The sequence below is a fragment of the Neolamprologus brichardi genome, chromosome 3 (genome assembly GCF_056152115.1).
Source record: "Neolamprologus brichardi isolate AB-2024 chromosome 3, ASM5615211v1, whole genome shotgun sequence".
In the NCBI taxonomy this organism is placed as follows: Eukaryota; Metazoa; Chordata; class Actinopteri; order Cichliformes; family Cichlidae; genus Neolamprologus; species Neolamprologus brichardi.
The window spans coordinates 32,024,468-32,277,433 of NC_142106.1; the positions used below are offsets into that span (position 1 = coordinate 32,024,468).

Consider the following 252,966-nt stretch of genomic DNA (forward strand, 5'->3'; position numbering starts at 1 on the left):
TTTTCAAACCTAAGTTCCATTCCACCACTCATTTCAACCCTCATCACCCTCCTGTGACTTACATACTTCCTACAACTAATAATGTTCAACCGTCTCCATAGCATTACACCAATCACACAACCCTGTCGGATGTTTCCCTATCCTAAAAAGAGTACCATTTAGAAAGCAATGACCTGTTCATATTCTACTTATAATAACCTCCTCCTGTCTATTTAATCCACTACTCCTCTTAACTTCTATTTTGTTTTGTACCCTATATAAATGTCTCCCTTTTGTTTCATTATCCCATGCCATTTGCCAGTTCTTACTTTCTGTCCAAACTATACTTTTCCCTTCAGATTTTGACAGTGATATCTGTACATCTATATCGACTTTTTTAACATCTGCTTAGCCAACCTATCTGCTCTTTCAGTGGCAGTCCTAGCCTGTTTGGTGCCCTGAGCGAACACCCCCCCCCCCCCCCCCCTCTATATGTATATGTATATGTATATATATATATGTTGTTGGGTTCAAATATTGAGGAGGGGTAGAGGAGGTAATCAACTTTCATAATAACAACACTGATCCGGCCGGGTGGAGTCAAACGATGATTTTAATGACACGCGTGGGAAGACCGCCGCTGTACGCAGACAGCGCCGATCCCCAACTTACATAGCATAAGCAGGTGTTTTATACCTTTCAGGGCTTAAATTTACTACGCCCCTTAAACGTCACTCAGATACAGTTCATACATAGGTTTCAAAACCACAATGACTTAACACAGTTTAAAATAACATTGTCTCCATCTCCACAGCAGATGCTTCCTGTCAGCCTACTTTCACTTCTTGTCTGGAAAACCAGACCCACACCCTGCAAGAAACTGTTCCTCTTTTTGCAAAGACAGCTAGAAACTGTTCCTCTTTTACAGAGACAATTTTAGAGTTACAAGCAAACATGATTAACCTCTCTCCTATAAATGAGATAAAGTCTACTGTGTGTGTGTGTATGTGGCTCGACCTCACCAGCTGAAACTTGTAACCTTTTCTACCAGACAGAAGGCCAGCATGTACACATTTCAGATTATAACAAGCATTCAAAAGCATTTAAGATTATTGATTTAACTCAACAGTTTAGAGTGGTTATAACTGCACTTGTAATAAAGGCTAATTGGGTACCAATATGTTTAAACATCTGAATGCAATATCAATAGTGCATATTGTATTATTAATGCAATGGTAATGATGATGATTATTAACAATAGCAGCAAGATATATCTCTAATTCCTCACAACATATATATATATATATACATATATATATATATATATATATATATATATATATATATATATATATATATATATACATATATATATATATATATATACATATATATATATGTGAAACAGGCTCTTTGATTATAATGATGTGATGTGTAAACCTCTAAACTGAATAAATAAATTGTTTTCATGGTTATTTATCCCAAACATTGTCTCAGTATGTCTGATACAAAAGAGAAAGTGGAAACTATCAGGACAGAGTTTTGGTATGATTGTGTAACTGTGTAATCATGCTTATGTACATCTGGATAATGACACAAACTAGTGTGTGGCGCTTCACTTTTTAAAAAAACCTAAAAGACAGAAATCAGATTATAGGATCTGTAGTGTTGTTTATTTATATTATGGTACTTATCATTCGTGATATTTATTACTGTATGCATACTTTATTAGAAGAGATGAGATTTAAAAAAAATTCTCTTCCTTGCTGGTTCCATCGAAGAAGAAATGCTCAAGAAACTATGTAGCACGTACATAATCCAATTCCACAACAGTGTGATGGGGAATCAGCTGTGTTTTGCTGCCCATTTTATTTCGAATCTGGCGCGAACCGGCGAGCCAGTTCCTGAATCAGTCACGTGGTACGGACTGCCCGCGAGGCCTCGAATGTCACTGCATACGTAATCAAAGCAAGCCTCGAGACGCACTTCACAAAAACTTCCCCGAGATTACCCGACACACAGGTATCGAAGCTTCGACACACAGGACACACCACTACACACTTCATCGGTAAGGCAAGGCTCCAGTTTATATCGTTATTTGTGGAATAATAGGATTTACTCAGCTGTACTGTTTTAGTAGAAGAGGCGAACTTAGGAAGTGTAGCAGGCTACAGGAGGGAATTGCAACTCACTTTTAAGTTTGCTTTTAGTTGATTACTTACTGCCCATAGTCATGTGTTGTAGTCTGCGTCAGTATTATTTGCCAAAGAACATGGACGCTGTAGTGGGTTTTACGAAGTACATGTATGAGACAAAATAGTTCATTTATAAGTCTATGAAGACTGAAAACCGCAGGATACGCTTCCTGCTTTGTTTTGTGTGTGAGTATGACTGTACATGTGTGTTTTTGAGCATGCTAAGAAATTGTGCATTCCAAATGAATTACTTCTCCCATATCAATATCTGAGAAATTATAATCCGATAGTGACCGTATCAGATAGTTTATAGTCAGATACTTTATGGTCAGAAGAAGAAACAGGTGTTATGAGATAATAAAAGACGCTTTGTCCCATACTTGAGAAATTCTTTTGTTAGAATTTTTGTAAATAATTTAGCTATAACAGTCATAATAATAGTAATAATGATCATTTATACCAAGTGAAATAAAATATTTAAAAATCATCAGAGCCACATGCTTTGTGTTTTTTTACTGAAAACCTGTCTGTGGATTATTATTATTATTTTTTTTTTTAAAGCTGTTTTTTTTTGGGGGGGGGGGGGGGGGTTTCTTGTGACAAACTATGTCTGAAGTATGGTAATATACAATTTTCACTGAAGAAGGATTGGCTGTCAGCGAGTCGTTTGGCGCCAAAAAGATAAACAAGTCGTGCTTTTTCGCGGCAAAACATCCATGCAGAGCGCGCGTTGACTAGCGTCAGAGGCGGCGCAAAACTTTAAGCCAATCAGATTTGGAGATACAAGCTCTTCGTCCTCGCCACCCTCCCCCCTTTCCCAGCTTGTTGAAATATGATTTTGCAGTATGTGTACAGTTCATCTCTGCACAGGCAAGCAGAAAACTTGGATGGTGAACGAATTACAACCATTGAAGCTTTTGCTGCAAAGAAACAGTAACATAAGGAGGCGTGTCAGGGAGCCGCTCACTAAAGTATAGTTGTTTGAACATTTCTTTCCGTTTGTAAGATAAGATAACCCTTATTTGTCCCACACGAGGGAAATTTGTTTTGTTACAGCAGAAAGTGGACAGTGCAAAGTTATATAGCAAAAATTAGAGAACACTGGAATAGAATAAGATACTATATACAATAAGATAAAAATAGAATACAAATGCTATATACAACTGAGTAAAAATACAACTTTGTCATAAAAAGAGTATTGCACTTAGTCTTAAAGTATTAAAGTAATCAATAAATTACAACTCAAATTTTAATCACAAACCCATCTTCTGAGCTGGGCAAGGCTCTGCAGCAGGCTGGGAGTCAGGACCATCAACAAAGTACAGCGAAATATTTAATTTACACAGTGTCCCTAAAATCTCTCACATCTCAATGGATTTTGGCTGATTATCTTAGGAACTTAGGAAAAATATTTAATAACTGCTGTTTAAAAGCTTGATTTTTTTTCTAAGATCTGTCAGAGAAAGTACCCTCCAGCCTTTCCTGTGAGTGGTGAAAAGGCTGGTGATGATTTTCTCATGTCTTCTTATGTTTACAGAAGCAGTTAAAAGCTATATCTGCTGCCATACAAGAGAAGAATCATGGTTCAAGCCAAGTTCTGGGTAATGACTAAACACTTTGACGGCTTCCCAAAAAACAGTGACTTTGAGCTGAAGGTGGAGGAGCTCCCTGAGCCCAAAGATGGAGGTAGGACTTTGTTGTTGTTTTTTTCTCTCTGATAGGACAGAAAAGCCCCCCGCCCACCCATACACACAGACACACACAAACAACACACATATTTATTTTGTCAAATAAATGTGTGTACCTATGTTTTCAGAGGTGCTTCTGGAAGCTGTGTTTCTCAGTGTCGACCCGTACATGAGGTGAGTAGAGAGCAGAACCACATACACTGAATCATTTTCATAGCAATGCTACGTTTAGCTCATTTTTATACAGATGAAAATATATTTCAAAATGTATTCGACTGTATTGTAACACACTGCTTGTCTCATCAGGCCGTTCAGCAGAGTTAGCATGAAGGAAGGAGATGTGATGATTGGAACTCAGGTGGCCAAGTAAGAAACACAAACAGTCCAGCACACGGGGAAAGCTTTTATCCTCAGTGATGTGCATGCCTGATGTTTACTGAAAAAGAACGCGGCCTTCATCTGCTGCTAATGACCAAAGACTTTGTGTCATTCCTCACGGACTCGAGAGTAAAAACAGATGTTGAGACTGTTCAGATGTCCGATCTGTTCCAGTGGAAATGTTTTTTGTTGACAAACATGCACAATAAATTACTTTCTATTCAACCTCGAAGAGAATCTGTTTCAAACCCACATGTCAGACATTTCCTTTAATTTGTAGGAACAGTTTGTAGCACTGAGAACACATCTGCTTCGGCAGTCAAAGTTTTCCACACAAAGCAATGTCACACAGAGGAAAGGCTAACATGTGATGACATGAACTAATATTGCAGAAATACACATACCAATTGTACAGGTGCTTATCAGTGCTCAGTCTGGTATTTGAGTACCTAATACCTGATAAACCTCTAGACTTATAATCTTTAACTGTATTCTACAGTTTAATTTTGCGTTTTCAGCTACTAGCATTATCAAATTATCATCTCAATGAGAAGCTTTTTAATGTGATTATTATGTTGTTGTTTTCCTTTAGAGTGATCCAGAGTAAAAATCCAGCATTTCCTGTGGGAAGCCACATTGTGAGTAACAGTGGGTGGAGAACCCACACAATCAGTGATGGGACCGGCCTCACTCCCATCCTGCCTGAGTGGCCTAAAGATGTGTCCCTGTCTCTGGCTCTGGGTGCCATCGGGATGCCTGGGTAAGACAGATTTAAGTAACCTGCATGGATCAAAGTCACTTTCTATTGGATGTTAAATCATGGCAGGATGTTCAGACTCTTCCAGCAGTTATTAGGTTGAAAATTGCAACCAAATAAAAGCATTAAAAATCAAAAAACAAGTAACAGTAAGATGTGAGTGATTTTATAGAGAAATATTTACATAAAATAGTCTTCTTTTAAGACAGTAGGTGGACAAACCCCAGATGTTTTCTCCTGTTGATGAGCTAAAGCAGAGTTTCTAAGCAGTGATTTTTGTGGATATAATTAATATGGCAATCAAAGAGGCAACAGCTGGATTTACTGTTTCTGTCTCTCTGCAGACTGACGGCTGTTTATGGGATAGAAGACGTGTTGGGTCTAAAGGAGGGTGAGACCCTGCTGGTGAACGCTGCAGCTGGAGCGGTGGGCTCCGTGGTGGGACAGATCGCCAAGATCAAGGGCTGTAAGGTGGTGGGCTCGACAGGCTCTGATGCCAAAGTGGTTTTTCTCAAAGAGCTGGGATTTGATGAGGCCTTCAACTACAAAACTGTGGGTTCCCTGGAGGAGGCTCTGAGGAAGGCTTCACCTGAAGGATACGACTGCTTGTTTGAAAATGTGAGCATTTGTGATGTTAAATTGCAAAGCTTTCTGTTTTTGAGTGACAGCAGATTACCACTTTTTGGCAAGTGATTGAAACTCCACGTGCCGCCATGACCACCCCGTTTCCCTAAACGTAAAATGTCCAGTCTCTCCCAAACTTTGCGGGCATGAGTCGAAAGTCAAGTTCGGAAATGTTTGATATGCGATTTGTCAGTAATGGTTAGAGCGCCACCTAATGGGACGACGATAATCATCATTGAACGGGAGGAAATTTTAGCTGGTGGTTCTCCGCATGACTTCGATCAATGTCACATCAGATTGAAAATGCTGGGTGTAGGTGTTGGGCGTGGCTCGACGCAACGGGGTGCGAGGGCCCTCATAACGCTGCTTGCAGCTTTAATTTGTTTTTGTTTGTTTGTTTGTTTATTTTTGTTGTTGTTTTTAGGTGGGAGGTTCTTTTGCAACTGTTGCCCTGGAGCAGATGAAGAACTGTGGAAGAATAGCTGTGTGTGGAAGTATCTCCACCTACAATGACAGCACACCGCAGACAGGTGAGGATAGCAGGCATCATTTTTTAGAGAGTTGTAGAAACTCTGTCATTGTGGTATTCATTTTTTTTTATGAGACAGTTAACAATGTCATGTTTTCTAAAAACAAATAGATTCTAATGCTTTCATCAATTAACTTAATTCCTTCTTATAATGAGAAATGCAGTTAATACACCCATTAAAATTTCTCATGTATTATTGTTGTTTTCCACTAGAGGGAGACATTGCACTACTGAAGTGTGCTTTAAAAGCTGTGGAGACAGACAGAGTTATTTTAGATATGGATTGTAGTTTCCTTGCTGTGAAATATGTTTTATATTTTTCTCTCTTTAATGATCTGTGTTTTAGGTCCGTATCCCTACTTCACTATGATCATAAAGGAGCTGAAGATGGAGGGATTTATGCAAAGCAGCAGGCAGCACAAGCACCCTGAAACCCTCAAGAGACTGTTAGCATGGGTGAAAGAGGTTAGTGTGAGCCTTTCCTTTAAGTAAAGATGTAAACATCAGTTCCCCGTGTTTCTGTTTTGATGTATTGTATTTGTGATGTGTGTATTGTGCGTCCACAGGGCAAACTGCAGTGTCGGGAACACGTCACAAAAGGCTTTGAAAACATGCCAGCTGCTTTTATGGGGATGATGCGGGGAGAAAACATCGGCAAGGCCGTCGTCGCAGTCTGAAGAGTTCAATGCAAGAGAGCCAGCATTACTAATAACTGCCAATATTACACAATCTGTGAATTAATGAAGAATCGAGCAATCACCATAACCGAATCATTTCACATTAACATTTCACTTGTTTTTCTTGTTTTGTTTTGTTTTTTTAGTGTATTGGTACTCATCGAAACAGCAGTTAAGCAACTCTGGTACACTTAAGTCATTCAAAGAAATGTGATTTCTAGTCAGAAATCAGTCGTTCATAACAAATTGTTAGTTAAATCTGAAATATTACATTGAAATTGTGATTGTATTTAACATTTAGACGGTGTGTGTAGCTTCACCATTCATAGACTGAAACCTGAATGAAATTTTACTCAAGAAAAAGGAAATTGGTCAAAGGACATCATTCTGTTACGATCACTGAAGATCTGTGGCTGGTACGTGTACACATTATTTACTGCAGAATGATTAACTGCATGCTTTGTGTTTACTGGAAACCTTTCTGTGTATAAAGTTGTTGTTTTGTTTTTTCTTTGTTTGGTTTTTTTCCTTGTGAAACAACAATTCTGTGGCTTCATGCTGTAGTTTGCTATACAGTATGAATCTGATGTTTGTAGGTTCTGCTTCTTGGGACTGGGGGAGGCTGAGTCAGGACCATCAACAAAGTACAGCAAAATATTTAATTTACAGTGTCCCCCAAAAATCACTTGCATCTCAATACATTTTGGCTGATTATCTTAGGAACTTATTCCCCATAAAATTCCAAACTATGTAATAACTTTAAAGCTTGATTTTGGTGATTTGCAGCAGAAAATATGTTGAGGTTCAAATTTCAAGCTTTAAAACATCTATTGCACATTTCAACATAAAAGTGCCAGATCCCATCCTACTTTTATTCAGTGGTATTTATATCAGACTCTTCACAACAACAGTTACCCCAAGATGCTTTATATTTTAAGGTAAATATAACCGAAATCAACTACGCACTGTAACATGACCCACGTCAGCTGATTTGAGGTCCCTCTCCTGATTTGCTCCTCCCACGTCGCGGCAAGGATGAAAACCGGCTGTGGAGGGATACTTCCGGGTTCGACTCCTGCTGTGGTTGTAAGCTAACGGCGTTGTAAAAAAGAAAATAAGCGGTTTCTTCCCTCAGTTCGTCTATAAAAGCTTATCACCTCAGCAGTGAGTGTCCTTAATATCTACCAAAAACAACGTTTTAGTTGTCAGTAACGAGTCGATCGTTTCCGCGATTAAAACTACTTCATTTGGTGCGTTCCCACCGCGAGCAGAACTCCGGTTCGAAAACTGCTGTTTTTGAACACTTTCATTTATTTAAGCACTTAAATGGGCTTCCTTTGAAACACAGTTCAATTGACTGATTATTGTTATGTGTTGCCTTAAATTCGGCTATGCTGTCTGTTAGACAGTTGTTTTTCTTTATTGTCGTTTTTGTAATTGTAGTGAACGCTACTGGAATGTATAGATTATGCTACGTAGCCAAAATGATTAATAATTTAACCATTGTACCTTTGTGAAATATGATGATGATTCACATTGTTGCACAGAATTACAGAAAAAATGATTTGTTGAACTTGATGTGCTAATTGACATTTTTCTGGCCTACAGGTCAGGGTTTTTTTTTTCTCCACACTGAATTGATCATCTTCATATTGAAGTGGCGAGCCGGTAGGACCATTCTTTTCCCCTCTTTACACCCATTTTGCCGTCTTTGGATTACGGACCTATTTTGCCCATTACATGAAGCTGGACCCTAAGGAGGAATTCCTTAAAATTGAACTTTAAAAGAAACTTCAAAAAAAAGGACCAAAAGGACTCTTGCACAGAGAATCACAACATTAATTTCTTAATTAATTGTGGTACATTTATTTTGTGTTTTGTATTTATTATTTTGTTCCTTTTCCCCATTTATTCAATATATTTTGGGGTTTTCCTGAACAAGAATTTGCAGTCTCTGGTCTCGTCATTCACACCATCTAGGCTCCATACAGAACTATTTCTTCTGCGCGTCAGTCAGTAAACTCACCAATTGCAATAAAACTAGCCCTTATCTAACTTTGCGTTACATAAAGACTACAATAATACAGAGAAACCCTTAATCAGATGAGCGAGCACTTGGGTGACAGTGGGAAGGAAAACTCCCTCTTAACAGGAAGGAACCACTGGCCAAACCAGGTACAGAAAGGAGCGACCATCTGTCCCTGCCAGTTAGGGGTGATGAGAGGAAGACTGGACAAAAGACACCCTGTGAAGAGAGCCAGTGATTAATAATAAATAATGATGAAATGCAAAGGTGTATTTAAAAAAAAAAAAAAAAAGGAAACACTCAGTCCATCATGGGAATCTGTTGCTGACTGCGTGTAGAGTGAAGAAAAGGACCCAAGCGCTGACACAGAGGGAGATGAAAAAAGGGTTTAAACAAAAGCGAGCTGTTTATTATAGGCTGGTTTTGGTTTAAATATTTATTCGACAAGAATACAAAAAAAAAAAAAAAAGCGAAAGCAAGTAGTACAAAAACTAAACTCAAAAACTATGACCAACTATGAAAACCAAGATATGAACATGAAACTGAGCAGGATCATGGACCCATAAACAAGGAGGAAAAAAAAAGTCGGAGCCGCAGCGAAAACGCTGTGACTCAACATGAACACTCGTAAACTAAATACACACAGGACGTGATCAGGGGAAGTGGAAACACATGAGGAAACAGCTGACACAAATGAACATAATGACACTTTAGGGGAAGTAAAACAAAACACACTGAACATGCGGCCTTTCTTAATATGCGTACTTGCGTTCTCGTGTACTCGTGATACGTATTCAGTCGGAGACCAAGTACTGTTCCAAAGCGAAGTATGCATCAAGCCGAGAACGCGAAAAAGTCCCGCATGTGTTCTCGTTCCACCCGTATCGAGCATGCATCAGTGGTGACTTGTGTGGACTTGGTACAGCTAAATATCCCAGAATGCATTTCGTCCAAAACTCAAACGCGGCAATGGCGGACGAGCGGGGCTAAAAACTTTTAAATATTCCTCTTTCTGGGTCACAAAATAAACTTTTAAGTTATTTTCAAGCGAGAATGTAGCTGTGTAAACTTCAAATATCTGCTCGATTTATCAAGATATCATATATTTCCAAACGTGCTCCGACGTTTTCGGAGACGTCTGTGACCCGCCAGCTCCATAGCAGACAGCGAGGTCGAGGATTATTAGAGCCGGCGAGAACAGCGGACTCCCGGCACATATTAATGTTTAGTTTATTTAAGTGTTTTATTTGTTCCTGAATAAACCGGTTTGGCTGTGATTAAAGTTAAGCTTCATAACATATTACTCACAGTTAAATTAAGAGGGGACGGCAGTAAAAACTCCAGACCTGTGACATCATCAAGTACGCTGGTGTTCCAATTATACAAATCTCGAGTCTGTACTCGCGTACTTGAGAATTGAGAAAGGGCCAGAGAGACACCTGACTCTTCAAAATAAAACAGGAAACACTGAGAGATGTAGACGACAAGCTAGACAACATGTAACATGCAGACAAGAAATACATGACATACTACATAGAGGACAAGAAAAGGCTTATAACTAAGGAGACATAGAAGAACCTAAACTAGACTTAAAACTCAAGGCTCAAACATGGCGGCTCGACCGAAGCTTGCAGCAGCTTCTCCTTTCAACGAAACAATGCAATTGTGTAATATTGGCAGTATTAGTACTAGTAGTGTGAATGTAAACTGTGTGAAAGAGAAGTGTGTGTATGAGCGGCAGTGTCTTTTAGAATTACGATTCTCTCGGAATACTCATAACCATATCTCTCGCTACGAGAAACATCTACTGAGATGCGGCGGGCTAGTTGTTTACACAAATGACTCGTGGCGCCAGGATGCCGTGGTGGTGTCTACTCACTGCTCGCTGCATCTAGAGGCCTTAACTGTGAAATGCCGGTCATTCTACACTGACTGCTGACGGAAGTTATTATTATAGCTGTCTACGTACCACCGAATGCTAATGTGAAGGCGGCCGTGACAGAGCTCTACAACAACATCAGTGAGCAGCAGAAGGATCATCTTGATGCCTTCTTCGTAACAGCAGGAGATTTCAACCAGGCGAGTCTTACATCTGTTCTGCACAAATTCTACCAACATGTGAACATTGCAACCAGGGGAGAGAATAAACTAGACAAAGTGTATACAAACATCAAGCATTCTTACAGAGCTACTGTCCTCCCCCATGTTGGTAACTCTGACCACTTGGCCGTTATACTCACACCAGCTTACAAACCCAGAGTGCAGTAGGACAAGCCAAAGACAAGAGAAGTTAGAATTCGGCCACCAGAAGCAAATTCTGCACAGACTGTTTTGCGACCACCCAGTGGGAAATCTTTAGAAAGGCTGCAACATATAACAACATCACTGACCTCAAGGAATACTGTCTGTCATCGACTACATCAATAAGTGTATAGATGATGTGACAGTGGTCAAAACCATCAAGAAACAAGCCAACTAAAAACCATGGCTAACCGGGGAGGTTCGTTCTTTGCTGAGGACTCAGAACAAAGCCTTGAAATCTGGGAATACTGCAGCTTATAGTCTAGCAAGGAAGAACCTGTCAAAGGGGATTAAAGAAGCGAAGAGGCTGTATGCACAAAAACTGGACGGCCACTTCAGGCGACAAAGACGCACAACGGCTGTGGCAGGGCTTCCAACACATTATGGACTACAAGCCCCCTCCCCTGACATTAAGGCGGAACGATCGTTCTCCACCAGACGAGCTGAACAATTTTTATGCACGTTTGAGGCTAACACTACCACCCAGGCACAAGCACTCCCACTGCCATCAGGTGACCAGATTTTTCAGCTGTCTACAGCTGAGGTGAGGAAGGCCTTTGCCAGTGTCAACCCACGTAAAGCAGCGGGACCAGATAACATCCCTGGATGTGTTTTAAAGGCCTGTGCAGAGCAGTTGAAAGACGTCTTTGCAGACCTCCTCAACATTTTGCTCAGACAGTGAGTTGTGCCAGCTTGCCTTAAGAGTGCCACCATAATAACAGTCCCAAAGAAAGTCAACCTGGCATGCTTAAATGACTTCCGGCCTGTGGCCCTCACACCAATTGTGAGTAAATGCTTCAAGTGGCTGGTCTTGAAGCACATCAAGAATAGTCTCCCAACAGACCTGGATCCCCTTCGGTTTGCATACCGAACCATCCGATCTACAGAGGATGCTATCTGCACCACACTCCATGTTATGCTGTCACACCTTTTCATCGACTTTAGCTCAGATTTTAACATGATCATTCCACAGCAGTTGGTGAAAAAGCTGATGCTATTAAGCGTGGACCTGGCAACCTGCAACTCGGTTTTCAGCTTCCTGACAAAGTGGCAACAGACAGTCGAGGTGGGCAGCCAAACATGTAAGACCATCTTAGTGAGCACAGGCTCTCCTCAGGGGTGTGTCCTGAGCCCGCTGCTGTTCAGCCTGCTCACTCATGACTGTACGGCCAGATTCAGCATTAACCACATTGTGAAGTTCGCAGACGACACAACTGTGGTTGGTCTCATTACTGACAACGACGAGTCTGCCTATAGGATGGAAGTGGAGCAGCTTGAAGTGTGGTGTAGATCCCACAATCTCACCATCAATGTGGACAAAACAAAAGAGATAGTGATCGATTTCAGAAAGGCTGGCAGAGATCACCACACTGACCTCACCATAGATGGTGCCGCTGTGGAGAGGGTCAGCAGTGTTAAGTTCCTGGGTGTACACCTTGCTGATGACCTGTCGTTGTCCATTAACACCACAGCAATTATCAAAAAAGCACAAAAGCGTCTCCACTCCCTCAGGAGACTCAGAAAAGCAGGACTCTCCACACTTCACCACACAACTTTTTACAGAGGCACCACTGAAAACACCCTGACACAAAGTTTTACAGCTTGGTTTGGCAGCTGCAAGTCCTACAAGAAGCGTCAACTTAATAGGATTGTTAAGACTGCCATGAGGATTGTTGGTGCCCCTCTCTCATCTCTGGAGGAGATCTACAAACAGTGCTGCATACGCATAGCTATCTCCATCATCAGAGACCCCCACCACCCCTCGCATGGCCTGTTCTCCCTCCTGCTGTCTGGCAAGAGGTACAGGAGCATCAGCTGCAGAACCACCAGGATGCTGGAAGGGTTCTTTGCACAAGCCGTGAGAATGATAAACGGACTCTGCCCCCATCCCACCCACACGGCCATTCACACAGCTACACTGTGATGTCCACAAACGGACTGTAATGCCCCCTACCTACACACGCACACACACGTACACACATACAATACACTCCCCAGATATACACACGGCCTAATTGAATCATCCCCTTCCGTGAAACTGGGTTAGGGTTAGGGTGCTATCCGCCTGAATGAATGTGACTTGAGTTTGTTTTAGAATTGAGATTTTATGTTATTTATCCATAACTATTGTTGCAATTCATTACTGCCTTTTTACTGCTCTTTTTAAACATATTCTTTTTAAACTGCATTTTTTATTGGACTGTAGAGGCTGGTGAGAAACAGTATTTTGTTTCAGGCTGGGTAACACCATACGAAATGACAATAAACTTCTTCTTGAGTCTTATTGAGTATTATATGAGTCAAACTAATAATAATACTAGAACTTAACATCCTTTCAATATAATATAAGAAATCACAAATACAAAAATAAACACAAAACGCTGGGTCACAGACTCAGCTCCTGACAAAATCCCCCAGCGGCCTTGACGAATTGCAGCGTAACTAACAGAGGATTCAGGGTCAGCTGATCCAGGACTAACTGTATGTTTTATCAAAAAAGAAAGTTTTAAGTCTAATCTTGATGGTAGAGATAGTGTCTGTCTCCTGAATCCAAACTGGGAGCTGCTTCCACAGAAGAGGGGCCTGAAAGCTGAAGGCTCTGCCTCCTATTCTACTTTTAAATCTATTGAGAGCATGTAACCAACACTTCTCTTTAAAGTTAGTCTTCAACCAGTGCAGTGAAACTGGCTACCAAACTGACGGCTTGCTTGCCATCCAGAAAGCTGGAGAAACTTTGTTCGTTTTTATGTTTCCATCTGGGATTTCAGCAAAAGCTTTTGCATATTAATGCGCTCTGATATGTGCTCTGACATTAGCGGCATAAACTGAAATTGACTGAAGGTGGAGGGGAGAGTTTGTTGAAGAAAACCTGCCAGAGAGCAGGTTAAGATCACAGATTGTGTTACCTTGGTAACTGGCACAGGGTTTAAGCGAGATATCTTTGTCAGGAAAAAAAACGGACCCTGAGCATTAAAAGTCAAACCTCGGATATATATTTCATTTTTTTGTTGTTATTGAAAACAATAAAATGTGGTTTAGAACTAGAAGATTTAGATTTACAGACTTCAAAACTTGGCAAGAACAGAGTTTTGTTTTGTTTTTAAGTAAAGGATTTAAAGCTGCTTTTATCGGCTTCCTTATTAACAAGGAGTCGCCACAGTGGGTAGCTCCATGTGTTTGACCTGAATAGATACATAAATAGCTACAGGTCAAATTTGATTCTAGAACACACTGAATGTCTATGAAAAAATGTGTTTTTGTGTCTTTTGGTACTTTAGGAAAGGTCATAAAATTTCAGAATAAAAAAATTAAACTATTTTTTACTGCTGTCAAATTTCAAAAATGGCTCAAATTTAACCCGAACAGTATGTAAAAGGTAAAGTAAATATCTTGAACCTTATTGGCAGGGTACCCTCTCTCACAGCTCAGAAGGTGTGCACAATACTTTTAGCCAATCAGATTTAGGAATAAAAGGACGTCTCCTGCCATGTCTTCTTTTAAGCTTTCACAAACCCGTCTCTGCCCACTTCCACCTACACGGACCCCACACCTTCTACTATTTCTGTGGGAAGAGAGGCGACTGGTGAGTTACAGCTATAGAAGGTAGAGAGCTGTTAGTGAAATGGATTAAATACTATTTTCCTGGATCAGGTGACGCTGGAGAGAAGTAGCAAACAGACGCAGAGATTAGTTATCACTTTTAAGCCTTTGCCTAAGCCATTATCTCGCTACCGACAATAAAATATTTGATACGACAGTTTAATGGCCCATTGTATTGTGTTTCGCCGTTGTTTAATTAAAACACAAAGAAAGTATACATTCACTGTGGTTGTAAAGTCTGAAACTCAAACGCATTAAACTTTATACTTCCCCTTTTTTCTTCGTTTCTTGGGAAAGAAAGATCCTTCCTGTTTTTAAGTGTGCATACTTGTATGTGAATGGACACGACCCTCTTTCTACTCCCAGCACTCAAAGAACTTGTGTGTGAATGTTTGTGTGATAAAGATGTCTGCATTTCATTTGAATTGTTCTTATAACCACAGCTAGGTCACTCATCAACTCTAAACTAGAAAATGATTTGTGTTGTTTGATGCTCACCACAGCTAAACGTCACAGAGTGAACGTCACACTTCAGGTTTTATTCAGCTCTACTTTGCACAGCGCTGAATGACTCAGCACTTTCATGTCTGTTGATAACAGTGACGGGCAATATTTCTTTACAGCTGCCATAAAAAAGAAGAATCATGGTCAAAGCTAAGTCATGGGTAATGACTAAGCACTTTGACGGCTTCCCAAAGAAAAGCGACTTTGGGCTGAAGGTGGAGGAGCTCCCTGAGCCCAAAGATGGAGGTACATCTTTCTTCTTTCTCTCTACAGGAGAGCACTTTCTTCAGTTTTTGTCAAACATTAAGCATCGAGCACTTTAAATGAGTTTAGTTTTGTCTGCAGAGGTGCTGTTGGAAGCTGTGTTTCTCAGTGTCGACCCGTACATGAGGTGATCAGAGAGCAGCATCACTCATTACTGAACTATTTTAATGCTCCTGAAATAAATACATATTGTAACACACCACTGGTCCCAACAGGCCCTACAGCAAAACCCACATGAAGGAGGGAGATGTGATGATTGGAGGTCAGGTGGCCAAGTAAGAAACAGAAACACACCTGCACACAGAAAACTTAAATGATGTGCTGTGATGTGCACGTTTACTGACACAGTCTGTATCTGCTGTTAATAACCAAAGTCAAAGTCAAATCTAAACACCAGAGATTGTGTAAAAGATACACACAGTGACATAAACCCTCTGATAAGTAAAGTTCCTGTGAAGTCTCAAGCTGAACATGAAAAGAAACGCTGAAACTTTCTAGCCTGATTAACAGCTGAAATCACAGAAGAATCTGAGAAGACAACTGTACCTTTACTTTGTTGCTTAGTGTATATTATTTTTCTATGCCAGGGATTCAGAAATGCAGATAATAAAATAAACACAGATTCCTACTGCTATGCTTGCTTGGGGAGCAGATTAAATTGATTGAAATGTCGGGATTAATGTGAAAAAGCACAAAATCACACTGATGACCAGGTAACTTCAAGACTTAGTTACCAAAACAAACTTGAAACAAAGACGCCCACCACCAAAATTAATATTTGCACAGATTAATTTTGTGTTCTGACTGTTCGCAAACTGAATTATCCCAGTGACAGGACAGACTGAAGTGAAAACAGGTGAAAGCTTTTTTGTTTTTGTTTTAATATTATGTTGTTGTTTTCCTTTAGAGTGATCCAGAGTAAAAATCCAGCGTTTCCTGTGGGAAGCCACGTTGTGAGTAATAGCGGGTGGAGAACCCACACAATCAGTGATGGGACCGGCCTCACTCCCATCCTGCCTGAGTGGCCTAAAGATGTGTCCCTGTCTCTGGCTCTGGGTGCCATCGGGATGCCCGGGTAAGACAGATTTAAATAACTTGCATGGATCAAAGTCATTTTCTATTGGATGTTAAATCATGGCAGGATGTTCTGACTTTTCCATCAGATAGATCGATGTGAAGTTTTATCAGCTGAATCTTAAAAGTAAACTAAAAGCATTTGAGAAATTCATCTTAGTGATGTAAGACTTTCCTTTTAAGTGTTTGTAAGGTGTTTAAGAGGTCAGCTAAACATGGTAATAGACACCAGAGTAAGTAATGAGCAGAAAATAGTTTTATTTTAAGAATATACGTAAGTGGCTAACTCCAGATGTTTTGGTAATGAGCTGAAGCAGAGTTTGTAAGCAGTGATTTTTGTGAATATATTTAATATGGCAATCAAAGAGGCAACAGCTGGATGTACTGTTTCTGTCTCTCTGCAGACTGACGGCTGTTTATGGGATAGAAGACGTGTTGGGACTCCAGAAGGGTGAGACCCTGCTGGTGAACGCTGCAGCTGGAGCGGTGGGCTCCGTGGTGGGACAGATCGCCAAGATCAAGGGCTGTAAGGTGGTGGGCTCGGCCGGCTCTGATGCCAAGGTGGTTTTTCTCAAAGAGCTGGGATTTGATGAGGTCTTCAACTATAAAACTGTGGGTTCCCTGGAGGAGGCTCTGAGGAAGGCTTCACCTGAAGGATACGATTGCTTCTTTGAAAACGTGAGCAGTGGTGGTGCAGTTTCAAGCTTGCATGTAATATTTAATCATTGCTCTACACTTCTCTTGCATTCACACTGTATTCCTCACAACATGTTATGATGTATGTAAGTGACACTGCTGCTTGGTTTTAGGTGGGTGGCCCTTCGTCAGATGTCGTCCTGCAGCAGATGAAGAAATTTGGAAGAATAGCTGTGTGTGGAAGTATCTCCACCTACAATGACAGCCAACCCCAGACAGGTTTCTTACTGCCCTAACTTAAGTTTTTTTTTTAAAAACTCCTGAGAGTTTTGTTCCTGCTAGGGAACAACCAGGGTTAGTGCACAGACATGACCACCAGGCAGACCGCCACATCTGTCTAGCACCCTCAAAACCCTGTTATTGGTTTTTGGTGACCGAAAAGCTCACCCTGATTGGTCAAGGGCGGAGTCCTTCCAGGACATGAACTCTCGCACATGAGGATGATGGGTGTAAGGCATGGGTAGGCAACTCCAGGCCTCGAGTGCCGGTGTCCTGCAGGTTTTAGATGTGTCCTTGATCCAACACATTTGATTTAAATGGCTAAATGACCTCCTCAACATGTCTTGAAGTTCTCCACAGGCTGGTAATGAACTAATCATTTGATTCAGGTGGGTTGACACAGGATGATATCTAAAACCTGCAGGACACCGGCCCTCGAGGCCTGGAGTTGCCTACCCATGGCGTAAGGTGACTCCCGGAAACAGATTAAAAACAGGTTTCACAATAAAAGCATGCAATAAGCTATAAGAACTAAAAATCACACTTAAGAATATAATTAAAAGATTAAAAATGACAAAACCCTACATCTCATGCGAAAAAAAGGCAAACCTAAAACAAACCACCCCGCCCCGGGATGACACATACATAACCAGCTACTCCCTGAGGTCATGTGATCAGGGCGTGCTGTCTGTACATTGTTCAAGGCTGAAAACTGAAGAAGCCAGAGCTTTTGCAACAGTGTCTCCCAGACTCTGTTTTTTATGTTTAGCATTTTTGTTGTGAAGCACCTTTGAATAAAAATATCACAACATGCTGTATAGATCAAGTTTTACTTATAATTTGTGAGTCGGCTCTGTGCATGCTGATGAATGATCTCATTCTTGTTGCCAACTGGGGTGTTCAGAGCTTTCATGACCAAACTTTATGAATTCATTTGAATTACAGGTGTAAAGGTATGTAGATGGTATTAAAATGAAGGGGAACAGTGACCTTTCTGGAGGGAGCCTGGACCCCAAAAGCCCACAAATATCACTGTGAAGAACACAAAATGCATTTAATACACCTGCAACAACTTCTTCTGAGTTAATGTGTTTTTTTCCACTAGAGGGAGAAGCTGCACTGCTAAAGATCCACAAGTGCTGTGGAGGCACACAGATGGTTATTGTAGACATGAACTGTAGTTTCTGTGAGTGAAAGATGGGTTAAATTTTTCTCTCTTTAATGATCTGTGTTTTAGGTCCGTATCCCTACTTCACCATGATCTTTAAGGAGCTGAAGATGGAGGGATTCTTGCAAAATAGGTGGGAGCACAAGCACCCTGAGACCCTCAAGAGACTGTTAGCATGGGTGAAAGAGGTTAGTGTGAGCCTTTCTTTTAAATAAAGATGTAAACATAAGTTCCCCATGTTTCTGTTTTGATGTATTGTATTTGTGATTTGTGTATTGGCATCCACAGGGCAAACTGCAGTGTCGGGAGCACGTCACAAAAGGCTTTGATAACATGCCGGCTGCTTTTATGGGGATGCTGCAGGGAGAAAACATTGGCAAGGCCGTCGTCGCAGTCTGAAGAGTTCAATGCAAGAGAGCCAGCATTACTAATAACTGCCATTATTACACAATCTATCAATTAATGAAGCAATAAACATAGAACAAAATAATTTCACATTAACATTTCAAATTCCTGATTACTTTTATAATCACAATGATATCAAAGATTAAAGCAACTCTGGGATTTAGAAATGTGATTTCTAATCTAAACAGCACTAGTTTATAATAAATCATTAAAGCTACATCTGAAACAAACCATCCACAATTGGAAGAGTGAAACTTTTAATCTCTAGAATTGAAAATTTCCTTAAGAAGGAGAAAATGGTGATAACTGTAAGACTTTCACTTTGCTAGAATCTATTCTCATATTAAAATATCAATATTTTAGTACTTTGGGGTAAATTTGTAGTTTTTCATTAACAGGAACACAGTGAAAAGAAACTATATCATTCGGATCGTCTAAATGGGAAGGAACTACTTCCTCTTACGCCTTTCATAGTCATATGTGAAATACAGCTGTGTAAATGTGTCGCAGCCCCTGGCGTGCGCACTCACAACAGTGACTGAGCCTAAACGGAGTCATGTGTGGACGTATTTTACCTCCACAAACAGTCAAGACATGGTTTGCGATGCATGGGGCATCACAGTGAGGTGTTGTGGTAACACCACTTACCTCGTCAAACACATCAGAGTAAATCATATCACAGAATATGATGAGCTTATGTTGAAGCAAACTGAAGAGGAGGAGAGGGACAGGTGCTGCTAGGGCAAAACAGACGTCTCTTGCGGAGTCCTTAAGTGCTGCAGGCAACAGGTTCAAATAGCGCAAAACTTCAGGTTTTTTATTTCTATAGGATTATTCTGCATCATTAAGCAAGAAGAACAAGTAGTCTGATGTCCTGTAATCATTATGAAGCTCTATTATTACAATTACATAACAGAATTATATATTGTATTATGAAATACAATGAAACATTATGTTTTTGGTCAGAGTATCGGTATAGGACTTTGTAGGTGATGTCACGCCGCAATGCATTGTGGGAGCGCAGCACCATTTCAGCATTTTTTTTTACACTTTTCACTGTTATAAAAAAAGACACACAGCTTATCATCTTATAGTTCTAAAATCACTCTGTTGTTAATTCGTTAGTTAGATTAGCCGCTAGCATACACACTGTGTTGAAGGCTTGTTGCTAGCTAGTTAGCGATGCTACACACCTGCTACTCTTAATAGTCTTCAACACTTATGTTTTTTTATCCATTTTTAGACAGCGATGAGATCATCTGCACACTCTACATAGGCCCAGAGTTACTGTTAATATCAAAAATATAATGCTGTCCTTTGAGATTTTAACATAAGACTGAGTGTAATGGATCTAAAACTGTTTAAATCTTCAGAGCCCTCTACAGCCTGGTAACATGGAGACTTTAAAAACATCAGCAGAACGTTTCAGTAGTGTAGTCTAATTTGTTCTTTTCATTTAATAATAGAGTCCATATTATATCAACAGCTACATTCACCCTGGAGAGAAACTAGTGAGGGAGACCATCAGGACCAAACTGGGTTTCCTGGGTCCAGAGGTTTGGAGAAACTTCTTCCCTTTCTTTCATCACAGCTGTCCTGTGCCATAAGTTCTGTTGACCCGCTGTAAGAGGCATCATTTAAGAAACACCAGGAAGACTGAAGCTCATTGCATTGATCAAGCAGGACTCATGATCTTCACCAGCATCTCCCTCACAGGGAAATCTTCAGCACTCCTCCGTAGGCCCGCCCCAGGAGATGGATAAACCCAGCATTTCATGAACACTGTGATGGAGACCTTTGGTTTGTGTAATGTTATAAATACTCAGATACTCCCCAAAGGCTCCAGGCTTTTACATAAAGATATTATATTCAGTCCTGTAGAAAGTTATATATTTAAAAACATATGATCCTCTCTGGTTACTCTGGTATGAATAACTCTGCATCACTTTATGGTAAATAACACACTATCTGCAAAAATGTGCTCCAGACATTTTCATTCAGGTAAGTTCTAAATACCTGAATGAAAATGTATCTCCGAAAACGTTAGAGCACTTATGCAAATATGTGATGTCTTGATAAATCGAGCAGATATTAGAAGTTTACACAGCACCATTCTCGCATGAAAATATCTTTAAAGTTTATTTTGTGACCCAGAAAGAGTAATATTTCAAACTCTGTCACTCTGTGTTCCTCCGCCACTGCCTCCTTTGAGTTTTGGACGAAATGGATTCTGGGATATTGCGTTTACAATCAGATTTTTTTGCATCCAAGTCTGTGATTGGCTGGTTTTGTGGCACAAATATAATGGTGTAGAGAAAGAATTGAGCCACACGGGCAGAACACATTGCGAGCAAGCGCAAATGCAAAAACTGAGCGACAGGGGCTCCTATTGTGTGTGTGTGTGTGGATAATAGCAAACACTGAAATACATTTTTTGCACGCAGGAATGAATTTTGTTCACTCAAATTCAGCTTTTCTTCACTCAAAATAAATTTCTCCTCAAAATACAACACTTGCACCTGCAAACTTTTTTTACATGCGCTCAATTTTTTTTTACGTGCGCTCAGAATAGTGGCACAGCAAATGCTTTTGCTCCTTTAGCCGTTTGTTTGGCCTGCTAAAATGGCACCTCGGCGCTCACGCCCACTCCCGTGACATCACGCTCCAAAGCCCTATCCGTGTGCGCGTGCGTTCTTTGTTACGTCACTGGAAGATCAAAGGAATTCGCTTCTGCTTTGATCCGTCAGCACGTCACAGGCAGGGAAAGCCTTAAGTAGGGGCTCTCACACAGAAACATTACTCATTGCTCATCTGTTCGCAAATGTTCAACAGTCGGCGCTCTCCAAAACAAGGAAATTATCCAGCTGTTCTCTCAAACCCAGAATATCTAATGTGCGATACAACCATGTCAACACGCAGCAAAAAAGAAAATTCAGTCGTGGTCACACCAGACCAGATTATGCCACCTATCAACAAGTGCTTTGAAAGGCTCTCTGGAGTTCAGTGGAGCATGATCGAAAATGGCACATGCGACTCGGGCGTCCGAGCGGTGCTCGCTGATATGATTTGTGAAATCATTCAGATCGCCTCTAGCAGAATCCTCAAAAATGCCCTTCCTGTTATTCAGGATCGCATGACGATGGAAGATCCGGAGCCTTTCGATGCGGGGAAAATAAGCCCATCCCTCGGAGACTCGATCTTAGTCGCCATCGCCAGCTCTCTTAACGTCCCGGAACAGCGACATGAGAGCGCTGACGAGCTGACCCGGATGGTTGAGGAGGAGATCTCCGAAAAGGTCAGCTCAACAGTCAAACTCATTAGAGAAAGCCCCGATCTCCCGCAAGACCCCGCTGTTTATGTTAGCGGGAAATTAAGCAATATTAAAAAGCTGCACCGCATGGTTTCTCACGCTGCCTCGTGCCTTAAAAGGCATGTAGCACGTAAGCTGCGCTGCAAGTGCGTGCCAAGCGGGTCTGATTCCGGTACAGAAAGTACTGATTCAAAGACGTCAGTGCAATCAGCAATCACAGAGATTTCTGTGATTCTGTCATCGAGGAGCTCACGTGGAGAGATGACAGATAAAGATAAGGACGAGGAAGAAATTGAGCTCCCGGGCGAATCAGCTCTAAGAAAACAAGAAGAAATAAAACCAGCTGCAGAAAGCCAAAGTATCCGAGCTCCAACCCCAGCAGAAGTGGTTGCAGCTGACATCGTAAATAATATACTTGGGAACACGGATTCAAGCAGCGAAGATCTCTGTAAGAGGTGTAGCTTACCCAGGCCAGCCTTTCATGCAGGATTAATTATCAACAAGCTGAGAGACTTCTTCTCCAGATGTTTGCCATCCACCTCTCACTCCGGGCTCAAAGCACGCAAACACCGCTTTTCCATGTTTGCGAAAAAACAATTTGAAAAAATGAAAAAAGAGCTGAGAAAAGTAATAAAGGCAAACAGGAAATTTGTTGTTTGTCTAAAAAACATTTGCAGGTTCCATAAGTATGAAACAGTGCCCTCGGATAAAAGTGTGGCTTTCAGCCTCCCAGGGTCCCAGAGTACAGAGGCTCATCGAGCCCCTTCACAGAACACACTGCTTCGTTACATACGTTCTTCTCCAGTCGACTTTGACGACATTAGATCAGACGTTAATGAGTTATTTGAGAAATTAACAAAGAAAGAAAAACTCTTCCTCGTCCACAAAACAGTGGGAAACATTAGACACAGTGGGGCAACCAGAGATTTTACTGTGGAGTTAACGGCAAAAGTGTTTGATCTACTTATGACGGATCGACTATATCAAATCCCCGAACCTCTAATGGGTAGATCCCTCTCAGACACCGTCATCTCAAGGACTCCACAGCCAGCACATGGCTCTAAGCGTCCCTTTTCTGCCGAAGTCCTCTATGTCCTCGTAGAAGACGCAGTAGAAAAGTTTTTGCAAAACCTTTTACTCTGGGTGGAGAACGAAGACCAAGATCAAATGATTGAGGACAAGGTCTCTGTCACTGTGGAAGACATCCAGAACGTTATTAAAAGAACAAGGACCCCAACAAAGGAAAGCACAGATTCAGATGGCAGTGGAAGAGAATCTGTTCCATTGCCTGTAACACCAAAATCTGGGAGCATGACCCCAGAAAAATGCTCTGTGGTACCTGATCAGACACCTCAGACACCAAAATCTGGGAGCATGACCCCAGAAAAATGCTCTGTAGTACCTGATCAGACACCTCAGACACCAAAATCTGGGAGCATGACCCCAGAAAAATGTTCTGTGGTACTTGATCAGACACCCCAGACACCAAAATCTGGGAGCATGACCCCAGAAAAATGCTCTGTGGTACCTGATCAGACACCTCAGACACCAAAATCTGGGAGCATGACCCCAGAAAAATGCTCTGTGGTACCTGATCAGGCACCCCAGACACCAAAATCTGGGAGCATGACCCCAGAAAAATGCTCTGTAGTACCTGATCAGACACCTCAGACACCAAAATCTGGGAGCATGACCCCAGAAAAATGCTCTGTGGTACCTGATCAGGCACCCCAGACACCAAAATCTGGGAGCATGACCCCAGAAAAATGCTCTGTGGTATCTGATCAGACACCTCAGACACCAAAATCTGGGAGCATGACCGCAGAAAAATGCTCTGCCAGCGTTTCAGGCGTTCTCAAGGATTCCTCTGACCTGTCAGAGATGCGTTCTGTATCAGTGTCGTCTTCTGATGCTGAGAAATTTTGCAACGACCTCACTATTATCCTCATGATGAGACTCATCAAAAAGTCAAAACGTGAAACTCAAAACTTTTTTGCCAGGACCGCATCTACTACAAAAGAACTAGACGCGGTCATCAACCGTCTGAGTGACCTGATGCAGCCTGAACTCAGCAGCGCAGAGTCCGCCACAAGTCTGACAAATAACAGGAAAAAGTTCATCAAGCAAATAGCCAAATGCCTCATCAAGGAGTTTGGCTCCCCAGACAATGTGTTAAAGGCTGCGATGGCAAATGATGCGTCTTTTGATGAGGCTCTGATAAAGCATCTAAAAATCCTCCTCGGAGTCCTCTCCAGTCCTCCCAAAAAGTCCAAAATTTCCAGGTTTTTTTCAGCGGTGGGAAAAGCTCTGCGAAAACCCTTTAGGTGGTTCACTAAAGCCAGAGATGATTAAAATGACATCCTGGCTTCCCCCGCTGCCCTGCTTCTTTTAACATCTTGAAGCAGAATTTTAGCTGTAGTTCACGCCATCTCGTCTCCTTTTTGATTTCCATCCCCCCAACCGGTCGCAGCGGATGGCCGCCCCTTCTGAGCCCGGTTCCGTTGGAAGATTCTTCCTGTTAAAGGGAGTTTTTCTTCCCCACAGTCGCCTAGTGCTTGCTCAGAGGGGGATCATTTGATTGTTGGGGTTCTCTGTAGTACTGTAGGGTTTTGACCTTACAGTACAAACAGGGAGGAGACTTTGTGATTTGGCGCTTGATATTTAAAATATCTAATTTGGCATGAAATAGAAATAAAATCGAAATTAAAAATACATTCCAACTTTGTTTGTGTTTTTCTTCTGTTGTCAAATATGTAGAAAGTGTTGCACGTGTGATTTTAGTCATTTTGCATCAATATGTAGCCAACGTGTGTGTTTGTGATCATGCTGCATCTATTTTTGTCTGATTTGTGTCTTATTTTAGTCAAGTTACATCTATTTTGTGGCCCAAATGTGTGGATCCTTTTTGACATTGCTATGTTTCGTCTTAATGCTTCACGTTGTTTGTTGGTGTTTGTGCTCATTTTGATTCTAGATGTAGACCTGCCATCTGAAAATGAGCACATCGCCCACTTGGAGCATTTTTTCTTTAGTCCAGGGGTTTAACACATTTTCTATTTCAAAAAGGGCAAATACCTCGGTTACTTTACTACTGACCAAATAAATGATGATGATGACATATACAGACAACGATGTGAGCTCTATGTGCAGCCAAATACAGTTTAACACTAATTCTGCTTTTGTTCACTTCCAGTTTAAGTGATTTTGTTTATGTTTGTTTGTTGCTCTGAGGGTTTGGTTTCATCCGTGTTTGTGGCCTGAAGATTTTCATTTACTGGCCCCTTGTGGTCAGGATACCTAGAGGGGGTAGTGCCAGTCAGATGTTTGTAGCTGTGGGTGTTTGGACTTTTAAAGCACTTTTAAGAAAGTTAATGTTCACTTTTAGAGAACGACTGGACGACAGTGAGTGGTTCCAGTTACTCATGCAGTCTGAGGAAGGTGAAGTGTTTGTGTATTTATTGATTTCTTTGAAGTCACTGTGTATTTTATGTACATTATAAGTTTATAAGTCCTGTCAGCCCTGTGCTGTGACAAGAAGTCACGCACTCAGCTGCTCTTAATCTGGGTTAATCTGAGTTTGTTGAAATGTGCTGTTTTTTGAGTCATACAGTCATACATCAGGAGTGACCTGTTGCTCAGAGCTGAGAAACATTTCCAGACATACTACAAATAAGTTGGGATATGTTTTAAGTAATGTAATCCATGTTGCACAAGTGCTTCACAAGGGCAACAGAGTGAAACACACAGGTATTTTAAACCTCAGGGCAAAAGCAGACAATGAAATTTGATGTATAAAAACCAACACAATGCAGGAGAAGAAAGAACTCACTATAGTGAAAGACAGTCCACAGAAAACAGCTGATATTGAAGCAGGTTAGGTTACTAAGATTTTGGGAGATTTGCTACCTCTGTGGTTCAGGTAGTCAACGTAAATGGAAGGTCCACCAACTCTTATTTTTCTCTGTATCATGAACTGTGTGGATACTTTCTGTAGACTGGATCCAGGAAAAATCTCACCCTTAAACAAGAAAAACAACTTCTGATGACACAGCAGTTTGACATACCTGAGTAACAGCCTGAGGTGCACTTATCTCATTGTTTTTGTTAACTAGGCAAAAATACTCAAGTGGCATTGTTTTAAGACATTTTGTTAAAAATATTTGTTATATGATAAAACATTTGGTATTTAAAAAATCAGCCATGCAAGACTTTAGTAGGTTTATTCAGGGTTTAAGAACCTGGTTCTTGACTCTTTATTCTGACTCCCACCAGTTTTATGTGAGTCATTCTAAAAAATAGTTTACTGCTATACATAAAATAAAGAAAAGGGTTAAAAATCAATAGAAAGGTCACATTTGAAAGAAAAACATGAAGACAATTATATCAGCCTGAAATCAGGTTCCTGTTGATCACATTTATTTTATAATAAGATGAAATGTTGCATTTATCAGACTAACACAGAGGACTTCAGAGCTGCTCTTTAAATTATTACCAAATGGACAAATACATTTTTATCTGTCTGTCTGGTGCATGTTGGACTCGTTCTTATCTGTACACAAGTACAGAAAGTCAAAACACGGATTGGGCTCCACACTGAGTCCCTGTGTGCAGTCTCAAACTCAAATGACCGTTCAGATGTTTTACATATGAGATATTAAAAACTTAGGCTGGATCCAGGCTAAATTTCCCTGAACAGCGGTTGTGTTTGTGCTCTTTCCTGCCTCCCTGCGCACACTGTTGCTGTCCTGATGTGTTTGTGCTGACTTTGTTTGTGTGCGTGAGGTTAAATGGTCCAAAGCTGCTGCAAACCTCGTTCTCAAGACTCATGTTTTCCTATTTCACTGCATTTCTGTTGAGTATCTTATTCACGGTATAGCTGCACATCTGGCTGTGTGAGATACACTCAGAGTAGAGACTATGTGTGTGTTACACAAAGCATTTCTCGAATCTTAATTTGATATTCGTTGTGTGTGTGTCTGTGTGTGTGTGTGTGTATCCTCTTCCTCACTTGTGCTCAAACAAAGGCTCACTCACACAGTAGAACAGCAGCCTGATAAGCCGGTTTTAACCACTGGTTTGGCATTATACCAGTGCCTAATTAAGAACCAGTTCATGCATTTTAAGAAAGACACAAATGCTGGTGCTCAAAAAGCACAGTAACAACAACCTGTTGGTGTAAAGTGGGAACAAGTGAGTTCAGTGGCTGTAGGAGGGTCTAACACAAGAACTTCTCGCATGCAGTCCACAGACGTGAGCCAGTTTCCTGCAAATTGCCCAAACCTTTGCTACATCATGCAGTTGTTGGCTGGTTTTTTAAAATGCGCTAATGAACCAACACATCACATTCACCAGAGATATAGTGTCTGCTGTTAACTGCCAGCTCCAACATATGCTGCTACATACTTGTACTATTCTGACATTTTTATCAAAGTACAAAATACCAATCCATTCATAATTCATTTATTAAACTTTTTGAACACAAACCATACAAAGTAATTCAGGATCACAGCCAAACTGTCATTAAAAACAGAATTAAAAGTATTGAGCGGTTTCATATTGCAGCCTGTTGTTAAGACGGGGACATTAACCTGTTACAAGATATGTGGATATATTATTGACTGTGCGGGATAGACTTCATTGTCATGAGTAACACAGTAATACCGAAGATAATGTGAGGCAGATTTTGTTTTTGGTGGGACATCTCATCTGAGCTCTCTCACTTTTTGATGTAGTTGAGCTTCATCAGCACCGGTGAACTCATACACCTGAAAGAGGAGGACATTGAGTTAAAAATGGCATTTAAAAAATTACATAATTTTCCATTTATCCTCAATGAATTGTAAAATAGGACACAATAGGCTTATCACTAACAACCCAAACCTTGACTTAAATGAGATTTAACTCAGTTTCTTTAATCCTGAGACCATATATCCTTTATATCTTTATAAATGCACCATGGGGAGCTTAGGGTGAAACAGCACTTCAGTACACTGTATACTGTGTATACTACTGTATTGACAATAAAGCTCTTGAATCTTGAGTCTTGAATCTGAATGGAGGTATGGCTTCAAGCTTGCCTCCATTGGTTGGAAAGGATATTTGCTTTGCCGTTTAAGCCATTAGAACATTTTAAATGATTCATGTGTGATCTGCCTTTAGAGGTTTTCTGTGCAAGATTAAGAGGGAATTCTTAGGGCAACATGGATCTTATATGTGCCAGTTGAAAATAATACTGAGATTATAATAGTCATTGCACAAGGCTCATTGTTTCCAGGCTCAAATTCACTACATGCTAAACATCTCCATCCAGCTACATGAGCTTTGACTTACCTTCTGGTTATTCTTGTAAAAGTGAAATGCAGGCATGCGGGTGACATTATAGAATGACTTCACATCCTGAAAGACAAAGCAAAGATATCAGATGAGCTGACTGGGTCATCAACACTGATCGCCACTGACTACGGCCGCTTCAGACCAACTTGGGCAGCTGTAGATGTGGCGAGAGGCCAAAACATGTACAAATAAATACATTAAAAATATTGTGAATAACACAGGCTTCTGCAGCTTTTATGCATATTAATTATAAGTTACCCAAGAGCCTGTCTACATCAGACAAAGCCTCTCCTTCAGACTTCAGTGTTGCCAGTTGTGCAGAGTGAAAGCTTGTTGCATTACAGTCTGTGTTGTTTAATCCGGACCAAAGCAGTTGCTGACAGATGGTCACATGAGTCAGCTAGGAGTTTTTCCAAGAGAAAAATAAATGTTTAACTAAGCTAGAAACCTATGCTGGCTAATGACTTTTATTTTCATGCAATGACATGAAAACAGAAATAAAATAAATCCACACAAGGGAAACTAAAGTGGGTTCAGCAGCAGATGAAGCAATCCTACTGCTTCTCCAGGCTTCCAAGTCAAACATGGGCTTACCCTGCCATCAGTCGCGTCCACCTTCAGGAAAATCACGTTTGCGTTGACAGACTCCTGTGACATCTCCTGCAGGAGAGAAGATCACTGAGTCGACACGAGAGCACGCACACTACATCTGCTGCGACATCACAAGAGTTTTCATCCTTGTGAATAGGTTCTCTTATTTAATTGTCACATTGCTGCAGTTGCGTGGGGATCACAATGAAGCTCTGCATAATGTCAAATGGGGGGACTAGAGCATCAGTACTATAGCGGTTACTCTTACTAAAGTTATTGTAATGTGTGAGGGACAGAAAGAAACTTGAGATTCTCGTGAATTTTGGACATGCAAAAGCTCATGAGGCAATAAGCTAAAAAAAAATAAATAAATAACGTGATTTTAGATTTAACATCACATACAACAAAAATTGGGGCCATCATTTGGCAGGGGCCACACCACTCGGCTGTGAAGTCCACCACCACCAGCTTGTCTCCAGCTTCATTCAGAATTTTCTGGAACTCATCCTACAGAGAGAAATAGAATGATTTTTTGGATGGGTAAGTGGAAGAGACTGAGGCTAAGTCCACACGTACACGGGTATTTTTGAAAACGGAGATTTTCCGTTTTCGTTTTAAAAAATAATCCCGTCCACACGTAAAGGCAGAAATGAAGGAAAACGCTGCTAGGAACATGCCAAAGCAGCAGGTGGCGCTATATTCCTAACCATGCAGAAATGTTGGCCAATCAGAAGTCTAGAAGCCTCGGTAGGAAATAGTAAAGAAAGCTGGGGCATAGAAGCAGAACCGAGTCGTATGTGTGGAAGGACAGTAACTGTGTGTGTATATGTAAGCATTTAAACACTGCAGAGAGTACAATTAACAGTAACAGTATTGTAGAAATTCATTTCACCGAAACAATAACGTGGCGCACAGTGTGACGTCAAAAAAGGCGTACACCTTTGATGCTGCGTTTTCTCCATTTTTCTGTCCACACATAAATGCAAAAACAGAGTTTTAGAAAATATCCACCCTGGCCGGAGTTTTTAGAAATCTCCGTTTTCAGTGACCGAAAACGCCGTTTACGTGTGGACGAAAACGCATAGAAAAATCTGCTTTTTCAAAAATACCCGGTACGTGTGGACATAGCCTGAAACATGCTCAAATGAACTGCAACAGAGCTAATAGCAGCAGCCTCTTCTGACTCTCAGGGCTTGTTCATACTTGTTGCTGGTGCTAATGTTGACGGTGCAGCTGCAGCCATGACAGTCGGTTCATTTGACACGTTTTGCTGCATCTATTTCTAATTTCTTTCTCTCTCTCAGCTTTTCAGCTCCATCCTATAAGTTTTGCTTGTCCACTTGTATCAACCACTTCTTCCACGCTAAATTGTGTTCTGCAAGCTGCGTGAGCACGCGGGGAAGGCAGGGAAAGCCCCGATTGCATTAGGAGTTTTGATTGTGCAATCCAGTGTTAGTGATGAAAATTAATGAATGGGCAGTTGCCGGTGCTTTGTAGGGCGGGATGCCAGGTTACTAGTCCAGCCCTGCTAACCGAGGGATTCCCGGCTCAGGATGGCCTTTTAATGGCTGCGAGTCACTGATCTGGTGATGCTGTGATCCGCTGACCTTTGTAAAGTTTATTTCCGTACAAATACAATACAATCAGTTACAACGAGGTTACAACTGCCTCGGGGCACTTTCCTGGAAATTTACCTAAACAACGCGTACAATTATGGCCGCGTGTGGAGCACAGGTGCTGTGTGAAGGACTGATTGTCTCCCAAAAGGTGATTTCTAATGTTTTGATGGGGCGAGGGTTTATGTGTAATGTATTGACTTATATTGATGAATAGACTTTAGTGAACAGGTTATTAAAGTGCTACATGTAAAACCAGTATTTCATGTATATTTCCTTTTGGCCAATTAAAAACTTCTTTATATAACTATTGTTATATTTGCTGCGATTTCTGCTGCCCTCTTGTCCAGATCTCTCTTTAAAAAGACATAATATCAGTGAGAACTTTTAACTGGATAAATAAAGGATGCCACTTCACCAGAGACGGATTGCGGCTTCCAACGCGTGACTGGAAGGTTGTTTGTAGCTCAAGATGAATTTATATCATTCATGGATATCTTTGACATATATTTCACATTTTGCAGGCCAACAAGTCATTTACAGCAGTTTAAATATGGATAATCCCTTTTTGGTAGACGATCACGTTTTGGCACACCTGCGCGCGGCTGCTCCGATACAAAACAGTGGAGCGTAAAAACGTCAATTCACTTATTAGGAATGCGCCTCTCACCATATAAAGGAGAGAGGCACAGAAAACAGCAAAAAAAGACAAACTTACCAGATCTTTCACTTCGTAAACCATGATACCAGCTGATGAACGTGCCTCGGACAGAACTAAGTGCCAGCAGACGCCCCACGCGTTTAAACACTAAAGTTACCCGTCAGTAGTCCCGGTCAAAGCGGAAGTCTCTGTGTTTATTTTACACAATAAGAGTGTTTAATGAGCTAAAGCGTAAATGTATTGGTACTTACAGTATATAGAGCTTTCTACTTAGCTGAGCACTCCAAGCGCTTTCTACAGGCTTCGTTCAGCCGGTCACACACATTTGCACACACTTATTAGTAGGGATGGGTATCGAAACCCGGTTCTTGTTGAGAACCGGTTCCCACTTTCAGTTCCCTGGAATTGTTTGCCATTTTTGCTAACGATTCCCTTATCGATTCCAGTCACCCCGAATGACGTCACCACGTTGCGGAGCGTCATATACCTGGCAGAAAACACGGCGCCTAAGCGGCTCAAACGCTCAGAAGTTTGGTTATACTTTACGAGAACGGATGGCAACAGGGCAACTTGCAATACTTGCAAAGTAGATATTTAATTTAAGGGAGGAAACACTACGAATATGCAAAAGCATTTGCTCACAAAACACGCGATAACCTTAAATGAATGTCATGTTTTTAATTCCGCTCCGGACTCGTGAATCTCAACCCAGCAGCAGCGGTAACGTTTGCACGTCCTCTCCCGTTAATGCGGCAGGTAAATAATCAACTAACAGTGCATATTATGTTAGCGCGATCTGCCTTATTACAAAACCTGCCATTACTGTGCATTTAGGTGATGAGAGAGACAGACAGACAGAGTCTGGCTGGCTCAGATGCTGGCAGTTGTCGCTGCAGTCTACCGGTAGCGTCTCCTTTCAGGCCAGGATAGACGAACGTCACCGAGCAGTGACTAAATTTGTGGTCAAAGGCTTGCACCCATTTGCCACAGCAGATGATTTTCGGTAAGTGAATGTGTTTAATTGTAGGCAGGGACATTACCGGATATTCTTGTGTAATTGCTACAGAATAATTTATGTTATACTTTGTTATTGCTACAGAAGAATATTTATTTTATTATTTTACATTTACAATTTTTTTTTCCTGGGGACCCTGTGACACCCCATTGAAGAGCTGTAGGCTGTGGATCTCTTAAGATCTCACTGTTGGGTTTGTAAGGCCATGTTACTCCTAAATTTCCTAAATCTTGTTCAAAGAGAAGATATAAAACAAAGTTCTAAGCTAATCGACCTTAGTGTTCTCCTTTTTTTAAGAGAATTGATAAAGAATCGAATCGTTAAACAGAATCGAAAATGGAATCGGAATCGTGAAAATCTTATCAATACCCATCCCTACTCATTAGGGAGTTTCATAGAAGCAGAGTGTAGGAACATAGACTCTTCTGGAGATTAAATGGATGAAAGAGATTGTGTAACCATGGAGCTAAACTTCACCGAAGCCTTGACAAAAGGCTAAAATTGGTAGCAGATGTTAAGTGTTAGTGCTATTATGTCTGACGCACAACTTGAATCCCATCGACCAGGCAGGCCCTTAAAAGCAGCACATATATAATTATTCCATTCACCTCCGATTTACAGCTAACTGCAGTCTCAAAGATAAAGCGCGCCACACACCATGTTGATTCAATCGAAATTAAAATGTTTTATTATTCGCTCCCTGTGCATACAAAGAACTTTGATCATGTCACTGTGAACAGGGCATTAATACAGCAGAACAGATCTGCACTGCACACAGATACTTGCTGTAATGACGGGATAAGAACCCTGAGTCTGGAATTATCATCTCTTCTTTTATTCATTGGTGGTCGTGTTGTTAAGTAAGTCACCAAAACGTACAACTTAAGCAAACTGATGCTGATGTTGCCAGATGTCAAGTACATGACAAAAGACACAACTATCAATCACAGGCAAAACTCTGTGATTACAAAACTACTCAAAGAGCTGAAATGTTAATGTAAAATTATTTTGTTCTATGTTTATTGCTTCATTAATTCATAGATTGTGTAATAATGGCAGTTATTAGTAATGCTGGCTCTCTTGCATTGAACTCTTCAGACTGCGACGACGGCCTTGCCGGTGTTTTCTCCCTGCAGCATCCCCATAAAAGCAGCCGGCATGTTTTCAAAGCCTTTTGTGACGTGCTCCCGACACTGCAGTTTGCCCTGTGGACGCACAATACACAGATCACAAATACAATACATCAAAACAGAAACACAGGTAACCGATGTTTACATCTTTACTTAAAGGAAAGGCTCACACTAACCTCTTTCACCCATGCTAACAGTCTCTTGAGGGTCTCAGGGTGCTTGTGCTCCCACCTACTTTGCAAGAATCCCTCCATCTTCAGCTCCTTAAAGATCATGGTGAAGTAGGGATACGGACCTAAAACACAGATCATTAAAGAGAGAAAAATTTAACCCATCTTTCGCTCACAGAAACTACAGTTCATGTCTACAATAACCATCTGTGTGCCTCCACAGCACTTATGGATCTTTAGCAGTGCAGCTTCTCCCTCTAGTGGAAAAATACATGAATACAGAAGAAGTTGTTGTTGGTGTATTATATGCATTTTGTGTTCTTCACAGTGATATTTGTGGGCCTCTGGGTTCCAGGCCCCTCCAGAAAGGTCACTGTTCCCCTTCAGTCTAATGCCATCTACATACCTTTATACCTGTAATTCAAATTAATTCATACAGTTTGGTAATGAAAGCTTTGAACACCCCAGTTGTCACTCCAGTACGAATCAAGCTAAATGTTGACTGGGACCTGTAAGTGTGCCAGAGACATTTTAAAAAAGGGGTTTATTTTATATGTTTCTGTCATAGATTTGTGTGTATTTAATTTATTTGCTGAAATTGATTAAAAATTATTTTTAATGAGATTTTTTTTTAAATTGTCTAAAATATGTGATTATAAAATATTGTTATATAATATTATAATATAATATAATATAATAATCGTTATAATTAATAAATACAATTATAAAATTTTAAAGGCTGTGTAAATGTGCTATACACCTTGCTGTAAAGTTTGTTTGAGGTACAGTGTAACGGTCACATGACCAGAATTTAGCTGAAGGCAGAACCGTTGCATTGTGGGTCAGAACTAGCATGGACACAGAGGAAGGACAGCCAAAAATGTCATCTAATTCTGCATGTGGTCCAAGAGATCCACATGTGATTTTTGTCTATATTGTATATAAAGTTGTATAGATGCTTTTACATTGGCAGTAAGAGGACATTTTCAGTAATATCTTTGATTTTTTTGCAATTTGCTAAATTGTTTACGGACATTACCATGAGCGACTTAAGGCAAAATCTCCAGTGTTAAATTAACACTAGAGCAGTGGTTCTTAACCTTTTTGGAGGTACTGAACCCCACCATTTTCATATGCACATTCACTGAACCCCTCTTTAGTGAAAAATAAAATAAGATTTTTTTCAAATTCAAGACATATATATGTTTTTTACTGGTGCACAAAATGAGCCGTGCATGTCACGGCGGAGGCTCTGCCGAACCCCTGAGATCGACTCACCGAACCCCTAGGGTTCGATCGAACCCAGGTTAAGAACCACTGCACTAGAGAGTGTCTATATGTGTCCACTCCTCTGAGTGTTAAATATAACACTGTTGAGTGTTAAATGAACACTTTTGACGGTGTCATATTTTTAAAAGTAACCTAGTCAGTTTTGAAGCTTAACAACGACCAAGGCAGAGCAGTGCTGATTTTCTAACACTGGAAAATAACTCAAAATGTTAGAAATATTCCAGTGTTAGAAAATCAGCACTGCTCAGTGTTAGTCTTTAAAACACCTTTAAGAAAATTATAACAATATGCTTCATCATAAAAATGCCATTTAAACCACAGTCTGGGAGAAACTGTTGCAAAAGCTTCAGCTTTTTTAGTTTGAACCCTAAACGATGCACAGACAGCACGCCCTCATCCATTATTTATTAATTCAAGAGTTAAATTTAACACGAGCATCCAAAGTAAAGGCTGAGTGACAAATTGTAACAAGGTTCCTGAAGGGGACCAAGACCTTCCATTACCTCAGGTATAAATCTATCGAGGGCACAAACAAGGACTTCTGTTTTCTCTTCATTAGGTTGGAGGAAATTGTCTACCATCCAACAACTTTTGCTATATCTGTAACTCAGAAATATCTTGGAGCTTAGAGAAGATATACAGCTGACTGTCATCTGCATAGCACAACACCCTAAAAGTGTTGAAAACGTGTTAAAGAGGGAGCAGAGATGATATAAACAATAAAGGCCGTATGTCACACCATAGATCAGAGAGGTGGAAGAGGACATGAACTTCAAAGAAGACACAAAAATACATCTTTTAGAAAGACATGACAAGAACCACTCTGAAGCAGATCCAGATACATCCACCCAATATATTAGCCTGTCAAGCATGATGACGATGGTATGGTACAGTATGAAAGACAGAGGTGTCAGGTGCAGCATCAAAAAACAGAATAATAATAACCTCCAACGCTATGCATCAAAACTTCATTGCAGATTTTAAAAATTGCTGTTTTAGTGGAAAAAGCTCTACGGAAGCCAGAGCCATCAAGAATGGTGCATTTGTGGAAAAGAGCTGTAAGCTGTAATCTTAGGATTCGTCTGTAAATCCTTAGAAGACTGTGTTTATACAACACTGGTACCTCATGGGGTTTAAAGTAAGTTTCTTTACCTTGAATCAGTTGTGTCTCCTGTGAATCCGTCTGTAAGTTTATTAATTAAATCTGATTGGTATTTGCAATAATGCAAATTATTTATTTTTCTGTCTGTGCACCAACCCTGGTTGTTCCATAGCAGGCACAAAACTTTCAGGAGTTATAGCAGTAACAAACCTGTCTGGGGTTCACTGTCATTGTAGGTGGAGATACTTCCACATACAGCTATTCTTCCAAATTTCTTCATTTGCTGCAGGACGACATCTGACGAAGGGCCACCCACCTAAAACCAAGCAGCATGGTCACTTACACGCATTGTAACCTGCTGTGAGGAATGCAGTGTGAATGCAAGAGAAGAGTAAAGCAGTGATTAAATATTACATGCAAGCTTGAAACTGCACCACCACTGCTCACGTTTTCAAAGAAGCAATCGTATCCTTCAGGTGAAGCCTTCCTCAGAGCCTCCTCCAGGGAACCCACAGTTTTGTAGTTGAAGACCTCATCAAATCCCAGCTCTTTGAGGTAAGCCACTTTGGCATCAGAGCCTGCCGAGCCCACCACCTTACAGCCCTTGATCTTTGCGATCTGTCCCACCACGGAGCCCACCGCTCCAGCTGCAGCGTTCACCAGCAGGGTCTCGCCCTTCTGGAGTCCCAACACGTCTTCTATCCCATAAACGGCCGTCAGTCTGCAGAAACAGTACATCCAGCTGTTGCGTCTTTGATTTCCATATTAATTATATCCACAAAAATCACTGCTTACAAACTCTGCCTCATCAGCAAAACATCTGAAGTTAGTTTTATTGTAAGAATATAAGTGACTATTTTCTGCTCATTACTTACTCTGTTGTCTATTAGCACTTTTAGCTGACCTCTTAAACACCTTACAAACACCTATAAATAAAATCACTTACATCACTGATATGAATGTCTCAGATGGTTTAGTTTACTTTTAAGATTCAGCTGATAAAACTTCACATCGATCTATCTGTTGGAAAAGTCAGAACATCCTGACATGATTTAACATTCATGAGAAAGTGACTATGATCCATACAAGTTACTTAAATCTGTCTTACCCAGGCATCCCGATGGCACCCAGAGCCAGAGACAGGGACACATCTTTAGGCCACTCAGGCAGGATGGGAGTAAGGCCGGTCCCATCACTGAGTGTGTGGGTTCTCCACCCGCTATTACTCACAACGTGGCTTCCCACAGGAAATGCTGGATTTTTACTCTGGATCACTCTAAAGGAAAACAGCAACATAATATTAAAACAAAATAGTCTGTGCTGACACTGGGATAACTCATTTTACTAACACAGCTGGCTGAAATTAAACTGTTCAACTGGACTGTCTTTGTTTCAAGTTTCTTTTTTAACAAAGTCTTGAAGATACATGAGCGTCAGTGTGATGAATAATGTATGTAGAAGTAAAAACAGAGTTTACTTAAAGGTGTGTCTTTTTGAGACAGTTTGTAAAAATGAATCCTGGTCTAATAACAATCTTACTGACAGTGAACAACTTACTGCTATTCACCCAGAATATTCGCTGGTGCTTTGATTTATTTAGGTTCAGCTTCAACAGCCTTCTCCTTGTGATTAAAGGGGGGCTGGAGCTTGGGTGGTAGAGCAGGTCACCTACTAACTGAAAGGTTGGTGGTTTGATCCCAGTCTGCTCCAGTCTGCATGTCAAATATCCTTGGGCGAGATACTAACCCCATGTTTCCCTCCGATGCAATCATCAGAGTGTGAAAGTTAGATAGGAAGCACTTAGAAACAGCGTAGAAAGAAAGTTCTTGTGTGAATGGGTCTGAATGTGTAAGTTGTGTAAAGCGCATAGAGTGCTCAGATAGAGTAGAAAAGCGCTATATAAAGACCAGTCCATTTATCATTCTTCCTTTTACATAAATCACTGTGGTTAAACCCTCTTGATCTTGTTTGGTGAGTGTGATCTTTGTGCTTTTTTATATTAATCCCCACCTTTCAATTGAATCTGCTCCCCGAGCATAGCAGTGGGAATCTGTGTTTCTTTTACTATCTGCATTTTTGAATCCCTGCATATAAATACTGTATACAGCAAAGATATACTTCTGCCTTCTGTGTCAGTAAACGTACACATCACAGCACATCATATAAGATGTAGCTCAGGTGGCAGAGCGGATTAGCCACTAACCAGAAGGTCGGTGGTTCGATCCCAGGCTGCTCCACTCTGCATGCCAAATATCCTTGGGCAAGATACTAACCCCATGTTGCTCTCTGATGCATCCATCGGAGTGTGAATGTGTATGAATGGTAGATGTTAGAAGTGCTTGGTGCTTGGGTGAATGAATTAGCTGTATAAAGCGCTTTGAGTGCCCAGACAGAGTAGAAAAGCACTATATAAGAACCAGTCCATTTACCATAAGAGTTTTCTGTGTGCAGGTGTGTTTGCGTTTCTTACTTGGCCACCTGACCTCCAATCATCACATCTCCCTCCTTCATGTGGGTTTTGCTGAACGACCTGTTGAGACCAGCGGTGTGTTACAATATGTATTTATATCAGGAGCATTGAAATAGTTCAGTAATGAGTGATGCTGCTCTCTGATCACCTCATGTACGGGTCGACACTGAGAAACACAGCTTCCAACAGCACCTCTGCAAACAAAACTAAACTCATTTAAAGTGCTCGATGCTTAATGTTTGACAAAAACTGTTGAAGGTGCTCTCCTGTAGAGAGAAAGAAGAAAGACGTACCTCCCTTTTTGGGCTCGGGGAGCTCCTCCACCTTCAGGCCAAAGTCGCTTTTCTTTGGGAAGCCGTCAAAGTGCTTAGTCATGACCCATGACTTAGCTTTCACCATGATTCTTCTTTTTTATGGCAGCTGTAAAGAAATATTGCCCGTCACTGCTATCAACAGACATGAAAGTGCTGAGTCATCCAGCGCTGTGCAAAGTAGAGCTGAATAAAAGTGTGACGTTCACTCTGTGACGTTTAGCTGTGGTGAACATCAAACAACACAAATCATCTTAATTTTTCATGACATCATCAGTTAACTATAAAGTGTAACAGTGACAGCTTAGGCTGCCCTTAGGCTCAGTTTCCAAGCTGTGATTAAAAGAACAATTCAAACGAAAGGCAGAAATCCCCATCGTGCTCAAACACACACACATACATATTTACACACAAGTGATTTGAGTGATCATTTACATACAAGTATTCACATAGAAAAACTGGAAGAATCAAGTTCTGTAGAACACCCATCCAGACGCTGGACCTCCTGACAGTCTCGCCCCATGCACCTGCCTGCCTCCCTGCCTCAACGCCAGGGATTTCAGATTTTGGACCACTCACCCAGACCACTCACCCCTCCACGCCACTACTGACCACCCACGGCAAGTAAGCAGTGCAAAGGAAAATTCAGAACAAACAGCTTGCCCATATTCCTCCCCAACCATACCTGAATGTCTGTACTCTAATTTCAGTGACTCTGACCCTTTCCCCGGACCCAGACAACCAGTTTGACTCTCCCTTCAGCCCAATCCTCGGAACAGCAGTTACCACTGACGAACGATCAGATTGTTTACTTAGGTCAGGCTGCATAAACCCCTTAGGTTTAGGTGTTGCTTCTAGTACTTGTTAAACTCACGCTTCAGTTTTCTGACTGTGTGCACTTGCTGAGAAAATAAACGTTGTCACTGAAACTTTCTATGTGCTGTTCTGCACCCAGCATTTGAGTCCTTTCTCTTTCGAGGCGACCTCGCCCATGACAAATACAATCTAACTGTTCATACACAAGTACCACTGTAGTGGAGTATCTCATATTTTATGGTCAGTAGCAAGATAACACTTTATGCAAAGGCTTTAAAGGGATAACACCGACCCTCTGCAGATGTTTGCTGCTCAGCCTCAGAGTTACCTCCTCCAGTAAAATCACACTTGATGCAGTTCAGAAACAAACATCTCTCTCGCCTCTGTGTGACTTACCGCTCGCCTTTCTTCACAGAGAAATGCTGGAAGCTGTGGAGTGGGAGTGGGTGGAAGTGAGGAGAGGCACGAATGTGAACAGTTATGAGGAGAAAGGGTGGGACACAAGCTTTTATTGCTGGATATGATTGGCTGAAAATATTGCACACTATCTAAAAGCACCTGGCCAACAAAGATAAAAACATGTGCTTTAATATGCTGTACGGTTTGTTACCCAGCCAAGTAACAAAGGCGAAACATTTGTTGATTTACTTTGGATAATAACACTTTGAACTTTGAAAAATGTATATCTTTGATTTTTGAGATTAAATACTTCAGTTAGAAAAAGACAAGCTTGTAATCAAACCTCAAGATATTTCATGTAAAGTTTTAATATCTGTAGATAAAAGTTTTCTAAATGTAAATTTGTTTTGTTACCCATGTTGAAAATGTGAAACCCACGTTAGCGTGGCCTTATTTTGCATCTCTTAATGCCTGCAAAGAGATGATGGTGTCCTAATGAAGCTTTGCATGACTTCCAGGAGTAGTAAATCCATTTTTTATACTGTCATCATAAAAAGAAAATACACCCTCGTTCAGGTTTTATGCATTAGCACATAATAAAAACTCATTAGATTGTTATAAGGTCATTGCTTACATACAGACTTGAATAAGCAACAAAACACATCAAACCATTTCATTATTTAATTAACAACAACTATAATAAAAGACTAAGTACATCCTTTCTGCTTCCGTAGGAATAATAAGAGTAAGCAGCAGCCATGTGCTGCTAATCAAATGTACTGTTTGATATAACACATGAATTCACACATAGCCCAGATAAGTGTATTACTAAGGAAGTGCAGCACAGCCAGGCTTTCTTTGCCTTATCTGGCTCAAAGGGAGCGCTGAATGTGCCATATGACATTTCTACCACACAAAATGATCCCCGTGAGTGACACCAACTGTGGCATTATTACATAATAATGACAAAATGGTGATTAAAAATGCATAAAGAACATAAAAATTTACGAATAAAATGTAAAACTATACCAAGTAAAACAAGACGCCAGTGCTTTAGAAAATAATTAGAGTGAATTTAAATGTAAATCTTAATTAAGCTTTATCAAACACACATCTGTGGCAATTTTGATATGAATCTCTTGATTTGTGAACATTTTAGTTATATCAGCTTTACTTTTGAATTACTGTTCTTATATTGAACCTGCAACCTAAAGGGAACCTGTAGAATCAGAGTAAAAGTATATAGCTATAATTTAACAGGTGACATCAGGATCATTTATTCATGAACACCACAAATAAACATTTAATAAATGTTTAGCTTCAGTTTTTTTAAACCCGTTTTTGCACAGCATTGGATGACTCATCACTTTCATATCTGTTACTATGAGGTTGATAACAGTGAACGGCAACATTTATTTATAGCTGCCATAAAAAAGAATCACCGTGACTCAAGGAAAGTCGTGGGTCATGACTCAGCACTTTGACGGCTTCCCAAAGAAAAGCAACTTTGGGCTGAAGGTTGAGGAGCTCCCTGAGCCCAAAGATGGAGGTAAGATGAGTTTGTATTTTCTCTTTAAGGCTTTAACACATGAATGAACTCTCTTCAGTTTTTGTTGAAAAACGAAACCCAGAGCACTTCAAATGTTTTTATTTTTGCAGACGTGCTGCTGGAAGCAGTATTCAGTGTCGACCCATACATGAGTTGAGAATAGAAAACTTATACTGAATTATTTTCATAATAATTAACACTCTTGATAAAACTACATTGAAACATATTAAAAATCATCTATAACATACAGGCCGTTCAGTCAAATCTACATGAAGGAAATAGATTTGATGATTGGAAGTCAAGTCAACAACACACAAACGCCTTTTATTTGTTTTCATGTGAGTCTGTTGTGTACTGAAACATGGCATGGTATTCATCTGCTGTTAATTAGAAAGCATTTGCTTCATTTTACAGTAAAAAACAAAACGGCATAGAGGTATGAAAGAGGAACTCTGTCATGCTGATTTAAATTATGATGACTTTGCTATTACTGTTATAAAGCCTCGAGCTGATCATTAGCCAAATCAGGCCCTGCCAAATACTCAAGTGAAGTGAGATCACCTTTCATGTGCTGAAACCTGAAGTGCCTTCACGCTGATAAAACAGAGAGTCTTTGAGTTGTCCCTGTGCACATTTTTCACTACCAGTTTCCTTCTCATCCTCATTGCGCGTTTATTCTACAGATGTCAATAAAGCCGCAGTGAGCAAGAATAAACAGAGTAAGACTTTCCTTGGCTCAACATCTCAAACGGTTCAGCAAATATCAGGAAAAACAAAGTTTCTATGCAGTTTGGATCTGGATGGGGTTTTCCTGTATTTTTCAGGGAGCCTAAAAAAAACAATAAGAATTTAAAAAAGAAAAAGACCTATCAAGTCAAAATGAAATCAACAATATTTCAATTCACTTGTGGGGGAGAATCCAGAAGTGAAGAGTAGAGCAGCTGAAGGCGTTAGACCTCATGGCAGTCAAAATGGGGAAGGGTCGGTGAGACTGTGAGAAGAAGAAGACCTGGGAGTATGAATGACATACAGCAGTACAGAGAGGTACTATGGAGCTTGAATTAACTGGAAAACAACGAAGCTGCTAAAAGACAAGTGTCATTAACAAATTGAAGAAGTTCTGGTGATGATGGGAGCAGCAGAGCTCTGGACCAACTGAAGTTCCTGTATGGACTTGTGAAGAAGGATGTAACCAAGCTGTGAGCAAGGATGGCAGTACTGTTAGGTGAGAGAGATGGATGTGGACGGCAGCGGCCACTCGCATAGGCTACATGTTAAGACTCTACATAGATTCACCAGAGAAGCATAAATCAGATGTAAGAGTTCAGAAAAACTAGCTGGAAAATGCTGGAAAACCTTTGGGTGAACGCTCTGATTTTGAGCAGTTCTCCTCTGCTTTATGTAATCAGCCAAAAACCCAGTGGACTAACAAAAACAAAGGAAGAGGCTGCCATCCATCGTGCATCTTCATATTCTGGTCTCACAGTTGTTGATGATTGAACGTAAAGTTAATTCAGATAAGAGCTCAGATTCTTTTCAGTATGGCTGTTCAGTAACAGGACATGCTTCTTGGAGTTATGAATTTCACTTTAATCTGATGACCTTCTTTAGTAACACTTGCCAAACTTTGTCTTTACGCTAGATTTATACTTGCCGTCGGTGAGCAAGCAGCCATGATGGCTGGTTTAACATCTGTAGAATGTGGCTGTTTAAACCCACAAAAGGGATGAAATCTCAAAATCAGCAACTGATCACAAATAAAATAAAGCTAATGCTGGTGGCAGTTGCAAATGATTATGCAAGCCCCCCGTCTGTCAAATCCCAGGTAGGGATGTTGAACCCTTGAGTGGAACCTGAAACTAGTGATTGAGCCCCTAAAGTCATCAGCTCGATGGAGCTGTTTTTCCATGAACTTCTACACAACCTGTAGGCTATTTCTACAGCAAAAGAGAGGAAATTTCATTGCTGAACATGTTGCACAGGTGACATCCTATCACCGAGCTCCTGAGAGCGACTTATTCCTTCACAAATGTTTGTAGAAGCAGTCTGCAAGCCTATGTGCTCGATTTTATACCCCTGTGGCCATGAAAGTGATTGGAACCCCGAAATTCAATGATTTACATGTGTGAGTGTCTCACCAGTACCGTAAACAACAGCTTCTTGTGTATTAACATATTTTCCACTAGAGGGAGATGTTGCACTGCTGGAGATCTCTACGCGCTGTGGCGGTGCACAGTTATTTTAGACACGAATCTGATGTGAATAAAATAATTATATGTGCTGCTTTTAAGGACCTGCCTGGTCGAGGGGATTGAAGTGCTCCAGATATAAGAACGCAAACACTGTTAACATTTTCTACGAGTTTCAGCCTTTTATCAGAAAGCTGTGGTGAGGGTCAGCTCCATGGTTACACAGGCTGCTGACGGCCTCTCTCAGTGGATGACTCCAGGAGAGTCTGTGTTTCTACACCTCGTTTCTCTGAGTCCTGGTCTCATAAGAGTGTATGAATGTGTGTGTGTGAGACTGGCTGAATGACCTGCAGAAAGCGCTTGGAGTTCTCGGCTGAGTAGAAATGCGGTATAAAAAAAAAAATCAATCTATTTATGGTTCAGCTCATTAAAAAGTTTTATTGTGTAAACCAATTGCAGAGACTTCCGCTTCGACTGCTGATGGCTAACTTTACGCAGAGTGTTTAAAAGCTTGGGGCGTGTGCTGACCGCAGGTTATTTCCAAACTTGGAGGTTTGTAGTTGTGTCTCGGAAACATTCGTCAGCATTAATCATGGTTCGCCAAGTGAAGAATCTGGTAAGTTGGTCTTGTTTTCTCTTCTTTTCGTGCTTCTGTCCATTTGTTTGTTAATGGATGTTTTTCGCACTATGGGTTTATAGCAGAGCAGCTGTGCCACAAGCGTAAAAACAGTTTTGGGTATGTACGTAGATTTTTAGAGAAACGCACCTTAAACAAGCTTTCCCAAGCTAATTGTAGTTATGGGTTGATTGTGTTGCATTTGTGTGGAAATAAACGTAATTTCAAATGAGTTTATAGCCTCAAACGACCACCACATCTGACATTTTCATTTTGTGAAAGGGGAAATTGAGCATGGAAACATTTAGACTTGAGGAAGAGTGGAGAAACCTCAAGAAAATCAGCATCGACATCAATTTCTGTGACGAAGAGAAAAAAATGCACCATGAAGACGCAAAAAACTACTTTTGGGGGAAAATGAGCTCGTGTTGATCTGCGTAAATTTTAAGCAAACACTTACATGCAATCTCTAAAGGCTTTTTTGAGCATGGGGAACCTCTGGTATATACCGTTAGGTTTGGTGTAAATCTTAACGAGCAGTGTAGACGTGCCATACAAAAGCTCACATTAGGCAAACTGAAAGTGAAATCTTTCTGGAGGAAGTGTTGGGCTGAAATCCTCTGTGTGTAAATACAGCTGCAGGCAGCGATCACGAGGAAATTGGACAACAACGCTGTAACAATCTATATTTTAATGTGAAACACTGACCTCTATTTTTTTGTTGTCAGGTTAATTATAAGATTCAAATGTATTTCAAACTATGTTGTTGGTTTTTGATTTCTCTCTAGGAAGAGTTCAATAACATCCTGAAGGAAGCTGGAAACAAGCTGGTGGTGGTGGACTTCACAGCCACTTGGTGTGGCCCCTGCCGAATGATTGCCCCAGTGTATGAGGTACATGCTGTCAAAACTAAAACGACTCCGAACTCTTGCATCTGCATGATGATCTGTGCTTCCACAATTGATGAGAATCTCTTTCTTTCTGTCCCTCACACATTACAATAACCTGTATATTGGGATGGCTCATGAGCCAGAGGAGTCACTATGGTACTAATGCTCTAGTCCCAGAGTCGACTGTCCCCACTCTTAGCATCATTTTGAGCCCTTTGCTCCAATAACCGCAGCAATGCTAAAGATGGCATTTCTTCAATAAGTTACGTTGTGAATTTTTTTTCAGCTATAAGTTAGATTTGACACATTAAGAAATTACTATTAAGATGAAAAACAACCCACATTTTTTTATGGCACAAGAAAACAAATTCAGACTTTTATTTTAGATGTTTCCCCTTTTGATCCTTCATAAGTGTGACGTGGCAGCAGATGAACTGTACAAGTTTGCATGTTGACTCACTGATCTTCTCTCCTGCAGCAAATGGCTGCGGCGCCTGAAAATGCCAACGTGATTTTCCTGAAGGTGGACGTGGATGCTGCCCGTGTGAGTCTGAGTTCGACTTACTTCCTGATGAGCCTGCAGAAGCAGTTGGATTACTTCAGCTGCTGCCAGGCCTGTGCTAGCGCAGAGATCCTCGACACGTCTCTGTACAGTTGTAAAAATTGCTGTCAAACATGTTTGTGGTTTTTGCAGCATTTTATGGAATTTTCTCCACTCTCACACCAGAATCAGAGGCACATGTGAGCACATCACAGGGCTGTGCACAAATTGTAAAGTAACCTCTTTTATTTATTGGGAGAATTATGAAAGGACTTGTTTGTGTTGCTTTGTCAGTTTGAGCTGTGGTGTGGGCTGCTCATTGCGAGCCATGTGTAAGAATCCACAGCCGGCTGGTGTGACAAATGAGAGTGCAGAAAGAATCAAATAAATTGCATAAAGATTAATTTCTGTGCTGTGGGAAAGGGGCAACACTGAAGTCTGAAGGAGAGACTGATCTTGGGTAGCTGAAGAAGCCCGTCTTAGTCACGCTATGCTTAATGGCTTCTTCTTAATTGGCCTCTCGCCACAGCTACAGCTACAGTCAGTCATAACGAGAGATCAGTCTTGATGACCCAGTGAGCTCATCTGATGTATTTGCTTCTCTTTCAGGATGTGTCCTCATCCTGTGGAATCAGATCCATGCCCACGTTCCACTTTTACAAGAATGGCCAAAAGGTAAGTCAAAATGCTACGTGTACCTGTCAGCTTGGTGCAGATGTTTGGCGTGTAATAGATTTTTGGACACATTGAGCCTTGTGCAATAATGATCATTCTAAAAATCTCAAAATTGTTTTCAAGTGACACACAGAAGTGATCTTTAATATAGTGTTTGGCATTCAGCTGCCGGAGAAAGGCCTCAAATTTTATGTTGCTTGAAGGATTCCTTCCTAATCTTGCACAATAATGCTCCAAAGGCACGTCATACATGAGTCACTTAGTATTTTCTAATGACAACAAAGGAATGAACCTTTCTGACAAATAGAGGCGAGCTCGCGACATTAAACACCAGCTTGAGGAGGCGCCTGTGATCGAAGCCAGACCTTCACTCGGTGGTCTCAGGATTAAACAAATTGAGTTAAATATCTCTCATAAATAAGGGTTTAGGTTGTGTGAAGCTTATTGTCTCCTATTTTACATTTTATCTAAGATAAATGGAAAATTATGTTTTGTTTTGGGGCTTTTTATGACATTTTTAACCCTCTATCCTTGTCTTTCAGCTCCACGAGTTCTCCGGAGCTGATAAAGCTACACTAGAAGAAAACGTGATCAAACTGAGATAAGAAGTCCAGTCAACACACGGCCATGTTGAAAAAAATAAAAATGCCTCACATTATCATCTGTACATGATTCATGAGCATGAAGTCTATCTTTCACAGGCAATAATATCTCTACATATCCTTTCCTGTCTTAACAAAATATGATGCTGATAACTTTTAACTTTGTTTTTCTGAAAGTTTGACTTTGATCCCAAACTGCTTTGTATGTTTTGTGTTCAACAAAGTGCATACAATAAATGGATTACATCAAATCAAGAGACTTGATGGTATTTTATGCTTCAATAAAAATGGGAGAATAGTTTACACACCCATCACAGCAGCAGCTTTGACGCATTGTACAAGTACAGCTTCATTTCACAAAAAGATTCAGAGTTGAAAAACACATTTAAGTTCTGTTTAAAAACTGCAACCAAAACGATTGTACGCAAACTTCAAGCGTCACAATCTCTTTTCATCTCATGTCAAATGCTTTGACTGAATTTTTACAATAATTTCATTAAAAATAACACCTCATTTTGCATGTGCATTTGTATACATGCATGTTAGCATGCTAATTAACCCTAAATGGACTGGAGCTGTAAAATGACAAAATTGAATTGTCTCGATGATCATACTACATACATGATTTCCACAGCCCTGTCATAGACTGGTGACCTGTCCAGGGAGCACAGCAGCTGGGATTGGCTGAATAACAGCCACCGCCCATGAAAACATTTCCAGAGCAGTTACTGTTGAAAACATCTGCACAGAACTTCATGACAATCCAGCTGATCAGCCTTACTCTTACTCATTAAATTTATCTTTCAGTCTTTTTCACCAGCGCACCATGGAGCAGTGTGAAAACCAGCAAACAACCAGATGCCACGTAGCATTATGCAGCAAAGGTTTGGGCAATTTGCATAGGAAGTTGGGCGACATCTGAGAACTGCAAGTGAGAATTTCTTGTGTTAGACCCTCCTACAGCCACCGAACTCACTTGTTCCCACTTTACACCAACAGGTTGTTGTTACTGTGCTTTCAAACACCAGCATTTGTGTCTTTTTTCAAATGTATGAACCGGTTTTTGATTAGGTACTGGTACAATGCCAATGAAACCAGTGGTTAAAACCGGCTTATCAGGCTGACTCTTTTGTTTTGTGTCAGTGAGCCTTTGTTTGAGCACAAGTGAGGAAGAGGACACACACACACACACCTGCACACACCTACACACAAACAAACACACACACCTACACACACACAACGAATATCAAATTAAGATTTGAGAAATGCTTTGTGTAACACACAGATAGTTTCTACTCTGAGTGTATCTCACACAGCCAGATGTGCAGCTATACAGTGAAGAAGATACTCAACAGAAATGCATTGAAATAGAAAAATATGAGTCTTGAGAACGAGGTTTGCAGCAGCTTTGGGCCATTTAACCTCACGCACACAAACAAAGTCAGTGCAAACACATCAGGACAGCAACAGTGTGCGCAGGGAGGCAGGAAAGAGCACAAACACAACCGCTGTTCAGGGAAATTTAGCCTGGATCCAGCCTAAGTTTTTAATATCTCATATGTAAAACATCTGAACGGTCATTTGAGTTTGAGACTGCACACAGGGACTCAGTGTGGAGCCCAATCTGTGTTTTGACTTTCTGTACTTGTGTACAGATAAGAACGAGTCCAACATGCACCAGACAGACAGATAAAAATGTATTTGTCCATTTGGTAATAATTTAAAGAGCAGCTCTGAAGTCCTCTGTGTTAGTCTGATAAATGCAACATTTCATCTTATTATAAAATAAATGTGATCAACAGGAACCTGATTTCAGGCTGATATAATTGTCTTCATGTTTTTCTTTCAAATGTGACCTTTCTACTGATTTTTAACCCTTTTCTTTATTTTATGTATAGCAGTAAACTATTTTTTAGAATGACTCACATAAAACTGGTGGGAGTCAGAATAAAGAGTCAAGAATCAGGTTCTTAAACCCTGAATAAAACTACTAAAGTCTTGCATGGCTGATTTTTTAAATACCAAATGTTTTAACATACACACTATAGCGAGATCTTTCTTCCACTGCACTGTGCTGGTTTTCATACACCAAATTTTGTCGTCTGCTTTTACCCCGAGGTTTAAAAGGCCCGTGTGTTACATTTTTCTTGTCCTTGTGTAAGTTGGATTCTGAACAACAAGTTAATATATATTATTGTTACTTGAAGCCAGAATCAGAAGATGGAGAACAATTAATCCTTTAGACATCGTTTAACTATTCAATGACTTACAAGTTACTTACAGCTCTAGTTTGCATCATTGATATGTTTCAGAGATATAGCATTAAAACATATCCCAGCTTATCTTTACCGTATGTGGAAATGCTTCTCGGCTCTAAGTCACAGGTCACTCCTGATACGACTCAAAAACCAGTACATTTCACCAAACTCAGACTGCAGATTAAGAGTAGCTGAGTGGGTGACTTCTTGTCACGGCAAGTGTTGTGAAACTGATTAAGGAACTCAATAATGATGCAAAGAGTTTTGAGGGTGTGTTTGTCTTCCTGTTGTAAAAGGGATTTTTGAGAATGTAGACAAGCTGCTGCAAGTTTATTTTTCTCATGTTGGCAGGTGGGGAAAGTGGAGCTCCCACCAGGGTGTAGCTGTCGTCACACTGAAACATCAGAGGATTCCCGGTGTTCACGTTGAGTTCAAGCACCTTACTGATGCAGCCACTGACAACTGACAAAGCAGAAAAATCACAGGGATGTGACATAAGATGTGTTTGATGCACACGTCTCCTTTGAGCGACTATGGGCCAAGCAGCTCCACAATGGCACAGACGTGACATGCAAACGTGCAGGTTAGGCTCACCCGTTGCTTGCTCAGTTTGCACTTAGGGAGGAGCCCCGCAGAACAATGAAGTGACCGTGTTATTAAAAATATTTCCGACACACCCCGGCCTGGTGGGTGTGAGAAAGGGGTGTGGTCCTAAACCTTGCAAATGAATATTAAAGTAAAAGGAACCTGAGTTTGTTTACAGCTGAACTGTAGAGGGGTTTACATTCCTCCTGAGTGCTATACGCCACCTAGTGGCATTTGTGAGTACATGCACAGATCAGTCCGCATGTTCATGGCAGCAGCGCTATTTTTTTATGGGCTATGCTGTAGTGATGGGTCGTTCGCGAACGAAATGGCTCTTAGAGCCGCCTCTTTGAAGTGAACGACGCGAGCTTTTTCTTTCTTTCTCTCACCCTCTCTCTCGCCCTTTTTTCCGCTAAACTCCGCACGCGTGGCCTGTACTTTGCGCTGGGCAGAGGGGGGAGGGGCGTTAGTTACACTCGCAGTAGCACAGGAACAGAGCCAGAGAGAAAGAGAGCGAGGGACGAAAGGTATAGTAATCAGTGGTCCCAGCCTGTTTGGCGCCCTGGGCGCCCCCCCCCCCCCGCCCCCCCACACACACACAGACAAAACATATTAAGGATTGTACATTAACATAAAATTGTTGTACACACACATATGAAGAGAGAGAGAGTATGCATAGTATGCAAACGGCTACCAAACAGCCATCATAATTCGTCATACAATGAGAACAGGACAAATCAACAACTGACAATGACTAATTAATATTAAAATCTGTAACATAATGTATTGTTTGGAGTTTAGTCTGTTACTGTTGCTATTTTTACCATTTCTTCTTGGAGCAACTGTAACCCACATAATTTCCTTAGAGATTAATAAAGTATTCTGATGGTTTCAGGATGACCTGCCATTATCCAATCACACATCTGCTTACCTGTATCTTTTGTTTCTCCTCCTCTTCTTTTCTCTTTTTTCTAAACTGAGGACCTGATGGCTTTGAACTTTTCTTGTCCATCTTCTATTGGTTTTAATTTTCCACTCCAGTATGAACACCCATCCCTCAACCCAAGGATCGCCACAACATAACCTAACAGACCTACACCTTAGTTCACAGATTCACTTTGTCTAGGGTGCATTTCTGAGATTTCACACAACCCAGGATTCAGATCATGAATACATAATGAGCTTGGATTTACAATATTATAAATGAAATGTGCTCTATTTGGAAGCAGCCGGCCACTCCCCTTTCGACGGCTTGTGTGTGAGACTTTAAATCATCAAACTGTAAATTTTAAATTGTTATTGATCCCTTTACCTCTAGTCCTAAAGTGTGTATTTATTTTCTTACTCTTCTTATATTTATTGTTTGTTTATTTGCACTGCTGTAACTGGAGCCTCGTCGTCTCGTCTCTCTATATACTGGACTGTAGCGGAGATGACAGTAAAGTTTACTTTGACTTCAGCAGCGAGCAGACGCACTGAGGGCTCTCGCGCTCACTTTTCGTGTAAAGAATTTCGAAAAAACACTGGTGCAAATTATAAGTCTGTATCATGATGTCTGGTGTTTTCGTGTTTGTTGGTTTGTTTTTATTTTGTTTTATTTTGCAAGTTGGTTATTAGATGCTGCTCCAGCCGGTCAGAAAATCCCCCGCCGCCCCGCCCTCTCCTCCCTGTGCCGCAAGCAGCAGGGCGCCCTTACTCCCAGCAAATGGGCGATAGAAAACCGATCGGTGCTTATGCCATTCCCAATATGCGCTAGCTGACGTCTGGGCAGCATGAGTACGAGCATTTTTTTTTTTTTTTGCCGATGCCGGTGATGCCGTCCCCACCACGATGCCGCCCCGGGCAACGGCCCGTGTCGCCCGTATCTAAAACCGCTACTGATAGTAATCATCCACTATTTTTAGTTGCAGATGATAAAGGATTCAGAAATCATACAGGCCCATATGACAGAGAATGTGCATCTTCTTTTTGTTTTAATATTTTAATTTATATTTAATTGTGTTGTGGTTTGCAGTGTTTTGTGTTGTTTCACGTTAAATTTGTTTAAAAGGAAAAAGAGACCAAAAAGGCCCAGATGGCCAAGTTCAGGGGGCCGACAGCGCAGGAGGCCAAAACAGTTCAGTTCCGGAGGCTGACCATGCGAATGGCAGTGGCAGTGGGGCAGGTCCGGAGGCCGGCCACGCAGTAGGCAGTGGCGTGGAAACAGTTCTGGGGCCAACCGTGCGAACGGCGACGGCGAGGAAGCAGTTCTGGAGGCCGACCGTGCGGACGGCGACGGCGGTGAGGAAGCAGTTCTGGGGGCCGACCGTGCGGACGGCGGCGGCGGCGAGGAAGCAGTTCTGGGGGCCGACCGTGCGGACGGCGGCGGCGGCGAGGAAGCAGTTCTGGGGGCCGACCGTGCGGACGGCGGCGGCGGCGAGGAAGCAGTTCTGGGGGCCGACCGTGCGGACGGCGGCGAGGAAGCAGTTCTGGGGGCCGACCGTGCGGACGGCGGCGAGGAAGCAGTTCTGGAGGCCGACCGTGCGGACGGCGACGGCGGCGGGAATGCAAGTCCGGGGGCCGGCCACGGTGACGAAGATGCCCAACAGTTGAGGCGGCAGTTGGGGACCTGAAGGCTGCGTGGCCTTCGCAGCACCAGACGAGACGGAAGCTGAGGCTGGACCAGACGAGACGGAAGCTGAAGCTGGACCAGGCGACGGCGTGGGTGGAGACACTGACGCTGGACCAGGCGACGGCGTGGGTGGAGACACTGACGCTGGACCAGGCGACGGCGTGGGTGGAGACACTGACGCTGGACCAGGCGACGGCGTGGGTGGAGACCCTGAAGCTGGACCAGGCGACGGCGTGGGTGGAGCTGAGACCGGACCAGGCGACGGCGAAGGCGGAGCTGAGGCAGGACCAGACGAAGGCGAAGGCGGAGCTGAGGCAGGACCAGACGAAGGCGGAGCTGAGGCAGGACCAGACGAAGGCGGAGCTGGACCAGGACCTGGACCAAACGAAGGCGGAGCTGGACCAGGACCAAACGAAGGCGGAGCTGGACCAGGACCAGGACCAGACGAAGACAGAGCTGGACCAGACGAAGGCGGACCAGGACCAGGACCAGACGAAGACGAAGACGAAGACGGAGCTGGACCAGGACCAGACGAAGCAGATGAGGCAGAGGCCGGACCAGGCGACGGCGAAGTTGATGGTGGTGAAGCCGGACCAGGCGACGGCGAAGTTGATGGTGGTGAAGCCGGACCAGGAGACGGCAAAGTTGATGGTGGTGAAGCCGGACCAGGCGACGGCAAAGTTGATGGTGGTGGAGACTCCGAGGCTGCAGCTGGCGTGGGTGGAGACTCCGAGGCTGCAGCTGGCGGCAGCGTGGAAGCCGGAGACGGAGGCGCTGCAGCAGGCGGCGGCGTGGACGAAACAGTGGATGCGGCCGCTGGTGGAGCAGCTGGTGGCTGGACGGGCTCCTCGGGCCCTCCAGCTGGCGAAGCAGGAAGCTGGCTAGGTTCTCCTGAACCTCCAGCTGACGAAGCAGGAAGCTGGCTAGGTTCTCCTGAACCTCCAGCTGACGAGTCTTGGGACTGGACGGGCTCCTCGGGCCCTCCAGCTGACGAGTCTTGGGACTGGACGGGCTCCTCGGGCCCCCCAGCAAAAACAGTCTCAGAACCAGTGGGCACTGGAGCCCCTGGCACACACAGGACAGAACCAGCAGGTGCGGGGACCCCTGGCAGGGACAGAACAGAACCAGCAGGTGCGGGGACCTCTGGCAGAGACGGAACAGAACCAGCAGGTGCGGAGACCTCTGGCAGAGACGGAACAGAACCAGCAGGTGCGGAGACCTCTGGCAGAGACGGAACAGAACCAGCAGGTGCGGGGACCCCTGGCAGAGACAGAACAGAACCAGCAGGTGCGGGGACCCCTGGCAGAGACAGAACAGAACCAGCAGGTGCGGAGACCCCTGGCAGAGACGGAACAGAACCAGCAGGTGCGGGGACCCCTGGCAGAGACGGAACAGAACCAGCAGGTGCGGAGACCTCTGGCAGAGACGGAACAGAACCAGCAGGTGCAGGGACCTCTGGCGGGCGCAGAACAGAACCAGCAGGTGCGGAGACCTCTGGCAGAGACGGAACAGAACCAGCAGGTGCAGGGACCTCTGGCGGGCGCAGAACAGAACCAGCAGGTGCGGAGACCTCTGGCAGAGACGGAACAGAACCAGCAGGTGCAGGGACCTCTGGCGGGCGCAGAACAGAACCAGCAGGTGCGGGGACCTCTGGTGGGCGCAGAACAGACGGCAGCTGCGCGGAGCACCGACCCTGCTCAGGCAGCGACAGCCGGGTGCAGTCCTCAGCTGGGTTCTTAGCCTCCAGGGGTCCAGAGTCTGCTGGGGGCCGAAACCCAGCCTCTGGGGAGGCCCTGGAGCAAGTAACAGTCTCTAAACTAGCCAGCTGTTGAGGAACGGTTGCCTTCTTAACGTGTTTGGCTCTCTGCAAAACGTACGTACTAGAAACAGAGTCCTGTGCAGCTGGACGAGCTTGCGGCTGTGCAGCTAAACGAGCTAAAGACAGCTGAGCAGGAGAATGAACAGGCAACAAACAGTTCTTCTTGTCATCTGCTGCACAAAACAAAGCCCCTGAATAAACTGTCCCACAGTCCAAAACAGAAAAAGTGTCCTTCTCACTCACCACAGCCTGCAGTGCTATAGTCCTAATATCAGGCTGTGGGGTGACGCGTCGACGGCGCGATCGTCGCCTCCTCCCTGCGGACGGCTCCGGCGGGCCGGGCAAAACCTCCGGCGGGCCGGGCAAAACCTCCGGCGGGCCGGGCAAAACCTCCGGCGGGCCGGGCAAAACCTCCGGCGGGAGAAGCTGACGTGGCTGTTCCGGGGCGGCCGTAGTCCGCTGCTGCTGGACAAAGTCTGTGGATTCCCGAGCTTGCACCACCTCCCGGGCTTTATGCAGGTCGTGAATTAAGTCCGAAAATCCCCTGACCTGGTGGAGATAGGGATTTCCATCCAGAATAGCCTCAATGGCATTTATCCCCACAACCTTCGCTCGTGCGTTGGAGGTGTGGGTTACCCAGTCCACCAGGCGCAGGGCGCGTGTGAGGTCGCTCTCCCCGGACAAAGCTGCTGGATCCATCTTGTGGTCGCGTCGTACTGTCACGGCTGGGGAGGCAGTCGTGTGGAGGGTGAGAAAGGAGGATCCAATGGCAGACAATGGTGGAGGTGCAAGTGGGTTTTATTTACAGTGCAAATAACAGAAGTGAGGGCAGGACAGAACATAAACCTAAACTGAGTGAAACTAACAAACAAACCTGGAACATAAGGTCAGTGGGAGAAACTCGGAGATGGCAGAACAGAGAGACGTAGAGAAACCTAGGGAATGAACACAGACGACGCGACAAGAAGCACAGGCAGACACCAACTATAAATACACACACCAGGTAATCAGGAAATGGCACACAGGAGGGCAACACAGCTGGGAGGAATCAGGGCTGACGGGACAGGGGAAATGTAAACTGAACATACTCACATCAGACAGAGACCTTCACAATAAAACAGGAAACTCAGACACGAGGAACCAAACAAGACACAGAACTAAACAGACAGCTTCACAAACAGGTGGGGTGACACGATAGACAGACAGAGACACAGACGCAGACTCAAAGGCAGACCGAATATAACACATAGAACTCAAACAATAATAATCATCATCATAATAAACTAGAAAATGATAATAAACTAAAAGCGCTGGGTCACCGACCCAGGACCATGACAACACGTAAAAACTAAGAAGCACGTACAAACTCAGAATCACGTTAGGGTTAGGGTAAATGAATTTTTTTTTAATTATTTGAATAAATATGAGTGCTTGTCTATAAATACACAAACAATACGCACATGCTTTCAATTGTGTAATTTAAGTGATCTGGGTAGCTCTGTTTTGGAAGTTCAGTTAACACTAGAAATGTGTTTTGGAGTTTGTATATGCTTTAGAGTTTGTACGTGCTTTGTCTCTAGGGGCCATATATAAACATATATAAATAAAACCACTTTTTTTTTTACATTAGTAATTCCTTTTCTGCATAATTTTATATTATTGTTAATGATTAAATACTTAAAGCAACAAAACAACCTGAAGAGCCGGTTCGGAGCCGAAAGAGCCGGCTCTTTTTAGTGAGTCGAGCCGAAAGAGCCGGATCTCTAAAAAGAGCCGGAAATCCCATCACTACTATGCTGAGCAAACCTGGATGCAGCAGGAGAAGCTTCAGCTCAAGAGATTATTGTTTGATTCTACACTGATTTGGTGAGTAAATATTTACTCTTATTCAAACTGTTTTTGTGCCTTTACTCAGTTTATAAACTTGCTAGCTGGCCAGTGTTAGCCTAGCTTTCATATCACTAATACACTGATTGCATGCTGCTGCCTCTCAGCTCATGTTACTTAAAAATTAACCCTACAGCTTTAAAAACCTTTAAAAATCTAGTTTGGCTTCATATTTGAAGATAAAGTTATTAGCTTGTCCTTCTAAAGAAAAAACAAGGTAGCTTGTGTTAAATAGAAACACTGCCACATGCTTTATCTGGTCATTGGCCTTATTAGAAACTTGTCAAGTAATCTTAACTTAGTTTTTTTGAGGCAAGTTAGGCAAGTTCTGGGTAGGGCTGGGCCACATCCTACCATTCATGGTAATACCAGTATAATGTTAGGCAATGATTAGATAATAAAATGTCGTGATAGAATATGGGTAAAACGCGAATGCGCAGTGCCTTTGTTTTCATACGCACATGGCGGAAAAAGCATGGCGGCGACGGAGAATGAGAAGGGCGAAAGCGGATCGTTGAATGAAACGGATGAACCAGAATTGGTTTGTAAAAATGCTGCAACTTCAGTGGTGTGGAACTGGTTTGGCTTTTGTCCGTCAGATACACAACAAAGAACAATTTTTGGTAGAGCATGCAAGTGGGCCGTCGTTATTACCGTACCGATCTGTCAAAAATGTTTTAGTACGACTTTAGTACGACGAGCTACAAACCCGCACCGCTTGATGGATTGTCGGAGCATTACTGCTACCGTAGTCGGGAACCTCGTGGAGTGATACATACTGTGCTTCAACATAATAGTACCACATTGTGTGTGTATAACCTCTTTATAAGTTTTGCAGATATTATACATGGTTATGCTGAGGATATGTTGGCCAATTTCCATTGGAAATGCCTTTCGGTTAAACTGTCAGCAAGGAATTTGCATTTACACTGTTAAATGTTTATATAACTTTAATGCACGTAAAAAAGCTGCTTGTTTAAGTGAAAATACATTGATGTTTTTTTTGCACTAATAAAAGTTGTGGAGTTGTAAAGTATCACTTTAAAGCCTTTGCCTAAAGTGTTTGGAAAAAATTAGTAGAAGACATCAACTCTTCTTCTGTGTTTTTTTCCTCGTTATTGTTGTTAATGCAACTTAAAGAAAGGGAGACAAAGGTGAGGTTTTCAGGGCACCAGAGAAAGTTTTTGGCGGACTGTAAACCATCAATGGTGGATAATATGCTGACGTGAAGTCTGGAAAAATAAAGGTAGTACGGTACTACTACTAGTACCACATGCACAGTATTACACCGAGTAAATGTGTAATAAAAAATAGTTATTCTTTAACTTTTTCATTGAACTTGTATTTGCACAGTTCTGGATGACACAGCACTTTTGCATTTCTGTCCTTTGAGTTTGATAACACTAAAGGAAAATCTTTTTTGCAGCTGCCATAAAGAGAAAAATCATGGTCAAAGCTAAGTCATGGGTAATGACTAAGTATTTTGATGGCTTCCCAAAGAAAAGCGACTTTGGGTTGAAGGTGGAGGAACTCCCTGAGCCCAAAGATGGAGGTAAGGCGAGTTTGTTTCTTCTCTTTACTCATGGCTTGAGCAGGAATGCATGCTCTTTAGTGTTTGTTAAAAATTAAACACGTAGCGCTTTAAATGTGTGCGCTTCTGTTCGCAGAGGTGCTACTGGAAGCGGTGTTTCTCAGTGTTGACCCATACATGAGGTGGGAAGAGAATAGAACAACTTATTTCAGTTATTTTCATTATAATTAAGACTTCTGATGAAAATACTTTGTTGTTCTGAAAAGCTAAAACATATCCTCTTTAACACATTGCTGGTCTCAACAGGTTGTTCAGCAAAATCAGCATGAATGAGGGAGATGTGATGATTGGAAGTCAAGTAGCCAAGTACGAAACATAAATGGTAAAATGGGCTGTATTTGTATAGCGCTTAGTCCCTAAGGACCCCAAAGCGCTTTACACTACATTCAGTCATCCACACATTCACACACTGGTGACAGCAAGCTACACTGTAGCCACAGCCGCCCTGGAGCGCACTGACAGAGGCGAGGCTGCCAGACACTGGTGCCACCGGGCCCTCTGACCACCACCAGTAGGCAACGGGTGAAGTGTCTTGCCCAAGGACACAACGACAGAGACTGTCCAAGCCGGGGCTCGAACCAGCAATTTCCGATTACAAGAAGAATTGCCAACTCTTGCCACGATCACGCACACACTAACGGTCGGAAACACCTTTTATCTGTTGTGATGTGATTCTGATTTGTACTGAAAAATGAAACAGTGATCATCTGCTGTTTATTACCAAAGCTATGTAGAGGCTCTACATAGATTCAGTGCAGAAGCATAGATCGGGTAAAGAGTTCAGAAAAACTCTGTTTGAGCAAAACGCTGGTGAACTGATTTGCAGTTCTACACTGATTAAAGCAGTCAGTTAAAAACAGTGGACTAACAAAAACAAAGGAACTACTACAGAGCACATTACCGCAGCTGTCATCCATTTTCAATAATATTTGCTTACAGTTTTTGATGATTGAACCTAAAGTGAATGTAGATAAGTGCTCAGATTCATTTTAGTGTGGCTGTTGAGTAAATTGCACTTTAACCTGATGACCTTCTTTAGCAACACTTGCCAAATTCTTTCTTTGTACTCAATGTACCTGCCACTGGGACGACCTTCAAGACAAACACAATAAGTCCGACTGCAGTACCTTCACAGTCCACCAGGGGTGCTTGGTCCACACTTTGGGAATCACTGCTGTGGGCTATTTCCAAAAACAAGGCTGCCCTCTATTGGCCAGGAAAAAGAATACAACATTAAGGCACTGGCTTTATTTTCAGACCTGGAATTTACATCTGTCTTTTTAGAGGCTATGATAGACAGACTTGACAGATATCTTATAATAAAAGATCTATAGATATTAAAAAATGTTCCTGTTACTGTCTTTTGGGTATAAACTGTTTCTTACACCCAGACAGTATAAACACTATGTGTATAGAGTCATACTGTCTATACTCTAGTGTCAGTGAATCCCAGAGCTTTAGCTCAGACTGAGGTGACCACAGCTGACCAATCACTTGGTTGACAGATGCTTTTATTTTCTTTCCTTTAGAGTGATCCAGAGTAAAAATCCAGCGTTTCCTGTGGGAAGCCACGTTGTGAGTAACAGCGGGTGGAGAACCCACACACTCAGTGATGGGAACGGCCTCACTCCCATCCTGCCTGAGTGGCCTAAAGATGTGTCCCTGTCTCTGGCTCTGGGTGCCATCGGGATGCCCGGGTAAGACAGATTTAAGTAACCTGCATGGATCATATGAATTTAGCATTTTAAAGTTCATTTGCTCTTAGTTCACAGCTAAAAGTGCTAATAGACAACAGAGTTAGTAATAAGCAGAAGTAGCCTTTTAAGAAAAAGTAGGAATTTCCAGTTGTTTTCTCTTGCTTGTGAGCTAAAGTCATTGTACATGCACTAATTAATTACCATTTTTTTAAAAACGTAATTAGAGTTTATATGAAGCCCAAAGAGTTTTAAGTCCAAAATGAATCAAAACAGCTGGATTTACTGTTTCTGTCTCTCTGCAGAGTGACGGCTGTTTATGGGATAGAAGATGTGTTGGGACTCCAGAAGGGTGAGACCCTGCTGGTGAACGCTGCAGCTGGAGCGGTGGGCTCCGTGGTGGGACAGATCGCCAAGATCAAGGGCTGTAAGGTGGTGGGCTCGGCAGGCTCTGATGCCAAAGTGGCTTACCTCAAAGAGCTGGGATTTGATGAGGTCTTCAACTACAAAACTGTGGGTTCCCTGGAGGAGGCTCTGAGGAAGGCTTCACCTGAAGGATACGATTGCTTCTTTGAAAACGTGAGCAGTGGTGGTGCAGTTTCAAGCTTGCATGTAATATTTAATCACTGCTGAGCTCTTCTCTCGATCTTTGATTTTAGGTGGGAGGCCCTTCTTCATTCATTGTCCTGCAGCAGATGAAGAACTTTGGAAGAATAGCTGTGTGTGGAAGTATCTCCACCTACAATGATAGTGAACCCCAGACAGGTGTGTCACTGCCCTAATTTACTTTTTATTTTCAAAACTCTTGAAGGTTTTCTGACTTTACCTTCAGACAGGATCTGCACCACAGCACGAGGAATATACATTTAAAGTGGTACTGCAAGAGGAAATCCTTCAAGTTTTAACAACCTTTCCATATTAGTGAAATTCAGTCAACACACCCACAGGAATGTCTCAAGTATTAATGCCTTTTTCCACTAGAGGGAGCTGCTGCACTGCTGAAGATCCCTAATAGCTGTGGCGCCGCTAACACAGTCAAAGACATAAATTGTTGTTTCCTTGGAGTTTAAGTTAAAGTCATATTTTTATTTTGAACTATCTTTGTTTTAGGGCCGTACCCCTATTCCATTATGATCATCAAGGAACTGAAGATGGAGGGCTTCTTGATAACCAGGTGGCAGCACAAGCACCCTGAAACCCTTAGGAGACTCTTGGCATGGGTGAAAGAGGTTAGTTATTTAGTTTTTATGATGTTGGATGATTTCCTTTAAGTAAACAAATACACTTATTTGTGATCCGTTTATTGTGTGTGCACAGGGCAAACTGCAGTGTCGGGAGCACGTCACAAAAGGCTTTGAAAACATGCCGGCTGCTTTTATGGGGATGATGCGGGGAGAAAACATCGGCAAGGCCGTCATCGCAGTCTGAAGAGAAACAAGAGTTCAATGCAAGAGAGTCAGCATTATTAATAACTAGGGATGGGTACTGGTATCCGGTGCCATCATGGCACCGGTTCTGTCATAAACGGTAGTAACCAGACCGAAAAGCAGCGCACATTTCGGTGCTTTATTTCGGTGCTTTTTTTCCCTGAGATGTGATACACTTTAGATTCTAGTCAATCATTTTACCTTTGCGAGTGTAGTAGGCGGGCCCAGGTACGTACGTTCTTTTAGAGCAGAGCTACAGATTAAAAATGCCCAAGGCGAAGCGGTCAAAAGTCTGGCTGTACTTCACAGCAAAATATGCAAACTCAGCAGCCTGCAACAAGTGCTTTAAGCTGATACTGTGATACTGTCAAAGGAGGTCACACTTTAAATCCGATGAAACACCTGGCGACGCATAGCGTTTTTTTTAAAAGCCGAAAAATGCTCTGTATTTGATAGCTTGCTGCGAGACCTCACACCGAGCGCATCTACTGCGGGTGTGGTGCCTGTTATCGGACCCGGAGTTAGCAACATCCCCCAAAAACCCAAAGAGGAGAGTCCTGGCCCCTAGCCCTGCCAGTGTAGCAGAAATGATGAGGATGATGGCAGCAGCAGCCGTTCTTCTCTGCGTGCGTAGCTTAATGTTGTTCGTGTATAATTTACGTTGAGTACGCTAACCACGTTATTACATTAATGCAGTAAGGTGAACTAGCAAACACTGTCGTAGTTACATGCGGCTGTCTTCTTGTTTGATGGCAGATACTCCCTTCACCCTGGCCAAAAAGGCTAAAATGACCAAATAAAAAGTGGAAAACAGCTAAACATGAGAGGTTTTTGGATAAAGTTTTTGTTTTTTCCATTGTTTAAGCACTGCTTCCAGCCAAGAGTGATACCATATATGCCCTATAGCTGCAGAAAAGGCTAACATTGTTATCTTTTTACAAAAAAAAACAGCTGAACATGAGAGGTTTTTGGACCAATTTTGTGTTCTCCATTCTTTAAGCACCGGTTTGAGCACCGTTTAAGCACCGGCACCATTTCAAAAGTACCGGTTTGGCACCGGTATCGGATAAAACCTAAACGATACCCATCCCTACTAATAACTGATATAATTTTAAACAAAATTACATATGAATGACAGATTTAGTAATAAATTGTTATATTCACAATAAGCCACTGTGGTTTAGTCTGTTTTATAGCGATTGACTGTGAGACTTATAACAACAAATGATAAATGCACCCTGAAACACCAGCAGTGGTTGTTTAACTTGTTAGGTTTTGGTGATTTGCACAGTGCTGCCATCCTCATCGTCGAGGAGAAAGTGCGTCGCAGAAGGCAGTTTTGCTGATGAAGAGAGAAAGAGTTGATGGCTCTGTGCACAGGATTCTTATTCTGTTACGTAAGCAAATCCCAGGGTAAGACGTGGAGCTCTGTAGCTGCTGCATTCATTCATCATTCCATGTGCTCATGTTTTAGACTGCAATTACTCCTGTTTGATCAGGAAACAGGCTGTATTTTTAGATGGCCATTAGAATTTCATAAGGTTGTGTTGAGGGTGAGCTCCATGGTTACACATGCTGCTGTAAATCTGTTATAGTCATTTATAGTACCAGGACTCTGTACACCTACAGGGCTAAGAGTTTTCTATACATCTGGGGGTCCTAGTCCTATATAGGCAACTGCCAAAACACTAATGAGTAACGGCACTCCGAAGAGAAGCAGTACTTTACAGTACTATACACAGTAGCGGTTTTAGATACGGGCGACACGGGCAGTTGCCCGGGGCGGCATCGTGGTGGGGGGCGGCATCACGGGCATCGGTAAAAAAAAATTTTGCTTGTACTCATGCTGCCCCGACATCATGCGAGCCCATATTGGGAATGGCATAGGCACCGATCGCCCATGGGAGTAAGGGCGCCCTCCGTTTGCGAGGTGCGCCTGCTGCTTGCGGCACAGGGATGAGAGGGCGGGGCGACGGGGGATTCTCTGGCTGGCTGGAGCAGCAAAAATTACCAACTCTCAAAATAAAACAAAAATAAAAACAAACAACAAACACGAAAACACCAGACATCATGATACAGACTTATAATTTGCACCAATGTTTTTTCAAAATATATACACGAAAAGTGAGCGTAAGAGCCCTCGGTGCGCCTGCTCGCTGCTGAAGTCAAAGTAAACTTTATTGTCATCTCCACTACATACAGTCCAGTATATAGAGAGACGAGACGACGAGGCTCCAGTTACAGCAGTCCAAATAAACAAACAATAAATATTTAAGAGTAAAAAAATAAATATACACTTTAGGACTCGGGGTAAAGGGATCAATAACAATTTAAAATGTATATTTTATATTTTGTTTATTTAAAGTCTCACACACAACCCGTTTTTAAACTCTAAAAAAAGAGAAAAGAAGAGGAGTGTAGCGACTTCCACAGTCGCTAGAGGCCGGGGATTGAGCCTGTCTATTTGCCTGTCAACTTTATGCAGTAATGCCAGAGGTGGAATTGCTTGCTTGTTTATTAAAGTGCTTGAAAAGTTTACAGAGCAATGTGATCGGCTCGCGATTCAAACTCTTAAAACATCACAGGCTCTAATGCAACAAGGGGAAACTCGTTGTGCTGCGGTCAACAAAAACTACGGCTACCCAGCCCTCCTCTCTGTCAAAATCAAACCAGTGAAAGACAGACTGACAACGCCCTCTTAATGTCAACGCTAGCACCCACGTGACTCCCGTTACACATCACCATAGCAACCAAACAAATAAAAACCCAGTGATCCTTAAAATTCAATACATTTAATTATGGCTCCTACAAGGAGGAACGAGCAAAAGACACAGGTAAGCAGATGTGTCATTGGATAATGGCAGGTCATGTATCCTAAAACATTAAGAATCAGAATACTTTCTTAATCCCTAAGGAAATTATTTGGGTTACAGTTCCTCCAAGAAGAAAATGTAAAAATAGTAACAGTAACAGACTAAACTCCAAACAATAATATAATATTAATTAGTCAGTGTCAATTGTTGATTTGTCCTGTTCTTATTGTATGACGAAGTATGATGTCTGTTTAGTAGCCGTTTGCATACTATGCATACTCTCTCCCTCTTCATATGTATGTGTGTGTGTGTGTGTGTGTGGGGGGGGGGGGGGGGGGGGGCGCGCCAGAGGGGGTGTTCGCCCAGGGCGCCTAACAGGCTAGGACCGCCACTGACTATACACCAGTCACAAAAATTATACAGATGTGGTAAAACACATTAAATTGATACACAAAAAAACTGTTAGCACCACCAAATATTTTCTGAATACAGAGAAATTTTGATGCGAAATAAAACATGTTATTTGCCTCACATCCTGATATTATCATCATTACAGGTTAATGTATTTATTCAGACGGTTAGTGTGTGCGTGTCTCAAATAAATGGTCAGTTATGAGAAGTCTCGTAAGAAGTTACTTTGTGGCGCTGAAAGCTCCTCACCTGTGAGGCCATCTGGAACGAGTTTAATGGGAAATCGCTGAGGAATGCAAATGTTTATATTTCCATACCAAAGTGCACAAGACTCACTGTTGCTACTTAACATTTAGTGCCTGGATTGGGGAAAAAATCGAAATGTAAATGTAGTTGTAAAGCCAACGTGTTTTTGCTCTGTCTTTCTGCACACGCACGCACATATAGAAATAATACTCAGAGGTTACATCGATACATCCAGGGAAAAAAACAACCCAACTCTATTGTTGTGACGTGGTGACGTAATGACGAAAGATCATGTACGGGGCGTTACCTCCCGGTATTACGACAGTGAATTTGAGCTACGCAGACTCAGTCACTTACGGTAAAGCTGGAATTTGTCAAGTCATCCTGACTTTCTTTGGTCAACCTTCGTTATTACAGTGAAACAGCAAAATTCAAGTACTACAAATATTTAAACATATAACAGTTACCAAGCTCTATAAATAAATCCAATAATGCTTGTATAAATCACATATAATAAAAAAAATTCTATATTAAATGTAAAACTTTTTTAGAAGTAGCCTACCAATAATTGTCTAAATACAAACATACAAAACTGTAAACACGACTTTTTTGTTGTATATTCGGTCTGATTCATCTTTTAGAAAAAAGGAAGAAACAACATTTGTGACATATGTAAAGAAAATGAATGTCGAATAGCGGCTCTCTCACACCCTTTTAGGTAAAACCGTTCCTTTCAAAATAAACGTATTCATTGGGGGGAAAGCGGTTTGAATACTCGATACTACACAAAAACAAACTATATATTAAGATAAATTCTGTGACGAACTAAAGTATATTTTAAGGCGTTTTACAGACACGGCAAAGCCAACGCTTTAGTCGCTCAAACCTTGACCGAAACCTTGATTGGCTCTTATTTTGTAAATCACTGTACAGCGACTTCCGTTTGACCGGCCTTTTGACGGCTAACTGCACGCGCCTGTCATTAAAAGCGCGGCGTGTCGGCTTAAAATAGGGTATTCGGAAACTTGGTAGCTAGTTGTGTTCTCTGAGGCTTGTTCATCGGACGTTAGTATGGTTCGCGAAGTGAAAAACCTGGTAAGTTTGTTTACGCTGCTTTCTGCACTTTCGTTTCCTTTTTCAAATGCCGTTTTTACTGTCTTTTCACGCTCCGTGCTGTTTTTGCCGGAGCCGCGCGCATGTTTCCCTCTCGTGATTCATTCTCCATGTTAGCTGAGGCCATCTTGTGGAATTTTGTGGCGTTAGCTTACGAAGTTCAGCATCGTTTTGGATTAAACCACTCTGTGTGTGACACATCTATAGTAAGCGTGTATCGTTGCTTCTCTGATCGCTAGAATAACTGTAAATGGATACAGCTAACCTTCACTGTGAGTCTGCCGCACCCTTCCATCTTGTAGCGAGACGCGCACTCAGCGCTAGCAAAACTAGGGGAAAGTAAACAAAACTGTCGGTCACCTGAGTCGATTCTGACTTAAACCACGCTGCTTTAGCGTGAACTACGCCGCATTAAGGGGTAGATAGTCCGGGGATAAGATGCTAAGGGCTGCTAGCACCCGTAACAGCTCGGAGCTATCAAAGTGCTGGACAGCGTGTTCCCTGGGTGCTGCAGGATGGGTGGGTGTGGACGGCTGTTTGCTTTTCTCTCAGCCAGGACATTGCACTTTAGTGTTTATAGCCGCTGTTGGTGCCATGATTGCTTCGGAAGTGAACGGAGAGCGAGTTGTAAAGTATCAGGACAAGTGTTTTTATGGCTTCAAATCATGAATGCATCATGTTTGTTTGTTTGTTTTTTATGGTGAAAACGCCACAAATAAACTCTTACAGAGAAATGTGAGGAAGCATCAGAAAACAGCACTGCTATACTGGTCGATAAAGAGTTAGAAAGTGAAGCATGAGAAACGAGAATCCCCACTTTTATTTAACACTCTACCTTTGTATTGTATACAGTCGTCAGGGTTTCATTTGCCGCGGCATAAAATACATTCAAGTGTATGGAATAACAGGAAATAAATTTCTGTAATGTGGCTTTAGCTCTATATACAGACTGATCAGTTTTGCACGCAAAGGCACTAAACAAAAGGCCCCAAAACCTCCTGATGTGTATCAGTTGCTTCTGGTTTAAACCCTCAAGTAATGTGGTCATGTTTCAGCATACTAAAGTCTAAATTTACCAAACTGAAAGAGTGTTGTGCTGAAATCTGGATCCCGTGTGTTAAAACGGCAACAGGCAGTGTTACGAGGGGAGCGGACAGCAACGCTTAAACAAAACTGCATTTTTATTTATTTTTTAAAAATCTGAAATGTAGCTTTTTAGCTGTGGTAGTCTGGTAAAATATACTTGTGGCATGTTTGAAAGCATGTATGGTTTTTGTTTCTTTTTTCTTCTATAGGAAGAGTTCCAGAGCATCCTGAAGGAAGCTGGAGACAAGCTGGTGGTGGTGGACTTCACAGCCACATGGTGCGGCCCCTGCAAACAGATTGCCCCACTGTTTGCTGTAAGTGGTGTGAACACAAATGCAAACCCTTGGTTGCTTCTTAAACACTTGTATTTGTGCGAAGCAGGAAAATGTATTTCACTTAGAAAACTCCATGGCAATTAAGTGGAAACAGAAGACTTAGATTGTTGGAAATTTAACCTGCACCAGTTACATTCTGTACATGCGTTTTGGTCAACTCACTGATTTCCTCTATTGCAGCTAATGGCGGCTGATGACGATAACAAGAACGTGATTTTCCTGAAGGTGGACGTCGATGAGGCAGAGGTAAGCCTGAGTTGGACTCTTTGGGTTTTTTAAAATAATAATTTAATGAACTTTTCCACTTTCACATCAAACCCAAGACATATTTGAGCCTATGCCAGGAATCTGTGGTGACATAATCTTAGTGGGAGAGTTATGAAGCACCTTGTTTGTACAGGTTTGTAGTTTTGACCTGGTGTGAGTCATTGTGAGCCATATACACAATCCGCTTCACCAGGAACCACAGCTGGCTCGTGTAACAACACACCACGGTGCACAGGTTTTTCTAACCACAGCAACCTTTGCTTGATAATTGTTATAAACAGTAACTGCGTTGTTATGGAGGGATTACAGCTTCTGGTAGGGTGGTGTATTGCAGCCACATGCGGTAACCCTCTGACACACATGCTGACTCAAGGCCTGCGTTTACACATGCAGGGTGCTTCAGCCTCTGGCCAGACTCCATGTAGTGTCTGATCTGTGAAGCTGTAAACATGAGCCTTTGATGCCACGTTGGACCTGTTAAGCTGGAAAACATTATTATTATTTTTTTTTATGGCTAGTTTTAAATGAGGTCCCAGTTTTATTTATCTACTCCTGGCTTTGTAATGTTAAAGCAGGTATCCAAAGCAAGCACCATTTACTTTCCAATGAAACCTTCTGTTTGCAAATCAGAAGAAAGCTGACTTGAACAGAGCTAAATTAGTTTGAGACAGTTGGGCGATCTGAGGCGCTACAACAAAGCTCAGTTTAAAGAAAAAAATCATGCTAAGCTAGTCCGGTTCTCCAGCAATAAAAATATGGAGCTGGAAACGAGCATAACTGTCAATCTTCAATAAACCTTTCATTGTTAATTAATCTGACCTCTAAAATGTTTGGAGCAGATACACTGGAGCCCCTTTTTCATTAGTACCTCCTCGGCACGGTTCACCACGGTTTTCACAAGGTCGCTTTTTTAGTACCTTCTCGCTCAGGGTTCCAATCGATCCTAGCACGACGTCGTGACACTGCATGTCACCGCTTGGCTGGTGAGTCATGAGAGCGTCTCATTCACGAAAATTAAAACCACTATTTTTGAAACCCGGCAACAAGGGAAATGGCTACAAAAACAACGCTGTGATCCCTGAGTCTGACGAAAAGCAACAGACCAAGCAGCAGGTATATTCTTGCTGCGATGGCTGCCTTTTTTGTAGCGTTCATGTCGCATATTATGCCGTGGGATGCTCTGATGCGTTGCTATGATGACAACAACGCACTTTAGGTAGTGCCACGACCGCCAATTGATCAGAGTTGAATGGAAACGGGGCTTAGAAGTGCTGATGACCTTTTTAAAACAGAAGTAATTGAAATGGATCCAATTTAAATTTCAGTGAAGCTGTAAATACTTTGGCTCGTGAGAAACGTTGTCACCTGCGTGTGACTTTGTTTTCATGATCCAAATCATTAACCAGCATAGGTTTCTAGGTCCGTAAAACGAGTCACAGACCACAGTCGTAAACAAACCTTGCCGTTTGTTGTAGTTTAAGTCTGTAAAAGTCAAATTAAGAGTAATTTTTTCCAGAGGTGAAACGGGCAAAGCAGGCAGGCTGAGTCTCTGGCACTCTGTAGTGAATTTGTTTTCATGTTTTGGCCTGAACTGTCCACATGTGGGGAGACATTAATATTTATGACAGTCGGTTCATCTGATGTTTTTGCTTTGTCTTTCAGGATGTGAGCTCATCTTGTGGAATCAACTGCATGCCCACCTTCCACTTTTACAAGAAGAACCAGAAGGTAAGTCGGAGTGTTTTCAAGTGTTTCTTTTTGGCTAATTCACAGACCAGCTCAGAAAAACAGCTTTAATTTGTGCTGAAATCACTCTCTCCTCTTTGTTTTTGGAACTGTTAGTACAAACGCTTACATTTAAATCTGCTAAAAGCTAGTTGCTAAATCAGCTGGCTGGAGACTGTTTAATATGACTTAATGGTTTTCCTCTTTTTGCCAATGAAGATTGCTCAGTAAATGGAAAAATGTGAATGTTTAATGATTTTTAACCCTCTTCTTTCAGATAGACGAGTTCTCTGGTGCCAACGTAGAGACGCTAAAGGATAAAGTAATGAAGCTGAGATAAGAAGTCCAGTTGACACACCCATGTTGTAAAAGGAGGAGGAAAAATGCCTCACAGTAGAAGCTGTTACCCTCTGTACATTCCTCATATCTATGAAGTCTATCCCAAACAGGCAATAATATATCCACATATCCCATAATAGTTTAGTTTGTCTGTGTTAACAACAGGGTGAAATATGAAGCCGATCACTACTTTAATTCTGTTTTTGTTTTTTTTTGTTTTTTTAATGATGATGGCTTTGCTCCTGAACTCCTTTGTATGTTAATGTGCTCGACAGGTGGTTTTAATAAATGAACTGCAATTAACTCAACAGGCTTTGATGGTATTTTATGCTTTAATAAAAATGTGAGAATAGTTTACACATATACAATGGACCATCACAGCAATAGTTTGTACACATCGTACAAGTATATAGCAGCATATGTTTAATACTGTTGAGTCTCTATATGAAAAAATACAGCTTTATCTTACAAAATCGTTCTTGCTTTGCGGAGAGATGAGTGAATCGTTTACGAGTGTTGGTTGACTATACAAGGATCATAACGTGATTCACACAGAGCCGAGTGGAAACTTTAGAAATGATAAGGTCCTGGCTTCCTCTTCCTGCAAAAGGAAGAAACAGTCGTTAGCTGTAGAAACGCATCGTCACTCTTAAGAATGAACAAAAAGGTCTGGATGCCCTCAGTGGGGATAAATTAGTTATGAATTTTTAATGGGGAGCATTATGCTTTGGGCTCGCAGTAAATCTTTGTGTTGCACTCCACCCATCCATTCATATAACAGTTTATTGGCACCAACCAACAGATACAACTGGCCACATACAGCCCACTTTGATCTTAAGTGGGCCTTACCAGTGAAATTTCCCCATCAGTGAAAATAAGTTTAACTACACATTTTACCCCTGAGATATCCCAACATATATTAAAGTGCAGTTTCCACAGGATACAATAATGCTGCTGTATTACTGAGAGCATGTCAGCATGGCTGGGCTTAAATCGGAAGAAATTAATGTAAAAAGTGTGGAGCTCGTTGATTGGACACAAAGTTTGTGGAAAACCAGAACTTTTCTGTCATTTCTGTTACCTCACTGCTTTTGTACAGTATCAGTGGCCATCGATGATCTATCAGCAGGAAAAACTGAAATTTATGGCCAGACATCCATACTATGAAGCAGTGCAGGTTTACCCTCATGGATTAGAACAACATCCACATTTCCACACTTCTAGCTCTTTCTTTGTGCTTTCTGTTTAGCATGTGACTAAACGACTGCTTAACTCTGACCGTAAATGAGTCACTGGAGCTCTGGTGGCCTTCCAGGAGGTTACAGCAGACTATTCAAGGCCGATATTCTGGGAAATCTAATTCAGAAGTCAGTGAATCATAGAAATGCTGGTCAAATGAATTATAATCACAGGAAAAACTAAGCTATCCCGTTGCGCACAAATCAAATGTAACTTTTGCAAGTTTAAGGACACTTTTTTGTTTCTAAAAAGGAGATCGGCTTGTAATATTCTGCCAGCAGTAGCAGTCACTCAGCTGTTAAGAGCTGACTGGCTCCTGTTAGTGGATGATTCGTGAGAAGCCTCAAGACTTCTCCTATTTGCTCACCTGTTGGTTTCACTTTCTGATCAACCACAGTTTGAAAGGTGTGAACACACATCCTGCTGCACACTGAAAATGTTTACAACTTGAAAGATTTCAAATACCACGTACATGTTGAAATGTAACCAAGTGGGTTTAAGTTGCTAAATATGTCATTTTACATGCAAGTAGCTTTTTCACTTGTCTTATGATCAGACATTCAAAGTTATGAACTAAATAACTGAGGTTGTCTGTAGTTCCTGGGTCCAACCAGCCTGCTGTAAAAAAGTATGTTTTATTCTCGCCCCTCAGAGGATGAATAACAGTATCTTAGTGGTCCTCAGACTTTTGCTCTAGCACCACTGTCAGGCTGAAATCAGGTCAGTTCTACTGCTTGATGGCGACAAAGCCATTCCTATCATCTGTGCAGAGCTTCTAGCGTGACTGTAAACCTTTAGCACAGGAAACACACTTATTAGAGTGCAAAATGAGGAAGGTGCTGGAAATATTCCTCAGAAATTTTGGTCCATATTGACATGAGAGCATCACACAGTTGCTGAAGATTTGTCAGCTGCTCATCCATTCACTGGACTGGAGACGGTAAAGGTGATTTGACTACAGTGAACTCGTTGTTTTCAAGAAAGCAGTTTGTGATGTGGTGTGTTATCCTGCTGCAAACATCCATCAGAGGATGGGTACATTGTGGTCATACACAGGTGGACATGGTCAGCAACAATACTCAGCCAGGCTGTGGTGTTTAAAGCAGCTGGTACTCAGCGGCTCAAAGTGTGCCAAGAAAATAGCCTGAAGTGCTGCTGTAGCCCATCTGCTTCAACCTTCGACGTGCTGAGCTATCAGAGATGCTCCTCTGTGTACTTTGGTTGTAATGAGAGGTTATTTGAATGACTGTTGCCTTCCTATCACCTCAAAGCAGTCTGGACTTTGTACCCAGACATCAACAAGGCATTTTCACTCAGAGAACTGCTGCTCACTGGATATTTTCTCTTTTTTTGGTCTTATATCCCGTCTGGATGTTTGATAATGTCTAATATGTCACAAGTGTGTGTGTGTGGGTGGGTGTGTTTAACCACCTGGAGCAGTTGTGTCCGATCCAACCTGAAGGGCAGCTACACCTGTTCGGCCTGATGCATCTGCCTCCGTTCTGGCAAGCTGACGTACACACAGCTGTGGTCAGGCAGAAAGACAAGAGACAGAAATCGTCAGTACGGTGTCTGATGAGGAAACCCAACAGATAATTTTTGGAGGAAATGTATCTTTTATAACCATGAAGTCAGCCACACTACAAACATTAGCACTGCTGTGACAGCTCACTCTGAGCAATAAAGAAATAAAATTGAAAGATAAAGATGTTTGTCTAACAGTGCATGTGCAGGACTCGTTTCAGTGTTCAAGCTTGTTTAAGTGTTACTCAGGAACATTGTACATGTATGTATGATGTACATAACACAGTCACAATAAAGTAATGTGATATTTATTATCCCCATATATCATCTCCTGACAGTTTTAAACAGCTCTATATAGCATTATTATCACTTTGCCCTTCAGATCAATCAGTTGACCTTGAAGGAAAGGTCAGAGGTCAAATGGGGCATAATATGTTTAAATCTTTACAAGCTACTACATATATGTTGGCAATACAACAAGTTCCTAAGTTTTGAGGCTTTTTGTGATTTTTTGGCCAATAAATCAATAAGCTGACGTTGAAGAGCTCGATGGATGTCAGCCAGATGTGAATGGATTACTAACATGACCCCACTCTACACCCCTACAACGTTTTATCAGAATTCAGTCAAACTTTTTGAGCTACCGCGTTTACAGACAGACTCACTCACGCAAGCACTACGAAAACCACAACTTCCTTGGTGGAGGTCATAAACTGACGTATATCCAACTGTAGGACATTTGTTATAAAGCCTTCGTGATCTTGGCAATGCTTCTTTAGTTTCTTTGTACGGCTCTTGCTAAATTTTGGTGTCTGATGGTGTTCCCTTCATTCTGAGTTGCTACGACTGCAGATATGCACGTTAAGGACGACCGTATATATGACACTAGCACGTGACAATAAATGTCACCCTGGAGGTTTTCCAGTAAGATTATAGGAGAATGGCCTATAAGTGTGCAAAGCAGTAAAAAAAACAAACAAACACACAGCCCATAATTATGCTAGATTGTTACCAAGTATAAAATATAATAATATATAATATAATACAAATACTTACAGCAGACAGATCACCAAATTAATAATAGCTTATATATCAGCAGGTTACTTATTAACAATAAATAGACAATCACAGGAGACAGAAATCCTCTGGGCTAAGTGTTGCTAGGATGATGATGATCCTGCTGTAATGGGAACCTTGCTGAGATTTACTTGCGTACATACCATCGTAAGCACTGAACGCTTCACTGACACATGAACTCACCGGTGTGGCAGCGCGTGCCCGTCCACCCGGTGGGACACTCGCACTGGTAGGGGGCCACGCAGCGCCCTCCATTCAGGCACGGCAGGATGCAGATGGCTATTATGAAAAGGAGAGGAGAGCGTTAGGAGGCAGGTATTTAAGATCACCATGAACCTCTCTCTTTGAAACCATCTCAAACATGCGGTCAGTGTGGAGCTTCATATATAAAGTGGACAAAAAACTAGATGAAGAGGTCAAAAACTGCAGCATCACTTATACTACAAGAAATAAACTTAATGTTCTGGCTTGCATACTTTATCTAGCCCTGTAAGAGTTTAGCATGTTAGCATGGTAGCATTTGCTAACTAGCACTAACACAGAGTGGAGCTGAGGCTGATGGTCGGTCAGGTAGTTTTCCAGGTATCTGTTCTTAAATAATAAAATCAAAATGTCTTGATGATGTTGCTAGATGAAAGGTTAAGGGTGCTCCAAAGCTCCTCTTGCCCAACAGCTGGGTTGGGCTAAACACCCGATGGTATGCAGATAGGATTTCCAAATGACTTGAAACTGATCATCAGGAGAAAATAAATGTCAGAAAAAACCTTCATGGCAATCCATCAAATAACAGCTTAGCCATTAAAGCCATTTCATCTTTATTAATCAGTATGTTTAAAAGCCTTCTGATTAATTCCAGTGTGACTGTTTCACAACGATTGTTTTGGTTTTTGGTGACTCATTGCTCTTATAAATATATATATATATATATATATATATATATATATATATATATATATATATATAACTTGTAGTTTAGGTGAACATGCAACAAATACCATTCTCTCTGTTTTTCAATCTTTTCCACCGTGGGACATTTTGAAAATCAGTTCACAGCCAGATTATGTTATGTAGCAGGGTTAGGTTTGGGTGATTTTTACAGGAAGTTGGCCGACAGCTGTGAGCTGCATGCGAGAATTTCTTGTGTAAGACTGTCATACATATGTTTTTTTACACCACAATGTCTGTCTTATTTCTTCTGATTAAGTACTGGTATCACATAAAATGAGAGAAACATCTGGACTGTCTTGTTAAACCAGAGAGAATTAATTTTTCCGCTACAAACAGATACTTCTCTGTGCTCCAGTGTCTGCAAAAAGTTAGCCTGTGTTTGACCATAAAACACTGAGGATCACGATCAGGGCGTGAAAAGGGAGAATTAAACATGTTTACGATTATTAAATACTTACGCTCCTCACAGAGGCGACCCATCCAACCCTCGGGGCAGGAGCAAGTGTTGGGCCGCTGACACACACCTCCGTTCTGACACTGTAGCCAACACACCGCTTAGGGAGAGGACACACAGACACACGGACAAAGATATCAAATTAAGGTCAGAGAAATGATTCCTGTAACACAGAGGTACTATTCTGTGAGCATATCTCACAAAGCCAGACGTGCAGCTATACGGTGAAGAAGACACTCAACAAAAATGGCCATTTAACCTCACGCACACAACAGCACACAGCACACAGCAACAGTGTGTGCAAGGAGGCAGGAAAGAGCACAAACTCAGCAGCTGTTCAGGGAAGCTTAGCCTGGATCCAGCCTTTGTTTTCATATTTTATATGCAAAACATCTTAACGGTCATTTGAGTTTCACACAGGGATTCAGGGTGGAGCTCAATCAGTTTGACTGTCTGCTTTAGTATCTTTACTTGATCAACAGGAACCTGATTTCAGGCTGATATGATTGTTTTCATATTTTTTCTCTCAAATGTGACCTTTTTTATTGATTTTTTTTTAACCCTTTTCTTTATTTTATGTACAGCACTAAACTCATTTTTTTCAGAGTGACGTTTATTAAAGAGCGTAACATCGTAATTCAGTTACAGACAGTGATGACAGATTGGTAACTATCATGTGAATGTGATAGTATGGTGAAGTATTTGTTTCTCAAATGCAGCGCAGTCATAAAACTGCCTGCAGGTCATATCTTTGTTCTGCTTGTGCCGACTGAGAAAAGGAATTTCCCAATGTCTAAATTCCTGGATCCTGTTCAGCTGACACTCCCATCATACCACAACTGTGCGTGTGTGATTCATGTTTACTCAGAATAAAACTGTAAACTGAACTGTTTCTTAAAATCCTGAAGATGTTACGCTAAAGCTTAATCTACAGATGTTCTACATGCCCGATTTTCCTTTAAATAATTAAATTATTTAAAGGAAACCCCGTCATACAAAGGTGTTTTTCTTGTTTAAGGGTGAGGTTTTTCTTCCTGGATCCAGGCTTCTGAAAGTATTTGCACATAAACTTCAGGGCGAGCTGTCAGAGCAGAGCGCCGTCGGTCATGGTACAGAGAAAGATAAGAGATCCTGTGGTGAAGACAAAAAACACCCCCACAAACCTGCTTCTGCCGCTTCCATAGACTGTACCCATGCAACCAGAGTGCAAGCACATACGTGTTAATGACCTTCACAGATTAAAATCTCTGTTTCGTAAGCAGCAGTAGGTAAGGGAAGAATTCAAAGGCTGAGAAGCTGCATGGCAGTATGAGTTACAGGATAAGTCAGCTGAAGCAGGAAGTCTCCGTTTCACGTTCGCTCTACCTCTGCATGTGGGGGGCGGCGTCCAGGTGCCGTTCTCCAGACACCTGCTCCTTCCAATGCCTTCCATGGTGTAACCGCCATAACACGAGTACACCGCCACGTCCCCGAACTGGAACACCGCCCCCCGCACCACCCCGTTGGCCACATGGAGTGGGGGGCCACAGGACACCCCTATGGAACGACCCACGAGTTATTCACTGCTACCCCCGTCTACAAACGCTGCTGCTTTGCCTCTTTAACGACACGTTTGCACCAATCTGACTGTAAAATTTATTGCGCTGTAACATTTCTGTCCATCCCCATATGTGAGTACAAAGTGTGCACCGCAGAGAGAAATCTGTGCTTATTAAATTAAACCCAGTGTGTTTCCTGCACCCCCCAGTAGCCCCGGAGACAGTGATTTTCATGCAACACATCCAAATGTATCAAACAGTTCAGTGTTGGTTTGATTTGGTAAAAACCCCTTACTGATAATCCCCCTGAGGACAAAAATGGACTCGGATAAACATGCACGTAGGAGACAAACCCTCCCAAAACAGCATGCAAACACATACAACGAGCCACAGCAACATGAGCACTGCTGTGCTGCATATTCAGGACAACTGCACATGAGAATGATCAAAGGACAATCTGACAAAGGTTGCCATAGAAGCCGCAGAGGTGCCCGTAATTAGTTCAGCACACAGGAGCCGACGCAGTGTTTGAAGCAGCCTCATTTGTTTTGATAAAAGCTCAGTGAGACAACAGAGAGACAGCGCTTCACCTGAGACATGCAAGTGTAGAGAAGCACAACAAGACAAGGGGAGCATGCGAAGATGTGCAGTGTTAAAATCACAGTGTTTCGACAAGCGAGTATAGTGACATCATTTAATCGCTGCAGTACTTGTAGAAATGTGAGTAAATCACATGATCTCACTGAAAAAAACTAAACTTAGTAACTTTACTATGATATAGCAGAAAGGTTTACATTAATGGTACAAAGGAACTAAACCTGTGTAGTTCAGAGGTAACACACAGTGACATTAAAATGAAAATTACAAGCAGTAAACTTCCTCTTTAATTATATAATTTACAAACTTAATCATCTAGTTTCCTGCTAACAAACGTGACATTCTTCGCATATTTAAGAGCCGTTCAAATGAAATCACGTTTTTCGGTTTTGTCACATTTATTCAATGCCACCTCACAAACATGTGATTCCTTACAGATTAAAAAGCTGCTACAACAACTGAAGAGACTTGATACAGAAGAGATTAATCTTCTCTTTAAAAAAATAACAATACCTACGTTCACACACAGAACTCATGGGGCTCCAGGTCCGGTCTGACCTGCAGGTGATGGTGCCGCTGCCTTTCACCTGCTGACCTTTGGGGCAGGTAACGCGGACCGACTGTCCAACTCGAAACTCCTGCTGGACTCTGTCCCCGCTGCTGTTCCAGCCCGGAGGAGCCGGGCAAGACTTGGCTGCGAGAGACAGAAATGATGGATATGCTTTTAAAATTTGATGTAGTTCGTGTATCAGCAATACAACAGTATAAGTCCTTAGTCGTTTACAGTCACGGTGTACCACAGAAACAACATGTACTAGTGAAGTTTGCCGACAGTGTGACAGAATGATAGATGCAGATTAAAGTGAGACATTTAAATCGTTCTACTACACGATAGCAATGTAACACTAGGGCCCACAAACGCTACAAAACTGTGTTGTGAATGTGCTACACTTCTTTACCCCCCCCCCCCCCCCCCCCCCCAAAATACATCAATAAAATGCACCGCATCTACATATCTATATAACGTCACTGCACAAAAGTCTGGTTATTTTGAGACGTACGTACACCGACCATCTATGAGTGGTCAGTGGCTGCTGCACTTCTCTTTTCCACATTTGTAAACAGAGTCAAAAGCTCAATTCACTGTCATCTAATTTCTTTTAGTTTACTATTTTTCACTATTACTATTTTTCATACACCATGTTTTGTTTGTTTTCTTTTTTCTGCCAACAGAAATAATGAATTACATAAGTCTGAGAGACATGTATGTGGAAGTGTCTCTCAGCTGCAAGTCATGGGTCAGTCATGACATAAGACTCAAAAATCAGCACATTCCAACAAACTGCAGCCAGATTACGAGGAGCTGAGTGGGTGACTTCTTGTCACAGGCTGTATTGTGAAACAGATGAAGAAACTCAGTGATGTTGCAAAGAATTTTAAAAGGCCTCTGTGTTAGAAAGCAAATGATACCACAAGCTGCCACGTGGCAGGAAGTCAGAAAGCAAACCAGTAAAGATTCTTTCGAAAAACGTGTCCTCACGTTTGCAGGTGGGGAAAGCGGAGCTCCAGGCATTGCCCCCTATGCACACCACCAGAGGATCTCCCACCAGGTTGTAGCCGTTGTCACACTGGAACTTCAGAGCATGCCCAGTGTTCAGGCTGAGTTCCTGCACTTTACCGTGCAGCATCTGTTTGGGGCTGATGCAGCCTCTGACCACTGACAAGACAGAAAGACCACAGGGATGTGATGTCAGACGTGTTTGATGTCAGACGTGTCTGATGCACAGACGTCCTTTCACTTCTTTTGCTCACTGTCTGCCCTCCATACCTTCACACGTAGGCACCGGCAGGCTCCACGTGCCATTGTCCAGACAGGTGAGCGTCTCTGGGCCGATCAGCTGCAGCCCAGGATTACACACATAGGTGACATTGTCCGGGCTGGGCTCACCCGCCGGTTGTGCATTTTGTACTGCGGGAGGAGCCCCACATGATTGCAATGAGGACGCTGTGAAGAAAAGGGTCAAAGGTGCGGTAGTGTTAAAGTACAGTATATGTATCTGCTGTAGCACATTGCAAAACATGAACTCTTTACCCCTTGAAAACCTGCTAAGTGTAAACCTTGAAACTCTTATATGAACTGAGTGGTTTCTGGCCTGCAGTCAAAACAACATCACTGCATGTCCATCAGAAGCTAGTGAGGGCTACGCTTGGATATCTGTTTGTGTGGGATATCTTTGTGTCAATAAACTTTATGGATGTTCCAAAGTTTAGTAGAGGGAAAAAAGATCACTGATAGAACATTAAGATCAAATATCCGCTATTATCACAAGCATGTCTGCCTCCTTGTCTGCCTCTGTGCACAAACCCACCAACACACACTGGCTGCGTGCCGCTCCACGTTCTGTCTCCCTGGCAGATGTGGATGGAGTCTCCCTGTGACAAAAAGGGGAGAAGGATATTTGATGGTGTACACACAGAAACGCGTACATCCATAATATTGACTTTTTCCACTGTAGAATGAAGTAATGTTATTGCGTGAGTGCTATCAAGGCAGTCAGCGGCTTCTACTCTTCGTGTGCATTAAAAAAAGGCCGTCATTGTATCGAGTGTCCAAACTGGGCAGTGCAGAGTATCAGTTTATAAAGAAGACAGTGACTCAGCTCTTTCTATTGGCTCAGTTACTGCGCACACCTATTGATTGCTGAAGAGAAGTCACATGGCTTTCTGTAATCTCATTGTTAGCCATTAGTGCAGTGGGTGCATGCTGTTTAAAGGCAGAGTGTGGGAAAGCAAGAGGAACACAGGAGCTGAGTGGTCATTTGTTATGTAGTTTAGGACCAACTACATTTGTTTTTCCACGTAAAGAGATGCCAGACGGAAAAAGTTTTACCTTCATGTCAAAGCCAGGCAGACAGGAGTACATGACAAAGTCTCCATAGTTGTAGCTGTCCCCCTCTACGATACCGTGAAGAAGAGGAGGTGGTTTCTCACACATCACCATCTCACAGGAAACCGATGAGATACTTGGAGACCAGCTTCCACCGACCTTATCACACAGTTTAAAAGCGCTGCGTTATCAACGTTACACACATTCATTCTCACTTCTGTAAACCTTTGGCCATTTCACTTTATGTTCCTGGCATTCATATAATGGATTTTCTGTGGTTAATTATAACTTAACAGGGAAGTCAAATTCACATTAAGAAGCTGAAAGGCAAGACATCTTTCTTACCTGACACTCTGCTAGTGCTGACCCCTGCAGGTAGAAGCCAGTAGGGCATGAGAGGGTGACGGTGCCCCCGACAGGCGTGAGCTCCTTCCCGGTGATTACCAGATGGGGGATGGAGAAGTTGGTGGGTAGCAGGCAGGGGGTGGGGCGGCACCGAACGTTGTGTTTTGACCAGGTGGCGTCGCTCTGGCAGGACAGGGAAGCTGTCTGCGTGGCTAATTCGTATCCATCATCACACCTGCAGACAAAGGACGCACATGATGATACACAGAGTACACTCTTTCTGTCTTGGATTTTAATCCATTCACAGAAATGGAAAGTAACAAACATCCTGTTTACTGTGAGCATGAAGCCAGTTTCTCTAAGATTCAACGTAAAAATACAAATATTGGTGGCAGCCAGTGCTAAACCTTAGCCTCCTAGTAGATATCGATTTCAAAATCCTACATCGACTTGTTCTCGAGTTAACGTGTTCACACCACAGTGATGGTAGTACCCCATCAGCCTTTCAGGGCTGAGACATAAATGTTGAGAGAATTAATTCTCAAGAGCATTACAGCTAAAAATCCACATATTTCTGTGATGGCAACTTTTTTGTGACTCACATCAAAACAATGAAGAAAACTGAGAAAAGTTTTGATGCTCTCCTGAGTGAACAAGCATGTTTGTCACTAAATTTTAACAGCAACTTACCAGAAAAACTGGTTCAATGCAACTACAACATCATCTTAGTGCATGATAATAAAAAATTAATTTAATGATGATTTTAATGATTAGAAATGCATCTTTTAAGTGCACTTCAGTTATAAATGTGTTCTTTGATGAATCAGATGCAGAGTGCAGTGCTGGATGCTCTTATACTGACTTTTTGTGTATGAAAATGTGTTTTTCAGGTTTCAGTTGTAGTCTCACCTGATCCAGGATAAGCACTATTCCATACACAGCATTTACATTAAACACTATGTGAGTCAGAAAACTCATTTAAGACAAACCACTCCAATAATGACAGTATTCACCTATATGTGATCTGGTTGGGGAAGCTGAAGATATCTCCCACGACCCGAGCGTTGGCGACCTCTGGCGGTTTTCCACAGCTCACAGGCTCGCATCGTATCCTGGGTTCCCCCCATCTGCCGTCTCTTCCACAGGTGAGGTAAGCATACCCCTTTAGCTGGTAGCCAGGCCGACACCTGTATATAGCCGTTTCTGGGAAGCTGGCACTGCCACCCTGCAAGACAGCATTAGGAACTGTAGGCGGGGCAGCGGTGCACCTTCCCCGGCTACACACAGGCACCCCAGGGCTCCACACTCCTCCTTTTTCGCACACAGCTTGAGAGGGACCCAGCAGCTTGTAGCCGTCGTCACACTGGAAGTGCACTCGGTCTCCGCAGGCTCGATCGTGGCCGAGAACCACTCCGAACTTAACCACAGGAAGGGTGCAAATGCAGGGCTGGCACTGAGGCACGGGGCCCACCCAGAGGCCCTGAGCGGAGCACCGCAGGATGGGATCGCCAACGACCTCGTAGCCATCGAAGCACACGTACTCCACAATGTCGTCGTAGTTGAAGCTGGAGCCGTTCACATAGCCGTGACTGATGTCCTCAGGAGGATCGCAACTAATGATGTCACAACGGGGTGCCGGTTTGTCCCAAAGTCCATCTGACTGACAGACACGTGTAGAATCTCCGTTAAGCGTGTATCCTTCATCACATTCATACTTTATCTTGCTGCTGTAGCCAAACTCTGACCCCAACATGCGACCATTCAGTATTGGGGAGGGCTTCTCGCAGCGGGCTGGTACACAGGCAGCAGCCTTGTGGCTCCAGGTACCGTCAGCCTGGCAGATGCTTGGAGACCTTCCATTTAAGATGAACCCAGGCTGACAGCTCAGTTCTATTTTGTTATTATAGGTGAACTCTGTGCCTTTAAATGTGATATCACCGGGGATTTTAGGAGGACCACAGGACACGGGCTCACACTGTGGCTTCAGCGCAGTCCACTTTCCGTCTGCCTGGCAGGCAGTAGTACTGCTGCCCTTCAGGACAAACCCAGGATTACACTGAAAGTGTAATACCTCGGGATAAACAAAATCACCTCCCTGTGTTGTGCCATTATCCACAGCCCCTGGATCACCACAGGAAACAGGTTGACAAACTGGGGCATCAGTGGTCCACACTCGACCTGACACACACTGCCTCACAGGCTCCCCCTTCAGCTCATATCCTTCATCACAAGTATATGTGAGCGTAGTCCCGAGGGAGCCATGAGTCACATTCATCCAGCCGTGATCTGGACTAGGCGGTATTTGGCACTCCGCTGGCACACACGATGGGGCTGTCCCATTCCAGCCTCCGTCCTCCTGGCACACCAGCCTGACCTGGCTTGTGAGGTCATAGCCATGGTGGCAACGGTACTCAATCAGTGTCCCATGAAGAAAGTTCAAGTCCAGTCTTCCAGTGTCTTTAGAGGTAAATCTCCCTCCCAGCTCTGTCACTCTAACATACTCCCCAAAGTCAATGTGAGGAGGCAGCCCGCAGTCCGAGGGCACGCAGACAGGAACAGAGCTCGACCAGCCGAACTCCTCACAGGTTAGATGGTCCTGACCCACGAGTTGGAAGCCAGGAAAACAGCTGTAGAAAATAGTCACACCATAACTGTGGTCCTGGCCTTCCACAAAGCCGTTTTCAACTGGCTGAGGTGGTGTGCAGGATATCTGCACACAAGCTGGTGGCTCGATGTCCCACTCCCCACTGGCCAGGCACCTAACAGTCTTTGTGCCTTGGAGGCGGTAACCACGGTTGCAGGAGTAGGTCGCACTGTGATCAAACTGAAGTTTTGTATAGACAACTTTTCCATTGGTTATCTGTTTAGGAACTGAGCATTCGATTGGGCGGCAAGAAGGAACCCCACCAATCCAGAGTCCCTTCTCTCCACAGAGGATGGTGGAGTTACCTACTAAGTTATATCCAGTCTTACAACTATACAGTGCTTTGCTGAGGTACATCAGTCCCTGGACATCAACAATACCATCTGAAATCTCTACAGGCTGAGGACATTCAACTGGGATGCATTCTGGGTAAGGACTGCTCCACTGCCCGTTGGCTAGACAGGACACAGAGCCTTCTTTTCTTAAAGTAAAGCCATCTATGCACGTGTAGGTCACCACAGAGCTGAATGGGAACAGGTGAGAAGACCTGGAAGGGCCACCAAACGGCACTGCAGGCGGCGGACCACAAAACACCTGCTTACACACCGGAAAGGTGTCATTCCACTCCTGTGACGGAGTGCAGCGGAGGAACCGAGCCCCCTCGAGGACGTAGCCATCCTCACAGGATAACTCCACTGTTCCTGATTCAGAGTCCAGGCCCCTTAGAACCAGGTGGTTCTCCTCCAGTGGTGGCTCTGGACACTGGACGGGCGAGCAACGCGGAGGCCTCGTCTTATCCCACCTTCCAAACTTCAAACAGGTCCAGGTAGCATCCCCGACCAGCTCGTAACCCTCATCGCAGACATACACCACTTTACGGCCCACCTGGAAGTCAGAGCCTTTGTAGTGCCCATGGACGATGTTAGGAGGAGGGTCACAGGTCAGAAGGACACAGGTTGGGGGGTCTTGGTTGGACCACTGACGGTTGGCTTGGCAAACTCGCTCCGGTCGTCCAATCAGTCTGTAGCCTGCGTTACAGGCGTACGTCACCTTGCTGTTGTAAGTGAGCCGACCTTTGACCTACAGTGGAACAAAAATGGGACATATCATGTGCTTTGTTTTTATGTTTATAAGAGGACTCTTTAAGTGCATTCAGTTTTCATGGCTAACCTGGGGGTATCCGTTCTTGAGGGATGGGGGTTGCGAGCAGGACACAGGTACACAGGTAGGCAGAGCTCCTCCCCACTCTCCATTTCCCTTGCAGGTCCTTCTCTTCTCCCCTCGAATCAAGAAGCCTTTGAAGCAGCTGTACGCCACCACGGCTCCAAAACTGTAATTTGTCCCAATCACATAGCCCTGATCAATGCTCTCAGGCTTGGAGCACCTCACCGGCACACAGCCAATATCATAGGGCGAGGGCTCCCACTCTCCTCCCATCAGGCATCTGAGTGTGGCTGTAGTGTTGAGCATGAAGCCCTCTTCACATTTATAACTCACTTCGATGTTGCTGGCGTATTTTGGTTTGTTGACCGAATCTAAAATTGCATGTGGTAGTTCAGGTGGGCGGAGGCAGAAGTTTGCAATGCAGCGAGGCGCCTCCATGCCATCGGGTGGCACCCACACGCCCTGAGCATTACAAACCATCTTGGAGTTGTTGCTGGCTGTGTATCCGTCAGTGCAGTAGTAGTTAGCGGTGTCTCCGAAAAGCTTGTGAGTCTCATAGGGTTCAGCGTGGTCGATGGCAGGCGGGGTGCCGCAGGAGCGGGGGACGCACTGAGCCGTGCTTTCACTCCATTGGCCAGTTGATAGACATTCTCTGGTCTCTGGGCCAATCAGAGTGTATCTGCACAGGAAGGAGAGCAAAAGCAATGAGCAAAAAAACCCCAAATCATCATAATTTAGAAAAAGCATGCAAAAGTATGTCAAAGAAACTGCAAAATGCTTGGTTTGGTTTGTCTAGCCCTTAACCGGATTGCTCAAATGGATCAAATCTGGATCAGGGAATCTTTTTTGTAGTATTTTGAATCATATCATCAGAAATATATATCAAATAGAAATAATAATTTAAAAAAATTAAGATGTCATCTTATTGTTCTCAAGTAAATTTCAGTTTCTCTGGATCCTGTTTATGCATGCTGTGGCGGCGCTTTTCAGCCTCGATGGACTGCTCAGTTCTCATCCTCATGTACATGTTACATTTTCATTAAATGCATGAATTCTTTGTTTTAGCTGTGCTTAAAAGCCACCATGCCATAGACAGTAAAGATCATGCAGAGGAATAAACAGGTGTTAAGTATTTAGTTTTAACACATTTTAAAAACAAATTAACTGAGTAGATTTCAACCACATTTACCCTTCTTTGCAGACATAGTGCACCTTGTTTCCCAGCTCAAAGTTCTCTCCCACAGTCACAGCGTTTTCCAGTAGCGGGGGCTCGCTGCACAGGACTCTCACACAGCGGGGGAAAGGCCTGCTCCACTCCCCTGTTGCCTCACAAATTACTTCCATGGAGCCCTGTGGTCTTTGTATCGACATACAACTCAGTTTAGACTCCTCTCTACATCATTTACAGTCACTGGGTATACACACCCAATTCCGAAAAAATGTAACTAAAGGCAGAATGCACAATAGATAATCTCATAAATATCATTTTGCAATTATTTAGGTTAATCGACCACAGGCCAGTAACATGATTGGGAATTACGAGCATCTTGCAGAGGCGGAGTTTCTCAGAAATTGTCAAGAAATCACTGACTGTGCAGCTTACTGTGCCATCAACAAATGCAAGTTAAAGCAAAGAAGCAGCCACACGTAAACTGAAAGTGGAAAACTGTTCGGTCATCAGAAGAATGAAAATTTAAAATGATTTTGGAAAACATGGACGCTGCGTTATCCAGACTAACGAGTGGAGGAACATTCCAGCTTATTACCAGCACTCAGTTTAAAAGCCTGCATCTCAGATGCTACTGGAGTTCATTAATACCTCTGGAATTGGCATGTTGCACATCTAGGAAGGAAGCATCAATGCTGAAAGTATTCTTTTTTAGTTTTTATTTACATCTTAAACAGCATCCCTGTTTAGGAATTGGCGTTGTACAACAAATTAAAGCTATATAAAGTATAATAAAAGTTACATTTATTCAGTGAAAAACTAATAGTACTAATGGTAATTTATCCATACCTGTATCCCTCATTGCAGGTGTATGTGACAGTGGACAGATACGTGTTGGTGTTTAGTGTGTAGTCTGCATTTTCCACAGTCGGCGGACCCCCGCAGGTCACTGGATGGCAGGTAGGTGGCGTCCCGGTCCACCTCAGACTAGAGAGACATTGGAACTCATAGGGGACCTGAGGCTGGAAGCCCTTCTTACAGCTTAGGTAGAGACAAAACAGAGTCAGACTCACATGTTAACAAAAATCTTTCACATGTCACATGACACCCGAGGTATTGGAGAGGGTGAAGATGATACCTGAAAGTCACCTTGCTTCCATAGGTGAAGTTGTTTCCCGTCATGATGGAGTTCTCTGGAACAGTTGGTGCTGGGCAGGAGAGGGCTGGAGCGTAACATTAACGAGATGATTAGTAACCGCTAATTTTTTAAACCTATCACACTCAATTACAACTTAAATAACTAAATGCAAGTTTAGCCCACTGATGTGAGGAGCAAATATGCGCATATATTTCTGCACTGAGAATCAAGTTAACAGACGCCTCTGAATCCAACCACTTAAACAAATTAATGTCAGTTGGGCATCTGGGGCTTATCGTGCCCCCATGATGCTCATACTTTTAACTGCTATTGATGAAATTGGGGTCAGCTCAAAAAAGAGACGAACAGGACGGATGTGGAACTGAAAAGCAGACAGATACATTTCTTTTATTTCTGCGTGAAACTGAAGATTCACTTTTACAGTCACAGCTCCAAAGATGCACCTCACACAGTGATGCTGATGTCCAGAAGATCTCAGAGCAATAATATTATATTGAGCCATAAGTGTGTTTTTAATGTTCATTAAATTTTATTCAACTGTTTTTTTCTCCCACTTGTTGCACACAAATGTGGCTTTTGCACATCTAATCATTTCACTTTCAGTCCGACACTCAGCAGCTACAGTAACATGAATCTGCAGACGCCAAGTAATTCAGTTCCTCTTCCTCTGTGATGAAGAATGTGGCTTAGTGCCAAGATGCACGTGGTTACATAGTCAGACGTCTCAGCCTGCTGCACATCGGAGAACAAAAAGGACAGCTGCGTATGTGACTGTTCCTTTACAACACCGGCCATTAGACAAAGCATTTTTTGTGCTGTATATTTGCTTGTGTATGTGTGTATGAATACACAACATACATGTCTGCATGTTTTCCTGAAGTGTAATAGTCATTTGCATGATAATAGCCGACAGCAGTGGACCTTGAATGTGTTTTATTATCAGAGAGATGCATGCTTTCATTAGAAGCCTCTTCTTTGAAGCCATTAAAGCTGTTTAATGGATGCAGTATTTTCACTGTGTAATATATAACTGAAAAAATGTGAGTAAATGCTGATTTATGTGTTTTGCTATGTGATATCATATTCTATAGTATGTAGTTATCTCATTGTAAAGAGTGAAGCTTGTGGTTACATGCCTCTTCCAACCAAACAAGCTGCAGATTAAATCCATGCAGCAAAAAATTCAAGTGCCAATCTTTTATTTCAAGGAAATCATCCAAAAATTTAGAAAGAAGCTGTAAACTGTGAAGGTCAAACTGAGCAACCTCTAAGGATCGCAGCTGCAGAGTAAGCATCCAAAAAGCTCCATAAAATATTCCTAGTTTTCCATCGGCTTAATCGGAACTGTGAAAAACAAATGCAGAGTCCACTACATCAGACGCAACTGAAATAAATCACACCATCCATTTGATCACAATAGCATTATGTGACTCCAGCTCTCACCTCTGCAGTATGGGACAGCATCATCCCAATCTCCTGTTTCCAGGCATTGGAGCTGAGATGAGCCAATCAGCTCATAGCCGTTGTCACAGCTAAACACAACCTCGCTGCCCATCAGAAAGTTGCTCCCGTATCGGTGACCGAAGTCAGGAGTCCCAGGGTTCTCGCACTTTACTGGCTCTGAACGCACACACGAACAGCTGGGTTTATAAAAGAATGGAGGAAAACAGCTGCTTGGGTCACCTGACTACGTTGTCATATCACCTGTGCAGTTTTTGCCATCTCCAGTGTATGGGTGGATACAGGTGCAGGTGTAGGAGCCTTCTGTGTTCTGACAGCTGGCGTGATCATCACAGTCAGAGCCCAGGGCACACTCATCCACATCTGCACACACATATGATTAAAAACACACACAAAAAAGGACAAATGGGTTATCCGTTAAGTTGTCAGTCAACAGAAACAGGATTTTTTATTTAAAAGTGTTTGTAAAAAGTTTGAGCTGTTTGTGTACCCAAACATGCCGGCGGAGTTCCTCCCCACTTGCCGCTGTTGGTGCAATGCACTTTGGTGTCCCCCAGCAGGTAAAAGCCAGCACTGCACTCATAGACCACGGAGCTGCCGGCATGGAAGTCTGTTCCCTGGAAGAAGCCATTTTCCAGTGGATGAGGAGGTCCACAGGACACACCTGTAAGACATGTGGTAACACTTTATAACACAGCCAACAGCCAAGGGTGTAAACTCCCATAAGATGTAAAAAGAAAGGATGAATCCACTCGGTAAAGTACAGTGTATTTATGATGTAAGATGGGGAAATATTGTTATTTTTTTTACTAAATTACCATAAAATTACAGTATACAGTATAATTATAAAATACAGTGCAGCATTCGATACTGTCGACCATAATATCCTATTAGAGCGATTAGAACATGCTGTAGGTATTACAGGTACTGCACTGCAGTGGTTTGTATCATATCTATCTAATAGACTCCAATTTGTGCATGTAAATGGAGAGTCCTCTTCACACACTGAGGTTAATTATGGAGTTCCACAGGGTTCAGTGCTAGGACCAATTCTGTTTACATTATACATGCTTCCCCTAGGCAGCATCATTAGAAGACATAGCATACATTTTCACTGCTATGCAGATGACACCCAGCTCTATCTGTCCATGAAGCCAGATAACACACACCAATTAGTTAAACTGCAGGAATGTCTTAAAGACATAAAGACTTGGAAGGCCACTAACTTTCTGCTTCTTAACTCAGATAAAACTGAGGTCATTGTACTCGGCGCTGAAAAGCTTAGAAATATGGTATCTAACCAGATTCTTACTCTGGATGGCATTACCTTGGCCTCCAGTAACACTGTGAGGAACCTTGGAGTCATTTTTGACCAGGATATGTCCTTCAACGCACATATTAAACAAATATGTAAGACTGCGTTCTTCCATTTGCGCAACATCTCTAAAATTAGAAATATCCTGTCTCAGAGTGATGCTGAAAAACTAGTTCATGCATTTATTACTTCCAGGCTGGACTACTGCAATTCATTATTATCAGGATGTCCAAAAAACTCACTGAAAAGCCTTCAGTTAATCCAAAATGCTGCAGCAAGAGTACTGACAGGGTCTAGAAAGAGAGAGCATATTTCTCCTGTTTTGGCTTCCCTTCATTGGCTTCCTGTTAAATCCAGAATTGAATTCAAAATCCTGCTCCTCACATACAAGGTCTTAAATAATCAGGCCCCATCTTATCTTAATGACCTTGTAGTGCCATATCACCCTATTAGAGCACTTCGCTCTCGCTCTGCAGGCCTACTTGTTGTTCCTAGAGTATTTAAAAGTAGAATGGGAGGGAGAGCCTTCAGTTTTCAGGCCCCTCTTCTGTGGAACCAGCTTCCAGTTTGGATTCGGGAGACAGACACTATCTCTACTTTTAAGATTAGGCTTAAAACTTTCCTTTTTGCTAAGGCATATAGTTAGGGCTGGACCAGGTGACCCTGAATCCTCCCTTAGTTATGCTGCAATAGATGTAGGCTGCCGGGGGATTCCCATGATGCATTGAGTTTTTCCTTTCCAGTCACCTTTCTCACTCACTATGTGTTAACAGACCTCTCTGTATTGAATCGTATCTGTTATTAATCTCTGTCTCTCTTCCACAGCATGTCTTTTATCCTGTCTTCCTTCTCTCACCCCAACCGGTCGCAGCAGATGGCCGCCCCTCCCTGAGCCTGGTTCTGCCGGAGGTTTCTTCCTGTTAAAAGGGAGTTTTTCCTTCCCACTGTCGCCAAAGTGCTTGCTCATAGGGGGTCATATGATTGTTGGGTTTTTCTCTGTATCTATGAAGCGCCTTGAGGCGACTTTTGTTGTGATTTGGCGCTATATAAATAAAATTGAATTGAATTGAATTAATTTGTGTCTCCTTACATGTAAAATACCTGGAATTATTCAATATTAAAAATACCTCACACACTACTATAATTATTTGTGCATTTTCTGTAAAAGCCTGACTTTATTCTAGTCAACCTACCTTCAAATATTTGTAGGTAAATATAATTACACTGTAATTTTAAATAGAATACAATGAAACTGCATCTAGTTATTGGGGAATTACGCCCTTAATCACGGGCCATATTATAAAGTGTTACCAGAGACAACGAGCAGTGTCAGAGGATGTGACTGTTACAGCCACACAACATATTTTTACAACACACTGCTTGATGGAAAAATCTGTCTGAAGGTAGAACCATTTATTCATTTTATGAGGATATATTTGCTGTTTTTAACCTTCAGATTCTGATTTTTCATCCAGTAAAAAAACAAACAAAACAAAAAAAACTTTGGCTAAAAGGTGGAAAGTCCCATCTTGATCTTCAGAGGAACCAAAAAAAACCTTTGATGTTTTGTCGGGACGGACAGCTAGCACAAAAATCTGCCAAATCAAGCATTTGGAGCTTCCTGCTGTGGCGATCACATTTATTCCCATTTATTCTGATATCAACAACAAAGCGCTTGGTTTGTGACTGTATCTGCATGAATGTGCCCTAAAAAATAACTAACGGTCTTGCTACACTGTGGAGGTGTCTCCAGGAGAATATTTTGGCATGATAACACACAAGCTTAAAACAAAACCACTTGATCTCCTGCAGCTTTTATAAAGACAAAAGACTGAATCTGAATTATATTTAAATTCAAAACTTGATATAACAAAGGAAATCAATTAAAACAGGTGCAAAACCATGGAAACACATGACTGAGCACTGCCTGTCTTTGTCTTACGTTCACAGCTGGGCAGGTTGTGACTCCACTCTCCTTTATTTTGGCACTGCAGCACAGGCTCCCCCACCAGGTAGAAACCGGGATCACAAGACAGCTGCACCTGTGCGCCGGGACGCACATCCACAGTGGAGACGTGGAGGTGGGGCGCAGTGTTCTCCAGCTTGGGGCAGTCTGGAGAAAATGTAAAAAGCTTGAAGGCTAATACCTGCTGCACACGGTTTGTAACTGAGCTCCAATTTTGAGGTAATACGATTTTGAAACACGTGAAGCTCTCTCACCGGCACAGAAAATGCTGTTGAGGTTTACTTTGACTCGCCCCACAACTCCACTGAGAAAGTCAGGCCAGGCGAGGACGTTCCCTCTGTGGGTCACATGAGAAGCTGGGCAGCTGCTGGCCAGGACCTTAATCTACAGTACAGCCAGAGAAGGTGGAGGTGGATGGATATGATAAATCCTTGGTCAGCCTCTATTAGTGAATATATGTGTTTGTAAATTTACATCAGCTAGCTTGGTTTACCTGCTGTGGTGTGAGAACACGATCCCAGATGTTGAGCTGGCTGAGGGAGCCGACGAAGGATTCGACAGGGTTGAAGCCCTCCCCCCTCTGATCCTGGTCCTGACCCAACACCAGCGCACCTCCAGCTACAGACGACAGCGAGCACCGAGGTTAACCACCAGAGTTTTTGTTTATTTACTAAATTAGCTAACAAAAAAGCTAATTATCACTGATGTTGCATATTTAATGACTTCAAAAAACATCTGTCTTGGCCGAGGATAGCACTACACCTGGGATAGTGGTGCCGACTGACAGGCCTTTGCCTCCGTCTGAGGGCTTCCCGTTGATGTAGATTCTCCAGTCTCCATCCCAGCTCCTCCAGGACACACCGATATGGTACCACTGACCAGTGTTCACCGCAGGGCAGTCCGTGATCCGCTCCTTACCGTTCACATACATTACCCACCTGTGGCAACGCCGGAAAGAAAGAAAAAAATGGTAAATGGCCTGTATTTGTATAGCGCTTTACACATCCAGTCATCCACACATTCACACACTGGTGATGGTAAGCTACATTGTAGGCACAGCCACCCTGGGGCGCACTGACAGAGGCGAGGCTGCCGGACACTGGCGCCACCGGGCCCTCTGACCACCACCAGTAGGCAACGGGTGAAGTGTCTTGTCTTGCCCAAGGACACAACGACCGAGACTGTCTGAGCCGGGGCTCGAACCGGCAACCTTCCGATTACAAGGCGAACTCCCAACTCTTGAGCTCAGTCGCATGAAGGAAAAGTGATACTTAAAAAACGTCTGCCCCTTAAACCTCGCTGCATCACTGACCCGTTGTAGTCTATTAGAAGGAAAGCGTTATCACTGCCTTCCACAGCGTAGGACACCGGTGTGCCGTAATTAGTGGTGTCAGATGACCTCATCCAGAAGGTGCAGGTGATTTCGGTCAGCGCTGGCATCACTCCGTCCATCATCACATAACCGTGGATGCCAGACACCTCAAAGTCCAGGTTGAAGGCAGAGGACATCTCTGACAGGACAGAGAAGACACTGTGATTTCATTTAACTTAAAAATGCAAAAAAACCATTATTTTAGTTACTGCTGATGTTTCCCAACTACATTTCTTTCTAACTCTCTTTTAAAAAGCTCAAAAGTTATCCATAAATATTTTCAAAATATGGTGTTTTATTTGAAATTTTAGAAATCCAAAGAAAGGAAATTTGTTATTAGTCTATTTTTTAAAACACTTTTAAAATATTTTTTTTATTATAGTTGCATGAAATTCTCCATCCATCATCTTCACCACTTGTCCAGACGAAGATGCCAAAGACAAAAGGCTATCCGGGCTATACCAATGAAGACCCTTTACTCTGACAGACACAGTCAGGTGTAACTGACAGCTGAAAACATTTCACGTTAATTATATCTTTCCCTGTCCTCCTCCATCTAGAGTTGCCATGGTGATGTGCCATCTGGCCTATAGTACCTGTCTCACACCTGGTTCCGTTGAACCCAGGGAGGCAGCGGCAGGTGTAGGACCCCAGTCCATCTAAGCAGCTGGCCCCATTTACACAGGGGTTCGGATCACACTCATCCACATCCACCTCACACAGCCGGCCTCGGTAACCCTCCACACACTGACATCTGACACAGAGGAAGAAGACAAGCGTGTTCAATAACTTCTTATTTGCAGTCTTTAACAATTCAGCACAATAAGTTACTCACTTTAACTTTGAAAACTGACCACATTCTGTCTGTGTCAACTTCATCACGCAGATACAAAACATCTAATCAGAAATGAGTACTCTTTCCTGTACTGCTTATTTCAAGCAGCAGATCCCATTACTCCTGCTTTCCATCTGGACGTTTATTACCTGAAACTGTTCACAGCATCCAGGCACGAGCCTCCATTCAGGCAGGGAGAGCTGTAACACTCATTAGTGTCGATCTCACAGCTGTCCCCTGAGAATCCAACGGCACAGTTACAGGTGTAACCACCGGTCATGTCTTCGCACACGCCGCCGTTCAAACAGGGGTTGGACTGGCACTCGTCGATTTCCAGTTCACAGCGAGATCCTGTTGACATTTGATCACGAAGAGTTATCTGATGTTACGCACTACATGTAACTATTATTGTTACGTCAGTCTGTGTGCAACCTGTGAAGCCCGTGGAACAGCTGCAGGCGAACTTGTTGACCTCGTCCACACACGCGCCTTCATTGAGACACGGGTTGGAGTGGCACTCGTTTACCTCCGCCTCACACAAGGAGCCTGAGACACAGCAGGAGAATAAGCACAAACATCAGATACACTAATGTTGCACATAGAGTATATTATATAAATATTACAGTGTATCGATGTCATAGCTCTGTAAAATGTGCAGTCAGAAACTTGCAAGTCAAACCTAAACTTCCAAGGCCTTGAAATAATCACTGACCCTAACCTGCCAACCTTTGTTTTGAGTATTGTGCAAACTGAGCTACAAACTCAAAGGTCCCTTTACCTAAAAATCCAGGCTTGCACTGACACTGGAAGTCTCCTATGCCGTCCTTACACAGGCCTCCATTTTGGCAGGGAGCAGAGTTACACTCGTCTATGTCAATCTCACACTTGGCACCTGACCGTGAAATCAGAGGGTGTATCCAGTTCTTGTAATATGTCACATGAGAATCAATCATTATCACTGATCTACTGATGGGTGATCTACCTGTGAACCCGGGCATGCAGGTGCACACATATCCTGCTCCAACCTCCTCACATGTCCCCTTGTTCTGACACGGATGCAGGAAGCACTCATGGAAAACCTGTGAGAAGAGCAGATGAAACAATGATATGTAGTCCTCTCAAATATGTTAACATTAGATGGTTATCCTAAACTCTGCACTAAATACTCTAAGAAAAAGCATGTGTGCAGTTCTCAAGCAGTGAAAGGTAGATATTAGATTTTAAGGTGCAGTAATAGGAGACAGTCTCTGTTCAGCCAAATACAAAAAGAAGCTAGGTGAAATATTGACTTTTAGACATTAAAGTGTTGCCATTTCTTTCATTTATTGAAGTTTAATAAAAAGCTAACTTCATTCGGTATCAGACACTACTGTCCAGATGTTTCCCTGCTGGCTTAAAACAGGAAAGTTGTGGGTTCAAACCCTCCTGAGGTCCCTGCAATTTCATGTTGTTCACACATGTGGATGTAAGAAAGGTAAAGCTTTTAGTTTTTAAGACTAGACAAGCTTTGTCGAATTAAAAATCCTACAAGGTGTTGAATAATCAGGCCCTATCTTATCTTAATGACCTCATATTACCATATCACCCCATTAGAGCTCTTCACTCTCAGACTGTGGGCTTACTTGTGGTTTCTAGAGTACTTTGAAAATTGAATGGGAGGCAGACAAACGGTTCATTCAACAGGAATCAAGTGCAAATCCATATTTATACGAACAGGCTTTTGGTTTTTCTATGAGTACATGCAGAATCTGCAGAGCTCCAAATGAATCCTAATTGTTCAGTTACACAAAACTAGAACAAGGAATATCTTTGCAAATGAGAAAAATCAGTGTTTGCCTGATGATTGGTTAAGGAGAGGGTGACCGTGCAAAGCAATTACTGAGCGACTGCACAGCTCACTTGGTGTTAGGCAGCCTGTCTCCTGTCAATCGACAATCAGACACACTGCAAATGCTCACAGGCAGTTTGGCAAAGGTTTGCAAATAACCGCTGCCTAATTTATAAACACACAGATTGCCAACACAGTGTAATTACTCTGAGGCAATTTGCGCTGATGATAATCACACATCTGCATCTCTTTGCACTGGACTCGACTCCAATCTCTGCTGAGTGTTTGTATGCTGGTTATATTTCTTTATAAAGCGCCTGTCTCCTTTTACAGTTAAATCACCATCCTGCTCCAACTACATCACTTTTCCTGAGTTGCTGTTTTGAATCTATGAGGCTCTGCCTGGACTCTGAATGGAAGTAAAATCATGCTTTCAGTTTAAAGTGAGTCTTTGTGAACGTAGATAGCAACAGAACTGCAACAGAATTGCGATTTTTGATTATTTATTACAGTGAATCACTGAATTATAACAAATAAATTGTGTTTACCTGCTAACTTGACCTTTCAAACACTAATATATAACAGACCCAAAATTGCATTGAAGACAACCACTGACTGCAATGATCGTAGACCTGGTCCTCGTCTTTAAAGCAATCATTTAAAGTAAATGAGATTGCAAGTTGAATTTAAATTTACACACGGTAGCGATCATTTTTTTCACACCACATTCTCCAGTCACTGTGGGACCACCTGGTATTCAGGGCTTTTTTAATGGTAAAGTGTGGGACTTTGAGAAAAGACAAAGGCAAACCTGACTGCTGGATTGGTATTCATCAATGACCTCCACCTCGGGAGCTGCAGTGACGCTCTCCTCCTTTGGAAGAAAGCTGGAGCCAAAGCCTGACCATGACACCCAGAGAAAACACAGACAGTGTAAGCAAAGACAAGTTGGAAAAACACAGCGAGGATCTTTCCCTTTGCTACCAGACTGGCAGACGTTTGAGATCCAGCTGAACAAAAACTATTCTTATTCAGCTCTGGCAGCGTGTCCAAACCTCTGTTCATTCCCACCCTTCAGACACAGTGTTTTTCATTTCCATTCTGCCGCCGAGCAATAAAAGCCAAATTATTTCCATTTCCCCTGATCTTGTGCAGTAATCGTGTTTCAAGTTGGACCGAGCTGTCACACCACAAATCAGACAGCACACAACTGCAGCGGTGGCAGCACGGTCTTACACAGACGCGCAGCAGTTTCTTGTATTTTTACTCTCTGCTGACTTCACTTGGCATGTTCTCCAGATGTCTAACATAAATTAATTCACATGCCAACTCAGAAAAGCAGAAACGACACTGACATATAAATCTGACGTGTGAACAGAGGCAGCATACGGCTGCCAACATCAGACTTACATCAAAACTGGAGCTAAGAGTGAGACAAACTGGGCAGCAAATTTAATTAACACATTAACAATAAACTTCATCCCTTTGACAAGCTTGTGCCTGGACCTGATTTATCCAAAAGTCACATTAACGAGTCGTGAACGGGTGTTTTAAAAGTCACATTAATGTTGTGAACTAATGGTAATGAAATTCACAACCTTCTATCCAACCTCAATGTTTTTATCAGGTCTCAAAATAAAACATCAAATCAGGACTGAAGTGTTTGTATCAGAGTGTTGCGTGAATATTTCACCCAGACAAGACTAGCAGTCGTGCACACTTACTGGAACAGTGCTGTATGGTGGTGGCCCCTGTAATTGTGGTGGTCCCATAGAAGGGACAGGAGAGGCAGTAAGAGCGGCCATGTTCAGGCTGGTAGTAATCTCTGGGACAGGGGTAACAGGGAACCAGACCGGTGCGGGAGAAATGACCTGCTGAACAGGGGACTGTCCAGGAGAGTCCATAAATCGAAAGAGGGGCGCAGGAAAAAATAGAAAAAGAAACATTCGAGGATTAGAGGAGCAGGTGAAGTGGCAGGATCACCCAAAAACATCTGAAACAAGCAGCATTTGCTGGTTGGAAAACACCTAACAGCTCCAAGTCTGAAAGGTTGTATATTATTTATGTATTTTAACTTGGAAACCTGGGAACAAAACTTTTGAGTTTCTAGATTATTCCATCCAACTTTAAAGGGCAACTATCTAATTTTTCCAAGTAGGAATGAACTTTTTTGATATAATGGGACACCAGTGCCAAATTCCAACAAATATGTTTTTGATTGGAAGCTGGGAAAATATTGGTTTTCTTCTCAGGAATGATTAGGTCTCGCCAGAGTGGAAATAAATTAAGTTAGCAAGACATGAGGGTTGTGTACTTTATGCCTGTCAAACTATATCACCTCCACACTCTGTCTCATCCACGGCTCCTCTGGTGACTGTGGAAGTCTCATCGGGACAGACCTCACACTTTCTGGCTCCAAAAGAAGGCTGGAAGTGACCCAGGGGGCATGACTCACAGATCTCCAACCCATTTCGAGAGTGACTACCGGGCTTACACTGCCCTGAAAATATATGCATATCACCACGTCACCAGCCAAATGAAACAGAAAAAAAATCCCATATATGAAAAATAACATTTAAATCCGAGCACAAAAAGACAGACGTCTTTCTGTTCATGTGCATGTTTTGTACCTTTGCACTCAGCGATGCTGCGGGAGTGCAGGTAGGCTGTGGAGGTTCCTTCAGGACAGGACTTACACTCCAGCTGACCCTCCTGGTCCTGGTAGGAACCCAGCCAGCAACTCTCACACTCATTATATTCAAGAGAAAAGTACGTTCCCACTGGACATTGGACTGAAAGAGCATTCACAGTTAGAGGCTAGGAAAAGCAATACCGCAATGTGCTTTCATACTGTTATGAAGGGAACCATGAGGTTAGGTGGGTGCACCTTCCTTACTCACCACACATCCTGCCTTTGAGGACTGAGCCGGGCCTGCAGAAGAGAGACGCCCTCTTGCTCTCCAGTGATTTGGGATCTGCTATAATCATCTCTGAAGACAAGTGGAAATTGGACAGCGGCTGCTTGGACAGTGTTCTCTTCAGTCTATTGGTAAGTTGCTCCAGCATCCGCAGGAGCCTCTTCTGATTGGCCACTTCTATTGAGTCGTTCCTCGACAGGGGCAGAGGGATGCTTGCTGGGAGAATGGCCAAAGTTTAAACGACTGAAACATGGGCGTGTCAGAGAGCAAGAAAATGCTGCACTAGAAAGATTGCAGACATGCTAAGCTTCAAGCTTTTTGAGCTATTGTACGTTGTTCTTCGAAAATATATAAACACATGATTCTCGCTCTGTTTTTGCTTGTGGCATCATTAATGTGCAGCCTTTAAAAAGCTTTTGACAGTCAGCAGTAGCAGCGTAGCAACTCAGACATTTGAGATCTCTCAGACATTCTACCTGTGATGTTGAAGTAGATCTGGATCTTGTGGTCTTTAGTCGGGCCTTTGATCTTTCTGTGCCTCTTGGTGCGGTGGTGAACTTGCATGCTGCCGTCTTGGTTCTGGGTGGGGAGCTGCCGGGTGCTTGTGGCAAAGCCAGATTCAAAGTAGGCATAGTCCTGGGAGCCCTGAGTGCCCCAGTTGTCCCCCCAACCTCCTGGTACTAAAGGGTGTAATACAAGAAGAGAGAAGATGATCGTGAAAATGTTTAATTTAAGACATAAGTGTTATATTCTGGGATTTTTGCCAGGTAATCCTACCAATAGAAAATCCATTCTCATAGTCGTAATTGTACTCCAGACAGTGACCCTGTGACATCACCTCCAGCTTGCAGGTGACATCGTCATTGCCACAAATTTTAGGCAGCTGTAAGACAAACCACAAAATGCAACATGTATTCAAGAGTTGATTCACAGTTTATCCATGTGTTTGCAGAGATAGAAGTCCTCACCATGCCTCCCAGTTTGCTGTTGAACTCTCCAGTAAATGACTTGACGAGGTCCACGTCGTCACAGCGAGATGCTTTAAAGAGCATCTCGAAGGGCTTAAACCCGTTGTTGGCTATACGGTTCACTGGAGAGGACATAAAGGACACTTCAGTCAGCACTACTATTGTAAAAAAAAGGTTATTTGCACTGGAGAAAACCTGTAGAGAACAGAGCGTGCACCAGTGGTATCAGATGTGACACTGATTAAGTCAAATACACAATAAAAAGGAGAGTCAGAGGTGGAGGGGGGTTGCAAAGAGGCTTGCAGCTGCTGTAGCCAGGTTAAAACAGCTTAAACAGAGCACCCTGTATGTATCTATGTATGACATATATGTATGTGGGTAAGAGGCCTGTATTTTCTTGCTGATTTTCATGGTCAAGTTAGTTGTGTTTTATTTATAGAATGTTTTGTTTTGGCGGTGGCACACTGATGTTCTCTACCTACTAAAGAAGAAAAATTATTCTTCTGAAACTGAACATAAACAGTGAGGCATACAGCATGTATGTATAAACATATATATATATATTTTGCCATACTCACATGAACAGTCTGGTCTGTCTGGAGAGTAGGCTGGCTCCCAGATGCCGTTGTAGGCACAGAAGTAGCTGTGGACAGCATCCTGAGTGAGGCTATAGCCGTCTTTACAGTGGAGAGTACAGTTGACTCCTTCCTCCTCTTCAGAACAGACGAACTCTCCATTCACTGGGACGTACGGCTGGTCACACGTTGTCCCTGGGCAAATACACATAAAGCACTTTCATGGTTTTCTCAAGTTGGAGCTCAGTGTCTGATTACTAGCATGCATGACTGCACAATGAAACTGAAAAATTCAGGCACTGCAAAAGGACACTGACACTGGTGTTTTGTTTTATTTACTGTGTATTTTATTCTCATCACACAAGAGAAAGGGTTCCTTGGGGTGCAGGTACGTCACTGAGATGCAGGGGTGCTCTTATACCTTGGACAGTTACTGTGAGGTTGCATGTGCGGCTGTTTCCTGCTGCATCAGTAGCGGTGTACTGCACCACAGTCTCTCCTACTGGAAACAGAGAGCCTGGACTGTGGGGACTGGTTACTGTGAGGCGACCGCCTGAAAGACAGACAGAGAGACGATTATTTCATTTCTGCTGACCCATCCTGGTGATCTTGTTGTGAAAAAGCATAATCATATGCACTGTACAAAGAAGTAGGATTAGGTGGGTTAAAGCTACTAATGTGTGGTCAAGTAGCAAAAATGACATTTTGTGCATCCTGTGAGTGTGAGACAGAAACTGCTGTTTTCAGAAAATGTGCCAGCTACCCAACTATTCATCAGTAAACTATAAACCAACACAAAAATAACATTTCTGTATCTGCATTTTTATGCTTGAATAACTCTCAGGTCAGGGTCAAGTGGCTTCAATATCAAAAATCTGAAATTTTTTGCTACAAGGTCCGGGCTGAAAATTAGTGGAAAGCAGCCAATGTTCAAAGATCAAGAATGGTCAAAGAAACATTTAACGTTACAGACTTGTGCACATTACTGCACATTAGGAAGAAGTCAATGTAAAATAACAGTTTGATGTGAGGGTTTTACATGGAGCATCTTTTGGGGCTTTTAAACTGATTAAAATCAGAACATAGCACATACAAATGTATCCATGATTTAATATTTTTGGTCTGACAGTGTTTTCTATTTTTCCCCTTTACACCTGCTGTTGGGAACTTATTTTTCCAAGTTTAAAAGTCTTCATCTCTAATCTGAAGTTACTCTGGTTTTCCTGCAGAGGGCACTCTAAGCCTTAGTTTATATTCCAGGACCAAATGAGTCACTCCTATGAACCATAGCTGTTATGTTAAACATAGGAATAATGTGTCTGGGCATCGCGTGGCAGCAGAAAAAAAAAAGAATCCAGGTCTGGGAATTGAAAAGGAAACTTAAGTCTAGCTGGCTCAAAAAAAAAAAAAAAAATGAAAGTGATGGATAGAGCACTGGGAGAGGCTGCTGTGATGAGCGGAGTGTATGAGTGTGTTGGTGTTTAGGCTGACACACAGGTTGGTGACAAAGAACAATGAAACATCTGCACCAAGTGTGAGAGACACAGACGGGATTAAGGAGGAGGGAAAAGTGAGGGATCAACCTTTCGTTTAACTCTGATCCATCTCCTTTATTAACAGTAGCACCGCCGTTCCAACAGGGCTGACACATGTCTGGAGTCTCCCCTTATATTTAGCCTAAGTGTGTGTGTGTGTGTTTGTATGTGCGTGTCTCCAGAGTCATGGCTATATATAGAGCTGGCATCAGGGTGTGGGCCTGGAAAAACAAAACACTGACGTCGAAGCAGCCCCAGGCTGACGTCGTGTGGACCTGAAGCCGCCGCAGTAGCCTGTTATTACAGTGTGTGTGTGTGTGTGTGTGTTTGATGGGGGTGCACCTCTGCAGGCAGGTGGAGAATGATCACTTTGGGGCTTTGGTGAGCGAGATGTTAATTTTGGCGCCTGTGTTTGTGTCTGAATTTGTGAACACACACACTCACACACACACGTAATCTCTGTTACCGTTATTTATGTACAGAGTCGGTGCATTACATGAGCCCGGCTGCGGGCTGGAGCCCGAAGAAGTCTGGTTTGTTGTCTGTCACCACCCCAGCTGTTTGGGTACAGTCGGAGCGCCAGGACAAATTCACCCGGCTCTACGGTATTTAGTCTATCTGGCAAAGCGACCTTCATACAAACTTTTATAGCATTCAGATTTGGTTGTGTATTGAGTCCTGGAGTCGCCAGTTACAGCTTTATTGCCTGTCAAAACACCCTTGAAGAACGTTTCAATGTTGAATTTATTGCTCTGTGGCCCCGTTTTAGCTTTTTAGAAACACGGCTGCAAAAAAAAGTTTGATAAAGAGCAGACTCAACGTGCCTTTTTCATTTCGGCAAGTTATTAAATCACAAATTCACAAAATACATAACATGTTGAAGATGAAACCCTGCATTCAAATAATTCTGTCCTCTGTAATCATGGCAGTACATGTTTAATTTATCTCATCCTTCACTATATTATTCTAAATTAAAAAAGTTAATCCAAAGTGAAGCCTGAAGATGTATTTGCAAATTAAGTCTAAGTCTAAGTCAGGAAATTCTCACCAGTAAAAAGAAGTACCTGCGTGTACTTTCTACTCACTTCATCTTCCCAGTAAGCCCACTAAGCACCGTCACTGCTACTGTACGAACTATTCTGCCTTCCCTCTCTCTCTTAGGTTAAGATGTCTGTTTATTTCTGTGGCTCCTGGTTTTTGGTTTTCCACAAAAGGGGATAGAAAACTGACTCCTGAAACCTCATAGCCTTTTCTCAAGGTTGCCCTTCCTTAAAAACGGCTTCATGACACCCACAATTCGACTGAGACCATTTCTGATGAGGCTTCAGTGAACAGTAGATGGATCAACTGAAGGTCCAGATGTGCCTGTCAGGTCCTGGATCAGGTTTTTACTGAAATTCTTCCTATTTCCTATAGTTCACCTGCTGTGGATAATTTATTTTAGGCCTGACACTTTTCAGTTTTGAGAAAACCCCCCAAAAATGTTTGGGGGGTTTGAATGTTTTGAATGTTTTTCTTTATAAAATAGCCAAAAATAACAAAACTCTTCTGTTAACTAATGTAATTAAGAATCTTTGCCTAGCTATATGCAAACCAATTATGCTTATGTGCATACTTTCCCCTAAAGAGTCATTCTGAGCCAAGGAAAACCCCACACATCCCAGTATAATATTTACATTTTACGTAATTGGGCTCTCTGTCTCTACTTTTTGCACTTGTGTAATGTTCAAGGTCATATTTATGCAAAAATACAGAACATTTTTCTTGCAATCGTATTCCATAATGTTTTCTAGGTTTACATTTACACTGTCTTAGAGAGGAATCGGTTAAGAGCAGCTCCATGAAATGTGAGTGATTAGTCTCGAGTCACCACAGAACCACAATCACCGTACAACAACACTTCTAAGAACTGTCACTTAGGTGAAGTCCTAATACTCTAAATTAAACAGATATTTTTCTAGTGGGTGTACTGCTAAAGCGTCAGCTTCACCTAGACAGTGATTAATGTCTTAACATAACAACTACAATCACTCTGATTAAAAAAAACAAAAAACCCCCACAAACATAATGAACTGACAGTCCAAAGCATTTGACTCGAGTACTGCATTTGCTCGCACAATTATCCAGACTGTGTGAAAAATGGGTGGAATGAGCACGCATTCCCACAGAAGAACTTTTTTCATAGCAATAACACCTGCTTCTCTCCACTGCCTCCATCTGTTTTCGCATTAATGATATTTGCAGACGCTGTAACAGCTTCATCTGTCCGCGAGGCCCGTTCTCTCTCTAAACACAGATGCGCTAATGAGGCGTCCATGCACCCAGTTACAGTTCGTCCTCTATGTCCAGTGTCCTTCACCGTTATTCGCAGAACCTTCTTTTTCCAATCTCCCAGAGGAAAAGATCCTGTTTAGCCATCATCGACTGAGACAGTGGGTGGAGCAGAGTGGAACAGAGCTGCAAAAGAATAAACGGTCTAAAGAAGGAGCGACCAGACATACCTGAGTTGTCGGAAAACTGCGGGACTTCCCAGTCCACCGCCGTCTCTGTGTTCGTGGCCTGGATCGCGGGCGGTGACCTGCACCTGTCGATGACCGGGGGCTCCGTATCTGGAGGCAGACAGAAAGTAAGTGCACAGACAGAGAAAACTTGTTAAAGTCACATTTCTGAACACCAGTCACTATAAATAGACTAAATCAGGCCGCAAACTCAATAATATTTAGGTACAAAGGCATTTATAGCAAACAAAGAGCTGAACAGATGATAAAGTCACGAGGAAAAAAAAATGTTGGGGAGCTGAGTGCGACTCTGTCATCTGACTTTCTCGATGCAGCAGCAGCAGAGAGTGTCAGAGGGCACGAGTTGAACACATGTCTCTAATAAAAAACCCACAACTTTCCACCAACATAATAACATATGGAAATGTTCACAGCTACCACGCTTGGGGTTTTTCCCCCCGACTGCAGTGATTACTGGGTGGCTGACATGGGACACCCCTGTTATTCACTCTCAACAGCAAACAGTGTTTGGCACCTGCTGGAGCAGAACTTACTGCTAAGTTAGTCAATTAAAATCTCTGAAAGTGTTTCACTGAAACAAACTGCAGTAATCCAGTAACAAACTGGCAGTAAAGTGTCCCAACTGAGAGGTGACGACTTTGGACCTTAAAAGACACTCACTGTCTTTACCCTTTTTGCAAACTACGTCCAACTGTATCAGCATATTTATCCACTAATTATCCATCCTTCTTCTTCCACTTATCTCACTCAGAGTCACCTGGGAAGTTGAGCCTTTTCCAACTTTATGGAGTCACAACTTAGGGACCCTCTAATGCGTTTACTATCAGGTCATATGTCAGCCCGCCCACTTCATGTTGCAGGTAGTTATTTCGTCCATAATTGCTTGAAGTTGCCAATCATATTCACTTTTTATAGACAACCATTCACACCTACAGCATGACCAGTTTACAATCACCAGTTAAACTAACACGCATGTGTTTGGACTGCAGGAGGAAGCCGGAGTACCCGGAGACAACCCACACAAGCACGGAGCATGCAAACTCTGCTTACTAAAAAAGGCACTTTTTATCATTTATTTGATTCTGTATAGGACAGGAACAGTTGTCCAAACACAACATAAACGCTGTGTGACCAAAGTCTCTGCCCCCCCCCACCCGCCCTCGCTCTCTGTAATCTGCCAGAGGCCACATGCAGCATCCATTGTTTGGTTTTATGTGGTCCCCAGAAAGATGAGCTCACCGATGACGGTGACTGTAAAGGAGCAGTTGGCCTGATTTCCAGAGAGGTCCGTAGCAAAGTATGTGATGGTTTCCTTTCCAATGGGGAAAAGCTGTGGAAGACTATAGACTGGCTTCGCCTGGACCACCACCTGGAGGAGTGAGAGACAACAAAATGTGAAGAAGAAGAGAGTCAAACTGCTTTCAAAGCAGGAAGCTGAATAAATTAGAAGAGATTTACTTTTGTGCAAATTAATTGAGAATTTTACAAAACAGCTATGTAATTTATCCTACCACATAAAGTAAACCACAGAATGTCACATGCCATGTATGCAGTAAATACTGTATTTTAGCTCATGCTTGTGCCCTCTTATCATTACAGGTTACAGGTTTATTGTGGATACAACAAACTTTTGATACCAAGGGCAGGAAACCATTACCCCATAATCATCAAGCTATTCTGGAATTAAGTGGCATCAAATTGACAGTTTTTTCTTAAATATCTAACCTCTTCTTTAGAGTTGTCCGTGGCATTTGGGACGTTCCAGCTGACGATGGCCGTGCCGCGGCGCTCAACTGTCCCTGCAACAATGTTGTCGGGGCACTGTAGCCACGGTGGCTCAGTATCTAACAAGACAGAGGGACAAAAAAGGTGGAGAAGAAGAAGAGAATGAAATTGGATTCAACTATTGCAGATGTTCCTTCATCATAACCCGCAGACATTGACCTCAACCTGCTCCTCATTATCGCTGATAGAGCAGGCGTGTGATGTCATATTGCCCTCAACAGCTTAAAACATAACAAGCCAGTTTGTCGTTGTTGATAAGCAAACAAAGAGAGAGTGAGACAGCACCACTGCTCGTGCTCCAGCAACACTAGACCTCGCTCTTAGATTGAGTCTGTGCAGTCCAAGTGAAGACAGGGAATAAAAAGCACTCTTTCTTGCTTTTACTCCAGCTCAACACTCCCTTCGTCATTCCCAGCACATCAACATGCATCAAGCTCAACTGAAATAGCTGTTAGTTCTTTGTTAGAGGTATTGCAGTCTAGCGGTATTGATTGATAATAACAGTGGTATCTAAATATGAACGATTCACTGCCTTGAACTGCCTGATTAAGACTCCAGCCTACTGACAACTACCTGCACCTGCAACACTGTTATCCTGTTACTTACACTTCAACATCCACCAACATACCTGCTACTGACCCCAAATACGTACAAAGAGTAATAACCAATTTTTAAGTAAATTGGCTAAAGGTGCTGTTGACATGAAATTCTTACCAGATGTTTGTGATTGGGTACAATAGTATGACCACCAGGTCCTCCATTTGCTACCACAACAGCCCTGACCTGCTGAGGCATGGACTCCACTAGACTGATGGAGGTGTGCTGTAGTATCTGGCACCAAGATGTTACCAACATATCCTTTAAGTCCTGTAAGTTGTGAGGTGGATCGAACGTGTTTGTCCAGCACATCCCACAGATGCTTGGTTGGGCTGAGATCTAAGGAATTTGGAGGCCAAGCCAACACCTCAAACTTGTTGTGCTCCTCAAAACGTTTCTGAACCATTTTTGCTTTGTGGCAGGACAGATTATCCTGCTGCCATCAAGGAGTACTGTTTCTATGAAAGGGTGTGCACGGTCTGCAACAATGCTTCATCATTAGACTAGATTTTCTCCCATTCTTCTATGGTCCCGTTCTGATGCTCTGTGTATTCTGACACCTGTCAATTTGAACCATATTGAACAATTCCAGCTATGTGAGCTACAGTAGCTCGTCTGCTGGATCAGACCACACGGGCCAGCCTTTACTCAATGTGAATCAATGAGCCTTGGCTGCACATGATCCTGGCACAGGTTTACCACTGTTCCTTGCTTGGAACACTTCTGTTGCTGATCAGTGCCGACCAGGAACACCCCAGAGAGATGCAGTTTTGAAGATGCTCTGAACCAGTTATCTGGCCATCACAATTTGGTTTTTGCAAAACTCAATCAAACCCTTACGGTTGCCCTTTTTTCCTGCTTCTAACACATCAACTTCAACAACAAAATGTACACTTGCCCCCTAATATATTTTACTAATCAGTGTTATTCACTTCACCTGTTGGTATTTATTCCAACATATTTGCACTCTGCACCTATATATAAATATGCCACACATATTGTCTATTCGGTTATGTAAATTAAGAACAAAGAAAGCCCAATTCTTTGTATGTATGCTACACATACGTGGCCAATGAAGCTGATTCTGATCATGAAATCATGAATCATGTAGCAGTAATCTGATATTGTGACAGACTGAATTGCTTATATGTTTTTACAACTCTATGAAGAGAGCCAAGGAAAAAAAGTATGTTTTTGTTTTGCACTCTAAGCTCGTATGATTTGTTGTTTATGTGAGTATTGTAGCACTCTCCAAACACCTCATAGTGCGGAGGTAGATAAAAGTCAGAAAGGCTTTGAACAAAACCAGCTTTTGGTTATAAAAGTTAACTAAATCAATAAAGAAAGTTTCCGGCTGCTGGCCAATTCTTTTTGTTTTCTCTACTCAATCTGTTTGTACTTTGATTGTTTGAAGGAAAAAAAAAGATAATTCCAAGATAATTGTAGCCCTCTCTGAGCAAATTAGCTAGAGTTATGTTGGTTTTTAAATCCACTGGTAAAAAGCAGCTCCAGCAGCCTGGACGACTACTTGTGAAGACAGTGCCACACAGCTACGACTCAAATGCCTGTGCCACTTAGAGCTGGTGTTTGCTAAGGTTCAATAATTTATCAAAAATAAAACAAACCTCACATCAAATGTCTGTCAAACATTTGAAAAACCTAGCTTTAAAAAGCTATCTGCACAAAGTCCAACGCTTTTACTTCGATTATAAGAGTCTTTTCCCTTAGATAATGCACAAAACCTCTCATTGTTCCAGCAGGAAACAGCTAGGCACTGTCAGGACGAAGTTTAGCTTTATTTGGAAAAAAACCTTCAGCAGTCCACCTGCTTGGCTGTCGGAGCCACCGTGACCCTTGCATGAAACATTTTCTTCCTTTGTCTCATTCTCCATACAGCATGGTGTAATAATGAGAAGCCAGCACAGTTCAGCTGAACACAGTTCAAGCCTGCAGCAAACGAGCTCAGCTTCCAAGAGCTGATTTCTCCCATCGATCGGCGGTGGTCATGCCTGTTGCGTTATGCAACAGAGCTGCTCCCATCTGGACCCGATGACCCATCCACTTAGGCATCCGTCTCCGTTAAACACTAACACACTTGAGCTCAGATCGGATCCCTTCATCTTTATAACAAGGGAAACATATTTCACTCTGGGTGTCATCAACATGAAGTGAGGGGAGGGGAAGGCCAGAAGCTTTAGTCGAACACTCTCATCTTTGTAACAACTTTTCTCTTTTTCTTGCGTTCGTTATGTGCCGCCCATATTGCAGCTCTCCTTCTTGATTTTTTCCAGCTAATTTACATTTTCTTTTTTTTTTTAAATATCTTTTTTCTCCTCCCTCCAGCCCATTTGTGTCTGACAGTATCAGAAAAACTCATCTTCTCTCTGCCATGTCATTTTAAAACACCTACAGATGACTCATCTTCCCCTCTCACCTCCCCGTCTGCCTTACCTCTCCCCTCGTTTTCATCTTTATGGCACCTCTTCCTCTCCTTAATGACACAAGTTCCTTCATTAGCAAACTTTCTCCATGAGGAAATGAGGGTACTGAGGACATTTGGAGTGGGGTGGGGGGCAGAGAGCAGTTCTGCACCACCTGTTTCACCTGCAAGGCATCTGGAGTACTGCAGTCTGTTATAATGATCTCCAGAGCCCAGTCTGAGCTGAGAGGATAGACTCGAAAGCTCGGACACGGTATGGTTTGAGTTAGTGACCCGAGGTCTGCTTTAAGGGGGGGAGATTAGCATCATACTCGCCTTTGGAAGAGCAGAGAAAAAATAACAGAATGGAAAAATTCTCACTCCAAGTTTCCTCTTGTTTTTCTTTTCATATCATCCTCTTTCTCCATTTATTCTCTATCTTCATGTTTCACTCTTAACAGCACCTCTGTTTCTTTCTCTGCTTTAAAAGCTCCCACCCATTCATGCCATATGAAATCAACTTTTGACCGCATTTATCACATACGACACGCAAAACTACTAAAAAAAGGTTGGCAGTCAGATGCGGCAGTGATTTCAAGTTAAGTTTCTAATAATGCTTGTTTTTCACAGGATTACTCAGTATTGGATGGAGAAATGCAAAATGCTTTTCTCTTATTCCCAACTTTATGGCTAAATAATCACCTGCTAATTTTAACCTCCCACAAAATGACAAAATGGATCCAAAAAGTTCTGCTACCCTAGCAATGAAGCTTATTTCAGCTCCCATATTCACAAAGGGTCATCACAGCAGATGGCTTTGCATATTTGATTTGGCAAATGTTTATGCCAGATTCCCATCCTGACATAACTGGGAGCCTTAGCTTATTTAAATTTGGGCAATCTCACCTTCAAGGTCTTCTCTTTGTGTGCCTCTGGACAGCTTCCAGCTTAGCTTCAAGGGATTTCTGTTCTGACAAACTGCACTTTGGCATCTGGGATTTTACCTTTGCAAAGTTAGCAACAAGTAACTTCTCTGTCAAACTGCCTGAAGTTTCACTGGTTATGATAGCTGGGTCTAGACCTACAATACAATTTCTTCAGGGGAAAAACAACTGTAGCTGTCTATCTATAATGCAGGAATTCTTCAACCACAGAAATACACTCTTCAGTTCTCACCTGCCCTTCTCATCATATCATTTGACAGCAGGAGATCCTGCAAGAATCAGGAATGCACAAGTGATCCAACCAGGAATCAAAAACAGTTAAAGTGGTACAAAAGTGATAACTCTGAAGCATAGATAGGCTTAATTTAAATCAGATATGGTTTTTTACATTTTAATTGGCAGAGATGCAGAACTTTTTGACCACACTTTGGTGTACCGACATGATCCTTCTGCATCTTAGAAAGACAGGAAATGTCTGTATTTTCAAAACGACTCCTTTACATAGTCAGGTCTATGAATATCTGGATGTCGCCTCCATTTTTTCACACCTCATTGAGAGTTCTAGTGAAGTAGGAATCTAAGTTTATTATGTGCTTAGATTGTCATGGATTAATGAGGGAGCAGACCTAACCCGGCCAATTGTCCAATTACTTTTTAGCCTGTGAAAATGGGGGACTGTGTATAAAAAATCCTTAAAAAGAACAAATCCAAAACAAACACTTTTTTTTAAGCCCTAAAGTCTGCACTTCAATCACATCTTGATTGTTTGATATCTTGACTCCACTGTGGTGGCAAAACTCAAAACATACTTCTGGACCTGAGCATACAGGCCCTTCTTCTACTCCAAAGTCATGTGGAGAAACAAAATGATCAAACCTAACTGTAAACTCCATCATTCAGCCTTCCAGAGCTTCAAGCAGAGGGGTCTTGGCCTCTGTATTTTTTACTTCCTTGTTACAACTGTAGAGACAATTTACAGCCACTGCAGCTTTGACCGCTGCTCTGACCTTAGTCCTGCAGAAAGGAAAGATAGATTCCCTCTTTAGGAAAACACACACACACACACACACACACACACACACACACACACACAGAGTTACCTGTGCAGACAGCTTTATAGACATTGGCTGTCCAGTTCCCAGAGCTCAGGCACACCGCCTTCCTGTTCCCCTGGAGACTGTAACCTGGACGACAGTTGAGGAGGCAAACAAAGCCTGGGGACACTGCTCTTCTCCCACAGGCAGGAGGGGACAGAAAGATGTTCTTCAGAGTCACGATGGGAGGGCAACGCACCTCTGGGTGGGTAAGATCAAGAGACAGATTATCAATCTGTTTCTTGTTTGTTATTAAAAGTAGCTGAAAAGATTTCCTTATAAAGATAAAACTGGGAAAACACTGAACAAAAGAGTGGAAAAAAAAATAGAGTTGGAAGATCTCGACCGTGTTTCCTGTGTGTTAACTGAATGTGATAAAATCTTCCTCTGAGCTGGCTCCACCATAAACGGCAACAATAAAGCTATTCTCGGCCGCTGTGTATCAAAAACTGGCACGGAAATGACAAACATTTGGTCGGAAATCAACTTAGGAAAGCGCTGACCGCTGGGCTCGTACACAAGAGGCCTTTCAAGCATTTCTGGAGGCCAGTGTGGCTTTTTTCTTAATGATGGATAGATCGTTTTCATTCTCTCCCTCGCCAAATCTCAGTTTCATTGGCTCTAGCTGTAGCTGCTTTGCAGGGAAAGCTCACTCCGAGAGATATTCGACATTGGGGATTACAATCGGATGAAAAAAAATAAATAAATCTATCTCAGCATCCTCTCAGGGGAGCCGAGCTGATCCTCTTTCACCACAGAGCAAGCAAACACTAAAACAAACCAATGGCAGCCTGCAGAGTCCTCTTAGTTGTGCTAAAGTCTGCAGGAAAATGCAGAGATGGCCAAACAAACAAGCAGCGGCTCACTCAGTGCAGAGATTGGAGTTACTGATAAAGGAACGGAGAGTTTTTCGGTAGCGGATGGCTCAGGCGTTTTTAAATAGTGCATCTAGCTGGTTGGTTGGAAGTGAGTCAGCACCGGCCGGAGATTTGTGGCCAAACGCTCTCACACTGTCCCTTTTTTGTGTGTTCGTGTGCATGACCTGGGTGCTCTCTGTGGTGGGCACGAGTGTGTGCGACTATTTTGACTTAACTATCAGTTTTGGAGTGTGTGGGTAATTTTGTGTTGTGTATATGTGGTAACTGTAGCTTTGCTGTGAGAAAGCAGATGTGTCTTGTGCCATGGCGGGTCTCTGCACAAACACGCCCCATATGTTTAACCGCTGTATATGCGTGTTTACATACGCTTGTAAACTACACCGCTTTCTCATAGAAACCCAGATCGGGGACATTTGTTTGATAGATTGTCTTTGTGTTTTTTCAGCCAGACACGTTTCAGTAAGCAGAAGCAAAACAAATCATGTAAGCGCTCAGTTGAATGATAGTCATGCTGCAAAACATATTTACTGTCAGAGAGGACTGCTGTGTATCTGAGTGAAAGCAAGGCTGGGAAGATTTATTATGGAAAACAATGCTAATTCAATAACTGCATGAATAAATCGGATTTAACTCCACAGATGAGGGAATACTAAGACTTTGACTGAAGACATGGAAAGATGTCGCTGTAATAGATGAATTCTCTTGGATATGACGTGACGAGGGTTATTAAACTGGGAATTAATTATTTTTAGCCCAAAATGGGGAAAATACAGAATGTGCCACTTTGTTAAAGTCTTGGAATAAAACAGTTTGGTGCCAAAAACAAGACCACACTTGAGCACACAAAAATAACTGAACAGGCAGCAGGTTATGTCTAAGCAGCAACATCCATGGCTGAAAATTTAAGCCAACAAAAAAAGTGCCAAAAAAACAGTTCCTCGTGTGTCCATCACAAATACCCAGGTTTACACCCTGATAATAATACAAATTGACTCTTCGTGGCAGCTGGGGAGGAGTTTAATTTCTATAACTCACCTGCTTAAAATGTAATTAGACCTAAAGTTTACAACTAGCTGTCACCTCAGCTAATCTGAGTGCTTTCAGGCTATTTGACTTCTAAGTGGTGGATAGAAAAGCCAACACAAGGCTGCTCCTACATGCTGAAGGCTAATGTAGGAACTCGGGTTTGAGTCCATCCCAGACCAATCCCTGCACATCATTTCCAGCACTCTCACGCTACTGTTCAATTAAAGCTAAAAAAATCCAAATAATAACTCAAAGAACATAAATCACACATTTTTAGCTACCTGTAACACGTAGAGCTGATTTAAATAAATTGTATTTGTGTTCAAAGCTCTCTGTGGTTCAGCTTCATGATCTTTTGGCTTCACTTTTTGCCTCTGTGACTTCTCTCGGTGCCCAAATCAATGCTTTAGTTGTTATTGGGTTTTGACACTATTTATTTACAAGCTCAGCTCTGATAAAGTTGGGACGCTGTGTAAAATGTAAATAAAAACTGAATGCAAAGAGTTTTCTTTTCATTTTAAGATGTGACAACTTTTGATCATTAGTGTATTTGTATTGTTTGTACTGCCAGTGATCAAAAGTCTTCAAAGATTTACGCTAATGAATATTATTCTGAAATTATTCCACCATTTGTAAACACAGTTCTTTTGAATATTTCCTTCTCTAAGATGTTCTTTGTAATATCCAGTCACATTACTAACCTGTTAACAGTTAACCTAATTATTTGCAAGGCACTTTATGTCTTTTTAAATGGGTTAAAACTCACTTGATTTCACTGAACCAGACCTCTCGACCACACTTGATAACATTAACAGTATACTGCAAGTTTTAGCTGAAAACGTAGCACTACAGCACCGAAAAAACAAGATGCTGGCAGATGAATCAGTAAAGCCAAAGGTTCAAAAGCTCTCGATGCATCATCACAACCAGCTGTGGGGCATTTTTATTTTTTTATTCTTGCAGTGAATGTTGGAGTCATGTTTTGTAATCATATGTTGCTTTCAGATATGAGGTTTAGAAAAGTCACTGATATAGCAAAACGAGCAAATTAAACCCATGACCGCATGAAGCGGAGTTTCTCCATCTTACTAGGACACGGTGTGAGATAGTGGCTGACAGTGGAGTGAAAGCTTACCCACACACCGAGGTTGGGGCCCACTCCATTGGTAGTTTGCCTGGCAGGTGAGTTCGGAGTCTCCCTCTAATCTGTAGCCCCGATCACAGCCCACCTGACACACCACCCTGTAGGAGCCAAAGCTGTTGCTGCAACTCAGGAAGCCGTGCTTGGGCAGGGACAGGTGCGGGCAGGAGCGTACTGCAAAGATAGGAGAAAATAAACAGAAGAACCCAAACCAACAAAACAGAAAAACAAAATCTGCTTTATTTATTATCATATTCAGCTGGATCTGTATCTTCTGTTGCTTGGGTTTATTTTGCCACTTCTATCTATTTCATAGGATTTAATTTCCTGTTGAGACACAGAGGGAACGAAAGGTTCAGAAAAATAGGAAGTGTGGCCTCGAATAATGACAAACAGTGACAAACACTGTACATTTCAAGATAACTTAAACACAAAATATTTGGTTATTTTGTTTGCTGTAACTGTTAAACACCCACACCCTGCAGAGGAGGAGTAAACTGCAGGGATGTACAGCAGTATGTATTTGCTATAAACTGTGACCTATGATTTAACCCAAAGTGTGAAAGTCCCGAATGAAATAAACAAAGAAAATCCTGGTGTGTGTGTGTCTGTTCTGAGTTATGCTGAGGTCTAGAAAAGGGTGTGTAGTGTGTTATTTCTCATCACCATCCATAGACAGACAGGCAGTTCAGAGTAAACCCCCCGTCTCCCCCAGGGCTTAACTAGCTGGGAGGTCCAACAGTATGTGGTAAAGACTAGACTCAGAGTAACACATACAAGCAGACATATGCACACACACATAGGAAACATATACCCAAAGCCACATACTATAAATCTTCAACACACACCCTTTAGTATTCAGTGTCTTGGTATTTGTATGAGTCACGCTACTGCTGCTGCTGCTGCCTTTCTGTTAAAACTGGCACTTTCCTCATTAATCCTTTGACCTTAGCTCTCTCTTCTCAGCTTTCTTTCCGTTCTGCTTCCTTCCGTGCAATCTTCATCTTCTTTCTTCATCCATGAGCAACCTCTCTTTAATTGAATCCTCCCCTACCTTTCTTTCTCTCAACATCTGGCCTGGCAGAAAAGCAGTAGTTTCCCAGTAAACGTTGATTCCTCTTTCAGTCTAAACACATATGATCTCAATCTATGCCGAGAGAGCTTTACGTGCTAACACACACCGACTGTGACTTTTAGGAAACTCAAAGCAAATCAGTACAAGAGATCAAGACACGTCTTACATCTGGATGAAGTGATTTAGGGCTACAGAAATGTTTATAAATGCTGGCGGGCGTCAGAGGCGAGGCGATGCTTTGATTAGGGTTTAATGAGGAATTATATGAGATATGGTGTGGAAGAACCTGCTGTGATCAATCACAAAAGCTTCAGTGTTTCAGTGTAATAACTATGCACCCTGAGTACTGTATGATGAAATATGTAAAGCCCGTCAGACACATTTAGCTGCGACTATATCAGAACAGAGCAGCATTATACCACCATGCATTAACACTACAATCAATCAAGACGCAGACTAATCAAAAAGCCTTAAATGATGAGAAGATCACTACAAAAATCTTTTTAATAGCCCATCTGACTTCGACATTCGACTACTGCCTCACTGTTTACTTTTCTTTTCAGTTTTTGAGATATGATGGGACATTAGGGTGCAGAGAAAAAGCTAGACTAAATACTGGCTGGGTGATATTTAAAATAAATCCACGAACGCACACACAAATGAATGCTGCAAAAAAGTACCATACATATATCATCGTGCCTGCTTTAAACGGGCATGTGTTTGTAATGGCATGGTGTTATATGTCAGTAATTTATTAAAGGCCTCTCACTTAAAGCTTAATAATATAACGGGAACCTATTACGCCTGCTTCCAGCTGCATATTTTTATTCTTGGACTCTAATAAAAAAAGGTCTGCATGAATCACAGTTCTTATGGCGCAGTCACACTAGAGCAAAAATATGACGGCCACCTCTGCGTGACTAAGAGTAAATCGGTGGCTCACCAGTGATGTTGTTACATTTTTTGCTCTCTGAGAATCTTTGCATATAGTTGCAGCAACCAACTGGTTACCCAGAAGCAGTTTGTGGAAACCCTCAAACTCAGGGCGGCTACTTTTGATGGCAAGGTGATTGCTCAGGTTATCTGATGGGAGGCAACCTGCCTTCAAACAACTTCACTCTGACTCAAGGGGATTGTCGTCAGTCTGCACCAATGCGCACAACTCGCCTGTGATGCATCTCTTGGTATTGGAGTACTCAAGTCAGCTGGTTGTATTCTGGTCATATTCCTAAGAAAAGGAAAGTTGCTGACCGCCTGCATCAATTTGCAGGTTAAATTGCCTCCCAGTCTGCAGTAACTACGACTCTATTTATGGAGGAATTTCTGATTTCGATCTGTAAGCTTTAGTTTTAGAGTTGATGTGATCTGTTTGATTATTTCTGTGTATGTAGATCAGTTCTGGTGATTCTAAATTGCCCATAGACGAGTAGTCCAGGGTGTACCCTGCCTCTCGCCCTATGGCAGCTAGGATAGGCTCCATCCCCACCTCAACCCTGAACTGGATAAGAGGAAGAAAATGAATGATGGCTGGATGGCCAAAATGAGAAAAAAAACTGTGAAACTGAATATCTGAAGCTTGAACTTTTGGTTCACAGACATGTACTTGGGCACATATGACAGAAAAAAAGAAAAAACATTTAATCAATCAATCAGCCAATAGCTGTTTTAAAAGAAAGTTAAATATGTTCTTAAATATGCTGATTTTCACAGCTGTGTATATTTCTCAGCTGAAAGTCTTGAGGGATTTTTCATCAACAAAAGTTTCATTGTTTGATGATCCTGTGATGATCATCATTGTAATATTACATGCATCAGGCTTTCTCCTCACCTCTGCAGCTGGCCGGTGTCCCTGACCAGGTGCCGTCAGCCTGGCAGAGTCTGATGCCGTCTCCCTGGAGGTCAAAACCGGGCTCACATCGCACACCACAGGCCGCGTCAAAGTGGTTGTTACATACATTCTGGACAAAGAAGCCATATTCTGGGGGCAACAGTGCTGGACAATGTATCACTGAGGAGAGGAGAGGAGAGGAGAGGAGAGGAGAGGAGGGTGAATTTTACATTACAGCTAACAAACAAACTGACACACTATGACAGAAAGTTGATTTTGTTGATAAAAACTGAATAAAAAAACAAGTAAGTAGGAAATGACAGCATATCAACCTTCAACACCCTATTTTCTCTTCCTGCCTGAGAAACTAGAAAGCAGTGCATGACTGTGGTGATTAATGGAGCTCAATGTGTTCAGATGAACTGCTGTTTGGAAATCACTGGCTCCTTCTTCGAGGAATGGGAGGACTGGCAAAATTACTGGATACATGATGCTGTCATCCAATACCTCTGAGGAATATCTTGTTTTTTTTGTTCCAGTTAATTCACCAGATTATCACTTATCACCACTATTCCTGAAAGTGATTACAGGCCACAAATTCCTACTTCACGAAACATATTTCTCTGTTATGTTTAATATGTTATGTCTGTCATGTTTATACACATGTTTTAAAATGTGTGTTACAAATCACCACACGGCTGGAGCACTGCTCGTCTCCACTAACTTAGATGTTGGGGACAGAATGAGAGCAGGCTAGGACGCTCAAAAGACTTTCAACCTAAAGAGTTTTTGTCCTGAATACAGTTAGAAAGATGTTTCATGTCTCATCTGAACGGTTTCCTCAGTTTTAATAGCTGTTGGAAAGCTCCAGGTATTTAACCTCTAACGACTGCAGCTCAGTACCTGTGAAGTGGCTGTTTGTTGTCCTATATGCAGGAGACAAGTATAGGAGACTTAAACAGAGGAGAGGAAAAGATACAAGGAGGCAAAGTGGGAAACAGCAGGACACTTGTTGGAAAACTATGGAAGCTTGTTTTCGACCACAAATTTCAAGTTTGTTTTTTTTATTATTATTTTAACTTCCCCCTGTCAGAATTATTGTATTTTTAATTTTTAAAAAGGCAGAAAAAGGCTTCCATAGGAAAATGGGTTGGCTAATATGGGAAAAAACTGATAAGAACATCGGGAGGACAAACAGATGATCTGAAAAAATGCAGGAATGAGACACAGGCAGAGGAATAAAAACAGGAAGTAAACCAACAATAAAAAGTCCCACTGGAACATGAAAAGTAATTAAAGCATGATGCAGAGAGAGGAGAACACAGAAGGCTCAGGATGACCTTTTATTAAAAAAACATACACAACAACTCATACAAAACTCATACACAACACAGGCTTCATGATACCTAGTTTGTAGACAAATAAGATAGGATAGACTTTGTCCCTGAGAGCCTATTCATCCTCTGCACCAAGGGATCAGATCAAATCTTTTAGATGAAATCTGGTGCGATCACAGTGGGGTTCATACCCTCCAATATCCCCTTGTGATGCTTTGAAACAAACAGATAAATGTTTTGCCTTCTTGATTTTGAAGCTTCACTCACACACACAACTTACTGCAGTTTTATATTGTATCATTAAAGCTCAGTGAATCTATCATAATCTGTGGTTCACCTATGCAGATTAAGCAAAACATTCAAAACACTTGTAATGCAAGAATATTAAAACAATAGATGGTCTTGTAATAGAAGATCTGGTTCAGGTGGGCTGAACAGGAAGAGTGCAAGTGGGGATTTTTGCATGTGAATGTTTTTGCTCATGCAAAGAGCTTAATTAAAAACACTGTTCTTAAAGCTAGAAAACACTAAAAACGCTGTGTAACTCTCAATATTCAGATGAGCAACACTAAAATATTAAAGCTTTTAGAAAGGCAACACAGAAGAGACCATCATCCTGTTTCACACGTATCCACTTGCTTATTTAACGCATCGGATGCTTTTACCTTGGCAGGTCATGCCCATTGGCTTATAGCCCGGCTTGCAGACACAGTCGTCGGGGGAGGTGCTGCCAGGCTGGGAGGTGTGCTGGGCATCAGGGCAGGGCAGGCAGGTGCTCACACCTCCCGGTGTTCCTTCTGGTTTATAAGTTCCAGGTGGGCATGCTGTTAAGATGAGAGATACTGCAGTTAAAAAAACAAATCCTTTCTTAATTTAAACACAAGTAAGACACAAAGAGACATCTGGTAGGAAAAGCTGGACGACGGGCGTGTACAAAATGAAAGTTTTGCTGAAATGAAAAACTGTCTGACGACTGCAAGACATCGAAAAGCTTCACGGACAGAAGTGAAAAACAGCTTCGCAGATTTATGAGCAGACTTTAATCATTTTCATGTCTGGACATGTAGCAGTGGAAAATCTGGCAAATATGACAAAATGATTCTTCTGGCAAGGTAAAAAAGAAGAGTCCAGCTCAAAGTTAATTATTCCAGGCAGGGAAAACTGTTTTGTGGCACTGAGCACCATCTTCATTACAAAGAAATGCAACAATCAAAGAAAGCTTTATGAGCATCTAAACCCAGTTATGCACATGGGAAACATTAGAAAATCCTTTTTGATCACCTGCGCTCATTCATAGGATGCAGTGTGTTTCCTATTAGCATCACCTGAGTCGGATCAGGTCACAGCACGCTGTGAGGCTGAATGGGGAGGAGGAGGTGGGGTCGAATGAACTTCTTTAAACCTTCTTTTATTCATAGATCAACTTCTGAAAACGGGTGCAGTGAAAATGAATCAAAATAAAGCTACTTTCTCATTTGGGTTGTAATAAAGAGCAGATTACCTGATTAATGACATAATTCACTGTAATGTTTGAAGTGATGTAATCTGCAATGACCTCATAAGTCTCTGATGTTTAACTGCTTGGAATTACCTCTAAAAATCAGATTATGATTATTTGAATTACGCTGTTACTGGGGACAAGGGCTCTTACCAGTTGTTATCTGGGTACTTTCTCACAAACGATTATTTGAGCCAGCAATTCCCATAATTCACTGTGATTACTGGTGTATTTTGCAGTAGACCAAATGAAATGTTTTGTTTTTGTTCCTCTGTATCCACTGTGATGGAAGCTGTAGTCATATGATCCTTGAAGATCTTTTCAGTTATTTAAGATTGCACACAATTTACCATCACGTCCTCTGGTAGTCAGGAAAACACTCCCAGGATTAACTGCAGAAGTAACACTAACTAACTCTTGTAAAATCGAACCTAGTGTTAGAGCAGGTAGACCTTGAAGTCGGGCTCAGCCACAGTCTCACGGATCAGCTGATCTCAGTGCCAGACCACATTAGCTGATGGCTCATCCTTCTCTACATCAGAACAGCAAATCTCTTACAGCGCACAGATCTAGTTGGTTTATTACCATTAATCCTAACCCTACACTACAACAATATAAATGTTTGCTCTTAAAAAAAGATCTCTGACATCTCGACAACAAGCTGACAAAAAAGTAACTGAAATGTTTCAAAAACTCTTTATATTTTTAAGAAAAGATCGAAATATTTTTGAGTTGTCAGTCTCCAAACCACAAGGTTAGGGGGAAAACACAGATGATTATTTCCCTCATGGTTACATCACTGCTCCCAAATTGTCTGCTTAATATCTGAAGCACTAATTTTAACCTGAATAATTTTATTTTATCAGATTCTTAATAAATATATTTAAAACAATACCGTCATGTCATGTGCTGGTTTCATATCAAATATGTGTTGAGACAGAGGTTCAGTGATTGGTCGGCAACCATCAGTTGCTAGGGAAAAAATGTGTCCCAGACTGGTTGGCAAGTGGTCGTGGAAGGTTGCTGCACTGAAAAGCTCCTTGTGTTAGCTTTGGTCCCCAGCAGTTCACCTGTAGTTTGTAACACCAACTTGGACTTCCCAACCTTTGCCAATTACTCGCTAAGCGGCAGTAAAGATGTGAAGAGTGTGATCTTGAAACGAAGACCATTCACTTTCAGAGTAAAAGCTGTACTTTTGACAAGTATTGGCAATAATAAGACACAGGTTTCACTTTGGAGGTGAACGCTCTCCTTTTCCGGTATGCATGGCTCCGTTTCAAGTGTCACTACCGCTCAGTGTTACTTAGCCAGTGTTTTCAGACAATTTTCGCATCTACACAAATTATGGGTGATTACGGCAATCTGGTAGCAACTAAAGCAATGACTAGGAGGCTTATGATGCACCACTCTCTTTGCGACTGACTTCACCCAGCAACCACTCGCCATCTAGTTGGAGAAGACCGTCCCCTAGCACTGACTCACCTCTGGGCCTGTGTAAATAAGGACTACAGCGGTCCTGACTAAACTATGATCATCCCCACATAATCACACCCACATTTCCAGGAATTACGTATGACTTATGAACAACTCTTAGTGTTTAAGTGAGATTGCGGTTACCAGCTGAAAGAGTCGCAAAGATTCATATCGAGAAAGGACCAAATTATTGGAGTTAATTTGTTAATATAACAGTTGTCATTTCATTAATGGCTGCTGCACCGTTACAAACGTCACGGTCTATTCAAGCGCTTCCAAAAGTTGTTTGCATTAATTGGAAAAACAAATCCACAACACTGACGACCGCCAAATCACAACAGGCTCCAGAGAGGAGGGAGTTTCAGACGGTTTAATTTGGTGCCATGTGTTTAAAACGAGAAAAATCATAAAGTCTCTAGATCCACACCCACACACATCGTTTAAACACGTTTAATACATTTTTTAAAAGTACATCCACGTGGGATATCTGATGGGATTGAAAACCCTTTAATGTTAGTACCGAGACTAATTATGAGCTTTAGTACTATTTTAAATAGAAATGACAGCAGTGGGAGCAGTAAAGAGGTCTCCGGCTTTGTTAAAGAGAGACATTTAGCGAGCAGGTTTAATTATAAAGTGCAACAGAGAATCGACAGTACTAATATTCTTCACAACTCATTTACTCGCTGCTAAGCCAGAGGCCAGGTGTGACTTTCCACTGCTGAGCCAGTGCCAGCCTGGCCTGTCCCGACACTCGCTCCCTCCTCCTCGGCTGCTGCAGGTCAGCCAGGAGATGTTAACCGACTGTAAAGCAGGCACCGGCTGCTGGCACTGAAACGCACCCAGTAACCCACATCAAAACACACACACTCAAAGAAAAACCATGTGGCATACCTGCCCTGGTGCAGACAGCATGGGTCTGCTGCTCTCGCTTGATAACAAAAGCAGCTGATGCGTCTTCTCCTCGGTGTGTTTTTGAAACTCCGAGGAGGCATCTTACATAAGACGTAACGACAGCTGAAAGTGTCCTCTCTGTGCGAGTCCTCGGGAATCTGTTTTACGGCTTCATTTAAGGTTTACAGGAAGCCTAGTTAGTTTTAATGTGAATAATAATTCACCCAGTGTGCAACAGTGGAAATACTGTATCTGAAAAATATAAAATTTCAGTTCCTGGCAGGATGCATGTGCTGGCAGGTAGAAATGCAGACACGTACATGATGACTGTACACACACACACACACACACACACACACACACACACACACACACACACACACACACACACACACACACACACAGTGTATAAGAAGCCCAAACTTAGCTTCTGGCTTTTAAAATTGGGATGAAGGAGAGAGGGATAGACAGGAAAGGATATATGATGAAAGAACAAGCAGCTGTGACTCCTAAATAAAATGCTTTAAAAATGGAAAGTTAACACACAGAAAACTTTGCGAACTTCCTTTAAAATGCTTCAGAGCTCCAAAAGGCAGACCCCATATGGATACTAATTGTATTTGGATCCTGCTGAATTGCACATCTCATTTTGGGTCCGTCTGCTTATTGCCTATGGCTGTGAAGTAAACTCTGGTGCACTGTACCCTTCATTTAGAGAGGAAGTGAACCGTCAGCAGCCAGATGACCATGAAACAGAAAGATCCCGCTGTGTTGGGACTGGGCTGTAACCATGTGGAGGGACGGCAGCTGGTCAAAGAAAACTACTGTACCCAGTAATGATCTAAGGAAGGAGAAGAGACGGTCTCTGATCTGAAGCTGCTTATTTGAAGTTAGAGCAATGTTTGACTAATAATGAAGAGAAATACCCAGTAATAATATATGCATTTAAAACGAGCAGCTGTCTAAGTCTAATGGTGTCATGGTGCACAAGGGAGAAATATTACTTTAATAAAGGACGTTGTGAGACAGCCAAACACATTACAAGAAAACAGGGAGATAAGATAAAGAGCCTTTATCGAAATGGATGCGTGTTTTCCCAACGAGATGCGTCTCCTTTATCTTTCTGTAAAGTGGAGGCCGACTTTGATTCTCTCAGCCACTGACGTGACCTGTCTGCTCAACCCAAAACTAAACAAAAACTATGAGTAGACCAGCGATGAACTGATTCTACAACTGTACCGAAAACTAAAGTCATAGACCTCAATGTTTATAAAAGGATTTAAACACATCTGTTTTAGGTCAATTCTACTTCCACAATCCTGTTGTAGTAAAAATTCACTAGAGCAACAAAAGTGTGTTAAATAAGCTGCAACCTCTGGGGCAGAGACATGAATCCAGCGCAAAAGAGCAGTTCCTCCAAAGGCCAAAAAACAAGACCTTCATGTTAAACCACAAACAGTATAAAAGAATGAACAGAGATGCTGTGACATCATCGATTGGTTTCTGAAGGCCTGTTTTGATGCATCACGATCAGCGTATTCACTGTTGATTCATTTTGAAAGAATGTGGTGAGGCGGGGCAAATCTGACTGTAAAACCGCTTGTTCAATGGCCAGCCACTTTTCAATTCAAGTGGTCAGAGAGTAACTATCATGGGTACAGGATAGCTCTCCTTTTTGAAACATGGCATGACCAGGATTTATTAAAAAAAAACACAATCCAGCAGGAAACTCAGCCAACAGTGTTTACAGAAGTCAGAAAACCGTTAACCCCTGGACCTCTCTACGACTGGAAGTCTTTCTGCAATTTGCAGACGGTATAAAACATGGGCAAAGCTTCCAGATCAGAAAATTAAGCCAGTGCAGAAGTGCCTTCAACCTGCCTTCTATCTAAAGGTTTTAAGATCTTATGGTATCTGTGGAAAAGCACTTCCAGTCCTATTGAGGTTTCATAGACATATGACAACTAACCACTTGTTGTTAACTTTGAATGTGTGACAATCAGGGTAAAAATGTAAGATCAAGTAAATAAGGCTGTAGTTACACAGGCCTAAAGACCAGTCAGTGACCCCACTGACAAATGCCTGCCGCTAGGGAAAACCGTGTATTCTTCAGTTGTGCTGCATCTCCTGTCCAGTACAGAAAGCGTTCAGCTTGTCAAATTTACATAAATCTTCGATCGCTAGCAGTGTGACTCTGAAGTCCTGCACTGTATGTTTGTAAGTTTTCTCCCCAATAAACACAACACGTGTCGACGAAACGTCGTCACCTGCGGATGCCTTTAGTTTCATTCTATAATACTGCCCTTCTTTTTCTACAAGGTTGAAACTTAGAGAGTGTTTAAACAAGAGAGGAAAGTTTGAAAATGTTCATGCCTGTCTGAGAAAAGAGTATAAAGTGTGTAGTGAGGAGTTTTACAGCCTTAAAACATCTATAATAATTGTAAAAAATAAAGCTACTTCGCGGATTTCACCTATCACGGGTTATTTTTAGAACTTAACACCCGCGATAAACGAGTGATCAGTGTATTACCCAACAGGTTGGCAAAAACTTCTGTGTGATTAGTTTAGTTTTTTCTCATCTCAGCATTTCATCGAGGTTGATAACAGTGTCTAGGAGGAGTTAGAGAACAGTAAGAAACAGGTTTTGGTTTCTACAGGTCACATAGTCCTCACAGCTCACCTGTTTACACTGTTGTAATACTTAAAGTTGTGCATTACTGGAGGCTGGATGCTGACATAGGCGATGAATGCTGCTGAGTTCACTGGGTATGTTTGCAGTGCTTATTTGATGAAGATAAATGTGGCTTGTCTATGCTGTTTATTGTAAAAACTCTGTTCTTCAAATACAAGGTCTTTTGTTGTGTTTTGCATGTATATGTTAGCACTAATTAGCAGATGTGTCTGTATTAAATGGTAAATTTGCAAATTAAATCTGAAAGAATTCCTCACAAACAAACTCTCTACATCTGCTTCCTGTAATGATCATAAAAACAACAACATGTTCCCACTTTAGTAGAAACAGCCCTCATCACTGATATAGAACAGGGTCAAACTTTACTTCTGGAAACAAAAACTTCTAGCTTGTGAGAATTAACTGTCTAAAGCGTCGCTAACACATATTACGGGAAAGAATAAGAATACACTCTCTCAGCATTAAATATTAAGCTAAAAAAGAAAAGAAAATGACAAAACCAAGCACAGGCACGTTCATCTGTTAAAGTCCTCTCTCTTAATATGAAGTAAGTCATTTAAACTGGCAGACATGTCATGTCCGGGAGCCAAAGTTACTATCACACGAGAATCTTTTTTTTTTTTGGTCTCAGGGGGAGAGACTGGGTTCGATTAGCCGGGCCTAAAAACAGACCGGGACGGAAACGATGAAAGGAGATCCAGAGGGAAAGCGAGAACATCTGCCTCCTCAGCCACAAGGACAAACAGGCAGAGAGGGAGAGCGGTTTTCATCTGAGAGATACATATTCTGCTTAGTCCAAAAAAATCCACAAACACATGCTTCAAAACACACAAGCTAATCCATACAGTACTCGTGCAGCCACTGCTTCCCACATGCTATTCTGAACATAAATCTTTTATGTTTTACAACAAACTGAAATAAGACTGTAGTCAACTTTGAAACAATCTGAAACCTCAAAAAAGTTGAGTCATGTCAGTCACTGTGGTTGCTAAGTCACTTGGCAACACACTTTTTAATTACTGACTGAAATTAGCACTGAAATACTCCAAGCTGGTATCAAACAGACAGCTGTTGATTTAGGTTCTTGGGTAGAGGTTTCGTGGTCCTCGTGGTTTCCTTTAGCTCTTAGTCATTCCTGGTGTTGGCCTTTATTTTTCACTTATCTTCATGTTTCAGTGAAAGCTAGGCATCTTTTGTTTTTTTCTTGCTTTATGTTTGTTTTCATGAATCTCGTTGTGATTTTCTGCTTTTCTATTTTTCCCTCCTTTGAGACTGGCTGTCCAGAGGCCTGTACTACAAAGCACAATTAATAGGTTAGCAAGCGATGTAGAGTTTAAGATCAGAGTTTTCTGCGTCTCTTGTTTTTACCTGGCTAAAATCACCATGGTAACTGATGCTGGGCATGTAACCTTAGCAGGAGCTGGTTATGTTCAGATTCCCAGTTTGAAAGTGCCACATTTTTGCTATTAATTTTATTTACAGCATGTTTTCTTTGATATAGATTTACCGCTGGATGTTTTCTGTCTGCATCTTGTAAAGCAGTAGCTCACTAGAATGAAGCCCAGCTTTGAAATTACAGCAGTGCAGACTGTTTGTTGCATTGTCACTGAAATGTGCATGTATTCATTTGGTGATGCAGAAAATGTATAAATGTATTTATACTTGGTTCTAATCTGCTGGAACTGCAGCTACTTCAACAAAGAACACACAGAAAGAAATAGCTGTCACATTAGAAATAGAGAGCAGCAATGAGAGCACACTCAACAATAAAATAATTAACTGGAATTAAAGTGTTAATTTTATCACCGCTAAATCCCAATATTAACAAATAGTATTAATTTGTCTTATTTGTAACATTGTTGCATTTTACTGTTATATTTTTAAGTTCGTTTATCACGTTTTTGTCACCATCATCTAATAACATCTGTGTTTAGAGTAGGGGACACTAATAGGGATCGTTTTCTGCCAAAGAAGAGTGTAAGTGTGTAAAGCCTGAAGCAGAAAGTCTGGCTTATCAGAGAAATGTGATAACCCACTTTTGTGATACTTGTTATCACTGTTTTAGGTTTTATTGAGCCAGCTAATGCTGACTAAAGAAAGCCTGGCTGTGTTGAGCTCTGTTTGTAGTACACTCCTCAGGTTACGTGTTAACCATAAGTTACCACAGTGATTTAGCCAACTAAAAATACAACCACTTTCACAACACAGAAAACTCTGACTTTAAACTCAACATAGCTCTGCAACCCATTAATCTTGCTTTGCAACACACCCTTGGGGGTTTGCATTTGGTCAATAAATCATCTGTTTACTTTGCCTGCCTTTGTGTCCTATATTTGGGCCCACAATATCCCCTGACAAGAAGCTTACATTAAAATAATCATTTCTTAAATGATACAAAAAAAGAACATTGTACTTTTCAGAGTAAGACAGTGAAAATGTCATTATACGACTGGTACAAAAATCCACACACTGCACACACAAGGCTCGCAGACAGAAAACTATGTCTACCAATGAATACGCTCTTTGTGTGTCATATAAATTTTGGATTTAGGAAAAATAAATGTTGATGATACAATGGGTAGCTAACAAAGCCAATAATTAAAGTGCAAAATAGTCTAGCCACCCTGTAATATTTGTGATGCTGTGATCCAATTCTGTGTCTGCCTTTTGTCCTCAGAGCAAAACAATAGGGACCAAGGAACTCCTGCAATACTGCAAACAGGCTGCCAAATCTGGACAGAGGCCTGGCCATTTGTGGTCAAAGGCCCTCTCACACGAGAAATGCTGTTAAATTGGAGCTGAAATTCCAGGGTTTCCACTGCAAAAACAATGTTCACATGCAAGGAAACTTCTCCCTCTTAGCCAAGGTTTCCCATACACACTTAAGAAGCATAAATAGACAATGGAAACAGACAATTAAAATATATAGTCTGGGCTACACAAACAGACACTCACATAAAACCCTGACAGGCACATGAAGGAATGCTTGAAAAGGTTCGAATATTTCACCTCAGGTAAGTGGTCCATGTATACATTGGAGAAGGCAAAATACCTGCATCTTGCACTGAAATGATCCGGACCACCAAGGAGACTGAAACTGGTGGAACTTAACGATGTGAAGAACATAAACGACCAAAACACAAGTGTTTACCCATGAAGGTAAGAAAGCCAAACACATTCAAAATTATTGGCAGATTAGTGGCACATTCAGTTGCAAACTCCCCCATCAAAGCATTAAAATGGCCTCATTTACTTGGGGTTTAAGCCAAGGTAAACCTGACAGGTAAAACCGTCAGGATTTACTAAAGAGGTGCGGTATAAATTCTGTGATTGAAAGGCATGAAGTTATTTTTACAGCTGGCCTTACTGCACGTGTGCTTGTGGAAGTTTAAGAGCTCTTCAGAGATGAGAGCACTTACAAGAATCACACAGTTGTTGCTAAGGTTTTCTCTATATGGAAGATCATCGAGCATCAGGATACATGATTGAATAACACAGAAGAATTTGGGAATTCCTGTTGTACCACGAAGCTGTCATTTTCAAGTGCATCAACAACAGAGAAGTGATGCCAAAAAAAACAAGAGGAAATTACAAATACAAGGTCAACAAAAATCATTTCCTGGAGAAGTGGCCCTCAGAAAGATAACAGAACCCTTCTGGCTCTAATAAAACCACACCGTCGGCAGTTTATTATGAAGCACGGTGATTCCTGCAGCAGGTCCGAGACCTCACACGTGACGCCTTTCCTTTGCTTTTTGCCCTCATATGAACAGAAATCCAAAGCAAGATGTGTGGCGTGTCTGTGTTTCAGATGTCAAGGGTCACAGGAATTTTCCAACCTTAATACATGGGTCACCTGAAGCAGGAAAAGTTTGGGAATCCCATCTTCATGGATTGCCAGGAGGCTCTAAATCCCATCCCCAGAGTCTCGCTTAAGTCTGTTCTCCAGCTGGATTGCAGAGTGAGAAAGGAGGCTGGGGGCGAGATCTGGCTGTTGCACAGCTGTCCACCTACACAGCCTCCATCTGGGGGGAGAAGAGACCTCCACAGACCCCCAATCCCAAGAATGTAAAACTTCTACACGAGAGGAAACTAAGGAGAGGAAACCGAGGAAGTTCAGTGGCAGCCGAATGGCTGTTAGACTGCTTATTATTCAATCCTATTCTTAAAGGAGAGTGACTTCGCCACAATTGCTATGTATCTCTTATGGATTCCCAAGGACACAGAGACTGTCCTGCTTGCTTATTACAGACTGCAGCATCACTGGGAATCACTGGGAGAGAGACCCAAACCGCTTAACAACTGTGCAAACACAGGTTGGTCTCCGGTCTGCTGTTCCTGATTACAGATGTCAGTATGCTGAGAAATGTTGTGATAGCATGCCGCAGTATGATCTCAGTACACTTGGGACGACGTAGCACCGCACTCAGGATGTTAACACCAACATGTTTTCATATCCTTTTCAACTGTCACGTCACTGTTTCACCAAAAGGCGGTGTTATTGGACCTGCATGAGGACATACAGCACATACACATGCAAAAAACACACCAATGCAAACACACACATAAACTCTGTCAGTCCCACTGTTGCCTCAAAGTTGGCGTTCCCCTGTTGGGTTTTGGAGTTAAAGGAGTAACTCACCTAGAGGATGCTCATACAGCATATGCAGCAGGGGACTGATTGTTTCTGGTATGTAGCTATTTTCACGCATGCACTGTGGCCAAGTCTTTAACCTGCTCCACCCATCCATCCATCCACCTGAGACTGGCCCAGGGCCTCCTCCCTGTAGGACTTGTCCAAAAAACCTCACCTAGGAGGCATCCTTGTCAGATGCCTGAACCACTTCAACTTTCTCCTTTCGATGTGGAGGAGTAGCTCTGAGCCCCTCTCAGATGACCGAAATGTCATCCAATCTCTAAGCCCAGCCATCCTGCAGAGAAAGCTCATTTCCAGCACTGTATCTGCAATCTCTTTCTTTCAGTCACTACCCAGAGCTTGTGACCACAGTTGAATGTAGGGATGTAGATCGACTAGTAAATCGACAGCTTTGCTTTTACACTCAGCTCTCTCTTCACTACGATGGACTGATGTAGTTGTGTTTTGTTTCTACCACTCTTCCCTCTGCTTTCCCATCTACTCTGTTGTCAAAAATATATCTTTAACAAAACAGTGTAATTGAATCTGAGGGGTTTTACTGAGATAAGGTAGTTTATGTACATGAAGAAAATCTAAACTCTTCTACAAATCTCGGAGCAGCTGACTGCCTCCATCCTCAGCCTGCAAGGCTTGGCACATCGTGCATCCCTCTTCATCACCTCCCTCCAACTGGAAAGACTTCAGTCAACAGATTGCACACAAACACACATGCATACACCCAGTGAAGGCGTTGTTAAGTGTGAGGAAATAGGTGGGAGCTGAAAGAGCACTGGAGAAAATCCAGAGACAGATGAGGGTCACAGAAAGGGACAAACACGCTGGATTTGAAGAAGGGCAAAAAACTTTAAAAGCCACTGGAGAAAAGCTTTAAGATGCTAAAAGAGACATTCAGTCCAGTCTGAGAGGTGCATGATCCTCAGGGGGGCAATTTTCAGTTTAAGCTATGAGTGAGGGAGAGGTGGAAGTAAAAAGAAACTAGTTAAAGAGCAAAAAGATAATAAAAAATAAAACCTTCAAGACAACTATAGTGAGAGTTAATATATGATTCATTACTGGCTATTATTGTTATGAATACAGTTTTTGATATATATGATTTCTGACTTTGCTGTTGTACCAAATGACTTCATTTGTGCCACAGTTTTAACAATTTAACAGAAGTTTTTCATGGTCTGCTTAATACCACTCAGTAGCTGCCTATTTCAAGTGGAGGCACATGAAAGTACCTGCAGAGAGGCACAGAAAGGACATAAGAAGGGAATCTAGGTGAGTATGGGAAAAAACAAAACAGAACCTGATGGAGAGATGGTTAGAAGGAAGGAAGGAAGGATGGATGGTTGGGGAAAAGTGTTAATAACACAGTGAGATTCTGCTTCGAACCACGGGCTGTTTCACGGCTCCTTGTTTTCCATGCTTTCCTGCAGAGGAGGATCCCATTAGCACTACTTTATAGCCTCTCTGCGTCCTCGCTCCTTCATCTTTGTCTCTTTTTTCCCCCCTTCACACACGCTCAGAATGGCCTCGGTTTACAACACCGGCCGTGTCTACTTTACAACATCCCTGACCTAAAAAACACAGTAGCAGCAGTCATCAATTTAGGCTTTTTACAAACCTATGTGTCATTTAATGCAGACAGGAGGGGGGAAGAGGGTGGAGCGACTGTGCTGTAATATAGATGTCAGCACTACACGGTGATTTAGGACTTAAATAAACAATCTTTAATGAGTGAAAAGGCCTTTTTGTTTGGTTTTAAAAACTCAGCGTGTCAACGGAGTGATTGTACTTCCTAATAAGGTAGAGAGGAAGACGTGCACCAAAGTCGTTACAGTAGTGCTCGGCAGATCGATCCAAGTAACGGCAGTATTGATGCCAGCGCTGGCCCTGTATTTTCTTGGTATTGGATCGATACCAAGTAAGTAAGTATTGCACAGTGCTACTTTAGAGTTCATAAAGTGCAAATTTGGAGCCTATTCATTCAGTAGACATTCACAGCGTAAATGAAAACTAACTGGGTGGTAACTTGAAGAAAAGTGAGAGATTTGAAGTAGATCTCTAGAGAGTAGACCATCTCTGCCACAGAGCTGCTAACAAGGCTAATAAAAACAATACACGTTGTAAAAAAAACAAAAAAACAAAAAACAAAATAGCCATTAGTCAACATCACATTTACTGCTGTCATGAATGAGTCTGGGATAAAACTTGTTTCTTTGCATTACTGCACCGCAGACCCCCAACCTCACCCACAGAGTAATGGCACAGAGCCAGTCGGGTCCTTCCTCAGTTCCTGAAAGCTCTCCGTCCACCCACCGCAGCAGACGCACAGCTCTAGGGTAAAGAAGTGCCCTCCCTCACTTTCCACTCTCTGCTCACCAAAGAAAAACACAAACCTAAACTTTCATTCAGTTTAAGCAATTAAAGGGGAGCGGGGGACTCGAATCCCCCCAAAACCTTCCTTCCTTTCTCGTTCTCAGGAAATCTGAGGCATCTGCCACCAACCCCCTCACCCCACGCCACACCACCACGCTCATAACTACACCAAACGGAGCCAGGATTCATGTTGAGCAACTCCACTTTCACCACAAAACATTAAGAAAGAAGGACTTGGACAGATGTAGACAAACTGAACAGAAGCAGACAGTCTGCTGTGGTTATTGATGCTGTGGGGATTAGGATTTATACAGCAAGAGGAAACAGAGAGTCTTTATAAGAAAGCTTATGCAACATGTTGGAGGAGTTCACCGAAATTTGCTCCTCTGGTAGAAATTTACTTTTAAAAACATTTAAAGTGCAAACAATTCAGCAAACAGAGGACCAGTGTCAGTTACTGGAACAAAATTGGTGTGTGAAACCTTTGAAATTACCAAGATTCTGTATTGATCAGCCACAAAATCCAGTTTGACAAAAACACAGTTTGACTAGACTGATAACACACAGTTATTGAATTCACAGAGCAATCACTCAGAGCAGGCTGGAAAAATGTTAGAAGTTATTCCTAAAGTTGCTTATAAGACTTGCACAACAATTAGAAGGCGTTTTTCTCCATTTCTCCAATAAAACAGTTTCATTTTCATTCTTCTGGGATGTCTCGAGTGAACAGATCTCTTCAGGTCAAACCACAGCAGCTCAACTGAGTCAAGGTCAGGAATCTGACTTGGCAAACAACAAAAACAACAATTCTGCTGTGGCATCATTCAAACTCTCCTCAGCTTTGAGTCACGGACTGCTGCCCTGTAAATGTTCTTGATGCCATTTTGAATTCATTGCTCCCTCAACGACTGGAGGGCGTACAGGCCCCGAAGCAAACACAGCAACCTCAAACCATGACGCTTAGGTTAACTTAGTTTAAGATATGGCAGTGAGGTTTCAGTGTAGCTGTGCAATTGTGTTTTCTCCAAACATAGCATTTTCTATTTTTGGCAACAAAAAAAAGCTAAACTTTTGTCTCAAACATCTAGGAGGTATTTTGCAAAGTGGAAATGTGGTGCAATATTTGGAAAGTAGTGGTTTCTTCTGAGGTTTCCATTCACATTTAGTGTTTTTCCCCTTTAATAAAACAGAAACATAGATTGTAGCAAACTGTAGGGATTTCAGCAGGTGCTTCTCTGTGAACCTCAAGGTCATTTATCTCTCTCAGTACTGCACTAAGTTCTCTTGGTGTGATTCTGAAAGATGCCCAGGAGCCAAAAGCTTTTGCAGCCAGTGCAGCTTTGTGCATCTTCTAAGGTCCTGTGAAAATTCCCACAAAGTTGATTCGGTTCATCTGGATGTTGCGTTTTTAGTGGGTGAAACATTTCATCACTCATCCAAGTCACTTTTTCACTGTTTTTCTTAGATTCGATCTTCTAAGGTCCTGTGAAAGTTGTTTTGATCAACAGTGGTTCACAGAAAATAGTTTTTCTTGAGAATAGAAAGCTTTGCAAGCAACGTTATTTATAAGCAACTTTCCTTAACACCTAACTCTAAGAGGCTTTTGAAGAAGTCCTCAGCACAGAAGTTCATTTACTTTTTCTACATTTCTTCTTTAATATTCTGTTGCTTTAACCTTAATGGTTTTGGCTTAACTGTGTTGGTGTTGTGTGAATTGTGGGTACATCGTGTGCATCAGCTGTGCCAGGTTTCTTGAGTGGCAGCTTATACTTATAAGCTGTTTTTGTTTCATTAGTTTAACCAGATTGTGTTTGTCTGAAACTAAGTGTGACTTGGAAGAAGATCAGACCACATTTTATGATTAATCAGAAGAGAAATCCTGGGAATCCTGCTAGAAGTTCTGGTTATTATTCACAAATTTTTCTTGAGAGTGAAAATATGAAATTCCTCTTTTTGTAATATGACAATACAGAGTGTGTGTGTGTGTGTGTGTGTGTGTGTGTGTGTGTGTGTGTGTGTGTGTGTGCTGCCTCAACAGATATAAACTCTGCACCAAGCTTGCCTGGGTTGTTTTAGATCCTCCACATATTTTGATGTGCGTAAGTGCACCAAAAGCACGTCGCCGTGCTTGTGAGTGGATCCCAGGGTAGTATATACTTGTGTTAGTGTGACAGTGCAAAGTGAGATGAGCTGCACAGCGTCGGGAACCAAGACAGTGATAGCCAGTGTTGTGTCAGCCGCATTCCTCAGAGTTCAGTTTTTACTATTTTCACTATTCATCATAAACACTGGAGACCTCAGGTCAGAGGTGGAGGCCAAAAGAGAAAAAAAAATGATTGCAACATCCCAGTAACGCCAAGAGATTTCTGCCATTTCAACACTTTTCTTATTCCTCCTTAACATTTAGCAAATCCCACCTCTGTTGTCATTTTAACTCCTCTGTTGGATTTATGTCTACCTCAAGGCTTCCCCGCCAGAAATCTTTCGGTCATTCACACAAATATTTACCGAGCAGACGCGGCGAACGCTGCTCGTCTCGGACAACAGACAGGACATCCACAAAGAAATGGATGTTTAGGGTCAAGCAGAAGCTCACTGCTGCCACGCGTCTCCCTTTGGGATCAAGAGGCTTTTGTGAACTTTATTCTGTAAACATTGTGCAACTCTTGTGGTATCAGCACAGAAGAGTTGTTTTGCTGCACTCAATGCATTCCAGTCAACAGCTTACAGTCAGATAATGGCCTTAAAAAGGGTAAGCCATCTAAAAATATTTCCTCATTTCCAAAATCGCAAACATCCATCAATAAGTAAATGTTGTGCATATTTCAGTGCAACTCAAATCCACTCAGAGAAAAATGTAAGAGACTTCTGGTCTTGATTGTTGCACTGTTGTTGTTGCCAATAAAAAAAAAGAAAAATAAACAAAAGTTTATCCCCTGGAAGTTCACTCTTGACCTTTAGAATTGCTTGACTGACATAAATCGTATTTCTGCTTTTTATTAGGCTTCAAGATTTTTTCTGTCAGGTAGCTTTGGCTGCAAGTACAAAAAGGTTACAAAGTTAGAAAATGAATAAAAATGAAATAAAATATCCATCCATTCGCTTCCGCTTATCCTTTTTCAGGGTCGCGGGGGGCGCTGGAGCCTATCCCAGCTGTCATAGGGCGAGAGGCAGGGTACACCCTTGACAGGTCGCCAGTCTGTTGCAGGGCCAACACACAGGGACAGACAACCATTCACACTCACATTCATTCGCACATAGTGACAATTTGGATTATCCAATTAACCTATCCCCACAAGCTGCATGTCTTTGGACGGTGGGAGGAAGCCGGAGTACCCGGAGGGAACCCACGCAAACACGGGGAGAACATGCAAACTCCACACAGAAAGACCCCGGCCTGATGTTGGAATTGAACTCAGGACCTTCTTGCTGTGCGGCAACAGTGCTAACCACCGTGCTGCCCAATAATAAAAATATAAAATATATTCTGAAATATTCTGAGCAGTCCACCAGCCAAAATAATTCATATGTGAAATCAGTTTTTATGTGTTTCCTGCTGTGAAGTTTGAATAAATAGCACTGCGGCAGCAATTCGTTGACTTTACCTGACATACATCTGGTCTTTCAGTTGATACATCTACTGTTCACTGAAGCCTGATCTGAAATGGTCTCAGTGGCCATTTTTAAGGAAGGGAAACAGGGAGAAAAGACTGAGGTGTGCCAAATTACACAAGAACTGGACCTGTGGCCACTGCGACTGAAATCAGTGGCTGCCGGTCTGATAGAGTGATAAATCCAAATTTGATATTTGTGGTTCAAATCATCAAGAGGTATAACAGTGAGCATCTAAAGCCATCTGTAAGACACAGTGGAGGCTCTGTCATGGTTTGGAATTGCATTTCAGTCAGTCATCTGGTCAAAACTCGTGGAAATTATGAACATTAGATTTTGATCCACAATGTAATACCATGTAAGAAGAATCTGAATAGCAGCAGTTTAATTTTTAAGTATGATAATGATCCAAAACACATGCAGTAAAAGCATAGCTTGATAGAAAAGCACACAGTGAAGCACTATTAGTCATGGAGTGGCCTCCCCAGAGCCCGGACCACAACATTATTGAAGCAATGTGGGATCAACAGCAAAAGGTAGAAACATCCAAAGAAGAGCTTTGAATGTCCTCCAAGAAGCCTGGAGAACTATTCCTGAAGACGACTTAAAGAAACGACAAGAAAGCTGCCAAGAGAGTTCAGACTGTCCTGAAGAATACAGGTGGTCAAACCAAATACTGTAAAAACTGTAAAAAACTGTACTTCCACGTAGGTTTGCAGATGTTTCCAGGGTTTCCAGACCACTGCCTAGTTCTGCTGTTACAGGTAAAATGTATCTGTGCTGTGCAACATTAGGTTATGGCAGCAGTTTGAATGTTTTTTCACTAAGAACTTGTCACATACAGACTTGGGAAGGACCCCCCGGTGTTACATTTATATGCAATTAGGTAACGGTAATTCTTTAGCATGTAAAGCTCATGTCGTGAGGGTTTATATTATAAGTAAATCCATCTTTTATGCCAAAATCTAACCACGGAATTAAAGGGGAAAGAAATAAGGTAGCGAACAGGAAAGAAATCCGGGAGTAATAACAGAGCTAAACAGACTGCAAAATGCCAGACTCTCAGACAGGACATGACACATACTTTGTTGGTCTGTACTGTTTTCTTTCTGCGTGTACTACTGCTGCGGCTCGTGTGTTAAGACGTTGACGCCAAAGGACACATTTACGCATATCGTCGACGTCAGTGGCATCTGATAGATGAGAATGGATTGCCAGTGCAGACATGGACTGAAAGAAAACCGATAAAATATATCACACAGAATTAAAGCGTATTAAAGAGTATGAATAGCTATCAGGCAAAAGTGTAATTATATTTGATTTGGACAACACAGAAAGGAATATTTTACAGTATAAATCAATGGCAGAGCAGCATGCCGTTATCTGTTAATTTCTTGCTGTTTTAACTTTTTTATTTTTATTTTACAAGGTTTTTTTGTTTACTTTTGGCTTTCATAGTATCTTCTGCTCTCACTCATTCTCCCTCTTCTCTGGCAGAGCTGTCCAGAGCAGAACAAAGGCCTGTGCTGACACCACATTAACACAGTCCAGAGCTCCTGTCATTCTCTCAGGCTACAGAAGAGTCTGATAAGCCAGAATGTGTGACAGGAGGAAAACATGTTACCCCCTCTGGACTCGTCTCAGCCCCTTACTACATTTATCTGCTTCCCCATTCCTCTGGTGATCCTCGGTGATACTGTCCCTGAAGCGTTGGGATTGGTATTTGAGCAGAGAGACAACAATGTCCTATTTGGCCTGTCGGACTAAACCAAACTATGCAGGAACTGGCTTCATCATCTGTTTCTATCTGCTGAGATTCCAGTCATGTTTTGTGGAAGAGGCTGTTTCACTTGGCTGTCGACAGCTTCATAAACAACACTGCTGTGCGCTGGAGGGATTTGGATAGCGTTTCCAATAGAGCCCGTCAGCCAATGATAATAACAACCCACTGACAGGACCGAGCACGGCCATATTCTTTTTAGATGTGTCAAAGACTGTTAATGTTAATGTGAGAAAACAGAGTCTGAAAAAGCATAAAAATGTTTGCAAACTCGTGATGCAGACAACAAACCCAAGCCTGGCATCCAGCTCCGGCAGCGGTGCTGCAGTGTATACACTGCCACTCAAGAGACCTGGCACAGCTGACGCACACAATGTACCCACAATTCACACAACACCAACAGTTCAGCCAAAACCATTAAGGTTAAAGCAACAGAGTATTAAAGAAAAAAAAATGTTGGATTTTTCTAAGAACAGCAGGAGCTTGTCAAGTTTCCTCACATGTTACATGCTGCAAACTTAATTGGTGCTGGAGCCGCCGCTACACCAAAGAAGCCTTGTAAGAAATTAGAAAATATAAAACCTCCAATAAATGCAGGGTTCAAAAACATACGAGCCTCTTTCGCACCAGTTAACAAAAACTGAACGCCGCTAATGTGCCTCGGCGTGCAGTGACACATGCTTCTGCGGGTACACGTCAGCTCACAGACAATCAAGCGTCCACGACACATTAACTCACGCCTCCTCCTCCATGAGAGCGCATTACACAAGCGGGTCAGAGACAGACGGAGGAAGCGGTCCCGAGTTGCGGTTTCAGCGCCTCGCTGTGTCCTTCCTTCCTCGCGCCGGCTGAGCCAACTCTAAAGTCGGCTCCCTGCTATTAATTAAAGCATTAAAAAGCATTAATAAGCAGAGTGGGGGGGCTCTAGTCTCGACAACATCTGATGAGAATTAGGGAGGCGTGTGTTTTGGCACAATGACCCCGATGCCCTTTACTTTGGAATTCCTACTTACTCCCTGCAGCTCTCGCGTTCTCTTTCTGACGTTCTGAATTATTTAAACTTCTCTGTTACTGAAATTTCTCTCATTCCTCCTTCCCTGCGTGTTATCAAACGCTGGATTGAAAACATGTGGGTGAAGAGACCCAGAGGGCGAGCGCGACGGGGGATTACCGCCCGTCGTTTCCCATTATTAGAGGTGATTGTTATCCAGATTTCTGTTATTGTTACCTCTAGGCAGTGCACTCAGGGTCGACTTTCTTCTCGATCCCTCCCACCTGTCTTCCTCGCAAGCAGGGAGAGCTGCCTCAGTAACAGAGCTTTAACAAAACCACTGCGTCTTTTAGCCGCTCTTCAACAATTACAGTCCGACAGGCCCCCTGTGAATCTGATGATTGCACGTTTGGTAACAAAAAAAATAATTATGTATCAACCCCTAACCTCATGCAGTGACAGCATGTAACACTACACAGTGTAACTGGAGATTTAACAGAGCAGAGACGGACATATGGAAGACAAATTAATGTGTCATTACACAAGCCGCTGGCCAGTGTTTTAACATGATTGTCTGCAGCGTGTTAGGCCGAAAATTAATGAACTGCCACAAAGTTTTTACCAATTCTGCAGTCGGGCTTGTTCCAAGAATTAAAAGCTGATTTAACACATGCAGAACTGCTGTCTCAACATTTCTGTTCAGCAAGGATATATTCATTATTTATGTCTGGGAACTGTTAGACATGAATCTCTCTGATATCTTCAATTTCATAATCTAATCCGAGAGATGATTTCAAATGTTTCTGATCGTAAGAGTCTCTTATCTTAACAAAGATCTACACACAATACGCAGAATCTGTAAGCAAGACTTTGTGATTTTGACCTCTAATCCAACTTCTGTTAACTAATCACGGTTGAGCAAAAAGTCCATGTGGAAAAAAAAGAGAATGTAAACAATGACCAGAGCAACAAACGTGAAGTTTTGAACTGGACTAATGATATCAGCTAACTGGATATCTGTTGCGTTTAGTGGAAGCCTAAAAAATCTGCCCTTTCCCCAGAAGTTAAGTCAGCAGAAAAGTTGATTGATTCCCAGATTCTCCTCAAACAGTCCTTCCAAACATGAGTCTTTCCACTCTTTGCCCATCTTTATTTAGACATTTTGAGTTAACTTTAATATTAACCATCTACAGAACCTAAAACTGACCAAGTCTGCAGAAAAAAATGTGTCCAATTTGTCCAAAATAATGCTTTAAGACATTTTTTTTCACACTACAACCATCTTTACTCCCATGTTTAGGATTCTTTAACTATAGTCTGAAAACCCAAAAGAGGAATATTAAACATGCCTCCTTTGTTTTCTGTTCTTTGGAGATTAACACAACATGGGGTGGATTAAATCATATTACGTCAAAAAAACATACTCAGAGATTGGAAATTCAGCTCTAAGAAATTCCAGGAAAGGTGATAGGAAAGGTAAATGTTTGTGTTCAGCAGAACAAAAGACAAAAAGAGAAAGCTCTCCAACATCACCACTTCAGCTGTGCACTTTAACCCGTCTGCAGCTGGTCTTCGACACAAACAGTTCTTACATTATTACAGCTTTTAATGAAACATGTAGCTTATGGATTTTATGGATCACAGCCCAAGAGATGAATCAATGTGTGCTTGCACCTCATTAATATATGCCTGGACATGTTTATGTCTGCATCACACAAACACATTAGAGCAACTTTCACCGATGCTCTCATCTAAAAAGACAAATAATAGATCCCAGAGGCCTGACTTTCTACTAACCAGTAGTAAGAAACTTGAGGGTAAAAGGCAGAGCACTCTGGCAGCAGATGACACAGATTCTTTTTTGTCCTCAAATGGACACGCACAAAACATACGTATAAGTTGGAGCAGTAAGAGTCACAGAAAAAAAGCAGTTCATTTTAAAAAGACAGCAGCGTATCTGGTGCATGTAAAGAGTAAAGAAAACCTTGGACGAGGTGTGATTAAAGGTGGAAAGTGAAGGTGGGAGCAGGACTCCCCTTCTGGGAGTGTAGGAGTCAAAGGTGAGTGAAGGATAATTGGGGTCCTGAGAACACACAAACATTACTAACAGTTCTCCACCGCTATATCACATAAACTAGGTTTGTGATAGCGATCTGTCTTGCGGAAAGCTTACACTGCGTTAAGTAGACAGGCTGCTTATTTAACATCCACCCCCGGAGAGCTCAGGAGCAACCTGAGGCTGCGATCGTAATGTGGTGGGGGTAAGAAACCAAAAAGGAGCTCCACATGTCAATTTCGAAAGCAGGGAGGATTCGTTTTACTAGCGAAAAGCTTTGAACTTTGATCTTAGGTGTTAACATAACACATGAGGTGTTCTTTCACAATGTGAACAACATAATCTGTGCACAAATTGCTCTGCGTAAAAACCCAGCTGCATAGGTCACAAGCAGTTTATCTCACATCTGCTACATGTGACATTTTTAAGAGGGATCAGTCAGCATTAGTGTCTCGGGCCTTACAGAAAATTCATAGATCATCACAGCCAATATTAAGCAGATATAATCTGCCCTACCTGTGCACTCGTGCTGCAGACCCTTGCCGTAGTATCCCTTCTCACAGATGCAGTCGTACTGCCCGGTGTGTGTGCCGCACTTGCAGCTGGCCATCAGGTCGCAGCAATCCTTGCCTGCTTCACACAAAGAAGCGCAGCGTGACAGATCCTCCTGGATGTAGCTGCCCGTAGGGAGGTCTGAGGGAAGCAAGCAAGCGCAGAGAAGCACAGGTTTCAATTACACCGCCTGAGAATAAGACATTTTCAAGTGTCGAGTTAAATGCTGGGTAAAACACCACCATTAAGGAAGTCTGACGGGGCGATTGGTGCAGACGACCAAAATATGTGAAAAATGGGGAATCTTCTGGCACCGTTTAACCTTCAGCAACTTTATTTTTGTATGAAGTCGTAAAGAAAAACACACTCTTCAACAACTGCAAGATGAAACAAAGCTTTGCTTTATTTTTTTGTTCTTGTGTGCGCTACAACACATCTGTCAGACAGAGACAAACAGACATCTTAACCACAGAAATGCAGACAGAATGAATCAAAACAGGCACCACTTGTGAGCCACAAAGGTACAACCGACTTTTAAAGCCTGCCAAATCATCTTTCTTGCATAAACTCCACTAGAGCTCGCAAAGGAAAGCCCAAAATGAAATGGGAGCTGTGGCATTACTGTCTGAGCCAAGGGGGAAAACTGTCTTTGATGGTGTGACCAAGGTTAAATGTCAAATTTAATTTTACTTCTAGAAATTAACCTGCCGCCTTATTTGTTTTGTTTTTATTGCAACTGCTGGATGGCTGACAGAGCCACAGGGCCATGTGAAACCTGTCTTTGTGCTTTGAGACTGCTGTTGGCAGAGGGGCCAGACTTCAAGACAGAGGGTGAGAGACAGACCGGAGGCTGAGCTGATAGTACGGTGTGGGTTGGCTTTCATTCTCGTAGCCTTATCCCGTCTCACCAGCGCTTCTACTACTGCAGCCTCATCTGGAATTTCAGCCACTGTGTATGCGGACGTGGTCGCTCAGAGCCCGCGTAAGCATGTGCGTGATTTACAGCTCGCTCTGCACTCAGCGCTGCACTCGTCTGTGATATTTTATGGTGAGATTTTAAGTTTTAAAACCGTGACTGGATCCCTATTTTCACTGAAGAGTGGGGAAATTCCCTTCAAGTGTGGGAAAAAGAGCGTTGCTGCGTCTAATCTGCTTAGAAGTGAGGGCTAATGGCTGCTGGCAGCACAAAACAGAAGTTATCATGTGAAATGCATGTTGTCAGATTTAATGTAAAATATTATCCTCTTACTTTGAAAGAAGCACAGAAACTCAACGGGGTGAAAGCACTAGTACAGAAATATTGCTACGGGTCAAATGGTGATATTGGATGCGCTCAGGCTTCAAAGAAGCTGGCGTACCCTGAACTTTTATTATTAAGAATAACATCAAGCATGATGTAACTCGCCCCTGGAGAACCAAACGGGTTAAGTGGGAAAGAGGAGAGATTTGATACATGTTTAACTAAAGCTTTGACATGAGATCGCAGATGTTTCTTTTAATAATCACTGGAAATCTGGAACCTTTCTCTGTCACTCCTTACCTTCATGCAGAGCTCGACGAGCCAGGGCCTCAAACTCGGCAAAGTTGTGCACCAGGTAGCAGTGCTGATCTTTGGGCTGAGAGGCCATGTCATGGAGCTCCCTGATGTTACCCTGCCAGATGCCCAAAGTGAAGATCTCAACACCGCGTTCTCTCAGAGCCGCCGCCACAGGCCGAGGGTCTCCGCCGTTAGAGTAGCCGTCAGTGATGAGGAAAATCACCTTGGTGGCATTACTGCGGGAGTGACGAAGGATTTGCTGTTGGAGAAAAAGACATAGATCACATGAATAAATAAAGTTGAACTTAGCTCAATATTCTTTTTAAAGAATCAGTAAAGCTGCTCAGTAAAAGTCCAAAAGAACAAAAGTGCACACATAAGGGCGTTACACTGATCAGCTAAAACATTAACTGACAAGCCAGTAAAATCTAGTGCTCCACTGGGACGCATTTGGTCCTGGCATTCATGTGGATGTTAATTTGACACAAACAGCCACGTCAGTGTCATTCACTGACAGCGGGCCCTCCCAGATGGACAACGCATCCTGCAAATTGTTTACAAATGATTCAAGGAACATAATAAAAAGTTTATTGTGTTGATCCGCCCTGCTAATTGCCACAATCCCAAACTGATCACGCATCAACAAGCCGGAAGCCACAAGACCAAAACGATGCCATTGCAAACCAACATAGATCACCTACAGAGCTCCGATGTCCAAGCAGACATGCACAGATACTTTATTAGGTACACCTTACTAGTATGGGGTTGGACCCCCTTTTTTATTTGCCTCGAGACTGCTGCAAGATTTTGGTCCATTCAGAGATTTTGGTCCATTTTAACAGTATCACACATAGGGGTGGGCGGTATAAACGGTATATGGCCAACGGTAGAGATTTTTACTATACCGCTCTACCGCGATACAGTGTTGCCAACTTAGCGACTTTGTCGCTATATTTAGCGAGTTTTCAGACCCCCTAGCGACTTTTTTTCTAAAAAAAAAAGTCGCTAAAAAAGACGTGAAAGACATTATAAAAAACAATAATTGCTAAAAGAAATTTAATTTGTAGTTCTAAATAAATTCTAAATGCATTTAGGACGTTTTTTGCTCACTTTATGTCTCGTCCACGATGTTATTTCTCTCTCCAGCAGCATAGGTTACAATTACATTAGCATGACCAATTATGCAAATTAGGTGATGACGTCATTTAGCGACTTCTAGCGACTTTTAGGACAACCAATAGCGATTTTCCTTACTGAGGAGTTGGCAACACTGCCGCGATAGCGCATGTTGATGGTGTCATCATCAAGCTGTGCCTGTTTTGGTCGAAAGCATTGCAGCGGCTGCAAACAACATCATCTGCAACAGTAATAGTAAAGAGACAAAGCACTTTTGGAATATGAGGAAAGCCAAAAACTGTGCTTCCTCTACTTCCCTACCATTGATTCATTAATGCCGAATTCTCTCGCAGCTGCTCTATTCCCATGTTGTTGCAGTATATTAATGACTAACCTTGTATTATGGATGGATTATCTCAGTTGTTCTCCTGACTGAAGTTTGGTCCTGCTATGCAATTGCATTTGTCCCTAACCACCAGAAACCCTCACGTTAACTTTTATCAGTGGAAAAAAGTTAGCTTTCATCCTTCAGCTTCACTGTGCTAATGTTATGCTAACGTAGCTGTTTTGCTAGCGATCACGTAGCACATCATTATAAACCAGCTAGGCCAACTTCAGTAACCCTACAAACGTCACTGCTTAGTTTTCTGTCTTCATTTATGTTGTAAGTGATACCAGAGCTGTACTTTTTAATTTTTTCAGATATCTCCCAGTCAGAACATGCTATATCATGTTTAGGTGGAAAGCTAACTTCCTGCTAACTTCTAACTCCGTTGAATTTAATAAATTCTGTTTTCATGGATGCCTGGATGTTAAACTTAATTGTCACACCCGGTAAAGCAGCAACCCTGATCATTAAAGATGAAAGAATTTAGACAGTTTTGGATTCTCAGTGATGCCGCAATGTTCGTTTGACTGGGACCTGAAGCCAATGGAGTTTTGGACCCAGATTACTCAGCGAGGCTCCTGACTACGGCAGCCGTAATGCTTCCCTAATCCATCAAGCAGTGCAGCTTCATAGCTTACCAAAGTCGTACTAAAACATTTTTGACAGATTTTTGAGTGCCGTGTACCACATAAAATCTGTTTGAGGTCAGTAAGCACAACCAGAATTCATACATAAGGCACACTGTCGATTTTTGTGAAAATTAAAGGATTTTAAGTGTGCATTATAGTGTGTAAAATACTCATACAGAAGAAAAGAATATATCGCGATATATATCGTTACAGCACATGCTTCAAATTATACCGTGATATGGATTTTAGGCCATATTGCCCAGCCCTAATCACACAGTTGCTGCAGATCTCTCTGCTGAACATCCGTGATGCAAATCTCCCCTTCCACCAAAGATGCTCTGTTGAACTGAGATCTGGTAACTGGACGACAGTGAACTCACTGCCTTCCCGGTGTTTTTCTGTCCAGTTTTAACGAACCTTTGCAAGTCGTTTTCTGTTTTCTGTTCCGACCTGACAGGAGTGGCACTGGGGTGGGCTTTAAGGTTTGACATGTTGTGTGTTCAGAGATTATGCATAACTTGGCTCTAACAAATAGTTATTTAAGTTACTGTTGCCTTCCTATCAGCTCGAAGCAGTCTTGTCAGGGTCCTGGGTTTTTGACTGAAGTGTTTTGAGTTTCCTGTGCTTTTTGTCACTTTGTATTGTAAATTATATTCTCATTGTTGGTCTTTAGTTACTCCCTTAAGTCTAGTTTCTTGTATTCCGTGCCTAGTATTTCCCTCTGTGTATTATTTATCATCTCAAGCCTCTTGGTTCTTTCAGTTCTATGCCTTATGGTTATGTCTCTGTGTTTCTTAGTGTCTCTGTCTACACCGTGTCTAGTCCGCATCTCAGTGTTATACTTCCTGTTTTACTTTGAAGGTCTGTGTCTCATGTGAGTGTATCCTGCTTTGCTTCCTTGTCTCGTCAGTTCTGATTTCCCCCAGCTGTGCTCTCCTTCTGTGTCTCATTCCCTTGTTATTCCCCAGTGTATTCAAGCTCTGTGTTTCTCATCGTCCCTCATTGCTGTGTGTTACTCTCTCCCCGTATTTGCTTATGAACTTAGATTTCCCAGTGTAGTTTTGTTTTGTATGCTTTTCCCCTGCTAGCAAAAAAAGCTGAGTTTTTTGAGTTTAAACCTTGTGTCTGAGAGCCTGCATTTTGAGTCCAACTCCTGCCTGCCACACAGCGCTTCTTGACAAGTCTAGCCATTCTCCTCTGATATCTGACATCAACAAGGCATTTTCTCCCAGGAAACTGCTTTTCACTGGATATTTTCCATTCTCCAGACACATTATGATGCTCGGTTTGAACTTAGGCAGTCAGAGGTGTTTTGGCATTATGCTGTAGACCCCCAAAATGTGAGAGCTGTCAGCTGAGACTGGAGAAGTCACTTGGATGAGTGACGGAACGTTTCTTCCACTAAAAGCACTACGTCCAGATGAACAGAATCAACTTTTTGGAATTAGAGAGCTGTTGTTATCCAGTATATGTATCTCAACATATTTTTGGGACCGGAGGATTAACTTGCTCTGGTCTTGTAATGAGATGATAACTGTTCTCGGTCAATAGTCTGAAACATAGCTCCCATATGACACAGTTTTTATCAATGTAAATGAATGCTAGAGGTGGTAATAAGATACTTTTTTGCCTCTAGATAGAGCCAACAAAGTAGTCACCATTGAGATCTTAATGGTAAGCTAACCTACCAGAAGACGTGAGAGCAGTATCAGAGTTCTCATCTAACTCGCTCCAAGAAAGTAAATTTCCCAAGATGTCACACTTATAGTCCGAGAAGTTTAAGCTGACAAGTGACACAAACTTGAGCCGGACTTAATAGAGTCATGCTGTTACTGTACATGTTCACCATTCAAATACACACGTCCCACTCATTGCTGTGCATGCCAGCATGCGACCAATATAGCTGCAGCTCTTGTCACATGACTAAATTGAAAAACGAAGAACGTCACACAAGACCACTAACAACAGCCCTCAATACCAAGGTTCCTAAAAACCCTACATCAGCAGGACAGGCAATGAGAGCAGGATGGGGAGAAGGGACCAAAAAAAAGGAGAAAGTCTACAATTGTAATTATTTCTCCTACAGACTATGCAGCTGCTTGCCAGTGGTCTAAAACCACCAGGGAACAGTGGGCAACACAGACCGAGTTGCTGTGTCCGCCCCAGACACCAGCTCCAGTTTACAAACTAACTTTAGCCACCGTTTACAATCCAGCACATGCAATTAGACAGGACATTAAAGTTAGAGAAACATATCTTTATTTTCTCGAGAGCACAGAACAAAAATCCAACACTTTGCTGTGGAGGCCAAGCTCAAAGTGTCTTGTTATGTTTTAAGTGGAGGTTGGATAAAAAGAAAAAGCAGTCGGAACAACAAGGTAGAGAAGAACCAACGAATAAAAGAAGCACAACGAGCCAAGATGAAGTCAGAAGGACAGATATCCACTTACACACTTACGCAAAGGCAAAAAGGGCATATCATAAAGATTTTTTTAAGACGAAGATGGAAAGGAAACAAAGAAAAGCGTGTTAAGAGGATATTCTTCTGTATCCCGAATCCAAACAGAACATGAGATCTAAACATGACAGATTGTAAAATACGAGAGGTGAAGAGAGACGAGACACGCAAGGGTGTGACTGCCGAGGAGCAGGAGAGTAAGCTCTGCTCTTTATTGTCTAATTGGCTCAACTTCAAGCAGCTCTGGCAGGAGCAGAGTAATTACAGAGCCCGTGGAGCTAAAGGGGAAGAAAAGGAAGATGGAGAGAGAATAGATGAGAGAGAGAGAGAGGTTACGTTCTCTGATTCTCAAAAATCCAGCTGCTTGCTCTGGTTCTCAGTCCGGAGAGGCCGGCTACGCCCACTCCCAGCTGTCAGTGCACACTGGCAAGCCCTTCACCCCCCCCCCCCCCCGGCTCCTACCAGGTGTTAGCAGGGTATTGTGTGAATCCAAATGTTAACATTTCAAGACTCTTCATGTCAAAACAAATGAAGAAGCTGGTGTGGATTAGTGAGCACTGTTAGCTGTATTTCTTTTTTAATGTCTTTTATTAGCTGCCTGCTAAAACTACAGTGGGGTTTCTGCTTTCGCTTTGAGTCAGTGGCTGGTGTTAGTGACTGTGGAGATGCCACCAAATGGAGCATATGCATGCATACCCACTAATAATACCCTCCACATAGTTTAGGTCAGGGTATTAACATAAAGGCGACCGCAGGAGCCCGAGTGTGGGAAGGCACAGGCTCATAGTTACTCTCAGCATGCATCTTATCATTCAAGGCATAAAGCAGAGAGGGCAGCAGGTAATGATGCATAATGGTATTTCATGAATAGGAACAAATGCATGTGCTACTAATCAACAGCTGCTAAATAAAGCCGTTTTTTGTGTGCACAGGTATAAAATGCAGTTCTGCTTGATAATATAGTCATAATAGATATAGACTGCAGCTGTTTGTGCTCAGAAAAATTAATTTCCCCTGATAGAGCACGGGAAAAAAATATAATAATAAAGCAGTCATTCTCTAATAACCGAGGGGGGAGAGAAAGAAAGAGGAAAAAAGTAGAATTTAAGCTTCAAAGAGTAACATGTGTTTGAGATTTAGCCAGCAAGCTGTAAAAGTCCGGGCAAATCCAAGTCGTGCTTAAAGTTTTTAAAATTTTGTTCTTTCTTAATCCATGTAATAACCTACATAAAACAACGAGATGACATCATTGTGCTTACACTCTTAACTGTGCTGAATCTAAATATTAAAAAAAATTCCACCAGCTCTATTAAAAATGTGACTTTATTTCAGTAAACTCTTGAACTTAACACTGATTAGCCGTGAAAAAAAAGGGGCAAACCACCCGGGGCTGCAACTCTGACCCGACACCATGATGGCACATCGTAAATAAGCACAGTCAAACGCACTGGATGGGGATTTATAGTATCACATAATCTACTGGAGCAATCGTCTCATGCTTCATGGGCTGTTCGGAGGAACTCTGGACAGCTATATGTCAGCTAGAGGTTTCTCTGTGTTGTACACCCTGTGTATTTATTCAATTACACTCTGGCAAAGCCTTCAATGGTGGCCGGCGTAGCTCCAGAGAGGAGATAATAAGCAGGCAGCAGTGGGACAGCTGATACACCCAAACCAGATACACTTCAGTATCTGGTTTGGGGCCAGTGTTATCTGTCAAAGCATCTGTGATAGTGAAGGGACCAGCAGGCCTCGAGGGATTAGTTGTAAGAGCCATGAATCCATCTCCTCTCCAGCAACGCCTCAAACTCTGGCAAGAAGGAAGAGTGAGATGAGCAGCCCATATGTGGAGTTGATGATTTTTTTATTTTTTTTTTATGTACAGGAAAAATGTATTGTCTCTTAGACACACTGTACATGCAGAAATACCATCCAGCAGGACCTATTTTCTAAAAACTGTATTCGTTGCTCTGCTGCACGCGTCGAGGATACCTCAGAATTTATCAGGGGTCACGTATTTGTGTCCAGTTTCTTGTAATATCTTTTACACCTTCCCATCTGACGGATGGGAAAGATGGAAACCTGCAGAGGAAATAAAACCTGAGCAGATGCTTGTATGATTAGAACTTCAAAAGCAGGCACCTCATTGCATTTGGCAGAAGTGACTACAAAACATTTCCACACCTTGAGGGGCTAACGACAGTGCCAAGGTACCACAGCTGTTAATCAAAGCTTTATAAATGCATGGCAGCTATCCTGAATTCAAATGAGGACCTCTGTACCACCACCATGCTGCTGTCATCCCATCAGCCCCATCCCATAACTTTGATCAGAGCCTGAACCCACCTGGTTCTGAGTAAAGCTGGTTAATGATTCTTTCTGCATTCGCAGCAGCGGGCACCACTTGGAAATGTGCACTTGAGTATGTGCTCTCTCAAATATACCGGCTGATAAAGTTGAATAGTGAAAGCTGTTGTTATAATCCGCCCCAGTTTTTTACTTTTCTGAGATCCACGTTCCAGAAACAAAAACTTTATTTGCAGGCATTCCACAGAGGACAAAAACAAGCAACCCAACTGCATCCGTTCGGAAAGCTGTCTCCCCGTCAGTCGGAAGTTGGAGGGCTTGTTTTGACAGGCTATCTGCTCTTGGCTTTGGTGGTAAGAATAACAACAACATTTCTGTAGGAGCCCAACAGGACAACATGCACACATTTAGGGACAATCACAGACACCAGACTCAATGTTGGTGTTATTGAGCAACATTTCAGGGACACATACTTTGGATATTTCAGAAAAACTAGGTCACTTACTCACTTACTTATTTGATTTTTTTTCTTGGTTGAATCACTGATTCTTTAGCAGTGTTGTTTCTGTTAACAAAAAAGCTTCACAGAAATACAAAACCATAGCAGATTTACTTAAAGTAAATGTCTTAACTCCTACCTGTGGTTGGGTCTCATTTTTGAGGCAAATGACTCCTGAAATGTTTTGACCTGAGAGCACACGTACTCAACTTTTTTGGATCTCCTGCAGCTCCAACAGATTTGAAATCATTTTCCCAAGCCTCTCACACATTGTTTCATGCCCCATCATCTCTGTTTCAGTGACTTTATTCCACAGAACTCATTTTCATCAGATTGGTTTCCACACGCGCCAACCAGCTGCTCATGCCCATAGAAATGGATATTTGGCCCACAGCATGAATTGCAAATCAAGTATATTTACACTCAACATTTCTAAAAGTTCTTAAATAAAGTTTTTAGATGGATTTTCTACCTTTCAACTTGTCTGTTAAATGACTTGCAGAGACCTGAAAGTTGCCTCAGAGCAATCTGCCTCATAAATCTAATTTCATTTTGTTGCCAGTGTGAGGTTATTATCACGTGCTAAATCAAGTTTCTAATGCTCTGTGGAGCATTAGAAACTTGTGGCTGTGGAGTGAAGGAAAGCTAAAGGCTTCCAAAAATATCTTTCCTCTGAAGTGCTGTTTAAAATAAAAGCTGTACTTTGGGTTAAAGTAGTTCAAGTAGACGGTTTTTAAAGGGTTCATGCTCTTCAATGAATTGTGACGACAGGCTATCAGAACTTTCTAGATAAAATGTGAAAATGTTTCCTGTGATATGCAGATTAAAAATGTATGTTCTGCTTTGGGAGATAGTCTGCACTGATATATTCACAGTTTAATGTTAACATAGCTATTGATTTTTGTATTATGTTTAATGTTTTGTCTATTTAAAAGTAGAATGGGAGGCAGAGCCTTGAGCTGTCACGCCTCTCTCCAAAGGATCCAGCTCCCAGTTTGGGCCTGGGATATAGGCACCCTCTCTACTTTTAAAATTCAAGTTTGTAAGGCTTAAAATTTTCAGTTTTAGAAAGAGCTCATAGGAAGACCTGGTAACAGGTAACACTGAGTCATCCCTTATGCTGCTATATGCTCCGCTTTCTTCTACAGTTCCCTTTTTACTATAACTTAATGGGGCTCTGCTTGTGAAAAAACAGCCAATGTCCAAAGAAAAACTTTGAAAGGCTTTCAAAAAACCTGAAAAAAACTATTGTTCAAAACAACTTTTCAAATTTAGAAGAAAGTGTGGCTTCTTGGAAGCAAAATACAAGAAAATGAGGGGTTGCTCAAGACAAATATAGAGGTATGTAAAGTATACAAAAGTAAACAAATTGAAAGCCATACAATGATGGAATCCTATCACACTGTAGAAATGACAGCAGAAATAAACAACACTGCAGTCTGTGTTCGTATGTCACCTGTAAAACACCACAGGAGCTGAATACAAATGCTTCCAAACACCAGCTTGAAGCAGGGATATTCTTTTTTCTTTCTTTTGTTATGATGATCAGAAAATTAGTTGTAATAGTGAACCATGTGCAGGATGTCCCATCCTTTTCCAGATCCAAACTATTTCTAACATATATTTTATCTTCTGCATTTCTGGTAGTTTTCCTGTTATTGTTAAACTAGACAGGATCATTTGTCTTCACTGATTTATTCTTTTGCTACCCATTTCTCCCAAGAGAGGTTACAAGAAATCTCCAAAAGTCCAAATAACAAGATTAATGATTTATTTTGACAACACAAAGACTATTATGAGGAGCAAACTGTTTCTCTGGGGTGTGTGATTGGATCACAATCACTGCCTCGCTGAGCCTTTTCTGAAAGAGCAACACTGAGGCTAGTTGTCAGATAATTGAAAAAGCTTCTCATTTGCCAGCCAAGATAGCCTTTCGCCTTGACATCACATTGTTGAAATAGCGTCTCTCCTTCTCTCTGTGTCTCTCCCTCTCTTGTTGTTCCTGGTTGAGTTGTTGAGTTTGATGAATGGTGTTGTGACAGAAGCCATCAAGCTAACACACACAGCTGTCCAGCCTACTGTGTCTGGCAATTAACTAACTGTCCACACTCTCTCTTGGCCAACACTTTGGATGGCGCTGCACTTCTTAGTCAAACTGAGTTTGCTTACAAATCCTCTCACATAGGCAGACTTTGGTGAAGACTTTTAAATTATTAGGTACTGGTAAGTATGTCACTGGTTGCCAAATTGGGAGCAATTTCCTGTAATGGCTCTCCTCTTCTATGAATAGTTTTCTAGCCCTAGATTTTTTTGCCAACTACACCCCAGACAGGTTAACAATCATCTAATCCTCATGTAACTTCAAAAACACCCTTTGTGGTTTTGAGAACCTCCACTTAAGGCATAATGATTGATGAGTGAAAGTTTTCTGAAAGTTAAACTGAAATTAAATTGTTTTCGTCCAATGCAGCATAGAAATTGCATCTTCTCTCTAAATTACTCATCCCATGTTCTCATTTGAGAACGAACACACACGTACACAGTGACAGGCTGCTCTGAGCAACTGGGAGAAAAAGAAGTGCTGATGTATTTCCACAAAGTCTTTTTTAAATACATTACGACACTATGTTGCACTGGAAAAAAAGCAGCAACAAAGCAATAGTCGTCTCAAGGTGCTTTATATTTTAAGATGGAGACCCTAAATTCGAACGACCACTTTTGAGCATGCACTTGGTGACATTGGGAAAGAAAAACACCCTTTTAACAGGAAGGAACCTTCAGCAGGCTCAGGGAGGGATTGATGGCGACAACTATGAGGCAAAATGTGATCACATTTTTTGACTTAATCATGAAATATTGTGTGGGATGTGAAGGTCAGGTGAGGTTGCTTGATATGCAGATGAGATTGTAGGGGATGTCTAAGATTTACATAAAATATTAGCTATATTCAACCTATATGAGTGAATTAACTAGGTCAGAAACATAAACAAAGACTATGTTCCCAATGGAAAAACCTGTGGAGGACTCTCGCGCCTCGAAACTTGCATTTGATCCCTGATATAGATTTCAGATATTGTACAGTATTAGCCAAACAAGTTTTCTTTTGAAACCTAAGATAAGATCTTAAGATATTACATTCAAGCTGAAATGAGACGAAAAAATATTTGAAAGATTGAGAAGTTGACCAGACTAATTGTGATATTCAAATTAAAATGTCATTATTTCATACACTGGTTCAAAAAACTGTTTATTTTGAAATTTCTGTTCCTCTGACACAGGTAAATACAGGGAAAGAGCTGTTTTACTTCACTGGGAAAATTAAACAGGAGCAGTAATGATCTGAGTGAGACTTGGACATTATATTTTAGGTCATTCACAATTTCTCTTTTTTGTTCAGGGTTTGTTGTTTGGGGTTTTTTTTGTGTGTGTGGACATTTTTAGGATTTAGTTGATATGTACGCTTTTGGGCCCTGTACTATGAAGCGAGTTCAGTATAGCCAAGGTACTTTCTCCTTTCTGGCTTCACTTACCCAGATATCAGCCATCAGGCTTTGCAGCCAGACAAAGTTGCTAAATTACTCCAGGGGTTTGCAATTTAGCAATAAGCATGTTCACATTAAAGAGATGGTGCTGGAAGTATCTGATTGTAGATAAGTCTACTGGTAACTGAGGGGTCTGGTTTTACAAAGAAAGATTATGTTTTTATGTTAGAAAAATATGCAGAGGTTAAACACATAATCTGGACTGAAAATAAAACAGCTGCTGCACACAAAGCAGCGATGTGAGTGTATGTGAGAGGGAAAACTCATTACAGTAGTTTAGTATTAAAAGCGCTGCATGAATGTGCGAGTGATTTCATGTACGAGTGATTTCATGTACAAGTCGGCGCCTAAATTAGTGCATTCAGCAGAAAAAATGAAAGGAATAAAGTTGTGCTAAGACTCTATATTTATTACTGATGCTCATCCGGGAAACACAAAGACTTTAGAATACACTGAAAACCTTTAGACCCTTCTGCTATTCATGCACAGAGGTTTGAGTGATGTTTCAGGAACGGTGATGCTATTTTCCTGAGACTTTGCTGGGCAACAGGCAGTGATTTCATACCTGTTAGGTCTACAGTATATGTTCGCATGGCAATTTACCCCTAGTAAGGAATGAACCACATTCATAGTCCAGGGTTAACCCCAACATTATAGTTTACCAGCCAGGAGAGTTAGTTAGCTAAATATATACAAAATAAAGAGCTATTGAGCAGGCTTCCTCCTTTTAGAGATATGTTTTTACCCCTTTTTGTGAAACTTCAATATAAACGAATGGCACACAGTCTCACTCACTATTGGTCAATAATCAGTTTGTCATCATTTCTTGGTACCTTCCAGAAAGCCAGAAGAATCTTAGATTTAGAGGCAGAAATGACATGGCTTTTTTTGTGGAATGTGTTTTGTTGAGGCTGTTGTTGGTAGGAAAGCTATCTCTGCCTTTTTCGCTGTAAACAGATCCCTTTACTATATGACTAATGGAATCAATCACCAAAAAGTGACAGCTAATTTTTTTTTTTTTAAATCATCCAATAATGTGCTTGCACCTAAATTGTATTCTGGCTACACTCCTATAAATCCATGATATGAAAAACATTTTTTAACATGGAATCTGACATGTTATGCAATATTTGCAATACAGAGATCATTACCTCACTCTCCGAGCAGCCACGGCATCATCTCCAAGGCCTAGCTTTGATTTTTGAAATAAACAGAGGCAACAGTGTGGTGAAGCTTGTTGCTTTCCTGACTCCAGACTGGCACGTTGAAACTGCTTATGTGCAGGGAATGATTTGGGGACTGTCGCCGGCTTAAAGCATCCATGAAAATGTATCCCATCTCTTCCAGACTTGGGTCAGACCACACTGCACAGACAGACGCAGCATTTTCCTTTGTTATGCTGACTCTTGTTGCCGTAGCTGCATTTCTTCCTCATGTTCCTTTCTCCATGTCCTCCTCATCTCCTGAGGGGTTTATTTATCTTGGCATGAATTTTTGGTGGAGATTTCCTCTTATTAAGCAGAAAATTGAGATGTCAGCGACTGTGGTCGATATTACCGTAAAGTTGCAATTCATTGATTGTTGTGTTTGTTCTGGACTGGGCCAGTCGTTAGTAGGATAATATTAGACCTTATAACATCAAGAGGAAGCTCATGCTGGGAGGTCCATTGAAGAGGAGGAGGAGGAGGACACATCTAGGTCATTATTGCTCTGGGATTGTATGGATTCACCCTGAGTTACCATGGATTTGCACAATGGAAAAGCTTGCTATAAATAACACGATGTTGTGCATATTTGTTCTCAGAGAAAACGAACGAAAACAGTAATACAAATGTGCTGTTGCTGGGAAACACTTGCATTTAGTGTTTAGTGAAGTGAAACTGATTATATTTGCTTTTGTGTTCTTCTTTGAAAAAGTTAGGTGGGGGTTTGGGAGTGATTTGTATCGTGCGCTGGGGGACGGTTTTCCTGCCAGCACATGGCCTTTCAAAATGAACTGATTAAAACTCTGGCCAATACAAACTTTGTCTCTATATTTGGACAACTACTTGGAACAACGTTTCTTGCCGAGGTTGAAAAGACAACTAATAGTCTCTAAAATGGAAATCTTACACAATTCGAAGAGGAGAAGGTTAAAAAGTTAACAAAAAGACTCACACATGACGACAAAGGGATGCAAGCATACTTGTGGGTTCACATACATGTACTAATTACCTACCTACAGTCATTTACACAAACAGAGACAGACAGACAAACTTATGAACACCCTCACTTACCAAAGAAAACAACCCAATGGAATCTGACATGCTCAAACTCTAACCTCAACATAGCAAGTGGTTTACTAATAGACCTACAAACCTTAGCCCATAAAAACATGTTATTTAGGCTGCCACTACTGGCTCTTTGAAATAGTTTTGGTTTTTTCAAGTGCCAACGAATGACGCTTTTGGTAAATTTTAATCTCAAGATGCCAAAGCAAATCCATGTGCTTAAAGAATTTGTGTGATTTGTGCATTTAATCACTGCAGAGAGAAGACACAGCCCCATCTCAGAGGTATAAAGTTGATTTGTAGCAGCAAGATGAAAGTTACACTAGGACAAATCAACACTACACTAATCAAAAGCAGTGTATTGCTTCAAAGACAATGTGCATTACTCATTTGTTACTGGAGCCTGACTGATACATTGGTATGCAATTTGCGAAAAAGCATAGCACAGAAAAGTCTCGGTCACACAGCCTAGAAACCCCCCAGGTCACCTTGCTAATGAAAAATGTCTATTTGTCCGACCGGCTCCTGGAGGTTACTGGCAGTAGCTTGGTGAAATAGTAAGGAGCATGATGGACTAAAAAACCTCCTGTTTTTGGTTGATGAAAGACTGCAAAGGTCTGCTGCAGTTTGCATGAAGCCAATCTATGTGCCTACAATGGACACCAACTCCTCACCAAGTAGTAGCAAAACTTGAAAAAGAGCAAAAAAACACAAGTATACGGAGAAAGTTCTGGCTCACTGCTGAAGCCAATACATTTCAAAACTTTTACTTTGAAGTCTCCGTTTCTGTTTTGCATTGCCCTCTTCACACTTTCAATTCTACTTGGTGAGAAGTTGGCAGGTGTCTTCCATGTAAACTACAGACAACTGCAGCAAGCTGACCAAAGCAATAACAAGAAGGCTTACGATGCAGCACTGTGTACCTCTTGGTGGTCAGTTTGACTGCCAGGAACCTCCAGCAACCACTCGCTGGGGAATACACATCTTTTCCAAGTGACCTGTGGTCGCCAGTGGGGTCTGGTGCCTTGCTAAGGCTGGACGACTACCATAACTCTGGCAAATGCTGACTGTCAAATTATTAACAATTAGGGATGTGCACATGCATTGCAGAAACAAAGATAAACTCCACTCTTCTGAGAATATTTAAATTTCAAATATGAAAGAAAGAACTGAGAGATCCCTCTGCAATTGCCTATTCGTAAATGCTTTTAATAACACTTTACAGTGTAACTATAAAGCAATTTATCTTCTCAAGGAGGTGAAGTAAAACGACAAATAAACCAAACAGAAGCAGACAACTCGCTGATAAGACGAATTCCTCTAATAACATAATCCTAGTGCTTCTATTACACAGGCACATAGACAGACACTGACATGAGCAAGAATATGAGAGTGTACTTGTAAACTCAGTAAGAAGCTTTATCTGCCAAGGTACCTAAATCCTGCTTTACCTTTAGCGTGAGAAGCAAAAGGGGAGGACCAAGAGCTCCAAAATATAAAAATGCCCTGACATTGACCAGAAAACCTCAGATTAGATATACAGAGGGTGGGTGACTTCATTCTGCTTTATTCTATGCAGAGGATGTCATTACTACACTATACCTTTAAATAACACATAGTTTGTATTCCACTATATTGAAAGATGCTTAACAGTCCTGGCAATAAGGTCCACAGCAGCTGTTCTGGGGTGTTTTAAGGGCCACATTAACGATTTTATTGTCTTGAAAATGTCAGCTAGTATTAAAATACACTATTTATAGAGCTGGCAACTTTAAATTGGTTGGTTAAACCACTGAAAATTCCACAACAGGCGACAAAGAAAACCAATAGGTCCTCCAAATTGTTTGGAGCCTTCTGCTTCTTGTTATAGACAAAATTATATAACTGAAAGCTACGACACAGACCCAAAGTTTGAAGTCAAGAGCTTGATATCTGTTTCAAAATTCCAGAATTGGTCAGGGTCTATTCAACTCTAAATGAAAACCTTTCATATGAAAAATATGTGCTAGACAACCTACTTTTAATAGAACCACAGCTTCAGGAGCAGAGTGACCCAGTGGAAACACACTTTTTCCAGTTAGATCAAGGTTTCTAATAGCAGAATAACACAGCTGAACACAGACCAGTGAAGGTGCTGACAGACAGTTCTTGCGCCTGCTTGCCTCTCTGGCCTTTGACCCTACCAACACAGTCTTAGTCTTCAAAGTCTTCTCACCTCTCCATCCTGAATATCACACATTTTTTGATTTTCCTCTGAGCCTCTGAGCCTCACCACTCTCACTGACCCCACCCTCCAGCCACTCATTTATCACTTTCACACACACACAGCTTCACAAGGCTGCTGTTAGCACCACGTATCAATTGCTGAGCAGCAGCTATTTTAAGTGAGAGGGAATCTGCGTGTAGTTGAGAGCATATTCATGCATGGACATGCACACAGTGGAAAAACGGAAAGAGAGGCTAAGAGAGTGAGCATGATGTGTGCATGTGTGTGGATCTAACAGGCCAGAGATATTAACACTGGAGATACTTTACACTGAAGCAGGTTTTATGCCTTTTTCCTTTCATGTTATTTACAATAACACACAATATTTATCAGAAAACGAGAAAAAGTGGTGGTCAGTTGTTCATCAGTCTGCTAAATGCTAGACAAGTTATCATAAGACGAGGAACTGCATAACTTGGGCAGAGGCCTGTTACACTATCACCTTTGACTTCAGAGGACTGCCTTCCTCATTAGCTCTGTGAAGTTTCACACTATTTCTATCAAAAAGACTTCTGATGCTTTTGAAAGAAGCTGCAGCATGCTGGGTGGAATCACAAGCACTGCGTGACCATCATCAGCTCCTTGCTGCAGGAGGCGATCAAGGCTGTAAGCCACACAGCACCTGTTGGGATAAAGGCATCACTGACCTTTCTCAAAACCAGCGTTTGCTTGTCATACTTAAAAGAGTACAGGTGTGATTAATATTCTCAAGCGTGCATTCCAGAGTTGCAGTGCCTGGTATTGTTCACGCTGGTCCTTTGGCATGAACTTTTCTTGCTTTGTCTGAGAGAAACATGAGCACAGGTCATGAGGTCAACTCTATGTGGGGATAAAATCTATTCTGCTTTCATTAAGTGTCTTAACTTTATATGTCTCTGATCCTAACATGTGTAGCTTCATGAAATGTTGCACACTGCTAATAAGGGCTGTCAATGTATAATCCAAATTGGAATATGCACTCATTGGCCACTACATTATGTACACCTGTTCAACTGCTCGTTAATCTAATAATCTCATCAGTCAAACTCACAGAAGCAACTCAAAGAATTTGAGCATGTAGACATGGTCAAGAAGACTTGCTGGTCCAAAAAAGAGAAAACATCCAGTGAGGAGGAGAACAGTCAGACTGCTTTGAGCTGATAGGAGACACACAGTAACTCCTTTAAACCCTCGTAACAACAAAAGTATGCAGAAGAACATCTCTAAATGTACAACACGTCAAACCTCCCATCAGCTAAGAACAAGAAACTGAGGCTACAATTCTTTCTAATCTTTCTAAGATTGAGAAACCACTGTCTGCTCTGTCCATTTATACTGTGAACAGATTTGTATATGATAGGGCTAGATTTCAGAGCCGGTATCCTGCCGTGTATCAAAGGTTCAGACTTGTGATGTATACATACAAGTGTGTGTGTGTATATATATATATATATATATATATATATATATATATATATATATATACACATATTACGGGTGCAACAATACTCGTATCGATATTGAACCGTTCGATACAGTGCTTTCGGTTCGGTACGCATATGTATCGAACAATACAAAATTTTTTATTTATTTTATCAACTTTTCTTCTGACGATGCTGTCTGTGTTGAGCGCTCAGTGGATCTGCGTTCGACTACTCCGCCTAGGCTGCACTGTCGAGCGCAGATCCACTGAGCGCAGTGCAAGCTAGCAAGACAGAAGCTAAGCTCGTTGCAACATGGCCATTGCCCGATCCGTACCGGAAACCCGATCGGTACCACGCATGCGCGAAAGGTGTCTACTTCTGGTCGATGCATTTTACGATAGTTAGGGGTCAGAGTATCGGTTAAGATGTTAAGAATAATAAGTATATCTTAAAATGTTTCCAATAATGAAACATTTCAATATAATATAGACAAAAACGAAAAATAAAAAGATAGTTACGGATCAGGACTCCCCGATCCTTACTGCGCATGTGCAAAGTCGGACCGTACAAATCGGGTCTACCCGATCCATACCGCGCATGTGCAGGGGTTTTCTTCTTCTTCTGTTCGTTTAATGGCAGTTTACTCCCCAGTGTACGAGGATACTGCCACGTGCTAACCGAGCGAATGAACCCTATTGTAAACTGAATTAGCATCATTACAAACGTGTGTTAAATTTGGTTTAGTGATAGTCGAGTGTGTTTATGCTTGTCTGTGTGGAGAGGATTGATTGGAATAGTGATATAGCAATGATGACGTCCGCTATCACTGTCAATTGTCAGTAAACACTTCATTTGGCTGATGAATCTTCATGTGACATATTACACAGTCTGTATTATATATATATATATATATATATATATATATATATATATATACATACATACATATTAGGGGTGCAACAATACTCGTGTCGATATTGAACCGTTCAATACAGTGCTTTCACCTTATTTTACGGTGCTGTTGTTCAATCGGGGAACGCTCTCTGTTGAGGAGAAAAGCATGAATTTGTTTGTATACGGATTATCCATTGTTTAAATGTCGCGGTAGTCGAAAAGGAGGCAGAGCTGTTGAGAAATGCTAGGAGTTAACTGGGCGCTAACCGTATCATTCAAATATATTGAATGTCGCAATGACGTAAGACTTGCACATGCGGGGTACCGATTGGGTTTCTGGTACGGATCGGGTAGCGACACCCTCAACGCTACCCGAAACTGACCCTCCCCCACCCTCATTCAGATGTGGCGTTTGGAACTATCTTGGTTTTCATGTGAAGCATGACCCTGATGGTAAGCGTGTCATGGACAAAAGTAAAACAGTATGTTGGATGTGCCACGCAATGCTCAATTGGTGGGAACTAGTGCGTTAGCGCAGTTAGCTTGTTAACGTGTTGACGCCGTCCAGCCACACGCACGGGGCGATCCGCGGTAACTTGTTAACGGAGATTTGCCGCGTTATGGCGTTAATGTCATTTTAACGAGATTAACGCTGACAGCACTAGTGGGAACACAACAAATATGACTGCACATTTAAGCTGACATCATCCTAGTGCAAAGACAAGTGGAAGCAGACAAAAACAACAAGTACACATGCTACAAACTTTACCCGAGTCATTTAGACAGCCGTTAGCACATGATTCTCCTTATGGGGACCTGATATGTTTAATATGCTGCTGAGAATATAGCCCAGAAGAAGCGTATAGTATAGCTTTTATTTTGGAAAGAGCCATTTCTCTGTAATAAACTCTCTTTTCCAAAGATGAGTGATTTCTCGATCAGATAGATTTATTTATTTTTTATTATTTTGTTGTTTCAGCAACATTAAATTTAAAAACTGTACTTTTGAGTTAAAATATATATTTATAATTTTAATAAATGAAAAAATAAAAAGGCATGAACATTTTTTTGTATCGAAAAAATATCGAACCGTGACACCAAAGTATCGAACCAAACCAAACCGTGAATTTTGTGTATCGTTGCACCCCTAATATATATATATTATGTTATATATATATATATATATATATATATATATATATATATATATATATATATATATATATATATATATATAGTGAGGCAGCACGGTGGCACGGACGGTGGTTAGCACTGTTGCCGCACAGCAAGAAGGTCCTGAGTTCAATTCCAACATCAGGCCGGGGTCTTTCTGTGTGGAGTTTGCATGTTCTCCCCGTGTTTGCGTGGGTTCTCTCCGGGTACTCCGGCTTCCTCCCACCGTCCAAAGACATGCAGCTTGTGGGGATAGGTTAATTGGATAATCCAAATTGCCACTAGGTGTGAATGTGCGAATGAATGTGAGTGTGAATGGTTGTCTGTCCCTGTGTGTTGGCCCTGCGACAGACTGGCGACCTGTCCAGGGTGTACCCTGCCTCTTGCCCTATGACAGCTGGGATAGGCTCCAGCGCCCCCTGCGACCCTGAAAAGGATAAGCGGAAGCGAATGGATGGATGGATATATATATATATATATAAAACATATATGTTCATGCATGGAGGGTCCATGCAAGTCCAGCACCCCAGAGGCTATATGCTAAGTGGAAGGAAGGAGGCTGTGTCAGTAACACAGTGCAGGATGAGACAACAAGCATCCACGATGGCCCCAACTGACTGCATGCTCAGTGAATACCTCAGGCAGCAGAAACCCAAGAAAGAGGAGGGCGAGGAAGAACCATCCTTAAAGAATAGGCCCCTGCCTGGTATATACCACTGGCAGAAAGAGGAAGTGGCTGAAATCCAGAAGTCCTACCAGTGGCTGGTCAAAGCTGGACTGAAAGACAGGTTCCAAACTGGGTTAGGGTTAGCAGCATTTTACAACTTCAACCTAAAGCGCTCTGTCTATGCAAGATAGCATGGGTGCTGTGTAGGAGTAAAGTCAGCAATGAGTTCATGTTACTCAAATGGCCTCCACAGTCAAGAGATAACAGTCCAATAGAGCACCTTTGGGATGTGGTTGTGTGAGGAATATTTTCAGCACCCTGTTGAATCTGTGCCATGAAGAATGAAGACACTAATGAAGCCAAAGAGGGTCCAACCTCATATTAGCAATGTGTACCTAACAAAGTGGCCATTGAACATGTAATTAAATATATCAAAACAAAAAGAGTACAAAACAATTTCCACTGACAGCAGGCTAATAAAATATCTTCATTACATTAACAGTTGTAAGACAAAAATACTTACATGACATTATTGGACATGATACAGTTCATTCAGTCTTTTTCTGCTGATTTCTTTATTCAACAACTTGTTTCCACCTCTTGAATGCAACTAGACAAAAGTATAGTTAAACAATCATTAAAAAAGCTTACAACTTAGATGTGCATCTAAGGTTTTATGGATGTAACTGTTATTATAGAAATACAAGTGACTGTGTTTATATTTGTACAGCAGTACAGAAGCAGTGTAATCCACCCTTATAAACTAAAAGCAGCTCCTCTAGACTCCCCACTTGTAGATCAGATTTTTATAACCAGAGTCCTCTCTTAAGTCAGTGAACTAAGATCGGTGTCTCAGCGGAGCAATCCACTGTATGGGTAAAGTGTAAGTAAAGACACAGTGACGGATTCGTAAGGCCAGTGTGGAAAGCTCTTGAATTACATTTGTGTCTGTCAAGGGGGTTTTACTGACATCTGGGTTTTACAGAACCGGGAAGCATAAAGATTGCCCTCCGCAGACCAGCGTGCTGATCTCATTTCAATGCCCCGTTTCTCTGAAAGGAGAGAAAAGAAGGTGCAGAGGATAATTGGGGCTCGAAGCAAGTAGCAAGTGAATAATTTCCTCTGGTACTAGGTTGAAAGACGAAAGTGGTGTGCGGTAATTTCCCGTCTGGCTAAGCGACTAACTCCTGATGCATGGAACAGGAGCAGACGGGAGGAGAGAAGCTGCGTATTGATCTCACTGAGTTTTTACATTTCCTCTTCCATTCTGAAGGAATTTTCAGATGTGCAAGTCCCACAGTGAAGGAAAGTACACTAAAAGACGTCACACACTGAATCTGATAAGTACTGAGTGCCTCATTAATTTCCACTGAGAACTTGCCAGGGACACTTGAAGGATCTAGGCGTGCTTTCCCATCAGTTTACAAGTAAACAGTCTTTGTTTGGGATGATTAAAACGCTATTAAGTTATCTTGTTTATGAAACATCTAAACTTTTAAATTAAATGAATCAGCCATATCCATGCAACACTGAAAATGGTTTCCTGGCTCAGGCATGCAACCATTTACAGTAGAGAAAATCTGTGAGAGACTTTGTGTTACTTTGCTTGACACCAATGTCCAGATTTTCCAGTAATATCGTCATCTGTGATGAACAAATTAAATTAAGTCCCAATCAATAAAACTGCTCTGGAAATTAAAAGTTTTATTCAATGCTGACTAAGACCTCTTTGGGGGGAGTAAAAGTTCTCTGTAAAGGAAAAAAAGACACTTTTTTATTGCTGTTTTTAAAAAGTATTTATGCCAACCTAACACTTGGTTAGGTTCCCTTAAAAATAAAAGATTTACCCAATATGTTGTAAGGTACAGAAAAGGAGAGAGCTGCACTGGTGCTCAGTGTGTGTTCTCCACCAAAATGCCCTATTTAGCAAATTTTATGGAAAGCGATGTGAAACCGCAACATGATTTAATGAGTCTGTCCTTTGCCCGTGGTCGACCTCTCCACCAATTTTCAGCTCTGTAGTTTTTGCGTAATCTTGCTGAGAAAAAGCCGTTAATGATCATATATATACATGATCGATTTAGCACCTGGAGAAACTGGGACTGATGCACACTCGATCGAGCACTCACACACATACACATTTCAGACTCATGTGCATGCTCTCCCGTTGTTTCCACTGGCCTCAATCACCTCATTTTCATCCTCTAATTCTTAAACTGGAACCAGTGGTTTTGGCCAGGGCAGGGGCCAGTTATTTGACCGCAGCAGTCTTAGCACAGAGGCCAAGTGGGACACACTCTGCAGGATCCAAACCAGCATATAATATATACAATGACGTCTACTGAAAACGCTGGAGTCTAACTTCATGGCAGGAAGAACAGGGATGACACGTGAAAGAGAAAAGGGATAGAAATGAAAGATAAAACTGATGAGCTAATGCTGAGGCAGTCTGAGACAGCAAAAACAGAGTAATTACAAAAAACACACAACCTAAAAGACAACTACTACTACTTATTAAATATAAAACAGTACAGAATACTTGTACTGTTAAATAAATACTGTTAGCATGAGTCACAGTATATTAATTCACTCATTATTCTAGAGTAGTCAAAAATTAGGCCCAGGGGCCAGTATCAGTCTGACAAGGACTCCAATTTGAACCCACTGTTTTGGAAAATGTAAAGGATTGCCAAAGTATTAGACTTTCAGCAAGTTTTTACAGCTTGTCCTACTGATAAAGACCTCCTCCACAGTCAATCACAATACACCAAAGAAATTAACTGATTTGTCCATCCATTTTCTTCCTGTTATCCAGAGGCGGGTTGCTTGGCAGCAGCCTAAGCAGAGAAGCCCAGACCTCCCTCTCCTTAGCCACCTTAGTCTCCTGCAGCTTGTCCAGGGGAACACCAAGGTGTTTCCAGGAAAGCCGAGAGATATTATTTCTCAACGTGTGCTGGGCCTGCCTGGAACACCTCACTCAGGAGGCATCTTTGTTAGAACCACTTCAACTGGCTCCTTTCAATGTGGAGGAGTACTGACTCTACTCCTCTCGTAGAGCCAAACTCCTCACCCTATCTCTAAGGGAGAGGCCAGACACCCTTCAAAGAAACCTGATTTCCATCGCTTGTATCCACAACCTTGTTCTTTTTGCCACAACTCAAAGCTTGTGACCATAGTTGAGGGTAGGGACGTAGATCGACTGGGAAATCAAGAGCTTTACTTTTACGCTCAGCTCTCTCTTCACCAGGATGGACCGCTCATTGCAGCTGCACCAAATCTGTCTGTCAATCTCCCGCTCCCCTCAATTGTGAACAAGACCCCGAGATACTTAAACTCCACCAATTGGGGAAGTAACTCGCCCCTGACCCGGATTGGGCACTCCACCCTTTTCCAGCTGAGGACCATGGCCTCAGACTTGGAGGTGCTGATTCTCATTCCCGCTGCATCACACTTGGCTGTGAACCACTCCAGTGCGAGCTGGAGGCCATCACCCGATGAAGACAACAGAACAACATTATCTGTGAAAAGCAGAGATGAGATGCTGAGATGGTCCAAGTGGAAGCCTTCCACAACTTAGCTACAACTAGAACTTCTGTCCATAGAATTTATGAACAGAATCAGTGACAAAAGTGCAGCCCTGGCAGAGTCCATTACCCAACGGAAAGGAGTCTGAGTTATTGCTGGCTATGTGGATCAAGCTCTTGCAACAACTGTATGGATCTAATTGCCCTCAGCAATGGACCAGACAGCCTATACTCCCACACCTCCCACTGAATACTCAGAGGAACACACCCTCAAGTATCCTCGAGCGGGTAAAGAGCTGGTCCAGTGTTCTGTGACTGGGACAAAAACCACACTGTTCCTCCTGTGTCAGAGGTTTGACTAAGGGAACCTCTTTTCCGCCTCCTTTCCAGGGGAAGCTAAGGAGTGTGATCCCTCTATAGCTGGAGAACACCCCCTTCTTAAATATGGGAAGCACCACCCTGGTCTGCAATCCAAAGGTACCAGCCTTCATTTTCAACGAAAACAGCCCTACAACATCCAGAGCCTTCAGGAATTCAGGGCGAACCTCATCCACCCCAGGGGCCCTGCCACCAAGGAGTTAATTAACTGCCTCAGTGACCTCACCCCCACAAATGGATGAGTCGTACAGTCATACTGAGCTTGGCCCGCATTTCTTTAATTTACTCCAGAAGCATTTCTGTATCAAGGAGGAAAAACTGAGACATACTGTTGAAATTGCACTTCTTTTTTTTACATTACAATGTCTGAGGGATTATAAGTGTAATTAAACTTCAGGGCCGCATAAGATCAAACTGGGCCACAATGTAAAATTAGTTTGACTTCCTGGTCCAGAGTAAATAAATTTGTGATATTTTTGTACAGAGCCAACAAAGCTCATTAGTAGATCTCCTAATAAAGTCAAATCTCTCCCAATCAAATCCATTCTGAATTTGTATTTAAACACTATCCTGTTGATTTCTATACTAGTGAGTAATTTCAGGGGCACATCTTTTTACCTGCATGTTACCTATTCTTTAAAGTTTCACTGGACCGGGCTGCTTTCTGAGTATAAACTTTTAAATAAACCAAACCAGGACGCCTGCTCGCAGTGAGGCAGGTGTGACACATCAACTCATGTATAGCTTCACTGCCCCTGTTGGAGTAAATCACCTCTCCATTAGCAAACATGTAGAAGATGAAGGATAATTTCAAAAACACACTTGGGACTACGATGCTGGGAAGAGTTGGATCTTGGATGGGGTTTGTTTGTGTGTGGATTCCAGAGTTTGGAAAATCTGTTGCAAAACAGTCCAGAACAAATTGCGGCTGTATTTTATAGACTCGTACAGTACTCACTTGACGTAAGCTCTTGGCTGCAAAATGAAGCAAATTTTCAAGAAGTTAAATAAAATTAAAGCTAAATTAATTGAACTAAATTACTTGGGTAAAGAGAAAGATGGAGAAAGATGTGGCATCTCTAAGAGCTGACAGTGTTTCAAAGAGATCTTTGTGAGCATCCAGGGCCTCTCTGAGATTTTCTGCACGACAGCGAGCTGCAGACGCACCCGATGTTATGAGAGCTGAACTCAGCTGACCTCTCGGTGTGAGTGTCTTTGCCCTACCTGGATGTCTGTCGGCAGCTCCCCACAGATGTGTGATGGGACTCTGAGAAATCTCTAAGTTATCGATGCATGGTGACAACTGTGAGAGAGCGGAGGCATTTTGACGAATCACATCTGGCGAACAGTTTTTTGTTATTTTGAAGGGTGCTTTTGTCACGGTTCTGGGTCAGTTTTGACCCAGTATTTTGAGTCTCTCGTGTCTTGGTTTAATTTTGTATTTTGGATTGTATTTTGATTCTTTTACATTGTTGACCATTATGAGAATTATAGGTTTCTGTTTATTCATGTTTTAGGATTTGCTCCTTGGTTGTGTTCTCATGTTTATTGCAGGTTTAGTTCAGTGTCTAGTCTGTCTCTCAGTGTTGTGTCTGCGTCTTTGTTTAGTGATTCATGTTTCCTGTTTTATTGTGAAAGTCTATGTCTTATGTTAGTGTGTGCAGCTTTGCTCCCCCTGTCTCGTTAGTCCAATCCCTCCCAGCTGTGTCTCCCTCCTGTTGCCCATTCCCTGATTACCACCCTGTGTATATTAGCCCTGTGTTTTCCTGTGCTCAGTGTCGCATCGTACCATCAGATTATGCCTGTGTGTTTTTGGTCTCAGTAGTCTATGTTCACTTCATGTTTTGTTTTGTCACCAGCAATAAAGCTGAGGTTTTTGAGTTTCAATTTAGTGTCTGAGTCCTGCATTTGGATCCACCTCTCCATCCGCCTGCACACAGAGCCTTGACAGCTTTATCCTATGACGTCTGTACAGCAATTTTAAATAATCCAATAAGATCACATCTTGAAGGAATCATATTTTGCGCCTTACTTGAAATTACTTCACGGATTTGGCTGATGACTGGAGTTACGATATTTAATAAAATCACAGTTCTGACACTCGCACAGAAAAACTGTTCATTAATTGATGCCTTAAAACTGCATTTGGTTTATTTATTCTACTCTCACTCTGTCAAAGTCAAGCACATCTTCAAATGTCACTCCTCACCCCTCACTTCTTTCCTTTCCTCTGCTATACCCTGTTTCACTTTTTGTGTGTGTCCATAGTTCATTTTCTCATTTTTCATTCGTGGTCATACAGGGCAGTTTGTTGTTACGTCGCATGTTTGTGTATGTGTGTGTGAGATAATGGTAAAATGAGGAGGCCTCGGGGTTCGTCTAGACGTTAAGAGGTCGGAAAGTAGGCCTCTGTTTCTGGAAAGTATTTGGTATCCATTTCAGAGGGGAGAGCAGGGGTGAGAGAAGGAGTGTGACGGAGTGTGACGAGAGTAGGAACAGGAGTGTGCAGGCTGCTGTTGAGTAACAAAGGTTAATACTGTCCGTGTTATTAGACATAAAAGGCAGCACAGCTGAACCAGTGCATTTAGAATTCAGACCCGAGTCTTCAAATTAACATTGAATGTCAAAACAAACACACATTCAAAAAAGCCACATCAGAAAATCCCCTGAGTAAGCTGAACTTAGCCTCATTCGGATGTTTACTTTTGTCTCAGGAAAGGAGCAGTCTTTTCTGCACGCATAAAGTATAAAGTTAAACTTGTACAGCTAAATGAATACAGCTGAAACATTAGTGTCCACTAATATTAACCAATCAGTATTTTTCCACATGAAAATAATAGATACTATGTTGCAAATGTGCAAATTTTGTCACCGTACTAGTGTCGGTCAAAGAAATGATTTGTATTTACTACCAGGTTATCTGTCAATCAGCAACATTCTTCACTCTCATTGGTTGTGGCTTCAGTTCCTCTCCTGATAGGTGATAAAAAGTATATCTTGTGACAGGCAAAATCTGCACTGTTCAAATAAATACTGTTGCAAAAGAGCCTTTAACCCAGCAGTGACTTTTAGTATCATTATCATTAGTATCTGTCTATTTGTTTGTGCTTGCGTGACATAATAAAAGTCAGGCTCCCTCAAGAACTGCTGAAGTAAAAAATAAATAAATTTCAGTGATGTAAAAGCTCATGATCATCACAGTTCTCAGGTTATAGAACTTTATGAAGTACAGAAATAAAGTTATATGTTTTGTTGTCACTGGCTGGCTGTGCTACATGAACCAATGAGGACAGGTCAAGGAGGTTTGTAAACAGCCAAATTCAGGAAAAAATTACTCTTGACTAAAATTTGAACAATGCTCTGGGAGGAGCAGTGATTCTTGTGAATTGTGGATAGATGGACAGGCAGATTATGAATGCCTCGTCCTTGCATGATCCTTAAATTATGGTGTAAATTCGCATAATGCAACTCTTTTTTTTTCCGCTAAAATTTAATTTTAATATGGTTGTAGGCTGTAATTGTTAATTGTAGAGTACTAGAGTGAAACCAATTATTTTTTTGTTACCAGAAACCAAAAGGCAAGAAAGGTAAAGTGAAAATTATAAAATAAAATACAATACAGCTTCATTTTATAAGAACTACTCACCAACTGTGGAAATGAGACCATCATAGGAGTAATTGGATACATGTTAAGATGCTGAATTGCATCTTCTGCCATGAAAAATCACTCTGAAGCCCAGAGTTTCCTTTCCTCCAAACCCAAGAATTAATGATGACAATGGAGACAAAGAGCAGCTCAGTCAGTCAGCATTTTGTGAGAAAGAAATTCCCCAGAGTGTTTCAGTAAAGCATATTTGAGGTCGATGGAGAGAGTTTCAAAGAAGAGAGCGGAGAAGTGTTCAGTCTCAATGATTCAGTATGAAGAGGCCCAGCGGAGCAGAAGCTGAGATTAATGCATTTCTTCCTCTGGAACCCAAAACATACAATCAGACTCACGCTCACACTGAACCATACACATCATGTTGAGTCTATTATGTCCATCGCCATGACAGCGTCTGAATATATTTCCAACTACGCCCAAGTCTCTGTGTGTTTAAGGTGTACACTCATAAATGCACTTTTCAAAATTAGCTCATTTGGACAATATTACTCTGGCCATGAAAGTGAAGTACGCTATTGGCAACAATTCTTTGCCAACTTGTTCCTAACGTCTGTAACACCATCCACCTAACTGTTCCTGAAACAAAATATAAGAGGATGAAATATCTGGGTTAAGGTAGACTTCTTCATGAACAAAGTCTAGGAATCTTTTTGGTTGGCCTTATTTTCAAGCATGCAATTTTATTTTGATTTCAATGGTCACTGAAAAATAAACACTGAGTATTTACGCAATGATCTTATGCACGCGTGGCTCAGCTGCTCATTATCACAAGTACGTACTCAGTTTACTGACAGATTCATTGTGTTGGAAATGATTTGAGAACTCAACATCTCAACTCATCTTTTAATGTCTTATATTACACAGAATCATAGATAACAATATGTAATATGAGGCATTAATAAGCACAGAGTAGTCATTATTATTACTATTAATGCAAATATCTCATCACCTAATCGAATGGCATCAAGTCAGTGCAATTAGACATGTAGACATGGTCAACACAACCTGCTGAAGTTAAAACTGAGCATCAGTATGAGGAAGAAAGGTAATGTAAGTGGCTTTGAAGTTTTCATTGCTGTTGGTGCCAGTGGCTCTAAGTACAGTGGAACCCTGACTTACGAAATTAATTCGTTCCTGAGGGTCTTTCGTAAGTCGAAAATTTTCCTAAGTCGAAGCATCCATCGCACCTTTTGAGTGAACGATAGGCTATAGGCTAATTGCTAACTGCAACAACAATACGTCGTTCAAGTGGAACAGCGAAGCGCAAGTATTGAAGCCAAGGGGGTTGTCACATGATTCGGAAGGCATTGTGGGCATTGTAGGCTCAGCCAAACAGAGCCAGCGGATTTCATTACGTGGGCATTTTGCCGTAGCAGGGGCAGAAATATTGCCGTTAAATGCCTTCGTAACTTGAATTTTTCGTTAAATGGGGTATTCGTAAGTCGGGGTTCCACTGTATTTCAGAAACCGCTGATCTGCTGGGATTTTCCCACACAGACATCTATAGGGTTTACAGAGAATCGTCTAAAAGAGAGAAAATCATTACTTAAATAACCAGTAATTACAATGAAGGTATGCCAAAGAGCACCTCTGAATGGTCAGAATTTGGTGTAAACAACATAAAGGTATGGATCCATCCTGCCTTGTACAGTTGTGGTCAAAAGTTTACATACACTTGTAAAGAACATAATATTTTATATATATATATATATATATATATATATATATATATATATATATATTCTTATTAATGCACCCAAACTGAATCTCATAAAACTAGGTGGTACACAGTTTAATGCATAAAAACTAAACAGTGATAATACCCACTGAATCATGGGCTGAATCATGACTTCAGTTCCTCCACTACTTGTTTCCATGTTACATCTTCCTTGGCGGGGTCATTACAACAGCTGAAGAACACATCATAAAATCAAGCTTCTGCTGCCACAGCTCAACTCCGCTTTCTTCTCTGGTCCAATACCAAACCTTTGTTTTGCATGGCTTAACTCAGTGTATTCGATTTGAGTTTGGTTTGGTTTGTAACAAGTGCCAGTGTTTATCAGTGCATTGGTTCAGGTTGCCTTCCTATTGGTTGGTCAGCAGACATAAGTCATGGCTGAAGTCATGTTGTCAGACTGTCATCCAAAATTTCAGACACAGTTTGAATTTTATCCCGAGCTATCATCAGTCACAAGACTGTTTAAACAGCCAGCTTTGAAGCTCTGCCACTCTACAGTGTGTGATTACAGTTTTGGGGTCACAACCATTGATATATCCCTTATTCTCTCAGGCAGACCCTATTTCACAATCACACAGAGTATAGCTGGCTTTAACAGGTCAAAGGGAGGCGCAAAAGCACATGCTGCCGCCGTCGTAATTAATCATTTTACAGATTAATGAGGTGCTATATATATACATACAGTGATAGCACAACCCCACATCCCACTGCAGACTCAACACATTTAAAGCTCTTCTGGTGTCTCTGGACATTCCAATGTGGCTTATCAGGCCTTTTCTGGCTGGTAGGAGCCCCAAGCCTCTGTTTCACCCATCCCTGCAAGAGTACCTCTGATACTGAGGAGGAGGAGAATGGAGGAATACAGGAAAGAAGCAGACAGACTGAAGGGGAGGAAATGATTAAGAGTGAGATGGCGGGAAATGGCAGCTGCAGAGACAGGAAACAGTCTTTTTTTTCTTATCATCTTATCACAGCTGGGGAATCGCTTCAAAGAGATGCACCTTGCTTTCATTTAACACAGAGGGGACTAGTTTGCACTGGCTGTACACGAAAAGCCTTCCTTTTTTAAACTCTTCTACTCTTAACTTGAGTCTGGCTTAAATTTCTTCATAGCTTGAGGTGAGAATTCACTGACTTGTTTGAAATTTGCTGGGTGACTCAGCCGCAATAAATTCAAAAATGCTCCAGTGAGCAAATGCATTTTTTTCCCTCTTCTTTCCAAAATAAAAGGACCTCTTGAATCACCCTGTCTAAGACAACATTTTCCAGCATTCAGGTGATGGATGGTCTTCATTTCCCATTTTAATTTGCTGCTTTCAGAAATTCGGGCCAAGTATCAGACTCCCAAACATCGCAAGTGTATGTTAGTGTTTGTGTGCCTCCTCTGGCCAAGAATGCACAGGAACCCTACGGCTCATCTCCACAGGCCAAATGTAAGCAACTTACACAGCCCCCCATTTAATCTAATAGACAATGTTTTGAAAAACAACGCTGCATATTTTGGCTGTAATGCGTCAAAGCTGATGACTATGACGTCCCCTCCTGCTTGGACAGGCTGGGTGGGAAGGAGAAGATGATAGAAAGGCAAAGCAGTGGGACAAACAGGAAAACTGGATTGAGATGTTAGCATATTTGTTTTGCTTGTTGTGGTCTGGCAAAGCTCGATGTAGTCAGAACAAAAATGTGTATGAAGATTGATCCACGAGTGCCTTCATCCTATGGAACATCAGCTCAGGAATATAAGATGTTGGCTCGGAATCAAGTTTTCACAGTGGGAAAAAATATCTGGGCAGCTCTAAAAAATGCCAAAGTTCCCCTAAACTAACACAAAGCGAGAAGAAAATACTACAGTCACATTAAACGTTTACCTTTTGATTTTTTTTTACTGTATAGCGACTACTGAAAATGAAGTAGTTGTTTATGAGGTTTGGGAGCCAACACCGTGTTTCCCCTCCGAATCGGCCTTCATAATGCGGCTCAAACATGGATGGTGGATGTTTGAAGGATTCAAAAATCCAGCAGGAGAAAAAAAAATATGTTTGCCAGCTTTAGCCTGACCTTTCATATTTATAGACACACTGCAAACATATATTCTCATGCACACACTCTAGTTTACAGACCATAATATAACATGTCTGACTTATATAGGATGACAACCATGTAAAGACATGCAGCTGCTCCATAAACTGTGTGTGTGAGTAATAAGCATGACTATGTGTGTTTTTTTCTGGTGAACTGGGCACATAAGGAGCTGCTGGATCTTTTCCCTGAGGAAAAAGGGGAAAATATCCCACCTGATAGTCCAACTTCTATGGATTTCCAAAATCACACTGGCCAGGAGAGCAGAAAGCTCCTTACCAGGTGGCTAACCCTGGTAAACTACTCTAATATCTGGTATGACCCAGATTTTGGGAGAGTAAGCACACAGCTAACCAGTAGTCAGGTAAAAATATTACTATGAAAGTTTTTCCCCCTGTTTTTTACTTCATTTTTCCTCTTATTCTTCCATCTTTCTCCCACTCCCATTTCTTCCATTATCTTTCATCACACGCTGCCCATCTGTCTGTGTCTCGTGCAGCTGTGAAGGCAAGCTGACAGAGCCAGACCGCCAAGTCCAGTTTAGCACTCTGCTCACTAGGATTTCAAGCCAGGTCTTACTTTAGAGAGAAAGAAGGCTTTTTTTTTTTTTTTTAAGAAAGAGATCTGGCAGCACGTGGCAACGCATCACAAAAGGTGAATCTTCAGGGGAAAGACAAACGAGGCAGCAGAACAAAAATGATTCTGGAGTATTTTTAGTAAAATTGTACGCATAGAGACATTTTATTTTTATAGCTGGGACTCGTATCCAAACCCAACTGTAATAACAGAAACAATGGAAAAAGACGTAATTCCTGAATCATTAAGATTACGAGCAACAGACAAAAATAAAAGCAAAGGCTTGGAGCCGTACCACCTTCGAGATATCTGCTCGTGTATGAGGCAAATGCGTGGAAAATGACTAAGTGTTTAAAAAAAACCCTGGAGAAGCAGAGGGGAAGGTGACGCACGCCGCTCATTTCTCGAGGTCAACGTGGGTTATTCCTTAAGAGCTATTCATGAAATCATGTACTGAAAGTCATCAACGACTTTGTACGGCGGCCGTGCTGAAAAAAATAAACTCAAGTCGGAGTGATGTCATCATTAACAAGGCTATCATGTCTAGAGCGAGGCTTGAGAGGACGCAGGCCCTGCAGTGAGGTGCTGTGAATCATCATCATGATTAAGTGCCGCACACTTAATGAACTAAAGAGTACATAACAGTTACTGCATTATAGATTATTTCACTCCCTGCTGTGCGTAAGTGAAAGGAGAAAGAAAAAGCCGGTGACGCTTTTTATATTTTGAAATGTCTCCGAACGAAAGTGTGGAGTTTTCAAAGTTTCACACTGCTGGTATTGCTTTCAGGAACCTAGGGGTCTACATCAGATTATATTAATCGTGGAAAAAGCTAGTGGGAACACCATCAAAAAACTGAAAACAATATCCAAACTCAGAGCCTTGAGGTCCAAACGACGACCTCAGCAGGTCACCAGCAGCGTTTGAAGCCTTTTCCAATGGCACGCTTCTACCATCCAACTTCATGCAGCGACTGGCCAGATGTCCAAAAAAATATAGCTTCTGGTTTTTCGTTCAATACACAACTACATTTTTTTGTGGGTGCAGAACAATAAATGCCTTTTAAGGAAAGATTGTCTGAAATGGTTCACTCTTTTCCTCATCCCACCAGTTTTCAGCTGGGCTTCTCGCTGTGTTGTAGAGCACTGGGTCTTAAAAAGTTTCTGCATGCATTGTTGAATTTTAGTAAAAAAATTAAGGTCAGTATGATGGCATTAAAAAGCCCTGCTTTATTTTCTCTACATTAAAGTGGATCCACTAATGCTCATTGCTTCTTTTGTTGGTTTTTTTGTTCCTGGATTCTAACAGGACCTGTTTTTCTACCATTGTACTGAGCAAACAGTCTTTAAAAAAAGATCTGCATACTGATGTTTAGGCTCCAGCAGGCCCTAAACATTCTTATTAGTGATATTTCCAAGTATTGCATGTAGACACAAACACCACTGTCACCTTACAGCAAGGAGATCCTGACGGTGGCTTGCGTTCTCTCTGAGTCCTCCAGCTTTCTATCACAGTTCAACGGCATGCGTCTTAGGTCAGTTTGTGATTCTTGATTAGCCGTAGGTGTGAATTTGAACGTGAATGGCTGTTTTTCTCCATGTGTTAGCCCTGCGGCAGACGGCCACAGGTGACTACAAGCCAGAGTACTCCTAGTGCTGGTCCCCAACACCCAGATAAATGGGGAGGGTTGTCTCAGGAAGGGCTTTCAGTATAAAAATTTTTGCCAAAATAAATATACAGATCATCAAGAATGAGTTTTCCATACTGGATCACTCAAGTCGATTGACAGCCACCAGCGCCACTGACCAGCAGGGTGCCGGTGGAAACTATTATACTGCTAGGCAAAAAAAGAGGAGGCAGAGGAGAGGGGGAAGGTGTGTTACATATGCAGAGGGCTGGTGTGACAGGACAGGATGGAAGATGCCTAAAGGGAGCAACTAAAAAAAGTAAGTTTGTGCTTATTTTCAGGAACATATTTTTAGTTTCAGACTCTCCTAGAGTGGCTTTGCATGATCCACAGTTCAAAATAATGCTTATGAGCTTTTGGTTTACTTGTGATGTGACAGTAACAGGTCTTCTTTATTCATTTTCCTCATCTACACCCCACCTGGAGTGGGTCTACGCTCCAAGAACCAAAGTTACAACGTGTCACCATTAAGAACAGCTCAAAAGCTTTCTACTTTTAGCTGAGGTGATAAGTATTAGAAAAAGTTTATGAGTATGACATCACTGAGTTTACACTCCAAATGTATAACAAATCGCTGAACGTTACCTCCAATCTTACCGTAAACCAAGCCAAAAATCAGAAATCATTCTTTAACCTACATAATTTGATGCTTTAAGCTTACCGCATGATGTATTAGGTGAAAAGAGAGATGGCAGACAGACAGACAGAGAGAGACGGAGATGAAGAGCGCTGGAGGAGAGCCCTGTCTCTACATGCACGGCTGGTGGAAAAATGTCTCTCTTAATGGATCCCAGCTTTCTACAGCACTTAGAACAGCCAAGACCCGCCGAGGGAATAAAATATGGCATTATTATTATTATCCTGCAATTATCAATTATCCTCTCTCTCCCTCCCTGCCTAAATTTCACCGTCTCTGTTAGTTTCTAAGCACCGATGCACACGTTCACACGGATTTAAACATGCACACTCAGGCGTTCGGGACTTTCTGTCAGACTGATCCACGTGGGGGCACGTGTTTGGAAGAAATAACTAAGAACATGCGCTCTCCTACAGACAAACCACTGAATCTGCACTTCAAAACTCTGATGGTTGCGCTGCAGTTTAGCTGGTACACGATGACAGCCGGATATGCGCCTTGTTGACTAGTGTTAGCAGAGCCATTTTTTATGTGACAGATGGAAACAGACAACAAAACTCCTTTTTTCTTTTTCCAGTCAGATTCGGACAGACGACTCAAAAACCCCCCAAAAACCAGAAGAGAGATTATGCAATAAATTACAGACAGATTTTTCACTCTAACATCACTTCCTTGATCCTGTGAAGACACACAGTAAATGTCAGACTGTTCTGCTCCATCAGGTCGAAGCTTCTTTTATTTATTTATTTTTCTGGACGTCTGTATCTGCTAGCCTCATCTGTCTCCAGAAAAAAAAAAAAACCTCAGCTCTGTGTAGGCAGCACGCAGTCAGCCCACTCTCACTCTGCAGAGACTGGAAAGAAATACGGGGGTGTTTGCTGGCCATGAGATGTGAAATTCAAGCTTTTATTTTAATCAGACTTTTAATCTGTTACAGCCAAGTTAGGAGCCTGAATAGAAATACGCCCTAAAAAAGCCATCTTTGACTGATTCAGTCCACGACATCACTTGATAAATCACCTAAAGCATTTTGAGTGTTTCTGAATAATGATAAGGCGCTAAAGTTTGCCCTGAAAGCCTTTTCTTGCTATTGTTGTGGTCTTTAGCAGCTGGGATGCAGCCAGCAGTCTGCTTATCAGCACTTAGCGAGGCAGGGTGAGAGAAAACCTGTCCTGAGGGCCAAGCTTTCAGTGCTAAGCCAGAGGATACGGTCCAAGACTATTAGCTTTAAACGGGGATGGAGAGATGGGTAAACCTGCCAGAACTTGGTGTACCTCTGCCTTTGTCCACAAATGAGGGTTTTGTTACAAAGTTCACAAAGTGCAGCAAAAACTGATTTAAGTTTAAAGAGTAAAAGCAAAAATTAACAGAAAATTCAGAATGAGTGGAAATATGAATTATAATTTCAGGATAGTCAAATCTAAACTGTTTTTTTTTTTTTTTAATCTAATAGGTGACATAAATAACACGCTGCTTCTGTGTGTCGTGTCTATGCATTGTCCATTTTTTGCATATCAATCTGCACCTTTAAGCGGCATCAAACAGGGACGTGCTGAGATAGGAAAAAATGGAGCTGTTGTGTCTTTAACCACAAACAGATGGCATGCAATAACACGCAAACTTACTGAAGGACAACTGGAATGACATTCAGACGCTGCTTCACAATACCAGGCTGTTACTTAACACCAGATTGCTGACTGTAACTCTTTACCCCTTGAAAGCATGCTAGGAGTAATCCCTGAAGCTCTTTTGTGAAATGAGTGGTTTCTGTCATATTTCAGGCCTGCTGTCAGAACAAAATGACCGGGTTTGCATCAGAAGTTAGTGAGGGTGGTTTCAGGGTGGTTACAGCTACCCTTGGAAAAACCCAGAAACTATTCTAATGATTGACAAATCACATTACTGATCTATACTGAGGCATCAAAACTCTTCCGGGGTGGTCGTCAAATGCTGTCTTTGTGGTGGAAAAATCTCACTCTGACATCACTTCGGTTGTGTGTCATGTCCTCAGACCAAAGACTTATCCTAAACTGAACAGGATAGTCGGGGATCTGAAGGAAGGTGGGGGGAATAACACAAAGAAAACAGTCTGGGGTTGAATCAAACTCAGGTCTCTGCAGCCTTTCAGAATATAGTAAATAGTAGTTTTCTACTTTACTTGAGCACTCAAAGCACTTTATAGATATTTATACAACATGCATCATTCATCCATTACAAGAACTTGTATTTTACAATTTTTCTAGCCAGCATTCACACTCTGATGAACACATGTGACAGGAACTTGTGGTTAGTATCTCGCCCAAGGATGCTCTGGCATGGAGACTGGAGCAGCCAGGAATGCTCTACCTCCGGAGCTACAGCAACCCCATAGGTCAGCTCCTCACCCAGGTGAGCACTCAGCTGCAGCACTTCCTAGTGAGCTTGCAGACCCTAAATATCCCCCATCTTCTGCTGTGTATTCAGCGCTTCCATGAGTTTTTAACTGACTGCAGATCAGAGGCATGAGTCGAGGTGCCTGCATGTTTATACAGGACCAGACCGTATACCACCAACACAGCTTTTACAGCTGGGCTGTTTGGACTTGACGGATGAACTGTGCCATATGTCCTGTGTGTGTGTGTGTCTGTGTGTGTGTCAGGAAGCACAAATCAACAAACCATAAACAAGCCAACATTATGACCCCACATAACCCCCCAAAACTCCAGCTTTTACACTAAATCGGGCCAAACAGCTTGTTTAAGCTACAAAATCAAAGTTAGCTAAATGCAAAGCTCAAAATCAGATTCATCTAATCGCGTTTAATCTTAAAAATTCATCTCTTCTACTTTTCTTTTCTCTCATTTTTCTTATTGCTCTACAGTTTGTTTAAATACATCCATGGTGTGTATTTCTGTGCACGCGTGCGCTCAGTCTTTATGGTATTTTAATCACTGGAAACCCCTGAACAATTAGCTGGCGAGCGGCTTCCCCTTCACTGTCTGCGGGTGTGTAATTTAGAGGAAACAGCAACAGCAAAGCCATGCAGGGCCTCATTAACATCAGCCTTTCTAGGCCACAATCACTCCATGCACGCACACACACACAGCCAGCAGGTCACAGACTGAAAAAATGTGAAGCAAGTTTGGGGTCAATGTCAAGATGTAAAGATCCATTAATCATTAATCCATTAGTCTGACTCACCGCTGCCCTCTGGAAGGCTCCTTTCGTGTAGGTGCCTCCTCCTCTGTAGTTGATGGCTGGGATCTCCTGGTTGAACAGGGAGCACTTGTGCTGGTGGGACTTAGGCGCAGAGATGTGGTCCACCCTCGTCACCACGTGGGTTTTGGATGAGAAGGTCACCAGCGCCACGCGGGTGTTCTCCGGTGCGACGGGGAAGTCGGACAGCATCTTGCGTATGAACCTCAGCTCACTCAGGAAGTTGTTGGCCCCCACGCTCGAGGACTCGTCCACCAGGAAAACCAGGTCCAAGCAGGAGCTTTTCTCACGCAGCTCACGCACATTTCGCTTGAACTCCATGCCGAGGCGCTCCACTTTGCTCTCTGCACTTTCTGACAGGTTACCAGCTGACGAGGAGGATGAGGACAGGGTTGACATCTGTCTGTACCGCCGAGGCTGCTGCTGCTGCCTCTGGGATTGTTGAACGGCTGGCCAGGCCGTGGTCCACACATCCAGGACGCACAGGAGCAGAAGACAAGTACTCCATGACAGTGTTAAAGAGTATCTTTGATAAAACATAGTTACAGTCAGCACAGCACCTCTACTGAAGGAGGACTCTGCAAAAAAGAAAGACAGCTTGGATCCTCTTCACAAGAGGAGTTCAGTGAAGATAAAAGTGCCCTAAGCTTGCATCAGCGTCCAGGAGCACAGCAAACAGCAACAACTTGGTGCAGAGTTCCTCAAAAGCATTGCTAGATGAAGATAAAGGTCCTTTCATTCAAAACGTGCTTCTGTTTGTCTTTTTCTGTCTCCCCTCAGTGGAGCAAAACTCTGCTCTGCAAATGCTCAGCCTTCCTCACAAGGTGTCTGCCTCCCTGACTTTCCTGCAGAAATAAATCAGTGTATATGGCCACTTCCTCGGTCTCTGTGCATGCAGTGTTTAAGGCTTTTTTAACATAAACCTATATGCTCTTCATCTCCTCTCTGCCTGCCTGCATGCCTGTTAGTCAACCTTTCAGTCAGTGCATCTGATCCAAAAACCACCTCAAGCCTCTTCAGTCCTCTTTAGTCCCAGTGCGCTGCCCCTCAGGCTCCTGTTTGCCTATGTGACGCTCCTGCCTGCACCGTCAGCCAAGCTCCGAATGCTTGTTCCCCTCTTCTCCCCAAATCATTTAAAAAAAACACACAGAGGAGGAGGAGGAGGAGGAGGAGGGAGGAAAAAAGTTGAGAGACAGAGAGAGGTTGAGGGGAAAAAAGGGGGCTGTCCAGTCGCGGCGTGAAGTCATTTTTTTCCCCTTCATATCTCCTCCTCTTTTTCTCTCAACTCCCCCTTCTTTCCCTATCGCTCTCTCTCTCTCTCTCTCTCTATGTCTCTCACCCTCACCCTCCCCCTGGCCCTCATCTTCTTCTCCCTCTCTCCTTGTATTTCTCTATCTCTCTCATCCGGACAGTGAAGTGAGGCTTTATGTCAGGGCTGCGCCTCGCCTGTCAACTTGTCAGCATTCCCAAAGAAAACATCAGCAACAGGCGCAGTGATCAAGTCCATATGTCTGCACCGTGCACGTAACACAGCGTCGGTCTGAGATCAAACAAAGTCAGAGTGAAAGGTGGGAGAAAGGGAGGAGAGGACAAAAAGATAAGTCAGATAAAACCTTAGATAAGATAAAGGAAATTACTTCAGACACATGTGGAAGATAGTTCGTTTTTCTTTTCTTTTAGGCGCTATCCTTTCCTCTCCCTACTGACCTCCTTATCTGCCTTGTATCTTGCTCCAGACGTTAAAAAACAGGAGGGAACTGAACCGTCTTCCTCTCCCTTTAATTTGCCCACTTTTTCCTGCACCACGGGATTCACACTCGTTTTTTTTTCTCCATCTCTCCTGTCTCCTTGTGTCTCTCTGCTGTTGTGTTTTCCACTAGTGATTTTATCTGTAACCAAAACAAAAGGCAGCCGGTGTTACAGAGGCACGCTGCGCCTATTAAAAGCAAAAGCCTGAGAGTTACAGCCAAAAGAGCCATGGACGCTCAAGAAGAAGAAGAATGAGACTGCAGAAGGAGAGAATGGCATGGGACAAGAGGAAGAAAAGGAGGGATGGATAAAGAGATGAAAAAGTTTGCGGACACCCAAACATAAACTTTCATTCATTCCAAAACATTACCCACTGTTCGGGGAAGGCTTTCCACAAAGGATTTTGAAACCTGGCTCCAGGGATGTTCTCCTAATCAGCCATTAGAGCATTAGTGAGATCACCGAGTGGGTGATAAGCGCTGTCTCGCAGTTCAACCCGAAGGTGTATAATGGGGTTGAGATCAGGGTATCTCTGCAGGCCAGACAAGTTTATTCCACACCAAAAAGGAAAAAGCCATTTCTTAATGGATCTGGCTTTGTGCTCAGGGGCAAGTTTCCACAAAGCTTGGAGCAGTTTAGGAATTCATTATACGCTGTAGCATTAGGATTTCCTTTGATCAAAGCCAGAGCTGAAACTCATTATTATATTTATCGCCCATTAGAACAGCAGTTCCCAACCTTTTTCAGCCCTGTCAGACCTACTCAGGAACCCCTTCATCAGGACCCCCCTCTCATGTTCTACTGTGTTCATTTAAACTGGAGCTGGACTATTTCCAGTACAGCATTTATCAGTTATGGTTAGCAAACTCAGCTGTTCCTGCATCACTGCGGACTTACCAGTTTGAACACCATCTGCTGACTACCTTTGGTTACTGCTAGATTTAACATGTATTCATTACATTCAGTGATCATTTTTTTTAGTCCATACCAGACATATTATCAGACCGTGTCTGAGACATGAACTACCACAGTATAGAAGCATAGGACAAAATTACAGCGTTTAAGAAAGGAAACCCGAAGTGAGAAAATCTGAGCACAAATCAAACTGCTCAGATAAAAACCAAAGAATAAAAGTGGGTTTAAATGGGTTTTTAAAGTGTCTAATAATAGACAGGCCCAGCTACAGCAAAGACCCGATATCCTCTGTCTTTTCATCTGGAACTCGGGAGCTAGGAGCATTTGCTCAGCAGACCTTGCTGATCTAGAGGGAGTGTGCAAACCTAAAAGATCAGAGAGGTAAGAAGGCGCCGACCCATGTGATGCTTTAAAAAACAAATAAAAGTCAGTATAGGGAAGCTACTATGGGGGATATGTGGGCTTGCGTGTGTGTGCCAGTTAATAGCTGTGCCGCAGCGCTTTGGACCAGCTGCAATCGGCTGAGCAGTGACAGACTGACATCTGAATAAAGACCATTAATAGTCAAGACGACCAGATCCACTGTGGTGAACCCATGCAAATAAAGAAGCAGCTGAAAGAAGGTTTATTCTGTATGTGGACGAAGTCTAGACTGAGAGAAGATCATCATTGAGAAGAGTCAAAGACTAGGATTAATCAATATCTGGGAAACGGACACTATAAGAAGGGAAGGAATAATCCCCAAACAAACAAAAAAAGGCACAGACAATGGTATGAATATAACTTCCAGGTTTTTATAACCTTATTTTGCAGCAAAAAGTCAGCAACCTTAAGCATTTTTATTAGACTTGACTGGTGATTGGGGCACAGACGACAAAGGATTTTTGAGGCAGATATGGATACCAATATCTCGTAACTTAAAAATCTGATATTCCGATAAATTGGCCAATATTATTTTAAACACCAAACATCAACGTTTGCTACATGTAGCTGCCCAACTTGGCTCGGATCAGTTTTATTTGCAGCGTTCCAAACACAACCACCAGGGAAGTTGCAGAGCTCCGTCTGGTGGACAAACTATGCAACATGGTTGAAGGGTGTTTTCGTCTGTTATTGCTGATACCAGTAATGCAGTTTTTTTACACCCCTGTGAGCACCAGTTCATTTAAATAATTCTTCAAAATAACTGCCCGAACTGCCCCATGTGCATGTGGTCGCTGAATGAAAAGGTTTGCTTTTAGAAGGACTTTGTATTTTCAGCTAACAATTTCAACAGCTAGAAACTTATTTAGCTGATGATTTTTAACAGTTTATCCACAATTTTAGCTAGCTACTGTATTTCATATATTTATCAACTACGTTTAACAATTTACACAGCTTATTTATGGTTGTATCTAACAGTTTCAACAGTTAATGTTAACTTTTGCAAGCTTTTTCAAAACTTTTTGATCATTTATGCATTTCTTCTATTGTGTTTTACACCTATTAACACCGTACTCTCCATCGCAACGTCTCAGAATTTGAAGTTTCCACTTTTGTAGTCCACAAAGACTAAAACCAGAAGATATCAGCATTTTTCTGATTAATTTTATAATGAACTGAGGTCCAGCCTCAGTTCATTATATAATAGATAACTTCATGTATACATAAGAGAGCAATAAGACAGGAAAAGTAACAAAATAAGCGGAGGAGGCAGAAACAATAAAAACAAGTCTACAGAGGGTGTGTGTGTGGGTGTGTGTGTGTGTGTGTGTGTGTTTCCACAAACCAGTCCACTGCACTCAGCTTTGCAGCGTTAGCCACAATGACACACAGTGTTTATTAGGCTCTATAAGCCAAGGTTTCGCTCCCTCTCGCTCCCTCATTTAACAGTGCTGGAAACTTCTCCAGTAAAGCAGTGGGAATAGAAAGTCCAACTGGCCAGATAAACTGTCCGAGAGAGCAACGCAGACACACACACATACACACACACTGATGCAGACAAGAGACATAAAAACATACACTCGCAGTCTCACACATGCCGAAAGGGGGATGAGCACAGCTGTGACTTCCTGCTTTTTGGCTCTGGAGACCCCTCACCAGAATTCTGTGTTGGTCCCATAGGACACAGGGGGTGGTGGTGGATGGAGAGGAAGTTTGTGAATGTGTCTGCTGATCACACTAAATATTTAGGCAAAATATGTGAAGGACTCCAACAGACTTTTGTGACACTTTCTTATATTTAATCCCCTTGGTTTTCTTCCTTTTCTAGGTTTTAAATGCAGCGCACAGCCACACAAGTTGTGCAAATACCTTAACTATTTTTACAAAAAGTAGTGGGATTTGTCATTGTTGTGGGATGGAAAATTAAACAAATCTAAAAAAGGGAGAATAAATAAGCAGACAAATGCTCATCAAGTCTGCCACAGATCAAATTTAATGTTCGCCTTTCTGAAATTGCCATCAATTTGAGGCCTTTTTTTAGACGCTGACTCTCAAAAACAAAAATTAGAACTTTCTGAGGATCTACAGCAAGCACGTGAATGGGGCATATGTGCACACAGACTGAAAGCGAGTGTGCGTGGAGGCCCAGAGGCTCGTCACAGACCATAGTTTCCCTGTGACCGGTGCTTGACTACACTGAACCTGTCTTGTGGTCTCACACAAATATACTCCACCTGGACAGCAGCTACAGTACTTAATCAAAATTCAGAGTCTTTAAAGAATAAATCATGTTGCACAGGTCTGGACTGCAGAGAGGAAGTTGTCTGTTTTTCTTTAAGATACTCTTACAAAAAAAACATTTTCACCTTTTCCTTCATGTGTCTGACCCTCCTGTCAGCAAGCATAAGCTTCAGATACAGTAGCTACAGGTGACAACACATTCCTCATATTTCCCTGCATTTCTCGCCTGAAGGATAAAACACTAATCTCAGCACAAGTACGGCCTCTTCTAAACATTCCTGCAATGCTCATCTTGATCTAAGAACCCTTCCCACATCTGATGATTTACAGTAAATGTGGACATTTAAGGTTTATGCACCAATGTTTCCTTCCTTTCTGATCAAGCCTAATGAAGCTGATCATTTATGACAGTTATAACACACAAAAACAGCTTCTTTGTCTTACACGAGTATAAATTATACATCGTTAATCTTTGGACTCAGACACTGTCACCTGGAAATTGTGACGCATTCACTAGTTATTAAATATGTTGGAGCTTTAATTTTTTTTCTCTAACAAGGATTTTGTATTGATTTGTCCTCAGCATGTATTGAATGACAGCTCTCTGGGTTTGGACTTTGGCCACTTATTTGTCAAACAGATTTGTGTGTTCAAAGTGCCAATGCTTCAATCAGGTGGAGCAAAACGCAACAAATACAGTTGTTTTGTTTTATGTCAGCTAATGAGCTTTTAGCTTCGCTAGCCTGCCATCTAACATAAAACCTGAAACTGCCTTTGTGCATGAAACTTAAACGCTTTCTTTTTCTATTCCAGTCTATTGTCATCATTTGAAAGAGTTACAGAGCGTTTAAAACAACCAGAAGGAGCCACCACAGACCAGCAACACCAAGGCTTTCACTCTTTGTGGAGCTTTATAGTCTTAATTAGCTAATTAGCAACAGTTGGTGATGTAAACCCTACAAAGATGGTTCAACTGGCGGCGGCGGCAACAAAAATGTTTTAATGAGAAACCACGGGGGGTTTTATGCTTTCATCCAAGTCACTATGGATCTGTATACAAACAAAAATACAACTTTACTAACCTGTTAACCGCCTGCTGCTTCGCCACTCTCATATGCAGAAAAGAGTTGTCCAGGCCGGTACAGACTTGTGCTACACCGCCCCCTGCCGGCGGCTGCACATCAGTACATGACCAAGGATGTGCTGACACAACGAGACCGCTAGGGGGAGTACGCGATGAACAAGATACAGGCACCTGTACCCAGACTGGTACTGGGTACAGGTGCATTAACTACTTAAGCAATGCACAGTGTTACTTTCCACTGTGCATTTTCCCTGCTCTCATTAATGTTTTTTGTTGACAGGTTTCATCAGCATCGTGTCAGAAATGACTTGTTTTGATACATTTAATACATATAGAGAACATTTTATTCAGAAAATGCAACAAAAAAATAAATAAAAGCTAATTATTCTACTAATGATATGCAATAGGAGGCTTTATTAAGCAAAAAGTAATAACTATTTAACACCTCTATATTCACTGGGCACTTTATGCTAACCTACTCGTTGATGCAAACATCTAATCGGTACACCCAATAGCAGGAACTCAGTCTACATGACTCAGTATGACCTGCTGAAGTTCAAACTAGGGATCAAAATGAGAAAGGAAGATGATTTAAGTGAGTTTGAACGTGGTGTAGCTATTGGTGCCAGACGGGCTGGTCTCCAGGGTTTACAGAGAATGTGTGAAAAAGAGGAAATGTCCAGTGAGCGGCTGTTCTCAGGAAGAAAATGCCCCGTTGATGTCAGAGGTGAGACCAGGCGCAGTGAACGACCACATGTGTCCTTGTATACATCATGTTGCCCTGTCATTCAAATATTGGAAATGCAAGCAGCAGTAACAGGATTAAGGCTGCCCATGTAACTCCCATATTAGTCCGCTACAGACACCACACTGTAAAATCTAATTAGTTCCCAGAACTTAAAAAACTATGCAAACTCGTTGCCTCAGAAAAACTAAGTAAAGCTTACTTAAGATAACTAAGTAAGGGCAACTTACTCATTCTGAGACGCTACGTGACCTTATCACATGCAGTGATGGCGCGCAGCACTGCATGTGTCCAATAGTCAAGACTGAATAAACTACTGATTCATATTGTAGTAATATGTGGAATATTAATGAGGTTTCTAAATGTAGATGCCCAACAACATGAAAATAAATATGGGTGTGGTTAGCAATTCGGCATCTGAGCCAATGTCTGCCCCACTATTATTCATTCCCAGGAAACACTACTGTGTCAAATGGAAATGGCTGTTTGGAGCTGATAGGAAAAAATAGTTATTCAAATAACCATGCATTACAGCCAAGGTCTGCAGAAGAGCATCTGTGAAGATATAACAAAACAAACCTTGAAGCTGGGCCACAGCAGCAGAAGACCACACTGAATACCACTCCTGTCAGCTAAGAATAGAAAACTGAGGTTACAGGGTACGGTACAGAAAAGGTGTAACCAGGTACTTGCACACTGTATCTAATTAAGTGTCAAGAGTATATAAGTTCAGTACTATAATATAATTGAAATCTCTTCCATTTCAAGTTTCAGTTGTTGCTGCTGTTAGTATAACTGAGATGTGAGTATTTTTGCATGTTTGTGGTTGTGTGCATATTGCTGAGAGAATGTGTGGGGGAAAAGGAAGTAGGATTTTGTGCATATGACAAATTCACGTCTGCTAATGCAATACTTTGGTTTGCAGTTTTAAAACCAACTGAGCAGCTGTCGCCGCACTTCGTAAGACACAAACGTTGGCATGTGTGTAGGCTGTGGCTTTCACTTCCTGCAAAGCTAGCAGTGTGCATGGAATTACTAAAATACACCGTAAATGAAAATGAAAACTGTAAATGAAGATGACAGAGTATGCAGTAATTGTATGTAGTTTTTACTGCCATATAGATATACTGCATATTTAGCCAAGTCATATTATCAATATTATATTTAGTCTCCCGTTGCCTGTGCAGGGAAATGTTTAATATTGTAGACAAGTGGGTCAAAGTTCCCCTGCTGGCACTACATGTGCGTTCGATCAGTGCAGGAGAAAAATACAGTTTTCATTCATTATCACCATTTTGACTCACATTAAGCATTTTGTGAAACTTTTTCCTTAAACAGTCCGACTAAATAAACATTACTTCCTTACTGGATTAAAACACGGCCTCGACATTACTGGCATCATCTTGACGGTGAACAGCCGCCCACTTTGGCTGGTTTCTGCTGATAACACGTGTTAAATGGACTGATAACATCAGAAGCAGGTGGAACAGCACAGTTTTGTTGAACAACTATAAGATGCACACCCCTCTTCCACGATGTCCAACGAGGGGTGAATGTTGAGAGACTGACTGGTGAAGTCTTTCAGCCCTACACAACAGAAACTGTGTCACATTAAGAGCAAAACATCCATTATTCAAAATGTTCATATTTAAACCCATTTATGATGTATTTTCTTCAATTTATTCAGTCACTTCTAGTGAGTGACTTGCAGCCTTCAGTTTATTCTCTCCTTTGGTGTGACTCATGATTCAGCCAATCATTGATGGAAGAAAACCTTATACTGCATATGTACTCTGACCTTTACCATTTTTTTCTGCATCTTTGCAAAGTTCACGTCCTTTGGAAAATCTATTAATGAACAAAGCAGAGCGAGCCGCTATAGGCTGGTAACGCCCGTGTAACCCTGCTCGTACAGATGCTGCACAGCAAGCTTGACACTGGAGCAGACTGCAGATTGTGTGAGTCTTGCGCGGACATCCAGAAGATCAAATATGTCTGCATGACAACACACATAACACGGTATCTCGCACGACAGTGTAGATGTGAATGAACGTGTGTATTTGTGGGTAAAAGACAACTGTGTGTGTAAGATGGCTGTGGTAAAGCGAGTGGCTCTATGTTTAGCTGAAGCTATTTATAGCTCAGACTGCACTCACACACAGCATAAATAATTTAAAGTCCAACCAGCCTGCAAGGAAACATCATCCTTAAGAGCATCGACCCCAAGGACTCACACAGACATTTATTTCAGTTTATAATTAACCTCTAGTTAATCCTAATATAATATGATCACGCTTGCTGTCAGCTGTTATTAACTTATTTGTCCATCATGTCCTGTTTTGTCACTGAAAATGAATTGTGTGACCAATCAGTAGGTGTTGTTGTTTCAGCAAGCAAAAGCAAACCCAATTTAAAAACCTGTGAACGGACTGATAATCACATTCATATCAGGCGCAGCAGGGATTCAAACATGCTCTGAGTGCTCAATGTTGCACAGTCTCTGAAGCTGAGTGCACGTGACTTTGTCTAATGAAACTTCTGCAGCTTTGACGTTAACTGCTGGGTGATGGTAAGCGAGCGAAGACTAACAGAGAAGAAAATGACTCCAGCGATACAGACGATGTCTGTGTGTCTTTGCGCTGCTCAGATCTTCATCTTTAGTTTGAATCTTTTTGGGGCATTTTGTGTCTCTGCAGCTGCTTTGCATCTGTCCGCATGCAGATGTGAACACAATCGAAACAAGAGTTTAGTACATTTAACACAATCGCTGGTTACACATCCTCTCTGAATATGAGTGCATTGTGTTCTTGTTGAGGTTTGCATCCCTTTCAGTTCCACATTTCCAAATAGCTGTGGTCCCTCCTCCTGTAAGAATCTCATCTTGCTAAATGAGCAGGAATGGAGGTAAAATAAATAAATAAAAGGTAATAAAACTGCATTTTGCCTGATAGAATGCGTAAAAACCAAAAATGACACCTGATGAGACCAAGTTTAGGAAAACAAATGCTCACATGTAATAGATTTACTACATTTCAATCCTAATCCACTGAAAACTAAGACTGAACCACGCTGAGAGTGCACCTTCAGCCATAGGAAAAGTCTGGTTTGAGTTCATCCACTGAAGATCGTCACTGGTCTTTTGACATATTTCTTTGGCTAAATGATGCGGGGGCTTGTAATGGGTTGTAATTATTTGTGTTCTGTGTGATCCTCTTTGAGCCCACTTTACTAATCCTCCCATCCCAAAGGATGATGAATGCACACAGCAGAGTAGAGAGAAGCCGGGAGAGAGTCATCGTGGGAAAGGTCCACAAAGAAGAAAGGTGTTAGATTCTACAGCTTCACGAGAGTCATAGATCATATAGCAAACACACACATGACTGTACATACACACAGTCCTGCTTCCATCATTGAAATCCTGAAGACTTCCTCTGATCTTAACCGTGCCGACTCCCAACCCTCTAAAAATACGCACTTCATCTCTATCCAATTTTCACTGGAATGTCCTTTTTGTCTTTTTTCACTCAAGCCGTAACTATGCATCACATCAGGATAAACACAGTCATAGTAGTCCTGCTCCAGTCAGTGCTTAACTCCAATCCGGTGGGCCAGTAGTGCAATATCAGGGTCCTGGACCATCTGAATGGAAGAAGAACCATTTTTAAGCTCATTAATTACTTCCGTGTTTACTGTCCATTAACATGTCCAAATGAGGTCTGTGAAACCGATTCATGTACCATCAATGTAAGTAATATATCAAATACAAACACAAGTCAAGCAAGCGTCCAAGACTGAGAATGAACATGTGCGTCAATGTTAGCATTTTTGTAGGAATTAACACTTAGCTTTGTGTTTTTTTGTGTGTTTTGTTAAGCAGGCTTACACTGCCTGTTCTCTGGGCAAGCTCACATCACGAGTAACTGAATAAATTTTCCATTTGTGTAGCTTGTTATGTACGGTAAAAAAAAATATGCAGATGAAACAAGCAGATCTGTCATCCTCAAACAACAGCGATGATGCTGTGCATGAGTAGACGGCTGATTGGTTAAAACCTTTCATCGAACATGAAGAGGAGGGGCATCAAAGTTCTACACAAAGGGGAAGAAGACTGTAAAAAAGATCCCCAAAAGCAGTGCGAGAAGCACACACAGTGGTCAGTTTTCATTGTTTAACACTGTTTCACTTTACTAGGAAGCAGTGTGGCTCTGCTCAAGGAGCTAAACTGGAGGAACAAGAAGATCACAAACACAAACGAGAGCAGCCCACATCATACGAATCATAAAAGTCTGCTTATGTGGTCATATTTTCAACACTGTTTGTAGCCTGTTTCAACCAGATAAATGATCCATGATTTCCCTTTATTAGTATTTTTATGCTCAAACCTGTTCAGGCCCTCTTTGCTCTTAATTAAATAACAAATTAAAAAAATAATGTTTTTGTTTCTGTTTATTTCAGTTTTAGATTAGTTGTGCTTTTCTGTTCATGTGCCCTCTGCCTGCTGCAGAAACAGAAGCCCTGGCTGACCACCTGGGGGAACCTGAAGGACGGGGACACAAACAACTGCTTACCCAGCAACTTGGGACTTCCACACTTTAACATCCTGTATATCTGGACAGAAAGCAGTGAGACATACGTGTCTGAATATACGAATACACTCTATGCTCTTTAGTTCATGTTGTTGACAGGAAGCAAAAAAAAAAACAAAAACGGAAAAGGGGACAGAAAAAGACGATGTGGAATTAAGTGGTAAACAACAGTACACCAGGACAATGACAAAAATCAAAGAAATGATGATAGTAAGCAAAAAAAGGGGGAAATGTTGTAATCGATAGATGGAGGGAGGCTGGGAGGAGCGGGAGAAGTGGGGTAAGATGAGGTCGTGTCTTGAGGCAGTGGGAACTGGATTCAGCCAGACTTCCATAAAAACAGCCGGGTAGTGCTGACAGTCAGGGAGGGCCTTCACCGAGGGGGGAAGTGAATACACGCAACACACACACGCACAGACAGAAAAAAGAGGATACTCTATATGCTGCCTCATGTGAAAAACAACTCATTCTGATTTTTTTTTTTTATCTGTCCAAGTCATCCTCTCTCCCCCACAGTCGAGAATCTACAGGAACAAAACAAACTCAGCTGATCGGGGTGACAGCGCTTCCTTGTTTTTCCTCGTATTTTTGTATTTTAATCAATGAATCCAACATGCAGAATCTCATTTTCTGCACCTCACTTTGAATTTTCACTTTTTCCCCCCTAACAGATATCTTTCTATTCTTTTAGCACAGAGATCAAATCACTGTCCTTTGTCCCAGTGTGACCCAGTGTGAATTGTGAGTGTGAATTCGGCTATCTGAGCAAATAAAGAGCCGCGTGAGAAACATGTGTCAACTGTGTTTAAGTTTAATGGGGCATCACCGTGCAAGACAAGCAATAAGACAAGACACAAGTGAGTTCAGACTGGCTCGAGTTTGATCCAGAGACGCACGCAGCAAGATCCCGAGCACGGGAGGTGATGTTTTATTCAGACGTTTCATTAATACAGATCAGGCAGATCGGCATAACTGTGAATGTGTGTGGCATAATATCAGCTCAAGAATCACTCAGTGGGACTAAACAATAAAATAAACAACCCCAATAACACAAACCTGGGTGCACGGAGTTATTGTTACGGTTACATAACAGTGAGCTGCATTCCATTATGCTCTTGTTGCAATTTGTATCCTTAAAAGATGAAATCATGCATGTTTTACATTTTATTGTTGTTTTTATCTGCTGTTCTGAGCACTCCCCACTTTATGTTTCTCAGCCCTAAAAGTTAATTATAAACTTCGTGAACAACCACAGTGCACATTAGATTATCGTTCATTGAATCGGTGCTGCATTATCATTATTGGCTTATGTACTTTTTAATAGGCACAGATTGGCAATAAATGACAGTCATGCACAGGAATGAATGGAAAGTGATGAATGCCTGAAAAAGACGGCAAACAGTAATGCACAGTAAAGTCAGGACATGTTTTCTGACCGTGGTGTTGGTCAAGAAAAGACTTCATCACTTCAGGTATTCTGATGGTGAGACTTTCCTTTATCAGTAACACAAGTTAACACACATGTTTCAGCAGACCTTGTACATGCTAATATACAGCTTTGTTATCAGTTTTGGGCTCTACTAGAGTAGCTTGGCATGACTCACACTTTAAAACAAGCCATGTCTATGTCACTACCTACTGGTGATTTGTGCCAGGCCTTTTTCTAAATTCTTCATTCTGTATTTAGTGACGTCTGGAAGAAAATTCCGTCACAAATTCAAATTCTGTTTGTTGGTAAGTAACGCACGAGTGATCTACTTTGTTTGTGACACGTCATTCAACTCACCACACACACTCAGAGGGCTGGAGTCAGCGACTGCGAGGGCAGAACATCTTCAACGTAGTTTCATTTGTTTTGCAATTTTTGAGCACAATCATGCTTCAAAATTATTTGCACGAGCTGAAGAATGAGTTCCAGAGACACTGGAGAGATACTTCCCAAACTGAACTGAAAATCTTTCTCAGTGTCGCTCTAAGATCCTGCAGATCCACTAAGCTACTGTTCACTGAATCACTAACATGAGCTGGGTTTTTACTACAGCAGCTAATCAGTGATGTGAGTGTTTAACTTTTACATTGCCAAACTGTATGACATTATTTACTTACAGTGAGTGGTCTGTGGGCTTATTGGATGGGCCTGGACCCTCAGTCAGGTTGATGCTGCTTGATGTATTAACTCATCTCCCTTTAACCCTTTCTTCTATTTGGCTAACCCTAACAAACAGAACGTTTGAACAGCAGGTGTTTGGGGATTATGTGTATGAAAGTGTGTCTAGAGCAGCCTGAAACCCAAGCTTTTGGTTCACTGGGATTACCTTTGCACATTCTGATCTCATTATTTCAAACTGTGGCAATGTTTAATATGAGCAGCCACAACTGGAAGAGTACACACATGATAAAAAGTAAGAGAAAAGCTTTATAAATCCACATCAAGATGGTGAAAATCAAGGAGGAAAACAGACGAATGGATGGAAGCTGTGAAAAAACAAATCCTTTCAGTTTGTAAAATAATACATTAAAAAAAAGATAAATGGGATTTAATGGATGGGTAAGCTGAAGTAAATGAGCTAAAACATGAAAGTGTACAGTGAGTTTCCATTTCAAATTGACAAGGAAAAAGGCTTCTTCCTATATAATGATAAGTTGAGCCTTTATATAATTGCAGTACAAGAAAAACAGCTGGACATATACTGGAGAGTAAAATTCCTCTTGGTGTTTACCACTTACAGAATCTCCCCAGAAGCTGAAACCAGCCGTACTGATTCAGTGTATTTAGGTCTCATTCTCAGTATGGGTGATTCGAACACATTGTCCCAGGTACTCTTATGTTTTTGGGAACATGGTAAACACATGGCTCAAATTTCCATCACCACGCCCAGCCTCACACGCCTCCTTCTCCTCCTCCTCCTTCTCCTCTCACTGCCAATCAGTCTCTGCTTTCTCTTCTCTTTGCTCCTCCGTCTTTTCTCACTAGAAAGTCATACATTCCTTTCTCGTGTGCACAATTTCACAAACTTTTTCCCCATCCTTCCCTCTTTTTCCTCTTTTTCTCTGCACCTCTTCGCTTCCCACAGCTCCCTTTTTGTCCTTCTACCTTTCCCCTCCTCTCCCCTCTGTTGTGTAACCCCCGTCTTATGTTTCTGTCAATAAGTGTTTATAGATATATGAATGTGAATAAGCACCATGTCATGTTGCTAACCCCAAATGCCTCGGGTAGGACGTGCGCACAGCGTCCCCCAGTCCTGGAAAGACAAGGAGGTTTCTTGGAAAACAATAAGCAGTGAGACGGGATGTCACTGTTCTGCTCCTTATTTGGAGTTTGCAGCATGCAAAGCAAAGGATCTATAGTCGGAGTAAAAACATCATTGTAGGAACACCGATTTATATTTATCCTAATGGAAACAAACAGTCGGGGCTTTTTCTTTCATCAGTTGCTTTCCCTCAGATTTAAATAGCAGGCTGAGGAAGGCTGGATGTTATTTCTTCCTTCCATTCATTTCACACACCAGTAAAGCTGAGGCGTCCGTGCCAGAGAGCACAAAAGAGCTGTTTTCATGTTTGTTATTAGAACTATTACATTATGTTCCCTGGGAACGTTTTTTTGGTCAGGATGAATTTTGGTTATGACATTCTGCATACCTCACACCTCCTCTTCCTCCTCTTCCTCATCCCCTCCCAGTGCTGTCCTTCAGTCCCAACTGAAGATGTTTTGACTTGCGCCCTTTGCTTGATCAGATAGTGCCATTATCCAGGGCTTAGTATCGAAACGCTATTGTTCACCTGCCATCGCTCAGTCACAATCAAATTGCAGGCAAGATCGTTTTTCACTTGGTATTGGGTGTCCAAAGCTGCAGCCTGTTTGTGAAGAAGCTGAACAGGCTCGTGCAGGTGGAGGATTGAATTTACTGTAACTAGAGGAACCCATAATCACCCATCAACAGCTGAGGATAAAGGAAGGCAAACACAACACCTAAAATGACCCAGTGACATTTGCTGCTCTCAACGAAAAGCAAACCAGCTGAATAAAAGCCAGCGACTGCCTCTTAAATCTTTTGTCTCAGTCTTTGTCCTAATTCATCCTTTTTCTGATTGACAAACTCTCTGAACGCCTTTCTGTGTGGAAGTTGAGCCCTCGCCCTTCGGCTGGCTGGGTTCTGTCCGGGTACTCTGGCTTCCTCCCACAGTGCAACAAGATGTGCATGTTAAATTAACAAGTAGCTTAACCTAACCTCACAAGGGTTAGGTTAAGTTGGAGGAAAGAAAAGAGTGATTTATTCTATCCATCCTTCCATTTTCTTTCATCTATCCAATTTAGGGTCATGGGAGCCTATCCCAGCGGCCACATGGACAAATCACCAGTCTGTCACAGGGCTAACACAGAGAGACAGACAACCATTCGCACCTATGAGCAAAATAACCATGAATTAACCTAAAACTGCATGTCTGGAGAAAGTTGGAGAACATACAAGTTCCACCAGAGAGGCCAGATGGTGGATCAAACCCTGGACATTCTTGCTGTGAGGCAACAGCACAAACCACCACGCCACCATACTACCCAGGTGATGTTATCTAAAAAGTAAATATCAAATCATCGAAGCATTCATGTATGCCAAAACCGTTATTTCTCAGTCAATCTGAACATGCAGTCTTCTTTATCAGTGCTTTTACTAACAGCGTACATTTAGGGCTTTGTTTCACATCCAGAGCCGCTCTCCCAGCCTGAGTTATCGTATGGTAAAGAACGAGACACAATAAAGACCAGAAGTGAAGTCTTCCAAGAAAAAATAGGATCTTTAAAGCTAACTGTGGTGGGGTGTGGCTTGAGGCGTAGCTGCAGGGGAGTTGAGGAGCATTGGGTTTCAGGCGGTGGCAGGGGAGGCTGAGACACACCGGAGCTCAATCAGCTATTCATGTCTCGCCTATAAAAGGATGTGCTGGGACCTGAGGTGTGGTTGTTGTGTGTGTGTGGCTGGCAGCTGAAAAGATGCGATCGAGGGTTAGAAGAAACAACAACCACATAAAACGTGTTGTATATTTTGTCACACTAACATTTAAAAAAAAAAAACAGTGTTGGGATTTCATCTATTTGACAATCACAAAAAACAAGACTCGAGTCAGCTCGTGTTGCATCATTAAGATTATAAGGTACTGCATGCTGAGGGAAAAGGCAACACATATGGAGCTGTTGTTAAACAGAGAGGCTCAGCTCAGCAGTGTCAGCAGTGCATTAGCCAGATGAGCTGCAATGGCTCTGCCGCATGTCCACGTTCACGGCTTAACAAGATGAAGATCAGCGTAATTTTTCTCCCAGAAGAATCTGGTGGCATGTCATTTTTCATTTAGCAGGGCAGTAATCTTTCCTCTTTCATCTCTCGTTTAATTGGCTTCTGCTACATCTGACCGGAGCAAGGATTGGGATCATGTAAAAAAAAAAAAAGCTTTTGACTTTATCTCAAATTTTGTCACATGATTGCAAAGAAGAAATCAATTCTGTACGTGAGGGTAAAACTCTCAGCTTCCAGAATGCAGTCAACACAGTTTGTGCTTCCAAGAAGTGTGCTATATTTAGCAGAAGAGGCCATTCAAGCACAGCATTTTCTCTCTTCATTAAATCAATATGTGATGATGCAACAGTAAACTGTAATGCCCAGTCGGTAGAGCTGTGCAAAGGTCTGCAGACACATGGATGTTAGTGTAATGAACTAAAGTGGATTCTCTTAATGCTATTTGGGATTTTATGGATTCAATTAAATTCAATTAAAGTAAAAATTAAAGTAAAAAAAAACAAACTTTTTTCCACCTTTGTCCTTGTGCCTTACTGCTTTGTTGCTGATATCAGTAAACATATTGAAACAGATGAATCTTGAATTCAGCTTGGCTTAGCCTATTTCAGTGGACAAAAGCACTGGGTCACACAGACTCTTAATCTTTTCATTCAGGTGTTTCTAGCACCATTACCACAGCTGTATAAAATCAACCTACATGGCCCTGTGGGAAAAAGTGATTGCCCCTAAACCTGGTTGGGCCAAACTTAGCAGCAACAATCAAGCATTTGCGGCAACTGGCAATGAGTCTGTAACAGCACCAAAGAGAATTTTTGACCCACTCATGTTTGTTGTAATTCAGCCACACTGGAGGTTTTTTTTGAGTATGAACTGCCTCTTTAAGGTCAGCATCTCAATATGATTCAGGTCAGGACTTTCAGGTCAAGTCTTTATTCTGTTTTGCTTAAGACATTCAGAGGTGGCCTTGCTGGTGTATTTTGGATCATTGTCCTGCTGCACAACCCAGGTGCGCTTCAGCTTCAGATCACCTCCTTTACTCACGGTACCGGATCTCACGGTACTGGGTTTTTGACCCAGTTTGTCTAATTTTGGTTGAAGTTATATTCTTTGTTATATTTATAGTTCCTAGTTTTGTGTCACTGTGCCTTCCCTGTCTTCCACGTTTACTTACTCTTGTCTCCGTGTTTCCTGTTCCCTCTGTTCCCCCAGTCGGCCATGTCACAGTGTCAAGTCTGCATCTTTGTGAAGGTCTCATGTTTCTTGTTTTATTTTGTTAGCTTCTTCATCTTCTTCATCAGCATCTTCATTGTCAGTTCTCACTCCAGCTCGGCCTGTTATTTTAGAAAGTTTTTCACGTTTTTCTTTACCAGAGCTGGTAAAATTAGCTAACTCAATAAAAACATCTTCCTGTTCACACAACATTTTACCTGCATCTTTATTCAAAAGTGTCTTTCAGTCTATTGGTCCCTGTGTGATCACCATGATCAACACTTCACTGGTTTCTGGCAAAGTCCCTGCTTATTTTAAAAATGCTGCTATTCATCCCTTTTAAAAAAATATCTAAATACAGTATTTGTGATAAGTGTCAGTCTGGCTTTCCTAGAGATCATTCTACTGAAACAGCTCTTCTTAGAGCCTTGAGTGATATTTTGATTCAAAATGATGCAGGAAAATGTTCTATTTGGCTGATGTTAGACCTCACGTTGGCCTTTGATATGGTCGACCACCAAATTTTGCTTGATAGGCTGAAGTATTGGGTCGGTGTATGTGGATCTGCCTTCGAGTGGTCCTCATATTTTTCTGAACGATGCTTTTCTGTGACAGTTTCTAAGTACAGGTCATCTTCCACATCCCTTACCTATGGTGTCCCACAAGGTTCTGTATTGGGGCCCCTATTATTTCTATTATGTCTACTTCCTCTTAAGCATATTTTATAGAAGACATTCAGTTATACATTTAATTTAAGCCCCGAGATGTTTCTGACTAAGTGCTTAGACCGGATTAAGGCTTGGATGGCTGACAACTTTCTCCAACTTCAAGGAAAAAACTGAATTCCTTGTATGTCCACCTGACAGATCTGGTATTTCTTTGTGAAGCACTTTATGATCTTTGTCCTAAAGGTGCTCTATGAATAAAATTTTACCTATTTACTTAATTCAGGATGTTTTGGTAGAGAGCAGAATTCATGGTTCCATTTACCACAGCTAGTCTTTCAAGGAAGGGGCAAACACGTTTTCATACCACTGTATGTGTCCCAGGCTGCTACCAGCTAGCGTGGCTCAGTTTCCCCACTCCACTGTTAAAGGTTACTAAAATTACATAATTTTTGTTTAATTGTTTAATTCATGGTCTACAAATGCTCATTGCACAAACTGATTGTCATAGTGCCGCACTGGTTTGTTCCTTTTGTCTGGGGTCTCTGTCAGGATCTGTGATGGCAGATAGTGTGCAGTGAATAACATAAAATGCAGACTACAAGAGGCAAAACTAGATTTTAACAAAAAAAGCTGCCTTTTATTATTATTATTATTTATTTTTATGACAGTCTCTGGGTTACAGACTGGTTTGGGCAGGTCCTGTGTTTACGCTTGGGTACCTTTCAGTCACCGTACCTGCTCAGCCTTATTAGGAACACAATGTATAAACCTGCTCATGCCTCCAATCGTCACCTGTATGTCAGCGTCCTCAGTGCTGGTAACCAGGTTCTTACATACTTTTTTGTACTCTGTTTTTCCAGTGTTTAAGTTTGTGTTCTTCTATCTTATTGTTTTTTTTGCATGGCTGAAGGACAACCTTGTGCCCACACTGGTTTTTCTGTCCGAGCTGAGTTATCCCCTCCTACAAGGGAAATAACTGCAGCATAACTTAGGTTTCATTCTCATCTGCACCACTTCTCCACGTAAGTAAACTCTTCCTGAACAAACCATTCTCTACCCTCCTCAAACCTACCTGGACTGCCTCACCTTTCCTCTCTCCAAGAGTCCCCAACTCCTGTAGCTGGAACAGTTTTCCAGATGATAAACGTGTTGCCTCTAATCACTGTTCTAAACCACTTTTGTCAGTAACCTAGTTTCAGCAGTCTGTCTCGGATCCTACCTTAGAGTCCACTTCAGACTACCTCCACCACCGACACTGACAAGTACACCTCCTACCACCACCATATTTTACTGTTGGTATGATTTTCTTTTTCCTAAATGCTTTGTTACTTTTACACCAGATGTAAAATCACTCAGGCTCTCCAAAAAAGTTCAGTTTTTGTTTCGTCGGTCCACAGAGTATTTTCCCAAAAGTCTCTGAGATCATCACAAAGCCACGTATGCGGCTACCAGCTAGCGTGGCTCAGTTTCCCCACTCCACTGTTAAAGGTAACTAAAATTGCATAATTTTTGTTTAATTGTTCAATTCGTGGTCTACAAATGCTCATTGCACAAACTGTCTAGGAGCAGTATTGTCATAGTGCCGCACTGGTTTGTTTCTTTTGTCTGGGGCCTCTGTCAGGATTTGCGATGGCAGATAGTGTGCAGTGAATGGTAAATGGCCTGTATTTATATAGCGCTTTTACTAGTCCCTAAGGACCTCAAAGCGCTTTACATATCCAGTCATCCACCCATTCACACACTGGTGATGGCAAGCTACATTGTAGCCACAGCCACCCATAACATAAAATGCAGACTACAAGACGCAAAACTAGACTTTAACAAAAAAGCTGCCTTTTATTATGGCCAATAACAAGACCCAGAACCCTGACAGTCTCTGGGTTACAGACTGGTTTGGGCAGGTCCTGTGTTTACGCTTGAGTACCTTTCAGTCACCGTACCTGCTCAACGCACAATGTATAAACCTGCTCATGCCTCCAATTGTCACATGTCAGTGTCCTCAGCGCTGGTAACCAGGTTCTTAGATACATTTTTGTACTCTGTTTTTTCAGTGTTTAAGTTTGTGTTCTTCTGTTTTATTGTTTTTTTTTGCATGGCTGAAGGACAACCTTGTACCTAGACTGGTTTTTCTGTCCGAGCTGAGTTATCCCCTCCTACCAGGAAAATAACTTCCGCATAACTTAGGTCTCATCCTCATCTGCACCACTTCTCCACGTACCTTTCCTCTCTCCAAGAGTCCCCAACTCCTGTGGCTGGCACAGTTTTCCAGATGATAAACTTGTTGCCTCTAATCACTGTTCTAAACCACTTTCAATAACTTAGTTTCAGCAGTCTGTCTCTGATCCCACCTTAGAGTCCACTTTAGACTACCTCCATCACCAACACTGACAAATACACCTCCTGAACACTCTGCTGGTTTGCACTTGTAAAACAAGCAAGATATTGTGTGATAGTGGGCACTGGTGTAACTTCAGAGGTACCAGTAGCTGTTTATGATATGTTTTCAACTTGTGTGCCAAGCTAAACACCTGCGGGCTGAGAGAGAAACTGATATATATACCTTCTTCGGATTCTTCTCAAGAAAGAGAAAAAAAAACATCAACTAAAATGTCAAACTACTGCCTCTGAAAAACATCTCATTTTACAGCCATGTCTTGTGCCTCCCAGGATCCTGAAACAAAAACAGCTAATCTTTCCTATGATGATTATGTGATTATTTTTCAGTTTCTGTTCAAGTCTGGTCTTGGGCAAGACACTCAGATGTCTATAATCCCTCTGGCTGAGGTATTTGCCCCATCGCACTCATATGATGCTTTTACAGCTTTCATACATAACTCTGGTCAAGCAGCCATTACTGTTGGTGTTTACTGTCCGGTCTTTCATCTCCTGTGGTCTGCATGGCCATTGCCTCCTGGTTTGGATGTTAGTGTTCCAATTTTCCAGCCACTGAGTAGCAAACAACCTGGAACAGCGGGGTTACTCATTAACTGCCATATCTGGAGAATCTTGGTTGTTCACTGCCCAATCTGCCACCTGCCAGGTGTGCCTGTGAGTGCAGTTTATGTGAATGCATATGTTACAGGTTATTACATCAGTATACCTGCAATTAAGTAGGAGAGCGTGTATATAAGAAGTGGGAACCTGAAGAAAGAGTGAAGAACTGCTCTTTTCAAAAGCGCTGAAAATTATCTAAAGAGTACATTTTTCTGTATGTCGGAGCATGTCATTGTGTCTGTATAAGAGCAGTCCTGTGTGCACATTTCCCCCCTACACAGGTATGTGTATATGTGCAGCACTATCTGAATATGAGAGCCACGGCAGGCTTTACCACACTGATAAGCTCCCAGCAGCAGCTGACTCAGGACGTGCTGCTGAAGTTCAGCTCACGCTGCCACTCCTCTAACTTTGTGTCTGTTCCAGCACTTGTTCCTTAAAACAGCCTCCCAAAACTTTCAGTTCTAGACATATAAACTCTGGTCTTTAGACTTATTCCTGATTTCAGTACAGAGTTTTTCAGTATAGATATAGAGTGTATGCATGTCTGCAGCATATTGGATTGGAATTTAAACAGTGAGTGCGAGGCAAAGCAAAGACTTTCACCTTTCATTTGAGGTAGTTTAACAATGATCATAAACGTCTTAAACTAACACTCAGAGTCAACAGGTCTGTCACATTCTGCCAGAGGCTGCAGGTCTGGTGCAGTTAGGTCCATAATATATTGGACAAAACACAGTTTTTGTAATTTTGCCTCTGTGCACTGCCACGGGGGATTTAAGGCAAACAATTAGGACACGACGGAAGTGCAGAGTGGAAGATTTAATTCTAAAATTTATGAGACATTTATGGGATGACTGGCTGACGAGTAGTATCTTGGCATGTTCCCTTCAGAATCACAGTCAACTTTATTGACCAAGTATGTGTGCACATATAAGGAACTGGGCTCTGCCGATTTCTTTGCTCTCAGTGTACGCAACAGAATAGACAATACATAGACATAGACAGTAACAACATGTAAAGTATATTTATTGAGCAATGGTGCAGAGTGTGAAGATGTTGGAATAAATTATGGAATAAATAAGGGATAATTTACTAGTTACTATAGATTCAGTATATTAAAAAAGCCTGAGCGAGTGCATAAAATATGATAAGGATAAGAAACTCTCTGTTACAACATCAAACCAAGTCCAGAACACCCCTGAGAGATGCGTTCATGAGTGTAAAACAAGGTTCAAACCACTGCTTACACTCAAGAACAAGAAGGCCTGACTACACTTTGTCAGGAAACATTTTAAAGAGTCTGCACAGTTCTGAGAAAAAAAATCTTCAGACAATTGAAACCAAGATTATCTTTTAAAAGAATGATGGGAAGAGAAAATCACGGAGGAGAGAAAGAGCACACGATCAGAAGCAAAGTGCATCATCTGCCAGACATGGAGACGGCAGTGTAATAGCATGGGCATGTATGAGTGTGATGATTTGTCTGAATCAGAGTCATCACAATCAAATATTGGCTCAGTCCTTTAAGAAAAACATTAACATGTATCATGGTGGGATTAAAGGAAAAGCCACATGATGACTAAGGTCATTGAAAATTGTCCGTATCATACTCTGAATAAAGTCCTTACACCAGCGTTGTCAAACATAAGATTCAGGGGGAAGAATTGGCCCTGCAAAGACTTCAATTGAGCCCACTGGATGACTTTGGAAAATGTGAAGGAGAACATATAATTTGGACTTTTAATTGTATTTTAAAGTTTTTCAGCTTTTCCTAGTTATAAATACCTCCCAAAGGCCATCAAAACAGATATCAGGACATCAGAGTGGGCACTGTATGGGATTTTGCAAGCATTGTTAGGTAGAAATGTTATTGATTAGATGACCAGTTAAGCAGCTATGGCCTTTTAATTAAACAGATTAAATGACTGACCTAGTTATACCTTTTCTTTACAGAAGCAGTGTTGGTCAGTTCTCAAACCTATTTTCTGGTAAGTGTTTTATCAGAGCTCTTTATCCTGCTACAATTAGAGTGACGTAATTAGAAACAGTCCAATCTAATCAGCCAAACAATGCCTACAGAAGGCTGCTTTGTTTCAATCAGTGAGCGAGGAAGACGATCAAGGATCAGGTGTCCTCTGTATCTGCAGCCCAGCACAGTCAACACTATCAGAAGCAAAGGGGCCAGTGTTTGATCACAAAGGTAGCTTGATCAGCAGATAATCGCAAGGATTTTTACACATAATAAAGAAAGAGAGCAATCTAATTCCCCTGCCTGTGTTTATTTGTATTAGAATATATTTAATTATAAAACACTTGAGATTTTTGTAACTTGACTTCATTGTGTGATATTTAATTTGTTGTTAATGTGGATCAGAGTGTTTGGCAGCTTTCTGCTGGTTAGCTGATGATGGTGACAGAGGAAAAACAGACCCAGAGCATTTTACTTTGAGTAACTAAACCTCTTTTGGAAAGAGAAATGATAAATAAGAACCTTTGCACACTGTCTCATTTTATCAAATCACAACGTTTCAGTCCAACCGAACTTCATCAAGTACAAAAACACACCTGATTTAGTTAAACCCGTAATTAAACCTCTAAAGTGTCGACCAAAACCCAGACACACGAGGGTGTTTGAGGCTGAGCTTCAGTCTTCATTATAGCCACACATTACATCTTTAAACTAATCATTAATTCAAAATTAAATTAAGGAGGTCGATTTCTTTAAAGGAACTTTAATTAGATTAACTTTTGTTCTGTCTGATACATTTAAATGAAAGGCAGTCAATACACTAACGTAATCAAGTGATAATGCTGAATTCATTTATTGGTTATTGGCTTCTTGTGCTTCTGAATCCCAGAGAGAGAACACCTCCATCACCCTGTGTATTACATATATATGTACTCTGTTTAATGTGCATAATTTTTTTGAGTCATGAAAGGAGGAAAAAAGTAAACGTTGCACTTTTATTTTAATGTTTTAATTTCTTTTCAGGCACCACTCTATAGCTAAAGGGAGGTCTCATTTCTGTACTTGCTGACCCACTAAAACCTGCTCAGTGCTCAGTTACAGTGCTACAACAAACTGGTACACTTATTTTTACTTTCCTAATGATGAAACACATGTGATGAATGTGTTCGTGACTAAAGGTGGATTTGCAGCATGAACTTTTTTGTCTGCGATGACAAAAATCTGGGTCATTTCAATCCAGTCCGCAGCGATTCGGGTGACCTTGTTGTTTTGTTCACTCGGCACAGAAAAGCAAGGCCTCGCACAGATTTGTAGATTCAATAACTCAAGATATGTAACGCCTGTCGTCTATTCCGCTATCATGAGTCAACAGTTGTTCAGGAAGTGCTGCTGGGGGTCTCTCAGGTGAAGCTTTCCTATAAAATCAGAGGAAATGCGAATAAAGGGAAAGATGTTTGACAGTAAATGTGTTGTGAAGCACTTTGGCTCAGGGCTTCTCATCCTGCCAGCTAGCTCCTGCGCTGAATGAGTGTCCTTGTGTCTCCTACACCGCCAGGGACTGCTTATTCCAGCTGTCCTCTTATCTCTTCAGGGAGAAAGGAAAAATTAGAAATTCCCACCAGTTATTGAGACAGTGAGGGGAAAATCTGGAGGAAGCGGCAGTGCTTTGGCTTTTAAAGAGACATGCTTGTGTTCTGCACAATATTCAGTTAGGTGTGAGCTCAAGAAGGATTAAGATATATTTATATTGAGATCTTTTCTATTTTAGCTGAGCATCTACAAATACTGGTGGTTGGACACACTACAATAAGAGGTAACAATGCAAGTTTTTACAGAGAAAGAAAGAGAGAGTGTAATTTCGAGTAGTGCACACAAATTGTTTTTTCTCTTCGTATTCTCTGACCCTTCTCTCTGAAGGCGCCAAATTGTTTTTAAAAACACATTTTTTATCATTATAACTGATTTTCCAAGAGCAACCATCATTATGTGAATTCTAAATATAGATTTATTTAAAAAACATGCAGCCCAAAGATTCTGAACCAACAACATCGCATGCAGGATGTTTACAATGTTGCTGTGTAACCAGTGTATTTCGCTCATTAGCCCTCAGTCATAAAGGCTGGTTGGTTTCCCCCGGCAACCTCAGCTGGTTTGTGAGTGATTGCTGGAAGCTGCAAGGAGATGTGTGGTGCAGGACCAAAAACCTTCCAGTCATTGTGATCTCGGGATGCTGGCAGAGAGTTTGCACGGAAGTTCCTGATACGTCTGCAAACACTCGCCAACTGCTCCTCTGATAGAGTTCTACCTTTTATGCTGTGCCTAAGCGCCTTGTGTAATGTTCACCTACACACTCACTGGGGGCAGCTCAGGGCTTATGGAGAGAAAATATTCTCAGAAGGTTGATACATGCGGATGATGTGATCCACAGCTGTGAACTAAAATGTATAAATGTGTGTAATTCTAAGTCTTTCCAGATGTGGGTTCCACACACTGTAAAATCTAATTAGTTCCCAGAACTCAAAAAAATTGAGGAAATTCGTTGCCTCAAAAAAAAATTGAGTAAAGCTTAGCTAAAAATGACTAAATTAGGACACCTTATTTATTTTGAGTACTCTGTACAAGCTCATTTGTTCCCAGAACTCAAGAAAATTTGATCAAGTTTACTTAAGATGACCAAGTTAGGGCAACTTACTCATTTTGAGTACACTGTGCAGCCTTGTTAGTTCCCAGAACTCAAAAAAAAATTGAGGAAACTCGTTGCCTCAAAAAAACTAAGTAAAGCTTACTTATGACTGTTAGGACAACTTATACATTGCAAGTCTGCAGTATTAAGAATAACTTGATATTTCTCACTGTACAGTACTAATTGTTTACATACTGACAAACATTTCAAGTTCAACTAAATGAAAAAACAATTTGTGGTAACCTGAATATGATTAAAAATAATTAACAACACTTTTTGTAATGATGTTAAAATCAGACCAAGTTTTATTTTCAAACACAACAAAGTATAACAGCCAACATACTGGACACTGTTCTGCTGAACAACAAACAATTATATTGCCATCACGGTTATAATCTTACAATGAAACAAAGTCTCAGATGTAATTATTCTGAAAATAAGTTTAGGCCTACCACAAGTTTGTTTTGTACTTACATTACTTATATAATCAAAATAAAATATTTGTTGTTCTGTCACAAGTGCAGTCTCTGATTTAAACAACACATTTGTTTTGCATTCCAACACATGAGCTGGAATGTTGTAATGTTTTAAGGATGCTTGTTTCCAGTCCAGGCGTTACTGCCTGAATGACTGTCATGGATCGAGGTGATCCAAATGTAGGTGCAGAAGAAAGTCTTTAACTTCCCTTAAGTACAGTGGCAGTGGATGTCGGTTGGAGATGCAATGAGCTTGAACCTGCAGGCGACCATCTTCACTGACCACACCATCTGTGATGGAGGACTCATCTCTCCTGGTGTCCTGCAAGCAAACAATCATATTTTTTGGAACATGAACTTAATTGCTTTCTTAAAACATTTTTTTCTGCATTTGGTATAAAACAGACTCCAATTTGGACAATCTCAGGCTCCCTCCCCACCAGAGAGGTGACATTCAATGTCCCACTGTCAGTCTGGATAGCCGTGACCACCACTCAACACACAATAATGTCATGAAAGCATCATTTTAAAAAGGGCTATGCAAACATGACCAATAACTTTCATTCTAATGATGTGCAAAATGATTTGGGCACAAAACAAATTTTGCTGTTAGAAAACTTGCAGACTTCACTATTTACAGTGTAGACCCTCTAAACTAAGTTTGGGGGATGTGATCTTTCAAGAAATGCAGACAAACGGTTGTTGTTTGTTTACTTACACAGCATGTCTTGTAGAATTAACTGGAGTCACCAGCAACAGCATAGTGCAGCCATATCTCAAGTCTAATAACAGAAGACAGGAAAAGATCAGTACAGAAACAACTTCCCCAAACCAAAGCACAAATAAAACAATAAGTAAAACAGGCTGATCTAAAGTATGATTAAAGTTCAGCCTGATTAATATAAATATAACTGACTAATTGTTAATATATTGGAAAACCAAAATACTTACCAGTGAGTTGATGTATTTCTGTCCAACAGCAGGAGTGCTGGTGCCGAGCCTCAAAGACAGTAAGAAGCAAGCAGAGGGAGAAAAAGCAAAACATTTTTCAGAAACTGATTTGATCCTTAATGGCTGTGCAATCATTGTAACATAGAGTTTGCTTATGTTGTTAAATAAAGTCTAGATTTGACATTAATAGATGCCATAGATGTTCAAAAGCTGCCACAAAGCATGAAAAAAAAAATGAATGTCTCCGAAAACATCTGAGCATTTTTGCAAATGTGTGATGTCTTGATAAATCGAGCAGATATTTGAACTTTACACAGCTACATTCTCGCCTGAAAATATCTTAAAAGTTTATTTTGTGACCCAGAAAAAGTAATAAGTTTTTTAGCCGCGCTCCTCCGCCATCGCCGCGCTTACAAGTATGCACAGGCTCTGACAACCGTGTGACAAAGCGATCCTCCTTTTCCCCAGACTACCCTTTCTAGGTCACAAAATAACCTTTTAAGATATTTTCAGCCGAGAATGTAGCTATGCAATGCTCAAATATCTACTAAATTTATCAAAATATCACATATTTGTAAAAGTACTTCCACGTTTTCGAGAGCTCTGTTATCCACCAGCGCGATAGCTGACCGGGAGGTCAAGGCTTGATAGAGTCCCTAACTGCTGCTAACACATCTTTCATCCTTCCGCACTGAGAAGCAAAACTTCCAGCTAACTTAGTTTTTCTAAGTTAAGACAACTCAAATAAACTGAGTTTATCAGCGTTTTTTGCATAAAAAGTACTTGTAACTTATTTAAATCGAGTTCTAATAACAAATTGATAAAAGCTGAGTTCAGCCTATTTAATATTTTTAATTAAACACAATATTACATTTTACAGTGCAGTACAAATGTGAACAGGCACAAAACCATTTTACATCCAAACCGGAACAAGCAGTGATCACAAGCATTTTTAATTTCAGTGTCACATGTTTTTCACGTTCACAGAGTAGTGTACACATCTCCAAGAGTGTTTGTGCCACGCTTCACGCCATCACCATGCACGTGCACTGGAGGATTTCGGACAATTTGGTGTCAGCTTCACGGAGCCACGTGTTTAAGAAAACTGGGACATATGATATTCCTGCGTTACTAACGACAACAATTTAAAAAAATATAAAATAAAATAAAGCCGTTAGCTCATCGACTAAAATGCAGAAATGTGAAAATCAATGAAATCTCAATAGTATTCAATACACATTAACATGTGATTATGGTTACATGATTTAAACAAAGTAATAATAACAGTGTACTTGTGTCTCTGCTGTCTGCTCCCCTAAATCATGCATCTACAATCATATGCGAACATGTACTGAATACTATAGCCTATGGTAGCATGACACTATTGTTTACTGATTTTAAAATCTCAGTTTTTAGTCGTGTGGAATTATCCACTTTATTTAGAAGAAAAAAAGAGTTTGTTTTTTTGGCAGTGACACGGGAAGTCAGATATGCCAGTTTTCCGGTTGTACTAAAACGCATTTGCATTTGTTGACAAGTGAAACTGACACCGTAAAAACCGCAAGCCTGGCGTGCACGTGCAACGTGATTCGTCCATATCAGGCGATCATTTTAGGCATATTTGATGATTTATAGGCGAGTGAAAAAATGTCACAAACATTCTTAGACATCTGCAGACACAGGAAACTCTTTGGCCCTGAAAAACAGCATATATGTGGTGAGGTAGAAATAAAGAAAATATGTTTGTTCAGGTCTGGATCTATTTGTAAAAATATATATGTGTATGTGGATTGGAGCACACTAGCAGACACACACACACACACAAACAAACACAGATTTACACACAAATCCCTGTGAACATTTGTACATCTTGGTTCACGCATGTGAATCATCAGACTAATTTCTCTCCACAGAATCAAAATAAATGTTACACCCCCGATTTAGGGAAAGGGGTCTGTGACCGTGTAAAGCTGCACAGACCCCACGGATGAAAACACACTGGCAGTGCTGTGGCGTGCAGCGTGAGGTGTGACGTCTTGGCGAAAGAGCTAAATTTAGCCCGCATCTTGAATAATAAGCGAGAGAGTATGACAGAGGAAGGGGGGCATAGTGAGCAGAAGCAGTGAAGACTGAATCTACATATATATCTTTTCTTTTCTTTTAATCAAAAAGCGGTTTTAGTTGTTTATTGAAGGAGGAAGGAGTAATACAGCACGAGCTGATTGGTTCAAGAAAAACACAGACTCGAAGTAGACAGGGGGCTGGGAGTGGGGCGGTGCTATGAAGAACGTGTATCTACTCAAATTCAGAGTGTTCTGTTCAAGGTTTTCACAAGTCGGTGTTTACGGCAAAGCTGAGCTATTTCTCAGTGTTTCCTGCACTGCTGGAGCAGCTCTCTGAGAGGATGTTTTTGTCTCTCCGGCTCACACCTGGAACAAGGAAAGACTGAGAGAGCTTCTTCTTCTTTCTTGTTTTGTTTCGAAGTGTCTCTTTGTTTGACACAAGGACCGTGTCACTGTATTTATTACCTACCTGACACTGGAATAAGCGTTTTTCTCTCGATAAACGGACTTATCATCACGCGCTGCTTGTGTCAGGCTCTACTGCGCGAGATCACTTTGTTTGGTTTGTCAGCTGCGCGGAAATCTTGAAGAAACTTAGCTGTCAGGAATCTGCGCTTTTTTTTGCACACGGTTTCCAAAAAGCACTTCACATTTTTTGCTGACCTTATGCTTTTTAATATAGAGATTTTTTTCTTAATCTGACAAATTATTCAAGTTGCGGACAGCGCAGCAACGATAAACGTCCTTTATCAGATAAGCGGGGCACGTTTCCTGTACGCACAAGGAAGACGCACAAGGAAGACGCTTGCGCTCAAGCACTCCAAGCGCACGGGCAACATCAAGTGCATAAAAAAGACATTTGAAACGAAATAAAATCGTCCATCTAATAAGATGACGGACGGCCCAAGACAACGCAGCAGCACGGCGGGATCTGCCAAGGATGGTGCCGCTGTGAAGGAGTCGGGAGGAGGTGTTGCGCTCAAGAAGGAGATCGGGCTGGTGAGCGCCTGCGGTATTATTATTGGTGAGTGTCACTGCTGTTGCGTGGGAATGACATGTGGTGCATGTTGTCTGACAGCACAGCGACGAATCTTTATGTTGAATGTCTGAGGGTCTGAGACTGTATGAAAAGTGTGTAAAAATGAGAATATGACAAACAGGGACGGGGTCTAAGCACTGCAGAGAAAATCAGAGTATACAGCCACCTGCTCTTCAGTTATGAGCAGGGTAAAAAAAAGCTGCACTGGGATCAAATTCCAGATTTGAGGAATGTAGTTTACAAGTTTATGATAATGATGATCATTTGTGTGACTCTAAAAGCAAGGCAGAAATGTTGCCAACACATACAGTAGTTAATCAAAAAGGGTGTGAAGTCTCCATCATGCTTAAAATGATTAAAACAGGCAAACACACTCTCTACAGAGCAACCTCACATGACACCTGGAAACAGCTGAACACAGGTAGACACCACAAACTAAACTGATATTGTAATTGAGTCTGCCCTGTAACAGTCTCCTGCCCTTTGCCCCTGCAGTCGTTAATCACTGAAGCTATCATCGTTTTTCTGTAGTCAATTTTCTGCAGGAATCTTGATGTTGTCACTTTAACTCATCTCTGATGATTGGTGCATGCAGTTTTTAGGCTCATGTGACTGATCTGAGCCTGCAGCTGTAATTTAGTTAGGATTGACTGGAAAATGCACCTTTAGCCCATTATAATGCACACACACACCAAAATACACACTCAAAATTTCAACCCTACAGTGATACTGGATCATATTACTTCTTTCAATCAGCTTACCATATATGGTTCATCAGATAAAGGGTTAAAGACATTTCTCCAGCCACTTTAACTTTTAGTTCAGTTATTTGACTCCTTACTCCTGTAAAATGCAGGAACCTTTGCACGGGAATTTACCATTCTTTGTGATTACAGCTGAATACTGCACCGTGACACTTTTGAGGAAAAGTAGTAATAGAAAGCTGCTTTGCTGTGTATTTGAGTATCGTGTTGAGTGCAAAGACCCACAAGACTGTAAAGTTTAAGATCAAATCAGTAACATTTTGATATTTTCATTATGGATTTTCACAAATTTTACTCCATGACTAAGACTCCTGTAGTGATAATGGCCACTGTTCATGCTTAGAGTGTTTAATAAAGTATTGAGTACTCCAACAGTTCCCTAAACTGCAAGGAGTGAGGAGTAGGGAAATAATGACAAAGCCTTAAGTCATGGAATCGTTCAAAGTGCTGCTTTATATTACACGGGGCAAATTATAAAATAAGCTGTATGTACTGCAGCGTAACATAACATGCAAACTTCTCTTGGAAGAAGCTTTCCGAGGTCAGAGATAGAAGCAATGATGTCATCAGGTGTGAGATTGATTAGCATTGTTTTAAATGTTGACTGATTGATTTTCAATCAAAATAGTTACCAAATAACCAGAAATTGCTTTTCATTTCAATTCAAATGACCACAATCAGCTTACTAGCACTGTCACTATCCTCATGGATTAGATGGACTCAGTTAACCGCGAGCGGTGAAAGCCAGCCCTCATTTGTCTAACAGCAACAGGGGTCTCTCGACGCATTATCATCATCACATGACAAACTGATCTATAAAAACTTTGGGGTAAAAAATGGCACAGGTTGTCCTGCCAGAGTGTGCGGTCCTCATGCTGACCTTGCCAGGAGGAATAGAAGGGCGGGGGATGAGTCACTCATTCACGTGTTTCCACGGCAACGGGAGAAGAGAGGGGAGACGGCGGGGTGGGTTGATATCCCGAGAAGCTTTCAACAAGAGAGGAGTACAAAAAAAAAGATGTGGCAGGGAGAGATGAGACTGTTACTCTGTGAAATCAGAAGCTGGAGATCCCTGCGCATGCTGACAGCATCCTTACTCCACCAGCTCAGCTCCACCCTTCAACACACCCGCATTCATCATAATCTACACTGTTTGCTTTATCAGTCTCCATTTACCTGCCAATCGTTAAGAAATGTTGGGGCAGCACAGGGCCGGGAGGTTTTTATAGCCCTCCATAGTCCACACTCCTCGGCGCACTCACCAGAGTGCTCAGCCCTCTTGTCCTTGGCCAAGTAACTCATTCATGCCACTTCAGTTCACGCCGTCATGTGCGAGGGAGACGTGAGCTCAGGTGACTCGACTGATCCTTTGGTTCACGAACATGCCCCGCTGGGTTTCCATGAAAAGGGTCGAGCACACGAGGACATCAAATGTTTTTATGGCCTATTGTACAGTTCAGGCATTTATCGCTCATACACGTACACACACACAAATGAAGACACGTAACTGCAGAAAGGTCCAAAGCCTGGGATTAGAAGTGAACTTTTGGCCATTCTTGGCTCCACCCTGATAATGCTGCTTTATTAGCTTGCCTGGCTTAGCCATGTCTGAGCTGCACTCCAATCTTTGTATTATGTAAAGAAATTCCTGGATGAATCGTACTTTTATTAAATATTAATTTATTTTTAAACTGACTCACATTGCAGAGCCTAAATCCAGGATTAATTGGCAGGATTAATGATAAACAGACAAACAAGCCTGCCTTTATTTTGCTTCCTCTTTTCCTCTTTTTGCTATCAAAACCATTAATGCGAGTTTCGTCCGATTAATTGCTTCAGTGTAATAATACCCTCCTTTCATATTCAAAAGCATGCACGCATGCACAGTCTGAGGCTCCGGCTGAGGGCCAAGCAGCAGGTTGCCTCAGCTTGGTAGCTGTTTAAACAGGGATTTGCAGCTGAGGGGAAATACAAAGACTAATTCTACAGAGCTTTGCAAAGGCTCATCGGGGTTATATCATAATGCGGCACAAACACACACACGCTGCCTAACATTTAGAACTTGTGGATGCTGTTTGGTTGAGTGGTATCTTTAGGGGTGTCACAGGGAGGCTCAGGCAAGCTAATTTATACAATAGGCTGTATATAAAAGAGGGACATAGGCATCATTTATCTACAGTCTATGTAAAAGACTGCATATATAAACAGTGGTTAATGTGGCTTCTAAACTACGGTTTCAAAGTGTTGAGTGTAGCATTTTAGCATTTTCTTTTTTCTTGCGGAAAGTTGTCTTAGCCACTTTCTTGAGCAGCGTGCGTCTGTAATCCGCTGTGACATTAAGATTGATGCTGACTTTGCAAAGGGGGGGGGGGGGGGGGGGGGGGGGGTTTGCATGACCGCTCTGGTGACTCATGTGGGCAGCTGAATGTACCAGACAGTGATCCCAGTTTCTATTATGCATAGGTATGAAAAAGTGGTCTTTCTAATTCCTTAAAAATGAAATCTTGTTTTGAAAAACAAGGAACAGAAATATGCTCAGAGGGCACAAACCAATCCTCTTCCTTTATGAAACAACGATCTAATAAAACATATATTATTTATATTTTGTAGTTAAAAATGTACCTAAATATGTAAAAAAGAACAACTTTGTGGAGATTCGACAGCTCAGACTTTTTATCGCCTGCTTCTTAAAGGTGATGCAGCACTCAGCTGGTCAGAGATTGCAAAGAGTTTAGCAACTCCACATTAAAAAAAACAAAAAACCCTCCCAAATCTCTTTCCCCTTGGCCTGCTTGGAGACAAAGGGATGTAAAACAACAAATGTAAGAACAGGAAACATGCAGATTCCACATTAGTCAGCAGTCTTGCACCGTAGTGCGCAATGATGCACATGACACGAACGCACTACATGCACATGCACACTTGATTGCCTCTATAAAAAAGTCTCCCTTATCTAAAGCTCAGAGCATAAACACATTCGAAACAACATAGATCAAAAACTTTACACTCAACAGCCTCTGGAAGGTCTACCAAACTTTATGTTGCACAGGCAAATCCACCCATCCAGACTGTTTTACAAGAAAAGCAACATTAATGCTGAGTCAGCAGATGGCTGCTTTTTCCCCCCCTCTGCCTTAAAGGTGAGGCACTTTCTGTCATAAAGATGTCAACAAAATCAGGGGAGAAAGGGTTTGTTTGTCTCCTTTTTACCTTTAAGCTGCAACTAGCGTTATATAAGCCAGCGGCTGCTCTCGCCACTCGCACACGATCCATATGGAGTCAGCTAAAAAACAATGTGCATGTTTTTAGTTGCGCACATGCCTTTGACTTAGATTAGGCTAATCTTAGAAAGCCGAGATACCACGGCCGCTTAAATAGAGCACCATTGTGTGTGTATGAGTGTGCAAACAAGGGATGATTTTTAAAAGAATATTGTTTGATTTAGACTTATACAGAACTGAAAAATCAGTTCTGTATTACACAAGAAATTTAAAAAAGCCCACATGATTTCCTGGAAGATAAAATGGAAGTAGTTTGATAATAATCACAACTTAGAGCCCTAATCCCCCAGCTTGGTATGAACAGGAGTCGACAGCAGCTTAAATACTACACTTTATCTGCAGTTATAGGGGCCACAAAGGATCCACCTGATGATGTCTCGAGGCACAATATGGTAGCATCGTTCATATCTCTGACTTTTGTACTGTAACACTGCACTCACTGTGATTTAACCCAGCCAACCTTTGACCCCGGCACTTTTCCCCGTGGCTGATGGCATCAAGCCTTCAAACCACGGTGAGCTGAACTTGATCAGTTCTCGTGACCGCCAACGTCAGCCTTATCAGAGGAGTGAACGCTTTCGTGTTAGACCTGAACCCAACCATCCGTCTCTTTCATCTGCTGTGCAAACTGCTCTCTGACGCTCATTGAATATGTCAGGGCATTATTCTCCCCCCTCTGCGTCCACGTTTCAGTCCTTCTCCCTCTTTGCACTCGTTAACCCTGCTCTCAGCCCTCTTCCATCTCCTCATAGCTATGCCAAGTCAGCATATCGCAGGTTCCCACTTTGCCAGGCAGCTCGACTGATTCATTGCTGTTGAAACTCTGCTCGTTCTCTCTCTTATTTTTTAAAGCATCTTTTCCATTTTACTCGTGACCTAACTATTTATTTCCTGTCTAGTTTGTCATATGTCTGTTTCCTCAGTCTTTCCCGTGGTGCTTCTGGGTGAATACATACACCAGTGATCAGCCATCCACTTGTATAATAATCACAAGATAGTAATAAATTGGTACAGCAGTTGCCCTTATAGCCACACTTTGTTTTCTAATAACATGGGTCAAGCCCTAAAGCTAAACAACTACTTCCCATAATGCTTTTGGACAGCACTTCTGAAACGTGAAACCTTTCTCTCTCTCTCCCTCCGCCCTCCACCAGGTAACATTATTGGCTCAGGTATCTTCGTCAGCCCAAAGGGTGTGATGGAGAATGCCAGCTCAGTGGGCGTGGCTTTGATCGTCTGGATCATCACCGGCATCATCACCGCCATCGGGGCGTTGTGCTACGCCGAGCTAGGTGTCACCATCCCCAAGTCTGGAGGAGACTACTCCTACGTCAAGGACATCTTCGGCGGGCTGGCAGGGTGAGTCGTTTGTTCTTTTATAGATGTCACACATCTTCAGGGATAAATCAGCACCTGTGTTTTAACTCTTCCCCCATTGGAGGTCTACTAGGGGTAACTCTGTTTTGTTTATTTTAACTGAGGAGTTTCTATCATATTTCAGGCCTGGTCATTGAACAAAAGGCCTCAGAGTAGCTTACTGGGGCCGCCCTTCGAAAAAACAGAAACTTATCCCAATGGCCCCGAAACCATGTTTTTATTGATTATATACTGAGGTGTCAAAACTCAACATTAAGGATACAGGGGGGGTCGCCAGCTGTCTTCTTTATGGTGGAAAAAGTCAAGACCATGACGTACAAAAAATAGGACACCATTTGTTACTAATTGAAAGCTGATTTTCTCCATAACAAATGTGTTTTCAAAGGATTACATCTTTGTAATTGGAATGATTTATAGTTCAGCTTCTCTCTTTGGACTTTTTTATTCACTCTCACATCAGTGAGGGCTAAGAAGCCCCCAGTCATTCCACAAAAGGTTTGGTTATTAACTGCATAACAAAGAGAAGAGAAGAAGGGCCTGAATGGGCCAGAAACGACTAAAGTTAATTTGACATGGATTTGACGAGTCCTGGTGGATTATCCAGCTGATGGAGCTCAGATGTATGGATCCAAAGCAGGTCCAGAGGTACAAGCACAGCAACCAGATATAACATATTAAAAACACAAAATCCCACAATGACGTTAATTTTGTGAAATTTTTGCATCTAAAGTCCACCGTAGAAAGGTGGACTTTAGCTTGTAGCCAGCTCCAGATCTTAGAAACAGACATTCACCCAAGTGACTCAAATTAGTTGCCAGCAAATGAGCTTCTAGGTGACTCAGAGAAGCTCAAATGGCACGCCGCTGTGGGGTTTTCCATCTTTAATGGAAAGTTTTGAATTGACTTTCCGCTCACGGCCTCCTCCCATTCATCCATAAATGGCTTCTTACAGCAAGAGCTTGGGAATCACGCTAAGTTAGTTTCCTAGCAAAAACAACATCGTTTGTTAGCGAAGATTTCACACACTAGGCCTTTTCTCAGAAAGTAAACACACATCAGACCATTGTTGTTTTTTTTTCCAACTATCACAAGGATGCATATTATCAAGATATTCTGGGAGAGGAATTCAAGCAGACCAAACAGACAATGATTGTTTGTGTCTCTTTGTGTGCAAACTATCAATACACATCAATGAACATCTAACTCCAGAGGCTTTGTACTCTGTGGCTTCACATGCTCAGTTTGAAGTGTTGGGGCCGCACCGTTTCCATGTGCCCTCGGTATAGCATAAATAAATCCATGTTCAAGGGATGTTTGTTTTTGTTTTGCTGCTCCCTTTGTCCCCATCTGTGTATATGGGGGCGTGCCTATAAGTCACTAACTGGAATGGTGGGTGTACTTACATCACCTTCGCAGCTGTGCGAAGGCGAGCTCGCAGAAAAAAGAAAGAATTTGAAAATTGTATCGTCAAACACTTGAATGGACAGCGCTTCATGCACAAAGGGCCTTTGTTGTATCAAACTGACGAGGGTTACGTAACACCTGTAATGTCCCCTACACGGAATACTGTAGGTGTAGCTGGTTTCAGTGGTTTAAGTGGAAGTTAAATGGAAACAAATGATTCACAAATTTCTCATTACATTCCATCATCCTAACCGTAAACCCTTCTGAAACTCTACACTGTTACTTTGCTGTGCCCCACACCGTAAACTGACGTGCATTTACTTAAAAATGTAACTGCAGGACATGTTGTAGCCTCAACAAGTGGGCGACGCCAACAGCTACATCTGTAGCTGTCGAGGGCGATGTATGGTTACATTTCTAGGAAGGTGCACGTCAGATTACGGTGTAGGGTTTCCAAAGGGCTTGCGGTTATGACGTACCTAATGTGTAGGTTTAAAACAAAGTCGACTGAAAACACTAGCAACAGTGTCAGCCACTTGTGTAGTCTAGGTCAAAGACTCTACATAGAAAGGCATTAATGTTAGCATTTTAGTTTTTAGGTGGAATGCTAACTTATGAGCTAACAGAATCTGACATTGTTTTCAAGCTGCATCCACAAACTTTATACACTGATATATTTAAATACTACTTAGTGCTAAATAACTTACAGATTGTTCTTTTCATAATTTATTAACAACCTAATATTCAACAAGTCCATTTTATAATATTATAGATAATTTATACATTAATTAACATTAAAATATTGCAGCTAGTTTGGTGTGCTTCAAAGTGTAATGGTAGATTAGCTTGTTTCATCGTTGTCAGCTTAGTTTATCATATATTTTACACATTAAACCCAACACATTAATTTTTTTAAACTGTATTTAACTGTAATAAATGTAGGTTTTATATCCTTTTAGTAAAGTAAAAAAAAATACAACATTTACCTGAAATGTACTGAATTTGAGTTTTAAAAATGCTAAAAGTGAAGCGAGCAGTGTGAAAGGGGAGTTATTCGAGAGTGACTTTCAAACACTGGTGTGGACGTTTTTTAACAAACACTCGCAAATTCCAGCGAGTCGCCATCCCATTAATGCACTCGAGTGTAATGATCCCTTTTTAAGCTTCCAGAGAATTTAATGGAGATATCACGTGTACGGTTGTACCTGTCACTCCGTTAAGCCCCTGAGCTCTGCTAAATCTCGTGTCATCAGCCCGATATTCATTTTATTCCACAATTGCTGATATCTGCCTGTTTGCATGTTTTTGTTATCATGCTGAGGCGAGTGAGATAAGTATTGTCAGGCATGTCTATCTAAACTTGTTTATTTCTGCCCAGATTTGATTAGTGCAGGCGCTGATGTAAACATTTTAGTGATAAATGCAGAGGAAACAAATCGTGTAAGACGAAAACGAGGTGAAAATTACAAAATACATCAATGTGAGTAAACACTGGTAATAAAAAATGTAACAAAAAACAATGGGCTGAGGTGATATTAAAGCAGACAATGAGTAACATGCGGCGTGTTGGTGTATTGTTTCACTGTTGCGTTTCTCCATGACTACTGCTACTTTGGCAGGTTAAAAGACTGGATGAGTCACCCCATTTTAAACTGTTGCCAGGCAGAAATGTTAGTGGTCTGGGTTAAACTAAATGTCGTTTCCCTGCACAAACACAGGAAAATAACGGGGCAATGTGCCGGTAACCTAACATCGAAGTAGCTGCAAAAAAAGTTACTATTTTAGTCACAAGCAGCATGAGATTTCCTCTCTTTGCTTTGTTCTGAGTGATGCAAGGAAGTGGCTCTATTCAGTAACTGGGTCATTTGTTTTTTTAGTGTTAGCTGAGTATAGCAGCTGAAGCCATTCATGGCTCCTCAGAACCCAAAGGTGACACTGTTGTGTAGCTTCTTTTCCTAGTACAAACTATTAAATTAATGCAATGTGGAGAAAGTGAAATAGGCATTGGTACTTTCATAAATGATTCACTAATCATTGACTGCTACAAGCTTAATAAACCATGAACATATGAACTGTTTTATTGACTTGTTATTTTTGTCCGCGTAGTCCATTAATACTCAGTTAAAGTTCTTTCATAACTATCCCTTCTTTTTGCGCAGGTTCCTGCGGTTGTGGATCGCTGTGCTTGTCATCTACCCGACCAACCAGGCTGTGATCGCGCTGACGTTCTCCAACTATGTCCTGCAGCCTCTGTTCCCCACCTGCTTTCCACCAGAAAATGGCTTGCGTGTGCTGGCTGCCGTTTGTCTTTGTGAGTAGCACATCACATCTAACTCGTGTGCACATGCCCAGACACAAATGAACCACAACCCAGAGGTGTGTTTTCCACGTCATGGAGGACAGACTTCCAACAACTAAAATAAACTGAACTACAAACTCTGACTGAATTTAATGGCGTTAATGCTAAACTGGTGAAGGCATTGACTTCTAAAGGTTACATAATAATTTGTGAAACACAAAAACGTTTAATCAGTGATGTCTGTGAAGGTTCTCAGTCATCCAGGTCATCGTAGTCTAAGGAGCTTGGAAAGAAAAGTGTCTGGACTTCTTTAATTTTCTTGAAGACATTTCAGCTCTCATCCGAGAAGCTTCTTCAGTTTTAAGAGCAATTGGTGGAGAGTCCCAGATTTTTTAAGACCTATTGGCTGTGTCCATAAGAGGGTCATGAACCCCCTATTGATCCTCTGCCTAATCACACGGTGTGAAAACGGGTGTTGGATCTCATAACTGGATTATAGATGGCAGACAGTTGGTGTCGTCAGCCCATTGGTGTCGACACCAACTGTCTGGAGTTCTTCAAGAAATGTAAAGAAGTCTTTCTGAGCTGCTTAGAGTGGGGGTTTAAATTCTGCTTTAAGTAGTGGTTATAGTTTCCTTGACGCATTGCCATCATATTTTGGCTCGGGGTCAGTTTGGGTCCGAGTGGTGTAAATTTCATCATCAGATAATGAGCAGAAGGCTCTATGGAGACCCCGTGGTTGTGTGATTGCTCAGACTCTTACGTGGAGACTTGACCTTACAGCGGACTTGGAACGATGACTTGATCGTCTTGTCTCCGGCGCTCTGTGTCTGCAACAATCGAGTACAATCGAGGGTTTGGGAGACACGTTTCACCTATTTTAAGGCCTAGTTAAGCAAGCACTTCTCTTGTGGGAGGGGCTTAGAGCAAATATCTGCTTCATGCAGCTTTAACAAACGAGTCTGATAACATTTAGATGTTGTGGAGTTCAACATTTGAAAGTCCTTTCAAGCACATTTTCCAATGCAGCAACTGTTGCTTTGTTGACGTCATCACATCCAACCTATTTATAATTCACCGACTGGTTGAGTAATGACTTTGTTTATCCAGTTTATGCCTTCTATCCCAGTTTTCCCCTGTTTTATGAAGCACTTGTGTTTTTTAACCCTCAGTTAGAGGTCATGTGAGAGAGGAAGTGCACAGGGAGCTGGCAGAGTTTAGCTGTGAGGAGTAAATGTGTGGAGACAAATGGAGAAATGTGTTGGTGCCAACATGACTGTGGTAGATTTGATTACTTTGACAAAGTTCACACACACTAGACAAATACTGCAGGGAGCCTTGAGACACAAAAAGAGACGGTCGTGAAGCCTGGAGAAGAATACGTGCACTGTTTGTGTTACCTGGTGGCGATTCGTGCGTTTCATGTATACATTGTTTTTATTGGGAGCTGTGGTCTAACCCCTGCAACTCTAATGAAATTTACTGGGGAATAAGGAGAGCAACATCGATTTTAGATCATCTCTTCTAAGGTACTGCAAAGTGCTTTCAGCTCTCAGGAGGACAACAGTTGTGTTCAGTGTGGTGTTTTCTGGATGCAGATTGATTTAAAATAACTCTCTCTGAGTTAAACTGTTCCTTCCTCAAGTCATTCTCACTCACTCATCTTATATACTGCAGCTCTCTCAGATGTTTCCTGCATCTCCCTACTAAATCCACCTCTTGTTGTTTTTAAACTTTCTTTCTTTTTCACCCTCCATCACTTTTTACCTTTACACTCAAAAAATGGTTGGATTTAGATCCTGAAAGTGACTGGATGACTGCAGCATTTCTAATCAAAAGGCTGGTGGTTTGATCCCTGCTTCAGTCTGCATGCTAAAGCGTATAAAACATGCATAATTAAAAATGGCAAATACGAAGTTTCACTTTGTAAGTTTTTCAAGGAAGAGTGAAACTTTTTGTGGAGTATTGTATATTTTGATTTGCTTCCCATGATGAGCTCAGCTCGCTGTCCTGTTTGGCTTAATGATGCTGAAAGCTCACTTTCCAAAGACTTGCATGAGAATGCATGAAAAGACATTTAAATGTAGTTGACCAATTGATTACTGCTAATGACCATAGCCAAAAACACTACTGCTACTTTACTAAGCTGGCAGAATAAGCAGTCTTATGCTCTGAGTTATTTGGCACCAAATGGGTGGAAAGCAATAATTGCTTGCTTACATTTGAAGAAATGTCATTTGAAATTGGCAGAAGAAGCCCTGTTACAACAACAAAATAGCTACATGGCACACTTTTGGTTGGAAACACTTAAGCTTAATGCGGGAAAGCATGTAAATACGCCTCTGAAAGGGCTGAAAGGGATCAAACTTGATAACCGTCATGGTCCTTGACAAGATATACAACAAGCATCTTGGTGCTGACGAAGCAGGCAGGAAACAGCTTCTTTGATATTGTTTAGTTTTTCTGTTTCTGTCTGAATACTTTGCTTTTTATGTTTCTGACACATTGACCTGCCTTTTTTTTAATCCACTTACACGAATGCCTTGAAGCCAAATGTGCTTAGCTCTACCAAGAACTGCTAACACATGCTTTATTGCGTAATTCAAGTTTTTCTTCTTTCTTGAGTCGATTAGACAGATGTTGTCAGGCAGCTTTTAAGGTGGAAAAAAGCTTGCTGATGATTTGTTGCTATTTTCTTGTTGTTCAGAGAAAAGTTGGTTAAAGGTCACCAGCTCGTTTCCTAATTTGTGGATCTCAGCACTTGTTTATTTGGGTCTGTTTTTAGACGTACCTGTGATTTCCTAAACATGGCCTTTGCAGAATATTATGTAATAGTTTGCAGGATATTGCCTTACTTATTTATTTCCGGTGACAGGCAAACCAGACAGTACCAGTCACTGGGCAGTTTGACAGTGTCATGCTGCATGACAGGCTTTTATTTTTTTAAGTGGTGTACCATTTCAAAGACATGCTCCGTGCAAGGTCATAATTCTCCAATATTTTCCTACAGGCTCATGGTTAATTCAGGACATTTTCCTATACACACACACATGCGCACGGAGCAAATAATGTCTTCATTTTGTATGCTGTGCTTAGAAAAAGCTCAGCAGCTCCAAGTTCCAATGGTGCCTTCAGGTGTTTGTCCACAATCTGCCTGTCAGCAGCAGAGCAGGAGGGAATGTTTATGCTGTAACTGAAATGCAGAGCAGTGGGAAACATCATCTGGCTCTTAAAACTGTTGTTTACCACCAGATCAGTTTTGGGATTTAATATGTAGTTAATGAGAGTTACATAAGAATGAGTCTTGAACTAATCTGCATGCCTTTTGTTTCCTGCTTTTGTGTGGAGGAAGTAGCAGCAGGAGATGCACAAATTTTTGCGTAGCTCCACCACAACTATGTCTGATCTGCAAACCCCATCATGTGCCCCTCTCTGTCTGCATTGAGCACACACCTGCAGTATGTTAATATCATGCATGTCTGTTCACGTGCATCTGGCTTTGTTCCCCGCAGTGGCAGCTCCGCTCAGAGTTATTTAATGTGATGAACTTAATCCCACAAAGTCAAACAAGCTTATTCTTTGATGGCACCCTATTGGCCTGAACCCACTGGCTTATTGCGCTCAGCGGTACAGATCAAATCCATTATCTCTTGTATGTGTTAGCTTTCCCATGAGGTCAAAAGCTTTTCTAAATACATTTTAGGGCTTTCTAAAAAAAAAAGAAAAAATTCTGCTAAATGCTAGATGAGCAGGATTAGAGAGCTCTGAAAGGACCAGACAGAAAAACATCGGTCATCCCTACCAAACTTTAACATGTCGAGTAATTTCTCGAGGCCGCGCTTATCTGGCGTCATCACATCAACCCTGATATGAAGCTGTCTAGTAAATACATCAACAGGAGCAAGTCCACAAAGTTTCAAAAAGTAGCAAACACATGTAATGTTGCACTATATAAGCATGCAAGCATAGAAGCGCTCCAAAGTGCATTCACACATTGCATTATTCATAAATCGCCACTCGTGTTGTAGCAACTAATTGCTTCCCTTTAAAGGGAAACTGCAGGTGAGGCACACGATGATAATGGGTGAATGTGATGATGCAGCAAGGGAGTCAAAGGTTGCTGCTGTCCTACATGTTGAGAAACATCGCACACGTTTACACGTGCGGCTTTAATCTAATTCACTGACCTGATATGAGAGAAACTTTAAATCTATTGGGGTCATCAGTGATATATCTCATATCTCCTTTGCCTGTTGGGCAAAATTATGAGGGCTGCAAACAATGCAGTGACAGTGCCTTTGAGTGAATGAAGTGATAAAGCAATGTGTTCAGTGTTACTGATCAACAAATTTTATTCGGTTACTATTACTTCAGCTCATAAACACCCGACCCCTCAGATAAGTCGACACAAGCATGCTCAGCAGAATACTTTTACACAATCTATACATGGTCTGACTGTTTCACAGTGCAAATTTCGTATATGCCCGGTAATAACAGTAGGAGTGTCTGATCATACGTGACAATCTGAAGTCAATGATATAGAAGGATTCTATAGGATAGGAGTGAAGTAAAACAAATCCAGTAAGGACCACAAGAAAGTCATTATGTCCATCTGTTGTAGTTTTTGTTGGTAGTGTGGTTCTGTTGTTTTATGCTTGCAAAGCTGAAAGCAGAGAGGGCAGCAGCAAGACCTCAGACCAGAGCATCCATTAATGATGGTAGATATGCTCTCGGCTAACGCCTGATTTAGGAATCTCTGTTGAGGCTACCACATAACCTACGTAAGCTGTCAACGTCATTGCCGATATTTACGCTGGTATGTGGTGAATTATGTTAAATACCTTGTGGTCCTTGTCCCAGTGTGTTTCATGTGGTGCCAGCTGATAGAAACAAACAAAATGCTGGGACTTTTTCCCTCCTGGGTCTTTGCTCTTTGTTGTGGTCAGTTGTTTTTTCCGGGTACAAAACATTTTTGTCCCTCTAGTTCTTTCCCTTACATCAGTGCCAAGTTTAGTGTCAGCAATTGCCCTCCAGGACTTCACTGACATTTGTGAGTCCTTACATTTGTGCTATGATTATTGCTCCTAACTATGATACGATTTTTTGGCGATGATAGTTATTCTCATTCAAACACTGCAGCAAAAAATTAGCCAGAAACATGGCACAGGTGTAATTGGCCAATCGCAGTAGTTGCTGACTGCACCGACTGGACGTGTAGTTACATTTTCAGGTAGGTGCAGGTCAGGTTACATTGTAGGTTACAGGGTTGGTTTTTGTGGGTTTCGCAGTTAAAACGTAGCCACTAAAGGCTAAATTCTCTGAAACGTCTTGATAAGACGGAGCTGGGGTGGAGTCGGGTTGCAAAGTGGCTTGCATATTCATATTAAATAAAAGAAGGCAGAAGCAGCCTAAATAGCACAGTTTTTATGAGTTGGTCACAGAGAATGATATCTGCTGAGCCGTCAGCTGCTGCGAGTTGGCACTGAGATCAGCGACAGCTTGCAACTGAGCTTGCAGTATTGGCTGAATTAATGCCGTCCTTGATTTATAACTGTGTGCTTCTCTCTTATTAGTGCTGCTGACATGGGTGAATTGCTCCAGCGTGAGGTGGGCCACCAGAGTGCAGGACATGTTCACTGCCGGCAAGCTGCTGGCGCTGGGACTCATCATCATCATGGGAGTCGTGCAGGTCTGCAAGGGTAAGCTCACCGCTGCCATATGTGCATTCATATATGCATCGCTCACAATGGTTTCGCCATGTCTTACACACAGACACAGACTTAGGGTCAGTGGGGACACGCTCAGTGTGTCGGGACAGTAAAGGCTTCACATCAGGGGTCAGCGAGTTGCTGGGGCCCTTTTGCTAATATCAGCAGGCTTGTGAGGGTTTACAGCACAAACATGGCTGAGGAAGAGTTATTGTAAGGGCAAAACTGGGATTTCTGCACAATTGTCTGAAGATAATGAAGAGTTCAAAGGCTGATTTGATGGGAGGAATTTAGCTCATATCTGAGGAACTGTATGCAATAGAGAGAGTGGTAGACATATCTTTAAAAACAAGCCTCAATAGAGGATTTAAAAGAATAAAAAAGAAGGAATGAGGAAAAGAAGTACACATTCTGCAAAGTCACTTTACAAGGATTTAACAAAATACCTTTTACAACTTGTTTTATACACGCTGATTTCATTAGCTGATAGTTTTCAGCTGGGCTTGCTACAGCATGGCCAGACCTCAGAGGAAACCAGGCTGTTTACCCCGACAGCAAAACAAGTTATCAAACCAGAGATAAATGATTGGGAACAGGCCCGCTTAATTTGGGAAGGTCATGCAGATTTAAGAAATGAACACAGAGAACCATAAAAGAAACTGCTTTTTGTTTTTTGTTATTTACTATGACTAGAAAATTGGAAAGGTTTGTGCTATCGTTGTAAATGTTCCATTGTGTTTGTGCCAAGCTGAAGATTTTCTCCTCTACCTGTAGGAGAGTACTACTGGCTGGAGCCTGCCAACGCCTTTGAGCCCTTCCAGGACTACGATGTAGGTTTAATAGCCTTAGCTTTCCTACAAGGCTCCTTCGCCTATGGCGGGTGGAACTTCCTCAACTATGTCACAGAGGAGCTGGTGGATCCTTATGTGTAAGATACTTTACGCTGCCTCTCATATACATATATAAATATGAAGCTGCTGTGTGTCGAAAACCACATTCCCACTAGATTAAATGCCTCACTGCCACAGGAATATATCTGATTTACAAGCTGCTTGTGACTGTTTGAGTAATTAGCAGTCACATACCAACAAAGCTTATGTTTAATCCCTGATCCTTTTTGCTAAAGCTCTCTGAAATTTATGTAACTTAACAATGGAAAAATTCCCCCTGACATTCCCAGTGTATGGTCACAGATGTAGAAATAAAAAAGTAGCGACTTATTTCCTCATTTCCTATTCTTTGGTAACCTTTCTTATCCATTAACACCCCACCTGTAAAACATCCTTTTTAATTTCCTTCCTTAAATCTTTTGCTTTTCTCTCAGTTCTTAAGTGAAATATTGTGCTGTATTGTCTTCAGGAACCTTCCTCGCGCCATCTTCATTTCCATCCCTGTCGTGACCTTCGTTTACGTCTTCGCCAACATCGCCTATGTCACAGCCATGAGTCCTCAGGAGCTGCTTGCCTCAAATGCTGTTGCTGTGGTGAGTAGCTGTGGTGGTCCTGTCACTTCATTCAGACACACCTTGTTATTTCAAATGAATGACACCCTCTAATGGTCATTGTTGGTAAATGCATGGGCAATAATACTATGACTGTGTAGGACAGGGGTGGGGAACTTTAGATGTGTCCTTGATCCAACACAGCTGATGTAAATGGCTAAATGACCTCCTCAACATGTCTTGAAGTTCTCCAGAGGCCTGGTGATTAACTAATCATTTGATTCGGGTGTGTTGACCCAGGGTGAAATGGAAAACCTGCAGGACACCGGCCCTTGAGGCCTGGAGTTCCTACCCCTGGTGTAGGATCTCAGGCATCTAGGTCATGGTAGCCTTAAAAGCTTGAAAAGAAGGGAGCTGGGTGTGGTTTTTTGAAGATGTTTTGCCTCTCATCCAAGAGGCTTCAGTTCTAAAACAACTGGTCCAAGGTCCAAGATAATATACACCTAGTAGGGTAACAATCCCCTTTAGAGGTGGTCCTGAGTCGTCACCAGGGCTGTTGGAGACATTATGGTGGGTGAGTTTATTATCTGGGACTCTCTGCTAGTTGTTTTAGAAATGAAGACCTCTTGTATGAGAGGAGAAACATCTTCACAAAGTCAGAGAAGTCCTGTTGCCTTCTTTTAAAGCTGTCAAGTCAGTAATAGTGTGTTAGATAAAAAAAAAAACAGGAACTTTTCTGTGATTTGTTTGTTTGTTTATTACTTTATTACTTTGGCATAGTATGGATGTCCATGAGGGAGGTCTTTATCAGTGCCCTCGTTCACATTTTTCAAGCTACCCAGTGGGCCAGATTGGAATCTTTGATTGGTCGTTTCAGGCCCATGGGCCTTATGTTTGACATCAGCAAGCTATAAGATATAAAAAGTAGTGTATGATTCGGTTGTAGGGTTAATTGGCATGTGACAAAACTTGAATGTAATCTATGAGTACATGTTAAGTAGTCTAGCTCCAGTTTAAAGTAAATGAACATGAGAGGTGGTGTTGAAGTGGGTTTTGCGTCTATATAGGTCTTCTGTGTGTACATCAGCTATTTCTATCTCCAATTAAGACACATACTTATGTGCCTTTATGTCTGTTTATCATCCAACCATCTCTCCATCCCAGACTTTTGGTGAGAAGCTGCTCGGAGTCATGGCGTGGATCATGCCCATCTCTGTGGCTCTCTCCACCTTCGGGGGAGTCAACGGTTCCCTCTTCACATCTTCACGGTTAGTTGGACTAGACTGACTTGTATCAACAGACTATGTACTATGTGAAGTCAGTGTTTGACATCAAGGCCAAAGCTTTACTATGAACTGCTCTAACATGACACATTTTGCATGGATTGTCTCAGTAGTCCTCAAATTTAAAGTCTGTTCTTCATAAGCAAATGTAAAATGTGGCAAATAGAGAAGTCAACTAGGGCACTCGGTTTGGAGCAGGCAGCGTTTTTGGAGAGGTCGAAATGAGCTTTAACCTGCTTTTATGTCCACTAAATTCATCACAGTCGTAATACTGAGCACCCAGACTCCCTCCAGTCTTTCTTGCTTTCTTCATAATGTTTGGCTTCTCCCTCGTGCTAACGTTGTTCATTGTGTTTCTGTCCTTCTCACTTTGCAGACTGTTCTTCGCTGGAGCCAGAGAGGGCCACCTCCCGAGTCTGCTGGCCATGATTCATGTGACACGCTGCACTCCCATCCCTGCCCTGCTCTTCACAGTGAGTACTGCTCTCCCTGTTACACTCCTCCATATTACCTCTACCACATACACAAGTTCTCCTGTCTCCATTGAACACACTCGGTTAAACACAACAAACCTTTCTCATTCCTCAGTGCCTGTCCACCCTCCTTATGCTGTGCACCAGTGACATGTACACCCTCATCAACTACGTGGGCTTCATCAACTACCTCTTCTACGGAGTTACTGTCGCCGGGCAGATTGTTCTGCGTATTAAACAGCCCGACATGCACCGGCCAATCAAGGTCTGTTCATGTGGTGCTTTGGTTTAGCTTTGTACTCAATATATTTTGCACTTTGCTTATTTAAACAATGTAAATGTCCATCTAGTTCAGCTTTAACGGGAATAGCTCATAATTTGAGTTAAATGAATGATTATAAAGTGGTTTAAAAAATTGTTCTTTCTACGTTATAAAAGTCTGTTTTCCTCTCTCTCTCCTCTCAGATCAGCCTGATATGGCCGGTAATTTACCTCCTCTTCTGGGCCTTCCTGCTCATCTTCTCCCTCTACTCTGAGCCCGTGGTGTGCGGCATCGGCCTCGCCATCATGCTCACCGGTGTCCCAGTCTATTTCCTGGGAGTATACTGGGACAACAAGCCACAGTGCTTTAACACTATTGTTGGTATGTCCCCATAAATCAGCCCAATATAACTTAATGATTCAATGTTCAGCAAATGCAAATTCATTATTGTTTAGGAACTATATTATAAGTCAGAAGTGTTCTTTGACACCGTACTTCATTTATACACAATATGCTTTAAAATAATTATATATTTACAGAAGAAATCATGACCAGTGGAACTTCATGTCATGAGATGTAGCTCTTGGGTTGTTTGTAGTTGACTTTGATGTGAATTTGTTAGGACGTCCACTCCATGACTGCAATGTTATAAAATGTTATAACTACGAGTAATAGCAGTTGTTTTTCTTAATGCTGTTTAATAACTGCATCATGTAGTCAGACAGCCTGCACCTCAATCTGTCCTCACTCCGTTTTTTTTGCTCTCTTCTCCCAGATAAAATGACATACGTGTGCCAGAAGTTCTGTATGGTCGTTTATCCGGCCGTAAGCGACACCAGCAGCAGCGGGAGCGGCGAGGAAGGCGAGGAAATGAAGGAGGCCAGGGCTCCTCTGTCGAAGGAGGACAGAGACAACCGCAAATCAGCAGACTGCTGAAGTGCAACTTTTCACATCTCACCTACACAAATATATGCAGACACCCACGTGGGTGCACACATGCACACACATGAAAACACACATCTATACACGTGCCCCCACGCCTAGTCTTTTATTTGATGTCAAATTGAGTAGTCTGGCCTCAAACCTTCCTGTCTGGGGTCCATCAAAAGTGCAATAAACAAAGGTTAGCACCTTCCATTTCATCATCATCATCATCGCCCTGCCCTTTATTCAACTTCAACCCTATTAACTCTCGCTGTAAGAGCGACTTTTTTTATACGTTTTTTTTATTTCTATCACAAGACTGACTGTGATGACTTCAACGCTTTTTTTTGTTCTTAGTTTTTTTGATGTTGTTAATCTGTGTTTTCATGCGTTCAGAAAACTCGAGCTGCATTTTGATTGTGAAACTCCGACTCAGATCAAGTCATTTCATGTTGTGATGTACACTAATACTGTTTTTGTGTTTAACTTTAATTCTGAAACATTTCTCATTCATTTATTTTGTAATTGTGATAATTGCTTAAGTTTTTCTAGTACTATTAATATATTAATTTTAGTGTTTTCTAACACCGTATTCATGTCAGCTCTTTTTGTATTCTTCGAAGTGTGAATGTGGGACACCTGTATTGTATTAGTGGTGCACAGGTTTTTTTTCTTAATTGCCTTAATTAGAATATACTCCTGTGCTCGTGTGCCATTCCAGCTGCGTTTTGACGAATGTGGGGACTTTTTCTTTTCTTTCATCAAAAGAAAACGAAGCAAAAAAACAAAACAAAAAACACTACACAGCAACACGGGCTGAAAGGAGCCCGCGGGTGAGTCGCGCTCGTTTTCTCCATGCTTGCTTCGCTCGCGTGAACGCCTGCGTTTAAGTGTTTCATGACCTCTGATGAAAATGTTTTTGTAGCTTTACTTTGTAGCTTTGTTGAAATCAGTTTTATGCTTTATGTAAGGCATAAGCACAACAGCTTTACAACAAAATGATATTTTCGAATAAAGTAATGAAGTAGACGACATTTTAGTGCAATATTACGACTGATACCAGCAAAATCTGAACACGCACCCCTGAATGAACTCATTACATGCTGTCTGGTTATGTTATGATTGTCCTGTACATTCTGGTAACAACACTCCCACGCACATAAACACACACACTCCTGTATCCACAGCCTTCCTAGTTTTACACTAGTGTCTCAGGGCATCCCCACTGCCTTCTCCTTACATACAGTACACTGCCTAAAACCAAACGCATCCGGCTGACGGCTTGTTTGAAAACCAGTTTGTTAGTGGTATATGTCTGTACTGGTGCTTTAGATATTTATTCCTCAGGAGTCTCAGTCACACAAGAGGATGATAAGTGTTAGAAACCAGTATTGTAGAGATTTGTCTTAAACTGTAAGAGGAGCAGGGTTTCTTGGATGTCTTTACAAGTACAATGATGTGTTTTGTGCCTGATTGTGCATTTACACCAGTGTCATAACAGTCTGTAGATTGTTTCTTAGTAAATAAAAATAACCACTGACTAATGTTTGAATTTTTAATTAAGGCCTCATTTATGTCTATCTATCTATAAATGTACACAAAATAATTTCAAAGGATGCTTTTAATGTGAACACCTTCGATCGTGGCATTTCCATCAGTTTTTATGATGCAGGCCTGGAAACCTTTTCAACTCCGAAACAAAATGCTGCAACTTTATGTGACACGACAATGCAAACCGTGCCAGGTGTAACACAAAGTTTGAAGCTTGATCTGTGTTACTTAAAGCACCGCAGCGCCGACTTTCCTTCCCTGATGTGCTGCAGCTGCGCTTCTTGCTTGCATTTAGACCAAAAACAGACCTTCAGTGTGGTGGAACTATTTTTGTTGTATGTGCAAATAGCTAAAGTGATATGAAAGTCCCCTCCTTGCAATATGTTATAATAACCACATACGCTGTAATAAGAATGCTATTTTTAAATGTGTCTCTAATTTAAGATGCATTTTACCTTCCGTGCTGAGACTCAAGTCTCAAGCCTACTTCTGTGTTGAAAATGTAAATGTACATGTTGGCGATGAGTGTGTGAGAAGAATTAAAAACATATGTGAGGAAGCGTTCTCATGTCTTCGTTTTTGCAGCTTCAGTTGAACTTAATCATCTAGTTACGTGTCCATGGTCCGGTATTGTCTGACCTGTTCATGCTGTTGGCAGACCGAAATACTTGATCACACTGAGAAAGGTTAAAAAAAAGATAGGGGTGCTAGATGCCGTTTATAGGTTTACATTATGGGTCATTTCAGCCTGTTGCTGCGTGGTTGCAAAATGTATATAATTCAACTCTTGTGGATCTAAAGGCAATCTTACTGTTGTGAAATGAAAACGATAGGATGGATCATAGGAAGGTCTAAGAAAACGTTATTTTAGCTCGTTGATAGGTGGTTGCCAAGCAATGTGGTGACATCACGATATATCATTCATAATTTAGCTTTTGAGTATTAGAAATATTGAGATGTGACTTATTGAAATGAGATGTTACCTTCATGAAATAAAATGATGGAAGCTATTTTTGAGGTGTTATAAGGGCAAAAATGCTAAAAACTGATCACTTTGAGCCATTGGTAGGTGGTTGCTAGGCAACACAATGACATCATAATATCAGATGTAGATAAAAACCCTTAGGGACGTAAGATGTACCCGAGTGCCACGTTTGGTTGTTTAACTCCTGACGGTTTAGGAGGAGTTTGCGGACAAACAAACAAACACAGATCAGAAACAGAAAGTAGTAAACACGAGTCGTTTGCAGGATCAAATTTATTCTACTGACAGATCAATCCAAAGCAAAAGTCAGTTTCTCATAACTCGTCACACACTGGTGGGAGCAACGTGGGAACTAACACAGCAATGCTTCTCAAACAAACAAACCACGTAAACTGAAGCCGCGCTCCTCACTACAGTCAAATATGCAATGAGAGCAAAAGCCAACTCTGCCCAACACGTTAAATAAATCAGTAGCTTACCCAGCGGACATGCTCAGGCTGCTTATAAAGCAGGCTTACAATCAACTACCGTATGTGGTCCATGATTTAGAACAAGTCGCAGGAGATTTTCCTGACATCACAAAACACGCCCATTACTTGTTGGTTTGCATCACAGGAATAGTTTTCGATTTTCGGAAACGCAGATTCATAAAGACTTTTCCCACTCTCACATAGTTTGGTCCATAATTTGTTGCACAAAGACACTCTGCCTCTGTACACGATCACAGCAGATATGTTTTTAAATGAAACAGTCTAGATATAATTTCACTCAAGCGTTTTAAATAAAAATTAACATTAACCGTTTATGAATTATACAGACATTATATAGTCATTTTTATACAGTCTCCCATTTTCAGAGGCCTGCTCCTTGTTAATATTTGAAGCTGATTCCATGTGTTGAATTTATAATTTAAAGCTTTTCACTAAAACTCTAAATATGAGGAGGCCCAAGACATGTTAGTGTAAGTGAGGGAGACCATCATTAGGCTGAAGAGCTAAAATAAACCTGTCTGATCAACAATCTAACACATTCTTCCAAAAAATATTAAATGAATGCAGAGCTCAGCAATACCACAGAAGACTAAATTAAAAGAGAAACTTTAAACCAAGTCAAGCACACGCTTGAGGAAGAAGGTGCATCGCTGTGAAAGTCTACAATCACGACACACTTTCATGAATGTTAATACAGAAGGTTTATAACAAGGTGCAAACAACTGGTTAGACTCGAGAACAGGAAGGACACATCAGACTGCCGGAAAACAACTAGAAGAGCTCACGCTGTTCTGGACAGATGCAACCCAGACTAGCTCATGGGCACGTTTGGCTGTTAGGTGCACAGGGGGGTACTAGTGTTTACTGATGATGTGGCTGTAGATAGAAGCAGTAGGATGAACTGTGAAGTGTGCAGGGTCGTACTCTCAGCTCAGATTTAGGCAAATGCTGCAAAGCTGATCAGACAGAGCTTCACTGTGCAAATGCATAAATGAGACAAAGCAAACTGCAAAAGCAACCCAAGAATTTCTAAAGGCAAAGAAATGAGATTTATCAATGGGAGAGTCATCTGATCTCAAACCAACAGAGCATGCTTTCAACTGCTGAATACAAAACTGACGACAGAGAGACCCACAAACAAGCAGCGACTGAAGCTGGCTGCAGTAATGGTAACGTCCATGGGATACAGACTTCAGTGGTTGACTTCATCAAAGTATTAATAAAAACCCAATTTTATTTTGTGCTTTCTGAGCCTCTAAAAATGGCTCTAATTCCTAAACAGTTCATGCAATTCTGTTAAACTCTTTGAAAGCTGAAGGTCTGCACTTCAATCACATCTGGTCTGTTTGATTTAAAAGCCACTGCGGTGGAGAACGGAAGCAAAACTACAAAAATTCTCTTTGTCCAACAAATTATGGATCTGTTAGGGTTAAATCCAGCAGGCAGGTAGATCAGCACAAAGACTGGGAGAAGAAACCCACTTACAAACACTAGAAGCGTGTCGCCATTTAACTCGCTTGGTCTTCTTTTAGGAACATAATCCAAGTGGAAAATTCACAGTTAGAAATGACATTTCACTGTGGGTTAAGAAGAAGACTGAAACACGGTTTCTGTTTTAAACACTTATTTTTTTTGCACATATTAAACCGACATGTGTCATGTGACATGTTAATAAAAGATTTAGAGATGCTAACAAAGGAAATCTGTCACCTAAAGATTACAGCCGGTCTTATTGCTGGGTTATTTTCCATTCATCACTACACCACAGTTTGCACCTTGCACTACTCAGTCTATCTACATTTTTTACTCATTTTGAACTTTTGTGTTTTGATTTATAAAGTACTTATTCTACAGCTTGTGTTTCTGACTGTTGCATGTGAGCTTTTGCATTTAAACCTTCTATAAACGTAATTTAAAGGACTTTCTCGGGACACGCCCGGTAAAGGAGCTTATTCGTGCTACACAAACAAGCAATTTAACCAGCTGATGATAGTGACTTCATATTGAGTGATCAGATGCGAGAGGTGCGTCGGTTTCCCATAAAAAATGAGTCGGTGACTTTCCTTAAATGTGGAACTATCCTTTTACATATGCAGCGATTCATCTTCCTCAAATCTAACTGCACTACGGCACATCTGCATCATATAAGAATAACAAAACATGTACACAGCATAAAAAAATAATCAATTAAAGAACGTTTGGAGGCAGCATCGTAGTTCAGTCATCAGTGTTATCATTAGTGGAACTAAAGTAACTCTTTTACATGCCTCAAAAACCTCGGGCCTGTCTGCTTCAGACAAAATATCTGATTTGTTGACTTGAAGACAAAATCTTCTTTAATTCTGAGAAACTTTTCAACTACATAAGGGTGTCGCACCGTGGCAAATTTACAGAGTGTGGAAGGAGGGAGCGTTTGTGGCCAACACACTGTTGGCTGCAGGGAAATGTCTGAAATAAAGAGAGCCCGATCAGACTTTTTAGACCAAGGCTCCGTCTTGGCTTCAATACCACCTGGTGATCCAGCAGCCGCTGGCTCGGAGTCGTCACTGTTCTCGCTTCGTGCAGGCAGGGCAACAGCTGAGGCAGCGGTGAAGGCTACACCGCAGGTGTAGAACAGAGTGTTGTGCGATGGTGGAGCAGGCATCCTCCTCTCAGAGCAAGTACCAGGTGGAGAACGGAGCCTCCCTGTATTTTATAGTCTGCTGCTGTTTTCTCATCATTCCTGAGGAAAGAGATGATGCATTCAATACTCTCTTTTTTTAAAATGAAAATCCATCTGACACAAATGATTTATTTTAATACGTAAAACAGTTTAAGCAGGTAAAGATGTGGAACTTTTCCCTAAACGTTTTGAGGATAATGTCGACGTACATCTGTAGTTCTTTGTATTATAAAAAATGCTGCTTCAGAAGAGAAGCGGTGGCAAAAATTAAGACAAGAGATTTCCTTCTTTAGAACAACAACGAGCTGTAAACGTTACTAAAAATCAACGATGAGTAAAAGGCACTCATCTCATCATAAACCTTAAAGAGTCACTGCTAACAACTAACGTGACCCTTTAGACTCGATTGCTTTGGCATCAGCAAAAAAGGATGTTTATGAATCTAACTTGTAATGATTTAGCTGCATTTTTGTGCCTGATAAGGCTGAATATGGTGGCAAATGTGGGAGTCGTTGTTTCACCCCGTCCACATTTAAGCACCACCCTGCAGTTTTCAAATTAAAACGAGGTCAGCAATGTGTCTGTGGTTGTTCCTAAAATGCACTATATAGGTGCAAAGTGGATTTTGTAAAATTGACACTTTATAAAATAAAAACCTATATGTGCAGATGGATTTTTGAGTCCTGATGTTTCCTTCTTGCTCCAGTCAGCTGATCTGAGACTCGTTGGCACAATGGCATGAAATGGCCTTTAGCATATATTTGACTGATTTTAACTATAAATTTAATACATTTTATAATTCACCTGGGTACATTAACCTGAGGTAAAGCTGATCCTTCTGCTCTTGCCCTTCCTATCAGTATTAGCATGCTATTGCAGATTTGTTTCTGTGACAGATATAAATCTTAAGTACAGTTTCATTTTAAACTAAGGCTAACTGATTTCTGGCAGATGCACGTGGTGCACTAGTGAGCACTTGCTACACTGGGATATTTATTATAAGAGATTTACTGTAATAAACTACACTGTGTGCAGGTGCTTCCATTAAATACATCCCCAACCTCACTCTTTAATAATAATAATAAAAAATACTGTATCCGGGTCTTACATCTGTTTTCCACTGTAGATTAGCCTCTGCTGTTGGGGAGGGATCCCCTCTTTCTCCTCCACCCTTTCTTTAATCCGCTCCACCTGGATGGACATGAATTAAAATGCACTGAAAAACACACCGACTTACTATCTGCGCACATAAAAAAAAAGATAAACATGTACCTTATCTGTGGGCTCTATGTCAATCTCTATCTCCTTGCCAGTGAGTGTCTGTGATAAAAACATTGTTAAGCAAATTATTTCAACGGATCCAGCAGAGGCAGTGAGTCAGTAATAACAAGACGAGTCTCAAATCGTTCAGTATGACGGACCTTACCTTCACTTTAATCAGCATCTTTGTTGACTTCTTTGTAGAAATATCAGTCAAGTGGGATCAGTGGTGCGATTTTATATTAAAGGAATGTAAAATATCTCAAACTACGTGTTGGAATTTTAGGTTTCGATGTGGTATTTTGTTGAAGATGCGCGATATTCCTCCTCTTCCCAGAAAATCAGTGGGTACTTCCTGTGTCTTTCCCCCTTCTCGTTTGTACGTTAACCGTTCCGCTTCGTGGATTTCCGGTTTATATATATTATTTTCCGCAAAAACAAACAAACAAACAAACAAACACAACTGTTAAACCTAAATGACTTTACGTTAACTCGAGCAAGGTCACAAGAAAAGCAAACCCAAATTTCTCACCCAAGTACCTTAAAAAATCCTTACGACATCAGTATCACATGACGTAAAGCGCAAGTCGAGTTAGTAGTTTTTACGTGCGTCGTCTCCTCCGAGCAGAAGCCCTTAAAAACTACAAGGCGGGTGCCGGCGGGTGTCCGCTACAATAAAGTTTCCCGCCAGTGGAGACGGAAGCTGAAGCGGTGAGGTTCGGACCAGATCTGTCATTTTCCCAACGGTCAGTACTTTGTTTTGGTAAATTATTAAATCGGTAGATAACGCACTCATTTTATTATTATTAGCTCATGCTTACATGAACGGTCTGTGAGTGACTTCAGCTATTAACCCCGTTATGTGGTGTAACCTTGAATTTTGACATCGGAGCTAAAAAAGCAGGACTCATTAGCTACAGAAGGACTTAGTCCATTTTCATAACGCAGTCCCGGATTTTCCCCGAGTCTCTTTTTCAGTCCTAGAAGGATTCTTGGCTTTTTGAGGGTCCCTCCTGACGTCAACTTTGAGCGTACCTGCTTACAGTTACTTGTTTTTCATATACATGGCTGTATGAATGACAAAGTAAGGGGTGTCCCGTTAATATATGAACTTTGCTCTCTTTCGTAGATCCGCACTGCTCCATCTTTTTCCCTGTTAGACCGGCTGCTGCTGCTTCTTTTCGGAAATGCCTCGTATAGAGAATGACATCAAGCTAGACTTCAAGGATGTGCTCCTCCGGCCAAAACGGAGTACGCTGAAGTCTAGGAGCGAGGTGGGTAATGCAGCTGTACACAGTTTCCACAGGAAACCAGACTGACCTACATGCAGATGTTTCCATTTGCTAAATCATTAGCTATTCTTGGAAAGTGAGCACACAGGCCATGCGACAGTACTTTAAAAGGGGCACAAAAGTCACCGCAAATCATTGATGGGAATTCCAAATAACTAAAATAAATGTTTTGCCAGCTGGTTGCATAAATTAATTCTTAAGTAATTTTTTTTCGGCCTCCTCATCTACCACAGGTTGACCTGATGAGGAGCTTTACCTTCAGGAACTCTAAGGGCAGCTACAGAGGGATTCCCATCATCGCTGCTAACATGGACACTGTGGGGACCTTTGAGATGGCTGTGGCTTTGCACCAGGTGCAGAAATGTTTGCTGTTATGTCTTATTTCACTGAGAAGTACTGCTGGCAGCAGTAGGGAGTGATTAAAGTAGTCCAAACAGAAATAGGTGAACCTAAATTTATCTAAGCCATGAATAATGTGAGTGCCAGTAATCCCTACATTACACACCTGAGGATGGGCACTGATTCTCTTACCTGTCCCTGCTGAATGGGGATTAAAAACAGGAGGAGTCTGATGCCTCAGTTTAAATATTGGTGGCTTACATGTGGAATATTTCTATATCAATAGAATGATAATACAAACAACTGTGTGTTTGTTTGTATTATCTTACAATTCTATTGACCTTCTCAGCCACAAAAAGATGACGACCACATCACAAACACACACTTTTTTGTGTGTGTGTCATTCATTAATACTGCCCCTAATGGCCATCAGATGTCACTGCATGAGCAGTGTAAATGTCAACAATTCACTGAGTTCTTTTGATTATTCAGAGGCATCCAATGGAAGACAAACCACTGCTCAGTAGACCATTTAACACTTTATTACTTCTAGAAGGGAGATGCGTCCTGCATGACACGTTACCGCGGATCTCAAAATGGTGGTGCGCCCCCAACAGTTTTATTACAGAAGCTCTCTCATTCTAGTCTAAACAACAGTGTCCCTGTAATTTTCCACTAGAGATGGTTCCCTCTTATCTACATTTTCTCAGGCAAGTGTGAGTGAGAGTCTGTAGCTTTCTACTCCCCAAGGACACATGGTCTCGTGCCTTTATTTTTCAGGGCTGTGTCCACTTAATACTACTCTGTATAACTTTATAACACTCATTATTCATTGTAAATAAAAAGCATAGTATTATTGAGGCACTGCAAATTATTTAATCCCAACAGCAGTGACACCACTTTTCTGTAGATCTCAAAATAAACCATGCAATGCCATCTGGAAAGTGACTGAATGGTAGCAGCTTTATTATTCAGCATGACGATGGTTTCAAACACACTGCCAATGAAGTTAAATATACGTGAATATAGAAAACACAGTGGATCACTATCAGCCATGGATTGGCCTCCTCAGAGTCCAGATTCAATTTTATTGAAGCAGCGTGGGATCATCTTGACAGAGAACAGAACAAAAGGCAGAAACATCCAAAGAAGAGCTTTAAATGTCCTTCAAGAAGCCTTGACAACTATTCCTGAAGACTACTTAAAGAAATCACAAGAAAGCTGCCTCAGAGAGTTCAGGTTGTGTTGAAGAATAAAGATGTTCACACCAAATATTGACTCTCAAATTCGTTAGAATTGTGCAAACTCTTTTTTTGCCTTATATTTTGTATGTTCATGCATTTTTGCACCAATAAATCACTTTACCTATTTCCCATTTTTCTACCAAAATATATAGAAACTCGGGTGGCTCAAGACTTTTGCACAGTACGATAGGCTGTGTTCTTGCACTGCTGTATGTCTGCATGGATAACCTAATTTTGTTCTTTGTGTCTTCCTCCAGTTTACTCTGTTCACTACAGTCCACAAACATTACACGGTGGATGACTGGTTGGAGTTTGCAGAAAAGCATCCAGAATGTCTGGAGGTACTCACTGCTGTTTGAACCAGTTATTCTGACGAGGTTATTAATGGCGTGTTAACTGTAAGACGAGTCTCACTCTTCTGTGTTCGTCTCTCAGAGTGTGGCAGTCAGCACGGGGACCGGTGACGGTGACTTTGAGAAGATTTCGGCCATCGTGGAGGCGGTGCAGCAGCTGAAGTACATCTGCGTGGACGTGGCAAACGGTTATTCAGAGCACTTTGTCCACTTCGTCAGAGACGTCAGGGAGAAGTTCCCCTCGCACACGATAATGGTCAGTTCCTGTCTGTGAATCCTTTTAAATGCCCGAGGGAAATGACATTTCTCGGATACATGCTGATTTTTATTTTTGCTCAGGCAGGGAACGTGGTAACAGGAGAGATGGTGGAAGAGCTGATCCTCGCCGGCGCCGACATCATCAAAGTAGGCATCGGACCAGGTGAGCCTTAAGGCACTCTGCACTTGATCTTAGCACACTCGCCGTGAGGTTATCTTGCCTATTTACTGCACAGGCATATTTAAATTATAAGAACATTTTCTATATTTATATAAAATTACCCACCTTGTTTACATTCCTTTTTCTGTGCTGGTAGCTATTCATATTTGCCACCATGCAGTCAACGTTCATTTGCCACATAAAGACTCAACAGTGCTTAAAACTGCTGTTTCCTGTTTGGCTCCTCCTTCCTCTGCAGGCTCTGTGTGCACCACCCGCAAGAAGACAGGGGTTGGCTATCCTCAGCTGAGCGCCGTCATTGAGTGTGCAGATGCAGCCCACGGCCTGGGTGGCCACATCATCTCAGTGAGTGCAGTCGAGAGTTTGAAGACGGCATGTTTCCTGTGTTAAAAGGAAGCACACAGGAAGTGGTCGAAGGAATAGAAAGAGAAGTGTGTCTCAAACCACAAGTTCTATTTTTTATTTTATTTTTTTGAATCCCTTTGAATCAATAACATATACCATTAATTTGTGAGATTTCTAGGTGCACATGGTTGAGTTTTATCTGTTTCTTGTATGTAAAATATGGACAGTACATTGTGTTATGCACTTTAAAACCTGCATTCTTTTTAACGGCCTGCAGGGGGCGGTTCCCCTGGTCAAGTCAGATTTAATAGATCGATAAGAAGCTGCCCCTTTTTGAGTTTTTTCATCTGAGATCTCAGTAAACATTCTCCTAAAGTGTTTATGGTCTCAGTCGTTGCTTAAAGTCTTATTTATTGCAAAATATTAATTTTAATAGATTTTGGGTATATTTATATTTAGGGTAAAATAGAAGGTAAAGTGGGGTGTCCTCCACCCACGGTGGTTTTCCTATGGTTAATAAGTGACTGTTGCAGCGACATGTGGCTTAACAAAAACAAAATAAGGGCTCAGTTCAAGGTTTCGAAAAGGAAGTGTGCAAAACAAGCCCCACCAATATTATGACTGATGCTACTACTGATGGTCGGTCATTTGAAAATCAGATATATAAGTTAAACAAACTTTCCTAACATTTATTTCGTGGAGTTATTTATTTACTCTTTTACACTTTCCCCGATTGCTTGGATCAGCTGGTTGTTCCTTTTGTGTTGCCAACCAGAATCCCCTCTGGTGCACATCTGCATGTTTGAAGAGTGTTTGTCCCGCCTCTTCTTTCCTTTTTTGACCCAAATCGATAATATCAGCTGATATCCAGATCTGACCATAAACTCGCTTTCTATTTTTAAATCGCATCTCAAAGCCCATCAGTTCAGACCTGCATGCTCTTCATTATAACATGTTCTTAGTCTGTTTACCTGATGATCATTTTATTCTCACTGTTGTTATTATTACATTTATCTTTTATGTACTGTGTGTGTTTTCCACTGTTCCTGGACAGAGTTCATTCATTCTTGTCATCTAACAATACAAAATGTTCTGCACTCTTCCTTTAAGCCGAGACCTGTGAGACAGAAACTGACATTGATTTATCTTTAGTTTATTACTCATGGGCCGTAGCCTGATGAAACTACTGACTGTAATTCCCAGGTCAGTGTTATTTGTTAGAGTTGTGCAGCCATGATAAAGTCACACTCGTAACGCCTTGTTTGCTTTCACACAGGACGGGGGGTGCACTTGCCCGGGAGATGTCTCCAAGGCTTTTGGTGAGTTGCTGTGTTTTCAAAGAGAACTTGAACTCCAATCTTAGAAAGTATAACTAGCGTGAAAACGGAGTTTGCTTGTTTGGCTCTCAGGTGCTGGAGCAGACTTTGTGATGCTCGGTGGTATGCTGGCCGGCCACTCGGAGAGCGGCGGCGAGATCATCGAAAAAAACGGCAAGAAGTACAAACTGTTTTACGGCATGAGCTCCGACACGGCGATGAAGAAACATGCGGGAGGCGTGGCTGATTACAGGTTGGCGTCAGGTGCTTGGCTGTTAGAGGAAGGTTATTTAGGTGAAATGTCTCCCCGGAATGTCATTCGTTCATTTTCTTTGCCTCCAGAGCGTCGGAGGGGAAGACCGTGGAAGTTCTCTACAAAGGTCCGGTGGGTGACACCATACGAGACATCCTGGGAGGGGTCCGCTCCACCTGCACTTATGTCGGTGCAGCCAAGCTGAAGGAGCTGAGCCGCAGGACGACCTTCATCAGAGTCACCCAGCAGCTCAACACCGTCTTCGGGAACGACAGCTGAACGCCCGGCTTTGCAAAGAAAGAAGCGGCGCCGGTTTGACTCCCACATGCCATTTGTCTGTTAGTCTGGTGTAAACTGAAGCGAGCAGACGTTTTATTACTTAAAAACATCATATTTTGATACTCGTTCAGGTAGTATGATGTTAACCTTCAGCGCAGCTCTAGCTGTGTAAGTTCCACTCTCTATAACAGAAGTATTTTCCAGCACAGACTCTGGGTCTCATCACACTCTGAATATTCCAGGTCTGAGTGTGTTTCCAGGTAGTAAGATGCAGGCTACCTCTGCAGGCCTGCTCTCTCATCATTCCAGTGCAAACTCCTAAAAGCCTTTGTCACTGACATATAAAATTATCGTAAATGTCTTAAATTATTTATACATCCTAAATGTTTCTGCAATTGCTGTAACAAAATTATAACATCGACTTGTTTTTTAGAAAACCTGTCATTCCTTTGCTAAAGTTTTGCACTTTAATGAGTTATACTTTCTATAAATGATTTGTCTATTTGTACTTTTGTCTTACCTGGTTCAGCTGCTCCTGATCAATACCAAAGTTTGTTTGTTTCCTTTTACAAACGAGAGCTTCAAGTGGATTTACTGTAATGATTAAAGCCTTTAAATAAACTGATTCCTTCATGTTAGCTTCAGAAGCCTTCAGTGTGAGTATTTAACAGGATTTAGTTTCACACAGTTCATTTCAAATTGTTCTTATGTAAACTGTTATTTTTTCTTTGTCATATTTGAGTGAAGATTTAAAAAAGGCAGTTTTTATATTTCATAAGTCACGTTACATCTCATCCAGTCAATAAAAACCTTCCACAACTTCAAACTCCAATGACTTTATTATTGATTAGATCATTTACAGTGTGTACACATGAAGCTAAATATTTCTGTTTACTTACATCAGTATCTTAGCCTCCTCCCATCAAACCTGCACAGGGATAAATGCACACGATCCAGTATGGAAGACACATAATTAGCCAAAGTGCCTGCATTGATAAAGCCTGTAAGCAGGGCCCAGAGGATGTTCAGGGGTGATCTTGAAGCATGCTGAAAGGTTACTTTGATACAAAAACATGTCGACTACCCCAGCTGTGAAGCAGTAACACATTCAATACCAGCAGATGGAGACAAACACTTTAAAAAGGAAGGCTGGATAAGAAAACTACATTATATTCAAGCCCCAGAACAGAATGACAAAATGAAAAAAGGCAGCTTTTATATTTCAAAAACTCACATTTGTTATGGAAAATTCTAGTTTATCCTCACATTTAGATTTGTGTGTTTAGGTATAACCTTTGTATGCTCAGAAGGATGAAACTCAGGGCCAGCGCCAGGAGCTTCCTGGGAAAACATAGTGGGAGTTGCTCTCTGCCCAGCCACAGCCCGTGGGACAGAAACCTGTTGTAACTAAAAGATACACTGCAGTAACACAGGTGTGAGATCTGGCACTTCATGCACATCTTCTTTGCTGGCTTCCTTTTATCCTCTCCACACATGTCACGGAGAACAGTTTGTGGCTCTGTTCTTCTCCTTTTTGTTTGTATGTTGTTAGACATGTTTTCCCAGCAGGAATGCCTCCATGAATGCAGTCCTTGATGCTCTCTTTTAATGAAACTGAGGATTGCTTGAAATCTGACGAATCCTTGAGTTTTTCATTTTTGATTTATTTATTTTTGCCTGTTTCTGGTGAAAGTCTTCAGCCTGCTCAGGAGCACTCCACAACAGTTTCAGCTCTCTGGAAAATATTCCACCACTGCTAAACAACACACTGAAAGACTGGTCAGACAAGTTTGACTGAAGCTCCCTTGTAATGTTTGCAGTTCGGTTTAACTAACAAGAAACATTCTCAATGTCACAAATACAGAGTAAGCTATCGATTATATTTAAGCAGCAATACACCAGCCATAATTTAGCACAAGAGTGTTGAATTTGCACCATTTATGATGACAAAGCCTACTTTAGACTACTTTTGCAAGTTTTAGCAGTAGAGAGACTTTTGCACAGCCAGCACCACATGTTCATTTACAGATAATCAGCATTTTAAGAGGAACTAAAACTTACATGGTTAATAAGAAATGTGGTGATGTGGGTTTTGGACAACAGCATGAGCATTAGTTACAGAAGTTCACAAAGCACCGCTGTTATTCGTGCCGCACCAATAATCTTTCCACAAGAGCAGGTTGATTTGGAATACGTGGGATAAACAGACCCTCCATAATGGTATCCATCAGTAGACTCACCATAAATCTTCCCACAGGAGCATTTCCACTGATTCTGATATTGTTGCTGAACTTGTCCAAACATAAATGCACTTGCACTTGACCCAAAGATCGATACATTTGTCGCTTCCTTTTCTAAACCCTGGAGACAAACAAAAGGCTTGAGGTCTGAGCTGGTAGAGCTGATTGTTACTGTGAGTAAGTTTATTCTCTGGTGCTGCCCGATCCTGCTGAAGAATGATAATGAGTCCGGAAAGCTCCACACAACTTCCACTGTTTGTGGTCTGGTCATCTGTGGTTCCACATTTCCATCTGCAGTGTTGATCACTTGTTGGGAAACCACTGGCCACTTTGTTGTGAGAGAGATGAGCTGGTTACCTTGGCTGCGTAGACCATAGACATTTCCATCCTTCATACTGGCTGCATAAGTGTCATCACATAAACCGATGGTCCAGTCACAGTCTTTGGAAATGCTGATCACCCATCTCTTAAAGTCAGGAACAGGAAGTGTACTCTTAATGAAGAATAGGAAGGAAGAACAAAATTTCATCCACTGACTGTGGAAAACCTTCCTGTTGTCAGTGGACAGCGACATGCCAGGACCCAGAGACTGTGGCTCAAAGATCAGGTCTGAACCAGTGGGAACAAGCTCCTGGTGGTGTTCAGGATCAACCAGAGTCAGCAATGATCCCCAGAACTGAGACGCTTGCTTCACCATCTTCTCCCCATTCTGTCTCATCTCCTCAACCAGTTTGTCCCGATGGCTGCCCGGCTCCAGCCCTTTTCTCAGATCCACAGCTTTGGCCTTCTCCACATCCTGATGCACCTGAGAATACATCTGCAGAAACCTGAAGGTGTCCTTCTCCTTCTGTGCTGCTTCCAGGCTGCTCTTGCTGGTTTTCAGGGACACCATACGAGCAGAGACTGAGCTCTGGACGCTGGTCAGAGAGATGTCACGCAGCTTAGTCACAGCCTCAATCAGACGCACACTGCAGCGACCCAGCTTCTCTCTTTCACTCTTCTCCCACTTTTCCAGACTCACATCCTCATCGTCTGTTTTCTCCTGTAAGATCAGCTGCTCAGCTTTCAGCTTCTCCAGGAGCTCTTTGTGGGCTGTGGAGAAGGTCTTCATATTGTGTAGGCGGTGCTGGTCCTCAATGGCGCAGGAAACACACACACAGGTCATGTCGTCCAAGCAGTAGTACTCCAGGAGCTTGCCGTGCTGAGAACATTTGGTGTTCCCACATAAATCCATGGGTTCAGTCAGAGGATGAGTCTGCAGTAACACAGGTGTGGTCAGGTGGGCCTGGAGGTGCTGGACACACATGGAGATCTCACACTTCATGCACATCTTTTTTGCTGGTTTCCTGTCCTCTATACACATGTCACAGAGGATAGTTTGTAAATCCATCTTGATGTTTTCAGACATTTTTTAAAGCAGGATGTCCCGTTTAGATAAGTTAAAAATTATTCAAGTTCAAGTCTTTCAAGTCCTCGAATTTTCCTTCTGTCTCCAAAGCACTCCAGAAAGATTTTCTGTTGACTCTCTGATTCACACTGAAGGGGTGGGGTCAGACCAGCGTGACTGCAGCTGTTTTATAATGGTTGAACTTAGGTTTCATTTGTCATGAAACTATCAGGCACCTCATACTTAATATAGGGGGTGCCAACGAGTATCAGAATCAGAATCCGAATCAGAAATACTTTATTAATCCCGAAGGAAATTATGGGTTACAGCAGGCAGCACGCTAGATGGCGCACGCGCACTTAAAAAGGAACCCTCTGACCAAACATACTGTAAACAAACATCACATTAGGGAGACATGTCAGAGAGGTAGGCTGATAGGAAAAAAACACAACGAAAATACACAACATGACTTGAGAGGAGGAGAAAAAAACACTCCACTCAGACTGGGACCCTGTGCTGAAGCCTCGGAGGGTGTGTCGAGAGATCCATGAAGTCTTTGGAAGTGCGTGTGAAGGCTTGCCTCGTTGTGGGTGAGTGACGTCAACGATGACGTGGAAGGCTCGCTAGTTTCGAAAGAGGTTCAAGTGTTGGCGAGATTTCTGAACGCATATGAAATGGATTAGATCCCTGCAAAAATTGCATGTTAGTGTACGAACTAGTTTTTACTTAGGGTGCTTTTTATTCCAAGGTGAAGTGTTATTGTGTGAGAAGCAACAGGGGCACAGCAATGACACCTGGTTCATGGGTATCATTCAGAGGTGCATGTATTTATATTTGTATGAAAGGATTTTCTCCAAAGTCCGAGACGTTATCAAAAGGAGAAACCAGCGGAAATCTATGGAGTGACACGAGTGCCAAAATGGATTAAACAAAAACATCATTAGATAATTGGTAAAATGTGGCAAATTAAATATAATTATTACTGAATAAACACATAGTTTTTCAGTGTTTTAAATGTAATTAATTGAATTAAAATAATAAATTTGCCATCACCACAGTATTCATAAGCACAGTCACTGTTTCATTTCTTGAAAACCCTGCAACAGTTTTAACATAAACATGTCCAACATGTCCTACATCATACTGAAAAGTTTGTTTGTTTTGTTTTTTGTTTTCTGGAGCAGGTGGGAGTGTTTTTTTTATTTATAATGATACACCTCTATTACCATTACCCACACATTAATTCAGCACACAAAATCAAACTAAGGTGTTTTCATATCTATTCTAGGCAGTGATGATTTCCATGCTGATAGTGTTGCGAAGCAGCCAAGAAACCATCACAAATAGCTGAAAATACAATACAGGTTTTAACCACTGATTATTTATGCAATATTTATTAAGTTCAGCTTCACGAAGCAGACAATTTTATCTTTCAAAAGCTTTCTATACAGGTCGACGGATGTTCAGTTTGAGTTTTACGTCTTCTAACAACTGCTCACACGGTCAAGGCAATACACCTGACAATTACAACCATGGTCTTTGGTTCTGTCTACCAGTTCAGAGGTTTTGGTGTTTTGGTTTGTGGAGCTATATAACTGAAATGTAACATTTTATAGTTTTATTGTTAGGCAACTCAGATGATGTCACTTTGAAGATGAATTCAGTCCACATGGTTCTCACTGCCTTATGCCTGGCGCATCAGTGGAACCAGAGGCCTCTTCAGATGGTAGGGTGGTTGTTACCATCTCTTGCAGGTGGTCTCTGCTCTTGAGGAGTTCACTCTGCTGGCGAGGGAGATCTATCAGAGGTTGAGGATGAACTGAACTTGGGTGTCTATTGTCTTATGTAGTCTGGGAGTTGACTGAATGTTGGTGTGGGGTGTAATTTTTCTTCTGTGGTGGGGGTTGGGTGCTTTTTTTTGTGATTTTAATTTTGGTGCTTGGTGTGAATATATCACAAGCAAGGGCTATATAACATAAAGTATGTTGCCTTCCTTTAGATTTAGATTGCATTTATTTTAAGTATTTATTTCTCTGCCTTATGTTTAAGAAATCAGCAGTAGAGAGATACGTTCATGTCTAATTATATGTTACAATGCATGCATGTGCAGCAGATAACAATCTGTTTATTATGTAATTTATTCCTTGAAAGAGAACCACATTGCTCTACTTAGAAACGAGCAGAAGTGTAATTTGCAGTTAATTTCAATAATGGATTTGCATCCTAACTGATGCTCCCTGGTGGTCACATTGATTATGATCTGGCAAATCTACTCCTTAATACCTCTGCAACATTTGGTCCTTGAGATTTTGATAGCATGGTTACTGTGCAATTGTCTAAAGATGTTCCCAGATCAGCATAAGGCCAGGCGCCCAGCAGACGTTTGTCCCTGCAGAGAGACTCAGACACCTGCTTGGCTGGAAGACTTTGCTGTTTCTCTACCAGAGCCACATCACTCCTGCTCAACTCACCATGTAACTTACTCATCAGAGCAACAGCAGCCCTATCACAGTGTAGAGAGACTATCAGAGAGATATGCCAGGATGACTCCGCTCACTCCTAAGGACTGGAATTCACCACAAGAAGCTGGAGCCAATATTCACGTCTGCCTGATGGTACAGACCACCTGTTTCAAAGCACACCTGCACCTCCCCAGGAGGAGGTCCGGTCTAGAAACTGAACCTGAGGTTATGGAGGTACTTCACAGATTGATGGAGGATAATCGTAAGCTGCAGCTACAGATGATGGATATGCACAGAAGAACTGATGCAAGATGATAGTGTGTATCGACCTCTGTCATTCCCACCAGCTGTCCAAAGTATTGGTCACACTTCGTATTCTGGCTGGGAGCCAAGAGAATTTGCCAGACTCAAAGTTGCCTTGGAAAATCCACTGCCTGAGGATGCTATAGAGCACTATAAGTACCAGATTTTGGTGGATCATCTGCAGTATTAGGAGGCACTTTTTATAGCAGACTCACGCACCATTCCCCCACAATCTTCTACTAATACAATCGGCAGTTTCACAGAGCAGTATGGGTAACCTCACCAGCTAGCTCTCACAAAAATTGCTGACCTCATTCAAGCTCTGAACATTTGCATGTGGTGACACAAGTGGGCTCAAGTAGTTTGCACTGAAAGTGAGAGCACCTATTTGGATGGTAGATCAGCTTTGAATCACAGGCCAGACTGAACTTAACTGTGTGTCCCATGTGACATGGCAGCTCAGGACACACAGGCAGAGTTTAAGAGGTTCTTGTATCCTATGCGGATTATTATTCACACCCTCCTGTATTTCTCTAATAGGCTTGAATATGAAGTGAATATTCAAGAGACAATGTATGAATCTTGATACAGTGAAGATCAGTGTAAACTAGAAAAAGTTGCATTTCCTGTGAAAATGCTGGGTGAATGCAGTGTAGCGGAAATCATGTGCCAAAAACAGCTGAAGAAGCTGAACTGTCTGCTAAAGTCAGCTTTATTTGAAAGGGTACACTGAAGAGTGTCAAGAAAGCAGAGGGAGGAAGACAAGCGGGAACAGCCACAGATAGGATTCGAACCTGCGCCACCCACTCTCAGAGCATCTGCTCATATCAATGAAGCAAACCAACACTAATCACAGAGGGTGATATGAGGAGTTAAAAAAGCTGCTTCAATTCCAGAGTTTGAAATCTGAGAGAAGGAGAGATTTCCTGTCCTGAAGCAAACGTAATTCATGGAAAAACGGTAAACAGTATCAAAAAAATTCTTTCATGGTGAACATCAGGAGTGTCCGAAGATATATTGGCACAAGGCTCATGTCTCTGGAGTCCACGATTTAGTAGATATGACAAGTTGAAATGTTAAAAAGCTTCAAATTTTAAAAAGCATAAAAGTTATGAGCACCAAAAGGTATAGCTGGCATTAGCAGAAATAGCAGAACTGTTTAAAATTTGAATGGTGAAAATTGCATAAAAACAGAGCAACTAGAATAATAAGCTAGAAAAAAAGTTTAAAGTATAAAGAGAAACAGGAACACAATAGGTTGAATGCCAATAGGCATTCAACCTGATAGGTTGATAGGTTAGGCTGATAGGTTGAATGACTATTGGCATTCAACCTATCAGCACCTTGGACAGAGACTATTGCTATGACTGCAAGGGTGGTAAGAGCAGCAGTACTCTGCACCAGCCCGGGTTAACACCAGCCCCAGGAACGTCACACCCCAGCACCAAGCCAAAAGAAAGGTCTCTACACTGTCCTTACTGTACCTACACCCAACATTTCCATGCTCAGTGTGCACATTTTTCACAGCTGACAGTAGATCCAAGAACAGTGTGAATCAAAACTAACAGGAGGTGTTGGCGATGTGGTTGTTTGCATCAGCAAAAGCATCTGTACCTAAAGCCACAGATGATATTGAATCTATTTGTAGTTGTGTCTTACCTGGTTCAGCTTCTCTTGATCAATATCAAAGTTAGTCTGTGTTTCCTTTTACGAGCGAGACGTTGAGGTGGATTTATTGTAGTGATTGTAGCCTTTAAATAAACTGATTCCCCCAAGTTAGAATTAGAGATGGCACGATACCACTTTTTTATGTCCGATACCAATATCCAGGGGCAATTCTAGAATCAGAGCTTTGGGGGTGCTGAGCACCCAGAGAGCTGCCCATCCAGGCAAGGTAAACTTTACTTGTCACGATGAGACTTCTTCCCAAACTCTGTCAGTCCCTGCATCCTTAAATGTCTCCAGTTGTCCGGAGTTTCCTCTGACTGTCTCTTTGGTGCATTTAAACCCCTGTTCCTCCCTGTCCTCATCGTCTGTTGTCTTCATCTCCATTATCAGTCATCATAATTTTACCGTCTCTGTGCAAGTCTGCAAATTTCTTTATTAAATCATAAGATTCTTAAATCTTATGATTTATTTATATAATCAAGTCTCTCTGTGCCTGGGTCCTCGTCACAAAACATGACATCACCGTTTTGTACATTTAAACACAATTTAATCCCCACATTTGTGAAAGAAAAGCAAAACACTTTTTTTGAAAAGTCTGTAACAAAAACATCAAGTCTCCATCCATCCATCCATCTTCATCCGCTTTATCCGGGGCCGGGTCGCGGGGGCAGCAGCCTAAGCAAAGAGGCCCAGACCTCCCTCTCCCCAGCCACCTCCTCCAGCTCGTCTGGGGGAACACCAAGGCGTTCCCAGGCCAGCCGAGAGATATAATCTCTCCAGCGTGTCCTGGGTCTGCCCCGGGGCCTCCCCCTGGTGGGACATGCCTGGAACACCTCACCCAGGAGGCGCCCAGGGGGCATCCTTGTCAGATGCCCAAACCACCTCAACTGGCTCCTTTCGATGTGGAGCAGCAGCGGCTCTACTCTGAGCCCCTCCCAGAGGGCCGAACTTCTCACCCTATCTCTAAGGGAGAGGCCAGCCACCCTTCGGAGGAAGCTCATTTCCGCCGCTTGTATCCGCGATCTCATTCTTTCGGTCACTACCCACAGCTCGTGGCCATAGGTGAGGGTAGGGACGTAGATCGACCGGTAAATTGAGAGCTTCGCTTTTACACTCAGCTCCCTCTTCACCACGACGGACCGGTGCAGCGTCTGCATCACTGCAGCTGCAGCCCCAATCCGTCTGTCGATCTCCGGCTCCCTTCTCCCATCACTCGCGAACAAGACCCCGAGATACTTGAACTCCTCCACTTGGGGCAGGAACTCATCCCCGACCCGGAGTGGGCACTCCACCCTTTTCCGGCTGAGAACCATGGCCTCAGATTTGGAGGTGCTGATCCTCATTCCTGCTGTTTCACACTCGGCTGCGAACCGCTCCAGTGCGAGCTGGAGGCCCTCACCCGATGAAGCCAACAGAACCACATCATCCGCAAAGATCAGAGATGAGATTCTGAGGCCACCAAAGCGAAAGCCCTCCGCCACTTGGCTGCGCCTAGAAATCCTGTCCATAAAAATTATGAACAGAACCGGTGACAAAGGGCAGCCCTGGCGGAGCCCATCACCCACCGGGAACGAGTCCGACTTATTGCCGGCAATGCGAACCAAGCTCTTGCAACGGTTGTATAGGGATCGAATGGCCCGTAGCAATGGGCCAGACACCCCATACTCCCGCAACACCTCCCACAGGACACCCCGAGGGACACGGTCGAATGCCTTCTCCAAGTCCACAAAACACATGTAGACTGGTTGGGCAAACTCCCATGCACCCTCAAGTATCCTAGAGAGGATGAAGAGCTGGTCCAGTGTTCCGCGACCAGGACGAAAACCGCATTGTTCCTCCTGTATCCGAGGTTCGACTAGCGGACGAACTCTCCTTTCCAGCACCCTGGCATAGACTTTCCCGGGGAGGCTGAGGAGTGTGATCCCCCTGTAGTTGGAACACACCCTCCGGTCCCCCTTCTTAAAGATGGGGACCACCACCCCGGTCTGCCAATCCACGGGTACTGCCCCTGATCTCCACGCAACATTGCAGAGGCGTGTCAACCAGGACAGCCCTACAATGTCCAGAGCCTTCAGGAACTCGGGGCGGACCTCATCAACACCAGGGGCTCTGCCACCAAGGAGTTGTTTAACTGCCTCAGTGACCTCGCCCCCGGAAATTGGCGGGTCATTCCCCTCATCCCCAGACTCTGCTTCCTCCTCGGAGGACGCGTCAGTGGGATTAAGGAGGTCCTCGAAGTATTCCTTCCACCGCCTGACAATTTTCTCAGTCGACGTCAGCAGCGCTCCGCCAGCACTATACACAGTGCAGGTAGAGCACCGCTTTCCCCTCCTGAGACGCCTGACGGTTTGCCAGAACCTCTTCGAGGCAGTCCGAAAGTCTTTTTCCATGGCCTCTCCGAGCTCCACCCGAGTTTTTGCTTCAGCCACTGCCCGAGCCGCATTCCGCTTGGCCTGACGATACCTGTCGGCTGCCTCTGGAGTCCCACAGGCTAACCAAGCCCGATAGGACTCCTTCTTCAGCCTGGTGGCTCCCTTCACCTCTGGTGTCCACCATTTGGTTCGGGGATTACCACCACGGCAGGCACCAACCACCTTGCGGCTGCAGCTCAATGCAGCAGCTTCGGCAATGGAGGCGCTGAACATGGTCCATTCGGACTCAATGTCCCCCGCCTCCCTCGGAATGCTGTTGAAGCTCTGCCGGAGGTGTGCGTTGAAGATCTCGCGGACTGGGGCCTCTGCTAGTCGTTCCCAGCACACCCTCACTACGCGTTTAGGTGCACCAGGTCTGTCCAGCGTCCTCCCCCACCACCTGATCCAACTCACCACCAGGTGGTGATCAGTTGACAGCTCAGCCCCTCTCTTTACCCGAGTGTCCA

At 42.0% G+C, this 252,966-nt stretch overlaps 13 protein-coding genes across 18 annotated transcripts; 8 read left to right on the forward strand and 5 right to left on the reverse strand.

The window, feature by feature from the left end:
* Nucleotides 1-2,034: 2,034 nt before the first annotated feature.
* LOC102785936 (prostaglandin reductase 1-like) lies at nt 2,035-7,336 on the forward strand. 3 transcript variants are annotated; one of them, XM_087836753.1, is made up of 9 exons: nt 2,035-2,052; nt 3,712-3,860; nt 3,991-4,036; nt 4,169-4,228; nt 4,833-5,000; nt 5,342-5,615; nt 6,046-6,151; nt 6,497-6,615; nt 6,717-7,336. In XM_087836753.1, exons 2-9 carry the CDS (start codon nt 3,755-3,757, stop codon nt 6,825-6,827), a joined length of 990 nt encoding a protein of 329 aa, XP_087692879.1. In that variant the 5' UTR covers nt 2,035-2,052; nt 3,712-3,754; the 3' UTR covers nt 6,828-7,336. The 3 variants fall into 3 exon arrangements, with proteins under 3 accessions (XP_087692879.1, XP_087692886.1, XP_087692887.1); XM_087836760.1 differs by lacking the exon at nt 2,035-2,052 and adding an exon at nt 2,267-2,360; XM_087836761.1 differs by lacking the exon at nt 2,035-2,052 and adding an exon at nt 3,123-3,145.
* A 7,330-nt stretch (nt 7,337-14,666) lies between these two features.
* Nucleotides 14,667-19,387, forward strand: LOC102796445 (prostaglandin reductase 1-like). The gene is made up of 9 exons (XM_087836781.1): nt 14,667-14,737; nt 15,378-15,504; nt 15,604-15,649; nt 15,738-15,797; nt 16,430-16,597; nt 17,001-17,274; nt 17,406-17,511; nt 18,749-18,867; nt 18,968-19,387. Exons 2-9 carry the CDS (start codon nt 15,399-15,401, stop codon nt 19,076-19,078), a joined length of 990 nt encoding a protein of 329 aa, XP_087692907.1. The 5' UTR covers nt 14,667-14,737; nt 15,378-15,398; the 3' UTR covers nt 19,079-19,387.
* Nucleotides 19,388-21,872: 2,485 nt separating this feature from the next.
* On the forward strand, nt 21,873-25,108 carry LOC148104228 (uncharacterized). The gene has a single exon (XM_087839307.1). It carries the CDS (start codon nt 21,906-21,908, stop codon nt 24,744-24,746), a length of 2,841 nt encoding a protein of 946 aa, XP_087695433.1. The 5' UTR covers nt 21,873-21,905; the 3' UTR covers nt 24,747-25,108.
* Nucleotides 25,109-26,839: 1,731 nt separating this feature from the next.
* Nucleotides 26,840-32,035, reverse strand: LOC118455389 (thioredoxin-like). Its single transcript, XM_087836773.1, has 5 exons — nt 31,653-32,035; nt 29,721-29,825; nt 29,322-29,387; nt 28,725-28,790; nt 26,840-28,159 (listed from the first exon to the last, which is right to left on the reverse strand). Exons 1-5 carry the CDS (start codon nt 31,674-31,676, stop codon nt 28,097-28,099), a joined length of 324 nt encoding a protein of 107 aa, XP_087692899.1. The 5' UTR covers nt 31,677-32,035; the 3' UTR covers nt 26,840-28,096.
* A 1,240-nt stretch (nt 32,036-33,275) lies between these two features.
* Nucleotides 33,276-40,343, reverse strand: LOC102792626 (prostaglandin reductase 1-like). The gene is made up of 9 exons (XM_087836766.1): nt 40,296-40,343; nt 39,066-39,192; nt 38,921-38,966; nt 38,773-38,832; nt 37,411-37,578; nt 36,750-37,023; nt 36,513-36,618; nt 33,917-34,035; nt 33,276-33,815 (listed from the first exon to the last, which is right to left on the reverse strand). Exons 2-9 carry the CDS (start codon nt 39,169-39,171, stop codon nt 33,705-33,707), a joined length of 990 nt encoding a protein of 329 aa, XP_087692892.1. The 5' UTR covers nt 39,172-39,192; nt 40,296-40,343; the 3' UTR covers nt 33,276-33,704.
* A 4,150-nt stretch (nt 40,344-44,493) lies between these two features.
* Nucleotides 44,494-47,611, forward strand: LOC148104229 (thioredoxin-like). The gene is made up of 5 exons (XM_087839308.1): nt 44,494-44,652; nt 45,441-45,545; nt 46,021-46,086; nt 46,693-46,758; nt 47,301-47,611. The coding sequence occupies exons 1-5, from the start codon at nt 44,629-44,631 to the stop codon at nt 47,361-47,363; spliced, it is 324 nt and encodes a 107-aa protein (XP_087695434.1). The 5' UTR covers nt 44,494-44,628; the 3' UTR covers nt 47,364-47,611.
* An 8,823-nt stretch (nt 47,612-56,434) lies between these two features.
* Nucleotides 56,435-61,820, forward strand: LOC102779822 (prostaglandin reductase 1-like). Of its 2 annotated transcripts, XM_006809625.3 has the most exons (9): nt 56,435-56,499; nt 57,947-58,072; nt 58,188-58,233; nt 58,358-58,417; nt 59,641-59,808; nt 60,111-60,384; nt 60,465-60,570; nt 60,916-61,034; nt 61,123-61,820. In XM_006809625.3, the coding sequence occupies exons 2-9, from the start codon at nt 57,967-57,969 to the stop codon at nt 61,231-61,233; spliced, it is 990 nt and encodes a 329-aa protein (XP_006809688.2). In that variant the 5' UTR covers nt 56,435-56,499; nt 57,947-57,966; the 3' UTR covers nt 61,234-61,820. The 2 variants fall into 2 exon arrangements, with proteins under 2 accessions (XP_006809688.2, XP_035772285.2); XM_035916392.2 differs by lacking the exons at nt 56,435-56,499; nt 58,358-58,417 and having other exon boundaries at nt 57,908-58,072.
* A 3,835-nt stretch (nt 61,821-65,655) lies between these two features.
* Nucleotides 65,656-69,870, forward strand: txnb (thioredoxin b). The gene is made up of 5 exons (XM_006809626.3): nt 65,656-65,797; nt 67,111-67,215; nt 67,417-67,482; nt 69,166-69,231; nt 69,506-69,870. The coding sequence occupies exons 1-5, from the start codon at nt 65,774-65,776 to the stop codon at nt 69,566-69,568; spliced, it is 324 nt and encodes a 107-aa protein (XP_006809689.2). The 5' UTR covers nt 65,656-65,773; the 3' UTR covers nt 69,569-69,870.
* Nucleotides 69,864-185,408, reverse strand: svep1 (sushi, von Willebrand factor type A, EGF and pentraxin domain containing 1). 2 transcript variants are annotated; one of them, XM_087836791.1, is made up of 51 exons: nt 185,331-185,408; nt 180,628-180,809; nt 178,906-180,460; nt 141,837-142,092; nt 140,261-140,437; nt 118,393-118,551; nt 116,391-116,570; nt 113,482-113,661; nt 110,449-110,643; nt 105,329-105,447; nt 104,843-104,972; nt 103,586-103,693; nt 99,971-100,102; nt 99,553-99,744; nt 98,975-99,096; nt 98,784-98,889; nt 98,483-98,686; nt 97,989-98,222; nt 97,719-97,880; nt 97,427-97,588; nt 96,813-96,974; nt 95,900-95,988; nt 94,243-94,339; nt 94,039-94,152; nt 93,693-93,806; nt 93,410-93,611; nt 93,022-93,179; nt 92,366-92,564; nt 91,816-91,991; nt 91,547-91,671; nt 91,308-91,437; nt 91,030-91,200; nt 88,263-88,436; nt 88,016-88,135; nt 87,755-87,931; nt 86,291-86,375; nt 86,002-86,193; nt 85,174-85,341; nt 83,991-84,663; nt 81,190-83,900; nt 80,177-80,411; nt 79,835-79,990; nt 79,314-79,377; nt 78,773-78,949; nt 78,485-78,661; nt 77,462-77,638; nt 76,175-76,345; nt 74,814-74,909; nt 73,591-73,686; nt 72,238-72,331; nt 69,864-70,168 (listed from the first exon to the last, which is right to left on the reverse strand). In XM_087836791.1, the coding sequence occupies exons 3-51, from the start codon at nt 179,458-179,460 to the stop codon at nt 70,138-70,140; spliced, it is 10,884 nt and encodes a 3,627-aa protein (XP_087692917.1). In that variant the 5' UTR covers nt 179,461-180,460; nt 180,628-180,809; nt 185,331-185,408; the 3' UTR covers nt 69,864-70,137. The 2 variants fall into 2 exon arrangements, with proteins under 2 accessions (XP_087692917.1, XP_087692927.1); XM_087836801.1 differs by lacking the exon at nt 76,175-76,345.
* A 23,566-nt stretch (nt 185,409-208,974) lies between these two features.
* Nucleotides 208,975-231,333, forward strand: slc7a8a (solute carrier family 7 member 8a). The gene is made up of 11 exons (XM_006809627.3): nt 208,975-209,988; nt 215,203-215,407; nt 218,989-219,140; nt 224,702-224,827; nt 225,611-225,764; nt 226,196-226,319; nt 227,442-227,545; nt 227,937-228,033; nt 228,149-228,298; nt 228,499-228,676; nt 229,071-231,333. The coding sequence occupies exons 1-11, from the start codon at nt 209,856-209,858 to the stop codon at nt 229,229-229,231; spliced, it is 1,584 nt and encodes a 527-aa protein (XP_006809690.2). The 5' UTR covers nt 208,975-209,855; the 3' UTR covers nt 229,232-231,333.
* A 677-nt stretch (nt 231,334-232,010) lies between these two features.
* Nucleotides 232,011-236,788, reverse strand: LOC102780865 (ubiquitin-like protein NEDD8). Its single transcript, XM_006809628.3, has 4 exons — nt 236,335-236,788; nt 236,181-236,228; nt 236,017-236,099; nt 232,011-234,968 (listed from the first exon to the last, which is right to left on the reverse strand). Exons 1-4 carry the CDS (start codon nt 236,350-236,352, stop codon nt 234,842-234,844), a joined length of 276 nt encoding a protein of 91 aa, XP_006809691.1. The 5' UTR covers nt 236,353-236,788; the 3' UTR covers nt 232,011-234,841.
* gmpr2 (guanosine monophosphate reductase 2) lies at nt 236,784-242,854 on the forward strand. Of its 2 annotated transcripts, none has more exons than XM_006809629.3 (10): nt 236,784-236,914; nt 237,298-237,442; nt 237,694-237,813; nt 239,301-239,384; nt 239,479-239,652; nt 239,736-239,817; nt 240,074-240,180; nt 241,457-241,499; nt 241,590-241,749; nt 241,839-242,854. In XM_006809629.3, the coding sequence occupies exons 2-10, from the start codon at nt 237,356-237,358 to the stop codon at nt 242,026-242,028; spliced, it is 1,047 nt and encodes a 348-aa protein (XP_006809692.1). In that variant the 5' UTR covers nt 236,784-236,914; nt 237,298-237,355; the 3' UTR covers nt 242,029-242,854. The 2 variants fall into 2 exon arrangements, with proteins under 2 accessions (XP_006809692.1, XP_006809693.1); XM_006809630.2 differs by lacking the exon at nt 236,784-236,914 and adding an exon at nt 236,925-237,199.
* Nucleotides 242,855-243,834: 980 nt separating this feature from the next.
* Nucleotides 243,835-245,750, reverse strand: LOC148104230 (uncharacterized). The gene has a single exon (XM_087836881.1). The coding sequence runs from the start codon at nt 245,674-245,676 to the stop codon at nt 244,144-244,146; it is 1,533 nt and encodes a 510-aa protein (XP_087693007.1). The 5' UTR covers nt 245,677-245,750; the 3' UTR covers nt 243,835-244,143.
* Nucleotides 245,751-252,966: the final 7,216 nt, after the last annotated feature.

Coding starts and splice junctions, on each gene's coding strand:
- LOC102785936 (XM_087836753.1), top strand. CDS start 3,755: ATGGTTCAAGCCAAGTTCTGGGTAATGACTAAACACTTTGACGGCTTC. Junction 5,616..6,045: donor ACGACTGCTTGTTTGAAAAT/GTGAGCATTTGT, acceptor TGTTGTTTTTAG/GTGGGAGGTTCTTTTGCAAC. Junction 6,616..6,716: donor TGTTAGCATGGGTGAAAGAG/GTTAGTGTGAGC, acceptor GTGCGTCCACAG/GGCAAACTGCAGTGTCGGGA.
- LOC102796445 (XM_087836781.1), top strand. CDS start 15,399: ATGGTCAAAGCTAAGTCATGGGTAATGACTAAGCACTTTGACGGCTTC. Junction 16,598..17,000: donor GGTGCCATCGGGATGCCCGG/GTAAGACAGATT, acceptor GTCTCTCTGCAG/ACTGACGGCTGTTTATGGGA. Junction 17,275..17,405: donor ACGATTGCTTCTTTGAAAAC/GTGAGCAGTGGT, acceptor GCTTGGTTTTAG/GTGGGTGGCCCTTCGTCAGA.
- LOC148104228 (XM_087839307.1), top strand. CDS start 21,906: ATGTTCAACAGTCGGCGCTCTCCAAAACAAGGAAATTATCCAGCTGTT.
- LOC118455389 (XM_087836773.1), bottom strand. CDS start 31,676: ATGGTTTACGAAGTGAAAGATCTG. Junction 29,388..29,720: donor TGATGGCCCCAATTTTTGTT/GTATGTGATGTT, acceptor TCTCTCCTGCAG/GAGATGTCACAGGAGTCTGT. Junction 28,160..28,724: donor TTTACAAGAATAACCAGAAG/GTAAGTCAAAGC, acceptor CTCCTCTTTCAG/GTGTATGAGTTCACCGGTGC.
- LOC102792626 (XM_087836766.1), bottom strand. CDS start 39,171: ATGGTGAAAGCTAAGTCATGGGTCATGACTAAGCACTTTGACGGCTTC. Junction 38,833..38,920: donor AGTGTCGACCCGTACATGAG/GTGATCAGAGAG, acceptor TGGTCTCAACAG/GTCGTTCAGCAAAACCCACA. Junction 34,036..36,512: donor TGACAGTGAACCCCAGACAG/GTTTGTTACTGC, acceptor TCTGTGTTTTAG/GTCCGTATCCCTACTTCACC.
- LOC148104229 (XM_087839308.1), top strand. CDS start 44,629: ATGGTTCGCCAAGTGAAGAATCTG. Junction 44,653..45,440: donor TTCGCCAAGTGAAGAATCTG/GTAAGTTGGTCT, acceptor ATTTCTCTCTAG/GAAGAGTTCAATAACATCCT. Junction 46,087..46,692: donor TGGACGTGGATGCTGCCCGT/GTGAGTCTGAGT, acceptor CTTCTCTTTCAG/GATGTGTCCTCATCCTGTGG.
- LOC102779822 (XM_006809625.3), top strand. CDS start 57,967: ATGGTCAAAGCTAAGTCATGGGTAATGACTAAGTATTTTGATGGCTTC. Junction 58,418..59,640: donor ATTGGAAGTCAAGTAGCCAA/GTACGAAACATA, acceptor TCTTTCCTTTAG/AGTGATCCAGAGTAAAAATC. Junction 61,035..61,122: donor TCTTGGCATGGGTGAAAGAG/GTTAGTTATTTA, acceptor GTGTGTGCACAG/GGCAAACTGCAGTGTCGGGA.
- txnb (XM_006809626.3), top strand. CDS start 65,774: ATGGTTCGCGAAGTGAAAAACCTG. Junction 67,483..69,165: donor TGGACGTCGATGAGGCAGAG/GTAAGCCTGAGT, acceptor TTTGTCTTTCAG/GATGTGAGCTCATCTTGTGG. Junction 69,232..69,505: donor TTTACAAGAAGAACCAGAAG/GTAAGTCGGAGT, acceptor CTCTTCTTTCAG/ATAGACGAGTTCTCTGGTGC.
- svep1 (XM_087836791.1), bottom strand. CDS start 179,460: ATGTTTTATCAAAGATACTCTTTAACACTGTCATGGAGTACTTGTCTT. Junction 110,644..113,481: donor GCCCCAACCTCGGTGTGTGG/GTAAGCTTTCAC, acceptor TTACCCACCCAG/AGGTGCGTTGCCCTCCCATC. Junction 79,991..80,176: donor CAGCACTAGCAGAGTGTCAG/GTAAGAAAGATG, acceptor CTGTGTGATAAG/GTCGGTGGAAGCTGGTCTCC.
- slc7a8a (XM_006809627.3), top strand. CDS start 209,856: ATGACGGACGGCCCAAGACAACGCAGCAGCACGGCGGGATCTGCCAAG. Junction 224,828..225,610: donor AGTCGTGCAGGTCTGCAAGG/GTAAGCTCACCG, acceptor CTCTACCTGTAG/GAGAGTACTACTGGCTGGAG. Junction 227,546..227,936: donor TCCCTCTTCACATCTTCACG/GTTAGTTGGACT, acceptor CTCACTTTGCAG/ACTGTTCTTCGCTGGAGCCA.
- LOC102780865 (XM_006809628.3), bottom strand. Junction 236,100..236,180: donor ACATAGAGCCCACAGATAAG/GTACATGTTTAT, acceptor ATGTCCATCCAG/GTGGAGCGGATTAAAGAAAG. Junction 234,969..236,016: donor ATCTACAGTGGAAAACAGAT/GTAAGACCCGGA, acceptor CTCTTTCCTCAG/GAATGATGAGAAAACAGCAG.
- gmpr2 (XM_006809629.3), top strand. CDS start 237,356: ATGCCTCGTATAGAGAATGACATCAAGCTAGACTTCAAGGATGTGCTC. Junction 237,443..237,693: donor CGCTGAAGTCTAGGAGCGAG/GTGGGTAATGCA, acceptor CATCTACCACAG/GTTGACCTGATGAGGAGCTT. Junction 241,750..241,838: donor GGAGGCGTGGCTGATTACAG/GTTGGCGTCAGG, acceptor CTTTGCCTCCAG/AGCGTCGGAGGGGAAGACCG.
- LOC148104230 (XM_087836881.1), bottom strand. CDS start 245,676: ATGTCTGAAAACATCAAGATGGATTTACAAACTATCCTCTGTGACATG.